The sequence below is a fragment of the Balaenoptera acutorostrata genome, chromosome 9 (genome assembly GCF_949987535.1).
Source record: "Balaenoptera acutorostrata chromosome 9, mBalAcu1.1, whole genome shotgun sequence".
Classification (NCBI taxonomy): domain Eukaryota; kingdom Metazoa; phylum Chordata; class Mammalia; order Artiodactyla; family Balaenopteridae; genus Balaenoptera; species Balaenoptera acutorostrata.
The window spans coordinates 16305083-16569046 of NC_080072.1; the positions used below are offsets into that span (position 1 = coordinate 16305083).

Below are 263964 nucleotides of genomic sequence, written 5' to 3' on the forward strand. Positions count from 1 at the left end.
AACACATTTCCTGCAAACCTGCTTTGAGAACCACTGCTCAAAAGCCATTTATAAATTACCTTTATAAATGTAAAGGTGATGCCCTTGCCCCAAACTTGGATGACTACACTGGGGACAGGGCAGGCCAGGGAGGATCAGCCATCCCTGCCCAGGTCAGCAGCACAGCCAGAGCCGTCTGGGGCACTGGGCCTGGGGTTCCAATCCTGAGCTCACTGATCTCTGGGTTGTGGCCTTGAGCAAGTTATGTAACTCAGTGGGCCTCAGTTTCCTCATCTATAAAATGGAGCTAATAATGGTGCCAACCTCATGAGATTTGTTAAGGTTAATACATGTAAAGCACCTAGACCAGGGCCTGGCACATGGTAAGGGCTCAGAAAGCTATCGAGAAGATGATAGCGCTCTCTAGGGTGTGGTACCCAAGTGGCCTAGCATCCCCTTGGGCAGGAGGCAGGTGAGGTGCTGCTCAGGCCCTAGCTGGCTGCCCAGGGTCCAAGGTCCTGACCTCGCAGCCCAGAGTGGCTGCTCTATGCTATCACTGTAAAGGGGTTTGGGGGGTCTCCCAAGCTGAAGATCCACTATCTGTTTTTCCCCCACCCCATAGCAATTCTTTTTGGTCAGGCAGGGCTCAGCACTTTCAGAGAGTCTGCACCCAGCCTGAGGCTCTTATCTGACTTGCAGCAGTGTGAGCTGTGCCCACAAGGGATAGTCCATACTCTGTTCTGAGTTTTGGAAGCTGCCTCTCTCATACCAGCACAGAGCAACAGGTGTCCTGGGCCCCCAGACAGTGACCCCACCACCCGAAGCCAGCTGGTGGAGGCCGGCTTTCCCAAAGACAGTCACATGCACCTCCCTGCACCGCCACTCACCACCATTGTCGCCTGTTCATTCATTCATTGAGTCAGTGAACACTAATTGAGCACTTACTGTGAGCCAGGCTCTGAGCTCAGGACTTACAGGTCGTGCCTCATTTAATCCTCCAAGTCCCCTGTGCCTCAGCATGATTCATCTCTTTCCATTTGACAGATGAAGAAACTGAGACTCAGAGAGGCTGAGTAACTCGACTAAGGCCACAGACCTAATAAGCAGAATTAGGGCCTTGACCCTAGATCCAGGATGGTCTAACTCCCAAGTTCTGCTCTCACCTGCCCCCTTGAGCTCTCCCCAGTGGAAGCAGAAAAGGGCTGGCTGTGGTCCTCCGGTCCCAGAGCTGAGGTGCCACGTCCTTCCTTTAGAAGGGCTGAGTCTCACTGCTTCCACCCGCATCCTAATGGGTTGTCTCTCCCACAGGTGAGGAGCTGCATGACATTCTGCGGTCCTGGAGCAGCAACGGCAGCGGTGGGGATGATTCATAGGAGGGAGGGTGGGGGTGGAGGGAAGGAGGCCTGGACAGTCTCCCCGGCGTGGAGGCAGGGGCCAGGCAGGGTGGGGGACGCCTGTCTCAGGGTCCCTGAGCTCCCAGTCCCCAAAGCTGTGCTCAGCCTGGGCCTGCTGGAATTGCAGAGGAAAGACCCAGAGGTCTTCTTACCAGACAGGCTCACAGGGAAGGAAGACACTCCAGAGAAAGTGAGGGGAACCAGCAAAGGGAAGTGGCAGGAGTTATGAAAGCCCAGCTCCTCTGCTTCACGCTGTGTGCTGGGACAGTGGCTCTTTCGGCCTGGGCCAAGATGGTGCTCCTTGTGGCAGTTTCCACCACCTCCTGGCTTGACAGATTTCACCCCAGAGCTACTTTCCCAGTTTACCAAGCAGTGGCACCTCCGAGGCCCTCTCCCTCCCTCCTTCTTCTGGGCTTCCTACGAATAATATCAGTAACAGTAGTCTACTATGTGCCTTCTCTTTGCTAACAGCTTAACATGTATCCTCTCTCTTAAACTCCCAATAACCTCTAGGAGATAGGCTCTACTATTATCCCCATTTTACAGACCAGGAAACTGAGGCTTAGAGAAATGAAATCACTGGCCCATCCCTAGGATTTGAACCCAAGTCTGTCAGCTCCAAAACCCCTGGGCTCAACCACTACAGGCCTCTGACAACATCTTTTTCCTCTACACGCACCGCCATCCCCAGGAAGGGGTCCCTGGTAAGACCTATCCCCTGTCCCTAGCCCCAAAGACTAGGCCAAACCCTCACTCCCCCCGGCCTCTCTCCTCATGTCTTGGGTGCCAACACTAGTCCCACTGCTGGCATCTTTGAAATCTAATTGCCTCTGCGTTCTTCCCCGGGGAGTCACAATCCACAAGTGATTTCTAGCCACAGACGCTGGCATTCCCTGTGCCCACTCCACCTTCCAACACCCACCTGCACGGGCGCACGCACAGACACACAGCCACAGAGGAGGTGCTGCCGCCCCTGCTGGCTGGAACCTGGGCAGATGGAGGCCCAGCTGCTCCCAGGCTCCTGTGGGAGGCTGGAGGGGAGTGACCCTCCCCCAGCCACGGCTCTGGGCTCCACCTCCACCCCACCCCCATCCTCCTGGGGCTTTTCGGGAAACATTTCACAATAATGAGAATCACAATAATAATGATAACAATAGGAATCAGCATCTCCAGTCTGCAGACCTTTTGCATCTCATCACCTCACGTGACTCTCACAAGCTCGTGTTTTCAGGAGCAGCCGAGGGTGCCACAGCTGGTTAGGAGCAGAGCCAGCGTCCTAACCCCCTTCTCTCGCCCTCTCAGTTAATGTTCCCTGGCCTGCACTGTACATAATGATGACACCTCATGGCTACCACGTGTCAAGCACCTATTCTTGCCTAGATTTGGGGAGCACTTTACAAATGTCAGTTTTTATCCTCTTTACATTTATGTCCAAGGTAAAGATGAGGTAACTCAGAAATGTTAAAGGCAGAATGGCAGTCTAAAGAATGTTCTGAAGTAGAGGTACATCACTTTAGAAAATCATATAGGAAGGAAGAGAACAGAGCTTTTAATGGGCTCTTTCGGGAAAGTGGATGCCAGGGGTAATGGAGAATGTCTCTTCCTTCTCCTCCGGCCCCCCCAAGCACTTTGGCTGTTACTGTGAGTTGTTTCCATTGCTGCGCTTGACTATTTGTGCGTGCATCTGCCTCCCAGGAGCTGTAAGCTCTTCAAGGACAGGGACTGGGGCCCCAACAGCCAGCACCTTGTCTGGCACACAGGAAGGGTCCAGTCAACATTGCCTCCTTCGTGAAGGATGATGGGACGGCTTGTGCTCACACCCTCCCATCTGATGGGCTTGGGAAACAAGAACACAGAATCAAGTCACCCAGCGCTCAAGGTTTATCCACATCAGACACCACCTAAGGCATGAACCCCTCCTCTAGCACCCTCATCAACTCTTCCTTGGCTGCTGCTTGCATGCTGCTAGTGACAGGGTACTCACTACTACTAAAGCAGCCCCTTCTGTGTTGGAGATCTTGGAGCAATTGTTATAAAGTCCCTCCGTCTATTGATAAAAGTCAGGCTCTCGGGTATATCCAGTAGTCACACCTAGGGGAGCACTAGTTGTGTCTCCCAGTCAGGGGGGCAATCAGGGGTAACACTGCACACAAGTGAGGCTGGTGCCTGCCCTTCAGCAACCCAGAGCCCAGAATGCTGCGAAGGCAGAAGGAGTAACAAATGAATTCATCATCCCTGCTTGAGCCAGCTCTGTTAAGGCAGTGAGTTGAGACTCTAAATTGTCACAAAGACTACTATCAAGCCCTGAGACTTCAGTCAGGTGGATTTTGGGTCTGTGCTTCACCCAACAAAGCTAGGAACAATCCTGATCTGTAGTCATATTCATTCACTCATTCATTCATTCACTCATTCATTCATTATTGGCTATCACTGGCTGGGAGCAGGGATGGTGGCACTGTGGGCCACAGCACTGCCTCAGGATCAGAGTGTTACCTTGGTAATCAGACAGCTAACCGTCACTGGGTGCTTACTATAAGCCAGGCACTTCCTGTTTACTTCTGTGTAAAGGGCATAGCCTCTCCTGCCCAGTCACAGCTCTGGGGAGGGCAATGGGAGTCTGCTTGGCACACCAGCCCTGAGTACCTGGTACAGTCAGCACCCGATAAGCATGAGCTGCTGCCATTTAAATCTCCACAACAACCATAGGTGTTCCTACTATTGGTTGCCCCCATTTTGTACACCGAGAAAACCAGACACCTAGAGGTTAAGCTACTTGCCCATGGCCACACAGTTTCCAAAAGCCTGAGCCAGGATTTGGACCTGGGCAGTCTGCTTCCAGAGCCTGCTTGATCAACTCTTAAGGTACGGGTAGAAGCCTGGGGAACCACTCACCTTTCTCTGTCCCCTTTGCTTATCTTGTGAAATGGAGCTTGTCATCAACCTCGCCTTCCTCTTTCCTCCACCCCCCTCCCATTGTGACCATCAGCCAAGATAAAGAGATGCAGGTGTTCTTTTCTAGGAAGGAGGTTGGTGGGAGTTGGGGTGGGGAAATATATTACTAGTCACAAAGGATTGAAATGAGCTCAGAATCTTGGGGGGGGGGAATTGCTGTAGAAATCTAGTTGTTTTAGGCTGAAAGGCTCCCAGAGAGCCTCCAGGACCCCCAAACTCCATTCTCACCCCCCTTGCCCTCCACAGGATGTGCGGACACAAAAGGTCTCGCCACTGTGCCTCCTCCCTCCCCCACGTGCCAATGAGCCCCAGCTAAGATCTTTGTCCCTTGACAGTGCAATTTATAGCAACATAGCTGAGGCTGGATTTTAGGCTGGAGGATGAAGGTGTGCGTGTGTGTGCGTGTGTGTGTGGTGGTGGGGGGGTTGATGGTGTCATGTTACTTGACAAAGTCACACCAAGCAAGGGGGGACTAGAAAGGGTGAGCCTAGGCTGGAAGCCAGAAGACTAAATGAAAGCAAACATTAACAACCACCGTCTGTAAAATGGGATCAATCATCCCGGCCTCATAGGTAGTTGTGAGAATCACGAGTTAATACTTGTAATTCCTTCAGCACATGGTGCCTGGCACGGAGCGGGCGCTCAGCAGACGGGGACCATTGTTGTGTAACTGTGTTATTACACACTTGGGTATCTACCAGCCAAAGCATTCCTTTCCGTTTTAGACACTGGCCTAGGCCCCAGGCGATACCCCAGGGATATTTAAGACAAGGTGGCTTGCCAACCTATGAGGGTGTTGATAGTCTCACGAAAGGGGCGCAGTCTTGAGAATTTGCCACGGAAGTCTCCCTGGGCGGCGCGAGCCCTCTGTTCGGATTCCCAACCGCCTTCCCCCGGGGCGTGAGCGCGCCCCCCGCAGGCGATCTCCGGGAAAGCCTCGGCTGGGGAGCCCGTGGGCCCAGTCGCCCCAGCCCTTCTCTCCCGCCCGCCCCGGCGGCCACCCTCGGGGGCTAGGCAGCGCGGCGCGTGGGAGGGGACGGCGCGCCATTGGCTTGTGCACGAAACTGAGAGGAGGGACCAGCTCGGGCCGCCAGACTCGGGCAAAGCCCCGCCGCGCTGGGCCCCGCGCGCAGTCCAGCCGGCCCTGCCCTGCCCGGCGCGGGCGGCGCGATGTGAGTCGCCCGAGGGCCCGAGAGTCCCCCTGGCACGCCAGCTCCGCGCAGCGCCGGCGCCAGCAGGCGCTAGGAACGTAAGTTCTGCTCCCCGCCGCCGCTTCGGAGCCTCGCACTTTCCCTTCCCGCCGCCAGCTGGCCGGTGCCTGCGCAGCGCAGCCCATTGGGGCTCCTGCGGCCGCAGGGACCGCCGAGGACAGAGAGGACCCCGTGCGCGCGAATCGGGCGCCCCAGCACCTCTTGGCGCCGGAGGCTTCTGCCGGGACTCCAGGGATTCCCCCCTCCGCGGTTCTCCCGGGCGCCGTCCCGCAGCCCCTTCAGGTCCTCTCCTTCGCGCTCTCCGCTTGCTCCCTTTCCTCTGACTCGGTTTCCCTCTCTCCCCCGGCTTCCTCCCTCCGCCGTCTCCTCCCTCTAGGACGGTTTATTCCGCCCTCCGCCTCCGCCTCTTGGGCTCGCGCTCTCCGCTTCGGAGCGAGGGAGAAACCGAGCGGAAAGCATTTTCTCCCTCCCTGGGGTCTGACTCGGTCCCCGCGCTCGGTTCTCTGTCCCCTCCCCCCTCCATCCCTGTGCCCGTCCTCCCTCCATTGTTCCCGGGTCCGGGGTGTGTGCGGCACAAACTTGCGAGTCTCCTTCCTCGCCCCCTGCTGGGTCGAGGTTGGAGGTGGCGGGGTTCCCGCTGCCCATAAGTCTGGCCCGACCTTCTGGTTCGGGGGACCATGGGGGCGGGAGTGCTGGGCCAGAGCACCGCAGGCGTCCGGACAGCCAGGAGCTCCCGCCTGGAGCCCTCAGCCCTCTATGAAAGTGGGTGGGTATCTGGAGCTGGGAGATAAAGGACACATTGGAGGGGGGAGGAGCAAGACCGGGAGACCCCATTCTCCAGGGGTGGGGGGAGCAGAAGCGGCAGCCGAGCCTAAGCCCCAGTTGTTGGGAGGAGGTTAGGGGATGGACAGGTGGAGACCGACGCTCCCCACTCTCTCCCAAGCCGCGCGCTCAGCGGACGGGGGCAGCGTGGTGCCATTGTCCTGGCGCTGAATAGCCTGGGACTGCCTGCCTGCCTTGGGCGGTATACTCGTACCCACTCCGGGGGTCCGTAGGGGAACCGCCAGGACGCCTCGCCCACCCCCGACGCCCCTATCACGGTTGGGACCTAGCTCGGCGTCCTCTCGCTCCGCCCTCCCCCGCCCCTACCCCGTCCCGGGCTCCCGCCGCCTCCTCGCGGCCCCGGGGGGAGCGGATTTCTACGCGGGAGCGAAGGGGGCGGGGGCGGGAGCCGGGTGGAGGGTGGAGGCCGAGAACCCCGGGGCGTCTCTGTAGCCAAGAGCCCAGCGTCGACGGCCAAGGCCGCCTCGCCGCCCCACCGCCCCGCACTTCCTGGTTGATTTCCTTCAGACAAACTTTTCCCGGTGGGGCTGCCCTGCGGGGAGAAGGCACCGGGGCTGCAGGGATGCCCACCCCAACTGAGAGGCCTCTTGGACCTCCAGTCTTGGTGGCCTGTGGAGAGGGAGCTGATGCCCTCTCTTCCTCCAGCCCGCAGTGCCAGGGACACAGGGATGGGGGATGGGGGGAGGGGTGGGGGTGGGGAGGGACAGGGACACAGGGATGGGGGATGGGGGAGGGGTGGGGAGGGAGGTGAGAGGGTTGTTGGAGAGCCAGGGGGAGGCCGAGTCCATTTTTTAGCCGGGCCTCACACTTAGCCCAGGGGGAGCAAAGATTTGTCTTGTTGGGTTGTTAGTAAATAAGACTACGTATTCTCCAGGCCTCTGTTATCCCATCTGTAAAAGGGGCCCCCTGCTCCACAAGGTGCCCTCCCGGCCCCATTGTCTTGGGAACTAGCCGACCTGACTTCTCCTTTTCTGCCCACCTGCTGTCAGCTTAATCTGTCCTAAATTTGGAGTGGAGGGCTGAGGCCCAAAGCCCTCCACCCATGTTTGGCTGTCAGTACCTCCTGGATCCACAGCTCAGGCCTGCCACCCGCACCCCAAATTCTCCAACCCCACACTCAACTGCCTCCCCTCCCCCAAGATCTTATGGTAGCCCCCCTCTGTGTCTGCTGGAGGAAGGGCCTGCCAGTTCAGGGGTTGGGGATGGGAGGAACAGTGGAATTGACAGTGACCTGTGATATTCACACAGCGCTGAACTGTTCTTTACTTTCTTTCATTTATTGAACAAAATGTTTGTGAGGGCTAGGCCAAAAATGATTTAATGAACAAAGTGCCAGATACAGTTCTAGGCCCTGAGAGACAGCTGTGAACAAAATTAAAAGATTCTTGCCCTTCTGGAGCTGACACTTACAGTGGGGGAGGGGCAAATAACTAATAAAGTAAATAAGCAAATTATATAGTATATTGGGAGGTGAGGGGGAAAAGTTGAGTGTTGGGGGGTGTTGAGGCCAGGGGTGAGGTCGCCATTTTAAATAGGGTGGTCAGGGAGGTCTCCCTGAGGAGGTGACTTACGAGCTAAAGTTTTGAGGGAGTGAGCTGTGGGGATAGCTTCAGGGACTAAAGATCTGTCAGAGAACAGCCTGTGCAAAGGCCCTGAGGCTGGAATGTGCCCGCTGTATTTGAGGAACTGTAAGGAGCCAGTGTAGCTAGGGTAGAGTGAGCGGATGGGGAAGAGATAGGAGACAAGGCTGGCTGAGAGGGGATAAGCCTCCCCATTTCACAGATGAGGGAGGTGATGCTCAGAGATATCATAAGTAACCCCAGGGCAAGCTGCCTAGGAGTGGCAACTGCAGGGTGGGGTGCCTAATGTTCTCACTCCTAGCCCGTAATAATTTTCCCTTCACCCTGCATCTCAACCATTTATTCACAACAATGGTTGTGCCCCTCCCCAGGCCAGGCCTGGCCAAGTGCTGGGGATATGGAGGGGAGCCACCCAGGCTTAGTACCCCAAGGGGCTCCATATTCTGCAGCCTGTTGCCAGCCCCCTTCCCAGGTTCCCCTTGCCCACCTGTTGTCAGTACACTCAGGGCAGCATCTTCCTCCTGAGCCAGAGTGACCCTAGTTCTCTCTCTTCCCATTTCCTTCCTGTGGCCAGTCCCTTGTAAGCACCCCACTCTGTAGCCACATGTGGCTTCTACAGGGGGACCTGTTCTGAAGTTGGTATGGTCAAGGGGGAAACTGAGGCAAAGAAGTTGAATTTCCTTGTCTGAAAATAAGAGCAACATTATTTTTGAGCGTTCACTATAAACAGGAACTGTTTTAGGAGTTTTTTGTGCATCTTCTCATCTGTGGGAGGTGGGTGTCATTATTACACCCATTTAACAGATGAGGAAACTGAGGCCCAGAGAGATAGTATCACTGGCCCAAGGCCATGCAGCTAATAAGTGGTGGAGCCAGGATATCAGCACAGGCCTTTTGGGTCATGCCAGAGCCCCCCAAACCCTGGGGGAGATGGTTAGTTCTGGACTGTGGTTCTGGCCCATCAGGGTACTGGGAAAAGTACAGGGATCCTTCTGCTTGCCTCCCCCAACCCACCCAAAGGGCAAATAACTACTTGCTTATGAAAAAGTTGGCTCAAAATTGTGGGGCATCTCTTCACAGAAACTCCCTTCCCGCCCTTCTCTCCTCCTCTCCAAGTTTCTGGGCAAATACAGGCGTGGGGGAGGTGGAAGGAGTGGGAGGGGAGAGGGATATGGCCACTGCCTTTTCACAAGAGCTCTGGCCCCATGGGATCTGGAAGCCAGGCTGTCCCAATAACCATGGCCCCATGGGATCTGGAAGCACCAGCTGCCTTTGAGGGCCCTGATGTGGTCACTGCGCTGAGGGGGAGGCTGGCCCACTCCTGGGTTGGAAAGGACAGGAATTCTCCATGTGTTCTGCCCTTTGTGAGTGACAGTAGGGACAGAGAAGCCCCTCTCAGTGACTTCTGTGTGGCAGTGGATGGCCATCCGAGGCCTGGACACCCCCTTGCCCACACAGCAGTTTCAGAGGGTGAGGCCCCCAGGGATGTCCCCTCCTTCTTGCCCCTTGTCCTGCCCTGCCCTCTCATCCTCTCCAACACAGCAGGGAATGTTTATTTTTTCTGTCCCTGAGGGCTTGGAGATATTTGTGATGAAAATGTGGGCTTTCCTCTGTCCTTCTGGAAATTAGGCAGCTTCGAAAGAAAGAGAACTGGTAGAGAAATAGCAAAATGTGTGTTTCCAGAGCCAGTGAGAGAGGTGGTAGGACTTGGGGGCGGGGCAGCTTGTGCTGGGGTCTTTGCTGGAGTGCGGCTGGTGAGTGACAAGGTTTGGAAGCCAGATCAGGAATATCACAGCCAGGAGGGGCCCTGGAGACCACACTTCCATTTTTCAGGCGAGGAAGCTGAGTCCCAGAGCCCGGCCCTGGCTTACCTGTGATGGCAGAATCTGTTGGTGACCTCAGCTGTCCTGTCTCCCAGCCCAGTGACTCAGGGCTCAGCCTTCCAGCTTCAGTCAAACCCTCCATTGCCAGCTCCTGTGTTCCTGGAGTTCTTGGAAATGGGGTGTGGAATCCCTTTCTTGACTACAGAGCTTTGTCATGGGGACTGGTTTGTACCCCAACAGGTTCGCATCGTGTTCTTTCTTCTCCCCCGCCAGTTCTACTCTGTCATCCTTGCCCTTGACACAGAGTCCTGAGCCCGGTGGTGATGCTGGTACAGAGAGAGATGGATGATGCAGCCCCACCTTCCACTGGCTCACCGGCTACTTGAGAGACAAGGCCGCCTAAGGCAGGCTGGCCTTTAGAATAATTGCACTCTGCTCTCGAGGGACACACTGCAAGGAAGCCCTGCCACGTGGCAGCCTCGCCTCAGCTTCTTCCCTTAGCCCGTGTACCCTGAGGAAACGCCCACCCGGCAAAACCTGCACCCCAGAGGCCACTGTGATAATGTTGGTGATGCAGCTGTGTGACTTCCTAGTTTAGTCCAACCCCGCTGACAACCTAGTAAGTCAGGCATTGTCACCCCATTTACAGTGAAGGAATGGAGGCTCCAGGAAGTTAATCTGCCCAAAGACACAGGACTAATGATGCAGAGCCGAGAGGTTTGGATCCTTAAGATTTGAGATTCACTCTGCCTGAGGGCCCCGGTGGAGGGTTCTGGGCTGGGGGTTCTTTAGACCCCATCTCGCCCAAGGGGCTGATGGGCTGCCCCAGGAAGGGACCACAGGAAGGATGATGCAGGCTCTGGACCCTCCAGCCCCCATGGTCCCCTTGCTGGGGCTCTCCCTGCCTCCCCTTCCCTCTGCCCAGGGCCGGGAGGCTCCGTCTCTCACTGCCCGCACTCCTCTGCTGCCCGTCCCAGACCCCATTTCCAGCTATTTTGCACCAACGTGATAACTGAACAATGGGTCTCCTTGTAGCCCTTCCCAGGTCCTGCTGGAGTCACAGGGCCTTAATCCAAGGGAGGCTGGACCCCAGGGAGAGGTTCAGATGCTGGCAACCTGCCAGGGACTTTCACGGGGAGATGCGATGGGGAAGATGGCTTAGAGCTTAGTTCTTTTTGGATGTCATGTTCACCACACCACACCCCCACCACACGCACATGTACACGTGCACTCATGCACACGCGTGCACACACACCAGCTCCTCTCTGAATATCCAGTTAGGCACAGTTAAGTTAGTTTGAATTTCAGCTCTGCCACTTACCCCCAAGAGACACATACGTAAGTCACTTGGGCCTTAGTTTCCTCATCTGTAAAATGGGAGTCATAGTACAGCTGTTCTCATAGGGCTATGGGGGTTACACGGAATTCCTGGTCTAGAAGTACTTGTCCCCTGCCTCCTTTCCTTGGGAGGAAGTTTTGTGGGCATTTCTCCTTACCAGATGGGGAGGGACAGGTATGCTGACCCTCCAGCAGAGGGTCTTGTTTGCAAAGGAAGCGGTTCTTGGCTCTGACACTCAACAGCAATGACTCCCCCCTGAATCACCGGAGGCTCGGCGGCTGGTGGGTGCTCTGGGCCCTAGGCCCCTTCCTCTCCCCCAGCCCCTCCTAAGCCAGCCCTCATGGTGGCACATTCTCCATGATGGGGACAGCTCTGCAGTCCATCTGTTTCTATGGAAACCAGGCTTCCTGGGAAGGCTACAGGAGGGTTGGGAGAGGTCCTCCAGGACTGGCTTGGGAAAGATGTCTCAGCCCCATGGGCTCTGCTGTCAGGGCAGCGCCTGGACAGCCACCCCTTTAGTATTGTTAATTGCTGTCCTTCGGGGAGTGCATACCAGGGACCAGGCCCCTCCACTGCCTTTTCTCAGTCTGTCTGATCACACAACCCTGTGAGCTAAGAAGTTGTCGTGTGGTTTCACAAATGAGGAAATGGAGGGTCAGAGAGGTTAAGTAACTTTCCTGAGGTCACAGAACAATTAAGAGAAAGAGTTGGGGGTTTGAGTCCAAGTGTGCCTCATCATTAAGTATATGCCCACCCCCGCCCCTCCCCTGACACTTGTAACGCTCCTCCTGTCCCCCCATGAGCCCTTCGCTTCCTGGTCCAGTCTCGAGGCTCTGCTTGGCCTCTGCCATCATGGCCCCTTCTGTCTTGCCGCCGCTAGGAGCTCTTTGGGGATGTTCTTTTCTGGCCTCAGATGAGGAAGGAGGAAGGGGCTACACGGGGTCAGATCTTGGCCAGCAGGGGGCCTCGAAACCCTTCCCCCAACTTTACTTTGTCCCAAATTTTTGTTGAGCTCCTCCCATGCCTGGAGCTGTCCCGGCCAGGTGAACAAAACCATCAGTAACCCCTGCCCCGTGGCGCTCACCTAGAGATGGCTGCAGCCCTCTGAGGTGGTAGTGGGGTCTCACCCAACGTTCTCACCCAACCTCCAGTCATCTCCTGGGCACCCCAGATGCCAGGGAAAACCCCACCTACTCTCCTGGAGTCTTCAGCACCCCCTGACCTGCTTGCGCACGGTCACCTGGCCAGAGGAGGTACCGGATTGGAACCCAGCTCTGCCTGACCACAAAGCTCCTTCCCTGCTCTCCTGTGTCACCAGCTCACGTGTGGCCTGGGGCAGAGCTCTCCCGCTCTGGGCCTCAGCTATCTGGCCTGTCCAGCGTGTGTGTGGGGCAGAGCCTCCCCTTGGGCCCTGCCAGGTCTAACTGAGTGTGATCCTGAGTGTTGTGGGTAGAGTTAGGGAGACCGGCTTGCCTTGGCCTGACCGTCCCTCATTCGCCTCTGCTGCCAAAGTGCCTCTGTGTCCCAGCGGGGCCAGTGGGGAGGTTCTCAGATGGGCACAATACCAGCCCTGCCTTCAGATCACTGGGTCTCGGGGAGGCCAGCTGGCCCTGAAATGATGAGGAGGATGGGCCGGAAGTGGCCCTGGCCGCCACTGAGGGTCCAGAGAGGGGAGGGGCACTGTGCCCTGAGAAGGCTCCCTGGAGGAGGGGGCGTGCAAAGACCCTGAGGAACAGGGGGCATCGGGATGGAGGGAGTGGAAGGCAGTGGTTCAGAAGGGAGAACAACTGTTCAAAGGACAGTGATTTCCCAGTTTATTGGGAATTGAGGTCAGAGAGGCTGGCCAGGGGCAGAATGCAGAGGATCGTGAACACTGGGTCTGGGGGCTGCAAGCCGCATTTTCCCTTCTCCTTGCCTGGCAGGGCCTCCCAAGTGAGCATCTAGCAGCAAGGGCAGCCCTCCTCCCAGCCCTTCCCCTAGCCTTGGGCAGCCTGGCACCAGCCTGGCACCCGGGGGGCCCTTTAGGAGGCAGTGGGGCCTGGGAAAGGAAGCATGACGGCTGTGACAGGCAGGCTTTTTCCACTGTGCACGGCTGAGTGAGGAGAGGGAAGGAGAAGGAGCGGGGCCCTGCCTGGCCCCGGGCAGGGCACTTTGCCACAAGGTATCGCCTGTTATCTCTCTCCTCCAGCCCTTCTGCAGAGTGGGCCTTCTCATCAGCCCCATTGCACAGGGGCAGAAACTGAGGCTGGGAGAGCTGCGGTGTCCTACAGAACCAGGATTTGAACCGAGGTTTGGCTGTCCCAAAGCCAGTGTTCAGCTGGGGTACAAGGAGGGAGTGGGGGAGCTGTCCTCTGTCCTCTCTTAGGTTAAAATGGGGCCAGCCCTACCTGGAGTGACCTTGAAAGGGAGGAAAGTTCATGGGCAGATCAGAAGGGGTGTGTGGTGTGTCTCGGCGGTGGGGTGCTTAGGGGCTGCTGTGCGCACACGTGTGTGTGTGTGTGTGTGTGAGTGTGGCAGCTGCCCGCCTGCCCTCTCCAGGTGGGGTCCAGTCCTGCGGGTGAAGGAGCAATAGGACGCAGGTCTCAGAGGACTTAACTCTGTAGGGCCAGGTGCTGGGGACCCTGCTGTCTGGAGATAATGTTTAAGATCTCACTTTCCCTGGGAGGCTGTAGGGCCCTTTGTTGGTGGTGAGCTTGCTGCTGGGCTCTGGGCTCTGGGGACGGCCGCAGTGGGTCCCACCAGCCCAGGCACCTGATGGCTGTGCCTGAGTGATACCAGATGTCAAATGGAGCCCAGGACCCTGTAGCCCTCCTTCTGTACCAGCCCTGGGCCTGTGGTGTCGAGGGGAGGTCTGTGCCTGTGTTGGTGGGGAGGGACCATCGGGCAGAGGAAGGCAGCCGACCCTCTGAGCGGGGGTCGCTGACATAGCCCAGGCCTGGTGTGCTGTGGCCCGATGGTCAGCCTTACGCCATGGGATTGAGGTCTGCGGGCTTTGCCCAAAGGGTGGAGACGTTAGGAAATGCTAGTTAGGCCCCTCTCCTGATCCTCCCTGGCCTCCACCCCGGAGCCCCTGCCACATGGGGGACGTGGGGAGGAGGGGGTGTCTGTGTCTAAGTGCCCATGTCAACCAAGCACTTGGTACGGGCCAGGCACTACCCTACGCTCTTCACGGAGGTCACATCTTGTATTCTCACAGCATCCCTATGAGGGAAGACCCTTTGCTTCCCGAACTATGGATGGGGTGACTGAGGCACAGAGAGTGTAAGTGACTTGCCCACAGGCACATAGCTAAGAAGTGGTAGCCCTGGGATTTGAACTCAGAGTGTATGGCTTCTGCAGCTAAGCTCTTCTGGCTTTAGCAGTTAGCTGGCACTTTATAAAATACTTTCTGTCCATTATTTTGTTTCTGCTTTGACCAGGCCTAGGGAAGATGTAAGGATTGTTGTTTCTATTTCACAGATGAGAAGACTGGGGCTCAGAGAGGCAACTTGCTCTGATTCGTGCCTAACAGATCAGCATCCCTGTCCCCGCTCAGGCTGTAAGCTACTTAAGGGCAGGGACCCAGTCCCACCACCCCCTACACGGCTCACAGCACATCCTCACTAAATGCAGTCCTTTCATTTAAATGTGTAGGTGCTGTGCTGCGTGCTCTTGACCAAGCTTCTCCTTTTGCCCCTGGATCTCTAGGAGCTGGGAATTACAGCTCCATTTCACAGATGGGGAAAACCGAGGCTCAGAGCAGTGTGACTTGTTCACTAAACATAGGCAGTAAGGGGCACAGCAGGACTGAGTCAGGCAGCCTGGCCGACCTGGGTGAGAAGGGTTAAAACACTATGGAGACCTATATGAAGGGCTAAAGTCAAGTCTGAGCATACCTGGTGCTGGCGAGGATGGGGAGGAATGGAAACACTCATGCATTGTGGGGAAACGGAAATGGTTCACTGCTCTGGAAAGCAGTCTGGCACTTTCTTCTAGAATTAAACGTAGATTTACCATATAACTCAATATAATTCCACACCCAGGTATTTACCTTCGAGAAATGAAAACTCATGGTCACACCAAAACCTGCACATGAATGTTTATAGCAGCTCTATTCATAATTGTCAAACTCTGAAACAACTCAGATGTCCTTCAGTGAGTGACAGGGTAAACGAACTGGTACGTTGACGCCAGGTACTGGTACATTGATTCCCACTCAGGGACCGTCCATATACACAGCAGTCTGGATGAGCCTCAAAGGCATGATGCTGAATGAAAGAAGCCAGTCTCCACGGTTATATACTACATGATTCCATTTATGGAACACACTTGAAAAAACAGAAACAAAACTATAGTGACAGACAACAGATCGGCAGTTGCCTGGGGTTAGGGGTGAGGGGAGGGTCTGACTGGTGATGCAGCTGCCCTGGGTCCTGATTTGGAGGCGGTGGTTACCTGGAACTATACATGTGCTAAGATTCATATAACTACAGACCCCAAAGAAGGTTCATTTCACTGTATGCAAATTAAAAAATAAAAGGCCAGAGGGGAGGCCGGAAGAGGAAGGGTGGCGACCAGCTTGCCTGGTGCTTCCTTCATGGAGGGATGGGTGAGGGGCCAATGGCTTGCTGGTTCCGGGGGGGCACCCTCCCGCGGGTCCACCTGGCAAGTGGGAGGGACGCCAGGCTGATCATAGCTTCTACCTGGATTCACCAGAAGGTGGTAGCAAGCGGCTGAGGTGTTGTGACAGTGCCCGGACCCCCCTGAGGAGCCTGGTTAAACCCTTGCTGCCCCGGGCGGCTGCCCCCACTGACCAGCATCAGGCATTCATTGAGCTGCCTTCCTGGTCACCACCAGCCGCCGCCTCCCATTCCCCGGGATGTATATACGTGGGAGAGGAAAGCATAGCTGCCCCTGTTTTACAGGTGAGGAACTAGGCCAGGGGGCTTAGGAGGGCAGTGGGGCCTGGACATTACTCACTAAAGACCTCCAGTAATGACCTTGGCCATTGTTTCCAAACTCGAGCTGGTATGCTTCCTGCCCAGTTCATCCAGTGTAAAGCCATGTTTTCCAAACACCTCACCATTTGATTCTTTGTTCTGATGTTTATTTGCTGGGTGCTCTATTTTGTTCTAAGACACTGGGTCTTAGTGTCTTAGAGGCTGGAAAACTGGAGGTGACCTGGGGACATTTCTGTGCCCTGCCTCTGGCTGGGGCTGAGAGGGTGAGACTTGCCGGGGGCCACACAAAGACCTGAGTCTGATGCCTGGTTGGGGGGGTCCAGCAAGCCCACCTCAGGTCCCTGGTTGAGGGACAGGCAACTTCTGAGCCTTGTCTGTTATCGGGGGTGGTCTTCCTGCCTTGCTGGAGAGTAGCTGTGGGTGAGAAAGAGGTGCAGGGATATGGGAGGCACCCAGCACTGGTGCGGCACGTGATAAGGTGGGGGGTACTACCATTTTTCAACCCGGTCTTCTATCGAACCTCATTGAACTTGGTTTTCTCATCTGTAGAATGGGTGTAAATAGTACCCATCTTGCAGGGCGGCTGTGATCACAGGAGCCCCCTCAGGGCCGGCTTCTGGAAGCCTTTACCTCACTGTGGTTTACACTGTTGTCTCCTCCACATAGATTTTGTTCTGACTGAAGGTGAGGACGGCCACTCAACTCACATCAGCGTCTCCACTGCCCGGCACACAGTAGGTGCTCAAGAGCTGGTCTGAGGTGGAGCTGGGGGGAGGCCGGAGGTTGGGGGCCATCAAGGATCGTGGGCAGACCTAGCGGGGGTGAGGGGAGAGCAGGGAGGGGCAAGGCCCGGACTGCTGCCACAGAGCCCTGCCAACTCTCCTGGCCATCTCTCCTCTGGCTCAGCTGGGTCCTGGGGTCACCCCCTCCCCTTCTTTTCAGTGCTGGCAGGTTAGAGGGAGGTTGTCTGGGAGGGTGGGTGGGAGGGCTTGCTGGGCAGAGGAATTGTCTGGGCAAAAGTTCAATGGCGGCCTGGACTCCAGAACTCAGGAGCCCTACCCAGGCTTGGGTAGACCCTTCCCTCTTCTGGCAGGGCTGACCCAGACCCCAGTTTACCCCCTGCCCCCAGGAACCTTTGGATACAGTCTCTATCCAGGCCTGAATGCCTTGTCCTGGGCCTATACCTCCTCCAGGGCTGTCTGTAATGCTCGCTCCGGCCTGGTCGTCTGGGGTGTACCACATCCACTTAGGCCAGACGGGCTGGCGGAGCTGGAAGGCCTTAGGACCATCTGCCCTAATGCATTTTACAGATGAGGAAGCTGAGGCCAGGAGAGGGCAGTGACTTGACCCTTTTTAATCACACAGTCGGGTGGTTGGGGAGCCCAGTACTGAACCTGAGCCCTCAGATTCCTCCTTCAGTGTCCACCTGCTGCCCCAGGTTGATGGGGAGGCGTCCCCAGGCCCTGGGCTGGGGTCTGACTGCCCTCTGAGTTCTGGAAGCTGGACAGGACCCGTGGCTGAGGCTGGTGTCTGCCTGCAGCCCTCCTACAGAGGCCGGGCTCCAGGACAAGATGGCAGCCAAGCAGCCCCCACCTCTCATGAAGAAGCACAGCCAGACGGACCTTGTGAGCCGCCTGAAGACCCGCAAGATCCTCGGCGTGGGCGGGGAGGATGACGATGGGGAGGTCCACCGCTCCAAGGTGGGTAGAGCTCGGAGGAGGGGCCTTGAACCAGCCACATGGGGGTCTGCCTCTGAGCACCAATTTGGGGAGGCAGATCTGGCCCACTGTTTGGGGAGAAGAATCGCTGAGACCCATTATAGCTACAGGGAGCCCCCAGATTTAGCTCATATTTTCTAGAAATCTAATGGATATGTCAGAGGAATAGTAGCAATAACGAAAATGGATCGTTAGGATTAGTTGAGTGCTTATTATTTGCTTGCTATGGCACCGGCTACTTTATAAGCATTATTTACCTTGGGAGATATAGGGTCAGTTATTAACCCATTTTATAGATGAGGAAACTGAGGCTCAGAGAGGTTGACTTCCCCAGGGCCACACCAATAAGTGGCAGAGCCAGCCTTCAAGCCCACGTCTGGCAGACCTCTGAGCTTTCATCCTCAGCCACTGTATTTTCAGCTTCCCATAAGCCCCGGTGTCAAGAGGAGGAAGAGAGGGTGTGCCTCAGTGTGACCCTCCTGGCCTGGGTGACCCTTTGGCTAAGCAGAGCCACCTGGGCATCCAGGGGCCTCTGGAAGGGGGTGAGTAGACTGGGCAGGCAGAGCTGCGTTCAGCCTGGTTGCCTCTGACCCCTCTGTGTCCACAGATCAGCCAGGTCTTGGGCAATGAGATGAAGTTTGCTGTTCGGGAGCCTTTGGGGCTCAGGTGAGCATTACGAGTTTGGTGGGGGGCAGGGCTAGGGGGTGGGGCTCATCAGCCTTGCCCCTGTGTAGTCTTGTCTTTGGTTCCATCCCTTCAAATTCCCTCCCCCAGACCAGCCATCCCTGGGTATCTTGGCTGGAGAGGGAAGGGTCCTATGGGGCCTGGGGTGGCAGCAAGGGGTCTGGCTCTGACCTTCCTCTCCACGCCTCCCCAGGGTCTGGCAGTTTGTTTCTGCTGTGCTCTTCTCCGGCATTGCCATCATGGTGAGTCCCTGCCCCACCCCTGGGACCTCTCCCCCTCCCCTGCCCTGGGACCCCTGCTGCCTTTCTCTGCACGGCCATCATATTGAAGCCCCATCTGTCCAGACTCTCTGGCTGCCTCCATGACCTGTTCTCCTGACACTTATCCCCACCTGTGCCCTGCCCTGGAGCATCCTAACTCCCATGGTGCTTGGTCCCAACTCCTTGTCCCTGGAACCTCAGATCTTCTGTCCTGGTATGGAGGGGTCGGGGGCAATCAGTGTCCTGACCCTGGGCTGCTACTGGGGAGAGGAAGGAGATGTCCAGGGGAAGTTTCCACAGTGAGCCCCTCACCCTGAACCTCCCACCTGCGGTCCGCAGGCCCTCACCTTTCCTGACCAGCTCTATGATGCAGTCTTTGATGGAGCGCAGGTGACCAGCAAGACCCCCATCCGCCTCTATGGCGGCGCCCTCCTCAGTGAGTATTGCTGGGGCAGACTCTGGGGAGGTGATAGGCAGCTGAGGGACCAGTAGGGGCTGAGGGAACATGGGGAGCCTTCTTTGTGCTGGGGCTCCCCTTCTCAGAACCCACGTTTCAGCCAACAAGTCTGTCTCTGCTGGGTGTGTGCTGCCATCTTGTGGCCACTGGTAGAATGTCCCCAGTGGATTGGGACTCTGTCTTTGGCATCATCTGGGACAAAGCACTTATTGAGTGCCTGCTGTGTGTAGTGCACCACCTGGGCATTGGGATAGAGAAATGAAAGAAGCCCAGGCTCTGCCCTCCAGGGCCTCACAGCCTAGAGGAGGAGGCAAAATCAACACAGTGTCTGTAAAACCTTCACCCTTGGACCGCCCACTTGAACCACTTCTGTCTCCTCTCCAACCTGAGTCACACGCAGCAGTGCCTGTTAGGAAGCTAAATGACAGCATTTAAAACCCAGCACTGGTGGTGTCCCTCCTCTTCTCCAAAACATTCTATGGCTCCCTATTACCCGCAGACTGAAGTCCCAGCTCCTCCTGGTCTCTGATATTCAGGGTCATCTGTGGGGTGGATCCAGCCTGCCTGCCAAACCTCCCTCCCCCACATCCCACGGTGGTCCCCGGACTCCACCGCACCTCCTGAGGCCCAGTCCCCCGTTTCAGAAGGCCTCCGCGACTTTGCAACCCAGTTTCCCCAGCCTTGTGCCAACTGCACTTCTACTCGACATTCAAGGGCCAGCGCCAGTAGCTCTGGGGTGGGGTTGTGGGTTGGGGACTGGGATGGCTTCAGGCTCTTCAGCCACGCAATGGGAGAGCTAGTGTTACGGGGTTATGGGTCAGGTTGGATGACGGATGAGTTTTAATTTGAGCACTGGGAGTGGGGGCAGGGCATGTCCGGGATCCTGGCTACTTTGTCAGAGGGAGGAGGACCAGGCCCCCTGCCCGTCCCCCAGGGGGGCGGGTGGGTCAGGCTGCTCCGCCCCCCACTCCCCTCTCTGTCCCCCACCCCAGGCATCTCCCTGATCATGTGGAACGCTCTCTACACGGCTGAGAAGGTCATCATCCGATGGACTCTGCTCACCGAAGCTTGCTACTTCTCGGTCCAGTTCTTGGGTGAGTCCTGAGGCGGGCAGTGATGGGGAAGCTGATGGGGTACAGGGTGCGGGCAGCTTGGCCCCTGGCCTCCCAACTCTCGCCACTTGGTTTCTGGGAAGTGATGAACACCTGTGCGAGGGGGAGGGACGCGTGTGGCTGGGTTGCCCTGTACACCTGCACACCTGTGCTCACGCAGCTGCTATGTGCCTGTATCCTCCTGCCTACACACCCGTGCACCCACAATCCACTGCTCACTTGTGGACCCAGCGCAGGTGTGATGGCACACACCCAGTTCTGCCCACATGATCGCCCCCCGTACCTGCCGCGTGGCGCGCATCACGGAAGACACATCTATGGGGCGGGCAGCTGATAGGTGCCCCAGCTCAGGGCGGGGGCCTGTCAGGCAGCCACCCTGGGGCCCACGGCATCCCGTGCTGGGGGTAAGGGATAGCCCCACCTCTGACCTGTGTCCCCTCCTGGCCTCTCTCCCACAGTGGTCACTGCCACGCTAGCCGAGACGGGCCTCGTGTCCCTCGGGATCCTGCTGCTCCTGGCCAGCCGCCTCCTTTTTGTCGCCATCAGCGTTTACTTCTATTACCAAGTCGGCCGAAAACCCAAGAAAGTGTAGCCGCCCGCCGGGCCAGGGGGCCCCTCTGGGGCAGGGAGGCCTGGGGACCTCGGCTTCCCTTTGGTTCCGGAAGGCAGGAAGGACCCTGCCCCAGGCAGGCAGGAGTGGCCGCCTTCCTCTCCTCCTGGGCACTCCCCGAGCGCTGTGACCTCCTGGGCCCTCAGGTTCGGGGAGGGATGGAGCCTCTGAACCCCATCCTTCCCCCCACACGGTGACGCCTCCCGTTCACGGGTCTCTCGGCCTCTGGATCCCCTGGACAGATGCTCAAGGAAGAGCCTGAGTCACAGGCATCCGGCCAAGGCCAGGCTCCTGCCCCTCTGTCACAAGACCCTTCTTTCTTGAGAGGCTGTGGACTGCCTCCTTGTCCTCCCCCTAGGCCCCCAGCCAGTCTAATGCCCAAGCAGCTGAACTTGGCTTCTGCCCATGCCTGGAAAACCTTAGAATTTGACCCTGGGCCCCTTCCCTTCCATGCAGGTGCTCCCCACATGCAGGGGACCCTCTGCCCCCTAAACACACAGCGCAGCTGCGGGCTGGCAGGCAGGGGTCCGTCTTTGACCCCTGGTACCTCCCTTTCCGCCTTCTGTGAGGTGGGCTGCAGGTAGCAGGGCCCTGTCCTCAGCCCCGGCCGCCACGGCCTCTCCTCGGGCCTTGCTCTTGGCTGCCCTGCCTCCACCCCAGCTCCTGAAGGCCCCTAGGTGCCCCCTCTCCCAACTGGCCTGGGTCCAGACGCTGCCAAGGGCCTCAGCCACAGGCTGGCCCTGACAGATGGGCACCCGGGTAACCCCAGATGGAGGCCACCTGTAAGTGACGGGCTTTGTGGATGAGGAAGAGAGAGAAGCATGTCTTCATCACTTGGCATGTCCTCCAGGGTCCGATGTGCACCTGGCTCAGCCTCCTCATCCACTCTTCCCCCCTCCCCAGGGTGCTGCCCTCTGGCCCTCTGGCCTGGGGTGCCTCTGAGGCCCGGCTGGGTAGGACTGGGTGCCCTTCAAGCTCAGCAGGGGCAAAAAATAGAAATATTTCAGCAAGCCGCCTCCTCTCATGCCCAGCCCCCATCAGATGCCCTGGAGGAGGCCGACAGCTGGCTCCCTCAGAGATGAAGACCCCTGCAGGCCCAGCAGCCTGTGTGCCCCCCCTGAGTCCTTTACCCGACGCCCCCCTTCCCTCCGGCACCCCAGGAATGGCAGGCCCCGTGTCCTGGGGACAGGTGTGGAGAGAAGCAGCCCTGGCCCCGGACTCGCTTCCCGTCTTGGAAGAGAGTGTTTAGGGGGCGAGATGGTTGGTCCTTAGGTGCAGCCCAGCTCTGGCTGCTGCGCCCTGGGCCCGGGCCCTGCCCACGCTGGGCCTCGCTGCCCTCCCCCGTGCCCAGCTGTCCCTGCAGCCACACGTGCAGGGACACGGCCTGTGCCCAGCGGAGCACGGCACCACCGCTGTTAACACAGCCGAGGAGAGAGGCCCAGCGGGTTGGGCGCCCAAGGCTGTGCTGCTGGTAACCGCGGCCGAGCGGAAGGGAGGCTGGACACTAGGGAGGGGCCGTCCTCTCCTGGCCTCCATCCCTCGAGGCTGAAGTTCATGCCTCTTCGCAGAACCCTGCCCCCAACCGCTGAGCCCCAGGCAGGCCCAGAGCCACGGCAGCCTTTGGGAAGTGGTATTGGCTGGTGGGCAGCGCCCCCAAGCCAAGGCCATGTCCTCTGCGCTGACCCATGCTTTTGGAGGCCTGGCTAGCACACCGCCAAGCGGTGGATGGTCTATCCTAATGACCGCTGGGCTGGGCGGATGGACTTCCCCCGGGAGGCTAGCAGGGCAGGGGGAAGTCCGGGCGCTGGAGCCGGGCTTTGTGCCGGGCGTCCACGGGGGCAGAGCCAGCCAAGCTGAGGGAGGGTGGCAAGACCTTGTCCCCGGGGTGTAAATGCGGGCCTGCCGGGACGATGCTGTCCTGGCTCTGTCCCTCCTAAAGGTTGGGGAGAACCCAGAATGCCCCTTCCCCGGTTCACTCTTGCCAGCCTCCTGCCTCGGCCCAGCTTCCCCACCCTGCCCCCAAACCAAGACCACCTTTCCTCACAGTCACTATTTATTCTTCGTTCCTTTCTCTTTTTGTAAGAAACAGTCACAAAAACCAGTGCAAAACCATCAGTGTGGGCGTCCTGCTTTATATTACAAAAACTCCTCGATATAGAATATAAAAAAGGGAGGCTCACAGGAAATAAACTTGATAAATTAGCTCTGCTACCTACCGCAAGGAACACTTAAGAGTTTTCAAAATAGACTTTCGACATAGGACCCACCGGGGAGGGGAAGAGGGGGCTTCTAGGGAGATGGGAGTGCTGGGCCTCGGCCGGTTTGGGGGATCCTGTCTGGGCCCCTTAGGCGTGGAGAGGAGAGCGGGGACAAGGGAGGCTGGGGAGGGGCCCCAGTGCCCAGCCACTAAGCAGGGAAGGTGGCCTTCGGTGTTGGGCGGGTTATGTGACCAAGTGCAAGGTCTCCCCTGGCACCTGGCCTGTTAGCGGGGTCAGGAAGTCTCAGCAAAGAGACTTCCTACCCTCCCGCCTCCCCCAGCAGCCCCAAATTGCCATCTGCACCTATTATGGGCTGTTGCCGCTGGCCTTTGCCTTCTCATGCCCCCTCAGATGGCCGCTGGGAGCCTTGCAAATAGCTACCAGCCTGCGTTAATGTTGCACAGCAGAGACGCCTGCTTCCCCTTTCCAGCCCCAGAATGTGGTCAGTGGGGGCAGACCAGGGCTCCTTGGCCCCTTTCTGGAGAGCCCTTGGGGATGAGAGTCTTACATCTGCCCTCAAACCCACCTCACCCAGGTGTTCCTCCAGGACCAGCCTTTCTTCTCGAGGGCCCAGAGGGGATAGTGCCCGATGCCCGGCTCATCTTACCTTGAAGGCCCCAGATTCTCCTGGGCAGTGGGGACCAGATGGGGCCCTGACGCCTGGGGCGCCCCTGGACCGAAGTTACACAGCTGCCCAATTTGACCCTAAGCCCTGCCTAGCCAGCCTGATTTTTTTTTTTTTTTTTTTTTTTTTTTGTCAACCTCATGCCAGCCCTTTGCCTCTGCCAGGAAGCTGGAGCCAATTTGTGGGTGGTCTAGAGACCTGCGCTGGGGTACAAGCTGCACGGCCCCCCTGGGTCCTGGGGTTGCCCAGTCGCTAGGGAGTTCATAACATCATTTATGGGGTTGCCAGGGCAGACTGATACAGGGACAATATGGAAAGACCCAGCCCAGAATGGGCCAGGACTGGTGAGGACAGCAGGGTGAGCGCAAGGGGGAAGGGGAGAAATGGGGGGAGGGTGAAACCAAATCTTTACAGCAGGCACAGAGCTCTGGCTGCATCTCAGAAGGGGGTAGGTGGCAGAGCAGGGGAACACTGGGCTCTAGGCCACTGCTCTGTCTCCCAGTGGCTGGAAAGCTGGAGGGGAGGCTGGAAGCGGGCACAGGGCCTTTGAGATAGAATGGGCTCTTCCCTGACCCTGAAGGGGGACAATGAAAAGAGGAGAGCAGGCACCACACTGTCCCTTCCACACCCATCCCTCAACAAGCTTGAGTTGCTTGGCAGACATCACTAATCAAGATTACACTGTCCTCCCCCATTGAGTCCAGACCAAGCCTCAGATTCTCCGCACAGCCTCTGGCAGCCGCTTCTGATTGATCAGGGTCGAGGCATCTTGCAATACAGTTGCTAACACTGGTCTAGAATTTGAGACCTGCATATGAGGGGCTGATTTGTGGGTGCTGTGTGGGTGTGAGTCTGTGGGGAAACCTCTCCCTGCCAGATCCTGGAGGAAACACTCAGAAATGTGCTATGGACAGCGAAGGGACAGGAAAACCGTGTCACAGCAGAAATGATGAGGTGCCCTGGGGCACCTCTTTAGCCTGGAAATAACGGGGCTTGGGGGGACAATGTGTGGCCTTAACGCTTTGGGAAGGAGAGAGAGCAAGTGGGATGCCATGGACAGAACCACAGAAAAACAGAAACCTCTTCCGTGTATTGAGCTGATGCTAAAGTCAGAGCAGTCCAAAGAGAAGCCTGTCTTGGGAGGTAGTAAGCTCCCCGTCCTTGGAGGTGTGCAAGAAGAAGATGGAGAAGTCTTGGCAGGGTTCTTTTGGAAGACATCCGAATGGCAGTTCTGAGTGAGGAGAGGAGAACCAGATGATCTTGGGGGTTCCTTCCAGCCCTGGGGGCCAGGGAGTTGGTGGAGTTGGTGGAGGAAAGGTGGGCAGTGTAGAAAAGGGGCTGTGGTGTGTGTGCATGTGTGTGTTCCTGGGACTTAGAGAAAAGTGTGGGGAGGTGGCAGGGAGAGCAGGGAGGGCAGAGTCCAGAATTTTCTTAGCTGTGGAGCTGGGAAGAGGCAATTCCTGACCAGCTTGCCCATTCTCTTCTGGGGAAACCAGGATGCAGAGGCCAGGGAGGGGTGTGAGCAGTAGGTCTGCTGGGACCAACAGAGCCTTGGAAGGAGTGACAGGCAGCCTGGGGATGGCGGCGTTCTTGTCCAGAACTGTCACGCATGTGCTGTGTGACTGTGGATGAGAAACTGCTCCTCTCTGGGCTTTCCAGATTATTTGCTCCAACAGATGGGGAAGCACGGACCCTACCGGCTGGGCCATCCTTGAATCCAGCATCTGCAGCCCACTCTTGGCCCCAGCCTGAGGCAGGGACAACTCCATCCTCGGAGGACCAGGGACTCCAAGTAGGTTCCAAGTCCTCAAGGACATGGTGACCAGGTCTCCTCAGGGCCCCTGGGCTTTGCCAACCTTTCTCCACAATTTTCTTTTGCCTCCTTCTTGCCTAAATCCTTATTACTTCCTTGGCACCAGATCCTGAAGCTGTGAGTTGAGGGCCCAGGTCCCGGGCTGCCCGATCTGGCTGCACCAAGGAGGGGGCCTGGCCCTGGTGTTGCTTTGGTCTCTAGTGCAGACTGCATCCTGGGTTCAGGTGCCCGGGCCCCTGCGGAGAACCCCATGGTGCCCATTCCGGAGTCCAGACGGGCTACATCAGTCCATATTTTTGCCTTCATTTTGTTTTGTTAAAAAAATAGCTATTTTCCTCTGCCCCATTTCCTGGCCACTCATCATGGCCTCACCTCCTCCCCCAGGGCCAAGAGGGCAGGGGTGAGGGGGAGGGGAGGGCATTGGGTGCTGGGCAGTGGTGGGTGGGGTGAGTCTTCAATCTTCAGGCCACACCCTCTACTGGATGCCCCGGAAGAGGCACATGGCAAAGATCATGGCAAAAAGCTGCAAAGAAAGTAGGAGTTTGCTTGTCAGGTTGGGCTCACAGCCCTCCAGGGGGCTGTCCCTCCCCAAGGAGAAGGGGCTGTCTGCTCTGGGACAGGAAGGGGGCTCACCCATCACTCTTAGCACACTCCTGCTGCTGGCACTCCTGACACTGCCCTGGGGGCAAGCCCCTCTTGCCAGTCACTGGTCCCCTTCATGCCGTGTAGTCATGAAAAGAAGGGGGCTTTGGACATGGGTTCAAATCCGGCTCCCTTATTTGCCAGCAGCAAACTTGGGCCAATACTCAGTTCCCTTCTCTGGGCCTGAGTATGTATCAAGAGCCTACCACGTGCCGGGCACGGTTCTAAGTGCTGTCTCAGAAACATTTTCACAGACCAGGAAGTGAGACGCAGGGAGGTCAGGTAACCCACCTAAGGTCACACAGCTACAAATGGAGGATCCAGGATTGGAGTCTAGGTATTCTGACTCCAGAGACCATGCTCATAGCCCCTGCACTCGCCTCCTTCCAGCTCACAGGAAGGAGGTGAGATTGAAGTCTAAGGCAATTAACGATGTAATGAGGCCTGTTATATAGTAGATGCTTAATTAGAAGTTACCAGGATTGTTACTAATAGGCAAGGAAGATGCAGCCCTTCTCCAAACTAGGAGCACAGTCACTGAACACCTGTCTAAGGGCCCTGGGGTAGTGGGGTGTGCAGAGACCGACTCAGAGATGCCCATTTCTTCGGACTGGCTGATGCCCCTGTGCCAGCGCTCTTGCAAGTAGCGCAAGGCGCAGTCCCCAGGCCACAGGCTCATGGCCGAACCTCCAGGAGGGACAGTGGGGTGGAGGAGGCAAGGCACACGGTAAAGGTCCCCGAATCAGCAGGGTTCTGCCTGGCACAGAGGCCACAGCTGGGCTTGTGGGCTGGGTGTGAGGGCAGCAGGCCAGGAACACAGGCATTGCTTAGCGGGCCCCCATTACACGCCAGGCACGTAGTCCCCAGCACCTGTAAGCCCCACCGTGCCCTAGGAGCAGGCTTTTAGCACCATGTTGCAGATAAGGAAACTGTGGCTCGGGCATCCTGTGCGTGGGGAGAGGCAGAGTTGGAAGTTGAACTCCAGAAGCCCATGTTCTTCCTGCAGGGGACCCACGCCTGCGTTTTCCCAGGGGGCCTGGTACTGATTTGTGTTTCTTGTTCATTGTTTCCTCGTAGGAGAGGACTTGTTCACCTAGAACAGCGTTGGCATACAGTAGGGGCTCAATCTTTGCTTGATGAATGAATGAATGAATGACCCCTCCCTCTCCCCATCCTCAATAGTCTCCACAAAACTGCTCTAAGCAGGGCTGTAGGACACAGTAAGGAGCTAAGCAAGGCCATGTTTATGGTGCCAGGTGGGAGGGGGAACGCTGAGGATAGGGCGGCCTGATTTCATTTCCTGGCTGGCCGAAGACTGACGGCCCCTTTCTTGAGATGGGCGGGCCTGGGCAAAACCCTCTGTCCAACCTCCCAGGGAGGCGGGTTTGAGATCCGGGAGAGGGTGGTAGAAGGAAGGGAAGGGGGCAGCTCCGCCCTTTGGCCAAAGCGCCACCTAGTGGTGGCTTCAAGAGTCCGCGGCTGCCTTCCGTTTGAGGGGGCTCAGGGCCCTTCTGTCTTCACCTCTGGGGCTCAACGCGCGCTTGTGAGGTTCACAAGGCCCCGCAGGCCCTGAACACCCCACAGAGAATGGGCCTGATCTAGAAGCACAGGCTGTAGCCCCTCCCTCAAATCAGCTGCGTTGATCCTCCAGTCAGAGTTCACTCTGGACCGTGGGTAGGGGTGAGGGCAGTGACTCTCAGGGCCTGTCCATCCCCACTGCCCGCAGACTTGCTCAGATGTGTCCAGAGTCCCAGGATGACTCGCAGGCAGCAGACAGACACGGCTGGGCTTACCTGCGCATCGTCCCTGCAGTGGGGACCCACTGGGTCCTGGGTTAAGGACCTGGAGACGGAGGCCCGCTGGGGGTGCAGGCCATGGGGGATCTGCCTGAGACCCTGTGAAGGGGTCTGCCTTGCTTCTGAGGAACCACAGAAGCGGGGGCCTTTACTTACCTCGATGGCCAGCACCCCTATGGCGAGGGCTCCGGCCAGGTAGACGTAAGTTTCGAAGGCGTTGAGGATCACCGTGTAACAGCCCTGGGAAGGAAGGACCAGAGGTAAAGCCATAGCCAGGAAGGAGGGACAGAGGTCAAGGGCCAGCCTCAGGACTGGGGTGTGAAGCCTGGGAACTGGCACGTGGCCCCAAAGCTCAGGCAGCAGCAGGCCTACCCTGTCACACCGCTGCTGGGACAGTTTGGTGGGGAGGAGCGGGGGAGGCAGGAGGCCCATAAGCTCAGCCACTCAGCAGCAATACACCAAAGACCCTCCTGGCCCTCCAGCCCTTCAGGCGGGGCTGAAAACTGCCAGCCTGACTGCTGCCGAATCAGCCACAGACCCTTTCTTCTTTTTTGATTGGAATATTGGGAAATTTCCAGTAAATATCTGGACTTCTTGCTTATCTCATAAAATCAGAAGATCCAGCGAGGTAAGCCATCATTTCTACGTGGCAGTACCTGGGGACAGGTGCTCCCTGGGGAACCACCATCCCCTATTGTCCCACACCCACCCTCTTTACTCCTTCCCATTACCAGCCTGGCAGCTGGATTTTGGTTTGCAGCCTCTGCCCTAAGGAAACACAGCCCGTTCTTCAAGACCGAGCACATACCTCACCTCCTCCAGGCAGCCTTCCAGGACCAGCCCAGCTCTCACAGGGCCCCTTCTAAATGGATTGAATTCCTGTGCTATTACTGCTTCCTCAAGCAATCCTCAGGATGTACAGACTGAGATAGAGATGGACCCAGTAAGAGAGAAAGAGAAAGAGAGGGATAGCATGCGAGCAAAGCCAGAAGCTGCCAGCACGTGACCTCAGCCCCATCCGACCCTGGGTGCCTCACGTCTTGGTCGTCTTCATGTCCATGCTCCTTCCCCCAGCACCATGCTGACCAGAGACTGATGCATGGTAGTTGCCTTGAATGAAATGTATTTTTAAAGGGGGAAAATTTTCTTTCTATTATGAGAACCTGCATATTCTTTGGGCCCAGCCAGAGGAACTGCAAAGGGAAGAGCCCCCGGGTGGGGGTGAGGATCATGCCTGGTCCCTGTTGGGTGACTCTGGCTGTTCCTGAGCTCTGTTAAGATTCTTGGGTGATTCTTAGGTGATTCTTGGGTGTTCACGCCCATTGTCAATCACCCAGAAGCCCCGCCTCATTGGCCGGAAGTGGAAATGACGCACCATGAGGCTGAGCCCAGGCAGGTGGACAGCAGGGCGTGATCTGGGCAGAGTGGCCAGGCGGATGGCATGAGACCCTCCTGCTGGAGGCTGGGCAGGGAAGGCTCCCACAGGCCCCCCTTTGAGCACTCAGCAGCAAATAGGATGTACCCAGATAAACAGACCCCTCCAGCACGATGACCTGGATCCACAGTGCTCTTGGGGCTGATGGTGTGTCAGAATCATCTGGGCGGTGGTTAACAATGCAGATGCCAAGGCCTCACCCCCTACGTCGTGAGCAGATGCCCCAGGTGATGTCTAATGCCTTTGCCATGGCCGGGCTTTGAGACACCACAGTCCCGGCAAGGACAACAAGGAAAGAAGGTCTTAGCTGAACTCGGGCCTTGTCTCAGCAGTGCCACTGGGAGCCCAGCTAAGGGCTGTGTGATCGGAGCCCTAAGGGCACCCTCCCACAGGCCAGCTGGTCAGGAACCCAGAGTGGCTGGAGGCAACTTCAGAGCTGGCAGGGAAGCCCCATCCGCCTGGCCAGGCCAGGGCCATCCTGGATCTGCCTGCAGACCCGTGTCAGGGCAGAACTCAAACTGCCAACCCCCTTGGTCTGGTTAGCTCTTTTTAAAGCATCAGAACCCCAACACGCAGAGCAATGGCAGCAGAAAGCTGGCATGCTCTGGAGGGAAGGGAAGGGAGACAGGGAAGAGCCTGGGAGGGATGCTTCTGGCCCCCCGTCATCCCCTCTGGCTGCCACCTGCCTCCCAGAGCCCACAACAGCACCCACTGCTCCACACCACCCCTCTACCCCGACACTGGCTTTGTCGTGCAGTTTGGGGGCCTTCCAGACAAGAAGCACCAATAACCCGGGGAGAAGTGGTGGTTACACCAGCCATTTGCTTACTGGGCGAACTGACAGGCATACCTCGTTTTATTGCATTTCATGGATATCGTGTTTTTCTAGAAATTGAAGGCTTGTGGCAACCCTGCGTTAAGCACGTCTGTTGGTGCCATTTTTCCAACAGCGTTTGCTCACTTCGTGTCTCTGTGTCACACTTTGGTAATTCTCGCAGTATTTCAAACTTTTTCATTATTATTAGATGTGTTACAGGAATCTGTGATCAGTGATCTTTGACGTTACTACTACCTCTCGCTGATGGCTCAGGAGATGGTTAGCATTTTTTTTTATCAATAAAGCATTTTTAAATTATGGTATGCACGCTGTCTTTTTAGACATAAGGCTATTGCACACTTAATAAAGTGTAGTGTAAACATAACTTTTATAGGCACTGGGAAACCAAAACATTCGTGTCCCTCTCTTTATCACGGTGGTCTGGAATGGAACCCACAGTATCTCTGAGGTGGGCCTGTACTTACTTTTTCTAGGCCTCACTTGCCCCATCCAGAAACTGGGGCTATGTAGGCTAACTACTTCATAGGATTGTGTGAGGATAAAATGAGGTGCTCCAGACAAAGCACGTTGAACAGTGTTGGCAGGGAGCCAGCCCTCGGTCCCGTTAGGACCATGCTCTCTCTCTCTGTGCCCCTGGGTGGTGGGAATGTCTGAGTGCAGAGTTGGGTGTGTGGGTTTACACTCTATGGCCCTGGGGATCCGTGCACGAGACACACACACACACACACACACACCCTGGGGATCCGTGCACGAGACACACATACACACACACACACACACGCCCTGGGGATCCGTGCACGAGACACACATACACACACACACATACACACACATACACATGCCCTGGGGATCCATGCACAAGACACACACACACACACACACACACACACACACGCCCTGGGGATCTGTGCACGAGACACACACACACACACACACGCACGCCCTGGGGATCCGTGCACGAGACAGACACACACACACACACACACACACGCCCTGGGGATCCGTGCACGACACACACACACACACACACACACACACACATACACACACATACACATGCCCTGGGGATCCATGCACAAGACACACACATACACACACACACACGCCCTGGGGATCTGTGCACGAGACACACACACACACACACACATACACACACATACATATGCCCTGGGGATCCATGCACAAGACACACACATACACACACACACACACACGCCCTGGGGATCTGTGCACGAGACACACACACACACACACACACACACGCCCTGGGGATCCGTGCACGACACACACACACACACACACACGCCCTGGGGATCCGTGCACGAGACACACACACACACACACACACACACGCCCTGGGGATCTGTGCACGAGACACACACACACACACGCCCTGGGGATCCGTGAACAAGACACACACACACACACACCCCTATACTACAAGGGGCAGGAGGAGCAGTAAATCCCTTCCTGAACTTGAAGTTGATTTTATGTGCCTCACCCGGGCCGGTGGGTGGGAGTTGTCCCCAGAGGGAAGACGTCCCTGTGCCCCTCATCTGCTGTGGATGAGGTACCTGGGGTCTTAACTGCTCATCTGCCCTCTGTTGGGCTGTGGCACCAAAGACCCTTTGGGTCCCTGGGCTGAATCGAGCAGACCAGTTGGCTGATGGAGGCCCTGGTACTGAGACGCCCTCGGAGGGAGCAGGGAGGGCAGGGGGTGAACGGAAGATGCCGCCAACACTTAGCGAGCGTCTGCCCTGGCCAGAACTCTGCTGTGACCTCGTGTGCTTGTTATGACTTAGTCCCCATTCCGGCCCCTCGGGGAGGAGGAAAGGAGGGAGGGAGCCGCTGACTACTTGCTCAAGGTCGCACCCAAGGAGGCAGGGAAGCGTATTTACACTGAGCGAAGTCCAAGCTCCCAGGAGCTGCACCAGGAAGCCTCGGTTCTCGCTCACCCAGGCGGGGTCCCTGGCTCAGGGCCCGGAGCTGCCTACAGCCCGGGGTATCACCTCTTCCTCACCCTCAGGATGGATGCCCACCCCTTATCCTGACCTTGCCCAGCGAGACGCTGCAGGGGACCATCTCTCCCCAGGCTGCCACCACAGACTGCGAGTCCCCTAGCTGTGCCGCTGTTGCCAGCACCCATCCTCCGTCTCTGCAGAGAGAGAACATCCCCCCACCCCTGGCTCCCGACCAGTCGCCCCACCCCCCAACCTAATCTGACAGAGGGCAGCTAGGCCAGAGGTGCCAGCACAAAGGCCACCCACGTTTATACGTCCAGCGTGGACCTTCCCCCAAGCCCTCTAAGTCCAACTGTCCACTGGCTACCACTGCTTGGAGGTCCCAAAGGCACCTCGCACTCAGCTTGCCTCAGACCAGATCTGAGATCTTCCCCCCAAACCAGGACCTATGGACTCACCCTCATCACCGCCTCATCCTGCCTTCCCCAAAGTCGGCCTACTACCATTTTACCTCCTGATTCATTTCTCAGATCCGTACACCTCTCTGCGTCTCCACTGCCACTATCCTGGTCTAACCCATCATTGTTTCTCACTGGGACCAGTGTAAAAATCCATCCTGTTCACTCAGGTCCACCTCTAACCCCTGGCCACTGAGCAGCCAGAGGGCCAACTTGGCCACAACCCCACGTAGAACTCGACATGGGCTTCTTTGCTTTTCTAGCGTTTTTGCCATGGGCCCGTCAGCACTGCATGGTCTGGTCCTGCTGATACCCTCGCTTTGAGCTAGTCTTGCCTTATTCACTGTGCTCCAGCCATACTGGTCTTCTCTTGGTCCCTGGAACACACCATGCTCCCTCCTACCCCAGGGCCTTTGAACAGGCTGCTCTCACTCTCTGGCTGGAGTGTTTTTCCCTCATCAGGAGGATGAGAGTGTAGTACTTTATGTCTAGGAGAGACACAGCAGCACCCATAGTCACAACCCACCAGGAAGCGGGTGGGGAGCACTGAGGATAAAGCAGAGAAACAGCGATGCTGTGGGGAGAGAACACGTAAGACCACCCTGACAAGTGGGAAAAATGGATGCTTTCCTCTTGGTGGTCACCATACTGGCCTGGAGTCAAGGTCTAGCAAGATCACCATCTCCTGGTACACTCCCTGATATTTTTTTTCCAGCAGGGGAATACATTCTTGACTTGCCTGGGTGACTATCTTGACCCAGGGAAGGCTGAGGAATGAGCAGGAGAAGCTGCCATGGTGGATTCAACTCATACCAATGGAGGAGTCCGGTTATTCATCATGGATCACCTTTGGGGATTTCCTTATTTCTCTTCATTGGCACTCAGTGATTAAACAGGGCTGGTGGACTAACTCTACACCCATTGATGAGTGCACTCTGCCTTAGCTCTTGACAGCCATATGACTGAGTCCTGGCCAGTGAGACCGAAGCAGAAGTCTGATGGGGGTTTCTGGGAAAGAAGCTGGTGCCACCTTCTTCCTGTCTTCAACATGGGTGGGATGTCTGGAGCCATGGCAGCCATTTTGCCACCATGAAGTACTAAGCACAAAGAAAGGCCACAAGGATCACAGAGACTAGGCCTTGATTGACATGACGGAGCCACTGATAAATATGAGAAGCCACTGTCTTCCAGAATTCTTGCCATTTGCTTCAACCCTTTTAGTTTAGATTTTCAGTTACTTGGAATCAAACATGTTGTTCACTGACTCAAAACTGTGATGAGGATGTGAGGCAAATTCAGAAATGCATCCTGGGCTTCAGGGAAGTGGGCTTTGGAGAAAAATCAAATAGAAATAGTCCCTCAGCAGAGGCTTTTAAAAGGGAAGAATGCTCAGGAGGGATGCTAGTGTCTCAGAAAAGGAATCCCAGAAGTCAATCTCTGGTAATCCTCATGAGAAACAGGGGAAGAGTCATCGTAAAGAACTAATGTAGCCGCACAGGGACCTCTCTGATGAACTTCAATTTCAAAGCCACACCCAGGAGATGGAAGGAGGCATCATAATGGCGGATGAATCCAGAAACGGGAAGCCTGTCAGGATGAAGCCCTAAAAGAACAGGGCCCATGGGAAGCCTCCCTGAACAATTCACAAGGGGCCTTAGGATAGAAGCTTGGCTGTGGGCAGCAGGCAGTCCTAATGGTAGAAGTTTGTTTGTCTTTATCAACCCCCAAGCTGTGCTGGCTGCTCTGCTCCATGGAGTTGTCAGTGGCCCAGGCGCCCTGATGCTCTGACTTTCTAGGGGACCACCCTCCTCTGCAAGGTTTGAGACGGCTGTCACCATGGCTGTCACCGAGATGGCTGTCACCACCAGCCAGGGGTTGGGGGGGGAGAAGGAGGGGCAGGCACAGTGCTTCCTCTTAAGGACACGACTCCATTGCACAAATCACCTCTGCTCACCTCCCTTCAGCTAGAACTGGGTCATATGGCTTAGCTGCAAGGGAGGCTGGAAAGGGGGGCTTTACCTGGTGGTCGTGGGGTCTCTAAACCTCCTCTTTCCAAGGAGGAAGCATGAACCGAGCATGGGGGCAGCCAGCAGTCTCTGCCACTGTGCCGGGAATCTGAGGTCCGGAGAGTGTGTCTTGGCCAAGGTGACACAGCTGCTAACAGCCCAGGTCTGCCTGACGTCACAGCCTGAAACATCCCCCCACGCCCTGCAGCCTCTCCTCACGGCTGAGACCTAACTCCTGGGGCGCTGCCCCTGCCCCCAGCTCATAGCAGCCTGATTCCAGGACCTTTGTTTCTTTATTTAGGTCTCTATCCCCCAGTGCAGGGAGGCAGGACCATAAGGGGTAGAGGAATGTGGCCTTGGGGCCTGATGAGTCCTTGGACATGACATGAACAGGTGCAGGGGATGAGGGTGCTGAGTTCATGAGGCAAAGCTGAGGCTGGAAAGAGTCTCATCAGACAGTCAGGGTCAGGCCGCAGCCCAGCTCCCACCCCCACCCACCCCCTGGGACTCTAAGAGGCCTGACTTGAGCCTCGCCCCCATCCCACCCCAGTCCCTTCTAGCCCATCATCTAGTTTTATTTTCTTTATAGTAAAATTATTATTTCGTGTGAAATTATGACTTGCTATGTGTTGGCTGCTTGCTTATCGTCTGCTTCCTCTAACCAGACTGTAAGCCCCGCAGGAGCAGGGGTCTTGTCTGCTGTCCCCTGCTGTGTCCCCTGCACCTGGCACTCTGCCATGAGAGCCTCATCAAAGGCTGAATCAAGTGAGGGCTGTGGGGCTCAGGTCACCCTCATTCTCCCCCCACTGCTCTGCCTAGCCTGGTCTCACACACACCCCTGAGGTGTATGGGGGCTGGTCAGTGGGAAGGGGGATCAAGGTCAAGGGCACTGTCTGCCTCACAGAGGGGGCATAGCAGGGGCCCTTGCAGCCCCCAGAGGTGGCACACACAGGAAGGGAAAGGGCTTCTTCTGAGACTGAGATGAAGTCCTTGGGTTGTAAAAGAAGCCAAGAAGTCTAGGAGCTTCCCAGACCCTGGCGACTCAGGTCAGGGAAACCTTGCTCCCGTGGGATCTGGAGGTGCTCCCACATGGCAAAGGTGAGCTTCCCTCCAAATAAAATGCACAGCTGAGGAGGGGCCCCCACTGTGTAATTCTGTTTCTGGCTCCTGACACCTGCATTAGCAGAAGCTCAGGGAGTGTTCTACCTGGAACACTGGAAAACTCCTAGTCACCACTGAACCCCAGCCAAAAGGCCCACTCCTCAGTCAGTGCCTGATTGATTATTGATGTCTGTGAAGACACGTGAACAAGGCGGGCTCTGGAGGTCAGACACTGGCTGCACCGGGCATCAGGGCTCTGAACGCTCACAGCCATTGACGGACTGTCTGACATTCTCATCCTTCCCCCTTTTGCTTGGATCTCAGGAGCATGCATGGAGTCTTCCTCAGCCCCCATTCAGGAGTCCCATATCACAGCCAACATTTCCATGGGATTCCCTGAGTGCCTTCAGACCTTCAGGGCCCACACTGTCACCCACCCAGCTCTGGCCACCCAAGCCCCGATGGACAGGCTTCCCCTGCCTGGGGGAGCAGGGCCTGGTACCTGCTTGTTCAGGAACAGGTCCCTTCCCAGGAGGCATTCCTCCCTGCTCAGCAGGACCCCGTCCCGACTCTGGGGTTCTCTCCGGCAGCAGGCCTCCGGCACCTCGCCACTGTCCAAAGCCAGGAGTCGGAAAACTGATGCAAACTTAAAGTCTTCAGGCCCGTTGACCCCGCAGCAACCAAACTAGGAGGAGAGCAAAGAGCAGGGGGGATGGGAGCTGGACCCAGGTATGAGGGTGCAGAGACACACAGCCACTTCAAAGGCCACTGTGAAGCGGCGGGCTGGGACGGAGTCAAGACCCAGGTGTGGGTTGGCTGCACCAGCTCCTCCTGTGCAACCGTGGGAAAGTCACTCAGCTTCTCTGAGCCTCCAGCGTCCTCATCTGTAAAGTGAGGGTGGTGGTAACCATTCCTACCTCACCGGCACTTAGCACTCAATAAATAGTTGCTATGATTACTATCATCGATGACCGTTATGATTGCTTGAGGACTCAAGACAGGGGGAGCAAACAGGCTTCCTCCTGAGTCTGGACTCTGATGGATGGGCAATGGCTGCCAGCATGCTGTGCGAATGAGGGTTCCGAGGCCCGGTCTGGGCTGGGTGGAGCAGTGCCTGATTGATCACCGATGTCTCTGCAGACACGTGAACAAGGCGGGCTCTGGAGGCCAGACACTGGCTGCACCGGGCATCAGGGCTCGGAATGCGCACAGCATCCCTGGGTCCACTCACCGTGATCATGACGGAGTTCCAGGTGGCAGAGAAGACGTCCGTGTCGTTGTTGCCCTGGTAGTGCTTGGTGAGCTCCTTGGTGAAGAATTCGCGGGTGAGCTGGAGGCAAAGGGAGGGGGCAGGCTGAGATCTACAGCAGCTTGACACCGCTCCCCTCCCTGGCCTCTCCAGCGATCTGCTCCGGGGGAGGGAGGGGGAGGGAGGGGGAGGGAGGGAGGGGGAAGGTCTCAGGGTCCTGGTGCCAGTGATCCTCCTCCTAGGCAGCTAACCTGGGGCAGGCCCTCGCCTCCAACCCCAGGACCTGTGGCCTCCCTGCATCGTCAGATCCCCGACGTGAAAACGCAGTCTACCCACATGGGCCTCGGCAAGCCTGAGGCCAGGGCCACCTGGGAACCTCCACCGGCCCTGCAGCTCCTCCCGGAGGGAGGGCTGGTCCACAGGGGGGCGCTCGCCCCTCATGCCACCGCCCCCCCCACCCCCGCCCTGAGCTGTTCCTCAGACAGAGCCAAGTGGATGCACTGCGTCCCAGGCCCTGAAGAAGCCACCGTGTGAGAGGTATGACCCTGCTCCCTGCTGCAGGGAAGGGCGGGGACCCGGGTGGTTGGAGCCTCTGTGATAAGATCGTCTATGGGGGCAAGTTGCCCAAATTTCGTACTTGCCGGGGCCTTACCCAAGAAGGCTGTGCCCTGTCCTCCTGCACGGCACAAATTCTGTGCTGGGGGGACAGCCTCTTTGACTATCCTCAGACTGTCAGATGACTACTGCTGGGCCACAGCTGGGCAAGGTGTGGAATGGAAGATTCTAGAACCAGGTGTGGGGTTGCACCAGATGCTTGGGAAGAGCAGAGACCCTTAAGGGCCCTCTGACTCTGACCTTCTGGAAAAGCCCTTGCAGGGAGAGGCTCACGGGGGTCTCTCTTTGGGCTGTGGGGCCTTGCTGGGCCGGTGGGTTGTGATTTGGACTGGAACTACTGGATGAGAGGGCACTGACTCTGTGAGACCCTCTGGGGAGGGAGGGGCTGGCCATGAATGGGGCCGGAGCACACGGGGCCCAGTACGTACGTTTTCCCTGAAGATGAAGGCCAAGATGGCCGCCGAGAGCTCCGCCAAGAAGATGGTCAGGATGAACAGGAAGAACTGCAGAGAGAAGGGGGCAGGCTCGTGAGCCCCGAGGGCGGGTGGGAAGGCGACAGGTGACCACTTGCCGAGGCGCCCTTCCATCTGTCACACAACTGACGCAACGTACTGATTCTGAAAGACTGAGGAACTTAACTGCCATAAGCCAGACATTTTTCATAATAAACACACCAACAACCCATCTTTGGAGCCAACAGGGTTGTCTCTCTCCTGGATCCTGTCTCTTCCGGTCAGAAGGTTTCTGTCACTTTATCCTCATCCCAGGAAGACCCCAGTCATATATCTTCCCTGACTTTTCAGCGCTGACAGCAGCTGCCCCATAGAGGTCCCGAGGTTTCTCCAAACTTCTTGGTCTGAGGACTGCTTTCAGGGAGAGCTTAGGATGGAGAGTGAGATGATCCGTCCAGGATGCAGACATGAAACATCTCCTAGACCTGCCAAAGGCTTTGTTTTGTTTTTTTCAATGTCCAAACCCAAGGAGATCCCCTGGCTTAAACAGAGCAGCCAGCACAAGGCGTGCATTGTTCACTCCTTAGCCACAGGGGCGGGGGGCAGGGGGGAGGTCTCGCCAGGTTCAAGCCCATGGTCTCTGGTCTCATAGAGGCTTGCTTGGCATCAGAACCCGACACCTGTCCCACGGTCTCTTTTCTGTTTAGCCCCCATTTCCACAGGGGAGGAAACAAGCCAGAGAAGGAGAATAACTTTCCCTTCCAAAGGTGTGCAGCTCAAAAATTGGAGACCAAATCCTGTCCTCTTAATCCAGCTCCATTCACAGCACCACGCTACCCCTTCTCTCTCTCTGCTGAAGAGCACAGTTCAGGGCTGGCCTGGCAGTGGCTCTTCTGAACCCTGGGGCTCTGGTTCCAGCAGGTCAGGGGCAGCCTTGCTGTAGTCAGCTGTGTGGGGTGACCTTGGACAGAGGTTGGGAAGCAGAGCTCCCTAACCAGAAAAGAGAGTGACAGAGGGACACCTGTATCCCGGGCAGGCTGCCCCTGGCCACGATGCCCATCCCATCCCCCTCCGCTTCCACGAGCTGGTCCTTGGTCTGAGAGGTATGTTCCCCGCCTCTGCAGCCCCTCATCCCTGTGACAGTGATGGAGGGCCCTGGCAGGGCTCCTGGCATCTCCATTTGGCTGGTGACAGACGGTCATCCGGTTCTCTTTCACATGGCCTCCACGGAGCCCCGCCCCGCCCTCTGCCCTCTCGGTGGAGTTGCTGGCAGTCCTCAGGCTGGCAAAGAGCGGCCTCAGAAATGGTTTCCACCCCAGCAATGCGACTGAGCTGTCTCTGCCTATCAGCCTCGGCTTAGACAGTTATAAACTATGGTTGAGACAGAACTCGTGAACTCGGCGTGCCCATCACTCTGGGAGCCTGCGTGCGCTTTCCAGGGGACTTAGCACCGTGTCAGCGAGAGGATGCAGGTGAAGCGCTGTGCACGAGGCTGGCACGATGTGAGCACGGCTCAGATGGTGGATCAGAACCAGGAGGAAGCATGGCCTTCCTGGAGACAAGGGCTGGCGTGGGCGACCTCCGGAAAAATAACAATAGCTACAATCTATGCGGTGCTTAACACCTAAGCACTGTGGCTCTTACATGGGTGATTTCACTGAACCCTCTGGGCAGCCTGGAGTAGCAGCTGCTGTTATCAACAACACCTCTGTTTTACTGATGGGGAAACTGGAACCCTGAGAGGGTAGAACTTGACCGAGCTGGCCCAGATGGGATAAACACAGGAACTCTGATTCCAGAACACAGCCTCCTAACACCATGTTATCCTGGAACCCAGAAGAGCCTCCAAGTCTTAAGACTTTCAGATGGCCTGCAGGGTCTCTTGTGGATCGACACCAATCCTTTTGCTTTCACATTTATCAAATGCTTATATGTGCCAGGAACAGAGTTAAGCAAGATGCACATTTTCTTACTGAACCCTGATCACAACACTATGGCTGGGAAGGAGGTATTATTATCTTTATTTTACATATGAGGAACCTGAAGTTCAGAGAGGTTAAGTAACTGACCCCAGGTCACACAGCCAGGAAGTGGCAGAGCAGGGATTAGAACAAGGTTTTTCTGACTCCAAAGCGCATGTTCTTACCCACACCTCTGAGACTACCTCCTCTCTGTTCCTTCATTCTAGGGCTGTTTATTGAGCACTTACGCTGTGCCAGGTACTGTGCTAGGTACTGGTAAACAAATACGCCTAAGGCAGATGTGGTCCCCATCCTCATGGAGTTTCCATTGAGCCAAGGTTCATGATTCATGAAATGAAATTCATGACATGAAAAACATAAGATTCATGAGATGAAATTAAAGAATGAACCTGGTAACTCATTGATGGGGAAAGCAGGTCTCCCCAGAGAAAGGGGGTCTGCAGATCTCCTGGCCATTGCTCCTGCCTGGAGCAGGTCTCCCCTAGCATGGGGACTGAGAGGTGACATGAGTGTGTGAGTTTAAGTCACCTGAAGGAAAGTGCAGGGCTTTGGGGCCAACATCAGTAACAATGTCACTTCTGCTAACTTCTCCGGCATGAAATAATTTCCTCCTGCTTGACAGGGTTACTAACGGTTATTTGGAGGGGTTCCTCCTGGACCTGGCCATAGGGCTGACGCTTCCTGGGGCTTCCCCTAACCAGGGCTTTTCCCAGGGTTTGTTTGCCTTGAGTTAATCTGACCTCATCCCATTTGCCTAAGGACACATTTGCCAGTAATTCCTGAACATCAAATTTATCACACTTTGCTTAGGCTCAGAAAATTAATCAAGGGGTAAAAACTGCTATTTTGCCTACTTGTGAGCATTTCCAGACTTTTCTAACCCATCTGCCTACAGCATGTCAGCTTTTAGTTCTCATTTCTAATAATATTTACCAAATTTACATACTTCATGAACAATTCAGCTCATTTATCACTTTTAAATTACACTCATCTCTTTTTGCTGTTCTCTTCCAATTTAGCATGTCTTGGTTATAAAATATTTAAAAAATGTGAATCTTTCAAAAAATGGGTTAAAAACATTCCTCGAACTAGTTATATAGCTGAGCAACTAGAAAAAGGGGATGCCACACAATCTCACCAATAGGCTGAAATTGTTCCATGGTACGTGAAAATGCTGTAAAATTGATCAACAGGAGTGTTTGGAAAACGTGTTTTTAGAAGAGTTGATCGTTAGCTGACATTAGACTCATTGTCCCCAGGGCTAAGGGTCACTGGGACCCCTTGGGGTTTAGCCTCAGAGCGAGGCAGAGGGGTGCCCAGCCTTTAAAGCCACAGTTCCAGAGGTGACTAAAGTCACCCCCTCTTGGCTTCTCTCAAGATAAGTCTTCCCTCCTTCCCTGAAGGGCAAGGAGGCGGCTCAGACTTCTTAAAAGGATGCAGTGGCCGGGAGGGGTGAGACCTGGGGCCCCTCTTCAGCTGGAACCATCACACAGCTGAGTCCAGGTTGGAAGAGAAAGTGGTTCTTCCTATTTTTCATGAATCTTTCTGAAAACCTTCCAGAAGCTGTGGTGGCCCTAGAAACACGCTAGCATGCATACCACACACACATACAACACATAGGTACAGGCACACACATGGAGGCCCTGACATATTTTGCACATAATTTGGGTGAGTTTTGGACCACTTGAGTCCATTCCAGGTTAGGAGCCTTTGGATCAGCCCTGGTCTGAGAGACAGCAGACCTGAGTCCAAGACTCCCCTGGCTTTGACCTGCACTGTGACCTCAGGGTTGTGTGTGTTAGGGTTCTGAGAGAGAGAGGGGAGGGGAGGGGAAGGGGAGAAAGAGGAGGAGAGGAGAAGGGGAAAAGGAAGCAGGGGAAGTAAAGAAAGACAGAGGCAGGGAGAGGGGGCAGAGGCAGGCGGGGGAGGGGGGTGTGGTCCAGGAGAAGGAGAAGGAAAGGCAGCAGGCACAGAAACCAAGAGATCAAGAGAAAGGCAGAGACAGAGAGACAGGAAGACAGAGGCAGAGAAAGAGCGAGAAAAGAAAGGGAGAAACAGACATAATGAGACTGAAGAGACAAAAGGGAGGAAGGAGGCAGAAGAGGGGATGGGAAGGGGTGACTTTAAGGTTTGGTGGGCACACCGGCCACAGCCGGGACTCAACTCTCTCTCAGGGGACTTGGAGCAAACCTCCTCCTGCCCCGGGGTCTCAGCCTTCTCCCCTAAGCACTGGGGAGAGCGATGTCTTGTCCAGCTGGCAGGCTCTGAGGGAGCCACTTAGCTGGAGAGGGCTTGCAAGGCCTCCAGCCTGCTCCTGGCCCAGAGCCCCAGCCCAGCTTCCTGTCTTGGCTTCAGGGATGAGCCCATTAACGTTGGATGAGCCCTGGGAGTGGGCAAGATGCAGGGTGGGCAGAGGAGGGACGTAGGAAGGGAGCTCTGGTGTGTCCTGGGACCCATACTCAGCTCCTTTCAAAGTCCCCAGCTTCCCAAGCCCAGACTTTTCCCTGCACCGTCGGACACTGTACAGAGCTCTCCACCAGGGGGCGCCCTCAGGTTTCTTTGTTTCTCTCCAGATGGAAAGCTTGCACTGCTGCCCAAGGCCAGAGGGACCCAGGGCGCCTGTGTCACACACATCACAGCTGATTTCACGTTCTCTCTGTGACACGAATGGGGAGTCTACAGTCTGTTCTAATCTGGGGAGGAGACATTTGTGCCAGATCTCTGCCTCCCAAAGCCACTGGTGCCGGCTCATAGGCAGGAGTGGACAGACGCCTTGCAAGCCCACGTCACTGACCAGCCCACGTCTCCCTATCACTTAACCCCCCACCCACCCAGCTGCTCACCCATGAGGAGCGTCTGCAAGCTGGCCCATCCACGCACACGCTTTTCTAAGCTGGGCTGTTTTTAACCTACCCTCCAGCAGGACTGCGCTCTACCCGGTTTTCCTAGCCCCGGGGACACAGGACCTCGTAGGAGACGAAGCCCCATCACCAAGGCCAGGGAAGTAAGCAGAGGCCCAAAGGGCCACAGCCCATGTGAACACAGAAGACCAGAGAAACAGGACATCCACTGCTTGTCTTGTTTGGCTCCAACCTATAGCTGAGCTGGTTCACCCCTCACTTAACGAGAAGACACTAAAGCTCAGAGAGGTTAAGAAACTAGACCAGAGTCACTTCATTAGTTACGAGACAGAGCAGAGCGCACACAAGCCCAGGCCTGCCCAGCTCATCCTCGTGGGCTCGCCTGCCTCTCACCAGCCTGTCCGCCAGGGAGGGGACGGCCACTCGGCCCCTGATGCATCTATAGCACCTAGTGAACTACGTGGCCTGTAATAGCGGGTCAAGGACTGTTTATTTAATGAATAAAGGCCCTTCAGAGGTCATATCATTTCTATTCTAGAAGTGGAAATGCGAAAGCTGAATGATTTATCTGATAGCTATCTTAGCTCTTTTACCACAGTTATATATTCTAGGTCTTATAAGCAATTAGAAAGCATCACGAGTCAACGTTCTCAGCTGACCCTGCCTTGGAGAAGCCTGGCTGTCCACAGCTGGAGGCCAAGGCCACTGCCCACCTGGGAGCGGCTCACCCACACGGCAGGCACGGGTCCAAGCGCAGATGCATATAGGAAGGGCTGGTGGTCCTCCCGCTCCTGGAGGACAGTCTACTTGGCTCAGACCTCAGTGTGAGTCCCCCGTAGTGTGGACACAGGGCCCCCAACGCCCAGCCCGGGGCACCCATGGGTGGGGTGGAGGATGGGGTACTCACCAACAGCAGCAGACACTTGTTCTCCCGGACGGCCCCGCAGCAGCCCAGGAAGCCGAGCAGAAAAAGCAGGCCCCCCATGGCCAAGAGGATGTAGGCGCCCGTGATGAGCAGGGGGTTGGCAGCCACGATCTCCCGGAAGCCGGTGGGGTCCACCATGACCCAGATGCCGATGCCCAGCAGGCAGGCCCCACCCAGCTGCTCCCCGGGGCCAGTCAGGAGAGGGGAGAAGAAACAGGCAGACACGGAGGTTAGACTCTACACACACACGCCATTTCCCTGAGCGAGGCCCTGGGGTGGAGGCGCTGAGTGCCCGGTGGACGGGGCAGAAACTCCATTTGCTGCTCGAGTCAATGTCCTGGCAGCGTTTTCCTCTGGTCTGAATTTCCCTACTTACCCTGACCTGCAGTGTGTCACGCAACCTCCAGATCCAGTCTCTGACCCACGCCCCGCCTCGGGCTGCTGAGAACCATGTCCTGTAGAGTTTATCTGCCACTTTTATATTCTCCTTAAATGTTAGAGCTGCTGGGTGATGAGGTCATTCAGTCCAACCTTCTGATTCCACACTGAGCCCCAGAGGGGACCAACGAACTCACCGAAGGTCACACAGCAAGTTCATGGCAGAGCCAGGGCTGAACCCCAGGCCTCCCTGACTCCAGCCTCAAGGACCCTCACCAAATCCATGAACATGCTCTGACACCTATGCTGGGAAAACACAGACAAAAGCCATCCTCTTTGTCCTCAACAGGAGCTCTCAGTTGGGTTGGGGTCACCACTCTCACATCCGATCCTAGAAAGCCTTCTTTTTATGTCTTCATCTCCATGGCCCTCGTCTCCATGCCTTACTTATCTTTGGAGAGAGACAGCTTAGTCCAGAGAAAGGGCTGTGCCACTTATTAGCTGTGTGACCTTGGGTAAGTGGCTTAACCTCTCTGAACCTTGGCTTCCCCATGGTTAAAAGAAGATACTGTTTCCCACCTCCCAAGGTGGCCCCGAAGAAGAAGAAAGGACAGAACGGACGTGAAGGTGCTTAGCAGGGTTCAATAAACATCTGTTCCATTGGTCTTGGGCACAGACCAGTATTGGAAACAGACCTGTTGTAGGAGAAACCATTTGGCAACATCAGATTTTAAAGGCTGGGAAGTGTTTGAAATCCCCGTGTCGTGGGAGGACCTGAGGAATGACCGAAAACTGCTGAGCTTTGGCTTGGCTGAGGGGTCTGTAAGCTGGGGGAAGAGCTGGATGGTCTGGGGCAAGAGGCAATATTTTCAGGTGCGGTGGTGGGAGGGGGCAGGCAGAGAGGCCTGAAGGACCCAGGGACAGCCAACGACAGAATCTACATTTTTGCCGTCTGCTGTGCGACGCCTTTCTCCTTGGTCTCCCCACAAACCTCCTCATAGCTGTTGGAGGTTTGGGGGTTTAATAATTGTGTGCTGAGTTCTGCTTCAAGGGCGGGGCTCAGGCATGAGCTGGGCGGCCCAGGATGACTCAGCCCCATTTCACCTAGGGACACTGGGGCTGCCGAGGGCCACCCAGCTTGGAAGTTGGGTCTAGAATTCAAGTCTGTGGGGCTCCCTGCTCTACAGGATTAGGGGCAGGGGAGGGAATCCAGGAGAGTTGCTGAAATGTACAAAAAATAGATGGTGACAGACAGACCAACAGAGTCAGTCTTGACCAGAAGAGGCCTCTCTTTCCTAGTGACCCTGCCCTGGGGGACATTAGTAGATGTTTACTCATCGAGGTCTTGGCTGCACTAAGGTCAAAGGTTGAGGTGGGGTCACGCGATGAGCGTGGCTCTGCTCCTGGGAGAGGTCGTGGGTCTGAGCAGAGCAGGTGGGCTGTACTACAGGGCGCTGGGCTGGCCACCTGAGCCCCCAGGGCCTCTGTCCTTTCACGCATAGAATCCATAGGTTGGATGGGGATGGAGCCGACACATTCCAGGCACTTCCTAAACTAATCTTGCCTCATTTGCAAAAAACCTGTTGAGGGAGGAGATTAAAGGATGGAGATACTGAGGTTCAGAGGGGTGAAATGTGTTTCAGATCACATAGCTGGAGAGATGCAGAGCTGGGCTTTGAACCCAGGTCTCTTGGTCCCAGAGAGGTTTCAGATTTCATCAGGTGGCTCTGTCAGCTCCGCCCATACAGCTCCTATGTCCCTAACTGCTGCCCTCTGATCACCCCCATCCTCCTTCCCCCTGCCAACTCCCTACCAGGGGTCAGATTTCAAGACAGTAGCCAGGACTAAGGCCCTTATCTTTTCTTTTCTAGAGTAGCTGAAGCATCATCCCAGGGGTTGTGCAAAACGTCTCTCCTGTGATGGTGGGCTCTAGGAGTGGGGTGGGCACTGCTGGGGGCCTCCCCGCCGTGAGCCCCCAGCTGGGAAGGTAGAGCTGCTTCTAGCACTGGCCCCTGTTCCTGTTCCTGGGCCTCAGCCCCATGTGACTTTCAAGCAGCAGTCAGTCGGGCCCACCCCGCAGAGGCCTGGGGAGACCCCGGGCATGTTCCAGGAATACTTACAAATATGAAGAAATTGAATACAAACATCAGATACTTCATGCAGCTCAGACAGTCGCCTTCCATGGTGCTCCCCCTACAAAACAGCAAGTCCCTCTCAGTCTTCCCACTGGGGGAACCCCATCCAAAAAGAACTCCTGCCCCTCCCTCCTCTCCTCCTCCTTGGGGTGTCCCAGTGGCCAGCCTGCCCTTGTAGCCGATGGGGGAAGAGGGCAGCTGACAACAACCTCTTTATCACAGGGCTGGTGCTTTGCCCTGTGAGGCCAGAGTTAGGAGTGAGAACTCGAGAGCCAGCCTGCCTGGGTTCAAGCCCCGTCTCTACCGTTCATTTGCTGTGTGGTCTTGGGCAAATTACTCCACCTCTCTGAGTCTTGCTCTCTCCAACTTGAAAATGGAGATTAAACACAGAAGCTTCCTCCCCAGCAGTGTTGGGAGGATTAACTGAAATAATGCAGAAATATGCTTAGCAGGTACTCAGTGTGGCAGGTGCTCAGAGGTGTGACATCATGATGTTACTTGATTACAGACATGCGCCTCCTATTTGGTAGATGAGACACTAAGGCTCAGGGCCTTGAGGGACTTGTTAAGGTCCTAGAGCAGGATCAGAACCCAGGCCCGACAAACTACCTACCACCCCACATACCCTCCGACTCGAAGGACCTGCCCAGTGAGGAGGGATGTTGCAGGGAAAGAGCTGCAGGCACCTCCTGGGGCCCCAAGCCCCCAGATGCTCCCCCGCCCTGACTACCTCTGTCGTGAGACCTACAGCATCCCACCTCCCGCTGGAGTCTCCCCGTCCCTACCTAAGCGTATGCCCATGGTAGCGGGCCACTGAATACAATTCTATTCAACAAACATTTATTGTGCAACGACTGGATGCCAGGCACTGGGGCTTGAAAACAAGATGTAGCCCTCCCCCATGCCCGGGGGAAGCAGACGGCATCTGCTATCGCAAGTCATCCCTCAAGGTGCACAAGTCATGGTCATATTCAATACACAATGTTCAATATTTCTACACTTTCTTCCTGACAGCACTGGGGAGAGGATGGGCAGGCCCAGGAGGACCTACCCCTTCCCTTGTTCCAGGCCCCATCCTCCCAGCAGCCAGTGGAGGGCTGAGATTCAGTGGGGACCCATGAGTATGGCGGGCCTGTTTAGCTAGCATCTCTTGGTCCATGCCACACCCACCAGTTGTTAAACCATTACCCTTGGTGGTGGGTCATCCTTGTCTCTTCATCATGCCCAAGCCCAGGCTCTCTTCCTCCAGAACAGGTCCCCACACCAAGCCACCAGCCCTCCTCTATCTCCTCCATCTCTGACCTTCTAGAAGCAGCAACTAACCTGCATCTAAACATGGCAGTTCCAAGCATGGGCTCTGAAGTCAGACATACCTGGGTTCCAATCCTGACTCGTCACACCTCTCTACCTCTGTGTCTTTGGAAAGTGACTTAACATCTTGGGCCGCAGTTTCTTCATCTGAAAGTGGGCACTTAGGACCTGCATCGTGGCATGTTGTGAGGATTAAATGAGACGTCCTGTGTCAGGGCTCCCCACGGCACCTGGCTCAGAATGGGGCGAACAGCTCTTACTAGGAACACACCTAACTTTACAGTCATAGGTGACTCACTGGGCTATCATTGCCCATGAGATCAGGACCCCAGGACAAAGACTTGCACCCTAGGCACTGCATGCTGACCCCCTCTCCCTTGGGCGCTTGACTGATGCAACTCCGTGCATCTGCTGAGACCCTGTCGTCCTTGGAAAGGGGGAAGAGGACAGGAAAGAACATTCATTGAGTACCGACTCTTTGCCAGCCACACTCCAGCTCCATGAAGTGACTGTCCTGAATCTTTCAACAACCGCATGAGGCAGGAAGCACTGTGCCCATTTTACAGATGAGGACACTGAGCCTCAGGGAGGTGAAGGTGCCCAACATCCTGGAGCTTGTAAGCATGCCCCTCAGCTCACTCCAGATCCTGTGCTCCACCTGGTCCAGGGACCACTGTTCAAGCAGACAGCAGGGCAGAAGGAGCACTGGACTGGGAGTCTGGAGCCCCAAGCTCCAGCTCTGCAAGTCACTTCCTCTCTCTGGCCTCAGTGTCTTCATCTGCAAAACGATAGAGATGGAGTTTGATAGGCTGTCAGTTCCTGCCATCAGGCTCTGACTTGGGTGGGCTTTTAGAGGGCAGGAGGGGCGGCCCCAGTGAGATGCTGAGAAGTCTTCAGGGGGCCAGGCTCTGGGGCCCCCTCCTCTGCCTACCCAGGCAAAGTTGTTCTCCAGGGTCTGATCCGGCTTCAGCTGGCTCTGGCTCTTTGGCATTTAAGGGGCATAATAAATATGGCAGCTCATAAACGGGCTACCTGTATTTATTATGTACCACATTCATTAGAGATTACATCTAATGGGTGGCTTATGGAGTGCTGGGCTCCCAGACGAGTGCAATAAAAGGGGATGTGTCTACTGGGAAGAGCCTCTGACAACCTCAAAGGAGAAGCAGGTAGAAAAAGAGATGATGTGAGCTGGAGGGTGGATGGAGACAGGGAAGCCCTGACGTCAGCTCCAGGGCAGGGTGCAGAGTGGACAGAGGGCTTTGGAGCCTGACAAAGGATCACATCCCAATTGCTTAGCTGGTGGCCTGGGGCAAGTTCTTGAACTGCATACATCCGAGTTTCCTTTTCTTTAAAATTAGTAGCCTTTCTCATAATGTATGGAAAACACTGAGAACAGAGCTTGGTGCATGGTAGCTGATAACAGCAAAAGCGAGTAGCGGCTGGCTTCCCTTGAGTTCTTACTATGTGCCGAGGAACACGCACAATCTCATTGAATCCTCGTTAAGGCTCCTGGATGTAGGTAATGTCATTTCCCTTTTTTCAGGCGAGGGAATTGAGCTTCAGAGAGATGGAATCACTTGTCTTAGGTCACACAGCATAGGAGTGCCTGAACCAGGATTTGAACCCATGTCTGTCTTAATCTAGAGCCGCAACTCTTAATCATCATTGTCAATGAATGCTAATTCCCTCGCCCCATTCATCCATTTTCCTCCAAAATTCAGGCCGGTCTTCACACCTCCTATGCCATTTTATTTCCCAGTGGCCAGAATACACGGCCTCCTGCGTCATCGCCCACGGCCAGGCTAAAATCAAAAGACCAACAACTGCCAGCGCCACCAGCCACAGGGCCTCCTGAATGTGGGGACACACCTCCATGGCCAATTGGCCAGACAAAAGTGACAGACACATGGCACCTCCAATCGCTGCCTAGATCTGGGTGTTAGCTCCACCCACCCACGGAGCCTTTTGGACGCTCAGCCCATCACCACGCAGTGCCCTAATTTACTTCTAAGGAGAGTAGAACATAGTCTCTGGAAGAAGGATTGAGAAGAAACTGCAGACCATGGAGGTACAAAGGCATGGCTGTTCCTCAAAAAAGATGTTCGAAAGGCACTTATGAAGGAGACGGAGGGGGCGGATCTCTGCTAAGTGGAAAGGCCATGCCCTCCCTGGGGCCGGGGGTGAAAGGCCCACTGAGGTTTCCCCATTCCACGGGGCCCACAGGGTCCCGGAGGGGAGGGTGGCAGTGACGGTGGGGCTGCAGGGTCACACGGGTCCTGGCTCCACCACCTTCTAGCCCCGGGGCCAGTGGACAAATCACGTAAGCTCCCCGGGCCTTTGCTTTCGTGTCTGCAGAATGGGGCCAGGAATGCTGACCTGCTCAGGAAATCAGAGGACTCAGGATTAACTGATAAATCACGTATGTAGGGCTTCTCACGCCAGGCCTGACACACGGCGGTGCGTCCCCTTCCCTCCTTGCCCTGCTCTCTCAGACCCTGAGACGGGAGGACTCTGTTCCGGAGGATTTCTGCTCAGGGAGGAGGCGTGTGGTCAGTGGTTTTCATACTGGGTTCCCCGAGGCTAGCAATCTCCTAAAGCCATTTTCAGAATTTCAAGTAACACCTCAGAAAGCATCCCCTCCCCACCGGCTGGCTCAAGGGGCAAGTGTCTTGGGTTTTGGAGCCATTAAACCACCCCAGGGTGGGAACCCTATTTGTCATGTTGTTCAGAAGCTCTAACTGCTAGGTATGTATGACTCGGCAGTACGTGAACTAGGAAGAAAGTATGCTTCGTAAGTGATGACTTGGTAAAGGCAGTGCTGTTTGACCGATAAAATCCTTTAAATCTTGAGGCCCAGAGAGATGAAATGCAGGAGTCAGCATCACAGGCAAACTTGCCCTCGTGTGAATTCAGATCCCACAGGCGCAGGGAAAGCATGCTGGGAAAGCAGTTTAGGTGCTGTGGGTCCAGCAGCACTTCCATGTGGGCACCTGCCCCAGGGTGAGCCGGGTGGGAGCCGTGGACTTGCTGCCATGGCTCTCATGGTCTCAAGACACCTGTGCCCTTCACAGCACGCGCCCCCCGCCCCTGGCCTCTGAGGGTTGGTGCTTACAGATGGGTGCTTTATCAGTCAACGTGACCCCCCCCCCATGCCACTGACTGTTTCATGTATAACAAAGCCAGGTGTTTAAGGGTTTGTGTAAGCACTGATTTAGAATCCAGGCCTTGTATAACTTATGTCACCAGCATTTCAATAAAAGAAGTTCTTGGCCATGAAAAGGTAGGGCAGCACTGATCTGGCCCAACACCCTCACCATGGAAATGGGAAAACCAAGGCTGTGAAAGGGAAGGGGAGAGTGGCCAAGTTACAAAACCAATTAGTGAGGCATCTGGGCCTGGAGCCCTGTTTCTTGAAGCCCAGGCCATTGTCCGGTAGCTACTCTCCACACTCAATATTTTACTTATTTATTTTGGTAGCACACACCTTCCCTTGTTAGAATGTATGCTTAGAAAGGCATGGACTTGCTTTGTCCACTGCCATATTCTTAGTGTCCAGAGCAGTGCCTGGCACATGTGGGTCCTCAATTCCTATGTCTGAATGAATGAATAAATGCAGGAAGAGTGGGAAAAGAGAAAACAGACACAGAACAGTAGAGACTCAGCAAATCAGAGAAACAGACAAAGTCAGAAAGAGAGGGAAAGATGGAGAAAGACTGAAGGAGAGAGACAGGGAAAGAGAGACAGAAGAAGAGATATGGGAAGGGACAGACAGACAGACTGAGAAAGGTCTGCTGGGGAGACAGGATGGTATCAGGGGATGGCACAGGGGTGCACAGGGACGGGGAGGGGGGAGCAATTGCTGACTTGTCACCTGGGCAGTTCTTCTGATGTCAGCAGGACAGTCTCTTGGTCAGAGGGGTTCCTGTATATTTCCTTTATTGGCCCAGCTTGTCCTGTAAGAGAAAATTTTCAGTTACTCTAGGAAGCCAATAAGGAGCAACCACATTCAAGAAGCTGTTTATGAACACCCGACCCCCCTTTGGACACGCACATTCTGGGCCAGTGCCTTGCTGATCTGGGCCCATTAGCGCTAATGCAAAGCTCTCAGCACCTGGGGCACTCCAGCTGGGGAGGCCCGCACTCCATGCCCGCCTTCCGCCCAGATGGCAGCTCCCGGGTGCCCTTGTTGGGGCGGCATGGGGAACCACATCTTCAAGAGACTTGTGGTTTCTGGCACGGGCTTCAGCTCTGCTCACGTGCTACTGCATGTGGCTGATGAACTGGGAGGAGAGGGTGGGTATGGTGGCCCGTACAACTGGATGCCACCTGGATGCTACCTGGGCACCTGCACTGATGCCTCAGCAGAGAGAGTGCTGGCAGAGCGCCGTAAATCAAACACCCTCCCCAGAAACTCTGACTCCCAGGGGAGACAAATTTGATGCTGGAAAGGGTTCCTCAGGCTTTGCATAAGGATTTGCCAGAAGGCTCCTTTCCTCATTTCCACTGCCAGCTCCCAGCAGTGGAAATGAGGGTGTGATTTCAGCAGTCAAACGGGCCCAGATGGAGACTCCTGTCCTATCACATGTGTGGGGAATTCCATAGCCGGCTCCTGCTCGAACACTGAGCTAGAGGACATTTCCAGGGAAAATCTGAGGCCCGGGAGAGCTTGGGCTGCAGTGGGCCTTCCCATGGGCAGGAAGGGGGAATTTCTGCGTCTTGGGTACCTGTTCAGATTTCTTCCCATTCTCATCAGTGGTGGGGATGAGGGGTGGTAGGTGAAAGATTCCTCTCCCTCCCTCCCTCCATCCCTCCATCCTTCCCTCCATCCCTCCCTCCATCCTTCCACCCATCTGCTCAGCAACTCCTACTGTGCGCTGGGTGCTGTGTTAGGAAATGGAGATACAAACAAGCATGAACTCAACACTTGGGTGGCAGTGGGGGTAGGAGATTGGGAGAGGCAAGGGAAGGGATGACAATAGGGCTGGGGACCCACAGGAAGGAGGACAAACTCTCCACTGGTGTAACTCTACTGGGGGCAGTTAGGGAGTTTTCACCGGGAAGGGGATGGTGCAGGGGAGTAAGTTTTGAGGGAATGTAGAGGTGGGGATGGGCAGAGGTGGGGAAAGGCAGGAGAAGGGGCCCTCCTGAGAGCTCTCTGAGGCCCCAGGAACTGGTACCCCACTCCTGTTTAGCCTAAACATACACACGTGGCAAGTTCTTCAGCTGCCTGCCTCAGTATCTGCTGTATGGCTTTGGGCTATATGCTTACATGCATGAGCTCATTAAATGCCAAGAACAACCCTAGGAAGTAAATATCATACCATCACCTCCATTTTACAGTGGGGAAACCGAGACCTGGAGAAGGAAGTGACTTGTCCAGCATCACACAGCTAGTAAGTGATGGACCAAGAATCCACACCCAGCAGTCAGAATCAAAACTAGCTTTCATGGAAAGGGCTGCATTCACTCATATGATTATGGTGAATCCTCAAGACAGATCTGCAAGATGGACTATTGCCCCATTTTATGGAAGGAAACTGAGGCTTAACTGTGGCAAAGCTGTTGCATCCTCCTGAGATTCGAGGCTCTTTCTAAAACTCCAGGCAAGATGTTAGAAAAACTGTGTTGGGGGCCAGGAGGCGGGAAGAGGGCAGAAGCCCATCCCCATCTGAACAGTGACAGATCCCTTGAAATTGATCCCGAGGGTGTGGGGAAGGGAGGACACTGTCACTACCAGGCAGGACACTGCCACCTGGGTGGACATCTGGGGGGAGAAGCCCCCGGGGTCTAGGCAAGGCCCAAGGAGCTCTGGGCTGGAACCCTATCCAGGGATGGCTCACAGGGCAAGATGAAGCCAACTCAGTGTCCTTCCTAGAGCTCGGGTTTCTGTGGCCTAAGGAATGGAAGCCCCAGTGTCTAGTTCGGGAGATGCACCCCACACCCAGCCCCAGGGCTCAGGGAAGCAGGGAGGGGGTCATAGTTTTCTCTTACCCCCGTTCTTCCCCTGCCCCATCCCAGCCCTGGTGCCCCAAAAGCACCATTCTCTGCCCAGCATCTCAGGCTGGGGATCCTCTTGAGTGTGACACAAACCACCTTCCTCTGGACACTGAGGCTGGGCTGAGAGGCCTGGGTGATGCAGAAGTCTCACCCAGGGGCGGGGAGGAGGTGCTGAACTCCGTGTGAATCTCCAGCGTCTCCTCACCTCCTCTTCACCAGGATGCCCCCTCCCTGATTGTTTTCTGACCCAGTGAAGATCTGCACTAAGGGGAAGCTGGGAAAAGATGGCCTGGGTGATGCCCGCCCGCTCAGCCATCACTGCTGCTTCTGCACAGCTTGGGACGGCACCTGCCTTGGCCAGCACCCTGGAGACCTTCAGAAAGTCACTACTCTCCCTGAGACGCTAGGTTCTCCTCTGAAAACTGTGATTCTCAATTTTGAAGCCAAAGGTGGTTGTAAGAATTCATGAAATGAAGTGATATGATGTGAAAACACTTGGAAACACTGTTCCCATGGGGAGTTATTATTATCAGCATCCTCATATATTGAAAATAAGTGGATGCCCAAACCATGTTCACTGGTTATCAGTGGAGGTCGGTGTGGGGCAGACCATGGACATCTGGCTTGGTCAGGATGCATATAAATATCTTTCCTTTAAATGGCCCCGAAGTCAAATTAGTTGCTCCAATTTTGTGATAATTGAGCCTAATAATAACTAGTAGTATTGAGCATTTACCATGTACTAGACTCTGCTAAGCATTTCTCCTGCATCCTCTTATTTAATCTTACCTAGGAGGTCGGTATCATTATTATCCCATTTTACAGATGAGGAAACTGAGGCTCAGTGAATATAATTAACTGGCCTGGATTCACTCACATGGTTAGTAAGACCTGGCCATGAATCAGGCCTAAGTCTGCTAGACTCCAAACGAGAGCACCTGATAAGACATCGATCCACGGACATGGCACAAGAGAGAGGACACCAGAAAGAGGGAGTGCTATGCCTCGGTCTCCAAAGTTTCCAACCTAATGCTGCTCTGCCCTGAGTCAGGCAACCAGGCAGCGTCCCAGGGGGCTGGCTAGCATCCTCCCCCGTGCCAGCTGGAGGCCTTTGGGGGATGACCCCATCCTGCCATCCCTTGACAGATGGGAGCCCTGAGGCCCAGAGAGGGGCAGAGACGGTGTGAGGTCACGCAGCGCCACTGCATTCTCCTCTGCAGGCCCCTGCCTGGGCCAGACAGCTTTATTAATCTTGTCTCTCCCACTGCCCCAGATGGCGGCTCAGTCCCATCTGCATAGAGTAGGCCCAGGAGGGGTTCTCTGATTAAGAAGAACAGCTCAGTTCATAAATCACTCCTTTTACTTTCACCGCCCCCAGGCCCCGGGCATGCTTTCTGGAGAGAGAGAAAAGAAGGCAGGTGGACAGAGGCGATGGAGAAGCCCCCATCGGAGGAAGCAAATGTAGATCTGGGCTGGAGGGAGCCGAGAAACGTCTTGTCTGCACTCTGGCCAGGTGAGGGCGCTGTGGTGCAGGGCAGAGCCTCAGGGGGTCCCAGGGGAGCGGCCTCACCTGGGTCCCAACCAGTACCGGCTCTGCCCCCAACAAGCTGTTAGACATGGGCCAGCTTCCTCACCACCTGAGCCTCCATCTCTCCATCTGTGAGATGGGCATTCTCAGATCTAACTCCCAGGGTCATTGCGTGGATTGAGAGATGGTGTAGGAAAAAGCACTTGAGCGGCTGTACATCCAGTTCCTTCCTTCCTGTGCACGCCAGGCACCTGCTAGTGCCAGCACTGGGCTGGGTCCAAGGCACGGAGACCAGCGGCTTCCCTCCCTCAAGGACTCACTAGAGCCTACTGAGAATTAATAACCTGGTACTCAGAGAGGAGTGTGAGCCACATCAACCAAGGGCATGCCGGGCAGGAAGGGAGACAAGTGCTGACTGCCTGGTGGGGCTGCAGGGGGCGCCTAGAAGCTGGGGGGCCTGTGTGTGGAGGACAGGGCAGGGACCGACATTTATTGAGCCTCAGTGAATACTGCAAGGCATTGTGTTATGGGCATTTACCTATAATGATCCTCCAAAGAGATCTGCAAATTATCAATAGATAAATAACCATCGTTCCCTTTTACAGAAGAGGAAACTAAGGCTCCAAGGGGCTAGAAAGGCCCCAGAGCCAGAACTGACTCAGGTTTGCCTGACTCTTAAGACGCAAGTGTTCCTTCATCAGGACTTGGGGCTGAGGCTTGTCAGAATAACGATGATTCTTGCCATCAGGTTCCAAGCTGAGGGCGGGGGGAGAACTTATTTGCTTGCTGGCGGTGCCTGCTGGGCCTCATCTCAAGATAGACGGTCTCGTAAACAAGCAATTGGCCCGAAATCCTGGCGTGCCTGGTGATAGCACGGACACGGGGACATGGACACAGCTGATGGGGGATAACATCTAATTAGGCTCCTGAGGGCAGAGCCTGTGGTGGATGTAGCGGATCCTAAATGACAGCCTTCCCCGGCCTCCACACTGGAAGCAGAGTGGCTGCAGCGTCTGGGAAAGCACAGTCTCTAGTCTGTGAGCAGAACCAGGTCTGGGCACTGCGTGTTCCTGCCGCAAGCCCTCTCCTCTGCCATCAGAGAATCTTCAAAGAAGGAAGCCTTAGTAAGGGCTGGCTCCAACTCTCTTTTTTCACACTGGGGGACGCTGAGGGCCAGAGAGTGGAAGGGTCTGGCCCAAAGTCACACAGCAGCGCCAGAACCAGCAACTCCTGATTTTAAGCCCACTGCTCTTCCCACCACTCAAGGCAGCCCCCTAAGACAAACCTCTTAATTTATTTTGACTTCTGAAAGCATTTTACACACATTACTTTATCGAATCCTCCCAACCACCCCAGGAGATAGGCACTCTTGTTTTATACATGAGGAAACTGAGGCTCAGAGAGGTGAAATCCCTGGCCCAAGGTTGGAGAAATTGCTGGGACGAAGCAGGATTCCCATCCTTCTGCCCTGGCCGTCCTCCAGAGGTGTGGCCCTGGGGACTCTGGGCTACTGGTCCCCAGAGTGACCCTTGCCACAATCCTTGCCCCCTGCCCCGTGGCCCTGGACTGGACTCAAGCCACAGAAGACGCTCATCCCCGATACCTCCTGGGATGGGTCCATGGCTCCATCCTCCTGCCTTTGCACTGAGATGGCCCATTTGCAAAGCCCTCTGGGAAGGCTCTGCACCTTCCACCAAAAGCTGGTGGGCAACCTGGCTGCTTCCATGGGATCCAGAGAGTGTCTACCCCACGGCCTCTCTGGATCAGCAAAGAACAAGCTCCCTCCCAGCCAACCGTTATTCTGTGGCAATTTATATCAGAAAGCACTCCATTCATTTTTATGTTCTTTCATTCATTCCCCATTTAGTGAGCACCCTTGGCCTTTGGGGGGAACCCACAGCCCTGGGGGAACTGGGTCTGGGGGAATCTGCCAGTAAACTGTCTCTGCGGCTCCTCCTGTGCTAGGAAGTGTCACTGTGTCCCCAGCCTCCAGGCAGCCCTCTCCCTGACGTGGGTTCTCCGCCCAGCCTGGCACAAGAAGCGGTGACTTCTGGCAACACCTCTGCTTCACCTGGCTGAGTCTGTCTCATTATTCTCCAGGGTGCCTCCTGGAAGCTTTTGTTAGTCTTTATGCTAACCAGAGCCTGCAGCTAGTTATCTCTTACTGTTTACCTGGCCTTGAACTAACGGCATACAGATCCTCACAAGAATCCTAGGAGGTGGGTCTGCTCCCCCACTGACCTGTGATTGAACCAGGCTCAGAGACGGTGAGCGGCCTGCCTCAGGTCACTCAGCCAGGCTGCAGGGGTCCCCTGGCCTGATCCCAGAGCTGAGCTCTTAGCAAGGGTCTCTCACTTTTCCCCCAACCCTACATAAAATAAAATACATAGGATTAAAATAATTATATTAAAATATGGTTATGAGAATATTTAAAAAACATTTGTAATATGCAAATACTTCTTTATCAACCCATTAAATTCAAGATCTAGTGATAGATTTGATAACTATTGAAATCAACAGTTTTGGGGTGATATGAAAGTATATGTTTCTGTATATTGATGGCAACATTACAAGTACAGCTAATGGAGCTATGGCTTGTTGCCTGTGATCATAGTTGGAGGAAATGCTCAATTTCAGTTAAGTGTTAGTGAAAGCAAAGATATAATCTTCTCCCCCAAGTTCACCAGTTCCTCGAGTTCCATGTCATCCATGGACCCTGGGATAGGCACTCCTGCCTTAGACATAGTTCATCCCTGACGGTAACGCCCCACCCCATCTGTGGCTCATCAATCCAGTTTGTCACTCAACAATCTCCATCCCTCCCCAGACAGAGGATGCCCTTTCCCCTCAGCCCCCACCCCCAGCAGAGGGGCAGAAAGTTTACAGCAGGAGCAAATGGGACCATAGGGGCAGGGAAGAGGAGGGGTGTCAGAACCCTAAACTGACCATAGCCACACGTGGCCACCTTCCTGCCCAGGGCAGCAATAGCCAGCTTGGGTGGAAGTGGAGGCCAGGGAGCCAGCCAGTCTGAGAAGCCCCTGGGGAGTTTGTTAAGCCCTCAAACTTCCAGGTTCCAGCCCTGAGATTTGGATTCTGTGGGCTCAAGGAGGGGCCTACTGGTCGGTCTTTCCTTCTGATCCATCACTGGGGGAGGGGGTCTACACTGTCAGGTTCAAAGACCTCAAGGTGAGAACCCCCCTGAGGTCTATCTGGAAGGCCAGGGCTCCAAGCAGGCTGAAAATCATGCTCCCCAAATCTAGGAGGGTATCCATGGAACCAGCCAATGGCTGTCTGCCAGTCAGATGCCCAGCGTCCCTCCCCCATCACCCTGGGCAGCCAGAGCCCAGGTTCTCCGACATGACCCAGCATCCAGCATGTGGCTTAGGGCCTCCTCCCAGCCTCCCGTCTCCCTCCTTCCCTCCAAGGGAGGAAAACTGGACAATGATTCCGCACCACTGGCCTCCCGCTGGGACCAGCCAGCACGTGTCTGGAGTGTCTGGAGTGTCTGGAGTGTCTGGAGTGGGGATTTTAATTCTCTGGAAACCCTCCTGCCTCTGGAGAGAGCCTGGGGCTGGGAAGAGAGGCAGCAGTCTTTTCTGTTTCCCCCAGGGGTTTGAGATGGAATAAAATATAGGAAAGGAGGTGCTTTGAGAACTAAAGAGCAGAGTCCAGGTGGAGATCAGAAGGAACTTGCAGGCCTGGCCTCATCGCCTCGGGCTCGCTTCCTAAGGGGGCACTCACAGGATGAAGTGGAGGGGGCGGAATAGGCCATCCTTATGGTTTGCTGGTGCATCCGTGCTGGCTGGAAAGGGAGGCTGCCCGAGAAAGTGACTCAGAGCCACCCTCATCCTGCAGCCAAGGAGACTGGCGTCCAGAGGGGAAGGGACTTGCCCAAGGACACACAGCAGAGTCAGGGCTGGACGGCACAGTCCAGACTCCTAGCCTGGGTGCTCCCTGCCACACGCTGGGGGCCGGCCTCAAAACGCATCCCAGGCAACGCCAGGCCCCTAGGAAAGGTGAGTGTGGATTCAGTGGCCGCAGCCACGGTATACTGACACCGGGACTGGAGGGGACAGGGCCAGGGAACACTGGATGTATCCTCAGCACTTACCATTGCTGGCAGACCTTCTCCACCAGATATAAGCCTTTGGTGGCCAGGGCTGTGTCTCCCACTTCCTCTGAGTCCCCTCAGGGCACACAGGGGGTACTGGATGGAATATTATCAATATAATAACTGCTCCTGCTTTGCGTGGGCCAGGAGCCATGCTGAGCACTGTTCCAACATCATCTGAAATGGGTGAATTATCCCCAAGTTTCCCGGGAGTACACGGAGGCCCAGGGAAGGTGAGCAAGTTTCCCTCGGTGGCCCAGCTGGTGAGAGCAGAACTGGGGTTCAGACCCAAATCCAGACAACAGGCCCACAAGACGGAAGCAGGTGAAGAGAACAGGCTGGCAGGCACGAGTCCTGGATTCAAGTCCAGACTCTTGAAAACTGGGGAGAAGCCTGCCCTCTCTCTGACCCTCGAGTCCTCTGGCTGTTTCCCACGGTGACTGCATCTATAAGCCTCGGTGGTGGGGAGCAGGAGCCCCCAGCCCTCCCTCCCACTCGCTCTCACTTCCCACGTTTCATCCTTCTTAGGGCTGGAGCAGCAGGAGACCCTTTGAAAGACTTGGTAATCCATCCCAAAATATGCAGGGCTGTTGCTGGGGCAACCTGGCTGCCACACCGCCCAATTTAAATATTTAATGGCTTCGCGGGTATTAAGGGGCCCTGGGAACTGGGCGGGAAAGGGCACAGGTCTGAACCAGGGTAAGGGGGCGGGGACCCCGGGCAGCTCCTGCCAGAGCAGCCCCCTCCCCCATGAGCCCCATCAGAGAAGGGTGCCTAGGGCTCCTGGCTTCTGTTGCTGTGCTTAGTGTCTGAAAGGATAAAACAGGAACCCAGGCAGTGGGTGAGATACGGAATTCCACTGCGGGGGGTAATGGGAGTGGAGAGGGTCCAGGGGAATCTCTGTTGCAGGTGGACTATTTTTCTTAAGTGCCTACAGTGCAGCAGACATTATGCTAAGGTCTTACATTCTCTCCTTTGAGCCTCACTATAATCCTATGAGGCAGGCATACTATTGTTCCCAATTTACAGCTGAGAACCGGGATCAGAGAGGTGAAGTGACTTGCCCAAGGCCACACAGCGGCCGGGTAGCTCCACAGCCAGTGCTCTTTTAGCTACATCTATCAGGAGCCAGGCCAGAAACATCGCTGATAGCTAATACCTGTAACAGCGGGCATGTATGAAGTCCTTTCTAAGGGCCAGGCACTGTGCTAAGGGCTTTACAGGCTCTAATTCACTTAATCATCACCACTACCCTGTGAGGGAGGCGCCCCCATTTTACAGATGTGGAAACTGAGGCCTCGAGAGGGGAAGTCAGACACCAAGATCACAGGGAAGTGGGGAAGCCTGTTTTCCAGCCTCAGCAGGACACTCCAGAGCGGGTATTCTTCATCCAGTTCTTAGCCCAAATTTAGAAAGTTGTATAACGAAAACAACAACAAATAAATAAAGATCAAATTTAAAATCCTTTTTCACCCTGGTGCTTTGTCCACATCCTCCCAAGATGGATAGGGCGGCAAAAGGAAATCCTTCCAACTACTTAGTAATAAAGATGAGTCGCCTTGAGGTTTTTTGGCTTCAGCAACTTGCTCTGCACACAAGACATGGGCACATGGACAACAACGTAGACACAGCCTTGCAGACACACAGACACACGCACAGACAAACGTATAATACACAGACACTCGTATAGACATCCAGACAGATATAGGTACACACATAGGTACTTACACAGGCACACGCACTCACACAGATGTGGCCTCTGGTCGCTTTCTGCCTGATTATAGTGTCAGGAGAAAGATAGAAACGACATCCAAAGTCATTTGGCCAATGCCTCTGCCAACCTCAAGACTATTTTAAACAGCCAGACTGATCTGATCTTAGTCTTAAAGATCTTCAGGAAGGAGGACAATCCCCATAACCTCATTCTGATGTCTCCTCCTGAAGTAGGGAAGTTCTTCCTGGCATCTAACCAAATTCCCTCCTGCTTTACATTAATCACAATGCAACTCTTGACATCAATACTCTGCTTTACAGCTCCCAAAGCCCTCCTGTTTTTATGCTCTTGCTTGATCCTCATAGCCATCCAGTAAGGCAAGCAGAGCAGAGATGACTATAGTATTTTATGGGGAGTAGGGTCCAGAGAAGTTGAGGAGCTTGCCTGAGATGACACAGCTCCCATTGGAGCTGGGCTTCAGCCCAGGTATATGCTGCTGATTGCACGGCTCCTTGAACTACACCAGGTGCTATCAATGTCCCATGGATTTCACTTTGTCTTCTCCTGTCTGCAATGAGCCTCCTTGGATCTCAGCCTGTCAGTGTTCAGCGAGGGGACGGCACTGGCCCTGGCTCACCTCCCTCCTGCCTGAGTGATGCCCTGGTGCAGCATGGGGGACGGGAGCGTCTCAAAGTTGGGGGATCCCGGAGTTCCCCCACTCAGAGGCAACCGCATCCTCCCTCCCCAGAAAGGAGTTTTCCTGTGCTGCGAGCAGACTGGTGAGGCTGTCTTCTCCTTCCCAGAGCGTCCTCCACCCCATGGCAGGCTCCCTCGACTCCCCAGGGACCAGGAACTGTCCCCAGAGCAGAAGCCAAGCCCCGCCCCGAGCCTTACGCCCACAGGGCGCACTGCCCCACTTACATTTGCTTGGTAGTAAATATTAGAGACACTGGGTCTTCCCAAGGCAACTACAATTCATTCTAGTCACCTGGCCCGATTTAGGGAGGCCACAACCCCTTGCCATAAGAGGAATGACTACAGGTATTTGGAGCTGGAGTTAAGGAGGAAAAACAATGGAAAAGCAGAGAGACCGTGACTGAGAGTCCTGCCTGGCTTGAGAAGATCCTGAGAGGAAATGAATCAAAAGGAAGATCCGGGGCCGGGGCCTGAGTAGACGAACAGGCAGGAGTCAGAGAGACCTGTTTTCTTTCCTCCCCATAAAAAATTATCCCAGCTGCTCCTAGGAGCCCTAAAGAAAGATGTGGGCAGGGGTTGGGGTAGGGAAAGGGCTGGGCTTAGACAGAGACAGGAACCGGGCTCAGACAAAGGGAGTGCTTCATCCTTCCACAGAAGCCTGTTCACCAGTGCCACCAAACATGAGTGATTTACAGGCCAGGAAGGATGCTGGCAGTCCCACCAGGAAACCGCAGGGATAAGCAAGTATTTGGATCTTACAGAGCCCCAGGAGAGAATTTCTATTTCCTTTTGACAAAATAATAACTAATAATAAAAAATAAAACTTCTCCAGGCCTTGGTTTCTCCATCTGTAGAATGGGGCAGAAAGCCCCACTTTGTTCATCTAATGGGCCGGTAGTGTCTGGGCAGCCCTGGGCAGCCTGCCTGCTGCAGGCTTGGCCCCTCTCTGAGGCTCTAGTGGATGACAGATGACCCATGCAGAGCACATTACAAGCCAAGGATGTGTCCTTGGATTAGTCTGCTGTGCCTGGAAGGCCTCTTCTCTTCTCTGCTGAGGCCCAATAGCAGTTAGAAGGGGCAGAGAGTCTGGTGTGCAGTTTGGGTGGATCTGAGCCAGTCATGGCTTCTGCATCCCTGGGGAGGGGAGCAGGATGGCTATGGTGGTGATGATCAGAGTTACCACTTACAGAGTGCTTACTATGTGTCAGGCACCGTTCTAAATGCTTCGTATCTATTAACCTTTAATTCACAATAATCTATGAAGGGGTACAATTAGTATGCTCATTTTACAGATGAGGAAACCGAGGCACAGAGAAGTAAATTAACTTGCCCTGAGTCACACAGCTATTAGGCTGGCATGTGGACCCAGGCAGGTAGTTCCAGCATCTGGACTTAGAGGGTGTCTAAGATGTCCCGAAGTTTGTGGGGCAAACCATGGAGCTCTCCAGAATTAGGAAACCCACTAGAAAAGAGTGTTGCAGTGGGAACTGGGGGCTCAGGGTCTGGAACTTGCTCTGCTGCTAACTAACCATGTGACGTCGAGCAAGTTACTTGCCACCCGCCGGCCTCCGGGGCTTCTCTGCAGGGGCAGCTTGCAGAGTGGCCAAAGGCATCAGAATGGCTGGGTGGAACTGTCTCCCAGACTCGCTACCTCCATGGCCTTGGATCCTCTGAGCCTCAACGAACCTGCAATCTTGCAGGTCCTGTGAATGTGGATGGGACTGTGCTGCCATGGAAAGCTCTAGAAGTGGAAGCTTTTGTTGTTCATTTGGAAGCCACACCTTTTGCTCATCCACAGTTTTGTGGCTCCTGGCACCAATGCTGAGCAAACACCTGGGTGTCATTGGCTCCACTTTGGGTGGAGAGTACTCACTTACTGTCCTTTTAGAAATGGAAATGGTGGCCTGAATATTTGATGAGCAGCCCTCATCATTTAAAAATGTAAATACAGCCCAGTCTGTAGCCTCCAGAGCTAAATGTCAGCAAAATAAATGGGTTGGGGCTTAAGAAGGCCCCGATGGAACAAGGACACTGGGGGCGGAGGGCAGGTGGTCTCGCCCCTGGTGAACGCCAATCTTAGGGTGTGTCTGAGCGTGGCGGTGAAGGAGGCCACACAGCCACTCACACGTGCTTCAGCTGCCCTGCAGAGCACACACAGCAATGGTGCCACTTGCCTGTGTGTCCCCTATTTTGTCAGGGAGGGGTTGCTCAGAAGAGAGCTATCAGAGGGGACTTCAGGCCAGGCTCCAATCAAGCAAATTGGTACTTTTTCTGCAACCCCAGAGGATATAAGGATAAAAGGTCCAGGGATCTGGATTCAGTTGTGGACTTCACGGCTACCAGCTGGCTCTGTGGCGGGACTAAGCCCCCTCTCTCTGTCTCGGATCCTGAGTGCCGGGCTTCCCCTCTGCCTCTCCATCTCCGAGTCTCAACTCTGTCTGCGCTCTCTCCCCTCTCTGAATGCACGTGCACATGTGTGCACACACACAGAGACATACATACACGCTACTGGGACCACTTCCTGCAGGGGTGGAAGGCTACCAGCTTATGGCAGCTGGAGCCATTTTCTCTTAAACCCCACCTCATCGGGGTCCTGGACGTAGATCCCCTAGCCCTACCCTGGGAGTGGGGCCCCCAGCGGGCAGTGGCCACGTTTACTTTAGAGGATCTGCCCGTGTGAACCATTGTACAAAGCCTGCTTGCCCAAGGCAGCCTCAGGACTGCCGGCGCCCTGCTGGGGCAGAGGGACCTTGGGGGAGCCTCCTTCCTGAGAAAAGGAAGAACGTGGCAGGTGTTTCATTTCCCCCTGGCTGCCCAATAATTAAGAAAGAGGAAGACTCAGAAAGTTCAAGGGGCAAGGTTGGGGTTTCCCAGGGACCCCACAGGGATGGGGAGGGGGGTGGGTGTACAGAGCAGGCTTTAGGATGAGGCCATCCTGGCCTCCAGTCTGAGCCTATCCCCAGGCGTTCATGTGACCTTGAGCAAGCACCTCTGAGCTCCTCGAAGGTGACTCCAGAGCCACCAGGTCCCTGACCGCTTGTGCAGACCTGGGTCACATCCAGGCAGACCTAGGCAGCAGGGCTGCACCGGGAGCTAAGGTGAGTGTTGGCCAGATAGTTCTGAATTTTGCCTCAGGCCATTACTCCAGCAATTGTCTCTTCCTGGGTGTAATTCTGAACAGTAAATGTTACTGGAGAACAGATCCTGTGGGAAACATTTTTTGTAGAGGCCTCATATTGGACTTTCCAAGGTAAATGTTCCAGTAAGAGATAAGCCCAAAGAAAATCCTGGATCCGTTACCCCGAGTGAGGCAATGGGGGTGGGAATAAGCCACCTCCTAGCTGTTCCCTGGGGCAACCAGTGCCTCCCAGTCAATTGGGATGAATGAAATATGGAGTATGATTAGAACAGGGCCTGGCATACAGCGGGGCCTCTGTGAAGGCCCGCTTGCATTGCTGGGCCCTGGGTGGAGAATATATATTTTCACATACATCCCACTGAAGGTTTCTGACAACCTTGCAAGGTATAATACCCTTGGTTCATGGAGGAGAAAACTAGGATAAAGACCCTGAAGGATTTAGGATTAGGGCTGACCTGTGTGCATTCTAAAGCCCAGGGCTGTGCCCTTCTCTCTGCTACTTTTCAGTTACCTCACACCATTTTAAGGTCCCCTTTCCCTCCAAAATATGGACTTAGGGATCCTTTGCCCGACTTCTTCAGTGATGCTCAAAGAAACCCTTTCTTCCCAGGATGCCTTGTCCTTGTCACGAGGTTACACCTGCCCAGCTGCTCCTGGAGGGGACTGGCCCTCAGGGGCAGTGGCAGAGGTTCAGAGGGTGGCAGGGGTCTGAGAAGCCAGGACCTGGGAAGGAGGGACCCCGCCCTCATCTGCGGAACCAGTTCACCGGGAGAGAACAAACAATAAGAATGTGTTGCACGTCTACAGAGCTGCATGGGCCACACACGGTTCTCACTGGCTCTTGCAACCCTATGTGGTAGATGCTCTTATTACCCCCATTTTTCAGCTGTGACAACTGAGGCTCAGAGAGGTTAAGTCACTTGCTCAAGGCCACACAGCTAGAAAGCAGCAGGGCTGCTCCAGAGTCCAGGCTTGTAACAACAGCCTGACACTGCCCCTCTCCCATCTGTGGTAGCAGGAGCCCTAGGCCTGTTGCAGAAGGACTGACAGCCAGAGCCTCCAGCCTGAAGGCCCGTCCCTCTAGGGCCATCAGGTGTATGTGGGGCCTGCAGTCTGCTGCCCCCAACCAGAGTGGAGTGGTGTCCTGGTGGATGGGCTGTCACGGAGGACTCCATCACTTTCCCATCTTAGAGAACGTCAAGGCTTGAGGGGCCCCCGAGGTCCTAGAGTCTGTCTCTTCCATGTTAAAGATGATGGCTCTGAGGACCTGCCCCCAGTCACACAGCATATTCTGAAGGGCTTCAGCATTACGCGCTGGTCTTCAGATGGTTTTGCTCTCTGCAGTTCACTTCTCAGGTGGGCTGTGGCCAGCTGCAGAGTCTCAGAGGTGACACTCGGGTTGGGCCCCAACTCCCAAAAAGTCCCAGGGAGGGAACACTTCCCATGTTCTGTGTGCTTCGGCTGCCCTCTCATTTAATCCTCATGTCACTATTAGTATCCCTATTTACAGATGAGGAGATGGGGTCCCAGGGAGGGGACACCCCTTCCCCAGGGTCACAAAGCTTGGAGGAAGAGAAGCTGTGGTCCTCTGCCTTGAGGCCACTGGCAGGGAGTAGGGGTCTGTGTATAACCACTAGCCAGCACGGGACAGCTTCCAGCTCTGTCCTCCGGACCTGAGACTGAGGCTGGTTGGCTGCCCCACTCCCTGGTATTCATGCTACATATCTTGGAGTTCATTTGGAGGAAGGGGACAAAGCTTATGAAGATGCATCGCAGTGGCCGCCTTGGGGGCTCTTCTGGCACAGATACCGTCGGGGTGCCTTTGGGTTGGCCTTTTGATTGCACACAGCTTGCCAGAGATGAAGCCTCACAGCCCTGGGACCAGGACAGCTCTTGTCCAGTCAGAGGAGGAAGAGAGCTAAGACAGGAGTCATCCCTCACCAACAGCAGAGGGGCTGACACTCATTCCTGCCCAGAGACAGCTTGTCTCTGGGTTTCCAGAGGATAATGGGACACCTTCATCCTTCCCCCCGTCATTCTGGCCTCCAGGTACTAACTAACCACGGGGGACCAGAAACAACCAGCTCTGGTTGAAGGAATCGTCTACCCCCCAGTCATTTACTTACCCCCATCGCATCCTCGCAACAGCTTACGAGGCCCCCCACACCTCACTGAGCTCATCTCCGACCACCCGCCTCCTCCCTCACCCCACTCCAGCCAGCTCTAGCCACACTGATCTCTTCCACATGGTAAGCACACGCCTACCTCAGGGCCTTTGCACCTGCTGGTCCTTCTGCCTGGGACTCTCTCTCCCTCTGATATTCCACACAGCATATTCCTTCACTTCATTCAGGTCTCTGATCAAATTCCTCAGGGAGATCTTCCCTGACCACCCCCAACCCTGCTCCGCAACAACCTAAAATAGTCCCTCTCCCCAGTCACGTCTATCCCCTTGTTGTTGACACTTATCTCCAACAAAGTTCTCTTCCGGTTATTTTTCTTCTGCCTCCTTCCCTTGAATGCAGGAAGGCAGCAACTTTGTTTGTCTGGTTCATTGCTGAATCCCAGCATCTGGTACAGTACCTGCCACAGAGTGAGTGCTCAATGGATGTTTGGGGAAGGAAGGAAAGAAGGAAGAGAGGGAGGGAGGAATCAATCTCTGCATGGGCCTCTTTCACACATTTCTGATTTAACTCTTGCTAAAACGCTATCAGAAGATGAAGGATCAGCTACAGAATTTGTGTGGCCCAGTAAAAATGAGGCGTCTCTTATTCAAAAGTTATTAAGACTTTCAAGATGGCAACAGCAGAGCATTAAACCAAATGCAAGGCTCTGTGCCACTGCCCAGGTTGCATACCTGTGAAGCTGGCCCTGAGGAGGTGTTATTACCATTTCCACTGTGCTGCTCAGGGATGGGAGGATCAGAGAGGTGTAGTGGCTTGCCCAACATCACACAGCATTATGCTATGGCTTAGAACCTCACAAACTCTCCCTCCTCAGTTCTTGCAGTGGCTATGGAAGGAATCCTGTTATCCCCACTCATCTGGAAATCTGGGGGCCCAGCCCAGAGAAGAAAGTGGGAGAGCATAATTGCCTGGAAATCTCCTGTTTCACCTCACATATTCATGCCATCTATATGTATTTTTTCATTTGATTGCAAAGTATATCCACAGTTGTTTTAATATAAAAATAAGGTATTAATCCTCCAAATCTTTGAGTGTATTGATGTTCCATTAGGACACGCAGGGCTAATCCTGAGATTCTGTGTACCCCCTGGCCTGGGGAGGAGTACCCCAGGCCCTGTGAGTACCCACAACTCAGTTGAAAAAGCACCATCCTAGGTAGAAGATCCTAGCATTGGCTCAACAGCCAACACTGCACAATAAATATTAGTTTCATCACCTCACTCATTGCCTCCCTCCTGCTTGGTCCAAAGGGAACCTCCTCCAGGACGGCCTCAGACTCAGATGGCAGAGAGCCTTGCACAGATCTCATTATTCCAACAGACGGGGGGAGCCTCCCTCCTAGGGAAATGTGCCTCGGCCTGTTAACAGCAAGAGGAGAGCGTTATTACCCTGCTCAGCCATCCAGGTTCACTTGCCATGCTAATTGGAACACGTAATGGTTTGTTAATACGGTCTAATTTGGGGAGGCCGGTGCACTGGGGTCTCTGGGGTCGGGGTACGGCATGGGAGAGGGGACTTCCAATGGTATCGCCAAAGAGCGCCGGGAACATGGCTGAAATGCTCTTTGGTTTTTGGTGTTTGCTTTGCAAAATGATGTCTTAATCTAGCATCCAAAGACTTGTAGTCTGTTGTGCTGCTGTGTGTGTGCGTATGTGTACGTGTATATGTGTGTGCACACAATGAATATGATGGTCGGCGGGCATGTACACCATGTGTACGTTCACGATGCCGGGTATAGGACTAAGAGATGGGAGGAGAGAATAGAACGCAGCTGAATCACACCTAAAGGCAGAAGCAGTGGTCTAATTTCGAGAATGCAAACAAAGACATCTATTTTCCCATGACTAGCTCACCCAGCCCGTATTAACACTAATTAGGAGGACTGGGAATTCGCCATAACTTCATAATTGCTGTTAACAGACTTCACAGGGGCCATGAAGGAAACGGAACACCCTGTCCTGTTTTCACAGCCAAGGTGACGATGGTTCCGGTGGTCACTGTGTCCCCCTGCTCCATCCACAAGGCTCTGGGATTCCCCCAGGGACCCCAGATGCCCAGACTGCCCAGGATGACAGAGGCAGGTGGGCAGGGCCTCCATCGTGGGCTGTTTTAACTACATCACGTAGGTGAGGAGGGCCTGAGTAAGGCCTCTGGGGAAAATTCGCTGGTGTTGGGGGCTGGGAAAAATGAGGCAGGAGTCCAAGGAAGATGTGGAGCTACTCAGGAAGAGACCTCAAGTTTGGCCTTGGACCGGGAGGCCGAGGAGTGAACAGACCACCCCACGCCGATGCTGACCCACTGCTGCCAGCTCAGGCCAGCTGTCCCGGGCGCCCACCCTGCCCCTGCCCACCGCCCTCGTAGCCCCTGTTCATTAAGATGAACCATATTTTAAAGGTGGCGCCGAAGAGTTGGCAAGATCACAGCAGTGACTTCACAGTGTCATTGGGCCCCTCCCCAGCCTGCCGTACCCTGCAGCCAGACAGCTTAGGAAACCACAGATAAGCCATTACGGGGAACCCCTCAGCTGCTTGGCGGTGGACGGCCACCTTTGCCAGCTGACAGGCTCAGGGGCTTCCCACAAGCCTCATTCATGCTCACAGAGACCCTCCCCTCGCCTCCCCTCCTCGGCCCCGGCAGTCCCGCTGCAGGCGCTGAGCTGTGAGGGGCCGCGGCGAGCAGGCGCTGGCGCTGTCCCGCTTCCCTGAGGGTCTGCCTGTGCGTCTGTCCCCACTGGTGTGATCTCCCCAGTCCCCACTCCCAGGAAACGCTGTCTGTCTGTCTAGCGCTTGGGGCCTGGCTCCGCTTCCAGAAGACAGTTCTTTGTTCTTCCCTGTCTGCCTAGAATCTGAGGTTCTCCATATATTAGGGAGCTTAAAGGCCCCTTCCTTAATCACATTAAAAAGGGCTAAAAACGGTATCAAATATTAACTGCCTACTGGTGATTTTTTTTCTTTTATTCTTTATATTCAGGTGTTTTTTTTTTTCTTACTAGGAGCATGTATTATTCATATAATTAAAACAAATCATTGCAAAAAGGCCATTTAAACCTCACACTCTGAAGCTGCCGGGTCTTTGTGCGTATTGCAACCTGGGCCTGGAATACCTTTTCTTTTCTTCTCTGCCTGGAGAACTTCTTCTCACCCTTCAGTGCTCCACTTGATGTCTCCTCAGCCATGAAGCCTTCCCAATTTCTCCAGCACAGGCAGTGGTCCCTTCTGTTTCTTTCTTTTTTTTTTTTTCTTTAATTTTATTGAAGTATAGTTAACTTACAATGTTGTGTTAATTTTTGCTGCACAGCAAAGTGACTCAGTTATTTATACATATATATATATTCTATTTCATATACTTTCCCATTATGGTTTATCACAGGATAGTGAATATAGTTCCCTGTGCTATACATAGGACCTTATTGTTTATCCACTCTATACATATTAGTTTGCATCTGCTAACGTTCTGTTTATTTCTGAGCCCCTCATTTTGGGGATGAGAGGATGAGGCCCAGAGAGGGGCAGGGGCCTCCGCAGGCCTCACAGCTAGGTCACGGGTGGTAAAGTTTGCACTAGAACCCAGAAGGGCTCCTTTTACAGCACGGGCAGTGGGGGAGGGGGAGATCGGCGCAGGCTCTAGTTGATTCTCAGTTCCCCCTTCCTTCCCTGGAGCCAGAGCCTGCCCTGTAGGAGAGATGGCCTTGACCTCCGTCTTTGTTCTCAGGAATGAGCCAGGGTGCTCTTATCCCAGCCTCCAGGGGCACAAATCAGTGCAACACGGGGAGTAGAAGCGGAGAATGGTCCAGTTGTTGTTCCACCAAGGGGATGGGAGACAGGAAGCACTGCGGCCTTCCCTCCCGCTCTGGCCCCGAGGCTGTGTCTGCAAGGCCACCCTGATCAGGGCCTCCCTGCCCACCCGGCTCCTGCCCTGGGCTCCTCCCTGGCTGGTTGGTTGGAGGCCGGGCTCACACGGGGCCAGGACTTCGTTGCCTTGAGTCTGAATCTCAGCTTTGCCACTGAACAAAAGCTCTGATTTCACCTGTATGAGGCTTACATTACCAGAAATACTACTATTTCCTAAAACAAACTACCGTTTATTAAGCACTGCTGGGAACAGGGGCCTGGTTAGGTATTTTATATACACCATGGCTCATCATGACCACACTTTGAGGCGCCTATTATCACTCCCATTTTACAGGTGAAAAATTGAGGCTCACAGGGAATGAAACCACTTCCTCAAGGTCAAGAACTAGAAAGTGACTGAGCTGGGACTTGAGTCTAGATCTATTTAGAGATCAGTAAGCCCGACTCCCAAGGTAGTCATACGTATTGGAGGAGATAATTGCACAGGCGAGCTGCTCTGCAGATAATAATGCACTGAACATTATAGCTTCTTCTCATTTTCCTTTCATAATGAGAGCAAGCACTGGGGGGAACTGGGCTGTGGAACCAGCTCGGCTGACGGTGGGTAGGGAGGGGAGATGTCTGGGGACCTGGCAGGAGAGGGCAGACCCCCTGGCGACCCCGACCCCCGGAAGCCCCAGGGTCCAGATTCGCTCCTAGACAGAGCATTGTTTGAGAGTAAATATTTTTTACCCTCCAGCTTAATCCAGACCAAGCTTATCTCCCCACTGAAAAGCCCACAGTCCAGAGAAAGATAAGCCCTTTGCTGCTTTCCTAATTGCAGGCTTGGAGCTCTGCTTGGGGACACCGGTTCCCTGGAAAAGCCTGATAAGTGGTCTGGTATTTGGCAGTGGCATCAGAGAGGCTGGCGTTGGGCTGGGGGGCCCCGCGGGGGAGAATGTAGGGGCACAGGGGCTGGTTCCAGGGGGGTGGGGTCCCCCTTCTGCATGGGGCCTGAGACCCCAGCCCCTGGGCAGATCTAGCTACAGTGGGGGTGGGGGAAATGAATCCTGCCCTCCTGTTTGATGCCGAGTCCCACTTGGCGTGAAAAGCAAAATGGGTCACTGGGTCGCCAGACACCTCCTTCTCTCCCAGTTACATGTCTGTTTCCCTCCTGCCAAGAGGAAGACCTTTGAAGTGCAGGCAGAACTGGTTCTTGTTCAGACCAGAGTCTCTGACATCCTCCACCAGCAGTTTCTCTAATAAAGGGCCACTAGAGGAGAGACGTCCAGTCTCTTGAGGGCTGGGGATCCTCAAATGGTTCACGGAGCCAGCCTGGGTCAAACCCAGCCAGGCCAGCCCTAGACCTGAAGGACAAACAATGTACCCACCCAGGCACCAAGTGCTCAACTAGTTCTCCAGTTGGTTCCCATCTCATCATTTTTCTCTTTCTCCCCTGGCTGTTTCTAGGATACCTGGGAAGAGAGGTGATTAGTGTCCAGGCTTTGCAATCAAGACAAACCTGGGTACGAATGCTTGCTCTGCTCTTGTCAGGTGACCTGGGGCAACTTAGCTGCCTTCTCTGTGCCTCAGTTTGCTTGTCTGTAAAATGGGATCACTAAGACTATCTCATAGTGTTGTAGGGTGGACTACATGAGATCATGAGTGTCCAACTCTCAGCCCAGTGCCTGACAAAGGTAGCTCTCGTGTCGGCTCTGCCCAGGGTTAAAAAGAAAGGAGGTTTTGCTCAGAGGCAAAGGCACAAAGACCATTGTCTTTCCTGGGGCCAGATGGGCTCTTCTGCTTGAGAACCACCCTCTTCCCCACACCCAGGATACCTGGCTGCAGTCTCTGGTTGGAGGTGAAGGAGTTGGGGTAGACCTAGCATTGGTTGAGAAACTATTGTGTTTCCTACGCTGTGCTAGGCCCACCCCCTTTTTACAGATGAGGAAACTGAGGGCCCTGTGGTATGAAGGAGTGTGCCCAGGAGCGCACAGCACCCGTGGTGAAGCAGGAACGTGTTCTCATGCTTTCATACAGGGCTCTCCCCCATCCCACTCGACGCCACACCCCCCGGGGAAACAGGCGGGAGTGTCATCCCTATTCTGCAGGCATGGGTCTGAGGCCTAGACAGGTCCCCCAGCTGACCTGGAGCAGTGAGTGGGGCTGGGATTAACCCAGCGATGCCGGTGTGGGAAGGCTCAGCTCACAGGAGCCCATTGAGGGGCTAATGCTGGTGTCTGTAAGTGGGGGCGTGCCAGCCCCCTCGTGGGCAGCCGCAACCTCCGGCCCCTGCACGATGCACCTGCTCGGAGGGCTCTGAGGAGCGGTACCTCCGTATCCAGGCAACAGGTGCATCCTTGGTCCTCTCCAAGTCACAGGCCTGCAAGTAAGGACAGTGCTCCCCGCAGACCTCCCTCAGTGGCTAATTTTCAGCTTTCCAGAAGGAAATAAACCATAAGGACTCCAGACTCCTGGGCTCCCACAGGCTTCTGGAGGCAGAGGACTTCCGGGCACATCTCCTTGCCGCCTGCTTAAGCCTCGCAAATGCGCCTCCAGGTATAGACCCTTCCATGCTGTTTCCTTTTCCCCAGTCAAAGGACTTGCCTACTGTGAGTCTGCATATTCTTCTTTCTGAAGCCATAAAGAACTAAGGCTACAAGACCCTGGAGATGCCACGCGATCCCCGGGATTGTCACAGAACCCCAGAATATGTCTGGGACCCTCAGAAGCTGCCACAGTGCTCCTGGGAGTTTCCAGATCCCTGGGCTGTCATTGTGCGCCAAGATCACACAGGTCCCTTGCATGCCAGAAAAAATTCTGGGCCACCATATAATTCCCTGAACTGGCATGGAACCCCTAGGTTGCCATGGGGGGCTGGGCTGCTCCAGGAAGTCTAGGCCATGTAGAAACCCTGTGATGTCAGAGACCCTGGGCCACCAAAGAACCCCTGTGCTGTCACAGGACCGCTGGAAAACCTTAAAGCGGACATTATCAGCTTATGAAGCTTCCAACAACCCACAACCGCACACTCTCACTCTCAGCTCCTCATTCAGGCTGTTTTCCTACCTTCTTCCTGATCTCAGCTTAAATGTTTCTTTCTCCAGGAAGCCCTCCCTGGTGTCTCCCTGGGCCTTGCTTGATGCCACAGCACAGATGTCGTGTCTTCAGCTCCATGACAGCTCCTTGGGTTCGCCCCATTAGAGCACTCAGCACTCGGTACTGCCACTACCTGCCCATGGGTCTGCCTCCTCCACCAGCCTGTGAACTCCTGGAGGGCAGGGGTTGAGTTCCCAGCACAGTCAGATGGCCCTTAATGAATATTACTTGAGTAAATAACTGTATGCTATTAATTTACTAGGCGCTTGACAGCTGTGTGACCTGGGGCAAGTCACTTCACCCCTCTGTGCCTCAGTCTCTTCATCGGCACAACTGGGATACCAAGAATATCTATCTCATACGGCTAGTGTGAGGCTTAAATCAGCTACGTAAAGCACTGACATAGAAAGCCTGGTATAGTAAGCATGATATAAATAGATGTTGGGTTTTTTTTTTCCTTTTTTTAAGGTGAGAACATTTAAGATCTACTCTCTTAGCAACTTTCAAGTATACAACACAGTGTGTTTAACTATAGTCACCGTGCTGTGCATTACATCTGCTGAATTCTTTAATCTTGTAGCTGGAAGTTTGTATCCTTTGACCAACATCTCCTCATTTCCTCAACCCGCCAGCACCAATCTGATCTCTAGTTCATGAGTTCAGCTCCACTAGATTCCCCAAATAACTGAGATCATACAGTATTTGTCTTTCTGTCTGATTTATTTCACTTAGCATAATGCTTTCAAGGTTCCTCCATGTTGTTGCAATGGTGAGACTTTCTTCTTTTTTATGGTTGAACATAAATATCTGCTATTACTATATGTGTGTACTCATTAGGTTTTTCTTTTTTTTTAAAATTAATTAATTAATTAATTTTTGGCTGCATTGGGTCTTCGTTGCCACGTGCAGGTTTTCTCCAGTTGCGGCGAGCAGGGGCTACTCTTCGTTGTGGTGTGTGGGCTTCTCTTGTTGTGGAGCACCGGCTCTAGGCATGCGGGCTTCAGTAGTTGTGGCTCGTGGGCTCTAGAGCGCAGGCTCAGTAGTTGTGGCGCACAGGCTTAGTTGCTCTGCAGCATGAGGGATCTTCCTGGACCAGGGCTCGAACCCGTGTCCCCCGCATTGGCAGGCGGATTCTTAACACTGAGCCACCAGGGAAGTCCCTCGTTAAGTTTTCAGTGTCTAGACTTGCAGCAAGGATGGACAGGGGTTTCTTCCACCCCCAAATTTAATGCTAAATGTGGCAATAATAGCATCCACTAATATAGCTCTTACCACATTCCAGGCACTGCTCTTAATGCTTTATACACATTTACTCAATCACATAGTAACCCTCTGAGGTTGGTGCTTGCTGTGCACTGAATTGTGTCCCCACAAATTCATATGTTGAAGTTGTGACTCCCCCAATGTGACTGTATTTGGAGATATGGCCTTTAGGGAGGTGAATAAGGTTAAATGAGGTCATATGGGTAGGGCTCTCATCCAATAGGATTGGTGTCTCTATAAGAAGAGGTAGAGACACCAGATCTCTCTCTCTCTCTCTCTCTCTCTCCCCATGTGTACACACAGAGCAAAGGCCATGTGAGGACACAGAGAGAAGGTGGTTGTCTGCAAACCAGGAAGAGAGGCCTCACCAGAAATCAAATTCACTGGCACCTTGATCTTGGACGCCTTGACTCTAGAACTATGACAAAATAAATGTCTGCTGTTTAAACCCCTAGCCTGTGCTATTTTGTTATGGCAGCTCTAGCTGACTAATATGGTGTAATATCATTCTTAATCCCATTTGACACATGAACAGTGAGGCATGGTGAACTTAAGGGACTTGTCCCAAGGTCACACCTGGGGGAGTGGCAGAGCTGGGATATGAACCAGGTATTGGCTACCGAGCCCACACTCAACCACTACTTGAAACTGCCTCCAAGTTCAAGGGCATGGGCTGGGCATCCCAGAGGTAGGTGGCCAGGCCTGAGCAGCATGGACAGTCTACATCAAGGAGAACGGATGGAGGAACTTGGCACATCTCAGTCAAGACTTTTAGGCTGCTTCCAAGACCTGCCTGCTATGCTCAGCATCCTGAAGGCTGGTGGTGGGAAGACGGACTGACCACATGCTATGTGGTTGCAAGCTGATTGTGGCTACTGGGAGGCCATCTTCAGCCTGGCCTAGAGCCAGAGCAACTCCGCAATGGAAAAGGTTCCCAGGTCAGGTGGTAAGCTCCCTGTCCCTGAAGGTATTCAAGTACTGTTGTTGGACCACCACTTACTGGTGATGCTTGGGAAAGAATGAACAGCAAGAGTAGATATTTTCAACAGTCCTCCCCAGCCTCAAGCAGCTGTGAAATATTAGAAGGACTGGCAGTTAAAAGAGTCCCTGGAGAAAACTCTTCCTGACCAGCTCTGCCTGTTAATTCCACTCATTTTTCAAGTCCCAGCTCAGACATCACCTCCTCCAAGAAGTCTTCCTTAACTCTCTCTCCCACCTCCCCATGTCCAGGTTGGTGGCCTGTGTGAGTCTTACTGGCAAAACTAGAAACAATGGGTGGCAGTTACAGGGAGAGAGTTCACCCTGATACAAAGATAAGTGTCTCCCATCTCTCTGAAATCTGAGAGGCCCAAGGTTTAAATCCTGGTTTCCCCTACTTCCTACCTTTGGGTGAGTGCCTCTACCCCTCTGAGGTGCAATTTCCTCAGCTGTAAAATGATTTCCTCTCAGAGAATGGAACCAAAGATCAAAAGACATCAACAAGCTTGGCACTTAGCATGTGATCAGGATATGCAAGTTTCCTTCAGTCTCTGGGGGAGTAGTGAGCTGCCCGACACTGGGTGTATTCAAGCAGATGTCAGAGAGTCATAGTGTGGGATCGGGTACAGAGGATTTCTTTCTTGCACTGAAGTAAAGACTGCACTCAGTGTCCTTATGAGTTCTTCCAACTCTAAAAAAGCACACTTACAGCTTGGCCTTGGCTGGCTATGGGAAGATGGGCACATCCTGAGTGGACACAGTCTCCACCGACCTTCACCAGGCTAGAAAAAACAGGAGTCCACACGTGGTGCATGATTCCCTTTATATGAAATGTCCAGAAAAGGCAAAATTTATAGAGACCGAGAAGAGTAGATTGGTTGTTGCCTGGGGCAGGGAGTGGGAATGGGAACTGATAGCAAATAGGAACCAGGTTTCTTTTGGGGGTGATGGGAATAGTCTAAAGTTAGATTGTAGTGATGGTTGCACAACTTTGAAAATTTACTACAAATCATTGAATCATACCCTTAAAGTTAGAGAATTTTATGGTACATAAATTTTGCCTCTCTAAAGCTGTTAAAAACAAAAACACCCACCAATAAAGCAGGATTCCAGAGGAACCAATGGCGTAGTTGAGGGGGATGCCCACACCCCGTGGGAAGTATGGCAGTAGCAGGTTGAGGTCAGAGGTCATGAGGCCTGAGGTCACCTCCAGTCTCCTCCACCTGCGGCTTCACACTGGCACTTTCTTGTTATCTTTTGCTCTGTAAGATGTGAGGAAATGGAACAGACCCACCAGCCGACCTCATTAAAAGCCTGCAGTGAACCCCAGGCGATGTGAGAAGCCGAGGGAGGGACCATGAGGGAGGAGGCCTGCAGGAGACGGGCCTCCTGGAAGCCTTTGGTGACCAGCACTGGGTGGCAGCTCAGGGCACCTCGTGGTTCGGCGTCTCTGAGTTAAGATAAAAGCCAAGGACTTGTCCTGACCTTGTTTGTAAGGCACCGGTGGGTCCACTTGAGGGAGGAGGGGATGCAGCCAATCATCTGCTGAGCACCTACTACGTGCCAGGGAGGGGTGGACATTCACCCTGGTGATGTGACTGGCCATGGGGCCGGGAGACCAGCAGAGAAACCCTGTCTGGGCACCAGGCCTATGCACTGTGGAAAGATCTAACTTGCTCATGGTTGTAAAGCTGTCTGGTTTAAACTTCTTTGTAAATGAGAGGTGGGCATTTATCAAACCCATTTAACATGAAAGGAAACCAGAGCTCTGGAAGCTACGTCACTGGCCTGAGGCCACACAGGAAGTAGCAGAAGTAAGATTTGAACCCAGGGCCTATGTAAAGCAGGAGAATAACTTTCAGAGCGATCTGAATGAATGTTGATCTCTTGGTTAGTAGTGAGCTCCCCATCACTAGAGGTATGTAAGCAGAGGCTTAATGAATACTCTCAAGAAGTCCAAACAGATGACCTTGAAAGCCCTCCCAAGTCCAGTTAGTTTGTGAGGCCACACATCCTTGCCGGTCATTTTCCTTGAGAGTTAAATCTGGACTGAGGGTCAAGTAGAAAAGCCTGAGCCATTTCTGAGCCCTGGAGGGAGGGGACCTAGTGGGCAGGGCCTGGCTGGCACCTCCTCCGCTGGAACCACAGCTCCTCTGAGCGCTTGCCACACACCACCACTGATTGCTGCTTGGGGCTAACATGATACTTGAATACACACAGGCCAGGCCATGGCAAGCATCACCGGGCTCCAGGCAACCGCACTTCAGCCTGAACGAGCCCCGAGATTGGGGGCACAGGAATCAGGAGCTGCCAACCCAAAGCTGCTGCTCAGCTGGGCAAATGGGACCCTGTCTGGCCCTCTAGCCAGCGGCCTATTTCACACCTGCCCCACCTCTGCCCCGCGGGGGCACCCCACCCTCCCTCTCCCTGGTTCTGGCCTCCCCGAGGACTCAGCATCCTCTCAGCTCTGATTCACCACAGGATGAGCTCATCAGAGGCCCCTTCCCAAACAACAGCCCCAGGCCTGCAAGAGGCCCCAGCTCCCTTTCTTGTTCCTGCCTGGCCCTGGGAAGACTGAGAGAGGCTGGGGCCTCTGAAGCGGGGGCCGGTCTGGGGGCTTCCCCTGCCCCCTCCTCTCCAGGGGGCTCCCCAAGCCAGCACTGAGGTGGGGAGGCCAGGGGCCCTCCTGACCCCCATTGTCATCCACCTTAGGGCCCCTCCCAGCCCCTCCCAGCCTTCACCCTGCTCCACCCTCAGAAGGAATCTCGGTTTGCCCTTACCTATGTTGGTGTCTCCACTTCAGACCTAGATGCCAGACATGCAGGGGGCACCTTAGTCTCCTCTACCCCAGAAACAATAACTGGAGTCTCTGGGGGTGGAAGGCATGAACGCAGAGACTCAATGCAGTACAAGACAGTTACAGCATCCTTTCAAGGTCCTAATGTTCTAGCAACAGGGCAGGGCCCCTCCATGACTCAGGGTATTCCAGGGTCTTCTCTCCATCCACTGCAGGCTCAGCCCTGCCCTCCAGAAGACAGCCTGTCACTTGCTGCGGTCCAGGGGCCCCACACAACCATCCATCCTCCCCATTATCTTTCCTCTGCATAAACCCTTCCATGGCTCCCCAGCGCTCCTGGGGAAAAGCCCAAACTCAGACCACAAGAAGCCTATTGATTATGCCCTCCCTTCCCCCATGCCCTCTTCTCACTCCACTCCAGCAGCACCACTTGTAGCTCCCTGAATGCTCTGGCTCTACCACGCCCCAGGGACTTTGCACGGGCTGATCCTTCTGCCAGGAATCCACTCCCCTCCCCCAAGTTACACACAGATTTCTTTGTCCACCTTTAAGTCATTCATAATCCAAGCCTTCCCCGGCACCTCCCCCTTCCAGTGTGGGTTCCTTCACTCCTTCTACGTGTGGCACAGTGTGTTAGACCCGGGCCACCTGCCTGTTGTTCTCCAACTTGAGCTTGCATCAGAATCCTCTGGAAGGCAGCAGAGGACACAGGCAGGAAAGCGCAGGCTGTCAGAAGGTGGCTAGGGACCAGGAACATGGAAGCTTGGGCTGGACTGAGCCCTGGGGCACCGTGACAGAAGAGAGGGCCTGGGCACATGGCCAGACATGGCGTCTACGAGCCTCTCACTCCAAGCTTAGCCTGAATGTGGCACCTCAGGCCACCGCCCCAGGCCTCCAGGACACAGAACACTGGAGACCCTCAAGGCTCAGAGCAAACCGGAGCCAAGGACACACAGGCTGCCATGGCTCCAATAGGACCATTGTCCCCTCCTGACTGTGTACCTGTCCTCTACTCTGTAAGGAGAAAAAAAAGGAGAAAAGTGCCAGACTTGGGAAGCTCCACATTCAAAGAGAATGTTGCTGGGGAAGTGGAGGGAAAGAGCTGGAAGATGGCAGAGGGTGGGTTGGGGGACATTTGCTTTTAAATTTAAATCCTTTCAGATCATTGAAATTTTTAAGGAGCACATTACTTCTGTAATAATAACTTTCAAAAATAATTTTTGCCTTAAAAATGCAAAGCAGTCTGCAAAAATCTGTTTGGAAGAGAGAAGTTTACGGCCCATTAGCTTAAGGGGTCATTAAATACATCATCATCATCTTTTCTTGAGCGTTTACCATGTGCCCAGAGCACTGCTCCATGGTTTAACACCCATTATCTAATCTAATGCTCATCACAGCCCTATGAGTTGGAAGCTATTAGTGCCATCATTTTCTAGACGAGAAAACAGAATTTGATCGAGACTAAATAACATGCCCAAGGTCACCCAGCCTTGGAGCAGGGGTCTGAACTCTCGTGAGTCTGACAGCCGGCAAGGTCTCGTCCTTAGATCAGGGCACACACTATGCTGCCTCCTGAAACTGAAACGGAGAAACTGACAGGCCCAAAAGCCATTTGTTTTGCATCTACTCCACTGCTTGAAAGCCACTGGTTTTGCACAGGAGCCCAAATCAAATCGTCACAGAAAAACAAACCCAGGGTGGGGCGTCACCAACCACCTTGGAAATTTGGACCAAGGCTCCGAAAGCGTGTATGACAGTGAATCCACTGTAATCCGCCCACCTGTCTAACCATTCACCAATCCCTGACTACAAACCCTGGCATGCTCAGCTCTGTGCTGGACGCTGGAGACCAGAGCGGGTGAGATGCCCTTGGCCACCAGGAAAGGACCAGGTGAGCACAGGGCAGATTGGACCCCTCAGCACCTTCCAATCTGCCAGCTTTGCATCCTCCAGAAACACCCCCAAACCCTTTGCAATTCAGGATCCAAACAAGCATTACAGGCGGTGGTGAGAATAAAACACAGCCCTGTAGTCCATGTTCGCTGGTAGGCTTCCTCTCGCGAATGCCTTCGTTTGCATAAGGCCGAGCCTGGTCTTGGCAGTCCCGTCCATCTCGTTGGTCCAGGGACAACGCGAGACCAGCTAAATATGGTGGGATCTGTGGCATTTTATCCCTTAGCCCCAAGACGGAAAGGAAGGGGTCACACAAAGCCCCAGGAGCGATGGGAGGCAGGGTGGGACTTCTCCCCAGGGCTCCAGTCTGCAGACTTCAGTGCACTCCTGCTGGCCATGAGCTCCTTTGGCCAACGGTGTCCATGGTGCCAGCCAGAAGGCAGAGGCTGCTCCAAGCGCAGCCTGAGCTGCCGAGAGCAGGCGGCTTGGGTGCCCCATTCAATAGGATCCCACGTGCATTTCAGAGGTCTCGGCACATGGCAAGTGCTCAATAAATGTTTGATGAATGAATGAAGAAATGTGGTTTTGAGGAAGGCAGCTCTGCCCCCATTTGGAGATGGGAAGGGTGTGACTCTCAGCCCCACCACCAAATTTTGGGGGACATGGACTTAGGCTGCCTTGCAGGCACCTATACAAAGATTCTGTTGAGGACTCCTCCCACAGAGTTATGAAAATGAAAATATAAATAATAATAACACCAATAGCATCAGTGCTATCACAAAGTACTGACCCTCTGGCAGGTGTGCTGTCAAGCACATTATCTCACTTAGTTATTTCATTTAATCTTCACATAAGTCCTGTGAGACACAGAGTACCATTACCCCCAAGTTACAGATGAGAAAACTGAGGCTCAGAGGGCCAAGGCTGTAGTACTAGCAGAGTTGGGGTAGGCACCCAAGTCTAACTTGGAATAAAAGTTTAAAGCTGGAAGGGGCCTCACCCCTCATTTTACAAAGGACAAACTACAGCTCAGGGAGGCTGAGGTCACCAGTAACAGAGCTGGGACAAGAATTCGAGTGCCCCTATTTCCAGCCCAGGGTCTGCCACTAGGCCTCCTGCTTGCAACACTGTAAATGAAGACGATTTCTAAGTTCTGTAAAGAACCTCGAGATGGGAGGATTAATTATTCTTGGTCCCTGTGCAGCACTGTCTTTTCTAAAGGGCCCCTCCAAAACTCCCTCTCCTGGGCTTAAAGGGAAAACAGAAGAACCACTCAATTCCAAACCCAGCCTGTGATTTAAGGCAGCCTTGAAGATGGCCACAGGCCTGTGTGGCCAAGCCTGGAGGACTGCATGGAAGAAGCTGACTGCCTTCATCTCACTTCCTGCCTGGCACAGTCTTCCAAGCTCCAGGGATCCCACCTCCAGGCCTTTGCTCTCACTGTTTCTTCCTCCTGGGATGCCCTCCCCCAGCTTCCTCGCCTGTCTCATGTCCTACTCACTTTTCAAAGCCCAGCTCATATGCACTGCTTTCCCTGATTTCCCACCACTGTCACCACCCCAAAGGGACCTCTTGATCTGGTCTTAGAACCTCCAAGCCTTCCTTTAGACTTCTGCTCTGAACCCTCCCATTCTCTACCTTGAATGACAGGATTTACTTTCATGTCTGTCTCCTTTATAACAGGCTGGCTTCTTGAGGGGTTCTCAGCGGTAGTCTCTGAGGAGCTGCTGAATGAACAGAGAGGGGCTGGGAGTGGAGAGGTTGGCATCTTCTTTTTGTTGACTCGTGCACACCCCTGACTGGGTTTGCATACAGATCTCAAACTGTGGCCTTCCCTGCCTCTCCAGGACCCATCACCAGCTGCATCTTAAACTCTAAGTCCTAGAGGGTGAGGACCAAACCATTCTAGTATCTCTGTAGCATCAGTCATAAGTGGGGGCTTTAAAAAATAGTGTGGAAAATAATTAAGTGATGAACACCCACCAAGTCCAGCTATGGTTTGGCATTGGATGAGGGGTGGGGGGCAAGACACCCAGAGGAAGGGTCCTGCCCTCAGTGGATCTCACAGAGGAGACAGCAGGGATCCCAGAGGGCAGCGACCATTCGGCTTTGCCCACTCCCAATCCCCGGCAAATAAACAGTGCCTGGCACACAGTACAAGCTCAATAGCCAAAGGCTGAAGAAATAAATTAATATGTATTGACCCAAGGGCAGTGAGTGTCCCATATAAGGCAGGGTGGTGCTGAACGCTGAGTTGGTCTACATGGTGAGTCAGAGCTGCAGAATTCACAGGCCAGAGAGATGGAGAGAGAGAGAGAGACATGGGTGCGGGGCCAGGAGGTTTGTGGTTGACCGAAATCAACGAAGGACAGATCTTGAAAAGCACTTGGCCACAGTTGCCTGGGAGGCAGCATCATACACTGCGGTTTTCCATCTTTTTTCTGCAGAGCAATGTTTTTTCGAATGAAATCATACACCGTACCCTAAATGCATAACAGAGCTTCCCCGGTGGATGTCAGCTGGGGCTGAGGCTGGCCTGCAAACCGGCGGACTCTTGGGGCCGCTCCTGCTTGACCAGTGACGGCCTCCTCTCCTTCCCCTTCCCTCGGAGAGGCCCCAGGAAGGTGGTGGCTGAGGGGGAGGCTTGCGGCCCTACTCCGGACGTCACAGGCCAGGTCTTCTGGGAGGCCATTTAGGACAAATAAATGCTAAAGTGGCTCAAGGAACTTTCCCCAGCAATGAGGGAGTGGGGGTGAGGGTGGGGTGTAAAGAAAGCAAAAGGCCCTCCCAGCAAGCGAAGGACAACCCAATGCGGCCAGATAAGCAGTGACTGAAATTGCGGGGTGGCCCCTAGGGAGGATGAGGACTCACTATGGGCAGGACTTCCGGGGGCAATGCTTTTGGAAAGTGAAGCACCACCTGCAGATACATCGTGTGTGTGCGTGTGTGTGTGTGTGTGTGTGTAAATCAGGCTTTCAGATACCAGATCCACTGAAGCCGAGGCACACCTGTCAGAGAGAGGCTATCCCTGTGCTGTAAGCCACAGGAAGGACCCATTCAGGACAAATCAGCCCCTTTACCCCCTGCCATGGCTCCAATATGGAGCACCTGTTGTTTTGTCTGCTCAACATTCTTTCCTCCTTCTTCTGAAAATAGCACCTGGTTTTCCCTTTGGGGTACCAGCCCACTCACACTTTCAGGCTGAATCCTCCCACCCATACACACACCCCCAAACACAGACCCCTCAACACTGACCAAGTCTGGTCAATCAGCATAGTCTCTCCTTCTGGTTTCAATGATTGGTCAGAGATGGTCATGTGACCCAAGGCCAGCAAATAAGCTTCAACTCTGGGACTTTTGTAGGAACTCCTGGGAGAAAGAAGCTCTCCTTTCACTGGATTTGCAATGAGCAGGATATCAGTCTGGAGCTGCTGGCCACTGCCCCACTGCCACGTGGGGAGTGCTTACTGGGAACTGAAACCCACAAGGAGAGAAGCAGGAGGCACAGACCTGGGCATTATCTGAACCTTGGACACCAATAAACAGGCCCCCAATTGCCACGATATTGGAAACCAATAAAAAATGAATAAATTGCCTGTCTTCTTGCTTAATCAGGTTTGAATTGAGTGCTGGCTTCCAAACAATGCAGCATCTGACCTCAGTTCAGCCTTTGCCTGGCCTCTCATCACCTCATCTCACCCCACCACCCTCACCCTGTCTCCCCCTGCAGCCAACCTTCACTTCTGGCCTGTCATTGGTTCCTCTGACCTGGGCAGCAGCTCTAGCCTTCCCCTCAGACCCAAGGACTTGGCACAGGCCAGCAGCCTGCTGGGCTCACCTGTACCCTAGCCTTCCCAGCTGTCTGGCCCCGCCTAGGGTTCTGTTTTGGCTGATCTAGCGAGACCCCTCCAATCTGGGCTCAAATTCACTCACTCTGCCCTCATCGCTCCTTGTCCTCCTCACTGAACTTCAGTTCTGCTGGGAGAAACAGACACTACATAGTGAACAAGGGGCCTGGAATCCAGTCACTCCTGAACTTGCAGTGGGAAGAGTTACCCCGTGGCTTTGGTCCACGGCCTCAGAGAGACCTGCTATGGGCAGAGGCTGTGGGGTGTGACTGGACTCAGTTGTCAAGCAGGTGGGCAAAGTTCCTGGATCTCTTACCTGCTGTAGCACCTTGGGCAAGCTGCCCTTTCTAAGTCTCAGGATCCTCAACTTTAAAGTGGGGATCATACCATTACATACCTGACAGAAGGACAAAAATCTACAAAACTGACAGCACCAACTGGTGGTGAGGAGATGGCACAAAAGGAACTCTCACTCGTTGCTGGTGCGGATGCAAAATGGTACAGCCACTTTGGAAGACAGCTTGGCAGTTCCTCACACAGCTAAATATACCCTTACCATATAATTCAGCAATCATGCTCCTAAATATTTACCCAACTGATTGAAAACTTATGTCCACACAAAAACCTGCACATAAATGTTTATAGCAGTTTTATTCTGCTATATTTTATTTATAATCACCCAAAACTGGAAATAACCAAGATTTCCTTCAATAGATGAATGGACAAGAAAACTGTGATACATCCAATGGGACATTATTTAGTGATAAAAAGGAATGAGCTTTCAAGCCATGAAAAGACCTGGAGGAACTTTAAATACATATTACTAAGTGAAAGAAGCCAGTCTGAAAAGGCTACCTACTGTGTATGATTCCAATTATATGACATTCTGGAAAAGGCAAAAAAGAAAGGAGGCAGTAGAAAGATCACTGGTGACTGGGGGTGAGGAAGAAGGGAGGGAGGATGAAAAAAGTGTGGCGGTATCATCTTATCTGACAAGGCAGAGGGTGCCCCAGTATCCATTGCCCCTCCTTTCTTCATAAGAGAATTATAATTGGGCAGATGGTCCCCCAGAATAAAGACTCTATCTCCCAGCCTCCCTTGCAGCTAGGCACACCACATGACTACATTCTGCCCAATGGGACCTGACAGGAAGTGATGTATGCACCCTCTTAAAGGAAGGAGCACCCTCTCCTTTTCTGATTTCCCCCTTCTTGCTGACCAGAACGGAGAGACTGGCATGGGCAATCGTGGATCATGTAGACAAGCGATGGTTAGAGCCTCTGGACAAAAGGAACTTAGGCCCCTAATGTTTTTGTATCAAAGAATCCCCTTAGCTCAGAATTTTCGTTAGAGAAAAATCAACCTGTCTCTTTTTTATTTTGCATTTTTGTTCACATGCAACCAAATAATTATCCTAACAAATGCAAGGACTTTCAAGGATTGTCCTGAGGATTCTGCATAATATAGGTAAAACAGCTTCACTCACTCATTCATTCATTCAGCAAATAATAGCCAGTTTACTCTGCTGGGATCTGGGGGTTCAACTAAGAACAAAACAAACTCCTGTCCTCTGCAGTCCACATTCTGGTGCAGGAGGCAGCCTATCAACGTGAGGATGAATTAACTACGGATTGTCATGAGTACAGGAATACTATTAGTAACAGCTAATGCTTACTGCACTCTGAGCTTACTACGTGTCCTGTTCTAAGCGCTTATCATATATTACTTCATTTTATCTTCACCACAAACCCAAGAGGCGGGTGCTGTTGCTTCCTCATTTGACCGGGGAGGAAGCAGAGTCACTGAAAGGTTGAGAAACCTGCCCAAGGTCACACAGCTAGTAATTGGAGGTTCAGGATTTGAACCCACGTCTGTTGGACTTTAAAGCCTTAACCACTGGGTTCTCCTGCTAATGAAGGAAATAAAACAGGACAGGGTGATAAAGAATGATAGGGTGTCCTCTGATGGCTGCTATTAGCAACAACAAAAACAGCAAAAGCAGCATAAAACCCTGTGCTGAACAGCCTAAGCTCCCTTACCTGGGTAGCCTGCGTCGAGAAGTCTGGAAAAAGATTGTGCCCACGTTTTTAGAAGTTCAAATTCAAAGGGTTCACGTAGCTTGGATGATGGGGTCGGAAGGTCTGCTCCCTGCAAGCTCGGGGCTGTCCAGGAGACGCCCACCTGTCAAGACAAGCAGAACCAGCCGTGACTGCCTCGTGGGGGGGATGCCATCGCTCACACTGCCCGAGGTCTCTTTTTTTTTTTTGAAATGTGCTCCGGGCCCTGAGGAGAGAGTGTGAAGGGGCAGCCAGAAGGAGACTGGGCATCAGGACTGGGGAGCCATCGTCTAGGTCCCAGCTGAACTTGCCTGTAAGAAATTCCAAGACACAAAGATATGTATATGCCTGTGTGTGTATGTCCTGAATAAAAATACGCAAGTGTCACGCCCACTGTGTCTAGCACGGTGCCCTTTGCAGAGCGGGAGGCTTGACAAATGTTTCCCGATTTGCTTTGATGTGAAACATCATTTTATATGTCTGAGTGGGAGGAAACTCTGAGAGTTCACGCGCATTGGTGGAGAGATTCTTCCTCGTGTGAAAATGCATTCCTGGGATGCTCCATCCAGCCAGACCAATGGCCTCATTTGATCAGTGAGGAGACCGACACCCAGAGAGGGGCAGTGACTCGCCCCAAGTCACAGAGCAAGTTGGTGTCAGAGTGAGGCCTAAACCCCAGGTCCCTCCTGACTCATCATGGCCAGGTGCTCTCTCCCGGGCCACACCCTCCTTTGTCGTTGACAGACTTGTACCCCTGGAGCAGCCTGGGCACAGGGTCTGCTGCCTGCCTGACAGGTGAATGCTGGTCACAGGCCAGAATGGAGAATTGTTTCCTGACTTCGTCCAAGCCCAGACAAGGTACGGGAGGCGGTGCCCACGGTGGCCGGGAGCATGGGCTTGGAGGCAGGTGGACCTCGGTCACTTGTTGGGGCAAACTCTTTCCAGGAGTGGGCGACCCTGGGGTAGTCAGGGGTCCTCTCAGAGCATCAGTCTCCTCCTCTGTAAAACAGGGATACTAATAGCATCTCTCTTTGAGGATTGCAGGGAGTGAAAATGACACTCCTAAGTCTGTGAAGCCCAAGCAGAGCATTTGGCTCACAGCAATCGCTCAATAAATGTTAGGGAGGCGACACAAGGGAGGGTATTGTGAGTGCTGCAGAGGGAGACGGAGCACTGCACGGGGAGTTGCTTTGTGCCCGCGGCAAGTCTTTAGACAAAACTCTCTCAATGCCACCAGTGACTCATTCCCGCTGCTCCCACTGTCCATCCCCGTCTCTGCCTTCACGGACCAGCGTGGGTCCCCAGCCCAGCGTACCTACCTCTCCCCACAGCTGCAACTCCCCACCTGCCCACGGGCTCCCCACACCCCAGCCCACATTTCACCAGCCAGCAAAATGAAAATGTCATTAGCACTCTGCAAGCTGGTGAGCTAATGTCACCAGACGGCAGCCAGTGCATGAGAACTGGGGAGGGGTGGAAGGTGGGGGGCGAATTCCCCGGGAGGCGTGGCGTTCTCGGCTTTTCCCAATAAGGGTATGATGAAGAAATAAGTAAATGGCTGTAGGAAAGAGGTGACAATGGAGACCGTTCTTCTAGCAGCATGCTATGGAGCTGTGCCTTTCTCCTGGGCTCACCATGGCTGCCTGTGGTCCCTGCTTCAGCCCCTGTCCGGATGATAGATGTGTCTCAGCCTCTCTGGGCCTCCTCTTCACACATACAGCTGATGAAGAAGCTCATCAGGGGGACCCCCAGCTTCCACCTTTCATTTCTACCCCAGCCCACGCTCCCTCAAACCTGCTGAGACAAGCAGACCACCCCCTCAGTTAACATGGCAGTGGGGGGGGGGGTTTCGTCTCCTAGGAGGAGGTGGCAGCATTGAACCCCACGGATCCGCAGGCAGGCATTCTGGGTTCCAGCCCCAACATGGCATTAACTTGCTGTGAGCACTCAGGCACGACCTCCCCTTCGTGGGGCCTTAGTTTTTTTCTCTGTGAAAGGGGGCGCCGGACACAGCATCAGTCCCGACAACGTCTCCGAGTCAGCTCTAAATTCCCCAACTCACAGGCAGAGATGCCAATGTAAAGCTCCTCCTCTTCCAATGTCCTTATGGCAGCAGCACTGATGACATCCGCAGGCACGTTAAGGCTTCCTGGAGGAGGGGGCAGATGTGTGTGTGTGGAGACAAGAGCAGGGCGCTGTGGGCAGGGGGCCTGGGTGAGCAAAGGCATGGAGATACCCAGTGGAGGGGGGATCTGGAGCCAAGGCTGCCCGACAGGCAGCTGGGAAATGAGATGGAAGAGTCCTGTGGTCAGTGCTTTCCACGCATTTTCCCATTTAATCCTAACACTGCCAGCATTCCCATTTTACTGATGAGAAACTGAGGCTCAGAGAGGTTAAGTAATGAGCAGACATATGGTTGTTAAACAGCACCGATTGGATTTGAACCCCATAGTTGATTTAAGAGCAGAAGTTCTTGATTGCTGTGGGGTGCCACTGTCTAGACTGTTTAAGACAGAAGGAGCACGAGAGAAATTCAGGAGCGTGTGTGTCATAAACGCATGCAAACGAGCTCACGTGATATGCGAGGGTGGGCAACGCCCACGTCTGCGTGGGAGGGGTGGCAGAGTTTAGTGTGTGAACGCGTGTACATTGTAACTGTGGGTGGCTCACTGCTGAATGAAGCTGCTGCCCTGAGTCCGGGCCCAGAAATGCCGAATGGGGAGGACGTGGCCGAGTGGCCAATGGGGCAGGGGAGTGGGCAGGCAGAAGGCCCTGGCCATCCCATGGTGGTCCAGGCAGCCCTGCTCTGTGGGCTGTGAGCTGGGCCTGTGCTCACGGGTCCTGCTGTGTGGGCCTGGCCTGCATCACTTGTCTCCGGATCCCATACTCCCCTGACTGCTGCCCAGGAGAGCAGCACATCCTGCCCTCGGCCTCTTCCTCGGCTCAGTCTCCTCCGTGGTCCCTCGGGATGCCTGTCCCAGCCGGGAACAGATCCTGTAGATCGAGCCTGGGATACACCCAGGGCTGCTGCCAGCGGGCAGGGAAGCCAGCAAGTGAGTGCACCTTGCACCCGCTGGGGACCAGCCAGACCTGTACTCCAGCCACTAGCCACTGGCTGTGTGATCAGGCCATGCAACCGGCCTCTCTGAGCCGCAGTGAACCCTCACAGAGCTGCTAAGATGACTACCTAAGGGAAAAGGCGTGCATTCTATAAAGTGCCGTGCCCACAGACAGGGCTGTAGTTCGAATCCCAGTGGCCAAGATAACCCAGGAATTAGTAGCGTTCCCTAGAGAGCCATGACTAGGAATCCAGCCAACGCCTTTACGTAAGTCCCCCTCGCCGCTCCCCTGGGCCTCAGTTTCCGCATCTGTAAAGCACAGGGTCCTCAGGCTCAGATACGGAGTGGTGCTCAGCCCCTCCCTGTCTACTTTTCTTCACCATGATTCGCCATTAACATCACATCTGGATTTCATTTGCCAGAAACCAGAAGGCCATTCATGTAGCAGTAAGCTGAGTAAATAGGGCCCAAGACAGGTAAGTTTTGATGGGAGGAGAGAGGTTTCATGGTTTCATGTTCGAGTCGCTGACTAAGAAGGTATGTGATCATTCTAGGAAGACAGAAGGAAGCATGCAGGAACAGAGGGGGGCAGAGCTGTTGGAAGTCGATAGAACTTGGACAAACTCTCTCCCCAAGTTTGCATTGGGCTGGCCCTGAATGCCACAGAGAAGACACAAGGAATTCTGTTTCCTGGAGACCTCAAGGAACGGGAGCATTCCCTCATTTGGTGAGCATTAATTGAATACCTGCTGTGTACTGGGGACTCCGGGGGTGCCAGGGATGAGAGAGGCACCAACTATGCCTTCAAAGGAGCTCCTGTTATGGGGAAGAGTGACAATGTCCTTGTCTCCATAGTTCAAGGTGGCTTAGGAGGGCTCATCCCATTGCTTTCAGTTCAGAGGAGGGAAGGACCCCTTCCTGCTTGGGCCCCAGGGAAGGCTTCCTGGAGGAGGAGGCAGATTTGAATGTATGGGGATGAGAGGAGGGCACTGTGAGCAAAGGGACCAGGGTGAGCAAAGGCACAGAGGTGCCCAAGTGTGAGGTGAGTATTCAGGACCAGGAGGCAAGGCTGCCTGTAGGGGTAGAATGGGAAATGAAATAGGAAGGGGCTGGATGATTAAGGTCCTTGAATGCTGGGCCGAGGATGATGAACTCTATCCATAGAAAAAGGGGAGCCACTGAAGGTCATAGAGCAGAGGTGTGCTTCTGGTGGTTGAAGAGCAGCAAGGAGCCCAGGCAAGTGGAAACAGATGGTGAGAGGATGGAAGGAGGATGGGCAGGGCCTGATGGTGCGGGTGGATAAAGGGATGCTGGAGGGGTGGGGAAGGTAGGGGGGATACTGAAACCGGCAGGTTGTGGGGAGGGGACCCAGATGTGGGGGGAAAGATGATGACTGAATTTAGACAAGGTGGATTTGCATCCCGGCTCTGCCACTGTCACCGTGTGCTCTCAGGCATGTCAGTTTACCTCTCTGGGCCTCAGTTTCCTCCCCTATAAAGTGAAAAAAATAAAACCGCTTCAAAGAGATGTGAGATTCAACCAGATAATATACGAGAAGCACTCTGAAGATTGTAAGTGATTGTTGGATGCTTGCTTCCTGCAATGTAAGCATTTGTTGCTTTTATTAATTAGTGGTGACCTTCCCCTATTACAAGTGAGGACACTGAAATTCAAAGTCAAACGAGTGGCTGGAATTGGCAGTGCTGGGCCTCAAATCATAGGAGAAGCAAATTATGAGCAAATAAATGTGGGATGACTCAGAGAAGAGTCTTGATTTTAAAATATTGCTAAAGAAAAGGGCTGTTTTATGACTTCTGCGCCGTGTGCTTATTAAACCCAAGCTATAAATGTGAACTAATAAGTAAAATGAGTTAAGTTAATTAAAAAAATCAACCTTCAGGATGGATCCATATACCTAATGGCAGTCCATAAACATAAACATAAAATTTTAAAATACAAGAATGAATTGCAATGCCCAGCAGCTCAAAGAATCTGCAATTTCTCTGTCCGAAAATAAAAGCTATTGATTTTAGCTTGGGTTCTCATTGCTCATGAATGAGCCTTTGAGAAGTCATAAAGAAAGGAATTATTTCCAATTGTTTACTCACTAAGGATCATATGTATTGAATTTAAATTGTCTCTGATTCCTAATTAGTACAAACCAAATTAGAATCTGAGTACAGCAGATCTGGAAAGGCCCTTGGAGACTGCGACCTTAAGCTCAGTTTTCTTTGTTTTATAGACCTGCAACCCAAGGGACAGAGAAGGAGAGCTACTTGCCCAAGATCACACAGCAAGTAAGGGTAGGATCCAAGCTAGAACCTGAGCTCCAGGCACCCAGGTCGGCATCCTGCTCTGGTCCCTGCAGCATCTGTGATCAGATCATTAAATTCAGCCCTAAGAGATGTGCAGGGATGTTCCCTGGGCCTTAGCCCGGGTGATTCTTATATAAGAACTTTCTCCCTGCTCTGGGGAAAAGTAATCTGTCCAAGAAAGGATCCTCAAAGCCCAGCAGTCTAATACTGATAGCAAAGTGAGTTCTAAGACACTCTAGCACATTGCTGTGTGTGGAACCCTTGAGCCCCTGTACGCAACCTGCTTGCCAGGCAGCTCAGCCAGGAAAGAGACACACTGGGAGCGTTGGGTTCTGTTCTGAGAGGGGCTGCAGGCTGGTACAGCCCAGGCCCATGTCAGTTCCTCCGTGTTCCAGGTGGGGCTGGAGGCACAAAGGCCTCATTGTACAGTGGGGAAGGGAGGGGTCTCTTAACTCAGCCAGGCTCGTGCTCTCTATCTCTCTCCCTCTCTCTCTCTCTCTCTCTCTCTCTCTCTCTCACACACACACACACACACACACACACACACACACACACACACGGACGATGGAGCTTTGCATGTGGCACAGGCACGCGTGCGTGTATGTTAAGCTTCAGCCTACAGTCGATTATGAAGCAGATGTTTAATTACTACCTGAGTGTTATTAATCAACACGATTAATACACAACCCATACCACATAATTACTTTGCAATTACACCGAAACGAAATATTTTAGTGCCGAGGGTTTGCTAATTACCCGGCCTTGCCAAAGGACAGGTATAATGGGCAGCAATTTTTCTTCTTTCCTTTCCTTCCTTTTCTCCCTCCCCTGCCCTCTCATTAATCTTCTGGGCTGATGTCCCCACCACACAGAACGGGGAGCCCAGGCGGGCTGCTGGCCTCCTCCCCGAGGTGCCACTTCTGCCCTCTCACCGCTTTTCATGTGACCCTAAATCACCCCCAGTCCTCTCCTCTCAGCTCTCCAGCTTGGAAATGCATGTCCTTTCCAGAAATGAAGCCGGCCTCCTGCCGGCCTGCGGATGGAGAGACAGCGGCAGGCAGGGGTTACCTGGGGACGGTCTGCAGGCAGCTGCCTGGAGTTGAATCCCAGCTCTATCAGTTCCTGGCTGTGTCATCTCTGTCAAGTTAACCGTGCCTCAGTTTCCCCAGGTGCAAGATGGAGACGAGAACAGTAATTACCTCAGGGGTTTCTTGTGAGTATTTAATATGATAGAACGTGTAAAACACTTAGCCAGTGCCTGACACAGAGTCAGAGTCCAGTAATACCTATCATAACTATCACTGCTATTATTTACCCAGAAATGGCCCCTCCAGGAATCCTCCTAATCACAGAGTCTCCCAAATGTTCAGGTGTTTGGATTCCACTCTCTACCCCTCAGAGAGACAGCTCGGTCCCATCTACCTGGAAACATCTCCTTACATTGCCCCCTCCTCTCTCCCTGCCACCTCCATGGGCTCCACTTCCCTAATCCGAGCCTTCATCCTCCCTCACCTGGCCCACAGCCACTAGCCACCTCACAATCTCCCTGCTGCTCCCCACCCCCAATTCCATCCTCCACTGGGTGGGGAGCCAGATCTTCAAGGAGCAGAGCTTGGACTATGCCACTCTCCCGCTCAACAACCTTCTGTAGCTCACCATTGCCTATGCAGCAAGGTCCACCTGCCTCCACTGGAAGATCACTAATGCCCCAAATTCCACCTTCATTTCTTAAGTGCATGAGCACCTAAGCTTTTGATGATGAATGAATGAATGAATGAATGTCTTGCTAGATTTGAGAAGCATCTACACCCACCAAGCTGGGATGTCCCAGAGCATTGTATGAACCTGGCCTCGAGGTTTAGCCTGGAACTTGGGGTTTATCCCTCACTGTTCATTTCCCCTCCACTTTTTCCCTCCCCTCTCCCCCCACAAAAATCTTCCCCAAACCAGCTGCATTTAAGAACAATCCATCTTTTAGGGCACAGAAACCACAGGTCCAGCTGAGCAAAGAGACTATATAAGGACCCTCAGATGCAGGGGCCAGTGTGTGGTCTGCTCGAGAGATGAGTGTAAGGGACACAGTGACAAACTCCAGCACAGATGGCACACGAAGAGAGCCAAGGGGGAGGGTGCTTGTGTGTGCTTGTGTACATGGTGTGCACACTTTCGTTTGTACAAGTAGGGCCAATGTAGCTACTTGTGTGACTTAACTCCTTCAGTTACAAAAATATCAAGTAGTATGAGTCATTCATTTACTTGATAAACGTAAAACATTGGGCTCTGGAGTCAGACCGCTGGTATTAGAATCCTCTCACCTCTGACGAGCTGTGTGACTTTGGGAAAATTCCTGAACTTCTCTGAGCCTTGGTTCTTAGTTGTAAAATGGGGCTAATCATATCTCCTACCGATAGCGTTCTTGTGAGGAGGTAATGCACACTTTGATCAGCATCTGGCACACAGGAAGAGCCAGACCAAAGTTAGCTCTTTTATTATTATTAATAATAAGAATTAATAAACCCTGGGAACATAGAAACTCAATGCCTGAAGCAGAACATGGCATATAGTACTAGACCAACAGGTGGAGAAGGCCCTGCAGAACATTAAAATGGAAGGTAGGAAAGTGATTTTTCTCATTCGTTTATTCATTCAGCAAAAGCTCATTGAGTGCCTACTGTATAAATCTCTGTGTTAGGCGCCGCGGGAAGGCGGAGGGACTCCCTGTCTTTGCAGTGAGGCCAAGTGGAAGGTGCTGTTCACAAGTAGCTGGAAGAGAGCAGAGGCTGGGGAATGTTCTAAACCACTCAATGCTGTACCCCCAAAGCCTCAACTTGCCGGCCACTGGACACTAGATGAATGGACGGCAGCACCGCTGAAGATGCGGGAGAGCTCCTGGATGCGCAGGTTCAAGTCCAAGGAGAAGGCGAAGGGGAGGAAAGGCTTTCCAAGCAGAGGGCACGGCCAAGGCAGTGGCTCAAGGGTCTCAACTTGCACGCCAGGTGGAGGGGGCAGCAAGCAGGATGTGCTCTGGCGGAGGCGTGAAACGGGAGAGGAGAGGGAGCTGGTGGGTCACGGGCGCCGAGACAGAGCCTGGGCTAGTGGGGAGCCAAAGGAAATTCATGGAGGGGCTGACGGGGGCCACTTCAGGTCCAGGGTTTTCCTTCTTCGTCTGAAGTTCAAGCCTTGGTCTTTGGACCTCTGAAGCCCCCTCCCGGGAGGCTGATGAAAACTTTTCCAGGGGACATTGGATCTATTTCTCTTGCCTGAGAAATAAGAATTTACATAAGGCTCCCTGCTCAGCCACAGGGCAAGTGCTCTGGCCACCAACCTCCGCAGATGCAGTACTAACCCAGATGACAAACAGGAAGCGTGACTCTCCAGGTAGATGTAGAGAGGGGCACACAAAGCCAGGATGCAGTTGTTTTTACTCAGAGCCAGCCAGGCTCTGCTGGCCCGTGCTCAGCTGTATATGATGAAAGTGGCCCAGCAGAGATGTTTCCTTCCTCTCCCCATGGGCCTCCTGTGCCCCCTTCCCGACACATTCTGGCTCTTCACACACACACTCAACCCCACACACACCCACACCCACAGCAAAGTCTGGTGTTGGCTTAAAGCAATAAGGTCAAAAGATCAAGAATGCTGACCACGAGGCAGAAACCTTCATTCTAGTCACAGCTCTGGGACAGCTTTGCTGTGTGCCCCGTTTAGGTCATGTGCCCTCTCTGGGCTTCCACTTTCTCCTCTACAAAATGAGGCGAGGTATTCAATGATTTTCCGTGCTCAAGTGAAAGGAAGGGGGCTAAGTCCCATCAGATGGGCAAAAGTGAGTTGAGGAAGAATCTGAAGGGCCTGAGTCCCCGGGATGACATGCCCTGTACCTGGGAGAAAGCCAGGCCGGTTCCGACGGAAACAAGAATCAGGGGCTCCTGCAGCCTCATCGGTGACTGAGGCTGAATTCAAATGCTGGGCCCACCATTCATTATGCTATTGGACACCTTATGTGAACCCCTCTAAGCCTCAGTTTCCTCACCTGTAAAACGGGGACATGACACTTCTCGTTCATAAAGTTAAACAAGAAGACACAAGGAGATTGCCCAGCATGGTGTCTGGGTGGAGTAGGCCTCAGTAAGTGGAAGCTATTATTAGTATTACAATTACAGCTCCATCTACATCTGGGGGAAACCCCAGCCGCAGCTCTCTCACTGCTCTGTGGGTCCCTCCCAGACCCCTGGCAGCCCCGCCCAGAAGGGGGGCTTTCCTGACCACACCTGGGCCACATGCAAACATGGCTGTGGACTTAACATCAGTTTTCTGGACAAACCGTGGGGACTCCTCAGAGACGTGGGGAAAGGAAGCTGGCATTAGGGCTTCTAACCTTCCCTGAAATGTGTCCTTTATTTGAATAAGGGGAATGTATCCATGTATCACTTGCTAAATAACAATGAGAATAAATCAATCATTTGGGGACAAACACCTCTGGGGAAATCCCAGGCCTTGGCTGACCCCGACGCTGAAGGCTCCGGCTGTGTTTCTCATTCCTGGCCCTGGGGGCAGGGGTTATTAGAGATCACTAGTCCACCTCCCGCCTGTAGGAGGGAAGGAGCTCTCACGGGCCAGGCCAGGCCAGGCAGGAGACACCCGTCCTGGGATGGTCTCCATGCAGACGGTGAGAGCAGAAAGCCTGACTCCACCCACCCAAAAGGTGCTCAGGGGCTTCGGTGGAGCTGCTGTCTCCATGGCATCTGATGTGTCCTCCTCTGGATCCTATGTGGGAGGTGGGTCTCTAAACAGGAGGTGGGTCTCTAAACGGAACCCCAGGGAGGTGGATGATTCTAGTAAGCGGTAGAAAGGGGCTTCACACCTAAGTCCGTCAGGTGCCACAGCCGGAGGAGTTTTCTTCCTAATTCCAAAGTAAGGGATTAGGGTGTGTGCGTCCTCGCCTGGAGGGCGCACCCCTCCCTCGACCACAGCAGCGCTGGATGCGGAAGTCTCCACCTGCCCCTTCTCTGGGGGGGACTGCTGGCCCTGGCTGTTTGGATTCACATCACCCAGAGATGCCTGGGAGGCTACACCCCTGCCCCACCGCCAGGCATAGCCCGTAGCCCCCGACAGAGGGTACTGGGCACAAACTCTGCAATGCCATTCACTCTCCAGAGCTCCCCCGGGATCCGGCTGAGGCTAGAGTGCTCTTGAACCCCGTCCTTGCTTAGCTTCTTCCTCTGCCTCACCCTGCTCCTTTCTCTGGTCCCGAGAATCCTTCCTCAATAATTCACGTGCACAACCATCCCCGCTCAGGTTCTGCTTTCAGAGAGTCGGACCTAGGACACAAAGGAGACAGACACGGTTCCTGCTTTCTCGAGCGTCAATGCCCAGCAGAAGTCAAACCTGAGACACCGACTGACCATGACACAGTCCCTTCAACCATGACCACTGACACCCCCCCCCAATCTTATGACATGCTGTGCAACCCCCTTTCCCTCCTGATATCACTGAATACCAACAACAACCCAGCCAGGAGGGTTTGTTAGCTCCAATTGTACAGATGGCGCTGAGGCTCAGAGGGATTATAGTTTGCCCAAGGTCACTTGCAACTCCTATGTGGCTGCACTTGGGTTAGACCTCCGTTCTGCCTGATTGCTGGGCCCCAGGGCCTGCCTCCCACTAACAAAGAGGACCTGAACACATCTGCAGAGATGGAGAGCAGGGAGGCCCCGTGGTTAGGGTCATGCCCAGGGCAAAGCTCGCTGTCCCCCTCTGCCACCTCTTGGGCCCTGTGACTCAGGGTCCACAGCCTGGGGGAGGCGACTCTGAAAGAGGAGAAGGAGTGCGGGTCACCGGAGACTGCTTCCCTGGTGCCACTCTTCCACATCACAAGCCCGGGGGTCTCTCGCTCTTAAACGATTCTCCCGGACCTGGTTCCTCCCCGGTCCCCCTCCCCCAGTTCCCGTTATGTCACAGATCATGCGGCTCAGCCAGGCGGGTAACAGGCAGAGAATGGGAATTTTTACCTGTTAATTTGGTTTCTGAACCCCTGCTGCCTGCCAAGCCCGAACAGCTCCATGGCAGCTCTGAAAGAAGGAGGGGAGGAGGAGGGGCAGGCAGTGGCCCACGCTCCAGGGGTGACTCCGACAGCCAGCCCCCTGGGTGAGGGCGGCACAGCGGGGCCAGGGAAGGCGAGCCTCCCTGGATCCCAAGGCAGGAAGGGGGCCTGGTTCCCAGAGCACCTGCTCCCTCTGCCCCATCCTTGGTGAGTAAAAGGCAGAAGGCCTCCAACAGCCCACTGCTCGGGGAAGAGCCGAGCCCGGCCAGGCACAAGGAACCCTGCCCCCTCATCCTTCCCGCCCAAAACCTTCAGCCCTCTGTAACAGGGCCTCTCCCAAGGTACCTTGAGCCCTCGCTACCCTGGGCGTTGGACTTCATTTAATCCTCAAAAACCTTGTCTCATCTACCCTGTATGAGAAAGCTATCATTAGCATCCCCATTCTATAGATGTAGAAACTGAGGTTCAAAAAGGTGATGCTTCCCCAACAAGTCCAACACAGAATAACCATATGACCCAGAAATTCTACTCCTGGGTCTATGCCCCAAATAACCAAAGCCAGGACTAAACAGACACCTGTATCCGACGGCTCATAGCAGCACTATTCACAGTAGCCAAAAGGTGGAAACACCCCAAATGTCCATCAATATTTACATGAGTACACAGATGAACGTAATATAGGGTTTCAATGAAATATTATTCACTCAGAAAAAGGAATGAAGTACTGATGCATGCTACAATATGGATAAACCTCCAAAACATTATGCTAAGGGAAAGAAGCCAGGTACAAAAGGCCACATATAGTATAATTCTAATTCTATAAAATGTCTGGAAGAGGTAAACCCACAGAGACAGAAAGCAAATTAGTGGTTGCCAGGCGCTGTGGTGGGGGGAGGCTTGATGTGTATGGGGTTTTCTTTTGGGGTGAAGAAAATGTTCTGGAACTAGATAGAAGTGATGGTTGCACAACACTGTGTATTAAATGCCACTGAATTGTTACTTTAAAATGGTTAATTTTCTGTCATGTGAATTTCACCTCAATTTTTTAAAACAGCTGGGGGAGGCTGGTGAGGGGGAGGTGATGTCATGCACTGAAGGTCAAAGAGCAGGTAAGTGGGGGAGCCCAGGTTCACACTTGGGTCTTGCTGACGGCAGGGCATGCCCTTGGCCACCATCCTCGGCTGCCTGTCCTGTGCTTTCCCATCTCTGGCCTTTGCCTCTGTTGTTGCCTTGGCCAGCAAGACCCCCGCTCCTCATTTCTGCACTCAAAATCCTACCCATTCTTCAAGGGCCTTGGTTAAAAGCCACCCCCTCCCCGAAGCCTTCCCGATCTCCTCGGAGTCCTCTCCACTTGGAGGCCCCCGGCCCCATGCCCTGCCCGGTCAGTTTGCCCCACGCCTCCTGCCAGAGTTAGCAGTGCACAGGGCTCTCCCTCGCTCCCCACCAGCCTGAGGGGGTCATCACACTCACAGGTCCTGGTGAGGGTTAAATAACACGAATGCCCGCGGAGCTCTCCACTCTGGGCTTGGCAGGCAGTGAGCGCTCAATCACTGGTGCTTGTTAACATCCAGGTTCACTCCTGAAGCGCTGAGACCTGCGGGCTCATCTCTGCTTCCCTGGCCCAGGCCCTGCTCCCAGGGGCACTCCTCAAACGACTACGGAATGCGAGGGGAGAGACAAACTCCCGGACAAGCATCCACTTTCCTACCTGTTCTCCTGCTGGGCAGGAAGCCTGTCTTGGTTCACAGTTTATAATAAATGCAACTCCGTTTCCTCTTGGCCATGCTGGCCCCAGCACGCACACACCCAAAGTCTGCTGTTTCTGTTAAATGTCTGAGGCTCCTGGGACCAGCCAGGCCCTGACTGAGTCCCGAAGTTTTGCTCCACGAGGCACCTCCAGCCCCAGGTTCTGCAGATCAGGACAAATCAGAAGTTCTGGCCTCCGTAAAAGCCTACTGAACACGATCTCTCTAATAATTGTTGTCATGCTTATCTAATGAATATGCAATAAGACATTCATCATGGAAGCACTTTCTAAACTAAAGGAATTATATACATTTAAGGTATTGGCATTAAGAATAATCCCAAACACCAGACAGTGCCAACCTTTTCAAGATGCTTTTGGAAGCTCTTTCGAATCTGCAATGGAATGTGAATTAGTTAAAGATGCCAAGAAATTCACTTCAAACAAAACAAGGCGGCTAAATTAGGAAGCCCTCACTCCAGGGAAGGCAAAGAGACATGCACTTCCCTGATCTTTCTCTCTACTTGGCCCGTTGATGGTAAGACAGGCTAAGGACAGGGGTGGGGTGTTGGGGGGGACCACTACCTCTCCAACTGACACCCAAAGCAGAGAGAGGGAGCTTTGGGACCAGAGAAATCCAGCCCAGCCGCTTGCCAACCCTGAGATCATGGGCCAGCTCCTTAAATCCCTTACTGTCAGGTGGTGCGGGGGCATGGAGAGGTGGGGGGTGACGAGGCTCACCTCCCTGAGTGGTGACGAGCGTCAGCTAAGGTGAGACAGACTTGCAGAGCACCTGGATTGGCACAAAGGAAGCTCTCAATAAGTATTTATTCTCTTCCTTCTCAAACTATCCTCAGACCATTTAGAGAGTAAAAAACAAACCTCAGACTGAAGGACGTATTTGCAATACATACGTATTACAAAGCACTTGTATCCAGAATATGTAAAGAACGCCTACAAATCAATAAGAAAGTAAGAAAACAACCCAGTTGAAATTGGGCAAAAGTCTTGAAAAGATACTTCCCAAAAGAAGATATCCAAATAGCCAATAAATATATGAAAAGGTGCTCAGCACCATCACTCACCAGGGAAATGCAAATAAAAACCATAATGAGATACAGAATCACCAGCTGACTAAGACTGAACAGAGGGATGACACCAAGCATGGGTGAGGAGATGGACAGACTAGAACATTCATGCACTGCTAGGACCATCAAATGGTACAACCATCCTCTTTGGCACTGTCTGTTAAAGTCAATCCCGTGACGATTCAGTATTTCCACTCCCAGTTACACACCCAAGAGAAATGCCTGCATGTGCCCACAAAATGACCTGGACCACAATGTTTGTTGCAGCTTTCTTTATAAGTACTCCAAATGGGAAACAACTCGATGTCCATCCACAGAAAAATGGATAAATCAGTTTTCATATATATATATATATATATATATTTTTTTTTTTTTTTCACACGATGGAATATCACACAGCAGCTAAAAAAAAAAAAAGAACTGCTGTCATGTGCAACAACATGCATGGAAGGATCATAAAATCATCATGTTGAGTGAAAGAAGCCAGGTCTGGAGGAGTTCATGCTATACAATTCCACTTATATAAAGTTCAAGAACAAGAACAACAGCCTGATGGTGATCGAAGCCAGAACAGTAGTTACCTGGGGGTTGAAGGGGGTGAGGAAAGGAGAGTATCAACTGGGATGGGACACAGGAGAGCCTTCTGAGCTGATGGCATGGGTCCCTGCCAACCTTCCCGGCCTTGGCTAGAACCACTCCCTCATCTCTCACTAGGCCCCAGCCATAATGGTCTTCCCTCCATCCTGCAACACTCGAATCCATTCCTGCTCCAGGGCCTTTGCACATCTTGCCTTCTCAATCTGGAACCCTCCGCTCCCCAGTTCTGCATGGCCAGGCTTCACCTATATTTAGATCTGCACGGTGGTTACTTGGTATATAAAAAAATCGTTAAGCTATATATTGGAGATGTATGTATTTTACTGTATATATATTATTCCCAAATAGGATTTTTAAAAAAATTACCAGAGGATCAATTGGACCAAGCCATCTCTAAGGTCTATCAGCCCTATCATTTTATGATCCTCAGAGCCTGGAGAATGATTCTTAGGTTCTAATGCTGGAATTCGGAGATGGTGTGCTCATTTTATTCTTTCTCTTCCCTTTCACTTGCCAAGAGAGGCCCCCTCTCTTGCTCCCTCTCCCTCCCTGACTTTGTGTAAGTCAGTCAGCCACTCCTGGCCTCATCACCCCATCTGCAAAAAGAGGGTCGTGCTGCCAGGACTCCCCTCCAAGAGGGAGAAACATGGTCATGCACGGGAAATGCTCTGTGCATCACAGAGCAAAAATGCTAACTGCATTCCCAGAATTGCTAGCAGATGTTTCTTTGCATGGGGTCAAGTACATCCAGGCAGAATTGCAATTACTATGGCGAGGGTGTGGTTTAAAACTCAAACCTGGCCCACATGTATTTTTTGGTGTCAAGGGATCTAAGATGGTGGCCATGGAACAAAAGTCATCATGGGAAAGGGATGGCCACTGGTTTGACCTGGGAAGGCACAGATTCTGGTGTGGTCCCTCAGGCTATCGGCCAGAGCCGTGCAGGAATGATCCTTGAAGGAGACAGAGGCGGTGCCTGGCCTGGGGCTTCTGCTGGCCTTTTAAAGGAAGGAGCACTGAAGCTGGAGTCTGGGGTCCTGGGTTCAAGGGCTGCTTCTGCCCTGATGTGCTGGGTGTCATTGGACATCTCTTCTCACCTTTGGGACCTCAGTTTCCCCACTGCACCTTACAAGGGTGGACTAGATCCTATTTAGAAATCCTTTCAACTAGAACTGTTTATGAGCTTATAAATTGCTTACTTCTTAAGGTCAAAATTACATCATGTCCCTCCCCGCTTAAAACCTTATATACGGCTTCTTATTCAACTTAGAATAAAGTCCAGACCCATGACCAGATCCTCACGGTCAGGTCCCTGCCAACCTCCCCGGCCTTGGCTAGAACCACTCCCTCACCTCTCACTGGGCCTCAGCCATAATGCTCTTCCCTCCATCCTGCAACACTCAAATCCATTCCTGCTCCAGGGCCTTTGCACCCCTTGCCCTCTTAACCTGGAACCCTGTCCCCAGTTGTGCATGGCCAGCCTTTGCCTGCTTTAGGGCACCGGCTCAGAGGTCCCCTTCTCAAAGGCCTTCCCTGACCAGATAAGCAGTCCTCCTTCCTTGTGTTTTCTTTTTCCACTTTCATACCAATGATTACAACACGCGGTCATTAGGTGAATTCGTGGCTTCCGTATTTTCTGTCTTCGGGGCTGGAGTGTAAGTTCCATGTGGACAGCCACTCAGTCTGTCACCATTGAACCCTCTGACATATACACAGTAGACACTCAATAAATATCTGTGCATTTTTTCATCCTTTTTCATCCAGAGCTCTAGCCGCCCTCAGAAGCTCATGTAAGAATTTCCCAAAGAAAGAAAATGCTCATGTATAGAGGACCCAGCAGGTACTGTGACGATGCCAGGCTCTCTGCCTCCTTGTGTCATTTAATTCTCACTACAACCCTCAGAGATAGGATTAGTTGGGTGACAGGCTCAGAGCAGTGAAGAGCTGTGCCCACGGTCACATACCAGAAGCCCTGAGCTTGGAGACAGATGGCTCTGTGCCACTTGCGGCCATGTGATTCCATCTCTCCAGGCCGTGCTTTTCTTGTCTGTAAAGTGGGGCTAAGATCTCCTGCCTGCACTGCAACCTGTGTCATCATCAAGCAGGATAATTAAGGTGGGATGCTTTGCACACCGGCAAGCAGCGTGCAGCTGCACTGATGTTGAAACAGAAAGAGCCTGAGGTTTGCTTTGCCCATCAGAGTCTGTGCCTGCCCGGCCAGGAGGCGGCCAGCGAGGGGAAAGAGGACCTACTGGAGCCAGCCTGTCCTGGATTGGAATCCTGCTCCAACCCAGCTCAGAGCTGGGTGCACTCAGGCATGCATGTTACTTCACTCCTTGGAACTTGCATCTTCTCCTCTGCAAAATGAGAAGAATAATTCTCCACCCTCCACCCGGGCTGTTAAGAGCATTAAATGAGATCACCTATGAAAAGGGCTTTTATTCCTTCCAAAGTGTTATGCAAATGTTGCTTGCCTTTTGATGTTCCGAGGCTTCTAGCTCTGATTATATCAACTCCCCCTAAAGAGAGAGAAAGTCGCCTCTCCAGGTGAAACAGGCGAGGACACTCACCCCGCTCCCAGATGACAACGCTGGCTGTCTTTATGGGGCCCTCACTGCATGCCAGGCACCGTGGGACGCCCTCTCCAGCAGTCTCCTTGTGCACTCAGCACTGAGCTCTGCATCACCATCAGCCCCATTTTATAGATGGGTAAACTGAGCCTCAAGTATCCTTGCACAAGTTTCCCCAGCTGTAGTGGTGAAGTTTTCTCCCCATGGAGGACTTGGCCAAGGCGGCACCTTTGTTTCATGAAGAACAAGGCCCAGGACGACCTGGGATGCTCTCATTCCTGAGGTAGCCCTGCACTCTGGGAGGTCCTGGCCGTGGGATACTCTCTGCGATGGGCTGAACACAGCCTCCCACCCTGAGTGTGGCATCTAGGAGTGTGCACACAGAATGGGGAGTGTGCTTGGGGGGACAGGACCCAGCTCTGGGCCTCAGGAAGGCCTTCCTGCCTGGGGTGCCCTGGGGAATCAACAAATCGCGCTCACCTCCACCTCCTTAGATGGAGAGTCACTGGCCCACCCTGCCCTCCGGCTACTCCCCATTGGCCAAAGGCCCTCCTAACCCCTAAATGGTCCTTGAGCGTCTGGGAGCATCACTCTGTCACCTCCGGTTCCCCATCGCAGGCTCAGCTCCGATGGTGCCAATCTTGGCTCCAGAAAGCAATTAGACAAGATTAGTGAAGCAGAGAGAAGGCAGGTGGTGGGGGGAGGAGTTGGCAGAAAGAGACCCCTGAGGCAGAGAGACTCCGGGGGATGAGGAGAGAGGGAGTAGAGAGAGGAGGCAGGCTGGATGAGAGGGGAAGAGTGGCAGAGGGATTTGGATTCGAGAGAGGATGTGCAGGGGGGACAGAGATGCAAGGACACGCCGGAGGCCCCACGGGAGGGAGGGAGACAGACCAGAGGCCCCAGGAAAAGGGAACGAAGAGACTGAGAGAGAAACTCAGGAGAGGGAAATAGGCGGACACAGTCTCATTTATTTGGCCTTGTCCCAGAGGGTGTCTGGGAACTGGCTTCCCCTTGCAGGAGGCCAGGAGGCAGCCGTCATGGAGGGAGGGCAGGATGGGAGCTGGGAGACCAGGCTCCAAGGCGCTAATGCTCTGAACCACAGGGCAGCTCCCCCATGGAGGTAAATGAGCAGAAACGTCTATGTGTGTCCACCACAGTGCCCATAGCAGCACTGTCCATAATAGCCTACAACATTGGAAGCCATCTGTACCCGTCAGTTCTCCAGAGAAACAGAACCAATAGGAGTCTGAGCTGGAAACTCAGACAGGAGTCAATGAGGTCTTGAGGCAGAATCTTTCTTTCCTGGGAAACCTCAGTTTTTGCTCTTACAGGCTTTCAACTGATGGGATAAGGCCCTCCTACACACCTAAAGTCAACAGATTGCAGACGGTAGCCACAGTTACAGAACACCTTCAGGGGAGCGCCTCGATTGGTGTTTGCTTCTGTAACTGGGTACTACAATCTCGCCAAGCTGACACATCACACCACCTAATATGGTTTCCTCTGGCTGCTGTAATGAATAATCACAAATGTAGGGGCTTAAAGCAACACACAATTATTCTCACAGTTCTGGAAGCCAGAAGTCCTTTTAAATGGGACGCACTGCGCAAAAATCAAGGTGTTAGCAGGACTGTGTTCCTTCCAGAAACACTAGGGAGAAGCCTTTTCTTTGCCTTTTCCAGATTCTAGATGCTGCCTGTGTTCCTTGCCTCATGGTCCCATCTGTCTTCAAGGTCAGCCAAGGCCAGCCTCATCTTTCTCAGGCTGCATCATCCTGACACTCCCTTTGCCTCTTTTAAGGACCCATGTGATTAGACTGGCCCCACCCAGATCTCCCAGGATGATTTCCCCAACTCAAGACCCTTCACTTAATCATGTCTACAAAGGCCCTTTAGCCATGTGAGAAATTATATTCATAGGTTCCAGGCATTAGGACATGGACATCTTTGGGGGGCCATTATTCTGCCTACCACTCCTCTCAAAGGCTCATCAACAGTGGAGTGGACACATCTTGGTGCCTCCACCCACCCAGTGAAATAGGACGAAGCAGGATCAGAGCTGGGCTACAGATCACTTTCCCAGCAGAATCGGGCCCCTGGGAGTAGTCCAAACCCCCAGGGAAGGCACAGAAGGACTCTTAGGTGATAAGAATAAGATCTCAGCTTAGCACTCCAAAGGACTATGACATCTGCCAAAGGATTTACTGACTCCAGCCCCTGCATGGATGGGCTGTTCGTCTATAGGTCAAGGTCCTAACCTCTCTGTGACCCTTATCATCACGAACTGGCCAGTGACTCTGATCCCAGATACCACAAGCTGCACACTCACTACGTGCTAGGTAACAGCTTCATATACAGCAGCTGTCAGGGATCCTCTGAGGCCCCCCTTTCGTGTGCTTCTTCCTCTGAAGGTCTGCACCTGCCACTCTCATGAGAAGATTGCCCTTGGGCTGCTGGAACCCTCTGTCCCCATGTACAGGAAGCCAGAAGTGTCTGGGAGCTTACATCCCTCCCCCATGCTCCGGGTGGCCCTCAGCCAATGTCTGAGGGCGTGGGAGGATGAGAGCCCAGCTCTCTTGTCGCAAGTTGAGACAAACTCAGAGATGTAACTTACACCCCAGAATTCCTGGCAGGGTCAGGCTGGAACAGCCTCTACAGGACGGCGCCTGCCATCACTCCTTTTCTTGGCTTCCTCTCCTTCCCTGCTCTGCTCCCCCAACTTCTTACTGGTTTTTTCTGGTTTCTTCCTTAATAAATCCCTTATCCACAAATGCTCATCTTGGAGTCTACTTCTGCAGCATCCAGACTATGATACATATATCATCTCATTTAACAGCAACCCTTTGAGGTGAGTGCTGTGATGATTCCCATTTTTCAGATGAGGAAACTGAGGCCAGAGAAGTTTAGCAATATGCCCAAGTTACAGAGTAAGTACCCGAGTGGGATTTGAGCCCACGTCAGCCTGACACCAAGCCTGCTTGCCTCACCTCCTCTCTGTGTGATGACTTCCCCAACTCCTTAGAGACGTAAGAAAATGGAGGAACGGGTGCCAGGGAGATACATATAGTAAAGGACAACGGGTGAGAACCCCTTGTGGGGTCTTGGGTTTCATCAAAGTAAAACAATAATAAAAACAAAATAGATTCATCATTTGCCAACTCAGGCACACAGTGTGATCTGAAGCCCAACCTGTTGGGCCTTTCCCTGGGGCTGCTCCCCCCACCCGCCAGAGAAGGAACCCTTGAGGCCCTCTCCCTCTGAGCCAACGCAAAGCCCAGCTAAGGCAGGGATTTGTTTCCTCAGCAGAGCGGGGAGGCTCTAGGGGGCCATGGGAGCTGGCAGGTCCTTGTGCCAGAGAGGCCGAGGTACAAGGCTTGAAAGAAGCTAATGACTAGCTGTTCAGTGCCTCAATGTCCACCCCCCACCATCTCCCCGCGAGTCTTTTTGAAAGAAAGAAAAGAAAATCATAGATAGGTCCCTTTTTGCTCCTGGTCTCGGAGACCTCACAGTTCCTGCCTGGGTTTAAACCTTGGAAACAAAAGGCTGATCCCTGGGCTCCATGTGGCCGGGCAGAGGGGGGCAGCAGTAATTAATGATCTCCCAGCTGTCGTCATAAATTCCTTTTCTGTGTGCTATTTACCTGCCCAGCAGGCTCCATCTAGGCAGGTTATGGGCAAAGCATCCTCCTCTTCTAGATGGGAGTGAGCACTTAATTGCACATGATCAGGAATGCGGGGGTGTCTTTATTCCCCTGCAAGTCCCCAGATCCCAGAGACCCAGGTGACTTTTAAGAAGGAAAAATCAAGGCAGAGGTAAAGTGCGGATCAGATCTGGTGTCTGCACACAGCACCTTCTCTGCTCGGCAGGGTGGCCTGCCTGCTCCTGGTTCCTCTTCCCTGCTGGCCACCCTTCTGGGTTTACAAGGATCCGCGGTGAACTCAGCCAAGAGCTCCTTGACGTAAGATTATGTCATTCACCTTCATAAGCTGAATCTAGCATAAAAGACAAAATCATTCAATAACTGTTCTAAGGGGGAAAAAGTGCTCATTAATGAAGTGCTGGGGGTGTAAGAGGAAGGAAGGACTAAGCCCGGGAGGCCAGGGAGGGCTTCCTGGAGGAGGTGGAAGGTAACACCCTTGGCATCAGGGCAGCTAGAGGCAAAGGAGGAGTAATTATCTCACAGCCACCATGTGCGGCATGCCAGCATGGAGCTGGGGGCTTCACTTAGTCTCTAATCATTAAATGAATCCACCAAGGTAATCTTAGTATTCCACTTTACAGATGACAGAATGGGATCAGAGAGGTTAGGCTACTTGCCCAAGGTCACTCAGCCAACAGGAAGGAAAGCTAGGATTTGCACCCAGGTCCCGGCCCTGTGTCCTGAGTCATGAACAGCCAGGCACAGAAGTGGACGGTAAGGGGCAGACAGCGTGCTGTGGAGCTCCAAGTTGGGAGGAAGTGCTTCTGCTGGAGCAGTAGCGGCAGGCCTCCTGGAGGAAGTGTCTTCCAGCTGCTGAAGCTTTAGGCAGGCAGAGAAGGGAGGAAGGGCTTTCCTGGTGGAGGGGAGTGTGCGGGCACAGGCACAGAATGGGAGTGCAGAGAGGTATTAGCGAACAGCCTCACTTGGTAGATGTCAAAGGGGCATTGTTGGCAAATAAAGTCCCACAGCTATCCAGGACATCCAGGCCCATCCTCTGTAGAAGGCCTTGAAAACGGCAGTGAAGACTGGCACTGGGAGGTTTCTTTGGACGAGTGAGCGGGGAAGCTGGTGAGGGGTCTGCCAGCTGAATGAACAGACGCGCTGTTGCAGGGCTGGGAAGAGCAGGAACGGGCGGGATCCAGGGCAGCCGGCAAGGCGAGGAGGGGCAGCTCTGGGAGGCCTGGACACAGCAGACCAACAGCCCTGGGCTGTGGGGCCAGAGGAGGAGGCTGGGCGGATGGGAGGCTCCTCCCTGCGGTCCTTGGGAGAACGAGGATGCCACAGAGAAACAGCTCTCTCCGGGGACGGTGGTGGTTTGAGGGGGAGATGATAGGCTTGTTCCGGGCTTATGTTTCAGCTGTCAACGTGGAGAAAAGCAGCTCAGACTGGGGAAGATTCTTTCCAGACTGGGGGAGGATCTGACTCCAGACGTGGAAGTTGAGGGCCCTGGGTTGAGAAGTGGAAACGGAAGCTGGGCTGGGGAGGGACAGAAGGAGCAGAAGGGAACGAGGGAGGAGGAGGAAAAAAGAAGAGAGGGGAGCTGAGGAGAGAAATGGAGTTTCCTCTCCACGGAGAGGGAAACGTACAAGAGTCATTCATTCGTTCCCTCACAACATGGACGCTGCTAGGACTTGCGCTGGGCGCTAGATGTACAGACATTGGCAAGATGCGGAAAACGTGCTTGTGCAAAGGAAGAGACTCAGAGGCAGTGGGTTTGAATCCCACACACTGGCCACTTGGGATGGATGCCAACTTGGGGTAAGTTACTTAACCTCTCTATGTTCATATCCCTCATGTGAAGAAGTGAGTCTCATAATGCCCATTTCATAAGGTGGGGAATCAAATGAGTGACATATGACACTAGTCAAGAGCCCGGACAGGAGCCGGCATCTACCCAACACAGTAAAGGGAGTGAGGGATTCCTCCCCTCTCCTCCTCCCCACCCTCTTCGATCAATGGCCCCTTCACTATTCCTTGAACACCCCAAGCTGCTCCACTCAGGTAATCTGGGCATCTGGGCACTGGAGCTTCCTCAGCTTAGAATCCCTGATCCTGGATCTTTGCTCAGTTTGCTCCCTTATTTCATTTAGGTCTTTGCTCAAATGTCACCTCCTCCAAGAGGGCTTCCTGGACCACTCTGTCTTGGGCAGCTCCCTACCCGACCAGTTACTCCCTGAAGGAGAGTTCCAGGGGGATGGAGATTTTGTTCACTGTTTCCCTAGCATGGAGAATATTGCCCAGCACAGAGTGGACGTCAACATACATTTGTGCAATAGCCAAGGCATGGAAGCAACCTAAGTGTCCATCAACAGAGGAATGGATAAAGAAGATGTGGTATATGTATACAATGGACTATTACTCAGCCATAAAAAAGAATAAAACGTTGTCATATGCAGCAACATGGATGGACCTAGAGACTATCACACTAAGCGAAGTAAGTCAGAGAAAGACAAATATGTGATATGACGTACATGTGGAATCTAAAAAAAAAATACAAATCAACTTATTTACAAAACAGAAACAGGATCACAGACATAGGAAGGAAACTTATGGTTATCAGTGGGAAAAGGGGAGGAAGGATAAATTAGGAATATGGGAATTAACAGATATACATTATATATAAAATAGATAAACAACAGGGATTTACTGTATAGCACAGGGAACCATATTTAATATCTTGTAATAACCTATAATGGAAAAGAATCTGAAGCTGTACACCTGAAACTAACACAATATTGTAAATCAACTCTAGTTAAATTTTAAAAAAACATACATTTGTGAATGAATCAATGGGTGAGTAATGAATGACCCAGACACTCTGATGACCCAAACTTCTCCAGCAGGACCAGGGAGTGGTGAACAGGCTATGTGAATAAGCACAGTGATGGTCAGGTGTGGATTTGTGGGCTTGCTTGTTCCAAAGCCAAGTTCTGGGGTTCTTGGGGCTGGCAAAGGCCTAGGTAAAGGACCTTGAAAGCAATGAACAAAAAAGTGTAACACTATTCATCAGCTGCAGTACTATGGCTCGTACCTAACTGATGCTCCATAAAGTAGCTTCTTTCCTCAGATGGAGTGCGTGTTGAAGTTTACCGCAGTCCCCACCGCTCCCTAGGGTCTCCCAGACAATCAAGTCATGGTTTAAATGCCCATTATCATTGAGCCTGGGCTCCTGGTTTGTTTGTTTGTTTGTCACTCAACCTACTCACTTATTTGTGTTTGCTGCTTGGCCCATGTAAAAATTTGAGTGATCCCTGGCCTAAGTACCCTTTGTCTCAGTTTCCTCACTTGTAAAGTACAAATGATTTTTCCTCCTAAAATCAAAGAAGATGAATGAATGTGGCCAGACTATGGCTGGTACCTAATTGATGCTCCATAAATATTTCCCCATCCCTTTCCTGTCTGGCTAAACTGGCCCAGCTCTTCCTTCTCCAATCAGCAAGTAAAAACTGAGCAATACATTTATGCCAAGCGACAGGCATGACCCTGGGCTGCGTTTGAACAACAAATGGACATGTCACTGCCTCCATGGCACTTGCACGCTATTATTAAGTCAAATCACTATTATTAAATTCAAATCAATCTTTAAATCCAGTTAAGAGATACATGTGCCACAAAGGCAATAAATAGAGTGCAATGAGAGAGAAGAGGAAGGAGGGCTCCCCACAGAGGCTGAACACTGAAGAATGAGAGGGGCCTGCCATGTGCAGAGGCTGGACAAGTGCTCTAAATAGAGGAACAGCCTCTGTGGAGCCCCTGAGGCAACAATGGGCTCGCGCTCTTCTAGGAACTGAGATGAGGCTGGTGGGGATGGGGTGGGGTGGGTGAGGGGAAGGGCGTGGGGGAGATGACCTGGGAGGAGGACAGGGGCAGACCATCACAGGAGCAGGGTTTTCTTCTAAGTGCAGCGGGAGCACAGAATGCTGGGAGAGGCATGGTGGATCCAAACTGCCTTTTTCAAGAAGGCAGACAGGAGAAATGACATTATGCAGAGAGTAAAGCCATGCCCTTCCCCTGGACTCCCAGTGCAACTCCCCACACCATGGCTGACTCATGCCCTGCTCAGAACACAAGCACCTGTGTGTGTCCAGCCACAGGCCACCCAGATGTTAAGACGCAGACCCACGGGATGAGGGGCTCTGGCTTTGGAGTCAGATCTCTGGTTTCAATCCTGGCTCTACCACTTGTCAGCTGTGTGACCTTGGGCAAGTTACATAACCACTCTGTGTATCAGTTTCCTCGTCTCTCAACCTAGTGAGAGGAGATGAGGCAGGTAAAGCCCTGTGCACAGTGTCTGGCACCCAGAAGCTGAGGTGCTAATATTGGTGATATTTGCAGGCAGAAGACACAGGGACAATCCAAAAATGCCTGCAGTTCACGTACTGGTGGACACAAACTTTTTTTCGCCTCCCCTGTTCCAGGAAAGCCCTTCTTTCTACTGTATCCCTCTAACTTTGGGATGTAAAGAGTATTTTATATCCCCTATCTCCCACCGTCTTTCCTCCAGCCCTTTAAGGGAGATTTTTTATCATTGTTCCATTTTAATGATGGGAAACGGAGGCCGGAAGAGTCGAAGCTCCTGGCTCAAGGCCCCACGGTCAGGGGAGGAGCAGAGTGAGGGCACAAAGCCTGATTTCCAAGGCCACCGTGCCCTGCGTGTGCTGTGAGACATGCTGAGAAATCACCCACCTCTAAACATACTGAGGGAAAAACAAGCCCAGCAGGGTCTCTGTGTATAAAGAGGGGAAGCTGAGAAGCCAAGAAATGGCCTTGTAAAAGAATACAGGACCAGGTGATACGGAAACCCACAGACAACCCACCCTGACACATTTCTATCAGGCTCGAGGGCTGGTCCAGAGACCTGCCAGAAACCTTTAAGGAGATAGCCAGACCCTGACTCCTGTTCCCAGCTCAGGTCCGTCAGGAGGTCCCCCACAGAAGGGGATTCCTCTGGGATGCATCAAGCCAGGCAAGACTAGCCTTGTCCTAGGCAGGGCTCAACCTCTGCAGGAGCCTGAGAACCTGCAGTGAGCACCCCGAGGGGGACAGGTTTACAAAAGGCGGCGAGACCCAGTGAGAAGTGTGAGGGCCCTGGAGTCCCACAGACCTGGGCTCCCACCCAGCTGCCCTCTTCCTCAGTGATGTGAACTGGGCCAGTGACTTAACCTGGTTGGGCCTCAGTCCCCTCATCTGTGAAATGGGATAAAAGTCAGCCCTATCTCATAGGGTGTCCTGAGGATTAAAGGATCACTGGGGTAATAATCTGTAAAAGCTCCCACAATAGTTTCTGACACGTGGAAGGTGCTGGATAAATGTCAGCCTCCTAATTGATGGCCTTCTAAGAGTCCTTTGGTTTGGAGTCAGATAGAGATCAAAAAAGGGAACTCTCTGACCACCTTTGGTACTCAGGAAGCACTAAGAGTGCCTGGGTCAGAACACCCCTGGCCTCCCAGCAGGGCCCTGACCAGTGAGCACTCCCCAAAAGGCAGTGCATTGCTTCATTCTCAGCATCACTTCTGAACCTTGGGTGTACTCCTATTGTTCAACTGGCCACACTGACCCATGAGGATCAGTTTGGTGTCTGTCTCCAGGACCAGAGAAGAGTTTACTGAGGACAGGGGTGGGTGGATGTTGATTTTTATATTCCCAGTATCAAGCAAATCCTTTGGTACCAGCTGGTACCAATAAATGTCTGTGGCATGAATGAATGAATGACTGATGGCAGTGTCCCTGTGGAAGCATCAGACAGGCAGTCTGTCCTTGATCAGGCTTCTCCTGAAGTGGAATAATAATTTCAACAATCACAGCACAATAAAAAGGGTACTGGCCCTGTAACCACAGGAAGCCCAGCCGTGTTTACACTGCAGTCTCCTCTCACTGGGGTGAGAGAAGCCAGCCTCCGGAATCTCAGGCATAGACCCTAGGGCCTTGGGCTTTATCTCCCTGCTTTCTCCTTCCTCCCATTGTCCCCGCTTGGCTTCCCACAGCCCCAGTCCAAGGGCCTGGCTTTGTTTGGAGGTCACTGAGTGGCCCTGACGGGCCGAGGTACAAGGTAAAGCAGAATGGCCCATTCCCCTCCTGGAGACACATTCCTTTTGGATCTTTCCCAGGGATCCTCCCCCTCACAGCTTGGTTTCCTCAGAAACAAGGAGGCCTCCACATCCCCTGTTCCTGCCCGCATCCCTAGCTGGCTGGTGGTTGGAGGCCCCCAAGAAGCCAAATGATTAGCTAAAGCAGGGAATATGCAAAAAATATATATATATACCATGCCAAATAAGTACCCAGGACCGGTAACTTAGAACGCTAAATAATGACCGCCAGGAGGGGCATGGAATGGCAGGGGTGGGGAAGTGCACCACTCCGTCTCTCCCTAGCAGAGGGGAAAATTCATGGAGGAGGGCATGCAAACGCACCAAGAGCCTCTGGATTTCTTAGAACGCCACTTAGCTCAAAGAAACTCAAAGGCCTTAACTCCAAACCTTCGACTGTGGTGGGGAGGCAGGTTTTTCACTGAGGGAAGACCCAGAAAACAGGAGGTAGGGGGTGATGGGTGGGATTCAGGACCTAGCCTTGTCTTCTAACTGATTTACAGCAGCCGCCAGACAGCAGAACTCCAGTAGCTGTTAGAGACGAGCGAGAAATAAGCCTCATTGATCCTGGTCTTCCAGTGTGAGTGGGACGGAGAGACCCAGCTCCCAGTGGCTGACTTCTTTCTCCTTCTCCCCTTCTTCCCCCACTCCAGCTACTTGACTTCAAAGAGCTCCTCTTATTGTCACAGAGAGGGATGGAAAATGATGAAGACAAAAATATCTCCCGGCAATATCAATTCTATTCATTTTGCCCATAAACCTGAGCCAAGACCTTTCATTTCTGGTGATGTAATGAAGGAGGGATGACGTGAATACTAACAGCAGCAACTCACGTTTACTGAGGGCAACTATATGCCAGGAGTGTCTTGCTAATCCTCATGGCAGCTCAGGGAGGATTTTACAACGACTCAGAACGTTTAGAAACCTGCCCAATGCCATCCAGCTAGTGGGTGAAAGATCAAGTGCTCAAACTCAGCCCCTGCCAACCCTTAACTCCTTTAATCCCCTTAACTTGGTCTGGCAGGACTTAATATTATACAAGTGGGCAAACTGAGGCCCAGATCAATGACTTAACTCTCTTTTGCCCTCAGGAGCAGGGCCTGGTCTTAATTTGGGGTCTAACATTTTCTCAGTTAGATAGATTGTGTATCCTCAGGCTGCTGGAAAGTGCTCCTCAGATAGCTGAAAGGGGTTGTAATTCCTGGGCAGAGAGACTGTGCTCCAAACACTCATGCTTTCCTTCCAGAGTGAAGAACTATGGTTGGAAAAGGGCTGCTCAGCCAGGAACTACATTTCCCAGCCCCCTTTGCACCTATGTGGCCATGTGACTCATTTCCACAAATGGGAGTGGGAGTAATGTGAGCTTTCCTAGGCCAATGTGACGAGGAAGCAGATGAACCCTCTCTACCTTTTCTTCCTCCTTTCATGGTGACCTGGAAGCCACATGTTGAAGATGGAAGGAAACAGGGACCCTAAATTCTGTATGGAAAGCTGCCCTCCACTTTCATTGAACTGTTGCTGAGTGAGAAATAAATTTGCATTGTGTTAAAGCACTGAGATTCAAGTTTTTTACTTCTTACAGCACTCAGCACTGCCTTAACCAATACACTAGCCTCGGGTTCTCATTTATTACAACCATCTCCTCCACAACCACTATTGAGAATGCTGGGAAAGACCCTGGCAACCCCAAAGGCTCAGCTAAGAGTTCGTTTAATTCAGGAAACATTTACGGAGCTTCCTATACCTGGCCCCGTCTCACCAACAGGTAAAATCCTTTGGTAAACCCATTACTTTACCTCCCCCCCCCCCCATGCACAACGATGACTCTCTCTTTTCTGCCTTTCACAGTCATACTTCTCACAGGAGTTGTCTACACCTCTCATCGCCATTTCTACATCTTCCACTCACTTCTCAACCCCCTCCAGTCTGGCCTCCATCCCCAACCATCCTAAGAAACAGACCAGCAAAGGTCATCCTTTCTCTATTCTCTATACCCACCAAGGTTTGGAGTATCTTGACTTCTTGGAACCTTAGTTCCTGCATCAAATGGCCTCACCTTTCAGGAGTACAGCTGTCCACACAACCTACAAAGCTGACTCCTTCTGACCCTCACTACACCTCAAGAGATCATTCAGCTCATTTCTAGAAATTCCTGTAGACACCTACTATGTGTTAGACAATATTCTAGAAGTAGAAGAAGCGGTAAATAAGAAACCATCCTTGCCCTTGAGAAGCTTTCAGTCCAGGTAGGGTAATATGTCCCCATTTTTCAGATGAGGAAACGGAGGCTCAGAAAAGCTAAGTGTCTAAAATAACATAGCTGATTGGTGACATCTTGCCCATTGACCCAACACACAGGAATCATCTGAAAAAGAAGATCAATGAAGATGATGCACCTCCTTCAAAAACTTAAAACCTTATTATGAGCCTAACTCAGAATTCCCAGATGGAGACAAAGTGAAGAAATTGAACAATCCCAAGTTCATCTTCTCTTCTCTTTTATTTTATTATCTGTAATGCTCTAATAAAAGTCAAGCACTCTCAAGCACCCCCAATGAGACCTAAGGAAATGTCTTGGTCTTAATTTTAGCTCCATGCCAAATAGCCCAATATCGTATCAGTTAAAATTATTTAACTAATTATGAAATTATTAAAAGGTTACATCTCCTCTCTGTGCTTCAGTTTCCCCTTGTGTAATGATGAGAGAGCTAACCTAGATGGACACTCGGGCTCCCTGCAGTCCCCAAGGTCTGTGACTCCAGGATTTTCTCACTTGCTGATCAGACATTGGGAGTTGCCTCCCCTGTCCACCTGCCCCTACTGATAAGTGAACGTTTTATTGAGCGCTTATCCAGTGCTTCACAGATTGAAGTCATTTATCTTTCATAACAACCCTGTGAAGTAAGGGCTATCATTTTATAGATGAGGATACCAAGATGCAGAAAGTTTAAGTACTTTGTCCAAGGATGCACAGCAAGTAAGTGGCGGAACCAGGGTTCGAACCCAAGCAGTCAAGCTCTCGAGGGCTACCTTGGCAGCTCCCACAATCCCATCTATTCACAAAAGGTTCTGCCCCTAGCTCCTGAGGAGTGGACAGCAGACCACAGACCCACGCCCACTTGCCACAGATGATGGGACCAGGGAGGACACCTGTGCCAGGGCAGCCCACCCTTTGACCTTTGGCAGACTAAGGCATGGCCTGGTGGGGAAGGCGTTCAGGCTCTCCCAGGGAGGCTCCGAGGGCACTGGCCATCAGAGTGAAACCCATGAGAACGCAGGGTCCACTCACCAGGGTCAGAGTCCAAATTAGCAGACCCTGCTAGTCAAAGCTGAGAGAGCATACAGCTGCCCTGAAGGGCCTGACCAGAGCTTAGAATTCTTCAGATGGTTTTCTAGCTCTAGGAGCTTGGAAGTAGCCCATTTTTGTCCCTTGGATTGCCTTGAACTCTGGATGTGTCCTGACAGTAACCTGACTTGAGTGGCTCTAGGGCACATGGCCTTCTGTCCCCTGCCGTCCCAAGGAGCTTGCTGAAACCAGCAGCTCTGAGAAAACTGACTCCACTTCTGCTTGCCAGATGCCTTCACTGGGTCTGACTGCACCTTTACAAAACCAACACGCTCCTAATAAGTAAGCCATTGGCTCAGGCACTGGACTTTTCTGTAATATAGAGATTTGTGCTGTCACAATATTTACTGTAATAGGATTTGACAAATAGAGCACTGGTGTGGAGACAGTTTGTATAAAAGGGAAAAAAAGAGAGAAAGAGAAGGTTTTTATCAAAAAAAAAAAAAAATCCTTCCCAGCTCAAGAAAATGGAAAAAGCAGAGTGCATAACAGAGGGGAGAAAAGTCAATTAAATCATGATAATTACTTCCGCTGCCGTGCCCGAAAGCAGCATGAGCGTCTATTAATTAGGATTTCTATGTTGACTGTGGCCGTTTGACTTCAACGAGGCTGCCAGTGGGCTCAGTAATAACGTTCTCCTGGAGAGCAAATGTGTGAAAATATTTTCACCCTGACAATTAGCAGTTTTAAAGAACCTGACACACACACACACACACACACACACACACACACACACACACACACACACACACACACACAGCTGGGTTCCCTGGGCTCCTGTGATTAGCATGAAATGCAGCCCCCGCCTCCAACTCCAGAAATCAAGATACCCCAACCCCACTGCTTGTAATTACCAGCTCCTCCCAGCTCTCTAATTAGCACTAAGATGCTGGTCAGGGTGCAAATTCCCACACGGGCGCACAGACCACAAGCCTAAAGGAAGCGGCAGGGTTATCTTGTCCAGACCCCTGCCTATGGCAAGACCAGCCCAAACCACTCAGGATAAGGGCCAGTCTTAAGGCAACTTTGAAGGAAGGACATTCAGAACAAGTTGATTCCATCCTCAGAGCCAGATTCACATCTAGAAACCAGAAGCTTACATACCAGTGGATATTCTACACAATCCATAAAACCTGGGTCTGAGATGACTCTCCCTGTTCAGACAGGCAAAGGCCTGCAGCGTTTGCTCACGAGGGGCCTGTCAGGCCCGTCTCTAGAATATCAGGGTCAGGAGTGCTGTGACAGATGGTCGGCCACTTGGCAGATGAGGAAACCGAGGCTCAGGAAAATCAGGCCATGTGCTTTTTAGTGGCAGGGCCAGGACTCAGGCCTAGGCCTCTTGAGTCCCAGCCGGCTCTCAGACAAATGCAGGACACTGGACCAGTCACCCCTCAAAGCCCCGTGCCACCCTCCCCGCCTGCTCTGATGAGTTGGAAACAGAGAACTCTGGCGAGGAGCCTGGGTGGGGGGCCTGCTGTATGCTCTCTGGCCAGCTGGTGCGGCCGAGCCAGGAAATCCTCCGGCCCTCGGGCCCCAGGCTCTCCCTGGCCTCAGAGCCCAGGGCAGAGGAAGGTCAGGGTCAGGGCCCAGGAGAGCTGCGTCCTGGAGGATGTATGGAAATAGCGTCCTCTCCAGGGGCAGGGCTTGTGGAGGGAAATGGGCTTTCCTGTCATTCACCGTCTGTTCCGCAGCGGCCAAGTCAAACAACAGAGACTTGCCCGCATCTCACACCTAGCCAGAGCCAAAATTTGGATATCCTGACTTGCAGGTTAATGCTCCCTGCCCTTCTAGCCTAATAAATATTTAAGGCTAAAAGGAACAGATATTAGCACTCAGCGTGGAAAGAATCAGAGGTCTGTGGACAGACTCTCCGGCTTCCTGGAGGGATGGGTGATCTCAGCTATGGGACTCCCTTCTCTGGCCTCAGACAGACCGTCTACAAAGCAGGAATAACCACAGGTACCTCTGGGGACGCTTGTAAGGGTAGACGTAAGCGAATCCATACTGGGGGAAGTGCCTGGACCACAGTGACTAAGGGTTTGGACCCAGGGAAGGGTGGCCTGGTGAGACTTCAGCTCCCAGGGCCTCAGTTCCCCATCTGTGAAGGAGACAGGCTGGGGAATAGCCGCCACACAGGTGATGCACCTGAGGCACTTTGCATGGTACCTGGACCATAGTGGGTGCAAGGTGAGTCTGAGCTGGCGGTGGTGTGTCAGTCCTTCTGTACCTTGGTGGTGGCTGGAGTTAGAGTTCCCAAGTCTTGCCTCCCCTGTAATAGAATTACTCATCCACACCCTTGCCATGGCCTCACATGGGCAGTGACCGCCCACCCCTTGACTTTGGGCCTGAATGGGTGACTTGCTTTGACCAACAGGATGTCAGAGCAGAAGCACGGCTGTCCCTGCCTGGCTGGGAGGGCCCTCTTGGGTGCTGGTCAAATGCTATGAAAAGAACATGTCTCAGTAGCCACTGCCCCTCCAGCCTGGCCTGCAGAATAAACATGCATAGAGCAGACCACAAGCCCCTGCAGCTGCTGGTCCGAGGAGGATGAGAGACACGTGCAACAGACTCAAACCCAATCTGCAGCCAGAGCCTGCAGTCCAGGCCAGCCCAGCCAAGGTGCAGTCAACCCACAGTCCTTGAACATGAGAATAAATGTTGCCCCTGAGCTTTGGGGTCTTTTGTTACGTGGCATTATTTTGGTGATAACGAATGTTAACTCCCATTTTACTATGAGAAAGAGAGGTTAAGTGACTCGCTCAAGCTCACGATGCTAAGTCAGGGCTGAAACCCAGGACGGCCCCCTGGGGCACGCCCTCAAGCTGCCCCTCCAGCAGGCTGAGGCAGCGATGCCCACCAGGTGCCCCCCGAGGGGGTGTCACCAAGCAGACCCCAACGTCCACCCCTCCAGCCTCACACTTTCCTGAGAGGAGGCCTTAGTTAGCGTAGCTCCATCAGACTGCATCCGGCCTGCTAACCACAGCTCTGGGACCAGAGCCCAGCTGGCCACAGGATCCCCTGCCCCAAAGGTTACCCTCACCCAGGGCTGGGCATTCTGATTTATCATCCCCTCACACTTCCTTGGCAGGGACAGACCCAGGTGAAATGGAGGAAGAGGGAGAGCAGACAGCAGTCAGAAGAGAAAGGTTCTTGCTGGGCCACCCTACCTCCTGTACCCAGACAGCAGGCAGCCGGGGATCTAGCTCCTTCGAGTAAATCTGCATTCGCCTTGACTGGGAGGCAGCAGGCTCGCGGGGAGCAGGAGGGGGCAGGAGAAGCAGGCAGTCAGCGTCTATTCCCGTGGACTCACTCCCCACGTGATTCTCCGTCAGGCACAGTCTCCAAACGTGTGCAGGGCCCTCCCCTTCTCTGAGAAGGCAGCTGTTACAGCAGAAAGAGCATGGTGTTTGCAGTGAGATGGGTTCCATTCCAGGCCTCATCCCAGCTGCATGACCAGAAATCAGTTCTCTGGGCCTCAAAACCCGGCATAAGGAGAAAAGACCTAAGACCTACCCCCAGGGTTGCTATGAAGACTTCATGGGTTATGAGCACCAGGGCCCCGTGTAAACTCTAAGGCAGTGTAACACATTAGCTAATACTATTCTCTGATGTTAGTCTGTGCCAAGGGTGGTTGCACAAGGACTCAATACTCCGATGGACCAGAGGGGAAAATACACAGATGCTGAAGATGGGTACATGCACAAACATATCCAAAGCAGTTTCCTGACAGTTTTGTCACAGGTGAGGCAGGAACGGCAAAAGTGTGGCACGCATGCAACCACCTTCTAATTCCCACCCATGGCAGACATCACTAATCAATTACAATACTGTTTGCTGATCAACCCAGAAGGGTCCTCAGAATCCTTTCAGCCCAGTGCATTGGCAGCTGCTATCACCGGTCTGAATTGGCACTAACAGTAAAACCTATTTCTCATCCTTGGTCTAGTCCAGCAGTCTTGTTTTACAGAGCAGAAGCCCAGAGTGAGCAATAGACTTGCCCCAGGTCACACAGGAAGGCACAACAGTAACTCAGGTCTCTAGATTCTTGTGCTTTCCCCACCTCCCCAGAGCCTCTACACCTGCTCTCACTCCCTCTCTCCTCTCCGCTCCTTACTCACCACCTCCAGCTGCCACTCTGGAACCTTCATGTTGCTGTTCCCCCACAGCAAGCCCATTTCCACCTCAGAACTTTGGCTCTTGCCATTTCCTCTGTCTGGAATGTTCTTCTGCCAGTTCTTTGCACTGCCAGGTTCTTCTCAGGCTTCAGGTCTTCACGCAAATATCCCCTCATCAGAGGGAAACACCAGACCACCCCACTGTCACTCTCTCCCGTTATCCCGTTCCTTTATCTGTGTATCACTTTCACTCCCTAGAATCATCTTATTTCTTTGCTTGCTTTAGTTTTCCTTTTATCTGTCTGTTCCGTCAGACTTTAAACCCCATTAGGTGGTACCTAATGGCTCTGTGTTAGCTGGTCTATTGCAGTGGCTCAAAAAGCTACTGATGAATGAGTGAACGAAGGATGGAGTCTTCCTGTGGGATCCAGTCCTCCTCGATGGAATTGCTCTCTGAAGCCCCAGTACTAACCCGGGCATGGTGCATTGCATGGAACAGACACTTAGGAAATGTCATCCAGTGAAGGAGCTGTCTTGTTTTCAGGGCCTCAGTTTCCACATCTGTAAAGTGAGGCATACGGACAAGTCAACACTCTTCAAACCACGTGGCAGGAAACCCTCTGGAAACGGTTCCCACCGGCTGCTTTGCCGCTGCAGATTTCAAATCAGCCAATGAGCAAACTCCAGACGGGGCAGTAAGGTTTCAGGAAGACGAGTGTCCTCCTTGCAAAGTCCTGTCCTTCCTAATTGGGGTGGAGAGGGAGCAAATCCTTCTTCTGTGATATAACCATGCTGGGAGGTGGTAGTTGTCTTCTTTTAACATCCTTATTCTGCAACAGGAAGAGGTTGTCAACCAGATGCAGATCTCAGTCCTGACTTTTTTTTTTTTTGGTAATTTTATTGGTAAAGGAAATGAAGTCTGGGTTCCCCACCCTGGTGCTCTGCGGACATGCCCCAAACAATGAGGCATTTTCCACCAACAAAGAAGAATTAAACCTCCACAGGACTCCTTTGCTTTTGTCTGTTTCCTATTTTGGGCTCCCTTTGAAAAAGTAGTTTTACTGCTTTATAGAGTTCGATGATCTCCGAAGGATCTATCGCCGAGGTCCCGTCCCCATGGTCTCTGCACCCTTGATTCTTGTCACATCTTGGCCCCTTTGCTGCTCAGATTTTCCTCCAAGTCTGGGTGTGCTTATCCAGGTGTGCAGAGCCAGGCTGATGGATCTGGAGGACCCAGAAGGGCTCTGCCCAGTCCAGCTCGGTCCTTCATGCTGGTCTAGCAGTGCCGACTGCCCTCTGGCCCACACACTACTTTCTGGGCTTCTCGGCATCAGGTTTTATGCCTCTTTCAAAAAAAGACAAAATAACCGCACTGCAAGTACATTTGCGGTGGATGCATCTGGGGCCCTTGGCACTGGGAGTCCTTCTTTTTTAGCTGCATTCAGAGAGACCCACTGCCCTGTTCAAGGTCACACAGCAAGGAAAGGTGCAAAGCCAGTTCTTAGAGGTCTCCCTCCCAGCAGCGCCTGATGAGCAGAAACTTCAAGAGTGCTCTGGCAGCCCGTCCCAGACGTGAGAAACGTAAGCCTGTCTCCAGTTTACTCACCCTGTGCTCAGACCCCCGGGCGTGGAGTGCTTGGGCTGTGCCAGGCCCTTCAGGGCACCATCCCAACCACAGATGCAAGCCTGTGTCAGGAGCTCCACTCTCCCCTGTGGACACTGAGGCTTGGGAGGTTTCAGAAATTGCCCGTGATCACACGAGGAGTCCGAGGTGGCGGAACCAGGATCGGGGCTGAATCTGCTCCACCCTCTTTGTGTCTGTCCCCAAGTCGTGGCTGCAAGTCCCTGTTCGCAGGGCATTCAAGCTGGCCTTTCTCTGCACAGGGTCATTTCTCTAGAAGCAGACTGGCTGAGCCCCTGTCTTGCAGAAGCAGGGAGAGCCAGGCTGCTGAGACCAGGAGCGGCTGGAGAAAATCTGGGACTCAGAGACATCAAAGCTTCAGGGCCACTCTGAGCGAGACCGGGAGCTGAGCACCGAGCGACAGCAGGCTCCCACCAGGTGAAGAGTGTGGGAGCATCTGCAAGGGCAGGCCTAGTGCTGGGCAGCGTCACAGAGAGACACGGCTGTGCTCTGTCATTTCACTAATTAACTCACACACACAGCATTTATCTCTGTCACAGAGCAAAACAAGTAATTTGTGCCCTTTTGTGCACGGTGCGTGTGTGTGTGTGCGTGCGCGCGTGCGCACTGCTAGGTCCTGGCATTTCTGGGAACCCAGGAGGCCCACTGGTGCCCAAAGCAGCAGCGTCACTGGGCTGGGGGCCGCTGGAGGCATCCCCTCACCTTCCTCGGGTACCCGCTTTGGCAAAGAATCCACCAGCCCCTCCTCCAGCCCAGTGAAGCTATTTCATGAACCTGGCATGTTGCCTTAATGATCGTGATGCCCTACATCCTTCAGGCGTGGGGTGGGCGGGCAGCTGGAGAGGTCATCCTGTCATCTGCTGAGCCCCCATTTCCTCTTGGGCTCCCTTTTTGAGTTCCCTCTTTGAGCTGGGATTGGCTAGCTCTGTAGGGAACAAGAGCCGTGGTAACTGTTCCTCCCACACCAAAGACAGACCCTAAATTCCAACCCTAACTTCTCACTCACCTTAGGCTTCATGTACAAAGGCATTATCAACCACCTAGAGGGGTGGGATAGGGAGGTGGGAGGCAGACGCAAGGGGGAGGGGATATGGGGATATAAGCATAGGTATAGCTGATTCACTTGGTTATACAGCAGAAACTAACACAACAACAATGGAAAGCAATTATACTCCAATAAAGATGTAAAAAAAAAAAAAGACCTTATCAGATCTCACCTTAAACACACCCATGCACCTGGAGACCTTGAGCGGCCTAACCTCAGGGCACTCTGTTCTGAAATACCTCCCTGCCTCTGGTCAGGCTGGGCCCTCGTGGGAATGAATGCCACCCCGCCTTCCCCACCAGGCAGACTGCTGTTCACCGTCCAGTAGCCAGAAAGGGAGTCACTCCTGGAAAGCCGGGTCCAGGCCCCGCAGCAGAATTTGCTGCTCCCACCCTGTGTTCTGGCAGCACGTGGTACACCCTCCATGATTCTGTCTGCTTGTTTATCATCCCCCTGGACTGCCCTCCAGGAGACCAGAGGAGTCATAGCTTCTATCATACACCAGAAACAGAAAATGTCTGGAGGAAGGAAGGAAAGGGCACAGTAATGACAAGCACAGACCTGAGTCCCTACTGTGCACCAGGCACCTTGCTAAGTTCATTACGAGCTCACACTCATTTCATGGTTACTGTAACCTCAGAGAGGTGGAGTCATTTGTCCAAGGTCACACAGCCAGGAAGTGGCCAGGTTGGGAATTTGAACCTGGGCCTACAGATCTGCAAAGTACATACATGCTCTTTGCCCTGGTTAGGCCCTCCTTGCCATGGAGGACAGAACATGCCCAGCCTGGAGGCCCATCTGGTGGCGATCTGGGAGGCTTGTTCGGATGAATCACTGAGAGGGACGTTTCCACCAGGTGCAGCAGGAGAAACAGGCCGAGCACGGGGTTAACCGTGACCGCTGTCACCCCAGGAAGGGAGCTGACCCATCTATTCTCCTTCTGGGGGTCCCTCACTTCACCCACAGCTCTCTTCATTAAGGAGCTTGTCAGCACATCAAAATAGTGCTGTGATTCACTCACTGAACAAATAGTTGCAGAGCCCCAACTTTACACCTAAAGCTAAAGAAAATGTTTTTTCAAAAAGCATAAAATATGGTACATGCCATCAAGGAGTTTGTCACTGGAAGATTAATTGTGCTTGTGTTTCTGAGTCCATCTCCAAGGCTAATTGGAGAGTGTGCTTTCGCCCCGCCTCTCTTTTCTCACATCCTTGGAGGAGTGCTGAGTACCTAACAGAGGCAGTTATGAACCCAAACATCAGATTATGTCAATAGCATCAACAGAGACTCAATCTCCCAGCTGGACCAGCAACCAGCACAGAAGTGGTGGCTACAGCGTGAGAAGGCTCAGGGGTGTGTGTGTGTGTGCGTGTGTGTGTGCACGTGCACACGCACCTGTGTGTTTAAAACGTGAACCAGGGAAGTGGAGGTATTTAAACCACATTTGTAGAGCAGGAAGTCTGTTATTTTGGGCAATGAGACAGATATTAACCAAATTCTTGAATTATCAATGCCTTCTGGTTTAGTAATATTAAGAAATGACAGTGCAACACACATCTGCTTATTCCTTTAAAATTTAAAGAAAGTGGTATAAACCCAAAAGATTTGAAAATAGATAGTCAAACAAGTCTATGTACATGCATGCTCATGGCAGCACTATTCACAACAACCAAAGGGTGGAAACAACCCAATGCCCATCAACAGATGAATGGATAACAAATTGTGGTATATCCATCCCATGGAATACTACTTAGCCACAAAAAGGAATGAGGTACTGACACATGTCACAACATGGATGAACCTCTAAAGCATCATGCTAAGTGAAAGAAAGGTTACATCCACAAAAGTTACATATTGTAGGATTCCATTGATATGAAATATTCAAAATATGTAAGTCTATTGAGAGAGAAGGCAGATGGAGGAGGTAGAGGAAGAGGAGAATGGAGAGAAACGGCTTAATGGGTGAGGGGTTTTACTATGGAGTGACGGAAACGTTTTAGAATGGGATAGGGAATTGCACAAGATTTTCAATGAACTGAATGCCACTGAATCGTCCGGCTTAAAACGGTCACTTTCATGGTACGTGAATTTCACTTCAATGAATTTTTTTTTTTTTTTTTAATTTGTAAGAAAAGCCTGAGCTTTCCCAGTGATAAGAAGGCGGCGGGTGATGCAGGGTACTGGGTTACGAGACAGGAGCCCTGGGGCTACTCTTGCTCAACCTTTTCTAACCCTGGAACCTAAGGCAATCATTTTTGTGCTCCCTCGTCTCAGTTTCCCCCTCTATAGAACGGGGGCTTGCCGGGCTGTAGGAGGGTCCAGCAGGTGCTAGATAGGGAAGTGATTTTGAAAATTAAGATGTATCAAGCAAACATTTATCAAAGACTCATGGGCCAGTTACTGCACTCAGCATTTACCGCGTTTCTTTTTTCTCATTTATTCCTCATAACAAACCCATTTTACAGACGAGGATTATGAGGCTTAAAGAAAATCAGAGCTGGAGCCAGAGTTCAAGCCCAGGCTGCTCTACCATGATGCCACACCGCCTCTCTCACGTCATACTCCCTACCATTGTTCAGGAGAGCTGGCTAACGCTGTGCTCAGAGCATCTCGAGATAAACACCAAGCATCGTCCCCTCCAGACTCACGAATCCACCTCAGCTGCACACGAATGTTCAGCATCGAGCAAGGAGCCGGGTCATTCTGCCCCGCGTTTCACCAACCAGCTGCCTCTGTGGGCTCTTTGCTCCTCAGATGGCTTCTTCCTGATTTCTTGGCACCCACTGCTATGAATTTCCCTGAAAGTGAACTTCAAATTCAAATCCTTTTTTTTGCAAAAACAACATTATCGAACACTCTCTATGTGCCAAGTGCCATGCTGGGTCCTGGGGATGCAGAGCTGAGTAAGCCCAGGCCCCAGCTTCAAAGACCTTGCAGTGGAGAAAAATAGGAAAATAAATGAGTACTCTCAAGTGTCATAAACTCAGTGATAGACGTCTACTCAGGATATACTGGGTGTGTGTCCAAGGAACTCATGGGAAACTCAGTGTGGCGAAGTGTTAAGAAGGCAGACTGGTCCTAACCCTGCTTCTCTCACAGCTGAGCAGTGCGACTTTGGGCAAGTCACCTAACCTCTCTGTGCTTCACATCTAAAACGAGGCTAATTGTACCTGCCTCAAAGGGTTGTGCTGAGGATTAAATAATTGAAGACATGTGAAGTGCTTAGAACAAGACCTGACACGTGGTAACTGCTATACGATTAGTGTTAACTCTTATTATTATCACCCTGGTCTCTGCCTGTGCAGAGTGTAGGCCTGGGGAGGAGTTAAGGCACAAAGTTCAGACAGACACCCGGTGAAACACGATAGATCCAAATGCCAAACTAACTCAGGCCTGTTTTCAAGGGAAAGTCCATGTGCAAATGTGAGCCTTGTGTGAATAAGGGCAATGGGCAGTTATCACAACCATGGTGAGAGAGACGTAGCCCAGGAGACGGTCCCACAAATTCAGATCTACTGGGAAGTGAGAATATCAATTTCCAAGGAATGTCAAATTATATCTTCCTCCCTGTGTAGCTTCCAGGCCCTGGGGAGTAATTTCATGTTCAAACTGCTTTTTAATCCCATGGGATTGCATCCCCCAACCCAACCCACTCCACTCCGTGGTCTCTAGAGGATGCATTTGGACAATTTTACTGGCTCCTATGCTGCAGAGAAATGTGAAAGCCTCAGATCAGATGATGATCCCTGGTGTCTCGTTTCTAGAAAGACAGGTGAAATGAAGAGCGTAAGCCTGTGGGATGCCTTTACTTAGGGGATCCTTATGTACAAAGAGGTGTAGGATTTTCTGTTCAATTTCCTGTCTCTTCTCCTGCACCAGGTCTGTCCATCACCACAGCTGTTCCCTGGATCCAGATTCAGAAACACCCATCCTGAGGGCGGTAGGAGCAGGGTTTTAGAGCAAGACAGTGAAGGTTTCCAACCCTCCCTCTACCTCTTCTAGCTATAAGATCTTGGTCAAGTTACTTCACCTCTCTGAGCCTCAGAACCCTCATGTGTAAAATGGGAATAATATCACTTTTCCCATGGGGTTGCTTCAGGAGTGATAAAAATCCAAGTGAGGCACCTGGCACATAGTAGGAGCTTTAAAAAATCAAACCAAAGCTTCCTGAATTACTCAGTTTCTTCTCCTGGCTCCATTCCAGTCTCAGAACTGCAGAAGCTGCCTCTCAGGATCGCTCCCTAGACTCAAACATTCTAGGGGACCCCTCCCGCTCAGAGCCCTGGAACTCAGCCAGCCCACACTGCCCGCTCTCTTGGGCAACTGGAGTTTGGATCCATCTTCCAATCTGGATGCCACTGGAGGCAACTCTGACTGGATAGCCACTTCCAGTGCATAGCAGCTCTCCCTCCATGCCCAGAGCTCCACAGGGATGATCCCCTCTGTGCCATCGGATGGGGAAACTGACGCTCAGAGGCATTAAGTGACTGGCCTGAGGTTACCAGGTCAGTAAGCGGTGCAGTGGAGATCCAAACCCAGGTATGAATGCCAACCTCTCTAATCCACTCAGCTAGCGTTCCCCAAACTTGAGTCGCTCCCTTAACCCCATCACAATATTTGCAATCTCCACACCTGCTGCATACTCCCTTCCTTCACTCATTTTACCTTATTGATATCCCACCTATACTATTCTTTACTGAATCTTGTTCTTTCCAATGACTTAAAACTAACCCAGTTTTTAAAACCTAACCTTGTCTTAAGCAGTACTATCCAGGAAACCATGAGTTGGAGATGTGAAATATATTTTACCAAATACTCATTCAAATAGCTATATAACCATTAAAATGAAAAGTGCTCTAATTCACGTGAGTTCCACCTAAAATCATCTAACACATTACAGGCCGCTGACTGCTAATGTACTTCCTCCCCGCTCTGGAAGTGGTGAAGGAACTGGCCTCCCAAAGTTCTGTTTGACTTAGATCTGCCGAAGACATCTTAAATTATACCGCCAATATTCCAACAGTTGTCGGATTGAGAGTCTGCAGAATCAGAAAATGTTCTTCCAGCCCCAAGACAAGTGAGACAGATTCTTTTTTTAAAAAAAATAAATTTATTTATTTGTTTATGGCTGCGTTGGGTCTTCACTGCTGCACGTGGGCTTTCTCTAGTTGCGGCAAGCGGGGGCTGCTCTTCATTGCGGTGCATGGGCTTCTCATTGCGGTGGCTTCTCTTGTTGCGGAGCACAGGCTCTAGGCGCGTGGGCTTCAGTAGTTGTGGTGCACGGTCTCAGTAGTTGTGGCTTGCGGCCTCTAGAGTGCAGGCTCAGTAGTTGTGGCGCATGGGCTTAGTTACTCCGCGGCATGTGGGATCTTCCCAGACCAGGGCTCAAACCTGTGTGCCCTGCATTGGCAGGTGGATTCTTAACCACTGCGCCATCAGGGAAGTCCTGAGGCAGATTCTTATAGCGGAACAAGTGACATAAAAAGGCTAGCTCTGACAATTTTCTTTAGAGGTCCAAGGAAGTTTGGGGTTGTATAATGCAAACATCACTGGTGTTGTAGTTAAGCAGCTACATTTCTTGGGGAAAAGCACTGGCTTCTTGGAACCCGCCCAGCCCCCAACAGGCCTAGCTCAAGTTCAGCTGATGCGGGCTTGTTAAGAACGAAGCTGACAAATCCAAAACAGTGTCTTACTCATCTTTGGAGGCCCCTTCCCCTGCACTCTGCACCCAAAAGGCACTCAATAATTGTTTATGAACTACATATGTTGAACTTTATAAAATACAGTGACTCTTTAAAGGAGGAAGATGTATTGGGTTGAACAGTGTTCCCCCCAAACGCATGACCATGGGAACCTCAGGATGTGGCCTTATTTGGAAAATGGGTCTTTGCAGATGTAATTAGTTAGGATGAGGTCATCCTGGCTTAGGGAGGGTCCTAAATCCAATGACTGTGTCCTTATAACAGGAGAGGAAGCACAGAAAAATAGACACACAGAAGGAAGACAGAGGCAGAGATTGGAGAGATGCAGCTACAAAGCCAAACAACGCCAAAAGTTGCCAGCAACCACCAGAAGCTGGAAGAGGCAGGAAGAATTCTTCCCTAGAGCCCTAGATGGAGCACAGCCACTGCCGGCCCCTTGATTTCAGACTTTCATCCTCTAGAAGTGTGAAAGACTGCACTTTTTTTAAGGCACTCAGTTTGCAGTAATTTGTTATAGCAGTCCTAGGACTAACACAGAAGGTGAGTACAGAGACCCAGAGAGAGCAAAGGATTGAGCTGAGGTCCCACAATTACTTAATCTGAGATCTGGGACTGAAACTCAAGCCTTCCAGGCTGGGTCTTGATCTCACCTTGAGAGGAACAGAAGCTTCTTAGAAACCAGCAGCTAGCACATGAGGTAGGCGTATCCTACACCCAACCTTCCCTATTTTAATTTGAACACTGGGAAAATACCTGAGACTGTATTTGCCTCAGTGGAAGCAGCTGTTTTTTTTTTTTTTTTTTTCACTTCTACATCACAAAGAGCTGTGAAAATTGGCCAGAAATGCCACCTGTCATTAGCCAAGTCTCTCCACGCGTTCTCACTGGCTGTCTGGACAGATGTGCACATCCACATCTCCCACTTAGAGCTGGTTTTTTCCTCTGCCAAGAAGCCCCACCCAGGCATCGATCAGACCCAACTTTTATGAAAAGCGATAACCAGAGCAGTTCCTTCTGAGTGGGCAACACCAGGCTGCTTCAGCCACTCCCACTACCAACACGCCAGACAGGCACTCCCCATGCCTGCCCCAGGTTGGTTGAGGTTTTCCCTGCTAAATGCAGGCAGCCAGGATAAGGTCTATTACTTCTCCATAAACTGATTTCCTCCCCCTGAATCTTTCCCAGGCTCCCCGCCACCCCCACCCCCGGGGCTGGGCTGGTTGCTCAGCCCATTTAAACACCCCTGGCTGTTTTTATAGCTCTTACCTCCATCCCAGAAACCAGCAGGGGGTGGGGAGTGGAGAAGTTTTCTTGTTTTCTCCCCTTGCTTCTTCCCTCCCCCCACCACCCCTCCTCCTCAGAAATGCAGTCCACTTGTTGTTTTAGGCCGGGGTGTGTAAATGCCTTCGGACTTGAAAGGAAAATTTAGATCCAAACCTTAAAGATAAACACACCATTGACTGTAAGCATGGCAGCTACCAGAGGGGAGCTCTGAAACCTCAGCCTGGAAAGAATCACTCCTCCGCTGCACACCGGTCCATGAATATTAGTTAAGAGGCTTCTGAGGGAGGGCTAGGCTCAGTGCTGAACTGAGATGAATAAGGCATCCCTCCTTCCTTCCCTCCCTTCCTCTCTCCCTTCCATCCACAAATACTTGTTGGACTCTTCTATTACCAGACACAGGAATGTATTCTGGGTCCACAGGAGTGAAAAAGAACAGCCATGGCCCCAAATGAATTCAACATCTGGAAGCAGAAAGAGTCAAAGAGACAGAGTAAAGATGAGTAGCAATGTAATCTGATAAAGACCATACAGACAGGCTCTGGGCTGGCAACATTCTATCTTTCTTTTCAAGCCTTAATAAATGCTGGTCTAACTTCTATCTCAGTGCTGAGAGAATACTGCTAGAATGGAATTCTGACGTAGGAACAGTGATGGAGTAAGAATTATAACTCTTCGCTCGAAGCTGAGTTCATCATCTCCCTGGCCCCTCCAACTAGCTCTTTCCCCATCCTTTGGATTCCCATTGTTTTTCTTAGCAGCCCCAGCAATCTCCTAGGCACCTCAGGTCAAAGACTCACAGCCACGGTCATTTCTGCTCTTGCTCCTCCCAATTTGTACCAAAGTCCTATACAGTCTTCCCATGGTTTCCTGCATCTGCCCCTTTATCTCTACCCCAGCTTCCCTGCTCTACCTGACACCTGCATCCTCTATTGCTTGGATCCCTGCAGTAGGCAAGTTGTTCCAGTCTCTCACTTCTTCAGTCCATCCTCTACACCCCTGTCAGAGCAAGACCCCTTAGATCACTGGCTTGATCTGAAACCTTCAAAACTCCCACCATGCCCCGAATGGCTGAACAATTAAATCCAAACTCAGCAATTCAAGGCCTATAATCGGGCTCAAACCTACCTTTCAAATTTAATATTTCACTACTCCTCTACATGTTCCCAGAATTATCATCAAAAGAGATCGTTCCTTCTGTGCTGAAAGTATACACCCCATGCTTTCTCATGTCCAAGTGTTGCCAAATGCTGCCCCACCACCTGAAATGCCATCCTCCCAACCCCAGTCCTCTAAGGCCACCTCAATAAAGGCTTTGTCCACCCCTCTCTCACTTTTGTCCCCTAAAAAGTCTTAACTATCCTTGTGGATTTTGCTTCTGGCACCATTTCATACCGTACTTTAGTGTTATAGTCTGTAATTACTCCCTTTCTTTTCTTTTTCTTCTAAGACTGTCTGTTATTTTATTGCACAGATTTCATGTTTTTATTGAAGAATAGTTGATTTACAATGTTGTGTTAGTTCCAGGTGTACAGCAAAGTGATTCAGTTATATATATACATATATACATATATAGTTACAAGGCTGAATTCCTAGGGGCAGAAACCAGTGAATACCTTTTAATACCCAATAGGGCCCAGAAAACATCAGGTTCTCAGTTAATGGGTGATTAATGAAATCACCTCCACTGTTCCTCTCCCCATACACTACCCCCACCACTCTCCCCTACCGTCAAGAGGTTGGTATACCAGTTGACCATAGCAGCTCAATGTCAAAATAATAACATTTTTAAAATGTTATACAAAATAACACTAAAAATGTTTATTTGTTATTAATTAAAGTTTAAATAATAACTTGAAAAGTATAAACAACAATAATTAAATCAATAGCTTCGTGCATACTCAGGGGGAGTTTCCCTAGTAAAGTCCTCAGTATAATTTTCTCTCACCATTTCATCTTTCCTCCCACTAATTTGGGGACCAGTCTAGACAAACTGAGGGCCCCTACCTCCCAGCTAGATGCTAGGGTTCTCCCTAATTAGCTCCCACATGTAGACCCCCAGCTGCCTCTCCCCCAGGTTCTTGAGCCCACCTGGCAGAGGTGTGTGTGTGTGTGAGCAATGCTCACCCGCCAGCAGGTCTTTCCTGGGGGAGGGGGGAGTCCTGTCTTGTGTCTCTGTTCCTCCAGATCCTTGGCTCCTACTTTGGGCCCTGTAATCCATTCTCCATGCAGCAGCCAGAGATTTATTTAAAATGTAAATTAGAACCTGGAGCTCCTTTGCTTTAAACCCTTTGAAGGCTTCTCATTGCACTTAGAATAAAACCCAGACTCTTCATTGCCTGTAGCCCACTAACCTGTCTCTTTTCCCCCAGTCTCGCGCCCCACCCACCCAGCCACATCGAGCTTTGCTTCTCTGAGTCCCTGAACACACCTCAGAGCCCCTGTGTTTGTGGTGCCCTCTCCAGGAGGGTTCCTGACCCATCAAAGGCCCCGGGGATCAGCGCAGTGTTCCCCATTCTACTGCCTTCTCCACCCGCTGAGAGACCTTTCCCCACTTCCTAATGAGGCAACTCCAAGACCTCCAGGGTAGTTTAAGTAGAAAAGGGAGAGAGCAGGGTCTCTGTCTTTGTCCAATACTTTCCTGGGTGCTAAGAATGATTATATTAAAGTTTTCAAGTCCAGTGCTGGCCACCAGGACCTGCGTTCAAATCCTAGTTTTACCCCCTACTAGCTGTATAGCCTGGGCAAGTTACTCTATCTTTCTGTGCCCCAGTTTCCTCATGTATTAAACTGGAACAAAGATGGGAGCTCATCTTCGGATGGACATCAAGATGACCTCATCAACGAGACACTGTCCTGCCCTGGGTCTTGCTTAGAAAGACCGTGGGTCTCAAGGGCACCCGGTTCATCCCACAGACCTCATCCCTCTGGCACAGAGCTGGCTCCTTCACCCATGAAACTTCCTTCCCTCCCATTCACATTAGAGTCTGGTGGACCCCTCAGGTCTGCAGAGGGACAAACAGCTCTCAGAACTGGAGTGGGAACTGGAGTATGAGGTGGAGGAAATTGGCCCCAAGTCACATGGCAGCAAGAGACCAAGCCAGGCTCCAATCTGGCATCCAGTGCCTGGGGTGGTGGACAAAGCAGGTGACCCCTGGCACTGGTGGCTCTTGGAACGCGTCTTTGAGAGGTTCCACCTGCTCAGAACCCAAGCTCAGTGCTCCGCAGACCTCTTTACGAAGGACCACTGCAGCTGAGTTTCTCCCTTGTTCTTGGAGATGGTGGGCCCAGGACTTTGGGAAACATACTGGAGGTCCTTTTCAGCCAGAGCCAAGCCAGAAATAAAAAGCTTCTGTGGGGAGGAAAGCGTTGCTTCCCCAAAGCCTGGTCCAGCTCCTCTCTCTAGATAAATAAGGCACTAACAGCCCTGCTTCGTGAAGGTGGCCTAGAAGGTCCAGGGAGGTTAAATGATGCTCCCACGGTCACTTAGCGGACAGTCAGGGGACCTGGAGCTAGGAGAGTAGCCACTGCTTGGAGGCAGCACTCGGTATGTGCCAGGTGCCTAGAACCATAAGGGTGGTCATTCCACAGGTGAAGAAATGGGGGCTAGAACAGGGCAGAGACTCCCCCAAGGTTACAGGGAAAACTGGAGCTGGGCTTCCTCTGTCTTCTGCAGGCTCAGCCACTGCCTGGAGGTACTCGGCCCACGGAGATATTTATTATCTTCTCCACTATTCCCCACCAAGTCTCGGAGCTAGGGTGGCTTCTCCAGATGCTGTATGCATGCTATTTTATTGCACAGGTATTTATTGGGTGACTTCTATTCGCCCGGCTCCAAGCTAGCAGAAAGGGATGCACCAGTCAACAAGCCAACGCAGGAGCACATGCTCCACGGAGAGACAGGCGTAAACAAAGAATAAAAGAACCATGAGTTATCCTAAGTTCTGTGGAGGAGGCAAAGAAGGGCTGCAGAGAATGGTAATCTAATATTTTCATTCAGAGAAGGCTTTTCTGAGGAGGTAATATTTAGTTTATGATTTTAACTAACGATTGTGGAAATTTTCAAACATACACACAGAGAGAATACCGCAATGAACCCCCGTGGACCAATCACTCAGCCTCAACAATCCTGCCATTCTTATTCTGATGCTATTCAAAAATAAATAAATAAGCATGTGTAGTCGAAAAAGCATCAGACTCAGGGTCAGAAGATCTGAGGTTAGGTCCTGGCGCCACCCTTAACCAGCTGTGTGGCCTGGGGCTGTAGGTCAAGCCCCCTGCAATCCCCGAAGCCCCGGTGGGGTCCCTGCATGGTAGAGAGCCATTGTGGCCTTCTGGAAATCTCCCTTCCCAGGAGACAGCCTTCCCTGAAAACACTGCGCCTCTGGGGGGAAAGCTCTGTGATTGGCCCTGATTTAGGATCTGACAGACGGCCTAAGAGGTCCCGACCCACACCCATCCCCAGTCCTGGGAAGCCACTCTCTCAGGGAGGGGACCACAGAGGGCCTGGGGGATATCTGGTCCAAGTGAGGAAACCAGAAACTTCCACAGGCAGGTGTCACCCAGAGTCCTGCCAGGCAGCCCAGGAAGAGGCTCCCCGGGGAGATCAGTCACAAACACATTGTGCGCAAAGCTTCCCAACACCACACAAACACAAGCCCATTGGTCAGTCAGGAAAAGCCCTGGGCTGGGTTGTTGGTTCTCTCATGGACAGAGGGGCTTGTCCAGACCCGAGCGCTGGTCTCCTGCAATAACCTGGCTTTCACTCACAGCACATGGGTTGTGTTGACCCTGACCCAAGGGCTCAGATGAAAATCAATTGAGCCAGAAGAGGTTCCGATCCTGGCTCTGGCGCCTCTGGCAATTCCTTTTGAACCTCAGTTTCTCCATCATGAAAATGGGTGTTGTAATTCCCATATGGTCATCCTGAAGACCGGGATCGGAAAGAGCATCACGAATCTTGAGGCATGTGCCCTCGAGAGAGGCTGTTTGGGTGGCAGAGACAACGCGTGGCTCACAAATGCTGGCTAAGTCCTCTGATAAACGCAGGGGACGTCGAAGAGCAGCTCTGCAAGCGGCTGCCTGGGTTCGAATCCTGACTCTGCCACTTGCTGACCGTAACCCTGGGCAAGGAGCATCGCTCCCCCTGCCTCTGTTTCCTCTCCTGCAGGAAGGGAATAATAGTAGCGGCCACCTCACAGGGTTGTTGTGACCACAGAGATCATGGCCGGCACGTCATAAACACTCAGCCAATGCTCCTCCTGATAACAGCTTGGCCCTGGCCATCTGCCCTTCCCCCACCACTGTGTCTCCTCCCCACTCACGAGCCATTGCTTGTTCTCCCACACTGTGAGGGGCTAATAGATGTTTCTGGAAATGAAATGCAATTGAATGGGGGCTGGGGAAACCTAAGGGAAGAACGAACTGGCTGACCTAATAAAACCGCTAAACCCAAGGCTGGCGCTGGGCTGCGGTTGTGCTGTTTGCACCATGGGTGTGGGCTGTGCAAGGGCAATGGGGTGGGGGACAGACTCCTGGGGCCGAGAACACCCCTCTCCCTCCCAGACCGGTTTAGTCTGGTTTTCCAAGGGGACAGGGTTCAGGGAGGTCTTGGGCAAGGCTGAGGAATGTTCCACAGGCCCTTTGGGGAGGGGGCAGGAGGGGTCTACAGACTCACAAGGGTTCCATTGTGTCCTCTCCACACCGGCAGGCCCAACAGTGGCCGGGTCTCTGGGGAGCTCCCAGAAGAACAAAGAACTGAGGGAGGGGAAGGGTGAGGAGGGGGCAGCACTGGCGGGGACGGAGCCTGGGAGAGGGGGCGGGGAGGGGGTACCATAGGCCAAGTCACAGAGGCCAGGGTGGGAGGCGACTTCCCCGCGCTGGGCTCCCCTGGTCGACCCCAGTCCCCCTCAATTCAGTGAGGGATGGGAGAGACTAGAAAAGCAGGAGACGGCCAAGCCTGGACGGGGCTGAATAAAAGTCTTTTATTTGTCTTAATATCCCTTAAATGCACAAACTTGAAACCCTAAACCCTCCCTCTCTATTTCTTTTGGACGTGGCTGGTGCCTGGCAGAATTCTCCCTCTTGCCTTAGCTCCTGACCAAAATTATACCAGTTTCCTGTTTAAAACTCTCCAATTCCATGGGCTTCTGAGATGCTCAGCATCAGCCCCGGGGATGGCTGGGGGTAGGGCGGGGGGTGGGCTTCCCAGCAAGCTAGCGATGCAGACACCAAATGGGGGGGCACTGGGGTGGCTGGGCCAGGGCCTGGGGTGGGTGGGTGAGGGTACCAGCCCCTAGCAGGATAGGGCAGTGGTTAGGCTCCGGGAGGGGCATGCTCTGGAACCTTCCTGTGACTACATCCTGGTTCGGCTACTTTCCAGCTGGGCGACCTTGGGGAAGCCACTGAATCCTCCCAACTCCTGCTTTCCCCATCTGTAAAATGAGGATGGCGGTGACAGTATCCGTGTCCCAGGGCTTTCAATGAAAGATGCCTGGGAACTGCTCACAGCAGCGCCTGGTCCAGGGTGTGACCGAGTAAAGAGTGACTATTATTATGATGCTAATGATGGCATCATTTCAGAATAATCCTCAACCGCAGACAGTGATTTCCCAAGAGCCAAGTGTGGGAGGGCACTGTGCCCCTTGACCCTCTTCAATGACAGCCAGCGATTACGCAGATATGAGGGAGGCTGGCCTGAAGAGCCTTTCTTGAAGTGTGTTCAGATGTTAAGTGCACCAGCAGAAAAAGGCCCTGTGATCAGTGAAGTCTGGGAAATGCTGGCTTAATCCAAGTTAAATAGGATCTTTTGTGTGGGACTCATCAGCGCCTTTGTTTGACCCAATCCGCATCTTGAATCTCCAGAAAGGGAGGCAGAATACATGCTGGTTCCCAAACCTCTCTGCTTCACGACAGTTTAGAGCCAAGGGTTAGTGTTCTATGTCACCCACTCAGGGAAAGGCTGGATGTTGCTCTACCTTGGGCCTGGGAGTGTTATTAATTCCTGTTTCATTTATTCACACTTTCCTGTCTTCATGAGGCCTTTCCCCTCCCTCATTCACATCTGCACTCCACAAACCATTCATGAGAACCTCATCCCACCAGGCCCTGCACTAGGCACAAGGTTGATCAAATGATGCATCTGGCACAGAAACAGTCCTGAAGAATCTTTTTGTCTCATCAGGGAGACACTGTAACTGTGTCTATCCCCTTCCCCATTTTTGATAATGGCAAGGACTCTTCTCCCAGATGCTCAGGCCCAAACTCTCAGCCACTCTCTATCCCTCCTGCTCATCATCCTTCACATCCATCAGCAAAGCCCTATGTCCCAAATCTAATCACGGCTCACTGTTCCTAACTACTACTGCACTAGTCCCAGTGCCCGTCATCTCTTGCCTGGATATTGCAGTTGCCTCCTCACTGATCTCCCAGCTTCCCTCTTGCCTCACCAGTCTTTTCTCCACAGAGTTAAACAGAATCAGATCATGCCAGGCCCCTGCTTAAAACTGTCTAATGGCTTTCTCTCACACTAAACCAAACCCAGACTCCTTGCTTTGTCTTCTAAAGCCCGCCATGATCCCACCTTACCCAGCAACTTGCACACAATTCACCCTGCTATTCACTATCCTCCAGCTCTGCCAGTTTCCTTTCAGATCTCACCCCAGGGCCTTTGCACTTGCTGGTCCCTCTTCCTGCTATGCTCATCCTCTGGAGCTTCACACAGACGTCAGGAGTCTGTTTAATTATCCACCTTCTCTAGGAGACCCTCCCTGACCACCCCATCCAAAGTAGCTCCTCCCATCCCAGGGGTCATAGTCCCTATCACATTTCCCTCTCTCCTTCATAGGACTACCTCCATTTGAAAGTTTTGTACTTAATTTGTTTGCATGTTTCTTTTCTCTCTTCTTTCACTGTAAGGTAGGAAGCTCCATGAGGGCATGGGATTCCCTTATGCATTGTTCTAGTCTTAGTATCTGGCATAATGCCTAGCCATAGAAGGTGTCCCAGCAATACTTGCTGATAGGATGAGTGAGGAAGAATGCTCAGTAGACAGCGGTGGGGACAGTCACTGGGTTGTAGCATCGCCAAGGATGATCCCTGGTCCTGGTCCAACTGGGAAAATACTCCTGTGCGTCATCAGCCACAGGCTCCAGGTCCTGAGCAAACAGCCAGGAGACTGCCCCACTTGGAGAGCTATAGCTAGGTATTGTGCCAAGCGCTGTGTTAGGCACTTTTACACACAGGAGGTAAGTTTAAATCCTTCACGTCAACACTGAGAGGTCGGATTCACCCCTCTAGTTATAGCTAAGGTCACACAGCCAGTCTGTAAAACAGTAGATCAGTAACAGATCTTTCACTCCAAAACAGTCCACCATCGGAAGCTGTGAGGGATGAATGAATGAATGAATGAATGGACCTTCTAACTGCCAAAATGAGGAGGGAAACAATGGTGTCCGTGGTGGCCCCCACCAAAGCCTTTCCTCTTCTCACTTCTCCCCCCTTCAGCAGCCCCTCAGCCCATCCTCCCTTGTTCACTAACACCCACCCCCCATTAGGGTACAGCAGGGGCTCAAATGTCCAGAATCTGGCTTGTGAACTCACTGGCCTTGTGCCTTGGGAGGAGTCAACTTCTTGGAGCCTCTGGGTTCTCATCTATAAAATGGGCAGAGTGAGCCTTGCTTTGTCTGCTTTCCTGGGTAGTTGTGGGAAATCAGATGACCATCAGTGCAATGTGCTCAAAAGACATACATGGTCATTATTAGAAGTTCCCTCATGGCCTTAATGAGCAACGCCTCCCAGGGGCATCTGTGTTAGAAAAAATACTGAGGGCAATGCTTATCCCCAAAGAAAGACCCTCCCGTGCTAGAATGTCAGGTCTGGTGACACCTGGAATGAGATGTGTTACTTGGGAGCAAGGGGGTATCCTCAACACCCTCAAAGCTGATAACAGAAGAAACCCACCAGCCACGGCCCCGATGAAACCCCAGTCGGGACCACACCAAGCCAGTGTCTCAAGGGGAACCATTTGCTTGAGAAAGCCCTGCAGACTCAGGCCTGGGACCCAGGAATATGCACGTTCAATGAACTGTGCTGCGGTTGCTTTAATTTGCAGCCAGGGCAGGAGCACAGGGGCAGACGGAGGAGGGGTGGGTGGGCTTGAGTTGGCCTTGGGTCAGCAGGTCCGGGGTTCATTTGTTGCTGTGTGACTGAGGATATGCCTGTCCCTCTCTGGTCATTATTTCCCTTGTGCACAAAACAAGAGGGCAAGCCCAGGGTGGACATTCTGCCCACCCTGATATTCCGGGTTCCACTGTGGGCACCGTGAACAAGCCACTCCCACCCCACCCCCGAGCCCGCCAGGGAGCCAACGATAAAATCCAAGGGGGAGCAGCCCAGCCTAAAACTGGGACGGAGGCTCGGCCCGCCCACGTGACCCTGAGCACTGGGCCCTTGTTTCATATGTCCCTGGTGTGAAAACAGAATACTTCTCCAGCGATGGTGGCGGAACCCATGGGGTGAAGGTGGAGGCAGGGGACCCTGACATTCCCTTCCCATGAATCAGCAAAAAAATCGAAAAAACAAATGTCTTATTCCATGCCTTCTCCGCCACACGAAACACACACCTCCAGCCATTTGCCAGGGAACTCCGAAACATGAGCATAAATAATTAAAATGAAATTACAGTCGTCAAAATAAATTAGCAAAGAACCCGGAGCCTCGTTTCTCCTCCTCCTTGCCATTGTGTAAGTCCTCAGCTGGCTGTTCTGTAAAAGCTGACGAACGTGGGCGAAGGGTCTCTGGACACTGAGGCAGTGAGTGAGAGACAGCTGAGAGGTGGAAAGGGCCCAAGGGTGATGGGGGGCGGGCACAGAAAAAGACTGGCAGGTGTATATGCAGCCGTGGCACGCCCTCGCAGTTTGGGGTGGGCAGTGCCGGTGACAGGTCAAGTCTGTGGGCTACGAGTCCACATTCAGCAGGCCTAAGGGCAAGGGCTCTGGCCAGTCCCCGTTCACTCCAGAGTCACAGAAGACCCTTGGAGCAAGTCTGCTGTGGGCTCAGGGCCCGGAGGCGGTCTCACGTGCCTCCACTAAGGAAACAGGTGCATCCCGCAGCTACCCAACCTAAGGCTCCAACCACCTGAGAACTAATCAGATTCCAAGACTGATTCCTCCAGGGCGTCTGGTGAGAGAGTCCACCTTTCTCCCTGCTCCTAGAGCAGGAAATGGGGTCTAGACCACGAGAAGTGACAGGACTAAGAAGGTGGCATTTCCTGGGTGTGAACTCGCTGGAAGTTTGGTGCACGTGTGATCCTCACTCCTGTGTGCCGCAGGTGGCCACCACCCTCGTCTGCTTGGACTAATGCCTCCTACCCGGTCTCCTGAGCCTCTGCCCTATTATTTGGCAGAATGAATGGGTGGAGGTAAGGTTATCATTATGCCCATTTTACAGATGAGGAAGCTAAGGTTTAGAGAAATGATCTGGCTCATGTTTACTGGGGTAGGTGACGTGGGACAGCGGATTTGAACTCAGGCTCCGGGGCAAGCCTCTTAAGCATCATCTGATGCCAACGATCAGGACTAGGGGACTGGACGGTGGCATCCTCTGTATGATGTCAAACATCTCACTCATTGAGGAAAGAGTGTCCCAGCATAGAAGCAGGTGGTATGAAGACAGGAACTGGCCTGGTGTGTTGAAGGAACCCAGGGAGGCCAATACGGCTGGAGTAGAGTGAGTGAGGGGGAGGGGGGGAAGATAGGTTGGCAGGAGCCGGCCCATGTGAGGGGTTTAGATCTGACTTTAAGTGTGATGGGAAGACACTGGGGGCAGGGTTCCAATAGCAGATACAGCGGCAGCAGCTCTTAGGGACAGGCCTGAATAACGTTGATTTCTGCCCAAAGCCAGTGATGACCCGTCTTTCATGCATCAACCAAAGTGGCACCATTTACCTCCACTGATTCAGCTAATAAATATAAATGTTCATAACTAGCATTTACTAAGCTCCTACTGTGTGCCAGGCACTACGCTGAGCACTGTTACATACATTCATTCTCTCATTAAATCCTCATGCCTAACCCACGACACAGTTTTACTTATGACGTGATTTACTTTACAATAATACACAGGTTCTTTTTGTTATTATCTCATTTTACAGATGAAGAAACTGAGGCTCCACTGGTTAAGGAACTTGTCCAGTACCCCAGCCACTGGCAGAGCCAGAACTTGAAACTATGTCTTTGTGAGCGGAGAGACTGAGTCCTTAATACTAACCCCACTGGGAATTCCCTGGCAGTCCAGTGTTTAGGACTCCAAGCTTTCCCTGCTGAGGGTCCGGGTTCATTCCCTGGTTGGAGCACTAAGATCCCGCAAGCTACACCGCGCAGCCGAAAAAAAAAAAAACCAACCAACAAACTAACCCCCCTGAGCTCTACACACACACGCGCGCGCACACACACACACTTTGGGATTTAACTCTCTGGGCACTAGGAAACACTTGGTGGGGGTGGAGCTAGTAGAATCTAGACGGCTACAATTTCTCAAACAAAACTTGACCATGGCTCTTTCTCTTTCTTCCTCTTGCTGTGCATTCAGAGGCAGCTCCTGCTCTGGCCCGTGAGATGGGGCGCCAGGGGAAGGGGCCCCGCTTCTCCCTCCTCTAATGGCTCATGTTCATTTCTGGATAACGCAATCAGAGCTCAAGGATTAATGGACGTGGCTCTTGCTTTCAAGTCCCACCCGCTGACAGATCGCCTAATTCCCTCCCTGTTCCTGAACCTTTCAGAAAAAAATACAGGCGGCTTGCTTATCTTAGTGTGGGGTTGCCGTGGAAACTGCATCCCTTGTGAGATGCGCTGTCATAACATTTCAGTGCTGTTCGGAACACTTAAAGACACAGCCTCCTGCTCTTCAGGGCTCAGTCCACGGGCAGTTGTCAAGTGGTTGGGGAGCGGGTAGGAGGTGAGTGTAGTGGGAAGCCAAGAATTAGGAGGACCCCTGGCTTTGGAAATGTCGGCTCTCATCCTTCTGAGGCTTGGGGCCACCTGGTGCCTGGCAAGTGGAGGGGAGGGTTCAGAGAACAGACATTCTTCAGGCGGCTTCTAGTCTGGCCAATGGGCTCTGCTTGGGTTATTTGTGATGAATCTCACCAGCACCCCCATGAATACTGACAGCAGTATTACGATCCCCGTTTTACAGAAGAGGAAACTGAGGCTCTAGGAGGTGAGGTCACGGTAGTGGCTGTTGTGGTGGTGCTCTGGGTGACTGACCTTCCTGGTTTTAGTACTCGAAGTCCCGCATCCCAGGAAACCCCTTGGTCCCTGGCAAATGGATGGTGGGTCCACCTCCTGCGTATTGGTTGCTAACACCTACACCTGTGACTCTTCTTCACATGGCTCTTGGGCCCTGGAGCTGCTCTACCCGCCAAGCAGAGTCAGAAGTGCTCTAAGCCACCCACCACCATGCTGCGGGGCCCTGAGCCGATAGCCGACAGGAAAGCCCAGTTCCCTGGACTTGGCTGAGGACAAGCTCTGACCTCCCCTGTGGGGTCCAGTGGAAGCCACCTTCTGGGGGGACACTGCCTGGGATCCCCTGACTTGATGTCCTCCCCTCCCCTCCCTCGGCAATTCCCCTGGGAGCAGATCCTTAACAAATCACTTGCACAGAACCCTCTTCTCGGGCTCTGCTCCTGGGACAGCCTGACCTCGGTCACACAGTAGGTCATGCTGGAGCTGCTCCCATACCCAGACCTTGGCTTTCAGCACTTCCCCATCCCCCGCACACCCTGGACTTCCAGCCACACTGAAAGACTGCCTTTCCCCACAGCCGCGCTCTCCCGAACCTCAGGGCCTTGGCACGTGCCATTGGTCTGTGCACTCTGCTCGGCGCCTCCTTCTCAGGCTGCTTCCTGGGGCTGAGGTCCACGTGCCCTGCAAGGGCTGGCTGAGGCACCCCCTCGCCCGGGAGGCCTTCCCTAAACCTCAGCCACCGCTGAAGGGGCTCAGAGGGGCACGGGACCGCCTTGTTTCTACCTCACTTCCACCAAAGCCCCGTCTTGAAGAAGATGTACTTGGTGTCCCGGAGACAGCTGTGAGCCCCCAGGGCAGGGTGTGCCTTCGTCTCCGCATCCTCACAGCCGGCTCAGGGTGCATCACTGAGGAAGTGCTAACAAACACGGAATGAGGGAATGAAAGCGCACTTAGGTAGTACCTAGTCTGTGCCGAGTGGTGGTAAGACAAGCCCCACAGTCTTCACCACATCTGCAAGGCCCTATATGATGGCCCCGGATGCCCCCCACCTCCTTGCACTCGTCCCCCCACTCACCACACCAGCCCTGGGACACGGCAGCCCATCACACCCCAAGACTTTTATGCCTGCGGTTCCTCTGTCTGCAGCCTTCTGTGCCACAGAAGCCCTGGGCTTGTTCCCTCACTTCCTCTGGTCTCCACTTAATGTCACCCTCAGATGGCTCTCCCTGACCCCTCTGTTGCAAACAGCTTTCCCCATCATCGCTCACTGATTTTCTCACTACCGTCAATATATATTTGTTTATATATAAGAGCCTACAATAAATATATATTTAATGATAGGCATACAATTAAATATGTAATATTTATATAACATAAATCAATTCATGCTGACCATATACTTAGTTGTCTGTCTCTCCCACTAGAGTACAAGGTCCAGAAAGGAGGGACCTTTGTTCACTGCTATAACCCCAGTACCCAGAATAGTGGCTGCAGCACATTATAAATGCTCAATAAATATTTTTGAATGAATGAATGGAGTCCGAGCCCCTAATCAACTGCTGAGAAACAGTCCTTTGATGTACGTGCTATTACACACTGAAGCTCACTGGGTGAAATGACTTGCCCAAGGCCACAGAGTCCAAGGGCGTCCTGGCTCCACAGTCCTGGGGTTTGACCACCAGACTTGACCATGAACCCTCACCAGCAACACCACACCCAGCGTGCTGCCCCTGGAGCCTGTCCCCTCTTTCCAGAGCAGATGCCCAGATCTTGGTGATGGCTCCTCCATGGCAGGGGACACAGTGGCGACCTGGAGGAGGAGATGGTCCACAGAAGAGGTGACTGGGCTGTCTCTGAGCATCTCTCGGTGCCCACGAGGATGTGGGGCTGGTGGAGGCAGGGGTAGTTATTCTTCAGAACGGAAAGATGTCCCCACCAGCTCCTTAACCACTGCCAAGTCTTCCAGCCTCCCCACATTGCGGGTCCAGATGAAAGCTCTCCAGCCTCTTCACGGGACCCAATATGTCCATTATTAATTGAACATATGAGCCCATTAGCTCAAAAGTTTGCATGTTATTATGGATGTGTTTCAGGCATATCTCTATCTTCCCCCTCAAAGCAGGAGGAGCAGGGGCCCAATGACATTGGTCCTTTCGCTCACTCCCTAGGCCCGGAGGCCAGGGCTGGGGTCAATCAATGGCAGAGCGTTGCCAGGGCATCCCCGCTGACCTTGCCTTCCATCCCCGCTGTATGTTTCCGCAGTGAGAGAGGAGACAGGGGATGGGATAGGCCACCCTTGGTCCAGTTTCCAAAAGCTCACAGGGAACGGAAGCCCCCAGAAAGCCGCCACTCACACTGGGCTTGGTTGGGGCTGCAGAGGGCTGAAAATGAAGGGTCCAGTGTAGCCTTCATTTTCTGAGGGCCTGGAGAAGGCTCTCAGGAGAGACCCTGCCCTAGATGCACTAGGAAATTCCCACCTCTGACACAAAAATGCCCTTTCCTAAAGGGATCCACAAGAAGAAGCCAGTTTAGGATGACACTGTCACCAGAGCAGCCTGTCCTGCCTACCATTGTGCACCTGGCCCTGCACTGACCTGTTCTCTACCCCTGTGAATTAGCTTTCCACAGTCCCACTTTACAGATGAGGAAGCTGAGGCTCCTAGGGGAAATGCAGGATTCTAAACCTCGTGGTGTCCCCATTTGAGGTACCTCACTCTGCCTGACCAGGTTCCAGGGGTCCTTAGACATCTGCCATCCCATCTCCTTTTCTGTTCTCCGAGAGCTCAGAGCAAGCATGCATACAGGCACACACACACACATACACACACGTGCACACACACACATGCACACACACAGCAGCCAGGCACCATCCTGGCTCCCGATAGCCCAGCAGTGAAGTTGCTGCCCAGGTAACTAACCAAGGGCAGTGAGTCCATGATGCCTGAGGTCTTGGAGACAGGGACAGGATGAGGACATTCTCATGATGGGTGTTCTTCTCACAGCCCATGAAATCCCAAGAGACCCTGCTCCCTGGAATACCAGCTGGCATCCCCCAGGCCCCCAAGGCACTCAAAAGGGGCTCTGGCATGGGGCGAAGGCTCCAGAAGGGGTCCTTCTGGTCCGTGCACCCTACACAGTCCCACAGATAAGGATTGGGAGGAGGGGGCCAGGGCTGCCTTTTGAACATGGACAATTATTGTTTTTCCTTTTCTGATGCTTACAGCGTCCTGCTGACAGACTATGAAAATAAAGACTCATTTCCCACTGATGTGGGGTATTTTTTCTTTTCATTCCACAAATACCATAATTCTGGGTTTCTGGCACACAACCCACCCCTGGCTTGCTCCTGAATCAGCGTCACTAATCTTGAAGTCTCCTTGTGAGCACACCTCTCTCTGCCATATCACAGCCCTGCTTTCTGTCTCGGCAAATTCCTCCCCCTGCAAGATATCATTGCCCACCGGAGACTGAGGTTCAGAGAGGTGAAGTAACTTATCTTAGGCATACAGCAAGTTCACAGAGGAACAGACAAATCATGGAAAGCTGTTTTTCTTAGCAGATATGAAAGCCAATAGAGCTATTTTCCTTTCCAAGGTTCCAAATTGGACAATTTCATCCCAGCGTCGGCTAAAGATGGGAAAAACTCTATAAGATCTACCACTGGGTGATTGTTTCATTCCCCCGCCCATGACTTATTTTTGTTGGGAAGTGAGAAGCTCAGCTTTTCTGACGATCCCAGCCCTGCCTCGTGTAAACATTCTTAAGCTGTGAAAAGAATTCATTGATGCATTCATACAACACTCCCTTCTCCCTGGGTGAATGAAATCCAGCCACTGACACGAGGGTGGTGTTTCAAAGTTGCTGCACGTTTCTCTTCCTTTGCTGTTCCCGTTCCTCTCTGGATGCCCAGGCACCCTGCACAGCCTTGTCTGCAGAAAGGAAAAGGCGGCCAAATGCCTGGGTTCTTCCTTTCTCTTGCTCTCTCCTCTCCTTGGAGTAGTGGGGAGGGAATTAGTGTCAAATCAACTCTGACACGTGACCTCCTCAATCCTGGCCAGCTTCTCCAGGTACAGGAGAAACAAAGCTACCAGCGAGGTGTCACCAGCTCTTGTCAAACAAGTCCCTTTGCAGGAAATCCCTCCTCCAACCTGCACTCTCCACTATGGCAGCCACTAGCCACATGTGGCTATTAAATTTCAATCAGTAAAACATAAATAGAATTAAAGGGCCTGGGAGCAAAGTTCTGCTTTGCCAGGTCCAGTCAATGACCCGATGCATACAGAGTAGAACAGAGAGGGGGGAACCTCTGGACAAAGGGAACACTATTAATGGTATAAGCCACTGTGCCAAAGCCACAAATATTTTGTGGAAAAAACTCACAGTGGGCTGCAGTGTGGGCCAAAATGAAAATGAGGCATTTGAGGGGAAAAGCTGGCTTCAGGGAGTGGTGGGCCGTGGGGCACACATACCACCAGGAGAATTTGTTTCTGTCAGCGGAAAAAAAATCACCTATCTTTCTTCCCTTTTAACAACTGCAGGGGTGGGACCAGGAGATTCTGTAATGCTTCCCATGAGAGTAGAGCTCTACAGGCATTTGCTGGATAAATATTTCAATGAAGAGAAAATATTAAAGTAACGGATGTGGAAAAGCCATAAAAAAAAAAAAAAAGCAAGAAGGGGATAAATGCAAACTCCAGGATGGGAAGACACTGGCTCAGGCTGGGTGAGGTCTTTGGTGTTTCTAGGTCGGGGCGGTGGGTACTCACGTGTTCAGTGTATTGTTATAATTGATTCCCTACACTTATTTGATAAATATTCTTTCGTATCTCATCAACTTTCAACAGAAGCATTCACACGTGAGACATATCAAGCCCCTAAGAAATATCTGGATTTTAGCACTAACCCTGCCCATATTTAGAATAATGCTTTGTCTTTATCGTGGTTAGGGATGATTAAAATCACCATAGACATTTTTAATGATACCTTTTATTTATATAACACTCCACATTTTTATAGCATTCACCACTTGCATTATTGGGTTTAAACTTAGAAGGAAGGAATGCAGCCATCGTAGGGCAGAAGTGCTAGAAACCAGATCTGCCTTTCACTTGTGGCTCTACCTCTCGTCAGCTGTGAGACCCTGAACAAGCCACTGAACCCCCTGGAGCCTCGGTTTCCCAATCGGGAAAATGGGAGGATGTACTTAGTTGTCTATCTTGCCGGGTGGTTGTTGGTTAACATTCACTAATTGGTAACATATTCACTGAGCAATTCCTGTGTGCCGGGCTCAGCCCCGAGTGCTGGGGACAGGGCAGGGGATGCGGCAGAAGACTTCTCAGAGGCTGCAGTCCAGGAATGGAGGACAGTGGACAAAGAATATTATAATAGTACCTAGTTAGATCGAGAGGAATATGAGAAGTGATAGCGCAGGGTCCCCAGAGAGCTTATGGCAAAGGGTTCAACAGGTCTGAGGGGCAGCAGTGGGGGCATTAATGCCTGAACACATTCTCATCATCTGAAGGCTTGTTGGAAAGGTAATGGGTTGACATGAATAAAAAGGCTTTAGAGAAAACAGGGTAAAGGCAAGACCATGAGCCAGGAACAGAAGGCCGACTAGGCAGGGCCAAGAGCCCGCCTGCACACGACAGAACACAGTCCTGCCGTATGCTGGCACTGGTTGGTAATTAGCTGTTGCTCTGGGCTCCAGAGTCTTCCCACAGCTTCCCCAGCCCCTCCCCAGCAGCTAAAGGAGGGGACGTCTGCCCCTGCCCTAGAGACCTCTGGGACCCAGCACTATGACCAGTGTCTACCTTGGCTGGTCAGTGCCAGTACCCACCTGTCATTAAATAGCTGGCATTTTGCCCCTGAGTCAAAGGATGGGGTTCTAAATCGTACCTCAATCTCTCCCCGCAAGCCAGCAATGCAGGCTGTACCATGACTCCTCTCCTCCCTTCCAAGCCCCGGAAATGAGCCAGGCTCTGCCTCTGGGGTCCAGGGAAGTTCCCCTCAGGAAGCCACACTGGAGGTGAGTTCTGAAGGGGGAGGAGAGGTAGCGTGAATAGCTAGGAAAAGCGTATTCTCGAAGAACAGCCTTTGTGAAGGCAGCTCCCCGAGGGAAAGGGTTTAGAGCCTTGAGAGACTGAGAGAAAGCCAGTGCATACAACACTGGCACAGATAGTGAGAGGGATGGGGCAGAGCCCTGAGACCACGTCGAGGATGTTGGGATTTATCCTTTGAGTGCTGGAAGTTCAACAGGGGCGAGCCGGAACAGACCAGTGTTTCAACAAAGAGCACCCTGGCTGCTGGGGGAGTGGGATCTGTAGGACCTCATAGGTTTGGGAAAGTGCCGGCTATAAGCTAGTCCTCACAAAGGTTGTGGTACATCCTGAGCACATGTGTTATGATTTTCTTCTTCTACTCTGTGGCTTTCTGATTCATTTTCTTGACAGAAGTGAGCAGAAGTTTTAAATTTTGGTGAAGTCCAATTCATCAGTTTTTCCTTTAAAGGTTCCTATTTTTACTGTCCCGTCTAAGAAACCTCTGCCCACCACTAGGTCATGAAGCTATTCTCCCATGTTTTCTTCCAGAAATTAAAGAATTCCTTTAACTCAGTATTAAAAAGACAAACAATCCAATTTTAAAAAATGGCCAAAAGAATTGAATGGATGTTCCACAAAAGAAGATACAGATGACAATAAGCCCATGCATGACAAGATGCTAAACTTCACTAGCCAAACAGGGAAGTGTACATTAAAACCATAATGAGATAGCGTTACACAACTACAGAATGTCTAAAATCAAAAAGCTGTGTTGACCATACCAAATGTTGATCAGGCTGTGGAGGAACTGGAATGCTCAGACACAGCTGGTGGAGGTGTGAAATGGTACAACCATTTTAGGAAACAGCTTGGCAGTTTCCTATAAGTTAAACACACACCTGCCCTATAATGCAATCATTCTACTCCTAGGTAGTTACATGAGAGAAAAGAAAGCACGTGTCCACAAAAAGACTTGTACTCAAATGTTCATAGGAGCTTGATTACATAGTAGCCCCAAATTGGGAACATCCAAATGTCCATCAAAGGATGAATGGATAAATAAAGATTGTGTATACATCAGATGGAATACTGTGCAGCAATAAAAGTAATGAGCTCCCCATACAGGCAACAACATGGATGAATCTCAGAAATATCAAGCTGAGGGAAGGAAGCCAGACACAAGAGGGCAAACTGTAGGATTCCATTTATAGGAAGTTCTAGAACAGGCAAAGCTAACCTATAGTGATAGAAAGCAGATCAGTGGTTAGCTGGGAAGGGGCATGAGGAAACTGTGCTGATGGAAAAGTTTTGTTATCTTGCTGGGAATGTGGATTACATGGGTGTAAGTAAACAAGGTCAAAATGGAATGAACACTTTAGATCTGTATATAAATTGTACCTCAATAAAGTTTCAAATTCTTTGCGGGAAAAAGAAAAAAGTTGCTGGATGAAAATATATATAAGTCCTTCAACTATTTTATTTATTTTTTTAACAAGTGTATTTATTTATTTATTTATTTATTTAAATATATTTGACATATAACATCGTGTAAATTCAAGGTGTCCAACTTGCTGATTTGATACACGTATATACTGTAATATGATTGCCATTATAGTGATAGCACCTCTGTCATGTTACATAATTGTCATTTCTTTTTTGAGGCGGGAATAATTAAGATCTAGTCTCTTAGCAAGGCTAGTGATTTTAATACAATGTTGTCCATACTCACTAGACTGTGCATTAGCTCTCCAGGACTTATTTGTCTCCTAGTTACAAGACTGTACCCTTAAAGGACATCTCTCCTGTTCCCCCGTGTTTTAGAGGCTCCATAGTCTGGCATTGTCACCAAACATGCCAGGGACAGGGGAGAAAAGACAGAGGCAAGCACAGGCAAGCTGCTGGAACATTCCATTCATTCCTCATCCAACAAAGATCTGCTACCCCTACTGTGTGCTACTATGGCCTCTGGAGCAACTAAGGCCGATAAGGTGACGTCCCATCCATCAATGAGCTAACAGTCCTCCTGTGCGTGTGCGTGTGTGTGAGTGTGTGTGTCTCACTTCTCAAGAAGTTAGCCATCATAGCTTCCAATAACCAATAAAAGTGTAATAATATTTAAAAAAAAAAACAGCCACTCAGCCACCTCTTCATCCCCCCAGGCCCTCAGCAGCTCCAACATCTGGACCTGCATCAGGGAGGCTCCGGGGTAGCGGAGGGAGGGGGGAGGCAGGTGAGGAGGGGGCGGGTCTCTCAGTGGGATCTGGTGACTGTGGGCTGCCCTTCAGCAAGGCCCAACAAGCTGCCACCAGCAAGGTTTTCCACGCTGCCAACAGGCTTCACTATCTCGTCTCTACAGACAGCACAACTGGCTGGGGGTCCTCCAATGCAGCCGCAAGATGACTAAGCCACCGGTTTCTGGCTGGTCCTCCAGCCCTTGGCAGAAACCTCTAGAGCCTCACATTTCCTTAATGTGTGTGATAAGCCAGTCCTTTCTCAATCGCTTTCTCTTAAAGGGACAGAAAAATAGAAACTGACCAACCATGGCTGAAAAGCAGGCATTCCACATTCAGGCCCAAAGACACACCAAGACTTGGAAACTCTTCACCCACATCCCCACTTCTCATTCCAGCCCCAGGAAGCTTGCAGGTTGCAGGGAGTTTATTTCACCTCATTTCATCCCTGTTTTAAGGAGGGTTTTGATTTATTTTTTTAATTGAAGTATAATTGGTTTACAATGCTGTGTTAGTTTCTGGTGTACAGCAAAATGATTCAGTTATACATATACATATTCTTTTTCATATTCTTTTCCATTATGGTTTATTACAGGATATGGAATATAGCGCCCTGTGTTCTACAGTAAGCCCTTGTTGTTTATCTATTTTATATATAGTAGTTTGTATCTGCTAATCCCAAACTCCTAATTTATCCCTCCCCCACATTCCCCTCTGGTAACCGTAAGTTTGTTTTCTATGTCTGTGAGTCTGTTTCTATTTCGTAAATAAGTTCATTTGTGTCATATTTTAGATTCCACCTATAAGTGATATCGTATGATATTTGTCTTTCTCTGACTTACTTCACTTAGTATGATAATCTCTAGGTCCATCCATGTTGCTGCAAATGGCATTATTTCATTCTTCTTTTTTTGACTGAGCAGTATTCTATTGTATGTATATATACCACATCTTCTTTATCCATTCATCTATCGATGGACTTTTAGGTTATTTCCATGTCTTGGCTACTGTAAATAGTGCTGCTATGAACATTGGGGTGCATGTATCTTTCTAAATAAGAGTTTTCAAGGAGGGTTTTGATGATGGACACAGAAGTCCCCAAGTTGGTATTCACGGCTGCCATCCACAGGGCCCAGCGCTCTTCCTGGGATGAGGCACCATGATCCCCATTTTCCAGGTGGGGAAACTGAGGCTCAGGGATGACAGAACAAGACCAAGGCCACACAGCTAGTAAGTGGCAGAAATTTGACTCTAGAGTTTCTGGGTCCAAAAACAAGTATCAAGTCCCCATGTCATTTTCTCCTTAACAAACCTCAGAACCCTGAAGGAAATGCCTGGTTCACTGCTATCAGTATGTGCTGGAATGAATCACTGGGTAGGTGACTATGTGAATGAATGAATGGATGGAAGGATGGATAGATGGATGGATGGATGGGTGTGTGAAACAGGAGGAGTCAAGAAATGCACCAGCCTCATAGGGCACTTGCACTGGGCCCAGGATTAGTCCCCAGTTCAACTTTCCCACTCTCACTGGAGCTCTTGCTGGGCTCAGCGTCTGGATAAAAGTGTCCCAGATAATCCAGAGTTCTGCAGGCCAAGAGCTGAGAAACAAGCAAGATCATCCAAAAGTCTGGTTGCAGCCTGTGCGTGCGTGCGTGTGTGTGTGTGTGTGTGTGTGTGTGTGTGTGCGCACGCACATGCACATGTGAATGGTGGGGTGGGGCAGGGAGGACCTGTGTTTGGAGACAGGAACTCTGTGGGAAGGACGGAGTGTGCATAGGAAGGCCGTGGGTGGGCAGTGGAAGCCGGGGTGAGTGTGGAGGAGAGGCAGGTGCAGGGGTGTGAAGGTGTTTGCGTGGATGGGCGCGTGCAGTGGTCCGTGGCGTGTACAGGAGTGCGTAGGTATGCACAGGCGTGTCGTAGGTGCACAGGTACGTGGTCAGCGTGTGTGCGGGACGGTGAGCACAAAGGCATGGGTGTGGCAGGTGTGTGTGCCCATTAGAAGCAGTTGAAAGCAATTGATCTGTGTCTTAACAAGACCACGGTGGCGGGCTCCATCAGCTCCCAGGGTAACACATTTCAACCACAGCCCTGATCCCAAAGGCTCCCAGCCTGGGAAGCTTGCTGCCCCCCACTAACCCTCCCTGGGATCTGCCCCAGCTGGCCTGCCCCACTCCCTCCCGCCTATGGCAGGTCAAGGAGGGCCCTCCCTGAACAGGAAAAGCACATGGTGCTTTTATTAGCATCTGAGGGTGCCAGGCCAGAGGAGGTCCTAGACAGTTCTGAAATCTCTGCTTCCTCCCTGGCCCCATTTCAGAATCCTGAGGATAAAGGGTTGGACTTACTTCACCTGACCTGGGATAAACTAAGGACGCAGCCAGCAGGGAACCTGGGGAGGGGGATTGAGGAGGAACACACAAAGCTGGAAGGAAAGCGAGCATGATAGAAGGTTCTCCCTGCTGAGAAGAGCCCAGGGGTCAATCCCGGGGCAGGCTCCCATGAGAGACACACTGGGTCCGGCCTGCAGCCCTCACAAGGCCCACAGTGACCAGACTAGTTCCTCCCTCGGCTCAGCAGGACCCGGAGCCTGGGCTGAGGTTCTCAGTGCACAGGTTAGACCTGATGGGCACCTGACCAACCGGTGTGGGGATGCCTGGTGTGTGGGCCCAGGGACCAAGCCCGATGTCCCAAGAGACCCCCGTGCCCTCTGGCCACTGGACAGGTGGCCACATAGACTGCCATCTGTCTGGAACAATCAAGGTCCCCAGCCCTGTCCTTGGTCACAGCTGACCTCAACACTTAAGATTCTGAAAACCACAGACCACAGGACCGTCAGCTCAGACCAGGACTGAAGCCAGGTCTTGGCCGCCTGACTCACCAGTATATTCCTAGGAACCCCCTCCCCAGTGCCAGCCATGGTACGTGCACAATGTGGAGAGAATGAATGAATGAGTGGATGAACAAATATTGGGTAGCCACTGGGAAGTTCCTCAGAGATCAAGTGGGCCATCCCTGTCCCCATTTCACAGGTGAGAAAACTGAGGCCTGGAGAAAAGAAGCAATTTTCTCATCACCAATCCATTGCCGAGGCTACCCTAAGGTCCAGCTGTCTACTGTAAGGCCTCCACCTTCCTCCGGGAGGGCTGGTTTACATTGGTTATAAGTACCCGCCTCCCTTGCTTTACTGAGGATTCTGTGTCCAGTGAAAGTGCCACAATCAATCAGTGATGTCTCTGAAAGGGAGGGAGGAGTGACAGCACATCTGCCTCGTATTTGCTCCTCCTGGCCTCAAGGGGAGGGGGGAGGGGAGGCGAAAACTCCCATCTCTCAATAGAGGTCATTATTTGCCAACTTAGTCCTTTACCACAGGAGGCGGGAGGCGGGCTCAGCCCGGCTAGTTCTGGAAACTGGGCAACCCTGGGCCGCCTCTTCCCTTGTCAGTACCTTCCCCAGCTCAAAACCAGAAATAATCCAGCCGAACCCACATTTTGGCAGCTCAACCTCCTTCTGCTTCCTTCCACAGGTGCTATGTCCCTGCCCCCCAGGAAGTGCCGTCCTTCACACCTCCAAGGCTCTGAGCTCTTCCCGCTGCCCCAGTTACCCCTTCTGCTGAGAAAACAAATCCTTCCAGGCCCAGGACAAGAGGCAGCCCCTCTGCCCAGCCTTCCCCAGAGTCGTAAGGATAGAGCCCATCTTGCCCATCCCCCTGCCCCCTCAGGTCTCGAAGCAACTGTTTCCTCCAACAGACACTGCTGTTCTTTGTCCACGTGCCCCCTTGACAGAGAGGCCCAGGACGGGGGGTGAGCTGCTCGCCTCAGTACCCCCAGCACCCGAACCGGGGCTGGAATACAGTAGGTGCTCGATAAGTGCATGGGGAATTATACTGACACGTCTCCCCGGCCGCCCCTTCTGGAGCTGGAGTAAAGCCTACAAGGAATTGCAAGAAAGGAAAGGGAGGGCTTCAAGAGGCAGGCCGTGGGGAACCACAGTGTGATCTGTTAACAGTGGGAGAGGAGAGAGAATGAATTCATTTCCTCCCCGTAGTAATTTGCCTGTAAATATTCACAAACCGCGCACTTTCTCTCAGCCCTCCTGTTAAAGATAAATGCATAAATAAACCAGCCTACCCAGGGCTTTGCACCCAGGCTGCTGTTCCTGTCCTAAAATACCAGGGTGACTATTTCATTAGCCGCAATCCTCGTGCAAGAGTCCCAGAGCGGGAGCGGGCTCAGCAGAGGTAGGGGTCAGCGCTGATCACTCTGGAGCTGGAGCAGATTTGTCTACAAGACCCACGGAGTTGTGGACCCAGCAGCCCAGAGGCCAGAACAGGTGGCCTCATTGGCAGGGGTTTGGCTTGGAGAAGAGTACTCCCCACCCCCCAACCCTGACCCCAGGGAGGGTCCAGAGGTCACACACAGGCCTCTGTGCTCCAAGTGGATCCCTTGATAAGGAGAAAAACAAATGCCTTCCTGAAATGCTAGAAATCCATGACATACGGAGAGGGAGCACGAAGGTCCCAGACAGACAGGCTATTGGAGGGCAATGACCTCTGGTTAGGGGGCCCTGTCAGGGCAGAAGTCTTCCATCCAGTGACCAGGGCCCCTCATAAGTTACCACGGCTCCCTCTTGGTGTCCATCTCTGAGCACCTGGGGAGGGGTAAACGTAAGCCAGACAATGGCAGGAAGAAAGTGGGGCTCTTTCCTTCTCCCCAGACTGACCGTGCAAGCTCCTGGGGCACCAAGAGGGAGCTTGGGCCCAAAGCCCACTCCTGTTAACATGCTCAGGATAAGGACCAAATCCTGAAAGACTGGTGAACCTGGACTCACTTAAGCAAGTCCTAGAAGGACAATGGCAAATCCTTGCATAGCACTGGCCTGGACAAGCTCTCTTGCTTTTAACCCTCATGGCAGCCCTAGGAGGCAGGTTACTATTATCCCCATTTTATAGATGGTAAAACTGAGGCCCAGAAATACAGCCACACAGGGAGTGGGAGATGGAGTCAGGATTCAAACCCAGACATTCTGGCCCTGGAGTCTCGCAAAATGACTAGCGCACAGAGGAGGAAGGACAGCAAAGTGGAAAGAAGCTGGACGCAGGGTCTCAGGACCAGGGTGAGTGGGACTTTTGGGGGTAAGGGAGTGTGTGTGCTGTTTTTCTTTTAAATATATAAAGGCCCAGGTATGCAGCCCACCCACATGATTACCTCACTTAATCTCATCAGCAGCTTTGTAAGGAAAGGTTATTATGCCCAATTCACAGATGGAGAAACCAAGGCTCATGAAGCTTAATGGTCTTCTTCCAGCCAGGAAGTGAGAGCCAGTATTTGAATCCAGACCAACTCACCATCGCCACCTCTACTGGCTTCAGGCCCAGCTCCTCTACCAGCCAGAGTGACTTGGAGCAAGTCCTTCACCTGGTGGACCTCAGTTTCCACATCTCTAAAATGGTCCTTTCCTGAGCCCCAGCCCAGGGTGGCTGGGAAGACAGAGTGAGACAGTAGCGAAAGTGAAGGAAAGGCCACTGCACAGCACACAGCCTACGCCGCAGGCTCTAAAGCCCAAGTCCTGGCCGCACCTAGAGGATTGACATTTACAACAGCGCACCCCGATGCCCACAGGATGCTCTGCCAGCAAAGAGATTCAATTATGGTCATTATGGTGCACTTAGGAAAACCAGGGAGCAGCCTAATACATTTCAGAAAGATTTGCAAGAGCAGAGGATGAATCAAAATGAGTTTTCTACTTAACCCTCAGTTAAACAGAAAATCCATTTAACCACAAGGCATCACTCTGTCTTCCCACTCTCCAGTCAATCATTTTTTTTCTTTACTGTCTGCCACTTCGATTTATATTTTTATTCCCTGAAGCTGCCTTAGAATGAAAAATAAGTTCATTGATGGAGAGAAGGATGTCATAAACCTCTATGGGTTTGCAGCCCTGGATCAACATCCTCAAACCTTTGCTCTCTCTAACAGGGCAAAGGCGAGTACACTGCCTATATCCGTGGCTGCCAAAGGAGCTGGTGGGCTCTGGAGGAAGCAGTTCCTCGGGCCCAAGGGGGAGTGCTAATTCACACCTCCCACCAGCCCCTCCTCCTCCCTCCACAAAGCAAACCAAACATCTGCAGTCCTTGGAAGCTTCCAGAAAAAGGCTGGGGAAAGGATGCGCTCAGAGGGACCACAGGGGCTGGATTCCTTGACCTCCAAGTGTGTTAAGCCACAGAGCCGTGGAGATCAGAGTTGTCGGGGAGGCACGATCAAGAGCAAAAAAGGATAGATTCAAGTTAGGGAGAGTGTTCCCCCCATGAAATAGGAAAGAAAACATAGCAGCAGTTAGTTTTCTGTATCGTTAAATAACGCAGCATTGAATACCCACACACGCCACAAGACACTCCAGGCACACAGTTGCCAGATAAAATCCAGGATGCTCAGTGAAGTTTGAATTTCACATAAACACTAAATAATGTTTTAGCTTATGTCCCAAATAGTCCATGGGACTAATAATGATGGGATATACTCGCACTAAAAAATGATTCACTGGCTATACAAAGTTCAAATTTACCTGGGCGTCCTGTAGTTTTATTTGCTAACCTAGCGACCGTTTCCAGGAGGCACGCATCTAGCATCTAACATTGGTGGACATTGGAAGCAAGCTGCATGCCCACAGAGGGGGCCCCTAACCCAGTGCTGCCCAGGAAGGAGTACTACGCGATTGTTCTGCAGCGGGAGCTGGTGCGCAAAGAAAAGCAGGAAGCCGAACTCAGCGGCCTTTCTGGAGGCATCTCTGCCGAACGCGCTCCTGAGTGGGAACAAAAGCAGGAAACGAATGGGCCTCTTGTCCTGAGAGGGGCACTGAATGATTTCTCTTCCCTTCATTTTCCAAGCTCTCTGTAATGTTGTTTTACGGCCTTAACAATAACAGCATGCACTGGCACACACGCCCAAGCGCACAAAGGGCTCGACTTTTCCTATCTTTGAGAGGAATCAGGTTGTTCTATCAGATTTTGAGCTCATTGAAGTCGAGGACTGGGAATTTTTAATCCCTGTATCCCAGTGCATGCTCAGTGAATGATGGAGGGAAAAAGAAAGGAAGAGAGGGAGGGAGAGAGGGAGGGAGAGAGGGAGGCAGAGAGAGGGAGGATGTGTCAGCACAAATGCCAAGAGCTGGGAAATCAGCACTTGGAAAGGGGCTCCTGGGGCCCAAGGGGACCTCCCAGGCTGGAGGAGCCACTCCATCGCCCTGGGTCTCCTCGCTCCCTCTCCTGGCTCAGGAGGTCTCCACAATCATGGGCCTGGGTGCTATTTGGAGAGCAGGCAGCACACAGCCGCAGGTGTGAGACCCCCTGCCCCGCAGTGCTCTGCATTTACCCAGAGCCACTGCCCAGCAGGGGGGTGCACCGCCAGAAGGAGGAACAGGCCTGCAGAGCTTCCCCCAGAGACAGACGGCAGATTCTGCACCCTCCCGCTTTGCCCTGTCCCCCTCCCGTGGGACACGCCTGCCTCTCGGTTCAAGTTCAGTTTAAACAGATGTTGTGTTCCTAAGAAGCCAGCCCCATCTTTGAAGCCCGGGAGAAAATCTCAGCTCCGAAGGGATATTTCCTACCAAGAAGGCTCTCCAGGGAGTCTTGGAAGAGATAAAAACCCAAAGTCCTGGATGCTTATCTCCTGGTATTTATGAGATTTTTCATTAGAACGGCTGTCTTCACGGACTGCTCTGCCGAAAGGGAAAGGGAAGGAGACAAAGGGAGGGAGAGAGGGTAGGGATCCCACTGGGCAGGGCCAGATGTGTCCCCGGGAGGGATGTAGCCTCACATCCACCAGGGCAAACTGTCACCCACGGATGAAGCTTTCGGTGCCCGACTCTCTGTAATACTAAACTCTGTGCACAGATGGTGCTCAGAACCAGGGTGGCCTTTAGGAACTAGAGCCTAATGCCAACCTACTCAGGGTCCCCCAGGACACCAGGCTCCATCCTGCCTCCCTCTTCAGTGTGTACTGGACACCTGGAAGGCCTTTCTGCACCTATGCCCACCTGGACACTAGCTGGCCATCCTGCGGGACCAGCCCACAGGGTCTCCTCCTCAGAGTTCTCCGCTCCCCCCACCCCTCCATCGCCCAACGACCCTCGTGGAAACATCTCCCAAGGGCGGGGCAGTGGGAGCGGTCTGCGCAGGGTCCATAGGGGATGAATTGCCTGTAGGGAATTTAAAAACAAACATAAAACCGATTGAAAGGGGCTTCCCTGGTGGTGCAGTGGTTGAGAATCCGCCTGCCAGTGCAGGGGACACGGGTTCGAGCCCTGGTCTGGGAAGATCCCACATGCCGCGGAGCAACTAGGCCCGTGAGCCACAACTACTGACCCCGCGCGTCTGGAGCTTGTACTCCGCAACAAGAGAGGCCGCGATAGTGAGAGGCCCGCGCACCGCGATGAAGAGTGGCCCCCGCTTGCCGCAACTAGAGAAAGCCCTCGCACAGAAACGAAGACCCAACACAGCCAAAAATAAAAATAAGTTAATTAATTAATTAAAAAAAAAGCCATTCACAATTTCAAGGCATCAACCATGACATCATCCTAGAGTTATTCTAAAAATAAAAAAAAAACAAACCGACTGAAAGCTGACAATTCTAAACAATGTCAGTGATAAAACATACTGCCTTAAAAAAAAATCCTGTTGCTCCAGGTTCTAAACAATAGCTGTAATCACAGCTGAGTTTTAATAATATGTGTGGAAGCTTCAAATGAGCACATTTTTATTACTTGACCTTTAAAAACATTGTGTTTACATGGACATTAGTTCAGAGAACACCCACTTATTCCCCAACACAAGCCAATTCTGCTACACACGTTCATTGTGAGAATAAGGACTCAGAATCGCTGGAGTCCTCTTTCAACATAGCTCCACTCCCTATGCCACCAGATATTCTCACAGTTAAACAGTAGATTTTAACTAGGCAATGACAGCGCAGTGATTGTAAGGATGAGGAAACAGAAACAGGTTATTGCCAAGGCCGCCACCTCTGTTCATTCTCCCAACCTTGTGGGGTTCACTCTTTTGGAACTTTGTGTATTTTTTCTCTTTTTTCAAAATATACATTAATGTAATTAACAAGTATGAACCCATTACTTTTTTCCCCATTTTTTGCACTGTAATGTCTGTTTGTTTTTTGACTGGCATGGTTCTATATACGAAGTCCACTAAAGGGAAAGGTTCACTGTTTTCTTTTCTGGCCATTATTAGAATTGGTTTTACTTCACCACTGTTACTGAAAATAATTTTGCTGTATAGAGATGACAGGTGTTAAAAAGCCATCTTCCCCAGGTGTTGAATATCCTAGATATGTCCTGCTGCTCCTGTTCTATTTTATGCCGGTCACTGACAGCTGAACAACACCCGCCTTCAGGGCAGGCTAAGCCTGGGCTTGCTCTTGCAGCTGGCTTCTCTTCTGGAACAGTTCCCAGGACAATGCAAAAATATCTGTTCACCCTGGTGTCCTGGATGGGCCACCCTCAGGGCAGCTCCAGGTAGCAACCAGTGGGCACCTTCTACAGGTTCTCCAAGACCCTACACTCCCCAATCATCTTCTCCATCTACACTCACCCCCAGGGGGTCTCATTAAGCACTAAGGCTTGAAATACTCTATAAGCTGATGGCTCCCAAATTTGTCTCTCCAGCCCGGACCTCACCCCTGAAGTCTAGGTTTGTATCTCCATCCAAGTTCTTGCCACGTCCATTTGGATAGATAAATGTCTCAACTTAAAATGCCTCAAAAGAGAACTCAGTACGTTCTCCTTAGACTCCTCCAAAGCCTAGCCACCCAGGCTCCTCCGTTTACAAAACTCTACGGTCACCCTTGACACCTCTCTTTCTCTTCCACCCCATCAGTGAGTCTTTCAGCTCTACTTTCAAAACAGACGATGAATGTTTTGGCTTCGAAGCACCTCCACCACCATTTTGTTCTTCCAAATCACCTCATCTCTTGCCTGGATTCTAACATCAGTCTCCACCCCGGTCTCCTTGTCCCCTATGGTCTGTCCTCCACCCTGCAGCCAGAGTGATCTTGGTAAAATGTAAATTCGATCCTGTCTCTTCCTTGTTTACTGGCTTCCCATCATATTTAGAGTCAAAATCCAAAGTCTTCACCTGGCTGGCAGCTCCCTCCTGGCCTCTCCCTCCTTACCTCCTTCCCTCTAGTACCCTGGCCTCCTTGCTGGTCCTCCAACATGCCAGCCTAATGGCCCTTATTCTTGCTGTTCCCTTTGCCGGGAAGGCTCTTCCCCCAGATGAAGTCAAGGCTCATTCCTCACTGCCTGCAGGTCCCTGCTCAAATGACACCTGATTAGGAAGGCCTTCCAAGCACCCGCTATGCGAAATAGCACAGCCCTGGCCACTCTCTGTCCCTTCCTGCCTCTAATACTGCCTGACATTCAGTTTGTTTGATCTCTGTCTCCTGCAACTAGAAGCCAAGCTCCGTGAGGGCAGGGACTTTGCTCTTTTGTTCACTATGATATTCCTAGAATGTAGAGCAAAACCTGGTACATAGTAGGGGCTCAACAAATACTTATTGAATCAATGAATGTGGACTCACATTTGATATCTGCCCTCAAACTAACACTGGGCTAAGTACTGTTGCCACAATACCCATTCTGCAGATGTGGAAACTGAGAGAATAGAAGGGATTTACCCTCAAGATCCCTCAGATAGTGACAGATTAAAACATATGCTTCAAAGGAGAGGAAATCAATAGAGAAAATCAATAAAATCAAAAGCTGGTTCTTTCAGAAAATTTATAAAAATAAAAAAGCCTCTAGGCAGGCTAAGAAAAAAAGAGAAGATACAAATTATTAACATCAGAAATGAAAGAGAGGACATCACTATAGTTCCCACAAACATGAAAAGGGAAATAAAAGAATACTTTGAATAATCCTATGCCCATAAATTTGATAACCTAGATGAAATACGCCAATTCCTTGAAAGACACAACCTGCCAAAACTCATACAAGAAGAAATAGACAATCATAGGCCTGTATCTATTAAACAAGTTGAATCACTAATTAATGACCTTTCAAAAGAGAAAACATCAGGCCCAAATGGGTTCACTGGTGAATTCTATCAAACATTTAAGGAGGAAAGTGTACCAATTTGCAACAATCTCTTCCAGAAAATATTAGCAGAAAAAATACTTCCTAACTCATCCCATGAGGCCAGCATTAACCTAATACCAAAACCAAAAAAGACATTCCGAGAAAAGAAGACTACAGACCATATCTCTTATGAACATAGATGCAAAGATCTTCAACAAAATACAAAATATTAGCAAATAGAAATGAAAAAAGTATAAAAAGAATTATATACTACGGCCAAGTGGGATTTATCCCAGGTATGCAAGACTGGTTCAGCATTCAAAAATCAGTTAATGTAATCCATTATATCAAAAGGCTAAAGAAGAAAAATCACATGATCATATTAATAGATACAGAAAAAGCATGTGACAAAATCCAATACTCATTTATGATAAGACTCTCAGAAAACTAGAAATAGAGGGAAATTTCCTCAACTTGATAAAGAATATCTACAAAAAACCTACAGCTAACATCATCCTTAATGGTGAGAAACTAGAAACTCTCGCATTAGGAACAATGCGACAACTCTCACCACTGCTTTTTAGTACTGTATTGGAAGTCCTAGCTAATGCAATAAGACATAGGATTTTTACTTTCACAGATTGGGAAGGAAGCTTTTTAAATTTTTACAGGTGTTTTAATTTTACATATTGGGAAGGAAGAAATAAAACTGCCTTTGTTCACATATGACATGATTGTCTACGTATAAAATCTGTAAGAAATGCCAAAAAAAATCTCTTGGAACTAATAAGTATTTACAGCAAAGTGAGGTTGCAGGATACAAGTTTAGTATACAAGAGTCCATTGCTCCCCTATACACAAGCAATGAACAAGTGGAATTTGAAATTTAACAAAAATAATAATACATTTCCATTGGCACCAAAAGAAATGAAACAAGGTAGAAATTTAACAAAATACGTACGAGATCTGTATGAGGAAAAACTACAGCACTATGATGAAAGACATCAAAGAGGAAATAAATAATTAGAGAGTATTCCATGTTCATAGATAGGAAGACTCAATATTGTCAAGATGTCAGTTCTTCCCAACCTGATCTATAGATTCAATACAACCTCAATCAAAATCCCAGCAAGTTGTTTTGTGGTTATCAGCTACTGATTCTAAAGTTTTATAAAGAGGAAAAAGGCCCAGAATAGCCAACACTATATTAAAGGAGAAGAACAAAGTCAGAAGACTGACACTACACAACTTCAAGACTTACTATAAAGCTATAGTAATCAAGACAGTGTGGTATTGGCAAAAGAATAGACAACTATATCAACGGAAGAGAATAGAGAGCACAGAAATAGACCCACATAAATACAGTCAACTGATCTCTGACAAAGGAGCAAAGGTAATACAGTGTAGAAGAAGTAGTCTTTTCAACAAATGGTGCTGCAACAACTGGACATCCATATGCAAAACAAACTAATCTAGACACAGATACTATAACCAACAAAAAAATTAACTCAAAATGGATCACAGACCTAAAAGTAAAACACAAAACTATGAAACTCCTAAAAGATAACACAGGAGAAAGATGTAGATGACTTTGGGTATGGCAATGACTTTTTAGATACAATATCATAATCCATGAAAGAAATAATTGGTAAGCTAGACTTGATTAAAATTTTAAATTCTGCTCTGTGAAAGACATTGTCAAGAGAATAAGAAGCCACAGACTGGGAGTAAATGTTTGGAAAAGATATATGTAAAGGACTATTATACAAAATATGCAAAGAATTTGTAAATTTGTAAACTTGCATTATAAAACTCAACAATAAGTAAACAAATAACCCAATTTAAAAATGACAAAAGACCTGAACAGACAACTCACCAAAGATACACAGATGGAAAATAGCGTATAAAAAGATGCTTTACACCATATGTGATCAGGGAATTGCAAATTAAAACAACATTAGATACCACTATACACCTATAAAAATGGCCAAAATCCAAAACTCTGACAACACCAAATCCTGGCAAAGATGTGGAACAACAGGAACTCTCATTCATTGTTAGTGGGAATGCAAAACAGTATAGCCACTTTGGAAGACAGTTTGGCAGTTTCTCACAAATTTAAACATACTTTTACTGTACAATACAGCAGTTGTGCTCTTGGTATTTACTCAAATGAGTTGAAAACTTATGTCCACACCAAAACCTGCAGAAGTTTTATAGTAGCTTTATTCATAATTGCCAAAACTTGAAAGCAAAAAAGATGTCCTTCAGTAGGTAATGGATAAACTAACTGTAGTACAACCAGACAATGGAATACTATTCAGTGCTAAAAAGAAATGAACTTAGCATTATTCACAGTAGCTAAAATGTGGATGCAATCCAAGTGTCCATCAACAAATGAATGAATTAGCAAAATGTGGTTTACACATACTGAGAAATATTATTCAGCTTTAAAAAGGAAGAAAATTCTGACATACGCTACAACATGGATAAACCTTGGACATATTACACTAAGTGAAATAAGCAGTAAAAAAGATAATAATGTATGATTCCACTTACATAGGTACTTAGAGTAGTTAAAATCACAGCGACAGAAAGTAGAATGGGGGTTGCCAGGGGCTGGGAGAAGGGAATAGGAAGTTATTGTTTGATGGGTATAGTTTCAGTTTTACAAGACGAAAAGAGTTCTGGAGATGGATGGTGGTGACGGTTGCACCACAATTTGAATGCACTTAATACCACCAAACTGTACACTTAAAATGGTTAAAACATTAAATTCTGTTATGTATATTTTACCACAAACAAAAAAATAGGGGAAAAAAAGGAGTTATCAAAACATGAAAAGACATGGAAGAACCTTAAATGTATATTACTAAGTGAAAAAATGCCAATCTAAAAAGGCTCCATACTCTATGATTCCAACACTATGACATGAAGAAAAAGGCTAAATGATGGAGACAGTAAAAAGATCAGTGCTTTGCCGGGGCTTAGTAGGGAGGGAAGGATGAATTGGCAGAGCAGTGAAACTACTCTGTATGATACTATAATGGTGGATACATGTCATTATCCATTTGTCAAAACCTATCGAATGGGGCTTCCCTGGTGGTGCAGTGGTTGAGAATCCGCCTGCCAATACAGGGGACACGGGTTCGAGCCCTGGTCTGGGAAGATCCCACATGCCACAGAGCAACTGGGCCTGTGAGCCACAATTACTGAGCCTGCGCGTCTGGAGCCTGTGCTCCGCAACAAGAGAGGCCGCGATAGTGAGAGGCCAGCGCACCGTGATGAAGAGTGGCCCCCGCTCGCCGCAACTAGAGAAAGCCCTGGCACAGAAACAAAGACCCCACACAGCCAAAAATAAATAAATTAATTAATTAATTTAAAAAAAAAAACCTATCGAATGAATGTACAACGCCAACAGAGAACCACAGTATAAACTATGGGCTTTGGGTGATAACGATGTGTCAATGTAGGTTCATCAATTGTAATGCATGTGCCACCGGGTGCGGGATGTCAGTAGTGTGGGAGGCTGCACATGTGTGTAGGGATGTATATAGAGACAGAGAATGTGAGAATTCCCTGCACTTTCCCCTCAATTTTGCTGTGAATCTAAAACTGCTCTAGAAAATAGTCTATTAAAAAAAAAAAAAAAGCTTCTGAGTCCACAGCCCAATCTCCTTCCTCCATCCCACAGTGCCTTTCTTTCATAACTTAGCCCTGACCATGGCCCAGAAAGGGAAGACAGCTCAGCAAACCCCAAAGCACAAGGAATGGCCCCCTTCATTTCTTCTCAGATAATACACTACCACAGCCACCAAAGCATCACTGCCAGCCAGTTTGGACTTCTTCCTTTATTTGTAGGCTATAAATTAAAATACATTATTTTACACTTTTAACTAATGAAAGAGGCAGCTGGGTGCAGCAGAATGATCACCAGTCCAGGTCAGAAGACTCACAGACTGAGCCCCGCTCTACCACTCCATAGCTGTGTGACCTCGGGCAAGTCACTTCCCCTCTCTGATGCTGACATGCATCTGAAAATGGGGTTTCTATTCCCTCCCTCTTTGCCACATCTGGCTGTTTGAAAGTTCTTCAGGTGTGATTCACAATGTGTATATATGTCATTACTTAAAAAAAATAATAAAGCCATTTAAGGGCATGTTTTGCTAATTTTTGCTGCATGAACAGAAAAACAATGATTTGCTCATTCCTTAGAAGAGGAAGTTTAGACTTATTATTATCTCTCCATGATGTTAAGTAGTGGTCACCCCACAGAGTGAGGGGGTGGTCTGGCCTTGCTCTCACAGCCGACCAGGTCAGGGAGAGGGGGCAGCTCGGAGGGAAAAACTCTACCGGCTGAGCCTCCCATCAGGGACAATGGGTGTGTGGTCCTGGGATGAACCTACTTGTGCAAATTTAAAACAACTTAAAAAAGAAAAGAAGGAAAAGGTTTGGGATGGACAATATCCTAGAGGGCAGAGAAGGACCAGGTTGCTGTCATGAGTCACATATGGACACAGGGCTGGTCCCAGGCCAGAAAGTTCTGGCAGACTTTAAGCTGAGTAAGCAGGAAACTGGGGTGGTGAGAACCTGTCACCCTGTCCCCTCACACACGTGTCCCAGAGAGCGAGGGGGAAGCCAGGAGGGAGACGAGGCCTGGGGCTGCTACCCCTTTCTGCCCTTAAACTCAGGGCTTGTGCCCCATCAGTCAGAACTGGACAAAAAGGAAGGGTGGTACTGGGACGACACAGGTAATGAGATCCACCACTTCCTGGAATGTTGTCTTCTTCCTGGGCAGTGGGCTACACACTTGATATCCATCGCCTCATTTAATCTTGACCATGAAGCCTGCAGTTGTAATGACTATCTTCATCTAACAGGAGAGTAAACTGAGTTCATCTGCCCCAGCTAAGACATAGCCCTGAAATTCATCTAATACCAAAGCTATGCTCTCCCTCCTGGATTAACCTGCTTTATGATTTACAAATAATGCATGGAAATGTGATGTAAGTAGCAAGAGTGAATCCCTTTTCTACTTGGTCAATGAAAAGATGGGAGCTTGAGTCCAAACAGGATGCGGGAATCACTGGATCCCAATGCCACCTCAGCTCCATGAACAGACATAAAAGTTCTGGACTGAGGGAGATGATGGTCTCACCCACCTTGGCTGGACTCAGAACACAGCTGGAGCTCTGGCCTCAGCTCTGCGGGCTGAACTATGAGAGTGCCAAGTTCAGGCCAGAATCCACCCAGAAGAGGGTCAAGAGAGCAAGAAGTCCAGAGAGCACCTAGACCTGCATCCTCAGAGGGAGGCAGAGGTAAATATGACCCTGCACCCAGAAGATGAGAAGGTGTGGGGTGGGGATACAGGAGAATGGCCGGGAGGGAAAAGGGTGATGCTTGTTCCCTTCAGCCCCACAAAGCAGATTTGGGGCAAGAAGATGGAAGGTACAAGAAAATAGATTTCAGCGCAGCACAAGGAGACATGCTGACCTGTCAGAGACAGCCCAAGGTGGCCCAAGGCAGCACAGGCTGCAATGGAGGCTATGAGCCTCAAGTCCCTGGTTGGGCGGATACTGACAACCACCTGGCAGGAACTTTGGGGTGAAGAATCTGCCAAGCATTCTCTGCCAAGTATCTGCCAAGGCCTTTAAGTCCCTTCCAGCCTTTGCAGAGCTGACCTGCTTGACCCACACCCAACCCTCTGAATGAGCAGGCAGAGAATATCAATTCACCTTACAGAGGCAATGGAGGTGCTCAGAGAGGTTGAGCAACTTGCCCAAGGTCACGCAGTGGAGCAGAGCTGGACTGGGACTCAGGTCTTCCTCCAAATCACACTGGGGTGGGTAAGAGGTTAATCAAGCTCACCTGGACCACTGGCTTCTGTTCTCACCTTTGGCATCTCTAAAGCCTTCCCGTAATCAAGGAGAATCAGGATATCTCCCTCACTAACCTCTTTCAACTCTATCATGGCCTCTTCACCCCCACGATTGAAGCTTTAGTTCAGGGCCACATCCTCTCCACCCTGCACTGCCCTGGATCATTCCAGCAGCCTCTCAACCAGCCTCCCTAACTGTGCCTCATCTTCCTCTAAACACCAGTAGTGCAAAACCTTGGTTGCACATTGGAATCACCTGGGGAGCTTTAAAATATAATAATACTTCTCCATAAGTTACACATAAAGCAACAGTAATCAAAACAGCATGGTACTGGCATAAGGATAGATATATGGACCAGTGGAATAGAACTGAGAATCCAGAAATAAACCTATACATCTATGGCCAATGGATTTTCAACAAGGGTGCCAAGATTATTCAATGGGGAAAAACAGTCTCTTCAACGGTGGTCCTGGAGTAACTGGATATCCACAGGCCAAAGAATGAAGTTGGACCCCTACCTCACACCATATACAAAAATTAACTCAAAATGAATCAATGACCTAAATATAAGAGCTAAAGCCTTAAAACTCTTAGAAGAAAACACAGAGGTAAATCTTTATGACCTTGGATTTGGCAATGGATTCTTACCTATGACACCAAAAGTACAAGCAACAAAAGGAAAAATAGATAAGTAGGTAGAGGCTCTGCTGTGGTGGCAGCCAGGCCTCCTTCACCACCACCCACCCCCACCAGCCACCTGCTTCCCACTGTCAGATCTCAGCAGGAGGACAATCCAGAGGCCTCCTAAAAATTGCCTTCACTCATTTGCTCAGCCGGCTATAGAGGGCTGGCTGGGGAGATAAAAGCATCAAGGGACTCCCCTTTCTGCCTGACCTCCAAACTCCATGCAAGGCTGGGTGGAGAACGCAGGAGCAGTGCGACCGTGGGGGCTGTGGGCTGTCACTGCAGGCATGCGGGGTGCTCTGGGGACACATGGGGCCCGCCATGAATGCCATGGGGTGATGCTGTGAGTTCCTGGGGGTGCTTCACGAACGCCATAGGTGGCTCTGTGGGCACCAGGGGGGCCACTGCAGTGCTGTGGGGAGTTCCCGTGGACACACACAGGGCACCTCTGTAGGTGTGGAGCCTTTGCGGGCACTGTGGGTGCCGTGGGTGGCTATGGTAAACACACTATCCTTAGGGCAGGAGCCCCATGTCTGTATCCTAACCTTGCTGCTTTTTAGAGGTGAACCCTGGATTAATTTACCACTTTTCTGAACCTCAGTTGTCCTCACTTAAAAAGAGCTTGTTAATCCCTGCCTCTTGGGGTGTGGGGAGGATCAGTGATTACCTACAGAAAGGGCCCGGGAAAGATCACCAGGAGTGAAGTGTAAACCATGGGATAGAGGCTCAGGGAGAACTGTTCACACCCGAGATGGCCCCATGCCCCAGGGGTGTCAGAACAGAGAGCTGACACAACCCAGGCCCTTCATCTCAGGCCTTTTTTAGACCACGCACAGAGAGAGGTATGTGTCTCCAGGGTAACCCCACTGTGTGGTCACAAACACCCAGCTTTCACATCCCAAGAGCCTGAGCCTCTTCAAGGAGGTCACCTTGGGAGGCTACCCACATTATTCCAGGGGGCTACCCTCATTCAAAGCACACAGGATCATCTTGCTGGTGATTTCCTGGCCCTCATAACCATCTTGGGGGGGGGGGTGTGTGTGTGCATGCTGTTTGCCCATTTTATAGATAAGAAAACTGAGACTCTGGGCAATCAAAGCACTCACCCGGAATCAAACAGCTACTGAAGGGCAGAGCTTCGACTCAGCCTCCACCAGCCCGGCTACCAGACCCCAGCAAACATTTCCCACAACAGCTCACGCCTGTCTGCCCGTTGCTGACAGTCATCTTTGGATTCTCCCTGTGACTCTATAATTTCTGTTTCCTGACTAACAACAGGGGCCAGGCAAAATTACTCTGCTCCCTCAGCAGCCCTGCTGAAGGTAAACCAAGAACAACGGCCCCCTTGCTGCTTTTTTCTGTACCTAAAGAGATTCTTTCCTCTCGTCTGAGGCCCACGGCTTCCCCTGATGGAGAAACGTCCCAAGGAAGTTAAGCTTTTTCTGACTCGCTTCAGTGCCTTCTCCTGACTAAGAAAACCTGGCGGGATCCAGGCTCTGTGATAAGGTGATAGCTTCCTGCAGGGATCCGGGCAGCTGCTGCCAGGAGGCTTACAATGAAGATTATGGCCCAGGCGGCTGGCAGAGCAGGGTGAGCTGTGGGACACAGACGCTGTGGAGGGAGTGAGAGAAGCTCCCCAGGCCCCGGCCTCGCTGCTCCTCTGCCACTGACCACTTGGGGGGGCCTTGACATGGCCCTGTTTGATCTGCTGCTAGGACCTGGCCACCCTGCCTTGGATTCCAGCCTAAAATAATCCCGGCCAGCCAGCGGGCACATCCAAAGTTAAGAGGATGAGCTTGGAGACCAGGTGAATAGCAGATCAGTGAGTCATGAAAGCGGCCAGTGCTTCCCAACCAAGGGCACCAGAGGCAGCTGAAATTGCAAACGCCATCAGGCGGCTGGGCAGAGCACTTTAACGTGGGTACACGCCATCCACCCTCACAGCAGCCCCAGGAGGGGGAAGGCCGGTGGAGGGGGTCTGTAGGGAGGGATGGTGTGGGGAGATTTCTTCAGCTCCCTCATCTCATCTTCTCCCCAAAACAACCCCATGAATAAGTGTGATGTTCCCATTTCAGAGATCAGAAAATCAAGACTCACGGAGATTTTTCGAAGAGCCCAACGTTTAAAAAAAAAATTTTAGGAAAGAAATCACTTCCATGTCTTTTTTCAGGAAATGAATTTCAGAGAGGTGATTTGGCTTCAAGGATTTTTTAACCTTAAGATGCAAGTCATAGAGCTGGTAAGCAAAATGCACAAGAATGCTTGGGTAGTTCAGGGAGGGGCTTCAAGTAAGCCACATTACTTACTGCTGTGTGACCTTGAGCAAGTCACTTAACTTCTCTGAGGCCTGGTTTTCTCTTCCCTGAGATGGAGGTGATAACAGGGCTGTTGGTAGGGGGATTGCACATAGCCCTCCACTCGGCACGGAGAAGCCCTCAGTCAGTGTTGGTCAATCTGACTCTTCTGATTCATTGGGACTCAAACACAGTTGCATCTGCGCTTTAGACCCTGTGGTCTTTCCCCTGAGGCTCTGAGTCATCCTTTGCTCAAGGCTGGCAATCAAATCTCAGAGCTTTCAAATCCCCTCTCGTCTCCACAGCCTTGCCCAAGCCCCACCTCCATCTCTGCCTCCCTGCTGCTCCCACACCTGCCCTTCCCCCAGCTCAGCCCTGGTCTTGGGACCTCAGCAACTGAGGACCTGCGGGCTGGAACAGAGATTCAAGTCACTGCTGCCCCACTTTACAGATGCGAAAATGAGGCCCAATGAGGGAAATGGCTTGTAAGGGCTCTTGAGGCACAATGGTGCCACAGACTGGGCCAGAGGACAGATATCCTGGCTCCTCATTCAGGAACCTTCCCTGAGGCGACCCAGCCCATCACCAGTCCTGGGATTGTGGGCAGCCCAAGAAGCTCCCAGAGCCCAAGAAGCAGACCAAGTCTTCTCCGTTCCCAATTCCGTCATGGAATATGGTGATTGATCCTAGTCTTTGTGGATTTGAACTTTATCCAAAAAAGACAGTCCTGGAATGGGGGGAGGCGATGGGGGGAGGGAAGGGCTGGAAATCACCCCAGGAAGGTATTTCCTTCCCACAATCCCAAGACCATGGTGGGTGTGGAGGAAGGGGAGGCGTGGCAGGGGTCCTTGACAGAGGCGGGACCCTCCGTGATCCCCCAGGAGCTCTGCTTTCCCTTGGAGGGCTCACTCCCTCCAGCCCTTCAACCCTCGCTTCCTGGATCGACTCAGGACCAAGCACGACCTTCGGCCCCGTCAGTGGGGCGGCACCCAGTCTGGTGAGACCCCATCAGCCCCTGTCTCCTCACCCCTCACCTTTGCTCCCCATCCCGGAGCAAACATCTGGGGGTGAGGACAAGAGAAAAGCCGCCCTTTGCCTGCCCTGCCCTCCAGCACGAGCTGAGAGCTTTCTCACTCAGAAATGGAGAGTCTGGAGGGGCAGGGAGCAGAGAGAAGATTAGACCCTCGTATTTGAATACATTAAGATCCACACTCCCATGTCGCCAATCATACCTCTTTCAACTGGTGTCTTTTCCGTTCAGGGGTTTCAAGATTCTCTTGAAGTCTCTTTCTGATGGTAGCTTCGGGATAAACTCTAGAAGGAAAAGAGGGTGAAATACATTTTAAAAAGGCAAGTGTGGGGGGCATGTGGCTTCTGGGGGCCACTTCGTCCAGATGTGCACCCGCTCCCTCCTCCCATCTCTGAAGGCGCAGAAGCCACAGCCCCCGTGGCAAGCACCCAACCCCACAGAGGGTCCCAGGATGGCATCCCCAGAGCCTAGGGACGGGGGCATATTTTCAGTCTTCCAAAATCAGCCCAGGAGCCTGTACAACGTCCCCGTGATGACACGGAGCGTGCTGTAACCACAGTGGCACATTGTGTCACTTTGCTTCTAGCTAGAATAGTATCATCTTGGTGTGGGAACTCCATTTTCCTCAGGCAGAGAAAAGGCTTTCTGAGTCATTTTGAAAATGCAAAAGCGAATTAATCATTGCCTAATGAATGCAGGCTTTGGGGCAGACCGATATTTTCAAGATCTGGTATCCGTGAAGAGATAAGTAGTAAGTGGAGAAATCTTTGGTGGTGAAAAAAACGACTCAGCCCCAGAGTGCAGGGGCCAGAAGTCCAGCCTCTCCCCCGACCCCTGCCTCCTCTCTGTCAGTTTGACAAAGAGTCCCCAGGTCACAGGAGAAGGATCAAATTCACCATGTCCAGGCCACATACCTGTCAGCCAAGGCTTAGGCCAGTCCCAGGGGACTAGCTTGTTCACATGCCCAGCTGAGCAACAAAAGGGCAAAACTTTACAGCGGAGTGGGAGCGGGGGGAGGGCTAAGCACCCCCATCCTTCCCTTCCCAACAACCTGGCGGCACAGTAGAAGCCCTGGTCAAGTTTCATATTGTCTCAAATGATAATGACAATAATCCCGATGCCCTCAACAATTCCATGAGGAAGTATGGCCACTTTAGAGATGGGCCATGGTGAATTCAGAGGCGTTAACTCACCCAAGGTCTTAGCACTGAAAAGGGGCAGGGCCAGGGCTACACTCAGGTCCGTGGGAAGTCAAGTCCCTTGCAAGCGCATCTCCATGGTGGGAGAGGAGCGATCAGGAGAGCAATGAGTTCAAGGTCTACCCTGTAGATCCCAACACCAGTGTACCCTGGGCATAAAAGAAGTTCTCAGAACTCCCTGCTAACTGATGGGGAACAGGGCTTGGCCAGAGGACGTGATCTCGTTTTACTTAGCTATCTCTGCCTCAGATGTCCACCCAGGCAATGTCAGCCCAAGGGACCTCAAGTGTCATGGGCCAGACTAAGGCTAGTCAGAGGAATTCATGATACATATACACATCCATATACATATACAGCCATATCCATATCCATACACATGCATATGCATACGGATATGGATGTATATGTATATAATTTTCATTTTTAACTACAAAAGTGAAAGTTTTTCCATACTCGTTCATCCTAACAGATAAACCCACTGCAAAATCTTTGTAATATGACGTTGTAGGCTATATTACATATAATCACACATGTGTGCACATGTGTGCACAAGCATGTGCCCATGGGGGCCCACAAGCAGACAGTGGCAATTTTTTACACAAATGGGCTCTTACCTCGCATGTTCTACAACCCCAGTTATCAGTGATACCACGTCTACCTCTGCGAGTGAGCACACATGCATCTTCTGGAGTCTTTTTCACAGCTGCACAGTATCCCATGGGAGGTGTGGACCACAGTGCACTCACCTCTCCCACCATGGATATGTGGATATTTCCATCTCTGGCCATTACCACCTTGCGGCAACGGTCCCCTTAGTGCCCACATTTCCGTGTGGAAAAGTTCATGCAATTCCAAAGCCCGGATGCCCCGAAGTGGGACCGCCGGGCAGAGGCTCTGCACACATCACATTTGGCAAACTGCCTTCCCAAAATACTGGATCAACTCCCCTCAAATAGAAGGGCAGGAGCCCCTTTGCTTGAATGCAAATTTGAACCCAGGGTTCAGCCTACAGAGTTGCTTTTCTGCTCCCCTCCTGGTGGCTTGGGAGGTCGCATTCCCTGGATGAGGGAGGAGTTTATTTCTTGGCTCACGCAGAGGTCCACCCCTCCACTTCCCCAGAGCATCTCCCAGTTCCCGGCCCACCTGAGCCAGGAACTACATTTACGGGCTCAGAACTGATAATGAGCTTTTATGAGCTCTGGGGACCGCGAAGAACACGTATTAATGTCAAGTGTGCCTGTCAGCCACGCAGCCTGGGAGAATGTTACACATTAACAAAATTAAAGGCTGCAGCCACGCCGGGAAGGAGCCGCGGGCTGCACATCTGGCAGTGCGGGCAAGGCCCGTCAATAACAAAATTACTTTTCAGGTTTCGCACTCCCGAGCCCGAAGCTGTCTCCCATCTTCGATGGAATTCTGCCTTCCTGCAGACTAAGAGGAGATTAGTTTATTACCAGCCTGCCAGGAGAGGCAAAATCCAGCACTAATCCTAATTCCCATTTAAGCAGATCTGCATTGTGTGAGGGAAACCAGCTGCGCTCGGAATTTCTTCCCCCTTTCCCCTGAGATCTCATTCCAGCCCCCTCCTCTCCGTGGGGGAGGGAGGTCACTACAGATGTTAGGCCCGGAGCCCTCCCAGGAGGGGGGAAAAGAACGCCAAGGTTTAGGGCCAAGACGGGAACTGGGGCTGGGTGACAAGAGGCAGCGTTGAAAGGTGGTGGGCTGGGTGATGGTGGTCGCCGTTGACCGGGCTGTCTTGTGCCGTGGAAGGGAGAGGCCCCCGTGGTTCTGGCCCCAGACCTGCTCTTGCTTTTGTACAAAGATCCCCGCCGCCCCCAGGTTTGAAGTGGCACAGGTTGGGATCCTGAGTCCAACTCTAACTAGCTCTGTGACCTTGAGCAAATGACCTTCCTATTCCATACTCAACTCCTCATCTGGAAAATAGGGTTAACAACAGCTGATGCCTCCTAAGAGGTTGTGAGCATTACATGAGGAATGTATACACAGGACTTAGCCGAGAGCCTGGCACACGATACCCTATTTCTTGAATGTAAGACTCCATAGGTTATAATCGTACCATTATTATATGGACTTCTAAGAAAAAGAAAACACTGCCTGTTAAACTAATTATGACATGTCACTTTTTGTATGATGCATCCTGGTTTTAGAGACCTTAAAATATTTTTTTTTTTTAAGTGTGCCTTAGAATCCATGAAATATATAGTAAGAGCTTAATCAGTGGTACTTAGTGATGATATTGGCCAGGTGCGCCCATTTTGCAAGGTCTAGTTCAAAACTTAGACCTTCTTCCTCCTCTTCTTTCTTCCAATCAAAGCAAATCTGCACTGGGTGGGGATGCCAGCCCTCAATTTATAAGAAAAACTCTGATAGCCACTTCAGTATCCTGGATAGGACCCAGATGAGAGACTTAAATATCTACCCTGATGATTCCTACTCTAGAACAGAGCACACCTGTGTAACGGGACACCCAGATCAAAGACTCTTCACTCTTCTCCCAGTCAATGTTTCTCTACCATCCCATGTCTCCCAAATCATCCCTGCCTCTCCATCCTCACTGCCCCTGCCAGCCCCGCCTGGGCTCAGCCCGATCGTTGCCTATCTGCTTGCTGCAAACAGGCTCCTGCTGGTCTGCCAGCCCGCAGCCTCTGTCCCTTCCAACCTGCCCTCTCCTTTGCTGTCAGACTGAGCCCATAAATGTCTTTCTCTCCTGCTTCAGTGGGTTCCCTGGCCTCCCTCTGCCTATATACAGGGCCTTTTATCATCTGATCCCCAGTTGCCTTTTCAGGCCCATCTTCAGGTCCTCGCAATATGCACAGACCCCGCAGTTAAACTGAACTCACCTGGACTTACACGCCCCACCAACACACTCAGCCCAAACTCGCTGCTGTTCACTCTGCCTGGAAGTCCGTTCTTCCTTTCCTAACCCTGAACTGCAGCCCCCCACACACTCCCCAAATCACCTGGCAAACTCCTACCCATCCTGTAAAACCTTCCTTCGATATCTCCTCTGAGAAACCTTCCCAGACTTCCACAGGCATGATTAATCACTGTTCTCTGGGCTCTATGAGTTCCTGAAAGATGGCGATGACGTCTCAATTCCTGACTCAGATAATAATAGTTGGATGAATGGATAGTTGCTATGATAGATAGATGGATGGGTAGGGAATGGATCTATACAAGAACAGAATGGCAGAAGAGAAAAAGAGGAACTAGGTTGTAGTTGGTTGCAGGGATGGATGAATAATTGAAGGGATAGAAAGATGAATGAATGGATATGTGCATGGATGCATGCAGAAATGTAAGGATAAATGAATGCAAGCATGCATGGATGCATGGAAGCAGAAATGGATGGATGGATGGATGGATGGATGGATGGATGGATGGAGAAATGGAGAAATGAACAGGACGGTTGGAAGGTGAATATATCTGTAAAAGAATGGGTTAAATGAAGAGTGGGAAGGCAAAACCAGGTTAATAGAGATAAGAGAGGGAACGAATGACTCTCAACTACTTGTATAATTTTCTCTGGACCCCGAGAGGCTGAGCCTCTTGCATCTATGAATGTACTTTGCTTTAGTCCTTTATGAATCCAGGCAGAGACCACTCAGTCAAACACTGTCAGCCCCCAGGTCCACCCCATTTCAACACTTGCTCTAGCTGTGGAGCTACAAGATGAGGCCTTAGGAAGGAGGGGTCAGAGTTACCTCCTGCCTTGGCCTTGGCTGATCCAAGCAGTGAAGAACAGTGCCACAAGGAGACCAAAGTTTCCCTGTGTCTGAGTCAAGCCCCAGTCTGAGGGGCAGTTGGTTTGCCAGCTGTGTGCAATAGGCCTGGGACAGGCCAACTGCTGATGGAAGTTCCATGCTCCCCTGAAAAGATGCCATTTGGAAGAACCCTAAAATGGCTGAAGGGTCAGGGTAGGTAGACAGTGTAGCAGCATTTGGATGGTCACCTGTTAGTGGGCTTGGGTGGGGACGAATCTCCCACTAGAGCCTGCTGCCTCTCTGCAATGTGAAGCAGGGTAGGTGGTAGGTGGGAGCCCTCAGCATCAAATGGCAGTAAGCACTGTGGTCAAGAGACCAGGCTTTCCTATCCCACAGGCCTGGGTCTGAATCTCGGCTAGGCCACCTGTCACCCGTGGAGCCTTGGGAAAGTTCCTTATCCCACTAAACCTCAGGTTATTCACCTGCGAAGTATGGACCATCAAAGTCCTACCTCACTGGCCTGAGCTGCGGATTAGATGAGCTAACGGATTATAAGTGATTCCCATGGTGCTCGGGACAGAATGAGCCCTTGGAGGCCACAGGAATTATGTAAAGTAGAACCTGCTGATACTCTCCATAAAAAGGGTAGTGGCCATGATCACTGGTTCCAAGTCATACTCCTCAGACCCTTCCCTCTCTCCCTCAGGGGTCTACATTCAGAACAGATGGAGCCTACACCCCATATATACATCCTACCACTTAATTCACAACAGCTGGACTTTCTGATCGTTTATATATTAAGTTTCCACATAATGTTGAAGGTGACTTAGAGCCTCCTGATAGCCTAGAATCCCGAGTCAGTAGGATTTCAGAGAAGGTGGAGAGCTGGGAAGGCTTCCTGGAAGAGGCAGCAAGGAAAGGAGAGAGGGAGGAAGGTGATCAGCTCAATGATGAGCCTCTTCCTGGCTAGCTCCTGCTAGAAATCCCTCCCCACACCACCCCCCCTCCACTCTAGCCACCCAAAGTGGACCAGCCATCCTTCTGAGTTCTGTGACCACAAGGACTCTTGGTCTTGTGCCACAAGAAGGGGCAGCAGCATCCTCAGCGAGTCCCAGAAGCCGGCTCAGCCTCGGGCCCCTCTCCCCACACCGATGCCAGGCCACAGGATCCAGGCTGGGCCACTGCCAGCCTGATGCATCGCTTGTTGACGGATAAAAGCTCTGCAGTTTATGGCTCCAAAGCAAAGCTGGGGCTTTGTTTTGCTTTGTTTTAAATTAGCAAAGCAGGGGGTGGTGGTGAGGCGGGGGGACAGGGAGAGGAGCCAAGGCTTATTCAGGACGAGCTCCTGCTGTGTCCTGCATCTCAACGATCCCCTGGGCAGCCCTTAATGAAGCCGCCTGAGCTCATCGTGTCTCTGCCTTGTCTCTCCACCTGCACTTGTCTCGCTGGGGGAGTGAGAGCGCTTCCCACTGCCGCCCGCCCTGTCACTCAGCCCCATCACCCTCTGTTCCCATAATGAGTCCCTGAATGAGCCTGTTAATGTGCCCCAGGGTCACAATGGGGCTGAAGGGGGAGCCATGACCGCCTCAGAAAGACTGGGATTTATGATTTACTTTTGCTCTGGGGGTGGAGGGCCACTCCCTACCTGCCATTGGGCACAGCGCAGTGGGCGCTGGCACTGCTAGCAAGGGCCCTGGAGGGTCTGCCCGATGGGCAAGGGACTCCCAATCTGAGCCCATTGGCTCTTGGTGGCTTGGGGAGGGTGAAAGGGCCCAGAAGAGGGATGTACCAACCCCATAAATTAACATGTGAAGCTGTTTATTCTCAATGCAACTGTCATTAGTGATCGTCTCCCCTTCTCTGCACCTGCCGGCAGGTCTGGAGCTTTTCTGCACATGCCAGCCAGGGTCTCTCATGCCGTCCCCCATAGGATGCATACAACAGACGCCACCGCCAAGATGCTTTACAGAGCAGGAAGGAGAACTGGGGAGACGCCCTGTCACCAGCGGGCATTGCCCTGCATCTGCTCGCCCTCTTTCCTGTCTGGAAGCACTTTTTTGGTACCTGAGGAGGGTAAGGACAAGGGCTATGCATACACTGGAGCTGACTTTACTTCTGATCTTCACTCCTCTTCCTCCCACACTGCAAGGACAATATTACCACTCTTCCCATTTTACAGATGAGGAAAGTGAGCCTGAGCCACAGCAGTTTTATGTAATTAAACATCGGTTTAGTTCGTGGAGAAAGGGAAACAATCAACAACAGTGTCTGCTAAGGAAGGCTCACTCATTCTCACAAGGAGATAGGGCTCCAGCAGATCTGCCAGGCAAGTGCCCAGCATTTGGTCCCAGAGGGACCCGGAAGCCCTAATCGTTTAAGGGACTTATCTCTGAAGATGTAGCCTGGCTTGCCTGGCCTTTGTTCATCTGTGTGAACAAAGAAATGAAAGATGTGAGCCCCATAACTCTTGTACCAAGTGGCCAGCATTCTCTTCTTCACTAGCAAAGGAAGGAAGTGATGCTCAGAGAGGTCAAGCAGCTTGTCTGCAGTGACAGAGCTGGACCAGGCAGAGGGAGGACCAGAACCAACGATTTTGTCTGCAGCCAAAGTCTTGGAGCCACTTTGCCTGAGTCCAGCCTACATTAGGCTAACCCCATAGTGTCTGTCCTTCCAACAATGCATCTGAGAGGTTCTCAGGCTATTGGGCTGTTCAAACAAAGATACCTGGTGTTTCAAAGGCTTCAAGAACAATCCAGCACTTCTAGCACAGGGTTCAAGAAGAGCTAAGTCTGTCTCAGTGCTGAAGCTGACTTTGGTACAAAATGTGTCTCAACACACTGTAGACCTTGAACTCAACGGGGATCCACTGTGCAGTCAGTCATACACCTACGGGAGCGCCTGTGAGAGGATATTCTGCCTCTGAGAGAAGCAGTATTAAAAAGCCACACGACAGTAATAGAGATGTTTCCAAACTGGCTGCCCTGCCGCTAGCAAGGAAGCCAAAAGCTGAGAACTCATCACTAAAGGGCCAACCCCACAGCCAACCACAGCTCTTCTCCGCAACGTGGGGCTATTAATTCAGACTTTATAACCCACAGGGCTGCAGTGGAATCTGGGCAAAGGGCACCCCAACTCCTTGTAATTCTTCCCTGCTCAAGTCCCTGTAAATATATTCCAATGCAGAAATGCGTCTGCGGGAGGGAAGACGGCAGATCTATTAGCATTTTGATAGGTTTTCCCAACACATGGAACAAGAGAGCTTTAAAATTCACAGCACAGAGATTAATCCTTCCATCACATCTCTCCCTCCACAGCTGGAAGTGGCCAAGAACTTTTTACCCCTTTAAGACCTTGATTAGGATAGAAAGTTAGGAACTCAGAGAGCTCAGTCTTAAGAGTCCTACAGAGAAGAGACAGCTGGGTTTTCTAGACCAAGTGTATAGAGCCCTCCAAACACAATTAAACGGCAGAATCAGGGATGGGGGAGGTGGAAGGCCGTGACACTGTGCGGGGGTTGGGAGCTTCTCTGACTCAACAGCAGGACACGGCCAGTTCCGGAGTGGAGCCCTGCTTGTTCCAACAGCAAGGTTCGCCTTTTGTAACTGACAAAGGCTAGGCCTCTTAACATCCCTGTTCGTTCACTCGACAAGCATCTTGGAAGAATCACCATGTGCCACATACTAGGTGCTTGAGAGAGAAGGATCAGGAAGACAGTTCAGCTCAACAAATCCCTGACCTCAAGAAACTCAGTCTAGGGGCTTCCCTGGTGGCACAGTGGTTAAGAATCAGCCTGCCAATGCAAGGGACACGGGTTCGAGCCCTGGTCCGGGAAGATCCCACATGCCACGGAGCAACTGAGCCCCTGCACCACAACTACTGAGCCTGTGCTCTAGCGCTTGCAAGCCACAAATACTGGGCCCACGTGCCACAACTACTGAAGCCTGCGTGCCTAGAGCCCGTGCTCTGCAACAAGAGAAGCCACGACAATGAGAAGCCCGCGCACCGCAATGAAGAGTAGCCCCCGCTCGCCGCAACTAGAGAAAGCCCACGCGCAGCAACGAAGACCCAACACAGCCAAAAATAAAAACAAACAAATAAATAAATTAAAAAAAAAAAAAAAAGAAACTCAGTCTAGATGGGGAGAGAGAGAGAGAGGGAAATGGACGAACACGATAAAATGCAGCAGGCAACTGAGATCAATGCAGTTGCCCTGGGACCTCGAGACGGCAGGGGGTGGGGGCACCTCAATCAAGCTGGGTTGAAGAGCTGGTCACACCCTTGGGGGACTCCTGGTCCTTCCTCAAAACATTCTTTTGAAAATGAATGTGATGGAATATTAAGTGTAGAAGGCAAGGTGTGTAATTTTCTAGTGTATGATCAGAAAGAATATATAGGTACTGTTAAGGTAAATGATAACCAAACTTTCAACGTCATACTGGAGCACTGTTTAGCAGACTCACCCAAGGGGTCATTATCTAGGGGATTCTAGAGAAATGTAACTTTGACTCATGAGAGCTTACAGGTGAATTTGTAGATTTTTTTCGGCCTGGTAGAAAAGATAACCCAACGGTTAGGATTAACCTTTGTGTATACAATCCAGCCATCTTCTTCCAGTACTCTTTCTCCCATGCCTACACAACCGCTGTTTCTCTAATTCTCCAGCTTTACCAATGAGCATCTCCTGTTGGCTTCCGCATTCACGAGTCAAATCAGTCTCTGACCCATGTTCATTCTAGATGTACATGTGATTCTATAGGATTTATAATTTTTTGAAACTTATACTTTGACAGTACATGCCCAATTACACACACACACACACACACACACAATGCGCAGGGATAAAGATGGAAAAAACTACAGCAAAATGTTACCAATGGGTATCTTTAGGTAGCTGGCGTTTGTATACAAGTGACTTTTATAATCAGAAAAGAGTGATAAACATTATTTTTTAAATGAAGAAACACACACCCATGTAAGATTCCCCAGACTAACAGTTAAGACCAGTTGCTTGCTTATCTCATCTGTCAGAGTGGGTGGGGCTCTAAGCACTTAAGAGGACTACCTCATTCAGGCCTCGCCATCACACCACGCCAGGTCACACCACGCCAGGCGAAAGGCACCGTTACTCTCCCCATTCTACAGATGAGGAAATGGAATCACGTAGTTAGCCTCAGATCACAGATCTCAACAGTAAGAGCTGGGATCTGAACCCCAGGCAGCCTGGCCCTACAGGCTGCCTGCTTAACCACCCTGCCAGACGCCTGCCTCCCAAGTGGAAAAGGAAGAAATAAACACATCTGCCAGGCTGCCAGGGTCAGGCTTGGAGAAGACCGTGTTCCCACCCCCTCCCAGAGCACAGTGTGCTGGGAAGCCAAGCACGAGCCTCGCCAGCCTTGAATTGAATTCACATGTGTCTCTCCTCTCCCACACTTGCAGGCAGGGACCTGCTCTTCTCCATTCTTGAACCTCCCATCAGGCTGGGATTGGACCCCAGCGGATGCTCAGCAAATGTCTCAGAGCACCTCTCTCCCTGCTCTGATAGCACACTCCATTCAGGGACTCTAAAAGCCAGCCTCTAATTAATAGTTCACTCCAGCTCTCTCTTTGCCCACACAGGCACTACAGACTGGTTTACTACCTAGATCATAAAGCAAAGCACAGCCTGGCTTCAGCAAAGAGGGGTTTCAGTGTGTTGGAAAGGACCCCGACCTAGGAACCTGGAGGACATGGGCCCTCCCTTTAAATCACTGTGTGACCCTGGGCAAATCACCAAGCGTCTCTGGGCCATCACCTCGCCTTTAAAATGGTCAGGGGGACCCACTGTGCTATGATGCCCCAGATGTTTTGCCAGCATCAATCTCACTTTCGCTGCCGGGGTGTTTTATATGCAGCAGGCGTGGAGCCCGCACCACAGACCCACACCTATCGATTCTCACTAAAGCTCTTCACGTGGCAGGTCACTGCTGGTTAAATCTGTGCGGAAATTAGGTTTTGAGGGAGGAGTACCTTGTGATCTGGAAAACCAAATTGGGGTGGAGGGCTGCAAAAGGGGGAGTGGGGAGAGATGCTTCATCTCAGTAGGGCTCTTGAGAGCCCCTACACATCACCCCATCTATGCGTTCATTCTGGTCTCAATTTATTTATTTTTATTTTGGGGTCATATACGCTTGCAGAGTCAGGCACGATTGTTTGGGTAAACACTGTTTCAAAAGATTCCAAATAAATAGCTTCATTTTCCTTGATTTAACAATAAATATCCATCCAGCCTCTACCTATGACTGTGAGGAAGGCAGGAGACAGAATAATCTGTCAGCCACTAAGTAAGCATCAATATTGAAAGACGCATCTCTAGGTGATTAATTAGGATCGGTGGCCAAAAGAAACACAGGACAGCCCTCTTATAAAAACAGGAAATGATACTGCTAATGAAAATGATTCTAGCAGACGTGACTGCTTCTGATTCCTGGGTGAGTTACTGCCCCTTTTGGGGTCTCAGTTTCATTCTCTAGCACTTAATGGCCTGTGATTCTCAGCATGGGTTTCCAGGGGTTCCTCAGGAGACACCCAAATGGAGGGGGAGGGGCGCAGGGGGGACCAGCCCCCTATGCCTGCTTCAACAGGGCAGCTCCCTTTTGAGTTATTCTGGAGGCTCCCAGGCTCCGAGGTGAACTTTCTTTGAGGTCTGTGGCTACAAGTAAGTTGAATGCCACTGGGCTAAGTCATCACAGCTTCTTTTCACTTTAGCGTCTTGAATGTACCTTGGTTAAGAAACTCCCAGGCATTCTGATAGGCAAATGGTTTTTACTCAAAGGCATCATGGTGATCCATGCATAATATCACGTGGGGATGGAATGCCTCTGACTCTGGGACGGGCTGTCTGTGTCAGGTAGCAAGCCCACATCCCTAGCAGAAGAGTCTGCCAAGACAGATCATAAAACCACAGTAAGAGCTGGCGCACACAGGAACACTTACACTGTCCCATATACTTTATCTCTCTCAGCGCTTGTGGCAACTTTATGCAACAGGCCTTGATCTTCTCTCCATTTTGCAGATGGAGAACCTGCACATCAGAGAAGTTGAGTAACCTACCCATGGACACACAGCTCTTCAGCCCGGATTTAACCCCAGCACCCTGTCTCTTTTCTTTTATGATTCCATTTATTAAAAATGTCCAGAATAGGCAAATCCATAGAGATAGAAAGTACATTAGTGTTGCCAGGGGCCAGGGCAGATGGTGGAATGGGGCAAATGGGGAGTAACTGCTACCAAATAGAGGGTTACTTTTCAGGGTGATGAAAACGTTCTAAAATCTATGGTGGTGATGGTTCCACAACTATGCATGTATACTAAAAGCCATTGAATTTTATACTTAAAGTGGGTGAACTGTATGGTATTTAAAATATATATCAATAAAGCTGTTGTATTAAAAAAGAAACCTCACAAAATTCAGGGTGTTTATCTCTGCTATGAATAGGGAAACGATCACCTTGTATCAGGACCCTTGACAGTACTGGTCAATGAATTTCCTTTTTAAACACCTTTAGATTAGTCACACAGATCAGAGTTATTAACATTTAGAATTTATTTTTTGAAGAGGAGGTGACCATCTTACACACTGTCCCAGGAAAGGTGAGGTTGAATAGTGGAAATAATTACCTAAATCCTAAATAATTAACTTGGCATCCTGCCGTTGCAAAGGCAGGAGAGCTGCTCAGCGTCTACATTAAACAGATTATCCACGTGATCAGATTGTCCACTTCAGATTGATCCCAGCACCCTGTCTCTTAATCACTGCCTGAAATCACTGCGTATACTGCCCCAGACAGCCACAAGATATCACGCCGGAAGGGGACTTGGGGATCAGCTGGTCCTCTCCTTCATTTTACAGTGAGTGACTGAGGCCCAGAGAGGGTAAGGGACTTACCCAAGGTTCATAATGAGTTTGTAGGTAGAGCAGGATTAAAACTCAGACTCCCATCTTGAAATCCTATGTCTTTCCACTCCACCTTGGCACCACTGGGCCACGTAGGACAGCATGCTTTGGTGGTCAAAGCTTAGTGCAAGGGCAGATCACTGCCCAGTTACAGAGCCAGCTGCGCCACTGATCGACTGCGTGACACTCAGCCTCCCCGGCTCCTGTCTCACCGTCCTTAAAACAGGAATGATTTTCATACATAACCTGTAGGGTTGTCGCAAGGATTCAGCAGGACAGTATATGTCATGTATTCTCAATAAATTCTAGCTCTCTTAGGGCCAGAACCTGGGGCGGGGACAGGCACACAAAATAAAGTGGATCCTGCTGATGGGCTTGGTGCAGGAAACATAAGGTCTTTGTCCTGGTGTCCATGGCCCCTCCTCCATCAGCAGCAGCAAACTGACCACCATCCCTGTTTCCCTAGTCACCTCTACTGGGGTCGCTGAGAGGAAGAGGAATGGGACCCAGTGAGATGCTATCACGTTGTGTCTCTCCAAAGTTAAGAACGAATCATCCTCTTGAACTTTGTTTTCTCCTGACCCCATGTTAATTTCTAGCTCCAAATAAAATGATGTCTCTTCAGTATCAGGAAAAGCCTAAAGAGTAATTTCAGGTTGGCACACGGTCCGCCTAATGAGATCGGATCCACTCGTTTGCAGAGTCAGGGAAATCAAGATGCGGGAAGAACCTCATCTCAGACCATCTGAGATACTGCAGAAGAAAGTGATGATCTCTTTAAAAGTAAAACTGGCAGCTCTGCCTCTGTTGTGAGGGAGGAACCAAGGCCCAGAGAGGTTGAGTGATTTGGCCCATGTCACACAGCCATAGTGGCTTTTGATAAAAGAGACAGAGTGAGAACCAGATCTCCTGACCTCATGGCTCTGCTGGCACTTGGAGGGGCCGGGGGGGGTGGAGGGGATGAGGGGGAGCGAGAGACGGGAGGGGAGTTTGAGTGTGAAAATGACTATTCATAACTCTGAGCGTAAGCAGTTGTGAGAGCATGAGCCTCTGAGGGAGAGGGAAAAACCTATGGGGCATCTGACGTCCCACCTGCCCTTGGACCGTGAGCAGATAAGTGTGAACAAGTGTGAGCAAGAGGGCTGTGAGCGGGAGTGAGTGAATGAGTGAGTGGGAGGAAATCCGAGTGCTGGAGAGAGAACAAGAGGAGGAAAAACATTTGGGCCGTTTTCAAATTCCCACAGCCGAATAAATCAAAACAGATTGTTCTGAGACAAAGAAGCCATTTCAAACCACATCCTTTACACCAAAATAGACCCTCAGTGGTCCACGTGACGCTTTCTCGCAACCAATAATAACGGCGACAGCAACGTTCACAGTCATAGTTAGGATTCTTGAGCAGCCATGATGAGCAGGTGTGATCAACGCCCACTTTCCAGATCAGGCCACTGAGGCTTGGAGAGGGTAAGTCACGTGGTCCCTACACCTCCCTGTCCGGGTGATTCCTGGAATCAGGAAGCCTGGTGTGCAGCGGAGATGCAACCAGCAAGTGTCACCTGGAGGCGCCAGGTGTTCCTGAGAACCGTCCCCTTGAGGCAGGGCCACTCTGGCTGCTGCAAGCAGGATGGAGAAGCAAGGCACCAAGGAGCAAGCAGGGCGTGGACGGAATGTTCCCAGCTGCCCCGCGGGGCAAAGCAGATGCCCGTCTGTGCAGGAGTGCCTGGAGCCATGATGGCTAGTATTAGCTACTAAGGAGCTGTGGTCATCGCCTCACCTGGACGCCTGGCCCTGACCAGCCAAAGGAAGGCCCTGCCCTTCCATGCAAGCTGGGGCCTGATGCACAGGACTGGGCCAGAGAGGAGGGCACTGCCAGGGCCCCAGAGAACAGGTCTCCCATCTCCCACCTCAACCTCAGCAAAGGGAACTTGGGTCCAGGCGGCCACGTCTCAGTAACCGCCGAGTCTCCGCTCCCAGTGGGCATGAGGGGACAGCACCGGGCCGGCTGTGGGGAGCAGGCAAATGTAGCTCTGCCAAAGCAGCCACGGCCACCAGGCACGCCGTGCATTTCCTCATCGTAAACTAGTCCCAACCCCCAAACAATCCTATGATGTGGTTCTTACTCTCCTCGCTTTACAAATGAGTAAACTGAGGCTCAGAGAGACTAAATCACTCGCCCAAAGTCTCCAAAACTGCAAGTGTACGTACGCACAGTCAGGACTGAACGCAGCCTGACAAGGAGACGTTGCTCCTTCCACCTCATCCATCACTCACCCGCAAAGCCCTTCTCTCTGACGGAGGTTGGGAGTCCCAGAGGGCAGCGTTTTGTTACGAGTTTCAAAGGTAAATCCCAACAAACAACTTGAAACAGAAGGGGAGAGAGGTGTGCACCCTCCCAAGGGGGCAGCCCCTGCTCACCCCCTGCCTGCTCTTGCCACGTAGGGGCCTATTTGTCAAGGAAGGGAGAAATCTAGAGTTTTATGCTACATCTCTTTTTCAACTGGTTACAATCCTCTTTCTGTTTTCTGTTTTGTTAACAGAATTTAAAAATTTGAAATATATATACAGAAAAGTATGTAGGTCTGAAATGTACAACTCCATGAGTAGTCACAAACTGGACACACCTGTGAAACCACCAAGCAGAATAAGAAAAGAAAGAGACCAGCACCCAGAAGCCCCTCATGCTTCCTTCCGGGCCCTCCCCGACTTCTGCCCAAACGGAATCACTATCGTGACTTCTAACACCATAGCTTCACTTCGCCGACTCTGAGCTTTATATAAATAGAATCATTCTGTGTAGATAGAATTCTGTATAAATAGAATCATTCGCTTTCACCTCTGTTGTCTTTTGCTCAACATCAGGATTCTGAGATTTCCCCCGGGTTGCCATCAGCAGCAGGAGTTCATTCATTCTCTGCTGTGTAGTACTCCCATATCCATTCTACCATTTATAGACATTTGGGTTGTTTCCAGGCCCCTCAGAGAGAATGAAGCTACGGACATTCTTACACATGCCTCTTGGAGAGCATGTACGCATGTACACTTTTCTGTTGGAAAGAGTGGAATTGTTGGGTCATACGGTATGTGTATGTTTTAGTTACATTTCCCAACATTTTAATGTTGGGTCAGTTTCATATTTTAAACATTGTGCACCTTAAACAAAATACATCTGCAGCTTGGATCTGGCCTGCAGGCCACCACGTTGCACCTTTGGCCTGTGCGCTTCATTCGTTTTAGCCACTGGCCAGACCATCTTCCTTGGAGCCTCACAAATTCATATGATACAGTGGGGAAAATTCTCATAATCCCCTCCACCAAACTGCTGAGTGAATGAGGCCTCAGTAAGCTGTCAATGGCTGTCCTTCAGTGAGTGTTTCTCTATGATAGCGGTCCCCAACCTTTTTGGCACCAAGGACCGGTTTCATGGAAGACAATTTTTTCCACAGATGGTGGGGGGGGGAATGGTTCAGGCAGTAATGCGAGCGATCGTGAGCGGCAGATGAAGCTTTGCTCGCTCGCCCGTCGCTCACCTCCTACTGTGCGGCCCGATTCCTAACAGGCTACGGACCGGCACTGGTCCACGGCCCGGGGATTGGGGACCCCTGCTCTACGAGGATGAAATTACATTGAAATCACTTGAGCAGTCTCTTCAAAATACACATGCCCAGCACTGCACTAGTACCAACCAGACTTCCTGAGAATGTGGACGGCCAGGCATGATTATTTTGAAATGTAGCCCAATTAAGACCCACTGCCTGAGGCCATAGAGCACAAAGCCAGTGACGGCAGAGCACCCAGGTTCCCAGTGGCTAGGCTCTACCTAGCACCCCAGGGTTCCCCAAATCTACCCTGTGGGCTAGCACTCCACCCTCCTGCAACTGTAACAGACATCAGTAATTGATCTTGGCACTCCTTCCTGCTGAGCCCGAACAACCCAGCCTCATCTACCCTTCAGCAGGCCCTACCAGTCGATCAGGGTTGGCATTTGAGATGAAATGTATTTGCCACACCTGCTATTCAGTGTTGGCCCCCGGAAACCCTTGCCATTTTCTCAAGTGGTTCAGCCTTCTTATTCCCAAGATAGGTAAGAAACAGAGAAAGGACCAAACCAAAGCCTGGACCCATTCTTTAGCTTATTTGATTCTGATTCCCACGCCAACCCTACGATGCTTGCCTTGAAGATAATTTATGTCTGCCCTGGGGTGTTTTTGTTGGTTTGGGGTTTTGGCTACAGGTTTTATGGGTGGCAAACAAGCCCAGAGAGGGCTAGTGCCTTGCCCCAGGGGAACCTGAACCATCTCCCCATTTCTAATTCAGGGCTCTTTCACTCTACTCCAGGGGGCCTCTCACAACCAATTAGGAACTACTGGAAAAGCCAGAAACACGATGGTAACCTCATTCATCTCAAACCAATCCCATCTGGTTCACTTCTCCCTGCTAAGCAGTAAACAGCGGAGACAGCGCCCAGGCTGGCTGCAGGCTGGGATCTCAGCTCAGAGACAAGGCCGCGGCCAAGAGCCGGTGAGGAGTCATTTTCACGCTGATCCCTGGGCTCTAAGAAAGAGATTTTCCTTAATGAGGCAGAGATTGGTGATCCGACATCACTAAAAATTGCCCTTTTCCAAAGCAATAATCCACACAAACCCAGGGAGGGGCTCCAACGTGCAGGTGCTTCCAGCAGCAGCCCAGGGGGGCCTCTGTGGTCCTACCACTTTCTGTTTTTATTAACATTTGCAGAAAAACTCACAGTGTGTTTTGCTGCAAATGAAAACCAAGCAATCTCATTTTCTTCCCTCAACCAGGCCACAGGGCTCCTTCTTGCTCTTCTCCCCTCACTCACGCTAGAATTTTTTTCTTAAGCTCAAAAATACTAGAAGTTCCCTAACATCTGCAGACTTGACTTTCAAGGTCATTTTTAGCCAAAGGTGCCCGAAACTTGAGTCCTCGGATTGTGTTACAACGGCATCTCCTCCCTCAGGAACAGCTGTATCTGCACCTCCAAGTCTTTGCCTTCTATGGAGATTTGGGGCTTCCAGGGGCAGCAGAGGAAGGCACCCAGCATGCCCGTCCACATCCACACCAGGAAGTGAAGGCAAGACCAGAAACGGTTGCAGTGTTTGGGAGACTTCTGGCTACTTCCAGAGGGGGCAGGACTAACGCGACGGGAAAAAGGACCCAAGGGCAACTCAAGATGTGTGGAGTTCCTATTCCTGCACACACTTCTCTCCAAACTTCTGGGGACTCGTGTTCATGGCGGTGGCCCGACTCGGTTACTCAGCCTCCTACCAACCTGCACTGCTGTTACCTAGTTTCACATGGAATGGAAAGAAGTATCAAGGCTTTACCAGCCCGAGGTCACACACGCCAGAAAGTGGCAGGGCCAGAATCCACTCATGATGGCCTGACCCCAGGCCCGGGCTCTAACCACTGCCCCACAAGGCTCTCTTCCCATTACCTACTGAACTGACCGGAATGGACTTTGCCCTAATCCCGTTCCTCCTCATCCCAAAGATACAGTCATCTGCTGCCTTCAACATCACACTTATTTCCAACAAGGCTCTGGGTGACACCTTAAGGCCCAGGTTCAGGGCCCAGCAAAACCCATCCAAGTGCACACATGTGTACACGTACGTGTGACATCAACTCCTGAATTCCTTGTTGGGGGGAAAAAGTGCTGCTTCTGTTCACAGCCTCCTGTAAACTGGCAGGAGAGACAAGACTACAGATGTGAGCTAGGAAGATGACCTGCTACTCCGCATGGCGGGGCTCTTAAGGACAATGTTCTCTCAAGAACCTCTAGGTACCGAGGCAAAGACAGTCTCAGAGAATCAGGCGGCATCAGGAGTGTGAGGGTCGGGAGCCCCGCCAGGACCCGGTAAGAAAGCATCTCTGGCAAAGGGCAACTTTGTATGGCAGGGAAGGAGGGCGAGGTGGGTACTGGAGAGGCTGTGTCCCCATCAATCTCTGCGTCGTAGCAGTACCAAGCCTGAGTCACCCACATAAGGGGCAGGGGATCCTCCAGGTGAGACCAAGAGAGCAGAAACTCCGCGTCCTCAGAGGGAGGGGCCGAGGGTGCCTGAGACTTGGGAGAAGCTTGGGAGGTGAGAAGAGTGAGCGAGAGGGCCCAGCCTGAGTCAGGCACCCAGGAGAGAGCTCCTCCTGGTGGGTATGGCTCAGGGGCTTCAAGACCAGAAAAGACTGTTGTGCAGTACTGGACTGGACGGTTACACACCCTCTGGATGTACCGCCCTCCACCTCAAGCCTTCAGTAAAAGTCTGGTACAGTCGTCCCTCGAGACTGGTTACAGGGCCTCCATGGATAGCAAAATCCACCGATGCTCAAGTCCCTCATATAAAATGGCGTAGTATGGGCTTCCCTGGTGGCGCAGTGGTTAAGAATCCGCCTGCCAATGTAGGGGACACGGGTTTGAGCCCTGGTCCGGGAAGATCCCACGTGCCACGGAGCAACTAAGCCCGTGCGCCACAACTACTGAGCCTGCGCTCTAGACACCGCGAGCCACAACTACTGAGCCCATGTGCCACAACTACTGAGCCTGCGTGCCTAGAGCCCATGCTCTGCAACAAGAGAAGCCACCGCCATGAGAAGCCCGCGCACCGCAACAAAGAGTAGCCCCCGCTCGCTGCAATGAGAGAAAGCCCACGTGCCGCAATAAAGACCCAACGCAGCCAAAAATAAATAAACAAAAAATAAATTTATTTTTAAAAAATGGTGTAGTATTTGCATATAACTTACACCCATCCTCCTGTATCCTTGGCATCTCTAGATTACTTATAATACCTACTACAATGTAAATGCTATGTAAGTAGTTGCTGGAGTGTGGCAAATTCAAGTTTTGCTTCTTTGGAACTTTCTGAAATTTTTATTTTTGAATATTTTCAATCCGCAATTGGTTGAATCCACCAGTGCAAAATCTGTGGATGCGGAGGGCTGTCCGGACACACAATGGAAGAAAGAAAGAATGAATGAACGCCTACACCAAGCAACACCAGGAGCTCCTTTTCTGCATTCAACAGGTCTCCCAGGCAAAGATCCCCTTATAATGGAAAAGGTGGGGACTTGCAATGTTTCAGAAAAACCCTCCCAGTTTCCCATATCCCTCCAACCAACTGGGTGATCTATGGAATTCCATAATCTCAGCACCTCAGGTCTCCCTTCCATAAAACGGGGATTAAAAATCTCACCACGATCAGACTGTGGGGCATCAAATGAGATCATATATATGGGTCTGCTGGGTACATGGAACAATTCTGTGCTTCTAGAGAGGAAAGGAAATGAAAGAGGGCCGACGTGGCAGGTCATTCCAAGCCCAGGACCCAGTGGATCCCGCTTGTGCTGTCCCTTTTTCTTCCAGATGAGGAACCTGAGGTTCGATTAGGATAAAAAACTTGCCAAGGTCATGCAGCTTGTGAGGGGCAGAGCCAGGATTTGAACTGTGGGATTCAGAAGCCGGAATTCCCACTTGCTTACGGCCCTACTCGAATGCCACCTGGACTCTACAGCTGCCTTCAGAACTCCTCTTTCTCGAAGAACATTTAACTTTAATCCCGTACATTCCTCCCCAGCAGACATGCACACAACTTTATTTAAATATATTGTTATCATTATTATTGTTTTGCCAAAAAGATTCCTTATCGGTGAGATCTTTTTCTCTGCACACAAACACACACACGTACCTCTCCAGCAGGTTTGAATAGACCTTTGTGAGTGGTAGGGCTACTTAGAAAGAAAATTTGCCCATTATATGAATTCAATTACATAGCAACCACTTTTTTAAGAGCATATTTATTTGAGCTTAGTGTGCGGCGAATCATCAGACATTTTCTTTCTTCTAATTCTTTTGGGAAGAGAAAATGATCAAGTGAAAGGGAGGAAATGTTATGCATATCATCCCAGCTATTGAGAATCACGCTGATGGGTTTTCCTCCCGCACTTTTAATTTACTTAATACCCCCGCTTCCATGAACAACCACGCCTCGGCTTCCTGAGCGCTTGTCTCCAGAGGGTTCGAGGCTTTCCGGTTGTAGCCCCCACTGCAGACTCTAAAGGGAGGTTCTAGAGTCAGAGGGGACATGGAGGACAAGCAGCCCCACCCGCCACCGTGTGTGGCGCGATGTCAGCGGTCCTCCGCGGACACGAGCGCTAGTTGGAGCCCAAACGGGGTTCGGCTCCAGGTTCTGACTCTCTGGACTCCCAGTCCAGGGCTCTCCCCATCTGTTCAGCTGTGGACTGTAAGGACGGCAACTCAGGGGTTGAGTCTGGTCTGCGGTCCAGCCCTCTTGGTGACCCCGCCCTCCTCCCCCAAATCCCAGGCCTCCTTGAGCCCATCAGGCTCTGAGCTCAGCCCCCGTTGTCCCCATTTGGTCTCTGGGCTCTGAGGCGGGAAGGGTCCCCGGGGACAGCCGCCACCTGTGGCCCCAGCGCTCTCCCCTCCGCAGCGCCAAAGCTTCATCTCCTCAGCCTCGCAGAACCTCCAGGCAGTGGCCTCAGAGGTCGCTCTGTTTGCCTTGGCTCCGCGGCCTGCTTCCCCAGCAAGAAGCCGCTAGAAAGGAAAATAAAACAACAACAGAAAGCCTTTTGATCTGCCAATGGACGTCCCCATCCAACCCTGGAGGAAGGTGGAAACCACCCTCTGTAGTGACCTGCTGGCCTCCCTCTCACACGTGTTCTCCAAAGGGCCCCAGGGTCTTTCAGAGACCCCACCTAGCCCAGGCTCCTGGACCCCATGAGATGAAAGGGTCAAAACGACATCTGTGGGGACCAAGTGGGGATGGGCAGGGGGCAGGAAGAGGCCAGAGAGGACCAAGCAACTATGGGAGAGAGAAGATGGCTATTGACCCAGCTGGGCACTTCACAGTAGGTGGTCTCCACAGATTGTCTGCTGGGTGGAGCGGCAAGAAGGAGGTGTGTTCCAGAAAAGCAATTCAGTTCGCCCGTAGGGCATCAGGCAAAACATCACGGCTGTCCACGCAGGGATATACTAGGCATCCATCACAAGAGGACGCGGTAAGTAACTGACACGTGAGCTGTGCCTCTCCCCTACCCCATGGTCCACCCTGGAGACCCCCTACAGCTTCAGGGGACAGTTTCGCTCACTCTGGTAGCCCCTACTCAAGCACCTCCTTCAGTCTCTTGGCTTGAAGGCAGCCTGGAAGCTTCCAGAAGTTGATGTCCCCAGGAGCAACCCTCAACCAATGAGAGACGGAAGTCGGTGACCACTCGCTGCGTCGATTCTGAGGTGTGCTTCACACAGTCCCTGGGAGGGTCCCCAGTGGGACAGGGCCCCAGGTGCCCACAGCGGGAGGCTGCTCATTAGGGCATCTTTCGTTGGCTCCCCTCCCTTCCCTGCCCACTCACCTCTCTGGAACCAACCTCATCATATATAAACTCTATGTACCCAGATCCGTGCTCAGGGTCTGTTTTTGGAAACCCTCAACTAAACCAAGGCAGAAGTGTACATGCTAAGACAGAACAATTGAAAAAATGCAAGATGCAGAGTCGAAGGGATGGAACGCCGCAGGGTATATAGGAATGGCAGGCACCATGTACACAGCTGTGCGCATTTACTGGGAGAACAACTCAGCAGGTACAGGGGGCTGCTCACACTGGTTGTCTCTGGGTGAGGAGACTGGCTTAAGACTCAGTTTCCATTGAATATGCTTTTGATCTATTTCCGTATTCTCTTACTATGTTTACTCCGATTATTTTTTTCTTAGGTCTTTCACCAGTAAAAAGCGATTCGTTTCAAAGAGCTTGTGATAACTCCCGGAAAATCAAATAAATGAAGTACGGAGAGGGAGAAAATCCCAGAATCGATAATCCCCCTCACTTCCTAGAACCCTCCCACTTCCTTCTCACCTCCTCATACCCTTGGCCTCCCTCTCAGCCCACATACAGGACAATAGGTCCCAATTCCCTTAGGGGTTTGACAGCTGCCATCGAACAGGGGATTAAGGACTGGAGGGGAGCAAAGCGCCAGGTGAGAGGCCTCCAAGACCCCAGATCCTGATTTTCTCCCACTCTGGCTGTTAAGACATGGACTGGCTCCAACAGGGAAGACCCTGGTGTCCCACAGAGGAGCAGAGCCAGGGAACAGACCATGTAATGCTGGAGAGCGGGCTTGGGGTTCAGACCTCCTGAGTCTTTAAAGAGATGATTAAATTAAAATGAGGCTTTTAGGGCAATCTGACTAATGCCCTTATAAGAAGAGATTTGGACCCCCAGGGGACACCAGAGGTACACGTGCACAGAGGAAGGACCCTGCGAGAACAATGAGAAGGCAGCCTTCTGCAAGCCAGGAAGAAACCTCAGAAGAAACCAAGTCTGCCAACACCTTGATCATGGGCTTCTAGCCTCCAAAACTGTTAGAAAATAAAATTGATAAGAATTAACTTATTTAGTCCTCACAACAACCCAATAAATTAGGTATTATTTTTAGTCCCATTTTATGGATGAGGAAATGATGAACAGAGAGGTTGAGTAACTTGCCCAAGGCTACGGAGCTGGTGAGTGGTAGAGCTGGGACCGTAAACCATTTTATTGGATGAGATTAGACTCGTTAAGTGCCTGGCACACTGAAAGTGATCAGTAAGTCAGCTGCGCTCATTACCCAAGACAGCCTGAAAAAGACTGGTCTACAAAGGGAAAAATGGAGGGAGGCATTTTGTGAGCACCTGACAGGTGCCTGGGATGGATGAGCAAAGACAGACAGGGTCCCTGCCCTCCAGGGGTTATGCTAGAGTGGGGGAGATGGAAGTTAAATAATCACACAGACGAGTCAACAATTGCCCAATCGTGACTAACTCCTGTTAGGGAGGGGATGGTGGAGCAATCAGAGTCAATAGGTGGGAAATTTGGCCCACTTGGGAGTCCAGGAGGGCTTCTTGGAGGAGGTGATGGGATCCAAAGGATGAAGAGGACTTGGGTAAAGAGGGAGGGAAAGCATTGCAGGGGTGAGGGAAGAGCATGCAGAGCAGACCTGTTTGGGTTGGGGCAAGGTGGCTGGTGGGCTGGAGCAGAGGGAGGCAGGCCTGGGTGGGGGAGGGGCAGAGGCTGCAAGAAAGCCTTCTGAACACAGGTGAGAATCTACTGAAGGGCTTCTGAGAGAGAGAGCGAGGTGGCCAGCACAATCACATTACACAACAGATGTTTTCCCTAACAAAATGTGTAAGTCGAACTTCAGTAAACTGAATTTTATTTTTAAGGCAGTAGGGAGGAACGGGACTCAGCGTTAATCTGTCTGTAAATTGGATGAGGATCCTCTGATCCAGCTGGCATTTTCATAGATCCGGCTGCCTCGAGTGAGGTACACCTGTTAGGTTGTAATACCGGAGGAGGACTGGCCTTCCATGTGTCAGAGTGTGGGCGGGCATCTCTGCTGGTTGAGGCCGTCTGTTCCCCCATAAGTCGCAGGGACACCTGATACTGCAAACGTGGCTTTCCCCAGGGAGCCACCACACAGCCTGTTTCCTGGTGACCACAACTTTCCAGGCCGCCCTTCCCCATCTCCTCCTCATCCTCCAGGCTTTAACTTGTGCTTACTTCCATGGCGAGGCCTTCGCTGCCCCCACCCCCAGATGTAAGTGCCTTTCATGAGTTTGTCCTGGCACCCCTGGCTCCCCACTGGGTTTGTCTCCATGCTGTCCGCAGTGCCCCCACCTAAGGGGGGTTATGGGTAGAGGCCTTGGTGCATAGCAAGGAAGGGTGCGATCCCTAAGAAGCTATGACTAAGAATTCATTCATTCCCTCACTCATTCATTCTGCATGTATGAACGTCTACGAACATCTATTCAATCCCAGGCACTGAGCTACACACTGCAGGCTCCATGGAGACTGAGAAAGACAGGTCTCTGCCCTCATTCCATTGAGGGAAACAGATCATAAATAAAATAATTAGAATAATTCCAACATTCACTGAATACTTTTAAAGTGCCACATTCAATCCTAAAAGATACATTTATGCATTTTGACCTTATTTTATCTTCATAAAACCTTATGAGGGTGATCATTTCGCAAAATATACAAATATTGGATAATTATGTTGTACACCTGAAACTAATATAATGTTTTATGTCAATTACACCTCAATTAAAAAAAAAAAAACCTTATGAAGTGAAATAGTCGTACAGGGACTTCCCTGCTGGTCCAGTGGTTAAGAATCCACCTTCCAATGCAGCAGACACGGGTTCAATCGCTGGTCGGGGAACTAAAATCCCACATGCCGCAGGGCAACTAAGTCCCCGGGCTGCATCGAAAAGACCCTGCATGCCACAACGAAGATCCCGCATGCTGCAACCAAGATGCGACACAGCCAAATAAATAAATAAATATTTTTTAAAAATATAAATAGGGGCTTCCCTGGTGGCGCAGTGGTTGAGAGTCTGCCTGCTAATGCAGGGGACACGGGTTCGAGCCCTGGTCTGGGAAGATCCCACATGCCGCGGAGCGGCTGGGCCCGTGAGCCACAGCTGCTGAGCCTGCGCATCTGGAGCCTGTGCCCCGCAACGGGAGGGGCCGCGATAGTGAAAGGCCCGCGCACCGCGATGAAGAGCGGTCCCCGCACCGCGATGAAGAGTGGCCCCCGCTTGCCGCAACTGGAGAAAGCCCTCGCACGAACCGAAGACCCAACACAGCCAAAAATAAATAAATAAATAAATAAATAAAAAATATAAATAAATAAATAAATAAATAAAACGGTGGTACAGAGAAGTTAAGTATCTTGTCAAAGGCCAAACAGAGGCCATGGACTGTGGGGGAACTGGGACTTGAACCCGGGCCCTTATGTTCAGAACTCCTAACCCCGATGGCGTGTTGCCTCTTATGCTTTCAATGCATGGGGGTGAGGCGGTGTATCTGAACCCTCGGCCTCCACAGCTGAGCCTCCAAACCCTCCTGGGCCCCTGTGAGATGGGCGCCAGAGCTGGGAGCCTTGGCTATTTCCTCCTAGGCCCCCTTCTCTTGATGAGAAGTCCAGACAACGTGCCAGGGAAGAGGAACCCAACTTGCCGACATCACAGTGGCTTCCGGTGCCAAAGGTGAACCCAGGATAAAGAGCAAGAACAATTCATCTGGACCAGATATTTTCAGCCTGAGAGGAGATGGAGACGGCAGGCAACTCCAGAAAGACGAGTTGAGAAAAATGTAAATGGTGCCTTTCACGCAGTCCTTTCAAATCATTACTTCTAGAAAACATCCCATCTGCAATTGGTTATAATTCACATGCACCCATGTTTCTTAAGCCCACACTAACACCCAGCACCCTTCCAGACCTGTTGGGAGGGAACAAATATGGAAAACAGCATCTGACAAATGTTAGCAGTGGACAAAGTGTGTTTGATGCAGACACTTACTCTTTTGATGCTTATGACTAGGCCACGAGGTGGGTATAAATCCCCACTTTATTGACAAGAAAACTGAAATGTACAGAGATTAATTTACTTGTTACTTACTAGTTGTATAGTTGTGTGACCTTGGGCAAATTACAATACTTAGCCTCTTGGGTTGGTTTTCTTGGTTGTTAAATGGAGCGATAACAGTACCCACCTGTTACGGATTGAATGGTGTGCCCCACGTATCCTAACCCCTGGTATGTATGAATGTGACCTTATTTGAAAACAGGGTCTTTGCAGATGTCATCAAGTTCAGATGAGGTCATTAGGCTCTAATCCAATATGACTGGTGTCCTCATAAGAAGAGGAAAGACAGACACAGGGAGAACACCGTGTGATGACAGAGGAAGAGGCTGGAGTGATGTGCTCACGAGTCAAGGAACACCAAGGACTGCCAATAGCCACCAGAAGCAAGGAAGGAAGACCCCTCCCCTAGAGCCCTGCTGACACCTGATTTTGGACTTTTAGCCTCCAGAACTGTGCGAGGATGAATGTCTGTGGTTAGAAGCCCTCAGTTTATGGTACCTGTTACAGCAGCCCTAGGAAACCAATACATCACTTCATCGCGCTCTTGAGCTGGTCCACAGCTCTGCCCCAGTGTTTCGGGGGGAGGGACTGCAGAAGCTGAGGTCTGGGGGCAGGAGTGAATGAGATGTGTTTTAGGGACCCCACGTGCCTGACTCACAGCCTAACCGGCCTGCCTCCCGCCAGCACTTTTCAAAGAAGCCGGGAGCATCCTGGTGCAGCTACAGTGGGAGGCCACTCTCTCAGTGCCCCCAGGAACAAGCATCCACTATGCCAGGGGGCCATGGGCCACCTCCGAATCCCGTCTTGGGGAGCCAAACTCTCTCAAAGAGCCCTCCACCCTGGTGTCCAGCCTGCCAGTTATTCCTGTGAGGTCTTTTGCAGGGGACAGTAAATCCCCATTATTCTAGGGGTGCTTGTATTTTGGCTGGAGAAGCACCTCATTCCCCTGGGGGCTAAAAGCTCAGACAAGATGAGTACCCTGGGCTGGTCCTGCTGAAGAGAGCCCTAAACGTCAGGGACCAGGTGGCGGCGGGCTGCCCCCCAGGAGGCTGAGGCACGCTTGGCCAGCGAGAGTGCTGCAATCTGTCCCAGCCGGAGAGGCAGCGACACGGGAGGGGGGCTCCTCTCAGCAGCACCCTCAGGCCCCGCGCCCACAGTGGTAATTAGACGTGAAAAGACGGGCCTAAATCCAAGGGCTGGGGCTCCAAATTCTTCTCCCATTTCAAATGGAAGCCATAGTAGTTCAACTCTTATGAACTAGAGAGCCCAGCCCCAGGCCACCCAGGATGGGAGCCCAGAGCCTCTCCATCCAAGAGATGGGAGTGACAGGCATGTGTGCGGGGGCGGGAGGGGAGGCACTTGGAGCCTCTCCTCGGGGTGCTGGCCCCTTGCCAAAGGCACCTCTCGTTTCTTACTCAAGCGGGCGAGGAGCGATGTGTAAACATATTGATACCTACTAGGTGCCAGGCACCTGATCAGCTTTATAGCTTTCTACATTCTTCCCATTTTGCAGAGGAAAAAACTGAGGCTCAGAGAGATAAACAAGTGCTAAGTAGAGGTGTCAGGATTCGAAGCTAGGTCTGACCACCTTACTGTTCTCAGAAAAACAGGGCTAGAAACCCTCGTCAGGCCCCCTCTCTTTACCTGCCCAACCCCACAAGGAGCGAAATGGGCCAGCAGGAGACTGCAGAGATGGGACAGAAAGCATAGGTAACCTTCTGTGTCATTTGGGGGACACTCCAAAGCTTGAATGCACAGCAGTTCCCAAAGTAGTGTATATGGGGCTGAAATTCCTATGGCTTTCACTATGAATATTTAAAACTAAGGCTTCTCATGCCCCTACACTACTCCCTCAGCTTCCAGATAGTTCCTGCAGCCTCCCCCCAGCCTTCTAGCCCCTTGACCCTTCTCCCCCTGCCCCATGCACACACAGAAGATGAATACAGAAGCTCTTCCCCATTAGGGTATGGGAGGAGGAGATAGGAGCAGAAGTAGGTGTTGGAGGGTCCTGGAAGAAGTTCTAAGAGCAGTAAACTTCAGTAAGGCAAAGGAGGCCATGGGAGCTCTGGGGTGAAGGTCAAGGGTCTGGCTTAGTGCCCTTGCTGTGTGCTTACTGGCCAGCCCCTTGGCCTCTCCGAGCCACCCCCCCTTCCAGTGTATTACGGGCACTCTATGATCTGTCCAGAGATCATTTCCATGTACATGGTCTGTAATCTCTAAAGAGCAATGCACATCAGGGATCATTAAGGAAAGGAAGCGTCCGTGTTTTAAGGACTATGTGCCAGGTCTATACTAGAAGCTTTAAATGCATCATCTCAGTTAATCCTCAAAGTACTCTATCCAGGAAATATAAATGCAGGGAGTTACTGCTCAGTAAATACCCAGCCTCCCTTGCAGCTGGTTTCGGGCCAGGTGACAGTTCTGACCAATGGACTGGAGCTGAAGTGATGTGTGTCACCTCCAGGGGACACAGTGGAGCGTTAGTGTGCCTTTTCCTTTGCCATTGCTCTCTTCGCCTTCTGCGGTAACCATGGATGCCACATCATCCTGGAAGTGCAGCTACGAACATGGTGGAGTCACCATCCGCCTGTGTCCCTGAGTAACTGTGTACAGCAGAGATCCATGTTAGACAAGTAACGTGAGTGAGAATTAAACCCACGGAGAGTCTGGGGTCATCGGTTGTGGCTGCTGGTGTTACTTAGCTTAACACTCTTATTGTTGCTATTATTCTGCTTTTCACAAATAAGGAAACCAAGGCCACAGAGCCAGTAAATGGCAGAAACAAGATGCAAGTTCACATCTGTGACTCCAACACACATCCTCTTTCAATTACAACCTTTGGTTGCTGAATAAGATCATCCCCTTCCTGTAAGCAACCTTGTCCCAAAAATCTCCTACCCCTCAGTGTCCCCAGGATGGCTGAGTAATCAATGCAGGATGAGAAAAGAGAATCTCATAAAGCACTCTGAGCCTGGAAAAAGAGCAAAAGCAGGGAGGAGGGGGCCTGATCGCATCTCAGGGAAATCTTTCCTGGGGCTTTGGAGCTCACAGGAGGTTTCGATAGGAGAGGAAATATCACAGAGTGGTTTCGAGCACAGAAGGGAGAATCAGATCAACCTAGGATCAAATTCCAGTCCTACCACTTGCTCCCTTGATTTTTCTGAGCCCTACTTTCTAATCTGTAAAATGGGGACAATATCTGAACCAACTTTGAGGGTAGAGGTGAGATGAAGCATTGTCTAGCTCCTGGCCGACGGTGAGCACTCCCCAAATGTCTGCCATAGTGAAGATCATCACTGGGATGGCTCAGAGAACAGCCTTTGCTGGAGGGAGATGAGGCCGAGGTGCAGCCAGAGGCTGCCCCGCCAGGATGGCTGACATAGCCCAGACAGCAGACCTGGCCCAGCTCACATCCCTGCAAAAGACCGAGGGGCAGAACACAGAGAGAGAAGCAGGGCCAGCCAGACATAGTGCAATGCAGCAGAGGAGCCAGATTATTTATTTTAAAGTCGAAAGTGTCTTCTAGGAGGATGGCCTTTTATTTGGGTGAATCTGGGAGTTGTTTATCAGCTTAAACTCATTATCTGCACATATGGTCTTCGTACTATAGTTAAGGGTGGGAAACAAAGGATGGAAGGGAAAGGATGGGCATATACTAGCTGATGAAATATCATCCCTCAAGTGCCAGTAACCAGGATATGTTCAGTGACGTCACATTGGGCTTCCTGCCACAAGGATGGGGCTATCATGAGAATACTCACAAGATTTTAACTCTGGAGTCCCTCAGTGAGGCAGGGAAAGGAAGAAAATAAAAAAGAAAGAAAAGCAACTTGTTTTATTCACCCTTGTCTTCCATCTCAAAAGCAGACACACACACACACACACACACACACATGCACACACACACTGTGCCCAAAAATATCAGAGCTGGAAAGGATCGACGTCGATCCCTCCCTCCCATTTCACAATAAGAGTATTAGTAATAATAATAATAATGACAATGATGACTGAATATTTGTTGAGCATTTACTACCTGCTGGGCACTGTGCTAAGTGTTTCCCATGTTTTTGTTTTTGTTTTTTTTTTTTTAAATATTTATTTATTTATTTATTTATGGCTGTGTTGGGTCTTCGTTTCTGTGCGAGGGCTTTCTCTAGTTGTGGCAAGCGGGGGCCACTCTTCATTGCGGTGCGCGGGCCTCTCACTATCGTGGCCTCTCTTGTTGCGGAGCACAGGCTCCAGATGCGCAGGCTCAGTAATTGTGGCTCACGGGCCTAGTTGCTCCGTGGTATGTGGGATCCTCCCAGACCAGGGCTCAAACCCATGTCCCCTGCATTGGCAGGCGGATTCTCAACCACTGCGCCACCAGGGAAGCCCTTTCCCATGTTTTATCTCGCTGACATTTCACAACACTCTGATACAGTACAATTAGTCCCATTTCACAGATCAGGAAACTGAGGCACCAGAGGTTGAATGGCCTAAGGTCACACAGCTAATAAGTAGAAGGAAGCTGACACTCAAACCCAGGCAGCCTAACCGCCTCACAATGCTGCGTCTAGAGCATTCTAGGGAAACTGAGGCTCAGAGAGGGGCAGTGAATCACTCGAGGTCCCACAGCTCCATGTATAACAGAATTGGGACTAGAACACAAGTCTCCTTACTCCTGGTCCAGCTGGTCCAGTGACCTTTCCACTCCATCCTGTTGCCAGTCAGTACGTACACACACGCATAGGACTAGTGAACATGCTGTTGCTCATCTCCAAGTTGTTCAGTTACTAATTAAACCAGCAGTTTTGGGTACAAACAAGGGGCAAGGGCTGGACCTTAAGATAACAAGTGCTGAGACGAAAGAACTGCTTTGCCAGCTGCAAACACTGGGACCCATCTCCCTCTCCCTCTCTTTTTAATGAGTGTTACATTATCTGCACACAACCCCACCCCCCAGTCAGAGCACTGATGCGGGTCCAAGGTGGCAGCCCATGCAGCAGGAGGAGCCCAGGCTGGCGGGTTACTTAACAGCATCAGATTGCAAAAATACCCCATCAACCTATCATCTGCTCTGGGGGACTAAAGTGCTGGTTTCCAAGGCCCCCTCCCTTTGCTGTGTCCCAGCTGAGCATGAACAAATGTTCCTGATTTTCCTTCTCAATGGCTGATGAAATAGACCAGAAGAGCCGCCCTCTGGAAAGAGGGGTCCCTAAGAGGGGCAGTCCAGCCCCCACTCTTTGCTCTTCCCAGGAAAGACGAGGGAGTAAAAGCTGCACAGGCCTCCAGAGAAAGGTAACATGCAAGCTTGTGTACAGAAATGGGATCCCAGCAGGAATTGATCAACAACATCACCCTCTCTGTCCCCAAACCGCAGTCTGATGGAGGACAGGCACCTGGTTCACTTTGCTCTGTCGTGGCGGAGCGGGGCAAGACGGCCGGGAGCGGCGCCCCCCACTGGACAGAAGGCAGAGCAGGGCTGCCTAGCGCCCTAAAACGTTAGACTCTCCTGACTTCAAGTTTCAAGCCCCCGCCTCCCCCACCACCACCCCGGCCCCAGACCATTAAAAACTCACTAATTCAGGGAGCTGTTTCCAGGCTGACAGGGCAGTTTTTAAAGGAGGAGGGGGTACTTCCTGGATCAGCCCAAGGTGTCCTAACTCCAACTCCAGATGAACTGATGCTTCTAGAAAGTGGCCTGGAACTTTCACTGATATACTGCCATTTCAGCCTCGGGCTGGGTAAAGATACACCAAGGGTCTGCCATTTGAATGGATGTGGGGACCGGACGACCAGGAGACACAGTGCCCAAGACCTGAAATTTTGCTGAATCAGAGATCTTGGAGTTTGCCTGGAAGCAGTCTGAGTCCACACATGATACTCCACATCCAAACAGGGATGTCAGCAGTCCCAGGGGGTCTCAATTCCCTCCCATCTTCGGGGCAGGTTGGGTGTGAGTGGGGGGCAGGGAGCAGGGGTAGAACGCAAAGCCGCCAGCCCTCTGGGGGCCCCTTGCTCACTCCCAGTTTCCAAGGGCAGGGCTGTTCCAGGCAGGCTTCCCTCCACAGAAAAACTAGAGTCATTAAAAACAAAACAAAACAAAACAATACAAAACAACTCCTTTTGTTTTCTGGCCCCATGGAATGTCTTGAAGACAAATACAGAGACAGCAGCGGGCTTCTCCACCCTTTCCTCTGTCTCCTCCCTACTCGTCTGTCCTCTTCTATTCAAAATAAAAACCATGCTGATCTTTCTTTACAGCAACTTTGTCCTCGAGCAATTTGAGAGCATCCAACAAAAACATTTGCTACACTGAAAGCAAGAACCTCAACTCTCTTTCAGGGACTACCCTTTTCCATCACCTTTGCAGGGGACTCTGGGGACATGAGAGGGGGGAGGGGGGCTGCCCAATGAGCTCACACTGGCATCCATGAGAAAGATGAAAACTTCCGCCAGCCACTATGAGGCCACTGCACATTCTTTGATTTGCTCATTTGTACTCACTTGGGGTGCAGGGAAGAGGGAGGGAATGAGAGAGAAAGATGAGGCTACAGTGCCTTCAGGGTCCCTCCAATGTCAAACAGCCCACACATGACAAAGATGATGCTCTTCATAGATGCCAGCAGCCGTCTGGCTCCCTGAGGCCTTGGCACAGACCCACAGACTCAACACACAGGGTCCCTGAGGTCCCACAAGGGGACACGTGGCAGGTTTCCACCAATAATTGTGAAATGACCACATGAATGTGGCCTGTAGACTCCAGACCCCAAGAGGAGGGGCTCTTGTTGACTAAGAAATTTACCACTTGAAACTGGACTGCTAACGTCTTTAAGGGCCCCCATCAACCCCACTCTGTGCCTTCCAGTTTATTTGTGCCCAGAGAGGGGATTCACCCCAAGACCCTCAACCCACCCACACCAGAAAGGGATCTGGCCAGATCCAGGGAACAAAGGTACAACTTTTACAAAAAGGGTGCATTCAGCGGTTTGGGTTTCAGACTCCAAAGAAATCTCAGAAAGTTAATGCTCCCATACACTTACTCCACACCAATTCGCTGTTAATGTAAAGTTCCCCTCCTTTTTGTTTTTCTGGGGGTGAATTTTTTATTCACCCATACATCCTGCCAGCTCCCCCAAGAAAAACCAGCTCCTGACAGCCAAGCTTTCCAATACACAGCGCAGTTATAACTGGGGACATCCCAGCCTCACACTCCGACCCTCTGCCCCGTTCCGGCTGGGGTGGGGTGCTCCTCAGGGCTGGCCCCTCGTGTGTTGGGGGTTGGTCTGCGGTTGTCGGTCCTGGATTTCGGTGCATTTGTCTCTCAGGAACCAGAACTCGCCTTCCTGTGGGTGAAACGGCCAGGGAAGGGCGCCCCCTCGCGGGAGCGAACTCACCTCAATCCAGCCGGGACTCAAAGCCGGCGCGAAGCCACCCGTGCCCTCCAACCCTCCAAGCGGACTCCCGCTGCGCCCCCTAAATCTGGACGTGCTCGAGCCTCGGATCCAACGGGCACCCAGCGGAGTCGCCGCTTCCCCAAACCGCACACATCGAGTACGGAATAAAGGGGTCCCCGAAGGAAAGCGTGGCGCCCCCGCCCCGCCCCGCTTCCAGGGACTCCGAAGGCGACCAGCCCTCAGTGGCCCTGCTGGGCCCGGCAATCCTCACGGCCCGGATCCTCGCTCCTAATCCCTAGTCACTACCTGCCCCCCTACAGAGCGGCATGGCGCGCACCCCCTCCCTCAGGACGCAGCCCTCGCCAAGACCCCGACTTGTAACCACACCTGCCACCCCGACCATTCTGCTGCCCCCCACCCCCAATCACCCGCCCAGAGCGCCGAGCAGCGCTGCACCTGTCCCTGGGGAAGCCTCTGGCCCTCAGCGGATTCGGATGGGGGCGAGCACGTCTCCCCCGCCCCTTCCCCAGCCTAGCCGAAGTAGAACTTGGTTCCTGGGCTTCCCCAGGACCATCCTGGGATCCCCTCATTCCACCCCCACCCCCACCGTGCCCAACAGTCGCTCGGGGGGAGGGGGGAAGCGCGCTTGGGTCCCCAAGTCCCCGGGAGCGCGGCGGCGGGGCGCACGGAGGGCACTGAGGTGCGGAACCCCTACCTTCCAGCGGCAGTGGCCGGATCCCGCGCCAACTCCCGTCGGCGGCCGCGGGGGAAACTTTCCCCGGGCGGAGAAGCGCACTCGCAACTTGCTCGGCACAGGCTGCCTTCCCGGCGGTGGCGGTGGCGGTGGCGGTGGCGGCGGCGGCGCGTCCGGGGACCGGCTGGCGAGAGGCGGCGGCGGCGCTCGCTCGGGGCTCGGGGCTGGGGCTGGGGCTCGGGGTCGGGCTCGGGCGGCCTCGCGCGGCTCCGCGGTGGATCGCTAGGCGCTGCGTCCGCCCCGCAGCCTGGAGCCCCCGAGACGCCGGCGGCAGCTGCAGCCGCCCGCCCGCCGGCCCCACCTCCCCGCCGCCGCTCCGTCCCTCCCTCCCTCTCCCCCGCGCTCCCTCCCCTCCCCAAACCTCCTCCCCTTCAGTCTCCAGTCGCCGCCGCCGCCGCCGCTGCCTTGGCGGCCGCCGTGAAAGCACGTCTCCTCCGGCGAGCTGCCCCACTTGCCCCCTCCCGGGCTTGGTCCCCGCCTTCAATCCAGCATCCAGGCCTCGCTCCTGGGGCCCCTGGGGCCACCCTCTGCCCTCGTCCCCTTCTGTCACCCCTGCCCTCCTCCCCACTCTGCTCACGGGCCCTCTCTTCGTCTGAATTCAGGAGATCCGCAGGGGGAGTGGGGAGCTGGGCACGCGAGACCGGAGTATTGATTCCAGGGAAACTTCCACGCTGCCCCCCACCTCCGTGGCCGGACCGCAGGGCTGGGGGGTGGGATAATCCCCCATCCGGACCTCGCTCCTCATCCTCCCGCTGCCCTGGAAGGACCTGTTGAAAGCCAGGGGGATTCACCCTCCCTGGGCTGCTTTGGACCGATGCTGTTAATAGAGGCGACTGGAGGGGTTGCAGCAAGAGGTGGGGGGCGCGGGGGTGCCCACCCCAGACCAGATGCAAACGACTTGATTGCAAGAGGCCAGACCTGTGTCTCCATCTCAGGGCTTATCTTTTCATCTTTGTACCACTGCCTTAGCCACAGGCCCCCTCCCCAGCCGCTGACACATGACTTCACCAAGACATTTAACCTCTGAACCTCTTCTGTGAAGTAGCTACCCACCGCCTGCCCCAGACAAAATGGACAAGCAAGCAGATCAAAGCAGACAGCCCAAGTGAAAGTGCTCTCTAACCCCCCAGAGGAGAGGGGCTCAGATTGCTCACTACTTGTCCCTGGGCAACAATTTTTTGAGTCCCAGCTCTGAAGATTCCACACCCAGTGCCTGCCTGTCAGGACATTCAAACACACACAAGCTCTGCAGGAGGCCCCTTTGTCAACTGATTCGCACTAAGGAGTGAGTGACTGATAGGAGTCGAACCTACTCCAGTCTTGGATAGGAATGTTGGTGATGTCAGGCCACAGGGCAGTATTTGCAGGGGCAGGAAGTCACTGCCTTTCCTTACCCACATTCCAGGAAAAGGATACATCCTTCTAAGGACTTGGAAGATGTCAGGTCCTTTCAACTATTTCACTGAGTAAATTGAGGAGGGCCTAATACAGTAGAGGTGTGGCTGGAAGAAAAAAACCTGGATCCACAGTTTTTAAATGGACCCAGAGTGAGCAATCCTTAACCCAAGGGAAGAAAAATCTCTACTAATGCAATTTCTGTAAAACAAGGACAAGGAAAACTTGAAAGGGCTTCAGGCTCCACATTCACCCCTTCAGCTGCCAAAACAGGGTTGGGGGAGAGGCTGACCATTTGCGCTGAGAAACCTCACAGGCTCTTGTTTCTGGAATGCTGTTGGAAGAGGCCGTCCGTGTGCGCCTCCTTGCATGCAAGGCACCACATAAATTTAAAGAGGAAAAAAGCGTGAACCTACCATGAGGGTGCTGGGGCCCAGGAGGTGGAGGCCAGGGGCAGCGGGAGGGATGGATGGAGTTTCTGGGGATCCACAGGATTGGCAGAAGCAGGCGGAAGGAAGCGGGAGAAAGGAGCACAGGGACGTGAGGACAGGGCAGGCCATTTGGACAGTCAGACACCCAGCTGGGAGGAGAGCTCTAGTTCCAAGTCAGAGTTTCCCAGACCTCAGAAGTTCTCTGCCTCCGTTGAGAATCTGGCCCTATCTGCACACCAGGTAGAACCATTTGCTTAGTCGCTTTCTTTAAATCAACTCTTGGGTTTTTTATTTGCTTGTTTTATCTTTTTTTTTTTTTAAGTAAGTGTGCTTGTTTTACAAAGAAATGTTACAGCATTACCATAAATGGAAAATGGGCATCACGTTACTATAAATAGAAGGTAACCATAAAAATGAATACAATGCAAATAAAGCAGTGTTATTAAATTCTAGCAATATATATTTAACCACAGTAAAGAAAAAAAAAAAAATCCAACACAATACTGCTGCTTAGGGAAGGTGTGAAGCCAGAGGCCCCACTGTCTCTGGAAAAGGGGGATTAACAAGGATAGAAAGGTGTTAAGGACACAGCAGCAATAAACCAAGACTCCAAGTTGTGATCAAAAGGGCTGAGAGTTGGAAAGGGATGCCCACCCCTCCTTCCCAGGAGGTCTGTCAGGGTATTGAAGACCCCTTATATCTCCTTCACTATCTCTACTGCCCCAGAATCAGGAAACACAATTCTGAATATATTAGCTAAGAAGTACTTTTTGGCCAAAGTCAGGAACCCTAAGAGTTTAGTCCTAGATGAGAGAAGGTGATCCAGTTTACAGAGAGCTGGCCTCCCTCCTGCTCACAGGATGGTCTTGGGGAAGTCCTGCCTTGTCTGGCCTCAGTGTGGCCACCTGCACCACAAGGGCCCAGGGCAAATGGCTTCTAGAATCCCTTTTGGTATCCTCTGATAAAAGCAAGAAAGGAACCAAATTTGTGGCTTGTTGGGAAACAGAGAGGGAGAGGGCTTTACTGAGGAGAGAGGCCGGAAAAGGGAGAAAATGTTGGGAGCAGGGAGGGATGAGGGAGTGAAGGTAGTGTTAAGACCACTGCTGACCAACTGGAGTCTAGGTGGTCATGAACCCAGAAGTGGCCTGGCCCAGAAGGTTCTAGATTCCCCATTTGCCCACCCTGGAAGGAATCTTGTGGAGAGTTCACCGTAATCCAACCACTTCATCTTACAGATGGGGAAATTGAGGAAGAACCACAGACTATCATCTCCTACTCGTGGTCAGAGAGCTGGGCATTGAACCAGGCCTCCTGACTCCGAGGCCAGGGCCCTTTCTACTCCCCTGGTGTTTGGGGGTCTAGTAGAAATAGTTCTTCTGAAAATATTCACCTCTTCTCCAAGGGGGCTCTTAGACTTCATTTTTCTCTGTCATCTGGGGAAAAAAAAATGTTGAATTGGCGTGAAAGCCCCAAACTCACCTGAGTGTGGCCAGTTGGGCAACCCAGGTACTGTGCTCCAGTCGCAGGCACAGGACACCTGGGGTGAGAAGCCACACATTGGTACCTTGGGGGCAGTAATGCAGAGCAAAGAGCCCCAAACCACGAGTCCACAGACCGAAGTTCCAGTCCTGGCCATCTTGACAATTCCCTTCCCTCTCCGGGCCTCAGTGTTCCCATCGGTAAAATGAGTGAGATGTTCTGGCGGGATCAGGGGGTTTCAAGTCAGGTTGGCAGTTCCCACTCCTAGGTACCTAAAGATCGTGGAAGAGGGAGGGAAACTTCCCTCCCAGCTTTAGCCAGAAGCAGGTTCCCTTTTCATCTATTTTGTACGCTGGTGCCTCACGTAAGATTTCAAGGAGAAAGTGTCCTTCACTTAAAAAGAATTCGAAATCACTAGATTTGCTTCTAACATTTATAAATTTATGGCTAATCAGACTGTAAGCCTCTCAAGTACTAGGGCCCTGCCTTGTCCATCTCCAGGGCCTTTGCACCTGGCAGAGCCAGTGCTCAGGGGACGTTGGGTGCCACTTCCTAACTGTGCCACCTTGAACTGCCCACTTAAAAACTCTCTGAGCCTCAATGAATGATGCATTTCTAGATGGGAATTGTAAACGCACCTCTGGCATGGGGTGGCTGTGAGAGTCTCATGGAAAGCCCCTGGCATATAATAAATGTTCAGTCAAGGTGCGCCTAATGTGTGAATGGATGGCTGGATGAATGCTGGCCGGGCTGGATCCTTTCCCCAGGAGGTATCTTGACCTTCCAACCTAGCTTTTGCAAGGTAGCCTGCATTTTAAATATTTAATCACTGCCTCCCTGATTTTTTTATGAATTGTCTCTTTTTATATGTAATTTGCAATCATTTCTCCCAAAATGACAGTTCATTAAATGTACAACTGAGTGTGACTGAATTTGTTTATCTTTGCCATGATTGTCATAGAAATAAATTTGCAAATCCTAGGAACATCCTTTGGAGCTTTGATGAATATAGTTTTGACCCTCCCAGACCTGGACCTGTTACAGGGTCCCCCTCTTTCTCTCTTTTTCTCCCTCCAGCAAGCTACCCACAGACACTGGCCAGCCTCTCTGAGGTTTTCAGCACCAGGCCCAAGGGCCTGTCTGCCAAGGTCCTCCTCCATCCCCAGGAATGCTGCTGGCTGGGAGCTGGAAGAAAGAGAAGGCCCATGTGCTCCCTCCCCCCAACCCTCTGCAGGAAAAGAGGTGGATTCTGGATGGTTGCACTGGGAGGGGCCCAGGGTCAAGCTTCCTCTGGATGCTTTGTAGTCCAGCTTTCCAGAAAGCAGCTCCCTGGAATAGATCCTGCCAGATAAGGATACTTCTGAACCCTCATCATCACCTTCATTTTCTTTATTAACTGATAGTAAGTAATGCAATACTAGTAGCTACCATTCATGGAGTGCTCACTTGGGTAGAAGCTCAGGTTATAAGGTTGGATAAACCCAGGTTCAAAGCCTGGCTCTTTTGTTTACCAGCTGTGTGGCTTTGGGCAAGTCACTTTCCCTCTCTGTGCTTTACACTCCTAATCTTTAACAGGAGGAATGTGTACTATATGCCAGGCATTGTGATAATGCTCTTAAAGCACCAGCTCGCTAAACCTCCAAACAACTCCATTAGGTAGGGATGGCTAGGAAGCCTGTTTTACAGAGAGGGAAACTCAGAGACCTCCCATAAGTTGCCCAGCAAAAAAAGAACAGGGATTCAAACCTTTCTCTTTTCATTACCTTTGGAACCGTATGTTCATAAGACAGGGAGAGAGTGCTAGGCAGGGAAGAGGTCAGGAGAAGACCTGGGGCCATCCTGGCATTGCACTTTCTGGCTGTGTGACCTTGGCCAAGTGGCCTAACTTCTCTCAACCTCCCTCTTCTTTTGTAAAGGGAGATGATAGCCTCTACCCCACAGGGCAGTTGTAAACATTGAAGGAGATGATATCTGCAAAGGGGCTTTGAAAACCAGAAAGCAAGTAACAAGTCTAAGTTCTGGGTTTTTAAATCATCTTTATCATCCATGGTTAGAACTCAGGGTCCCCATCCCCCCGCCCCGGTATAATTCAGTCATCCAATAAATATTCGTGAAGGTGCAACTGTGGATCAGGAACTGACTCCATACCTGGACATCCAAACCTGAGTAATAACAGAGAATGTGTATGGTCCCTACCTTCATTTGGATGACTGAACAATCAACACAATCAGAAAATTTTTAAGTTTAAGACTCATCTTGTGCAATAGCCCTCTTATCTTACAGATGAAAACACTGACGTTAAGTCCAGGGTGGGCAGGGAGCCACTTATCCAAGATCTGCCAGCAAGTTGACTTCAGGGTTTAGGGGAATTTGGGTCCTGCTTCCAAATGGGTATTCTTTTGACCAAACCACCTGCCTCATTTTCTGCTCTCAGATGGAGTGGATGCCGTCTCCCCTTTATGAACTATTAGTCCCCACACCTTTGCTCCCTAAACTAAGAGCCTACGTCCACCCTTTCTACTCTGATGCAAGCAACTCCCGAAGAAGGACTTGGCAATGCACTTTATTGGTCAATCGGGGGCCTCAGACAACATCCAGGAATTGCCCTAGACATGGGTCTTTGGCCAAGGGCTCTTCCGCCCATGGGCAGTGGACACCTCATCTGGGACATTCAAGCCAGCAGGGAAGTCATGGGGGTTAAGATCAGTTTCCTTGCAGTGTCAGCATGTTGCAGCCCTTGGACTCCAGGCCAGGTTAGACCTGGGCTGTGACTTAACTTCCCTGAAGATCAGTTTACTCCTCTGCAAAATGAAGATATTAACTACTTCTTGGGGTTTCGGAAGGTTCATTGAAATAGCACACGTAAAGTGCTGACAGCGGGCACAGGGTAAGTATTCAAGACTGTTCTACCTATTTCCCTTGCAGACCAAGTCTCACTGATGCACGAAGCATTGCGAGCCTACTGTGTGCTTAGAGGGAGGCTAAGCTGCAAAGGCCACAGCCAAGAACTTTATCGAGCTCTTACTAAACCCCAGGCACCTCACTAAACACTGTACCTCCATTTATTCCTCCCAAAAATCCTATGAGGAAGAGTCTATGATTGTCCCCCTTTTACAGAGGCTTCGAAAACTGAGGCTCAGAGAGGTTAAGTTGCCTGTCCTCGATGCCCTAGCTGGTGAGTGGCAGAGCTGGAATTTGAACCCAGGCAGTCAGTCATATTCCAGAGCCCAATTTCTATATCCTGACCCACTGCTTCGTACCCATGGTCTCTCTGTTTTTCCCAATAACCCTGTGGTTATTAGTATTGTCCCCATTTTACAGATGAGCAAAATGAGGTTCAGGGAGGTGGAGTAACTCACCGAGCAGGGCGGGAGCAGAACTAGAAAGAACCCTAGATGTTCTGTCTGCGATGGCCTTGACTTTTGTGACACAGGGCAGGTGACTGGCTTATGAGTTCCCTCTAGCCTGGAAGGGCTGCCTCCTTTGAAGCTAAGTGACCTCACAGGAGTCATATGGGGCTCTCAGGCCACGGGGGTGTGTGCTAGGCATAGTGACAAGAAGGCAAGGCCACCTCGTTGTCATCGATTCTGATGTCCATTCCGTGCCCTGGGGCGCCAGTCAGCTACAGAGAGCTGGGCTGAGAAACCTGGCTCCCTGCCGGGCCACCTCGAAGTTCAAGGACAGATCTGCACCTGGCTGTCACAGTGACAGGATTTGTGAGCTTACAGGACCTCAGAGATGGAAGGAACCAGGATGGTTGGCTAGCCCTCTGCTTGAATGTGTTTGTGTGTGTGTGTGTGTGTGACACATCTGTGCTTACGATGTGTGTATATGTGTAAATGTAATATCTCTGTGTGTGTGTGTGTATGTGTGTGATGGTACATGTCTGTGCTTGTGTAAATGTGTGTGTGTTGGTACACATCCACATTGCTTCATGGCATCTTCTTTGTTTTTCAGAGTGAGGCTGATTCACTTACTCAAATTAATGTTCACATGGTGACTGACTCATTTAATGGGAACAGCTAGTTCATGTGCCAATAAATGAACTGACCCTCAAGACCCCTCCACCAACAAAATATGAAGTGGATCTCATTCCTGAGTTAACAAGTATTGGGCAATGGTCAGCTTTTTTCTGACTTTTTCTTGTTTTTCGCAGCGGTGTCTGCTGGCCTCCGTCTAGCATTCTGACAAAAGAGGAAGTGTGAGAGCTTGCGAAGGAAGACAGGGAATAAAAACTCCCAGAAGAGAGGAAGAGGGGAGTATTTCATGGTTTATCAAAAGTGATTTTACTCAACTGACTTTCTGTGCAGATGAGGAACCTCACAGATCTCAGGGGGTCGATGGCAGCCAAGTTCTTCCGCTGATTTGCAGCAGAACTGGGGTCAAGCCCCACTGGTCCAGCTTCTCTCCTTCTGGTTTTTCTTCTTCCCAGGTTTTTCTCTTTCTCTGCTACTGCCTGCCAGATCCCTTACTTTTTATTCCAAATATGTAAACCTCAATAAACCTAGAGACAGGCTTATGCCTGATTTATCACCAGTTACAGAGGAGCCCGAGCCAATTATAAGGTGGATAAAAGGCCCCATGTGCGGTTTGTAGAAATGCTTCCGCAGCATGAACAGCTGAACTCCATAAAGCTCCCCCAGAATGTTTGCATAGTGGCTCCACTTTTTAAGAGGCTGAGCCTTGAGACAAGACCCTGGGTCCCCTCAGACCATCGCACCATGGTGGATCGCGGCGGCTCACCACCGAGTGTACGGAACCAGCCACTTGTCCGCTGTCTAGTTCACAGCACCTGGTACCTTGTAAGGGTCCGATAAATATCTAGTGAATGAAGGCGTGAATCAAATAATCAATAAACATTAGTTTTAGCAAAACAGAATTAGAAGATTAATTCCTCTAAAGGGGAAAAAAGCCCCCAAATACATATTCTTTCTGGCCAAAAAGATTTTGTTCTTCTGATTATCTGTGCCTCTGAGCCCCCTGTATTCAGAGACACCGTGCTGCATTCTGAGGCAGGATCCTTTAACTCAGAGGTTTCTTTCACCCAGTCAATATTTTAGAGTCCTGTGCATGGGCCAACTATGCCAGGTAAATGCTGGGCATATACTGGTGAATCTGACAGATGCGGCCCCTGCTTCTGTGATGCTCACAGATCGTGGGGAGAGCTGTCTACTTTGGGATTGACTGGACACGAGGCTGCCTGATGAAGGCAGAAGCAGTCCCAGTCCCTCCTCATGTTCCACGGCAGGGAAAGGCCCCAACACCCAGTTATGGGAAGAGTGGGTGAACCCCCGTGCCTCTCCTGCGAGGCTAAGCTAAGCGTCAGCACTTTATTAATAGAGAGAAAAACCCACTGTACAATTTATACTCCACTTTCTAGAGCTTGGAACCGCTACCACCTAAAACAAACTAACAAGAACTGAAGGGAGCAGTTAAACCCAACAGGGCTCCACGGAGCCCTGAATACGCCCAACACCTGGAGGCAGCAGGATGTGCGGGCGTGGGGTTTGATCACACTGGACGTCAGTGGTTCAAGATTCTGGCTGGAGCTTTGCTGGTAACATGCTGGTGGCCTGGACAAGGCCCTGCCCTTTCTGAGTTGTCCAGGTTGGATGAGATGAGCCATGAGTCCCTTCCAGCTCAGACCTTCTGCATATGTACAAATATCTCTATTTCTCTGCCCTCTCCACCCCTCTACCTGTCGTCCCCCTACTCAGGATCCTGCTTATGCCTGGATTGTCCTGTGTCATTCTCCGTAGTGTGTTCTCAGTCTCAAAAGCAAGTTTCCTAGGGAACCACTGGCCATGTTGAGCTCAAAAGACTCAGCCAACCCCAGGTCTGGGAGGGAACCCCAGCCTTCACTGCTGGGCTCAGAAGTCAACGGGCAAAGATGCCAATGCTGGTGGTCCAGGGACACAGGGAGCACCTGGGCTCAGGGCTTAGGTAACCCCCGGCCTCTGCACACCTGGCCATCCTGTGACTTGCCAGAGACTGTGATCCAGGCCCTTTCTCTCTGTCATCCACAGGGGGGTTCACTCCTATCGGGTGTTTTCCCACAGAACACCCCCACCCCAACGCAGACCTCTGAGAACCAGAGTAGAAGGCTGATCAAAGGGCAACCCTGCCTGTCCTTGCTGCTTCTCAGAGTAAAAGCTGAAGTTCTGATAATGACATGCCAAACCCAACCAGATCTGGCCCACCCACTGCTTTGTATTGTCTCCTTCCACCTCCTACTTGGCCTATCCTGCCCCAGCCGTACGGGCTCCAACAGCAGCACGCCAGCCATATTCCCACCCCAGGGCCTTTGCACTGGCTGTGCCCTCTGCCTGGGAAGGGGGCACCACTAAGCACAAATGCCTCTGTCCCTCTCAGCTTCATCATTGGCTCCAGTGCTCCTGGCAGAGGGAGGCAACCCTCCGGGACCTCTTTCCCCCACCTGGGCTCAAGTCCCCAGTACAGTAAATGAAAGGACAGAAAAGACAGGACAGGTGAGCTTGCTCGGCCTGTGGGGGAGGAGGGGGGCGGAGAGTCCATTTGTGAGAGGGGTCTAGACAGAAACGGGATTTGCTTTTATATTTTATCTTATTTTATTTCATTTTATTATTTTATTTTATTATTTTATTCACACAGCATGTGGGATGCTAGTTCACTGACCAGGGATCGAACCCGCGCCCCCTGCAGTAGAAGCTTGGAGTCCTAACCACTGGACCACCAGGGAAGTCCCAGAAATGGGATTTATTTTGTCTTCTTACACCTGCCCTTTCTTCTCAAATTTCTCTAGTTCAGCCCGTATTTACCCAGGCCCAGGAGAGGCACTGGGGACACTGAAAAGCACGGATAGTAAGTTAGGCAGGCAGGCACATGTTCATTGAGTGCCTACTGTATACAAGGCACCATGCTAGAAGTCACACCAGAGGGCAACTTGGTAAAACAATCGGGACGACCAACAATGATCAAGACCTGCTATCAGCTCTACTCCAAATGTGTGTGTGTGTCAGGTGGCTTAATCCTCATGACAGCAATTATCAGCTATTCCTACTATGATACCCCCATCTCACAGAAGCTGTGAAGAGAGGGTTAGTTATCCAAGGGATGGTGTAAGCCTAACCCTGACTGCCCCCTTTCTGTGACCTTTTAAAGGTCATGAACATCTTTGAGAACGTTGAGAAAGCTGAAAACCCCTCCCCAGAAAAATATACATACACGGAATTGTTATGGACTGAACGTGTACTCCCAAATTTATATGTTGAAGTCCTACGTCCCAATGTGATGGTATTTGGAAGTAGGGCCTTTGGGAGGTTATTAGGCTTATTAGGTAGAAGCCCGTGATGGGATCAGTGCCCTTACAAGAAAAGGAAGAGACACCAGAGCTTCCTTTCTCCACCATATGAGGATACAGCAAAAAAGTAGCCATCTACAATCCAGAAAGAGAGTCTTCACCAGACACTGAATCTGCTGGCACCTTGATCTTAAACTTCCCAGCTTCCAGAAGTGTGAAAAATAAATGTTTGTTGTTCAAGCCACCCAACCTGTGGTGCTTTGTTATGGAGCAGATGAAATAATTTTGCATACAATTTCAGGGGCCTTAGAAAGCCTTGGTGATCCGAAGACGTCAAAGGCCATTCAGATCTGAGCTTCCTGGGCAGCCAAGGCCAGAAGGAGATACTGGGTTCTATAGCTCTCATTTATCTTCGGAGGAAAAAAAGGCACATTAAGTTCTTTGAAAGAGAAAAATCTCTTTCCTGGAACCATCATCTAGGAGGAATTTATCTCTTGGCGGCAAAACAGTAGCTCTTCTTTTTCCACTAAGCAGAAGCTGCAGGTTGCCTGGGAATCCCAACCTGCGAAGATGGCAACAACACCTTGAAATGTAAAACACTTCCTGCTTCTTTTCTCTGACAATAGACTGTCACCCGCCTTGAGTGTAAATACAGCTCCCAGTTTGGAGGCAGGTTGTTAAACATATGCACGGGACATATGGAGGACCCGGGGAGTGCAGCCGCCCCCAGGAAATACTTCAGCAGCCAACCTGCTGCTGCACCGCCGCCGCTATTCCCTGTGGTCCCCACTGAACAGCCGGGCCCATCGCGTCTGGCCCTGGGGACACTGATGGGACATTGGCTGTTCTTCTGGGGAGGCAAGGGCCACAGTCCTGATGACCTTTCCTGGATCAGACTGGGCTTCTCCCGGTCCCTCATGGTGGGGCCTCCAATCCCGTGTGGGGTGGGGCTGGGCGCCCTCTGCCAATCTGATCATTTTTCAGCCTCTATCGTCCCACTCCCTTTCCTGCTCATCTCTCTATTTCTGACTCTTTCTCATTTTTGACCATTCTCATTTTCTTCTATGTCTTTTTCTTTCCTCTGCTGGTCTCTCTTGCCTACCTTCTCTATGTTACCTTCTTGTTGATTCTGATTCTCTGCCCCATGTTTCCTCTGCCTTCCTTTCCTCTGTATCTAGTTCTTCCTCTGGCTCTGTCTCACTTTCTCTTCTTTCTCTCATTCTCTGTCTCTTATTAGCTTTTCCCCTTTGTCTCTCCATCCATCTCTGTGTGTCTCTCAGTCTCCGTGTCCTTGTGTTTCTTTCTGTCTTCCGTCGGTACTTTTTTTCTCTATGTAGGAATCTGCCTCGCTCCTCTTTCTCTCCCTTTCTCTCTGTGATTTCTGCACCTAATAATCTCTCTCTTTCTCCTTCCCTCCTTCTCTCGGTGTTGGGCCCTGTGCATCTCTGCCTCTCCTTTCCCAGTGTCAATCAATCTCTGTCTCCACACCCCTCACTCTGTTTTTCTTTCTTGTTCTCAGAGAAGGGGGCTGGGACCCAGAGAACCCTGCACCGTATGAAGCATAAGGACGGTTAATCAACTCAGAGCCCTGAATCTGTGCCTTACGGATCCCCCCTTTCCCACAGCCATTTCACCCCCTGGTCTTTGGGATACCCCTTCATTTCCTCCTGTACCTGATACACACACACAGTGACCCTGGAGTCCAGCCTGGCCCACAGGCCTCTCCATGGGCCTGGCTCCATTCCACTCCTGGCTCCGGTGCCTGGTTGCCATGGTTACCTCGGCTTTCCTCAGAGGCCACAGGGGATGCTGGCGCTGGTGGCTTGGACTAGCTGGGACCAGAAACACCCCCCTGGCTCCGGTGCCCCTCCTCAACAGGCCTTTCTCCTCCTGTCCAAGGGATTCCAGCCTGGAGAACCTCCCATAATTCTCTAGGAGGCCATACTTGTCTCAAAAGGACACTGCTGACAGTTTGTTTGAAAAGAGACATTAGGCCCATGGCTAGCTCATCTCAGCTGAGCTCATGACCAGGATACTATTATCCAAATGTGGGTCAGACCAAGATCAAAGCTGGGGAATCCTTACTAACACTCATTCAGCCATTCAATTATTCAAACATTTGGAGATAGAGGGATGGATAAAGACAGGTCCCTGCCTTTGAGAAAACCCTGCAGATAATAGGGACATAGGGCCCTGGAAACACCAACCTCCTTGAGTCTAGGGCATCAAAAAGGTCCCCAGAGGAAAGGGTAATGGCTGGGTCTTAGAAGGTGAATAGGGGTAGGAGAAAGAGGGTGAGTGGGATTTGAGGCAAATGACACAGCCTGTGCAAAGGCACTGGGGTGTGTAGAATGTGATAGTGGGAGTGACAGTGAGCTCCATGAGGGCTGCAGCCTTGATGCCTAATTCAGTGCCTGGCATAGTAGATGCTAAACAGATGCTTAGTGAGTAAATGAATGAATGAGCTGCCAGAGGCTCAGTGGAGTTGGAACACATAAGGAGCATGGAGGAGGCCGAGGGGGAACAGCTGGAAATATATGCTCAGCAGGTTTTATTGACGCCCCTTCCATCCATGCTAGAGCGGGGACTTCATGCCTTAGCCACCTAGAGTTTTTGTTTGCTTGTTCATTCATTTGTTCATTTGCTTTTTAAAGAACCATCACTCTGGCAGCTGTTTTGAAGATTAATGGGAGTTGAGACATGTAAATTTGACCTGCTCAGAACCAAACTCTCGATCTTTCCCACCTACCCCCACTTCCTCCCAAACCTGCAGGAAGCAGGAAGCACCATGGTTTTCTCTTCCCCGCTGATGGCAACACCATCCTTCCAGCTGCTCAGGCCAAAATCCCTGGCATTATCCTTGACTCAGCTCCTTCTCTCCCCCCCACATCTGGTCTGTCAGGAAATCCTGTCAGCTGCACTTTCAAAAAGTGGCTGGACTCCATCCACTTCTCCCCACCTCCACCACCACCATCCTCATCCAAGGCACAGTCATCTCTTGCCTGGGTTGTTGCAATACCCGCTAACTTTCTGTTTCCCCCTCCCCTCTTCTCCCTCCACCCCCTCAAGTCTCTTCTTGCACAGCAGCCAGAGTGATTCTATTAAAATATAAGTATGATTATGTCACTCTTCAGCTCAGAACTCTGCTATGGCTCTATTCAATGCTGAGTAAAAACCAAAGTCTGTGCAATGGCCTAAGGGCCCTACAAGAGCTATCCTTTATCCCATCTCCTCTTCTGCAACACTGCATCCCTCACTCACTACTTTCTGGCCGCCTTACTTTCCTTCAAACACTTCAAGCTAGTGCTTGCCTCAGGGCCTTTGCACTGGCTGTTCCCTCTGCCTGTGTGCTGTTCCCCCAGACACCCTCACTGTCTTCACACCCACATCCTTCACATGTTCATTCAAAAGTCATCTTATAAAAAAAAATTTAAAAAAAAAAGTCATCTTCTCAATGAGGCCTACTTGATCACTGCGTTAGTTTCCTAGGGGGCTGAGTAACAAAGTGATACAACCTGGGTGGCTTAAATCACAGAAATCTATTGCCTCACAGTTCTGAAGGCTAGAAGTCTAAAATCAAGGGGTTGGCAGGGTTGGTTGTTTGCAAGGGCCATGAAGGAGAATCCGTTCCATGCTCTCCTCTAGTTGGGGTGGTTTGCTGGCAATCTTTGATATTCCTGGGCTTGTAGATCTCTGCCTCCATCTTCACATGGTGTTCTCCTTATATGCAGGTCTGTGTCCAAAATCCCTCTTTTCGTAAGGACCTAGTAGGAGCCCACTCTACCCAGCCTGACTTCACCAAATTTAAAATTGCAGCCCTGCCTCTGATCTCCCTCATCCGGAGGTCACCGTCCCACCTGCTGGTTAACTTACTTGTTTGTTATGATCATTGCTTCACCCCCTGCAAGAATATAAGCTCCACGAGGGCAGGACTTGTTTGTTTTGTTCACTGAAATAGCCCAAATGCCTAGACCAGTGCCTGACACATTGCGGGAACTCAGTGAGCTTTGTTGGATGAAGGTGGATGGGCAGGAACGTGAGAGATCACTTAGGAGCTGTTGTGGTTCCCAGGCTTTTGTAGCCCAAACAAAGTCCACACAGAAGGGATGGCAAGCAGGGGACAAACTGAGAGGATATGATGGAGTTAAAATGGACAAGAGTATGTGGCTCTTAGATGATCAAAAAAGGCAGATGGAGGTACAGATAGAAGACATTCCAAAATTTCCTAATCTCTTTCTAGCTACTAAGTGTCTTGTGGCAGACACTGCTGGTTAACTCCCCCAAATCATGCCCAGCCCCCATCTTAACACCATAGGGGGAAGGTCAAGAGAGAGAGATGCTAGCAGCTCTGACGTTGCTATGATGTTAACTCAACACCAGCCATCCCTCCCCACAGAAATTTTCCTGAATCCCAGTTATATCTGTGGGGCTCATGGGTTTCAATATACAACATCACAGAGCTGCTTTGCTACCTGAGACAAATTCAATGTGTCTCAGATGTGACCAGGGTTCTCTTCCATCACTAGGGTGCTACATCCTAGTGTAGCATGCAAATAATATAAAGCCCAACTCAGAGTAGCCGAAAGAGTAAGGACATTTCATTTTCTCATATAAATAGAAGTCTAGAACTAGAATACATAATTTATGCTCAGTGATGACATCAAAGACCCAGGTTTCCTCCATTTTTCTGCTCAGCCATCCTTGATTGCCTCATGGTGCAAAATGGCTGCAGCAGCTCCAGGTCCAACATGCTCAAATGACAATGTCTACATATCTGAAGAGAGTGGGCCCCTTCCTCCTGCTGTTCCTTTTTTAGAGAGGGAGAAAAACCTTCCAGAAGCACCTGACCTGACTTCCTCTTGCATCCCATTGGCCAGAATTGTACATATGTCCTAGCTCCATGCCTGGTGTCTTAGTTTGCTAAGGCTGCCATAATAAAGTACCACGGACTGGGTGACTTAACAGAAATATGTTTTCTCACAATTCTGGAGGCTGTAAGTCCAAGATCAAAGTGCTGGCATGGTTTCTTCTGTAACCATGGCTCTCTCCTAGGCTTGTAGATGCCTGTCTTCTCCCTGTGTCCTCACATGGTCTTCCCTCTGTGCGTGTCTGTGTCCTAATCTCCTCTTCTTATAAGGACACCAGTCATATTGGATTAGGACCCAGCCTTATGACCTTATAATTTTACCTTTATTACCTCTTTAAAGACTAAACACAGTCACATTCTGAGGCACTGGTTAGGTTAGGGCTTCAATATGAATTTTGAGAGGACACACTACAGCTCAGAACACCTGATAGTAGCTCAATAAACATGAGCTATTGGTATTTGTATTTGCATTTGTATTCACACTTGTGTGGGTTTTTTTTTTATTATTGTATTCTCTGTCTCTGTAATAGAAAGTGAAGGCTGCTCTGACTGAATTGTTTAAACCAAATTAAAAGATCATATAAGAAATATTACTTTGCAAACAAAAATCCTAACCCAGGAAGGAGTTACTGCTAGTAGGATTCAGGGATAGTATCCTCCAGAGAACAGGGAATGTGCTCTTCGCCCCTGGCTCCTGCCTGATTTGCTGGGTAAAGCCTGGAGGCCTACCTGATGGTGGTATCCTATTGTCCCTGGCCTTCTGTCTTGCCTGGAGTGGTCACAGCTGAGTGGGGTCACTTGGCAGCAGGGAAATCAGCAGTCCCTGGGGAGGGGGGTGGGAGAGGCTGGTGGGATGGACCAGTTTGGGGGCAGGGCATCAGGCATGGCAGCTGATGGCTGATGGATGGAACACACCAGAGCAGATTTGGCCTTTTGGGGGCAGACTATGTCCCTACTCTGAGCTTCTTTTCAGCTATTCCCAGAGGATTCCTTCTCACCCTGATTGGTTTCTGGGAGGGAGAAGGCAAAGAGTGGAGGAGGAGGTACAGCCAGGATGAACAGAGGGTCAGAGGTGCTTTTGTGGTTGTGTCCCTCAAGGCCGAATGTTTTCATTCGATCATCCATCATTCACTCATCCAAGCAGTCATCCATTCAACAAATATGTATCGAGTGCCTTTAGGCTGGGCAGGCGCTATTCTGGGTTCCAGTGATATGGTGGTGAACAGAACAAGTTCCTGGTTGCATGGAACTTACAATCTAGGGAGGGAGACAGACAATGAATAAACCAACCAGTATTTATAGAATGTCCTGTCAGGTGCCATGATGAAAAAAGAAGAAGGGTAAAGGGGTGGAAAATGAGAGAGTGTGGTGTTTAAAACAGGTCCAGGAGGGCCTTCTGAGAGATGACACTTGGGTGGATACTTGCACGCAGCAGGGAGACAGCTGTATCCACGGGAACGGGACTCCAGACTGAGGCAACTGTGCCTGTCGGAGACCCAGGAGAAGAATGCGCTTGGCATGTTTGAGAAGCAGCCGGAAGCCAGTGTGCCCGGAGGGGGTGAACGAGGATCCTGCAGGCCCTCAGAGGCCGTGGAGAGACTTTGACCTTCACTTCGAGTGGGAAGGGAAACCACTGACAAGTGTGAGTAAGGGGAAGACATGGTGTGATTTGCTGTGGGCAGAACAGGAGGGCTCATACCGCACAGTGCTAGCAAGGATAAGGTGCCTTACTTCTCCAGAAGTCTTCATACACTTCATAGAAGTGCTGTATGAGATTTTTAAATTAGGATTGTTGCTATCCCATTTTACAGAAGAAGAAACTGAGGCTTTGGGTAGTAACTCACTTGCCCGAGCTCAACCACTAGCAGGTGGTGGAGCCAGGCTCTTACCAGAGCCTGGGCTCAGCATCCCTGTGGATTGGAGATCCACAGACCCGCACCCCAGTCTTGGCCCTGACACTTATTAGCTGTGACTCTGGATGACTAAATTCCCGTGGTTCCATTTCTGCCTCTATAAAATGGAAGTATGACAGATGGGCTCAGAGTTGGCATCCGTAATCCTGCCGCCTGGTGTTCATGGCCTTGTGTAATCTTCTCCACTGAGTAAATTGCTTCTAACCAATAGACTACAGCAGTGTTGAGGGATGCTACAACCCTGATTCAGTGAGAAAAGACCATGAGTTCCATCTTACTAGGAGATTCTCTACTGCTTTCTGGGCTTGCAGACTTTGATGAAGAGAGAGGCCCATGTGTAAGGAGCTAAGGGCAGCCTCTGGCCACAGCCCACAAAGAGCTGAATTCTGCTAACAACCACTGAGTGAGCTGGGAAGTGGACCCCTTCACAGTCAAGCATTCAGATGAGACTGAGACCATGGCAGAAGGCTCTACTGCAGCCTGGGAGAGACCCTGAAGAAGAGGGTCCATCTAAGTCCTGCCCAGCTTCCTGACCCACAGAAACTGTGAGACAGTAAATGTGTCTTACCTTAAGCTGCTGAGATTTGGGGTAATTTATTACCCAGCAATAGATAATTGAAACAGGGGATAATACTTGTGGGTACCACTGATAGGTGTTTTGGAGGATCAAGCACAATGTTTCGTATAAGGTATGTAGCCTCGAGCCTGGCCCAAAGTGAGTTCTCAATAAATAGGAGTAGCTGTTTTTGCTTTAATAAGTCCTCCCAGAGGGAAAAGGAGAAACCTGTGCTCCCTGGACTTCAAGCATGAACAACACATGGGTTTGCTAAGATCTAGGTCTAGAAAGGCCAGGTCTGGCCCTCCTGCTCCGAGGACAGGAGTATCCCTGGCCGATTTCCCCTCTCTGGGGCCTCCCAGTCAGGCTGACGTCCATGACATGGCAGATCCCACACTGGGTCCTGGACTGGTTTACACCCACAGTGACCCCAGGATTTGTGTTCCTGCCCCCGGCTCCCCACTTCCAGAAGCCCACCCTTCTTGGGGAAAGGACCTTCCTCCCTAATCCCAGAGAGGAAGGGGTTGGGGCGTGGGAGGAGGGCACAGCCCAGCCAGAGGCTCAGAAGTGGGCTCAGCCTGGCCTCTCTTTTGGAGGCCAGCTCCTCCCCATCAGAGGAATCCAGGCAGTAAGCAGGCCTTGGGGTGCCCGGCCTTGGCTCCAGCATCCCGTCCTCGCCAGAGCTGTCGTGGTGTCGTTCTCCACATGGGCCGTACGCCCCACTGCATGCACACAAGGCAGCAGTCTCCAGTCGTGAGTCATCAGCTCCGTTCAGGCCTTATGACCATGACCATTTCTCTTGAAGAGATTAGGAGCCAGCTGTTTGTCCACTGTCTCAGAAGCAGAAACAGGACACACCATATTCAGGCACCTGGTCCATCCTCTGGTCTCCCTCACCACATACCCTGGCATGTAAGGAGGTCTTGGGATCTCTCTCGTTTTGTCTCTGTCTCTCTCGGTAATGTTGTCTGTCCTCTTTCCCTCCCTCTCTCTCTCTCTCCCTCCCTCTCTCTCTCCCCACCCGCCACTGTATTACTTTCATCACTTTCCCTCTGCCCCCCTTGCTTCAGGGAGGCCCCCTCCAGACACCTCCCACTCCCTGACGCCACCTTGCACTTTCCTGCCTGTGTGTCTCCTGAGCCAGCGGAGCCCACCCCTTATCCCACTGCCATGTCCACACAGTCAAGTCCCGGCTCAAGGGCCACCTCCTCCTTGAAGCCCACCCGTATTACCTCCTCATCCCCTGCTGTCCTAGCTGCTACAGAATTGCAAGCCACCTCAGGGAGCTGGGGGAATGGCAGCAAGTATGAAATGATAATTTTGATAAATGCCATAGAAACAGAAGACCAGGGGCGTGGGAGCTGATGCACTACATTCCTTACCCTGGACTTGGCGGGGGGTGGGGTCTGAGAAGGCTTCCTGAAGAACTTTGTTTCTCCGCTGGGACCTAAAGGACAAGTTAGCAAAGTGAAGAGGAACGGAAGCGTGCTGTGGACAGAAGGAACAGCAAATGGGAAGGCTCAGAGGCAGGGAGGGAGGCAGGATGGGTAGACAGATAGATGAGTGGGTGGGGTGAACTGGTGGCTGATTGAGTGTGTGGGTAGATGGATGGATCCAGGAATGCACGGAAGATGCGAGAACGTAAGACCTGCTTGGCCAACTATAGTGTCAGAGCACCTACTTCTAGCAGGAGGCAAGGGGGAGGGTCCTGGGTCAAGCCTGTTATCTGCCGTTTGGCTCTTTGATCTGAATCCCAGGCAGACACTAATGACCACTGCCTCCACCCCCAGCCACAGAGACCAGACCCTCTGACCTCAACCCCGTCCCTCCTCTCCTGGGGATCCTGGAGATAGGGTATTTATAGCTGATAACCTCCCTGCCCCCTGCGCCTCTTGCCTCTCTCTGGCCATTTCCTTCTATTCTTCTGCCCTGATCGTGGGGAGGTAGCAGCCCCACCCTGCTCCTCAGAGGCCTGCCCCCTCCTTTCTTTCCTTCTTATCTCTCCTGGCACGTTTCCTGCCCCAGGAGATAGGGAGAGAAAGGCAGACCCCCGTGAGCTTTGTGACAGTGGGAGTGAGGCTCTCAGAGGCTCCAGGGTGGGGTGGACTGCTCGGGGCCGGAGGGTTCCCCTGTCCCGCTCCCTCCGCCAGCGTGGGAGGCGCCTGCACGTGGGGCTGGGATGGTGATGATGGTGTATGTTGCGGGCAGCTAAGAGCACATGATTTTGCCTCTGCCTGGCTCTGTCCTGGGTGAGTCGCAGCCTCCCTCAGCCTCGGGCTCCCCGTCTGTGAGATAGGGCTGGTGACAGTCCATCTCCAGCGCCCGTGTGGGACTTAAGGGAGACAGCGGACATCACAGCACGACTGAGGAAGTTTAACTTCTGTGATGAGGGCAGAGAATCTTTTGAGGAGCTCTATGGGGAGGGTGGAAAGGGGGTTCAGGATCTCAGGTAGGTCAGGGGCAGGGGGTGGGATAGCGGGGCATCTTGGAAGCCTGGGAATTGTTTAGGAACACCTGCGTTGGGCATCCTGCCTCTGGCTTCCAGGAAAGACTTGGGATACGGGCTTCGGGCTCCCTCCATCCTCCCACTCCTCCTAACCCACCCCAACACCCACACACTGAGCAGGAATGGAGGGAACTTGCTCCCACTGTCCTCTTGCAGCCCATGGGAGAAAGGTCCACAGAGACCCCGCCCCACCCAGGCTTCCACTACGAGCCTGATACACCCCTTCCTAGGGGAGGGGCTCAGAGAGAAGAGCTGACATCCCCCTCTGCAACTTTAAAGGACCTCGCGAAGTGAGGAGAGGTCAGGGCTGACATCGAAAGAGCCCAAATTGTGACCTTCAGGCTGCGGGGCATTTCTTTTTTTCTTTTCTTTTCTTTGTTTTTTTTTTTTTTTTTTGGCTGCTCCTACGGGATCTTAGTTCCCCAACCAGGGATCGAACCCCAGCTCCCAGCAGTGAAAGCCCAGAATCCTAACCACTGGACCACCAGGGAATTCCCTGCAGGGGCATTTCTGAGTGATTCTGGGCATTTCTCTCCTGATGACATTCTGGTATCTCATTTGTTCACTCAACAAACATTTTCAAGCACCTACTGTGTGCCAGGCACAGTGTTAGGCCCTGGGGAGACAGAAGTGACCTAAAATAGGGACGAGCCCGGCTCTCTTATACGGAACAGAAAACAAGCAGATCAAGAATAGTAATAATTACTGATTGGAGTGAGTATTGTAACGAGACCAAGCAGAACGCTAGGACGGGAAATAACGGAGGGGACGGCTTGTCTAAACGGGGTGGTAGGGTCAGCCTCTCTCAAGAGGGGAACTTGAACACCCTGGCCACGGTGGAAACTGGGGGAGACAGTTCCAGGTAGAAGGAGCAGCAGGTAGAGAGACCTGGGGGAGAAGGTTCCACATCAAAACGTCCCAACCCAGACTGCAGCTCGGCTCGAATGTGTTTCTCCTCCAGCTATTCCTGCTTTCCCGAGTCATTTGAGGATCCCCCTCACCAGGCCCCACAGCCCGTCTGTCATGAGGCTGAGAATTCTTCCTCTGAATTGGTTCTGCCATCATGCTCCCATCCCCAGCCTGGAGTGTTGAGACACTCCCTCACTGGTCCCATAGCTCATCTCCCCACCCTGTGGTTCAGCCTCTTCCCTGCTCCCAGGGATTGTTCTAAACCAAAACCCTCAAGTAGCTGCCCTGCTCTAAAACTGCCCATGGCTCCCTATTGCCTACCCGACCCAAACCGGGCTCCTTGGATGCTTCACATCATACCTGCCAGGCCCATGTCCCTGCACCCCCTTTTGACTCTAGGAGCCTCCCATAACCCCCTGTCCTTCATGCCTTTACACATGCAGTTCCCCCTGCTGGGAACGCCCTTCCCCCAGTGCTCATCCACCTCCATGGTCACTCCTCTGCTGCACGTCCCCTGCCTGCCCTTCACCCAGGCATCTAGGTGTCTCTGTTCCCCAGGAGGAATGCCTTTCTCATATTTGGTCTCCCAGTGCCAGCCCAGACCTGATAGGAGGGGAGGCAGTGTAGCCCACTGGGTGGACTCAGGACAAGCTCAGGTGAGGGTACTGGCTCAGCCCCTCCCACCTGGGTGCTGTCAGTTTTCTCATCTGTAAAATGGGGATAATATTAGTGCCTTTTACATCAGCTTGTTGAGATGATTAAATGACACGTTTAATTGGGGGGCACTGCCCCAGGGGATGTTTTGGAACTGGACGGCGGCATTTTGGCTGGTCACAAAGCTGGGGATGGGGGGGAACACCATTCTAGTTAATAGGTGGAGAAGGCAGGTGATGAGCAAAAAGTGGAACAGCTGTGCCCAGTGAGAACGGTCCCATGATGCACATGACTTTCACGTGTCCTGCTGGACATTCATCTAGGGAGGAAAGATGTATATAATTATATGAACCTAGACTTTAATTCTGCTTTACATATAAATATAAAGCGTTTTGCACAGTGTGAATACACAACTGATTTTTCCACGGATCAACTGACTAAAGGCAATAACAAGAGAAGTCTGTATTTCGTTTTATTCAGAACAGGCCAGGAGTTGCTCGCAATTTTGGACGGTGACCCTTTTGGAGTGTTGGGGTCTCCGCTCTGAACCCCACATCCAGAGCAGCCACCTTCTCGGCGGTTCTGCAGGGACCGCAAGCTCCTGACAACTTCATTATGCCTTCTAGAGCAGCTGCAGATTTTATTTTATGTGACATTCTTCATATTTCTGCTTTACATTACAGTTAGGACTTTATATACGGATATTTTTTAAAAGGAGTATGTAGGTAGGTTACAGTATCCATGAGGTTCATTTCAGAGTATTAAAGAGGATTTTACATATTTTAACATAAATAGAAGGTGTCGGTTGTGAGAAGGTTGAGACCTGGTGATGCAGAGACTTATGAAGTCGTCAGAACTCAGACGTTATTGTCAGGGTTCAGCACACGTTTGGTGGGGGAATGAATGGATGACTGGAGACATGTTGAAGGAGGCTTTCTGGTGCCCCTCATATTACCACCTGTTTGGGCTGCCTGGGTCTGTCTGCTGCCGGTTCCAGAAACTTCTGTGGGGCCAGCTAAGCACTGGCTTCCTTGGTCCTGGTGGCCGGCACCGCACTGGGTCAGGAAGTTGCTCGGGATAACCTTAGTTCTGCCTACAGGGTCCCTGAGCAGAGGCCACCTGGATTTGAAGGCCCAGCCAGAAAAGGACCAGGCGCAATGTCCACCTTCCAGACCTTTGCAATGTCCCGGGATGCGAGTCGGGGCTCCTGCCTGGATCTGGTCAGAGGTGAGGGGAAACGGGGGGAGGACGTGGCTCTGGGTGCCACGCTCCTTCCTGCCAGGAATAAAAATCATCACATTTGCTTCCAATGTCTTTCTTTATTTACACATTTTCTCTTTACAGGTAATTCGTGCTTGCTGTCAAAGCACTTCAAGCGGTGCAGGAGTGTAGGATTCTCTCTGGCTTCTACTCTCTCTTACTAAGCAGAGACAGGCTGGCATCGTTAATAACTGAGCATGTGCCTTTCTCCACATTTTTTGCCGAACACCCAATCCACTCACTTAAATTTTGTTTTTCCTTTACAAAACCCAGATCATATTGAATCTAAACTTCTGCAGTTTGTTTTTACACTAAATATTGAGTGGAGGAATCTTTCCAAGGCAGCACATAGAGAGCAACTGCTTGTCATTTTGTGGATGTATTTCATTTATTTGGCCTTAAAATTTTGTTAAACTTTTTTTTTCTCATGGAAGGAATACACGCATATGGTTAAAAAATAATAAAAAGCAAATTTCTCTATCTTCCCAAACACTCCAAGTTTGCTTTCAGTTTTTCTGAACTAAACTTTTAAAACTACACTCCTGTTTCTTCATGTGTCCGTTTCAAGGAATATCTACTGATGACCTTCCAAGAAAGGTGAGGAAATTAGTGACCAATCCTTAATGTGTGTTGGCTGTGTGATTTTATTTTTATATTGGCGAGGTTAGTAGCATTCACATTCTATCTTAATACTGTAACTATAATTGATTGGAAAGATCAAAGGCTAATAACCAGACTTTTAGTAACAGCTCACGCTTATAAAGTCCTTAACCGTATCCTGATATCATGCAAAGCCCTTCACACAGAGGTGAACTTGTTAAATCCTCACAACAATCCTATGAGGTGGCAACTATTATTACTCCCATTTTACAGATGAGGAAACTGAGACACAGAAAAGTTGAGGAATCCACCCAAGATGCTTCTGTGTTACAGAGTGGGGACTGGAACACCAGCTGGTCCCAGGGTCTGTGTTCTTAACCACTACACTGGTTTGAGCTGAGCCCCTTTCCGTGACTGTTTAAATCTTATGATTTCCAAAGCATGGATACACCCCTTAGCTCATTTGAGTCTAACTTCTTCCCACACCACAGATGGAGAAACACAGCCCTAGATTATAGTCCTTTTTTTTCTTTTTAAAAAAATATTTATTTATTTATTATTTGGTTGCACCAGGTCTTTGTTGCGGCAGGCAGACTCCTTAGTTGCGCTCCAGGGTTCCTTAGTTGCGGCTCTCAGGCTACTTAGTTGCAGCATGCATGTGGGACCTAGTTCCCTGACCAGGGATAGAACCCGGGCCCCCTACATTGGGAGTGCGGAGTCTTATCCACTGCGCCACCAGGGAAGCCCCCTAGATTATAATCTTTACAAAAAAAAAAAATCTTCATTTGCTGAGGATTTGCCAAATTTACCATGTACCTGCCACCGTGCTCAGCATCTGGAGGTGAGAGCCCGAGTTCGCCTCATCACCCGCTCCTAAGTGGGCCCTGTGTCCGTCTACATGTGGAATGAGGACATGGAGGGAAGAGGTAAAGAAATCAGAAGAGGAAGGGCTTGGGCCTGCCTGAGTGTTCAGGGCAGGCTGTTGGCGGCATCGTGGAGAGAGACAGCCCTGGGCTGTGACCTGGGGCAGGGAATCCAACCTCCTTGGCCTTCAAATTCCCCAACATATGGTCAACATGTCGGTCAAAGTGACCCTAAGTGGACCCGGCTCTAGACCCCTGCGGTTCTGCCTGACTTCACTTAGCTCTGTGACCTTGGGCAGGTCCCTTCCCTTCCCTGAGCCTCTGGCTGCCTCGGCTGTAAGAGAAGGCAGTAGCCAGCCTCCTGCACAAAGTCCATGCAAGGATTAAATGAGATGATGTGGGGAACGCCCTGAGCACACGAAGAGGAGGAGGAGGAATCAGAACTGGAACACCGGACCCTGTCCACCCAACCTTCAGCCCTCTCCTCCACAAGTCCCCCTGGGGGCTTGCCCCCTTCCATAGGCTGAGGTAGGGGTGAGGGGCTGGAGGCTGTGGGAAAAAGCGATTGCCAGGACTGATCAGACCTCCGCCTCGCAGCCAGCCTTCCCACGAAATCTTATCGAGATGAGAGGTCGCCGGGGTGCTTCCTCTGCAGACCCAGAGTGAGCTGTGCAGCCCGCAAACACATCTGGTTTCTGGATCTTGGGACCCCACACCCTCGGGCCAAGGGAAGGAGGGGCTCAGGCTCGCAGGGGACTCTTCATATACTCCTCCACCTTGCTCCCCTCCACTCGGGCAACCTCGTCCCAACCTCCGCACCACCCAGGTGAGAGTTTGGGACTCAGCAGCTGGCCAAGCACCAAGGGCAGACCCTGAACTGGCGGCCATCCAGGGGGAGGCGTCACCCACCCACCTACTCCCTGCCCAACCTGTGTCCCCTCCCCAGCCCCCAGCCAGGGTCTGCAGCAGCTTTCCACCCATCACCTGAAGTGGACTGACTAGCCTCCACCCCAAAGGACACAGCCTGGGTGGAGGCAGCCTTGACGGCAGAAGCAGGCAGGCTGCCTGATGGGGCTCTGGGGAGGGGAGGTGTTGAGTGCTGCAGGAGGGGTGTGGCCAGAGAGCTGATGGTATTAACAGACCCTAAGGGCAGACAGGGCTGAGGCTCATCCTGGGGCCCCAAGAGAGGGCAAAATGTAGGACTAGATGCTGGTACAGGTACCCTGTGATCCCACATTCCCTTCACCTGAGCAACACAATGACCTAGTGCAGGCAGGAGTTGGCTATAAAATGAATAATAATAACAAAAAGAATAATGGTCACTATCATTGGCTGATGCTTACCAAGCAGATTCTAAGAGATTTCTCTGCTTGGTCTCAGGCTTCACAACGACCCTCTGAGGTAGGTGCTCTGTTGTTCCCATTTTGTCTCAGATGGAACCAGAGAGGTTAAGTCATTTGCCCAAGATCACACAGCATCTAACCCAGGTCAGAAGGGATCCATCGTCCATCCCTTTAATCTCAATGGCTATGTGACTCTCCAACTTTACTGCTGGTAAAATGCAGATTCCTGGGCCCTGCCTTGACTCATTAAGTCAGAATGCCAGGTGACTGAGGCTCTGGAAGCTGTAATTTTGACAAGTGTCCCAGGAGATTCTTGTTTGCAAAATCCCGCACTAGGTTGTCGAGTGACTTTCTCAGAGAAAGCTAGAAAGTACCCAGACAGCAACGGCCGGTTTCTAAAGAGACGGCTCGTGAAGGAGGGAAGGATGTCTCCCTGTGAGGGACGTCCTCGCAGAGGGGATGGATGGGAGGCTGCCCTGGGGCTGATGGAGGTAGGGGGCCATTCTATCCCTGCTTCCCTTCCCTGCGTCCTTCTTGTCTGGCAGCCTGGACAGAATGCGAGGTCAAAGGCCTCATCTAAAAGGCTCCGGCAGGTGGGGCTTGGGGCCCAGTCGATGAATGGGTTCCGCTGGCCCTGGGGTGAGGACTGACGGAGGGTGGCAGATGGACACCCCTAGGCCTCTCCCAGGGGTCAGGCAAGAGCTCTTCCCGGCTGATCTTCCCAAGGCTCCTGCCTGGCCGCTCCACCCACCCCTAGCGCCTGCTCTCCCATTGCCTGTGACTCTCAGCTGGTCACCTCACCATAGCTGTAATTCCACCCCCTCTTCACAAGGAGACAGCAGGCTCAAAACCCGAGCAAAGTCATCACCACATCGACAGTCACAACTGCCCTGATAGACAAGCGGGGTGCTGTGTGACCCCCACCTAACCAAACGGGAGACTGAGGTCTGAAAGGACGGGCAGGGCATGCACTGCCTGAGGGCACCCACCTCAAGGGGCAGGACGAGGGGGCTGAAACCCAGGCTGACCTGTCCCATGCCCTGGCATGGGGCTGTGTCCCAGGGTTGGGTGGGAGGGGGCTGTTTTCTAGTTGGCACAAGGGCACTGGGTGGGCAGGTCCAGTCAGCAGGAGGAGGCCTAGATTCGCCCTGCATCCCACGGTTGCCAGGTTACAGGTCTTTGTATCCCTGGACCCTCTCTGTTCCAATAGACCAGTCATTTCGAATTCCTTTATCCATGGAACCCTTATTTCAAAGTACATCTTATGTAAAATAGAAAATCATAATGACACTAGCCAACAAGGTTTGAGTACTTCCTATGTGCCAGGCCCTGTGTTAAGCACTACCCATGGATTATCTAATTTAATCCTAAAAATAATCTGATGGATAGCCACTATTATTATTGCCAATTTAAAGATGCAGAAACCAAAGCATAGATAAATCAGGTAAAAACGGCACTGCCTTTCTGGCTCTCCAGTGGGGCCATCCCACACCTTCAGCCTCTAGGGGTTCCTCAAAGCATAGTTTGAGAACCAGTGTACAGGCACTCCTCAGCATGATATTTGTACCTGAACCAGAAAACGCATCAAAACAATGACCCACACAAAGTTTACACAGGGACAGTACCTCCTGGGACCTCAACAGCTTTCTAGAATCCCATCATCCCCACCTCACCATCCTTACCCACCACGCCCACTTTTCAGTCTTACTAAAGAATGGAAGTGCTCACCGGGCTCCACCCTGACCCTTCTTTCTGGCAGTACTACCCTCTCCCAACTCCATCTTGTGCTTTGAGAAGGGGTTGCCCTGTGCTGATAGGACCTCACCCCTAGATTGAAGCTGATTGGTGGGGATTTGATCTCAGCTGGGCCAATCAGAGTGCTGGGCCAACACACCTCCCTGGAATGGAGGAAGTGTTCCTGCCTGGTGAGGGGACCTTGAGATGTGGGTCCAGAGATCTTGTTGGCCATGTTGCCCACCCATGGAGGACTCAGTCTACAAGGAGAGGGAAAGAGCACAGCCTGCAGAGAGAGGAAAGAGAGCCCTGTGGCATTTGATTTTCTGTTTCTGGTCCCTGAGATCCAGTGACATTTCAGTCACTGTTTGCTTATTCATTCCTTCTTATGTTGGCCTAGCTAAGCAGGGCCAGTTTCTGCTGCTGGCCATGAAGATGGAGAAAAAGAAAAAGAAGGAGGAGAAGGAGCTGCATGGCGGGGGAGAAAAGAATACAAGAATGAAGCTGCTTTGCAGGTTGTAGCTCTGCCATTTGGAAGACAATTTGAGTTGACCACTCAGTAGCCATTCTTGCCCTTCTTTTTTCCTGACAGAATTTGCATCTCGGTCAGGCTTCTTTGAAGATAGGAAATTGGTCCAGTATGAACCTTGGCCAATGAGATGTAGGGAGAGTCTGATGGTGGTGGGGTAGGGAGTACTTGGGAGGGTTTTCCTTATTATTCAAAAGGGACATGGGACAGGGCCTGTGAAGAGATAGTTTGCTGTCTGCAGCTGTTTTACCCTTTTTCCATGTAGGATGAGTTTTTAGCTGGACATATGGTTGTCCAGCCAAAGACTACATTTCCCAGCCTCCCTTGCAGCTAGATGTGGCCATGTAGCCAAGTTCTAACCAATGGTATAAGTACCAGTGTTGTGTGTGACTTCTGTAGCTGTGCCTGTTAAGAGGAGGTACATGACCTCTACTCCCTTCCCTCTTTCTTCCTGACGACTAGAATACTTACATAATGATGAGCCGTCTTCATCCTTGTAGATAAGGACAGCAACTTAGAGAAGTCTAGTCCTCAATCCCACTGGCTGCCATGTTAACGCTGAACTGATGTTGGACCGTAAAGGGACAGGAAAATAGATTTCTATGTTGTTTAATCCACTGCTATTTTGGGTCATGTTACAGCAGCTGATCTACCCAATACAGGATCTTCTTGCTTTAGATCTTGCTGTGCTGTCTGGAGCTGTGACAGCCATCTTGTGAACATGAGGGGAAAACCAAGGGGATGACTGAGAAGCCAAGTGAGAGTCCTACTTCCATTGAACTGCTGAACTTGCCGACTCTGCAACCACTGATTCCAGATGCCTTGTTAGGTGAGACAACACATTTCTTATTATTCAAGCTATTTTCATCGGTTTTTCTATCACTTGCAGGCAAAACATGCCAACTGAGGTACTCTAGGAGGTCTGTGGTAGAGTTGCCTAAAATCATGCCCTGGCCAGGGACAGTGGAAGGCCAGAGTGCAGTGGGGAGATTTGTGACCCAAACCCACTCTCCCATCAGGAGGTTCTGCCCTTTCCATCCAGGAGGCACAAATCCAGCCTCAGACCTTTCTAGACAAAGCAGCTATCAAAAGAGCATTGACAAAACAGAGCCTCTCTGTTTATCCATCAAGAAGAAGGAGAGAGGCGGGTGAAGACATTCCACCTAAGTTGTGTGTTGGGGGGAGCATGACTTGCATCCTCTAACCGGGAATAAACGTGCTTCTCTCCTGGGTCCTTGGCAGCTTTACCTTGAGAGCTTTTATTTCTGTCCACAATTTCCGTTTCATGGAGTCAGGAGTTCCGCAGATCACTCAGGATCTTGGAAGGAAGCAGAGATCACATCAGAGAGGACTTTGAGGAGGATTTAATGAAGGAACTTTACAGAGGTGTGCACAGAGCTAAGGGAATGCTGCGACACCCTTGAGCACCAGGCAAGGGCTGCAGTGCGAGAGGGGCACCCACAGCCAAGACCTCGGTGGAAATACCCCTCTCTCCTCCGCCTCTCTGATCTCGCGCCAGTATCTCCCAGTACCTCACACCAACCACGATGGAGAGAGTAAGGGAGCCTGGGGGATGCAATCCTTAGAAGTCGACCTCCTGGGGCAGGGAAGGAGGGGCAGAGCCTGGATGGGGGAGCGGGGGACAAGTATGAGAGAGGAGGGCAGGGGGAACTTTTGGTTCAGATCTGCTTGCTCCAGAACTTCCCAGCCTCGTGTTGTTGGGAGGTGCAGGTGGGGAGAAGGCGGAGACAAAGACCCTCTGGCTGGGCAGTTCTGGTTACGGAGGACCCAGGTTCAGAGGCCACTGAGCAGGCAGATGGTTCCGAGCCGTTTCATAGGAAAGGGGGAGAACCCCAAGGATGAGGGAGGCAAAGAGCCAGCTGCCCTGCCAGGCGGGCACCAGAGGGGCTCTCGGGAAGGGCCCTTGCAAGTCAATGGCAAATGATGAAAAATGCAGGCAGATAAATAGCTTAAAAGACCCAGGCTTGCTGGAAATGTTTTCTGATGTCGGCTCGGCTGCTGGGCAGCCAGGCTGGGAGGCTCTATTTTTAAGCAGGGCCAGTTGGGTGGAGACAACTGGTTGCTTTGGGTGGCTTTGAAAGGAGGCTCTGCCTCAGTCTTCCCTGTGGGGCTGCTTTTGCTCTGTCCCCAGGAACTCCTCTGCTCCAGCCCCAGCATGAGAAAGGTCACCGGAAGCCTTTCCCAAGTAGACAGGGAAGGTGGAGACCACGGGTTTGGACCTCAGAAAGTAGTGGGTTTGAGCTGCAGTTCTGCTACTTAAATTGTGTATTTAATTTAATCTTGTAGAACCTCAACTGCCTCATCTGTGAAATGGGGTAACAGTAGTACCACCTGGCAGGGACATTTTGAGGATTCAACGCGACTGTGTGCGTGCAGAGCTTAGCACATGTGGCACCTGCAGAAGATGTGCTCAATGAGCGTTCAAGGAAATGGAGCTGAACTCCTGGGGAAAGCTGCCTGGGGTCACATCCAGGCTCACTTAGCCTCTCTAAGCTTCGGCTTCCTCATCTGTAAGAGATGCCACCACCTCCTATGGTTAACATGATGATTAGGAGAGTGACGGCGCCAGAGGAAATAGTAAGCACTAGCTAGACGGCAGCTGCTGTGATTATTGTTGTCGTTGTTGTTATTTCATGAGAAGATTGGGATGAAAGAACAAGTAAACCAAAGTCACTGCTAGAGGGTGTGGTCTAGACTATATATCTGGGGACAGGGCTGTTGTAATCTGGATCTCTTCCGATGCTGGTCCTTCCTCTCTCATTATCAGAGTAAGAAATGACACGGGAAGATGCCCCTCATGGTCACAAAATGCATCCTTGGGGTAGAGAGGGGGCATTCGTGAGTTCAGCATCATACAGGCTGCACCTAACGGGCTGTGGAACCTGGAACAAGTCATTTCCCCTCTCTGAACCTCAGTTTCTTCATCTGTAAGACTGCTCCCAGCACAGCTGTTATGGTTGAATGTAAAGGACTTAGGGCCCAGCTCATAGTAAAGGTTGATTGCTTTTAAAAAATTATTCCTTGGACAGGATTAGGCTCCTCAGCACCCAGGAAGGAAGGAAACCTAACTGTCCCCTGGAATGCGGAGGGGAGTGCACGATCAACATCACTAATCATCAGGGAAATGCAGCCCAAAACCCCAATGAGTTATCGCTTCATACCTGTTAGGATAGTTATTACAAAAAGAAAACAGATGTTGGCGAGGGTTCAGAGAACAGGGAACACTTATACACTGCTGGTGGGAATGTAAACTGGTATACCTACCATGGGAAGCAGTATGGAGTTTCCTCAAGAAATTAAAGAGAATTACCATATGATCCAGCAATTCCACTTTTGGGTATTTATCCAAAGGAAATGAAACCATTATCTCGAAATATATCTGTACTCCCATGTTCACTGCAGCATTAATCACAATAGCCAAGGTGTGGAAACAACCTGAGTGTCCGCCATGGATGAATGGATCAAGAAAATATGACATGTAAATATTTATACACGCACACAATAGAATATTATTCAGCCTTTAAAAAGAAAGAAATCATGTTATTTGCAGCAACATGGATAAACCTGGAGGGCATTAGGCTACGTGAAATAAGCCAGACAGAGAAAGACAAATACCACATGGTATCACTTACAGATGGAATGTAAAAAAGAAAAGTTCAATTCATAGAAACAGAGAATAGAAAAGTGGTTGCCAGGGTCTGGTGGGGGTGTGACTGGGGAAAATAGGGAGAAGCTGGTAAAAGGGCACAAACTTTCAGCTACAAGATGAATACGGTCAGAGCATCTAATGTACAGCACGCTGACTATAGTTGATAATACCGTGTTGTATAACTGAAATTTGCTGAGAGAGTAGAACTTAAACGTTCTCACCAAAAAAACCAGGTAAACTGTGGGGTTAAAAAAAAGACACAAGAGAGGTCATGCTCATATCTAGTGAACAGACCATCCCCCAAAATGTCATGGGTGGGGAGGAATAAGCTCACTCTCCCCACCAGGGGCCTGCATTTTCAGTTGATACCACACGCATGGGGTAGCGTGAGTTGCCATGATGCCTCCCACTGCCACCTGCGTACCCCTGGGGAGCAGAGGCTGTGTCTCCCTTCCCCCATCTCCCATATCTGAGCTCTGGACTGGTATACGATCGGTGCTCAGTAAGGAGAGTTACACATTTGTGCATGGTGTTACCATTTACAAAACATATTCACCCTGTGCTACCAGCTCAAGTGGCCCGGGAGACTTGCCTAAGGTCACACAGCCGGTGGAGATCTAGGGATGCTCCCTTCACACCTTGGATAGTCCTCTAAAATGATAACTGAAGTGTTTTGTTTTTTCTGAATCCTTACTGTATCTCAGATCATGTGCTGTGTGCTTTACATCCGTCACCTCATTCGATCCTCATAAGAGCTTGGTAAGGTAAGTGCTGCTATTGTCCCCATTTTACAGGTGTAGAAACTGAGATTCCTAATGCAGGACTTGCCCAGGGTCACACAGCTGTCAGAGCAGAGCCGTGATTTGGAAACAGATCCATTCTTCATAGCCTTCCAGATCCTTCAGAGCTCATACCCTCAACCACCACACTCTACTGACCAAAATCTCCTTCCCCAGCTCCAAAGTTGTAAACACTATGCAAACCCCTTCCTACAAGGTGTCAATATTGCCTGTCCTTCCACCTCATCCCCCACACTCAGGACGAGGCAAGACAGAAGGAACAGTCATGGGTGAACCCAGAGAGCTGAAATAACATGATCGGGGTGAACACAACAGTTAAGCCACAAATCCGGGATTGGAATTGAGGTTTGTCAGACTCCAGAGACTGTACTGCTAACCATCATATAATATCACCTCTAATCATATTTAGTTAATTTAGTATTTAATTTTCTACACATATCTTATAGTGGAATACTTATAGTTCATTAGTTTCCCTGGTTATGGTTTCTACACATTATATTATAATTTGTCCTGAGCTCCTCTGGAGCAAGACTGGGTGTCACTCACCTTTTCTTTTCTTCTTTTTTTTTTCCTTTGGCTGCGCCTCTCAGCATGCAGAATCTTAGTTCCCCAACCAGGGATCGAACCCGTCCCCCCTGCAGTGGAAGCATGCAGAGTCTTAACCACTGGACCACCAGGGAAGTCCCCATTCACCTTTTCAATTGTTGCATCGAGCACAGTGCCTGTCATAGCCCCGGGACTTAGAGCAATGAATAAACTAACCAGGAGAGCTGAACCTCCAACCGCATTTGCTGATTTCCTTTGTTGATTTCCAGGGCTCCTTCCTTTACATCAAAACCTCAAAGACCTGGAGTTGCCGGAACACCGGGTGGTACAATGCCACAACCCAGGATAGGCATGAGCTGCCAAGGGCTGGACCGTGTACGGCAAGCTGGCTAAGCTTGTGGGCTCTGGACCCAGCTTGCCTGCGTTCAAATTCCGACTCTACACATAGTAGTTCTGGGAGCTCAGGCAATTTACTTAACCTCTCCCATCGGCAGGAGGGGTTGTCACAGGCAAGGCTTTGGGGATAGGAGTCACCTCCATCTGGGTGAAGGCATCTTGGGCTCCACCAAGGGGCAAGGCAGATGGGGCGTAGACAGTCAGTACCTCAGCGCCTCTCCTCCATCAGACTCGCCTTTCGGCCAGCTTTGTAGTCCTGCCTGGCTGAACGCATGAAGCCTTGTTAATAATGAATAGGCCCCCGTCTACCTTACTTAACACTGAGCTCCAGCAGATGTACAGCCCTTTATAAATGATCCAGTCCAGCTGATTAGGCCCCATGGGGCACATTCCTGCAGCCAGCCTCTTGTTCCCCATAATGGAATCATAATGTTAATGTGATTTCAATTAGGGCTGCATTACAGAGCACAGGTGCTGGAGTGTGCCCGTGGGCCGGGAGACTTCCCCGGGAACTCATTTTCCTGGGAAAGGTACGTGTGTTTCCAAGGTCTCCACCAACCTCAGGAAAAAGCAAGTCATCCCGGCTGTGGGGAAGCTGTGAGAGCAGAGATAAGAAGTATCCTTAGCCCAGGTTCCCTGCTCTCCCGGCCCCCCGAACCTGTGTTTCTCATTCAAACTTGACTAGTATGTAGGCCCTTTGACGGGAGAAAACATGACTTGGGGACCCTAAAGTCCACAGGCCCCGATTTGAGAAATACTGACCCAAGAACCAAAGTGTCAGTCTAGGAAAATGTCTTTTGTTGTCAATTATCACTGCAAAAGGGAGGTATTGCCTTGACAAAAGGTAATAGCATTTTTTTCCTTAAAAATAACTCCCATGTAAGGAGAGTTTACCACGTGCCAGACATAATTCTTAATATTTTATGTGTAGGAAATCATTTCTTGGATTTAATCATCAAAATGAAAGCATGCAAACATTTTCATCTTTTGAAAATTATCATAGGATGCATTTCTACTGTACAGAGTGTCTGTAACTATATAAATATAATATATTATATATGTATATTATATATATGTATATAATATCTATAATATATATAACTATATATAATGTCAAGGACATCTTCAATCTGTAAAACAAATATATGTATGTAAATATATAATTATTATCTATGTAAACATATAATGATTATCTATACTACCTTGTAGACTTTACGGAGACCCTGTATTTTCACACATCGGTCTCCTTCACTCCATGGTGAGCACTGGAAGTTAGAGATTTGGTATTTTCTTCATATTTGTATCCTCAGGGAGTACTTAGGTGATCATCTCAGTTTCCTCAACGTAACATGGGACCCACTGGATAGACATAAATTAAATGAGATAATTCAAGTAAAGCAATTAACATAACACCTGACACATGGTCAGCTTTCAATAAATAGTGACCATTATTGTTCATAGCAATATTGTTGTTGTTATTGTTATTAAGCCTGTGGTTTTTTAAACAAGGGATTTACAGAGTGAGGGAGGGATGGCTGAATGAATAGATGATGGTGGATGGATAATGAGTGAAAGGATGAGAAGATGAAGGATGGTGATGATGTATAGAGAATGGACAGATGATAGCCTTGGATGGATGGATGGATGGATGGATGGATGGATGGATGGATGGATGGTTGGAAGTTCTATCCTCTCCTTTCATAAGTAAGGATAGAAGAAGGGAAGCAAGAGAATGGCAGGAAGATCAAAAGGTCTCGGTGACTGGAGATGAGACTCAAAGTCCACTTACCACCCAACATTTGACCACAGCCCAATTCTCAACGACGCCCTGTAATGTAGCCTCCCACTGGCTGCCTGTAGGCCGACTTGAGGTTGTGTCCCTGGAATAAGTAGAGACTTCCTTTGGAGCACAGAGGACCAGGTGCTGCTCCAGAGAACTGCCCTTGGCCAGAAAGGCTCCCTCAGAGCCTCGGGAGCCCCCCAGTTCACCAACCATGAAGTTGCTCCTTGGGGAAGAGAAGCCCTGAGCTCCTCTTCCACTGACAAGGAAGAGTGAATATCACTGTAGCCTGAGGTCCTCAGAAACAAGCACCCCAGTGCTGCCCCACTGGCCCTCGCTTCAGACACACCCTAGAGAAGTCGCAGGGAATAATCCCCACTTAGTTGCCCAAGCTGGATTACAGGAGGAATGAGGAACAAGGTGAGCCCCCAGGAGATGGCTTGGAGGGGGGCCCAGAATCCTGGAGCATCGCACCAGCAGGGACTCAGGGATCCTCCAGGCCACCCCACCCATTGGACACATGGAGACAGAGAGATGAGAGAGGCCGACGGTTCCCAAGGTGCCCCCAGGTCAATCAGTGGCAGAGTCTGGGGTTTATCCCCCTCCTCAATGCCGAGGGGTCCTGTTATCTATTCCTTGGCTGAGTACGTGGCACCAGATGGCTGGGCACAGTTTCCTGAGGGCTTGTTTATATTTGGAAACTGGTGTTCCTTTCACTACAATTCCCATAATGTTCCAAGTGAGTCATTATCCAGGGTTCCTAGAGGCCAACCACCCCCCTCTCCCAGGTCTGTGGCTGATGGAAGGAGGTGGGATGAGTCCTTTGTCCTGTGAGAGCCCTTGGTTGTTATTCTAGGGACTCTGGCCTGAGAAGGGAGTGAGGATGGCATAGCAGTTCCTCGGGAGCTGCATGCGAGACAGTGCCCAGTGGAAACGAGCTCACACTCGAGAAGCCCTGTCCCTTAGTGGTAGAGCCAGGGTGCCTGAGGTTGGAATCCCAGCCCCTCCCCTTACCAGCAGTGTGGCCTGCAGCAAGACACCTCCATCTTGCCCACATCACATGGCTGGATACAGAAGGATGGAGCAAGGCCTGCAAGAAAAGAGGGAAATTGGGCATGTATTTCAGGTCCTAGAAGCTAAGGGAAGAGAGTTTTCAAAGAATGCAGGAATTTTAAATGGCAGATTGAAGGCTGATTTACTCTGCTTCATATACCCAAAGCCTACTAAAAACAACAATGAATTTGGAGGAGGAAGAAAAAAAAAAAGAGCAAGACCTCCATCTTTTTTTTTTTTTTGCTATTAAAAAAATTGAGATGTAATTGACATATAACATTATATTAATTTCAGGTATACAACATGATTCAATATTCGTATGCACTGTGAAATGAACTTTTAAGATTTACTCTTAGCCACTTTCAAATATGCAATACAATATTATTGACTATAATCATCATGCTTTACTTTATATCCCCATGACTTATTTATTTTATAACTGGAAGTTTGTACTTCTTGACCCCTTTCATTCATTTCACCCACACCCAAGCCCCTTCCTCTCTGGAAACTACCACTCTGTATCTATGAGTTTTGTTTTGTTTGGTTTTTTTGTTTTTTAGATTCCAAATATAAGTGAAGTCATGTAGTATTTGTCTTTCTCTCTGACTTATTTCACTCAGCATAATGTCCTCAAGTTCCATCCATGTTGTCGCAAATGGCAAGATTTCATTTTTTAAAAATGACTGAGTAGTATTCCATTGTGTGTGTGTATATATATATATATATGTATACATATATATATATATATATATATATATACCACATCTTCTTTATCTATTCATCTACTGATTGACACTTAGGTTGCTTCCATATCTTGGCTGTTGTAAATAGTGCTGCAATGAACATAGACGTGCCTGTATCTTTTCAAACTAGTGTTTTCCTTTTCTTTAGATAAATATCCAGAAGTGTAATAGCTGTATCATACAGTAGTTCTATTTTTAATTTCTTGAGGAGTCTCCATACTGCTTTCCATAGTGGCTACACCAATTTACATTCCCACCAACAGTGCACAAGGATTCCCTTTTCTCCACACCTTTGCCAACACTTGTTATTTTTTTGTCTTTTTGATAATAGCCATTCTAACAGGTGTGAAGTGATAAATCATTGGGGTTTTAATTTGCATTTCCCCAATGATTAGTGATGTTGAGCATTTTTTCATGTGCCTGTTGGCCATCTGTATGTCTTCTTTGAAAAATATCTATTCAGATCATCTGCCTATTTTTTAATCGGATTGTTTGGATTTGTTTTTTTTGTTTGTTTGTTTTGCTATTGAGTTGTATTTGTTCTTTATAGATTTTGGATGTTAACCCCTTATTTGATATATAATTAGCAAATAATGTCTCCCGTTCAGTAGGTTCCCTTTTCATTTTGTTGATGGTTTCCTTTGCTGTGCACCTCCTTCTTTTATTAAACCAGAAAGTATACCTGCCGAATGCTATAAAATATGATCTCAAACAAGAGAGGAAACAGAGGTCCAAGGAGGAAGTGAGTGTCTCTCCAGATGGCACAGTTGAGAGGTCTGCTCAGTGGATGACAGGGTCTGGGCCGGGTATAGACCATGGAGGCATCAGAGGCTTCAGATCCAGCTCAATACCACGGGACTGTGCGGGGGTGGGGAGGGAGCTTGCTGACTCAGCATTTCTCCCTGCCCAGCACAAAACACCTCCCAGCATGCGGAGACTGCTGGGGTGAGATGGAGAAGGAGGAAGAAGCTGCAGATTGCAACTCTGGAGCTTGGCAGCCCAGAGGCTTTTCCTGAGAGCCTGGGAACCCTGAGGGCTGAGACGGGGGGACGATGTGCTCCTGGAAAAGGAAATGAAAGGTTTAGTAAGAGTGTGTTGGAGGGCTTCCGTGGTGGCGCAGTGGTTGAGAATCTGCCTGCCAATGCAGGGGACACGGGTTCGAGCCCTGGTCTGGGAAGATCCCACATGCCACGGAGCAACTAGGCCCGTGAGCCACAACTACTGAGTCTGCGCGTCTGGAGCCTGTGCTCCGCAACAAGAGAGGCCGCGATAGTGAAGAGACCCACGCACCGCGATGAAGAGTGGCCCCCACTTGCCGCAACTGGAGAAAGCCCTCGCACAGAAACGAAGACCCAACACAGCCAAAAATACATATAAAAATAAATAAATAAATAGAATTTATTAAAAAAAAAAAAAAAAAAGAAGAGTGTGTTGGAGAACACACACCCTCATCACTCCCAGACTATCTACCCTGTTTCTTTCAACATCATCCTTCAACAAACTGCCAGCCTGTTCCAAGGTGAATAATAATCACAAAGGAACATCACGGGACTGGGGGAAAAAAAAGAGGAAATGGAGATAAGCAAAAGGCAAAGGAGACTACAGCACAAGAGGAGTTATTTAACAAACAAAAACAGAGGAAGAATTCAGGCACAGCTCTCCATGGACTCGGATTCGAGGCAGTCCGACCTCTCTGAATGAGCTAAGATGTCAAGGTTTTTAAAGAGATTGTAAAGCAGCAGACAGAAAGAGAGTGAGTTGGCGGCCCTCAGGGAAAAAGTGGAAGCAACAAGGACAGACATTTAGAAATTAAAAAGACATATTGAAAAGAAGAAAAACAATTCAGAATAAACAGAAACCTAGACCCGAGAAAGGGCACACAGCAAAATACACAAAAATAAATAGAAAAGAACAAACATATAGAGTATAGTAGTTTCCTAGGGCTGCTGTATCAAACTACCACCAATGGAGTGTCTTAACAAAAACGTATTCTCCCACAGTTCTGGAGACTAGAAGTCCGAAATCCAGGTGTGAGAAGGATTGGCTCCTTCTGTGGGATCTGAGGGATAATCTGTGCCACAGCTGTCCCCTAGCTCCTGGGGACAGCTGGCCAACCTTGGCATCTTTGGTTTGTGGCTGTATCATGCTCCAATCTCAGCCTCCATCATCACATGTTGGTCTTCTCTCTGTGTCTCTCCTCTTCTTATAAGGACACCAGTCCTATTGCCTGAAGGGTCCACTCTAATCCAGCATGTCCTCATCTTAATTCATTTCATCTGCAACAACCCTATTTCTCAACAAGTTCACATTCTGAGGTATTGGGGGCAAGGACTTCAACATATCTTTTTGAGGGGATACAACTCAGCCCATAACAAATAGTTATAGGAAAGACTAAAAGACGTGGAGGACAGACCCAAGAGATAAAACATTTGCACAGTTAGTGTCCCTAAAAAGAAAACTAGAACAAATGGAACGATGATGAGAAATATTCTGACAACAGGGCAAAACTTTCCTGAAATAAAGATTTGAATGTGGAGATACAAAATTGATTCAAGACCATCAGCATCAAGCATGACATTCTAATAAAACTACTGAACGTCAAGGCTAAAGAATCATATGGGCATCAAGGTACAAATCTCAAGTCATAGGAATGGGGGAGATCCAGCTGGCTGCAGACGCCTCTCTGTACATGTTCTGTGCCAGGGTCAGGGGCCACCATCTACAAAGTCCTGAAGAACAGAAATTGTGACCCAAGGGATTTATACCCAGATAAACTGCCTTCAAAGAAAGGCCACAGACAGACATTCCCAAACATCCAAGAACCTAGAGAATGATTCCCTGTTAGTCCTTCTTGAAACATGCAAACTACCGGGCAATGAAATCTAGTCAACAAGGGGATTTATCAAAATAAATGGCTCAGAATGGAGAATCCAGGGTAAGCACATTGGTGATCAACACTGAATCCATTTAAATATAAAAATAAAAAATCAACTATAGTTCAATAAAAAAAAAAAGAAAAATCTTTGTGAATTTGGAGTATAGGACACAGTGCAAATGTTGTAAACATCAACAATAAAATGATAATATTAATAGGACTAACAAGAATTGGGAGTTGGAGGAGAGATGGCGGGAAGAAGTGTGAATGCATTAATTTCTTCATTTTTTCACAGCAAGAATCAATAGATATTTGGGATAAAGTTGGAAAATGTCAGTTTTAAAATAACATGATTATTCTAATCTCATAATTAATATTTTATACATTATTTTTATTCATTTTAAAATGCCTTATAGGAACTAATGTCACTTGTGGTAAAAGAGCATTTACCTGAAATTTAGCAATTTATTCCATTTCAATTTGCTGATCTATTTTAGGCTTTTTATTTGGAAATAATTTTAGACTGAAAAGTTGCTAAGTGTCCCCCATATACCCTTTCCCCAGCTTCTCCTAATGTTAACATCTTGCATAACCACGCCACATTTGTCCACACTAAGACACCGACGTTCAAACAATGTTATTAACTAAAGTACAGACTTTATTCAGATTTCACCAATTTTCCCACTAACTGCCTTTTTCTGTTCCAGGATCCAGTCAAGGGTAGCACACTACATTTAGTTGTCCCGTGTCTCCTTAGTATCCTCTCATCTGTGACAGTTTCTCAGTCTTTCTTTGTCTTTCACAAACGACACTTTTGAAGAGTCGTGGTCAGGCATTTCGTACAACGTCCCTCAGTTTGGGTTTGTCTGATGTTTCCTCTGGACTAGATCGAGACTACAGATTTCGGGGAGGAATATCAAAAGAGTAAAAATGCCCTTCTCATATCATATCAGAAAGTACATGAAATTAACATGACATTACTGGTGACATTAACCTTGACCACTTGGTTTCACTTGGTTGAGGTGGGGTCTGCCAGTTTCCTCTGTGAAAAGAACCTGTTTTTCCCCTTCCATACTCCACTGGACAGAAGTGAGTCACTAAGACCAGCCCTTATTCAAGGGGAGAGGAATTAATCTCCACTTCCTAGAGGGAGAAGTATGAAAGAATTTGTGAACATATATTAAAACCACCACAGCAATGAATAAATATTTTTGGAGAGATACTTTGGGGACATTAATCAGTGGATCTTGCCTGTTGAATTATTACTCTTGTGTTCAAATGATGATTTTCTATTGCCCTCATTCCTTCTAAGTTTATTATTTGGAATTCTCTACAAGGAATATTTGTCCCTTCCATTTATTTATTTAGCTAATCATTTGTTTATGGCAGTATGGGCTCATGAATGTTTATTTTATTCTTTGGGTTATAACCAATACTATCATCTGTTTTGTTATCTAAATTATTCCAGCCTTGGCCATTGAGAGCTTTATCAGGTTGGCTCCAGTGGGTTTTTTTTTTTTTTCCCCACTGAATAGACTTTATATTTTAGAGCAGTTTTAGATTTACCTAAAAATTGAGTGGAAAATACAGAAAGTTCCCCTCCTTCACCCCTCCACACACACAGTTTCCTCTATTGCTAATATCTTGCATCCGCATGGTTAATTTGTTACAACTGATGAGCCAATATTGACACATTATTATTAACTGAAGTCCATAGCTCACCTTAGGGCTCACTCTTTGTGTGGTACATTTTAAGGGCTTTGACAAGTGTATAATGGCATGTATCCACCAATGTGGTATCATGCAGAGTAGTTTCACTGCCCTAAAAATCCCCTGTGTCATGTCTATTCATCCCCCACCCTTGAACCCTAGGCAACCACTGACCTTTTTATTGTCTCCATAGGTTTGCCTCTTCCAGAATGTCACATAGTTGGAATCATATAGTAAGTAGCCTTTTCAGATTGGCCTCTCTCTCTTAGCAATATGCATTTAAGGTTCCTGCATGTCTCTGTGGCTTGATAGCTAATCTCTTTTTATCGTTGAGTAATATTCCATTGTATAGACATACGACATTTTGTTTACCCACCCACCTATCAATTCACCTATTGGAACATCTTGGTTGCTTCCAAGTTTTGGCAATTGTCAGTAAAGCTGTTATGAACATTCATATGCAGGTTTTGTGTGGACATAGTTTTCAAATAAATTGGGTAAATGCTTAGGAGCACAGTTGCTAGATTGTGGTAAAACTATGTTTAGCTTTGTAAGAAACTGCCAAATTGTCTTCCAAAATGGTTGTAACATTTTGCATTTTTACCGGCAGTGTATGACTGTTCCAGCGGCTCCACATCTTCACCTGCACTTGGTGTTGTTGGTGTTCTAGATTTTAGCTTTTCTAATAGGTGTGTGGTGGTAATTCAGTGGTGTTTTAATTTGCAGTTCCCTAATGACTTATGATGTTGTATAGCCTCCTGTGTCATTTGACAGGCCTCCACTTTTTTTTTTATGTAAGCACTTTCTTACTTCTTTCTGGCAGTACAAGATGCTCCAGGCTCATCTTATATTTTTTCTAGAATTCAGTCCCAGAATCAGCCATTTCTCCAGGGAGTCCTGGTTCTTTTTATTAGAGAATGGTATTTAGAAATCAAGATCTGAGTGCTAGGTGTGATTATTGTCACTGGAGTGTCACTGCTTCCAGGTCCTCTCAGCAGACAGAGCTAGGAAATGCATGTATACACACATAACTATATTTATTTCTGCATTTACTTGTATATATATTATAATAAACATGAGTTCATACTGACATCTTGACTGTAATCCACCATTATAGCATTCATTCTAGCCTTCCCCCTTACTTATTTGTAATGTCTTTCTTTAACAGTGAAAAAGCTGGCTCTCATTATCTAGAATATATATATATATATGTATATGTGTATGTATGTATGTATATACAGCCCTAGTACAGAGAATGGATAACCTGGAGGGTGAGAGTATAGTGTCTGTGTACTGTGTTTCCTCTTTAGGTTTACAGTATTGAGTCAAAAAACTGTTTTCAGAGTTACTTAGGTCAGTTCCTTTTCCCCCACTAAACTTGTTTTTATACTATTTTATACGATTAGAGTCAAGTAAAATTAAATGCAATACTTTTTATTTTAAAATAAGATTTTTGTTATCCCATATTATTATAGTACTTCTCTCTATTTTTTATTATCTCTCTGTCCATCCTTCTCTCCATAAGTATGCATAAAGCAATGCCTGGAATTGTATTAACCAAATGTTAATAACAGTTGCTTCTGGGTGATGGGATTTGGGATAATTTTTAACGTTATTCAGGTCCATATTTTGTAACTCATTTTTATAATAAGCATACATATTATTTTTTACAGAAAACAAGGAATTGTTCTCTAAAATCAAGGAAGAAATGGTAAACAGGTGGAACACTGCTGAGGGGTAAAATCCCTAGTGGATGTAGTAGCTAGGAGATCATTTGGGGGCCTGATGGGAGCCATCACTTTGGAAGAGTGAGGGACGACAGCCAGATTGGATAGGTAGAGGAATAAATGGAAGGCGTGGACAAGGCAAGCAATGAAGTTGAGTGCTTTCTGGTGTGTAGCATGCCTGGGAAGCACCCGGAGCTTGTCCAAACATACTCCTGGGTCCCACCCCCAGGGCTTTAAGTCAGCAGGTCTTGGGTGGAGCAGAGAACTTGCTTTTCCACCAAACTCCCAGGTGATGCTGGCGCTGCCGGTCCTTACACTAAACTGAGCTGCACTGAGTTAGGCAAGTCTTTTGAGAAGCTTGATTGGCTGTGAGGGAGGCAGGAGACGACACTGCAGGGAAGTTGCTTTGTTTGGATTATTTTTGTTGTTGGTATCTGTTAGTTTTTTATGTGCTCCTAGTCATATATAAACAACAAAAAAAATAGAGAATTACAAAAAGAAATAGAGAAATCAATAACCTTAGTGAGAGTTTTTTTTAATACTTCTTTATTGGAGTATAATTGCTTCACAATGCTGTGCTAGCATCTGCTGTACAACAAAGTGAATCAGCCATATGTATACATGTGTCCCCATATCCCCTCCCTCTTGAGCCTCCCCGCCACCCTCCCTATCCCTCCCCTCTAGGTCATCGCAAAGCACCGAGCTGATCTCCCTGTGCTATGCTGCTGCTTCTTAGTGGGAGATTTTAACACACCTTCTTCAGTAACTTTAGAGCAAGGTGGTAAAAAAAAAAAAATCAATAAGTATGTAGATGATATGAATAACCTAATTAACAGGCAATGCCTGATGTATATAGAGAAATACATCAAATAATGACAGAATTATTTTCAAAGGCACATGGAATTTGCCAAAAGATTCTACCGGGCCATAAAAGAAGTTTCAAAAAATTTCCGAAGATTGAAATAATACAGAGTACAGGCTGGTCTTTGACCATTGTGAAATCAATTATGATGATAATTGCAACATTTTCAAATGTTCAGAAGTTATGCAGTACACTTCTATTTTCTTAACCCTTTATTTAGAAATAATGTCAAATTCACAAAAAAGTTGTAAAAATAAAAATAATACAATGAACATGTATATTCCCTTCACTCAAATCCACTTATTGTAAGCATTTAACGCCATTGCTTTATCACCCCTCCCTCCCAGGCCCCCCATGTCCTGACCCCAGCACACACACAATTTTTTCCAAGCTCTCAGCTGAGAACAGTACCAACTTACTGTGGTGCTCTAAGGACAATGGTGCTTCAACAACAAAGGACGACCCTGCCTGAAAAAGTTTCAGAGTTACACCCCCTACCGGACTCTTAATCTCCCTCTCCACCCTGTTGCGATGGTTACGAAATTCCTGAGCCCACCTGGGCAACGCCCACCTGGGCAACGGGACCTTTCCCAAATAAGGAAAGGCATATGCCCTGTCCCACTCCCACCCTATAGAAGGAAGGTATATGCGCCTCGACCAATCAGTAAATGAAATTTTCACCTCGGACCATTCCTTTGTTTTCTAGCTATAAAACTGATCAATAGCACATGTTCGGGCTCGACTCTCCTAGACTACTAGGAAGTTGGCCCGCTGTTCTGGCAGCGACCCTTCCCTCTAATAAATTCTATCTTCTTTACATTCTGCCTTATGTCTGGAAGTTCTTTTCCAACCCGCGTTCGGACCACCACTCTTACCAGCCACACGAATGAGTTCCTTGGAAGTGGATTCTCCAAACTCCCATGAGCTGCCCCATCTGATGCTGAATGGAGCAGAGCCAAGCCTTGCCCCAAATCACAGATTTGTGAGTTAAACAAATGTTGTTTTAAGCCAGTGAGTTTTGGGGTGTTTGGTATGCAGCAGTAGGAACTGGACTAGATAGTTCAGGGCTTGGGAGATGAGTGGTCCAGAGATACATTAGGGCATTGTGGGTATTAGGAGGCTCCTGTATTTTCAGTGGGAACAAGCTGCCGTAGGGGGTGATTTCCTCCTTCTGTCCTGGTGCGGGTAAAGAGAAAGCTGAGAATCAACTCATCTAGGGTCGCAATTTTGCAGGTGGGTGCAAAAGACAGATGGAAAAGTGTGATTCAGGAACTGGCCAGAGGGTCACTGAAATGGTGGACCACCATGGATTCTAAGCTGGATGCAGAAGAAAGCGGAGGTGGAAGGTGGTTGCCAGAAAGGAAGTAAATAAAAGGGTATAATGGTTCGTTTAGTGTGTCAACTTGCCTGGATCATGGGGTGCCCAGATATTTGACTAAACATTATTTCTCCGTGTGTGTCTGTGAGGGCGTTTCTGGATGGAATTAGCATTTGAATCAGGGAATTCAGTAAAGCAGTTTGCCCTCCCCAGTGTGGCAATCCCCAGCATCCAATCCGTTGAGAGCCTGAATAGAACAAAAAGGCCAAGGAAGTGAGGCAAGACATAGACAGGCCCCAGGCTGAACAGCTGGAGTTGTCCCCTGCGGACACAGACTCTAAGATGAAGAGGAGGAGGAGCTAAGCCCTGCCCAGATAAGAGACCACACATTTCTCATTCTCGAGGTCAGGAAGACCTTCCCGACCGCACAGGCCCAGAAAGGCTCCTCAGAGGTCAAAGGAAGGGGGCGTCACCCCATAGTCGGTGATGTCAACCTACTCAAAGGCCTGTTCGCTAGAATCCATCTTGGCTAAGAGATGCGTGCGCACACATGGGAGGACCCTGAGATAAACCAAATAGGGACACAGAACCAAGCAAAGTAAGATGATTGGCCAAAGGAAACCCGGAAGAAATGCCCCATATAAGTGATTCAAACCACCACGAAGGCGTGACTCTCTCTCTAAGCCCACCTGTATGTCTATCCACAGGTACTCATTTTCCTCCTAATGAACACTTTACTTGTTTCACTACTTTCCGTCTTCGTGGGAATTCATTTCTGCAGCCGTACGGGCCAGGGCCTTGTCGCTGGCCACTGCTCCCAGGTGGTCTAGTGGCTGGGATTCAGCGCTCTCACTGCTGTGGCCTGACTTCAGTCTCTGGCCGGGGCACCGAAATCCTGCTTCAAGCCGCTGCAGGCTGAGGCCACCCAAGGCCAGAAGGACTCATTCAGCCTTTCCTGTCTGATTGCTCAGCTGGGACCCCGATCTTCTCCTGCCCTCAGCGCTCCTGGTTCTCAGGCCTTCAAACTTGGACTGAATTACCATTGACTTTCTTGGGTTTCCAGCTCGCAGATGACGTATCATGGGACTTCTCGGCCCCCATAATCGCACGAGTCAATTTCTTATAATAAATCTATCATCTATCTATCTATCTATCATCTCCTATTAGTTCTATCCAGAGAACCCTGACTAATGCTAGGAGTCAGGGCATTCAAGATCCCAGTGAAGCTGACAGATGGTTGTAACTGGAGTACAGCCATTATCAGGGAAGATGAGACCAGGAAGCCTGGGTCTCTACTGAGAAGCTGCAGGAGCAGCCCTGGCCGTAGGGCAGGGCAGTTTTAGGTCTGATGAGGACTTTACCTTACTGGCTACTGCTGATTGTCTCTCAGATGTCAACCTTCCCTTGCTTCATCACCAGGTACAGACACCCTTCTCTGCACCCCGCTGGGTTCTATCTCCTCTTTGTCAAGAGCCCTGCTCACACTGAATTCTCTTTGTTTCTTCCCCCTCTGCCTCCCTGAGGGCTGGCTCTGTGCTTTGTTCACCCCTGCATCCCCAGCACCTGGTCTGGCACATTCTGAGGCCCAGAAAATGTTTGCTAAATGAACCAATACTTGAAGGCAGGACTGATGGATGGAGAGTCCAAAGGGACTCTGACAATGGACGAAGTCCCACACCCTCTCAGGCTCATTCTTTCTGCCCCACTTTCCAGAAGGTAAATGGGAAGCCAGAGAGGTCAGAGGCCTGCCCAGGTCACACAGCAGAGCAGGCCCGGTGACTGAAGCTGCAGCAGAAAAAAGATCAAGGGCGAGGTGGTGGTGGTGGTGGGAAACAGCTGGAAGGAAGCCCCTAAATCCCTGTTCTGCAATGTTTCAGCACCTCGCTGGACCGGGACAGACACCCCCCTCTTCTCACATCTTTCCTCCCTTCACTGGCTGGCTGCAGGGAGCCGCCCAGCCCAGGGGCCAGGGGTGACGGCCCCAGAGCATTTGGCAGCCTGTTGACTTAATCCTTGCCTGCGGCGGGGAGGGTGGGGAGCGGGGGCGGGGAAGGGCCCAGGTGTATCTCGGCGCCCACCGCCCCCCTCCGCTCCCCAGCAAGTAAAAGGAAAAGGACAATTAAAAGGAAACCCAGAGGTGGGAAGGCCGTTTTCCAAGCCAGGCTTGGGGCTTCCCTGGGAGGAGGAGGTGCCCTAAGGAAATCCCGTTAAATGGATGTTTATTTTAATGGGAGCTGAAGGGAGAGAGGCTGAGACCAATCCTGGGGGTGGGAGGAGGAAGGGAGGGGAAAAGATGCAGGGTCTGTGCTCACAGACGGGCCTTTGTGAGCTTCCTGAAGGCTGCCCATTGAATAAGTGGCCAAGATACAAGAGGCAGACAGCAAGGCCAGAGGCATTGGTGCTGAGGCAGCCATCTGGGTTGGGGGGTGGGGGTGGGGCATGGAGATGTGGGGACGAGGTGGGACTTATTCCTTCCTTCCTTCACCTCCAACATCCCTTGGGTCCTGATGACACCTTGACTCCATGCTAGGGGTTGGGTAAATAATGGCCCCTCAGCCCTGCTCCCTGCTGCAAGTAACAGGGGAGACGCAGAGCTAGGTGGTCTGTGGTAATGTTGGTGGGGCAGCCAGAAGCACAGGGTATTTGGGAGCATGGGGAGGCCCAGGGGGCACAGGGAAGATAGACTTCCCAGGGTTGTCCCACCATTCGGGACCCAGGGTCTTGCGGAAGGGGTACTCTGAGGCTTGTCCTCACCTCCAGGCGATGACCTGGTGGAGAACCACTTTCTCGGTGCCTGGAAACCTAGCTGGCTATGGGGAGCCCCTCCCCCAGCTCCTCTGCTCATGGGGTCCCTGTCATCCTTGATGGAGCTGGAGACCTTCCTGATGACTGGTCAGCCCCTAACATTCTTCTGGGCAGGGTTCACTTCCGTCCCTCCTACTCACTCCCTCATTCAGTTCACAACTCTTCACTGAGACACGATGCGGTGTTCAGATTCCAAGACGAAATGCTTCATTCATTTGCTCATTCATTCATTCATTCATTCACTCCACAAATCTACATGGGGCAGCTCCTCCGTGTCAGGCACCGCCCTGGGTGCTGGAATTTGCAGTGAACAAAAACAATTAAAAATCCTTGTCCTCGTGGAACATCTTGTGGATAGAGATGAGAAAGAAACGAGTAAACTCCATAGAATGTCAGATCCGGACGGTGCCGGGGAGAAAACAAGGCCGGGGTGGAGGTGGCACAACTGCTGCAGTAGCCACGCTGTCCCTCCTCGTTCTAACGCTGAGAGGAGCATCTGGGCCCGGCTCGGAGCTGAGATCTCCAGACCATCCCATTCCACCCTCACCGCTGGCCTGTGAGTCAGTTCTGGGATTATCCCAACTTTGGGAGTGACCGTATGGAGGCCCCCGGAGAGAGTGCCGTATGTGCCAACAGTGACAAGCTGGTCCGAGCGGGGCCATGCCTCAGCCCCCACCCTCGAGGGCTGCTTGGGGGCCCCAGCCACGAGCTCCTGCTTTGGCTCAGACCCAGGAGGCTTCAGTGATCAGAGGCCTTGTTAAGCATGTGGCTCTCGTCTGGGGACACCCCCCACCCCCACTGACCACATCGTCAGTCCTCTTGGGGGTCCCACCTGCCCCTGGTCAGTAGCCAGGGAAGCAGTGGGGTCAGGAGAGAGGGTGACGGATGGGAGTCAGGAGGCCTGGGTTCCAGCCCTGCCCAGCCCCCACCCAGCCCACCCCCGGCCTCACCTGCCTGGTTAATTCGAGGTCCCTTTCCCACTCTCTCTGTCTCTCTCCTAGTCTATGGAAGGAAGGTGATTGGCTGAGATAATCCCTGAGGCCCTGCAGGGTCTACAGCTCAGTTTCCTCATCCGGATGGGTTGCTCTCACCTTGACCACACCCTTGGACAGGATGGGACAGCCTCTCCTGTGAATGCAGATTCAGGGGGAGCTCGTGACTCTGGCAGGTGGGGAGGGTGGGAAGCTGGCTTGCTATCCTTTCAAGTTATCTCCGTTTGTGAAATGGTATGTGTATTACCAATTAAAAAACAAACAAAAAACCCCGAACTTTAAATGTAAACCTTTCTACGTTTCCTCCTCTTCCGGGAACCGCAGTCCGTTCAGCAAAGTAAAGGCTCCTGACTTATCCCTGGGGCTGCCTTGCTGGTGACGACATCTCAGGGCCTGGTGCATCATAGCAGGAGCTCCTACTGACACCCTCTGCATTCGTTCCTGTGAACAGGGCTGCACCGGCCTCCCCCGTGTGCACACCTGCTGGATTCAGGCCCCTGGTGCACAGAGGCCCTACTTGATTGATCTCAGAAACCCCCTCCCCACCCCCACCCCCTCATACACACAGACAGACAGACAGACACACAGTCAGGCAGACACACAGACACACAGACAGGAAGACACACAGACACACACAGATACACGCAGACACACAGATACACGCAGACACACACAGATACACGCAGACACACAGATACACGCAGACACACACAGATACACGCAGACAGACACAGATAACCGCAGACAAACACAGATACACGCAGACACAGACACACATGCTCCCAGCGCCCTCTGGGGTGCTTTACCCATCCCTTAGTCAGTGATTAAGACATATTTGCTAAATAATAAATGAGCGCAAACTCTCAGATCCAGGAAACCAGAGAGCCGGGCTGGGCCCAGCCTGTCTGCAGTTTCTCCGGCCTTCCAAGCTGCCTGCAGTCTGTTCAGCGGGAGAAACCACTGAGCTGGTCTGTCTCACTGGGGCTGGTCTTAACGTTTCTTTTGTAATTTTTGAGACCAGGAGAGCTGGCACCGGTCGGGGTTACCCAGGGAAGAAGAGAAAATGAAAGGAGAGCTGTGTCCCTGGAGGGGCTTCTGGAAGCAAGGCTCTGGCCCTGCCTGGGGATGCCCCTGACTGCCGAGCTCCCACTGCCTCTAATGGACTGCCCATCCCCACGTCTGGCAGGGCGTGCGAGCACGGAGGGTCCGGAGTAGTCAGTCCACATGTGCTGAGGCGCACAAGCCTTCAATCATGTCTTCTGTGGTCTGACCCACCCAACCTAACTGGCTGCTCCCCCGCTGAACTTGAACTTGACTCTCTCCAGATGTAGTGCAGTTCGCAGGGAGCCATGGTCAGCCCACATGTGTCCTGTCTGGAGTTGTCCTGGGGCACCTCTAGGGAGTCTGGTCTCAGGATCCCTGGAGGAGTGAACTGGTTCCAGCTGATCTGGGTGTCTGGGATGTGGTAGGGGGTGGAGAGTGAACTGAGCATCAAATGGGGCTGAGCTGGCTTGTTGAAGGCAAGGCCCAGTTCTGGCCCCAAAGAGCATCCCTTGCCTGCACCAGAACCCCAAGGGCACTGCTGCCCCCAGGGGCAGGTGGAAGGTTCAAGAAGGAAGTTGTAGACATCGAGGTTCCAAACGAAGGCCCTGATGGGGAGCCTGGGTTCCAAACCCAGGCCCTGATGCTCCCTGATGGGGAGCAGGAGAGCGGGGAGGGGGATGGAGGGGGTACATCTAAGACAGAATTCTACCCCATTCTGGAAGGCCCTTTACGAATTATCTTGTCTAGTGGTTCGCGATTTGCGATTTTGTGTACCCTGTTAAGAATTACAAAAATAAAGGGCGGTTGTCTGACAAAATTACCATTACCAGCCCTTATTTTATAAAAGAAATGGTACTCTTTAATGCCAAAAATGTAAGAGGAAGGTGGTATGATTTCAAGATAATGGGCAGTTCTTTACACAGAAAGCACTGGGCTTTTTGGAAATCTCAATATACAGTGCTTTTTTTTTTTTCTTCCTTGGTGATAAAAACCTCCTTATTGACTAGCTGCTGTGAGCAGAACAGTGTTTGGAACAACGTGGAAACTGAGGCCCAGAAAGAAGTGACATGTTTGGATCCCGTGGTGAGTGAGGGGCAGAGTGGACCCCGAGTCCAGGGCTCTTTCCACAGCACTGGTTCCTGGGAGTGACTGGGGCGCCAAAGTCCTGCATGGGTGGGGGTCTGCTCCCTGCTGGAGGCCCGGTGGGGCGACTGTTCCCAGAGACCCCGGGGGACAGGTAGCACAGAGCCCACCTCTCCCAGCCTCCCACGGTCCCCCGGGGCCTGCTCCAGAGCCCACTCCAGGCTGTAGCTTCAAGTTTTGCCTCCGGCTCAACTGCCAGCAGTTCCCTCTGGGAACACTCCGTGCCCTTGGCTGCCAGCTTTCCTGGCATGACGCGTCTCCAGTGCCAGGAGGGAGGGGGCCACATGTTCCCCATATGCCACCAGGGTGGGACTTTTGCACTGAACAGCTGAGCTGCCCTCTCCTCCTCCTCCCCCTAGCAGACTTCCCTGCCTCTCTTCTCTTTGTCTTCCTCAAAGGACCTCCCACTTCTGACCAAGGAGGAGACAAAATGGGATGTTTCAGCATTTGCAGGGCCTGCAGTCTTTCCAAAGCATGGCCACCCACGTTGGTTTCAACAAAACAAATATACATACCTTGAAATCAAACAGGTGCCTACCCAGTGCCAGGATCTGCAGGGACAGGTAAAGGTGAGCTCCGTAGAGGATGATCATCCCTCCACTTCTGCATCCATTCTCCACCCTGTCATCCATCCATCCATCCCTCCATCCAACTCTCCATTTCTCCATTCATCCCTCCCTCCCTTCCTCTGTCCTTTCTCCTTTCATCTCTCTCTCTCTACCTCTCCATCCCTTCCTCAGCCCCCCTCTACCTTTCCATCTCTTCATCTATCAATTTCTCTCTTTCTCCATCGTTCTCTTTATCCCTCCCTCATTCGTCCACTCAAACTCTCCCCCTTATCCCTTCTTCCAGCCAATTAGTCATCTTTCCCTCTCTCCCTCCATCCCATCACCCATCCAACCATCCATGCCTCCACCTACCCACCCATCCATCTAGTCATCCATCTAGTCATCCATCCATCCATCCACCTCTCCATCCCTCCATTCTTCCATCCGCTTTCCACCCTTCCATCCCTTCAACCATTCATCTCTCCAGTCCTCCACTCATCCCTTTATCCCTCCCTCCTTCTATTTCTCCCTCCTCCCTCCACCCATCCCTCCACCCTGTTATCCTTTATCTAGCCAGCATCCCTCTCTCCACTCCCCTCCTTCCTCTCCATCCCCCCTCCACCTCTCCTTCCATCTGTCCATCTCTTCATCTCTCTCCACTTACTGAGAGCTCTCCATGGACCAGGCACTACCACTGTATTCCCTCAGGGGGCCGGCAGGCTGCACACCATGATATTTCAAGAAATGTTTGTTCCCTGGTGGTCTAGTGGTTAGGATTCGGCGCTCTCTCAATAACTGTTTGTTGACTGGACCTAATGGCACCCCTGCCTTCCGGAGCTTATGCTACCCTGAGAATCAAGTCCACGACTAACTCTGATTCTGCTAAGTCTGTGATGGGGACTGAGTCTGTGCTTGCAAAGCAGGTGGGCGGAAGAGAAACACGGAAGGACTCGGCTTTCATGAGTACCTACAGTGAGCCAGGAGCCTTCCACACCCTGGCTCTTTTTAGCTCCTAGCAGTCCTATGAGGAAGATGTGTTTTTTTCCCCATTTTATGACTGAGGAACTGGGCCCGGAGGCCCCGGCATGGGAAGGAAATCTGAGTGCATCTCTGCCCTACCACTAGCTCCACTTTGGGGATCAAATATGTGGTGCCTTTTCTGGTTTAATTGTAAATCCCTCCTCCAGCAAATCCTACATTCCACCAAACACAGCCCCCACTTCAAGGTTGATTTTTTTTTTTAATATATTTATTTATTTATTTTTGGCTGCGTTGGGTCTTCGTTGCTGCACGTGGGCTTTCTCTAGTTCCGAGAGCGGGAGCCAATCTTCGTTGTGGTGTGCGGGCTTCTCAATGCGGTGGCTTCTCTTGTTGTGGAGCACGGGCTCTAGGCGCGCAGGCTTCAGTAGTTGTGGCTCGCGGGCTCTAGAGCACAGGCTCAGTAGTTGTGGCGCACGGGCTTAGTTGCTCCGCGGCATGTGGGATCTTCCCAGATCAGGACTTGAACCCGTGTCCCCTGCATTGGCAGGTGGATTCTTAACCACTGCGCCACCAGGGAAGTCTGAGGCTGATTTGTTTGCTCCTATTTCTTCCCCCAGCCTGGAATAACTCAGTCTTCTTCTCCACCAGCAGAAATCTTACCTACTCCTCAACAGTCACCTCCAAGGACGCTTCCGCAGGGGGTCTTCCAAGATTGCTCCCACCTTCACCAGTTTCAGCAAGAGTGAATCATTTCTTTAGTTCCCACAAAACTGTATTTACTCCCCCTTTACAAATATCACATGCTCTGCCTTGTCTGAAGATGTGTTGAGGGAGGGCGTGGTATGTCTGTCTTCATCTGAGCTCCTTAAGTGGGGTGAGGGGCCTGCTATCTGAGTCACCTCAGTCGCTCCCCCCTGCACCCACCCGGCCACATAACCTAAAACCAGAACACACACAGTGGGAAAGCAATGCATGCAGCTGAACCAGATTTACAACCAGGGGTGATATGAATAATATTTGCCAGCCGACAGAGCGTGGACACCGACCAGTCAGAAAGGTAAGAACCAACAGGGCATCATCTCTGTCTGTCATTTCCAAAGAGCTTCAAGCTTTTGCTCAGCCCCTCCTGACCTGATCTCTACTTCAGAACGAGAAAGAGGCTGAGAGGCGGTCAGCCTCTGGGGAGGCTCGGGGAGGGGGGCCTGACTGTGAACTTGGGGAGACCAGGTCCAATGAGGCTGCACCTGATGCCTCCTTCTCTTGTCTTCTCTGCCCTAGATCAGCCCTGTCCAGGCCATAGGAGCATCTGGGAAGGGAGGAGGAGAATCTGGGAATCAAATAATCAGAGCGGACATGTAACATGCTCTGGGGGCTGAAACTTGACATGCACCATCTCATTTAATCCAAACCACCGTCTCGGGGTGGAGGGGCACCATGCTTATCCCCATTTTGCAGATGGGAAAGTGAGGCTCAAGAAGATGAGATGATTTCCCCCAAGACTTCCCAGCTCATATGGCCAGGGGAGGAATTCAAGCAGTGGGACACCCAGGACTCAAGGCCATCAAGATGGCCCACTCCCTCTCCCTGGCTTTGGAGTGGACCAAGAGGGAGCCTGGGCCTAGGTGACAGGTGGGGCCCTTTTGGACAGGAGGAATTTTGGAGCTGGGGCACCAGGCCTGTGCCATTCCCCCCAGTAGTCTCACTTGCGGGAGCTGAACCTGCAAGAACCATTTGGAAAAGAGGCTCCTGTGCGCTGGCAGGGCGTCCTGGGCCAGCTCCTCTGTGAGCCCGGCTTTGCCACCAGCATGGCAAGGCAGTCTGCGACACCAAGGAGGCATCATTGAACTCTTAGCTTTTATCTATAAAATAAATAATATTTACATCACAGGCTCATTGGCAGGACGTGACACGGCACTTGCCCGGTCTGTAGCAGGCAATCACACTAGTCTCCTCGTTCCTCTGGCTCCTGCCCTGTACATGGGCACCAGGCTGGGCATGGAGGGGGTGGGAGGATGGGTGGGCTTCTGCCACAGCTGAGGTCTCCTTTTTAGCTCACCTGACCCGTCAGGGCAGGAGTCTTGGCCAAGCACACTGCGAGGTCCCTCGGCCAGAAGTTCGGCCAAGTAAGTAGCAGCCTGGACCACACCACAGCCAGCCTAGGGTGCTTGCCCTTGGGGATTGCAATGCAGTGCTCCTCAGCCCCCTCCCACGCACACCCCCGCCCCCTCCAACCGTGACCGGCACACCCAGGATGAGGGCCGAGACAACGACAATAAGGCCGCGTCCTCTGTGCGATTCTGTGGGGCTCACTGCATACCTTAGCTCTCATTTCACAAGCTGAGTATTTTCAGGGCCATTTCACAGAGAAGACAACTGAGGTCCAGAGAGGCTAACTACTTTGTCCCAAGTTGTACACCGGGCAGTGGCCAAGCTGAGGCCCAGCCCCAGAGGTGCGGCTCCCCTCGCTGCCCCTCTCATGCTGATGCACGAGTGACAGCGCTAGGCACCTGCAGACACAGCTCCGCAGTCACGGGACAAAGTCTGGGCATCAGGGCACTGGCCAGGAGGGCAGTGCTGGGTCAGCATGGAAGGAGGAGAAATGGAGGGCTTCCGGAGAGAGGAGGACGACCAACTCCCAGGCCTTAAAGGTCCCCCGGAAAGACCCCAGCTTCACGGGAGCCCCTGCCCTGGGAACTCCTCATCCAGGGCCCCAAGCAGGAGTCCCTCCCAGGCTTTGGGTCCCAAGTTACCTGATCAGAGTGACACCCGCTTCGGTGCCGCCTTCCGTGGGAGGGCAGGAGGGAGTCAGGAACGCCCAACTTAACCAACTCCGTGTGCCCGGGGGCCTGGGCCTGTGCAGAGTGGGCACCAGAGAGTGTGCCCCCCATGCCCCGCCCCCGCCCCCTGCCTGTCTGCGGAGTGAACAGGGAGAGACGAGGGAAGGGGGACAGGGTGAGGGGGCGGGAGGCAGCCACAGAGAAAAAGAATTAAGAGCCCAGCTTTTAAGTTTCTTCTTGGGGGCCCCGAAACTTGATCTGAGGGTCGGGGTGCCACCCCATGCTCCCACTCTCCGATTTCACAGCCTCCGGGCCGTTTTCTGTCCCTGGGATCTTGCAGCCTCTGTCAGGTGAGGAGAGAGGAAGGAAGGCTGGCTGGAAATGAGGCTGTTTTCCTACCTCTGGAGCCTCTTCCCTCTTTGATCTTGGTGGGAGTAGAAAGGCAAAGTCAGCAGAATCCACCCCACTCACCCACCTGGGGCCCAGACACCCCTTCCCCTCCCCACTGTTACCAAGCTGGAAAGCACCGGAAAAATCGTGGCAGGGATGCCGCTCGCTGGGAGGCAGTAAAAGCCAGCTCCCAGACCAGGGCCAAGCATGGGCAATCTCCAAAACTGCTTCTTCCCCGAGGCTGCGCTTGGGTGGGTAGGGGGTAGGGTGGGGGCAGAAGGGAACTGATCATTCAGCAGAACCTCGTGGTGGGAGTCACTACCCCCATTTTACAGATGGAAACACTAAGGCTCCAAGAGATTGCAGCTGAGGAACACT

The 263964-nt window shown here is 51.3% G+C and overlaps 2 protein-coding genes across 6 annotated transcripts; one reads left to right on the top strand and one right to left on the bottom strand.

Moving 5' to 3' along the window:
• Nucleotides 1-5505: 5505 nt before the first annotated feature.
• Nucleotides 5506-23014, top strand: TP53I11 (tumor protein p53 inducible protein 11). 3 transcript variants are annotated; one of them, XM_007181113.2, is made up of 8 exons: nucleotides 5506-5574; nucleotides 16728-16795; nucleotides 17602-17761; nucleotides 18387-18445; nucleotides 18657-18705; nucleotides 19063-19159; nucleotides 20173-20274; nucleotides 20751-23014. In XM_007181113.2, the coding sequence occupies exons 3-8, from the start codon at nucleotides 17633-17635 to the stop codon at nucleotides 20882-20884; spliced, it is 570 nt and encodes a 189-aa protein (XP_007181175.1). In that variant the 5' UTR covers nucleotides 5506-5574; nucleotides 16728-16795; nucleotides 17602-17632; the 3' UTR covers nucleotides 20885-23014. The 3 variants fall into 3 exon arrangements, with proteins under 3 accessions (XP_007181175.1, XP_007181177.1, XP_007181178.1); XM_007181115.3 differs by lacking the exon at nucleotides 5506-5574 and adding an exon at nucleotides 5628-5818; XM_007181116.3 differs by lacking the exon at nucleotides 5506-5574 and adding an exon at nucleotides 6218-6302.
• On the bottom strand, nucleotides 23001-207414 carry TSPAN18 (tetraspanin 18). Of its 3 annotated transcripts, XM_057552798.1 has the most exons (12): nucleotides 207070-207414; nucleotides 172891-172972; nucleotides 86865-87006; nucleotides 68334-68475; nucleotides 51618-51699; nucleotides 46418-46490; nucleotides 43902-44096; nucleotides 38128-38202; nucleotides 37067-37165; nucleotides 36338-36520; nucleotides 28193-28276; nucleotides 23001-26121 (listed from the first exon to the last, which is right to left on the bottom strand). In XM_057552798.1, the coding sequence occupies exons 6-12, from the start codon at nucleotides 46478-46480 to the stop codon at nucleotides 26074-26076; spliced, it is 747 nt and encodes a 248-aa protein (XP_057408781.1). In that variant the 5' UTR covers nucleotides 46481-46490; nucleotides 51618-51699; nucleotides 68334-68475; nucleotides 86865-87006; nucleotides 172891-172972; nucleotides 207070-207414; the 3' UTR covers nucleotides 23001-26073. The 3 variants fall into 3 exon arrangements, with proteins under 3 accessions (XP_057408781.1, XP_028022040.1, XP_007181174.1); XM_028166239.2 differs by lacking the exon at nucleotides 68334-68475; XM_007181112.3 differs by lacking the exons at nucleotides 68334-68475; nucleotides 86865-87006.
• Between the last annotated feature and the right edge of the window lie 56550 nt (nucleotides 207415-263964).

Coding starts and splice junctions, on each gene's coding strand:
- TSPAN18 (XM_007181112.3), bottom strand. CDS start 46,480: ATGGAAGGCGACTGTCTGAGCTGCATGAAGTATCTGATGTTTGTATTC. Junction 44,097..46,417: donor TATTCAATTTCTTCATATTT/GTAAGTATTCCT, acceptor CCCGGGGAGCAG/CTGGGTGGGGCCTGCCTGCT. Junction 38,203..43,901: donor ACAAGTGTCTGCTGCTGTTG/GTGAGTACCCCA, acceptor TTCTCTCTGCAG/TTCTTCCTGTTCATCCTGAC.
- TP53I11 (XM_007181113.2), top strand. CDS start 17,633: ATGGCAGCCAAGCAGCCCCCACCTCTCATGAAGAAGCACAGCCAGACG. Junction 18,446..18,656: donor CGGGAGCCTTTGGGGCTCAG/GTGAGCATTACG, acceptor ACGCCTCCCCAG/GGTCTGGCAGTTTGTTTCTG. Junction 19,160..20,172: donor CTATGGCGGCGCCCTCCTCA/GTGAGTATTGCT, acceptor CCCCCACCCCAG/GCATCTCCCTGATCATGTGG.